Consider the following 226,083-nt stretch of genomic DNA (forward strand, 5'->3'; position numbering starts at 1 on the left):
CCTGAGAGGTCCATATGCCACGGCCGTAGCCCGTCCCAAGCCGAGACCAGAGGATTGGGAAGAGACTGAGGAGCCTGCCAGTCCGGAATGTGAGCAAGAGCGCCCGATGGAACCTGCTCAAAATACGTACCAGGAGAGGGGTTCCTTCACCGGCCCCAATATCTTCTGGCAGCCTACAGTGCTGGAGAAATGGGTGAGCCCTTATCCCTCACCTGAGTTGCCCCGCAGGGAGAAGACCCAGGCGGAGATGGAGAATTTGGAAAGATTCCATGAGGCCCTTCATGCTCTGTGGCAAGGGAAGAATTCGGACCCAGCGCCTGAACCTGCTGTGACAGTACCGGATCAATGCAGCGGAGCATCGCCCGAGAGACTGGAGGATCAGATTGCCAGTTTAGAGATCCATCTTCATGGCCTGCGCCAACTTGTCATCTCCAGAGCGGCACCGGTATCACAGGATGATAATGATCCTCAAATGAACTCTGATGTCCCCGAGCCTGCGGTAGAAGTTTCCGTTGCCCCCAGCTCAGCGACCTCCATCACTGTGCCTACCGTTGCCATACCAGAGAAACTGTGCTATACCAGGAGTCGGGTCTGTCCGCGTAAAGCCAGCGACACCCAGACCCGTAGAGCCTCCTGCACCGGTAACCCCCAGGCTTGCAGAGCCTGTACAATTGACCGGCCCATTTGTTCTGCAGTTGCCAGCTAATACTATTTTGTGGGCCCAGCCAAGTAATGATCCACACAGGCCAAGACTCAGAGCGGAGCCAGGATGCACCACATCTGATGACCATTTTGAACTAGATACGTACCTGTGAGTAGGCCTGCTAGGCCATAATTGCTGGAGGACCCTTATTACAGTGAATTTAACTGTGTCAGGACAGGTGTCCTATGTTTTGGCACCATTGAGCTGCTGCCAGTTCCCCACGGCCCAGTGGTAGTTGTAAGGCCACTGAGAAGTCCTAATGCTCTGCTGCCATACGGTTTACAGGACCCCCTGCCTGCTTCAAGTACTAAAGCCAAGTTGTGCCCGTTGTTTTTGCACCTTTACCCTTTTAACCCCCTTTTCAGGTTGAGTAGGGGATATTACAGCACTATTTTTATATCCCAGTACTTGCCAGGGAAAAATATCCCTGAGATGTTGACTTTTTGTGCTGTGACTTTTATGTGCAATATTAAACTTAAAGAAATTTGCCCAGAGATGACCCCAACTCATGTGGGCCTCTGAGATGCTGTTTTATGACTACTGTATTTTATTATGGACTATTCTGGTTATCCCTGATACGCTGCACCAGGTCAGCGCCCATGTTCCCTGTTCTATCCTGCATGAAGAGAACGATGCCCCTTTTCACCGCACTTGTTCCTTTGCCAGCGGAGCTGCCTGATATTTTATTGCAAATGTAGATGTATGTGACTGCTTTCCATTTTTGTCTTTCAGGTGACAGTTTCCAGCTGGGCAGGGCCCCCTTTGTTGCGCCGAGGACGGGCAACCTCAAAGCACCGGGGTATGTAGTGTCCCACTAGGTAAATGTGGGCACTACACAAGGGTCAATTGGGCCACGTTGTTCCCCTCCTTCTGTGGGACAGGGTCATTGTATTTTATGTAATGTTTTTATGTGTATTTTTCCTGTTATTTGTGTATCAGGTCTGTCAGGGTGTAGTTCCTCCTCCTAGACAGTAGAGGGAGCTAGGGAACCCTTAGTATAAATAGGCAGGTCCTGTTCAGGGAAAGTAGTGTGTAGTCAGAAGTCAGTGTGGACTCTAGCCAGAGGAGAGCTGAGGAGCAACTTCTGACATGCAGCTAGATAGCCTCCTGAGAAAAACCAAGTTCCCTTAAAGGTGCAGTGCAGAGCCAAGTGTATTCCCAGCCAAACAGAGAGCTGAAGGGCAGTAGGATATTCTACAGCAAGGATATATATATACCAGAGGAAGTTTTCCCTACCCAAGGATAAAGCCAGCTATAGGGCATACGGGCCTTGGGGAAAGCCAGACAGGAACTGAGGAAAATACAGCCTGATCTGTAAGTGTTATTCCCTCCGAGTATCTTGCAAGGACTTTGCCTACCGTTTATAAAAAGCCTGCCTGTTACAACCTTTTTACATGTGGAACTAACTAAAGACTGTAAATAGTTGAACTGTTTCAGTAAAAGGAAGTTCTGGTTCACTGCAGCTTGTGTTCCTCAATTATTCCTACAACAAATCGGTGTGCCACCGTTACCGGCACTGGCGTCACGAACTTTAAGGGATTTTGCCACTGGCACACTAAATCTGCAACACCCAGGGCACCTCACCTACCACCCGGCCTGGTCCCTATACATAGAGAGTGCCCCAGAAGATCCATGTGCCAGCCTCTCCATCACTGCTGTACACCTGCCCAGGGTATATAAAAAGACTCTGAGTACCATAACCACCCTCGGTTAGTAACTACCCCTGTGACCTCACCATCGCTCACCCTGCAGGGCTGTGTACTGCACATCTGCCCACTGGAAAATTTCCCTGTAGAGTCTATGGCCAATCCGCCCTTGTACTGGGCACGTGAGACCACCAACACATCAGGTGGACTGAGGGGAATCAAAGGAACACCAGGTGGCACTATAACAAGTACAGTATAGCTGTGACAGCAGTCGTAAGAAAAAAAAATCCAATTGAAAAATTGTTATGGTTCGCAGAGTCAGAACACGGACCCACTGAAGTAAGTGGTTTCAGCACGGTTTGAGGATGTGCATCGAGAAACTCAGAGCAGGTCCTATTCTTGTCCATTTCTGATGGCTGGAAGATCAGATCTGCCATCCCAGAGTTTGGTATCAGGGGCGGACTGGGAACTTAAAGTGGCCCTGGAAAATATACTAAAAGTGGCCCCATTTTGTAGTCGGAAATTGATGGAAGGCAGGGCCAGCAATATCATATTGGGGCACATTATAACACCCCAACAGAGCCAAATACCACAGTCCATCATAAAATACTGCCAGCAGCATTAATATGTCCCCAAAAACTTCCACTGGCCAGCTGTGAGGAGGGCTCAGGCGGCCCCCTGGACATCGGCCCACCGGGAAATTTTCCTGTAACGTCTATGGCCAATCCGCTCCTGTCTGGGATAGAGGCTGCAAGTGGGAACATATTGGTTGGAACCCTCTTCTGACAGTAACTAATATAAGAATCTTGGTAGAAGATTGGTCATCTCAAGAACAATACAGGATCGGGCTCCTGATTACTCATCTGAGCAGATCGGTAAAGCTTGTGGGTTGTCTCCCACACGTAATGCTGGAAGATGACCACTTCTGACCCATGTATATGAATGTGAGAAATTACATGGAAACTAGACTAAGGTTAGGCTGGTTGTGATCAGGAACCGTTTGAAATGATTACATTCATTATACAGCACAGAGGAATATGCTGCCACTGTATTACAATCTTTGTATTGCGTTATGTCATTTACTGCCGCTATATAACCAATAGGATATAAATTAATCTGTGACGTTTTAACATTAGGTGGAAATTTGCTGTACTTTTAAAAAGGACCTATCACCTCTCCGGACATGTCTGTTTTAGTAACCACTTGCATCCCCAATGTTGTGACTCTCTGTTGTGTCATTCCTCTACTATTCCTGCTAGAAGTTTATAAGTGGTTTGCCAGCAGTCTGCTATCAAAGGTCCAACTGGGCGTTACCACTTGGAGATGTGCCTCCGCACAGTCTGACATTGTCCAATCAGTGCTTCCAGTCTCAGACTGAAAGGACACCCTCCCCCTAACTGGTAACACCCAGCTGGATCTTCACTGCATAACTTCAAGGAGTAATAATAGAGGAGTGGCACAACACAGAGTCATAAGAATAAATGCTTCAGAATTGTTTTGGGGAAATGTAAGTAGTTACTATAGCAGACATGTCAGGAGAGGTGACGGGTCCTCTGTGTTCACACTATAGTCAGAGCCTTCACTTTGTTTCAGTTCCATTTGAATTAATGGGAAGAATAGCACAGCATGCAGCATTATTCTTCCCATCAAACTGATGAACACCTTGACTGATCCCATTATAGGCTGTGTTCCCACTACTATTATGGCTTCTGTTGTAACGGACATGACGCAGCGCCGGATCCGTCACACAACGGACACCGACAGCGTCTGACAGACCCTATTGACTGATAAAGGGGTTTGGTGCATACTGCGCTTTCAGAAAGAGCTGCCATCGCTCTGACGGTAGTGTAATGGGTCTGTCAGGTGCCACTTCTGTCCTGTGTGTGACAGACTCAGAACTGCATCACGTCCTCCATTTATAATAGAAACCATGCTGTTAATGTGAAATTATGGATAGAACAGTAAGTTCAGGAGGACACAATGCTCTTTCATCAGCTTTGGCAGGAGATGAATCTTTTCTGTGTCTTTTTTTATATGAACCAGTATTGCCCATCACTGAAAGCACATGATCAGGGGCAGCCATGCCCTAGCTCAGCCTGGCACACATGGATTTCAGGAAGCAGGCTGATGGCAGCACTATGCACTGAGCAGATGCAAGCATTCCTCCTGTCCACTAGATGCTCCTCACTCCTGGAGGCTGGGATGCTGCTCTCATGTCTCTGTCACTTTAAACAAAGGGATCAAGGACCTTGGCAGTCCTGTGAGCTGGTGGCAGGGAAGTGAGGCGCTGCTGGTATGGGGGCACCGGGCATCCTGCAGCCATAGCCCTGGCACAGCGGATGATGGTAGCACTCCTCCTGGGGATGCACACGGAGCAGGGAGCAGGCGCTCAGCATCCATGCAGATTTCGTAGGGGCAAGTTTTGCAGCCTGGCACAGCAGCCCCGAGCAGCCCCCTCCCGGGTGGTATGATCACTGGCAATGCTCCGGCTGAGACAGAAATAAATCAGCTGTGGGTGAAATAGGAAGCCGAGGGCAGAGCAGGGATTGACACAGCAGGGAATGGACTCCTCCTTGTGCTCTGCCTGCAAGACTCCATCATAACAGCGAGCTGCTGGAGAACACAGGGCATGTGGGCACTGCCTGGCACCATCTGACTGAGGCCTGGCATAGGCTGGAATTAAACAACGTGGAGACTCTCAGGAGAAGCCACCACTCCAGAACCAGGAGAGGACATTACTGGGGTAAGTAGCCTGCTGCATTGTGTGCAGCCCATCACCAGGCTGGCGTCTATCACTCACAGGATTGCAGTCTGCTTAACCCCTTGGCTGCTGGTTCAGATGCTCTGCACTGATTAGCAGGGTGATTACTGCTGTCTGGTTTCACCGCCCCATAAAGTAATCCGTAATGGTAATCTCTCTCAATGATCCCATTCGATGTCTTATTGGGGTGTTTGTACAGCAATCTTTCAGTATTTTTGATAATCTTCAATAGAAAAAAAAATTGACTATTTTTATTTACTTAATGGGGTTGTGTCACTTCAGCAAATGGCATTTATCATGTAGAGAAAGTTAATACCAGGCACTTACTAATGTATTGTGATTGTCCATATTGCCTCCTTTTTCTAGATTAGTAAATTTTTCCATCGCATTATACACTGCTAGTATACAGGGGTTACGACCACCGCTGCAATCCAGCAGAAGTGGTGGTGCTTCCACTGTCCCAGCCACCAGAGAGCCCACTGCTTTTTCCTTTAGTCTCCAAGCACGACCACTACTGATGGACTGCAGGGTGGTCATAACCCTGGAAACAAGAAGTGTATATAATGAGATGTAAAAATTTAATTCAGCCAGCAAAGGAGGTAATATAGACAATCACAATACATTAGTAAGTGCGTCCTATTAACTTTCTCTACATGATAAATACGATTTACTGAAGTGAGACAACCGCTTTAATGGGGTTATAGACAGAAGGTCCAGACCAGAATCATGTCTACCCCCTGATCATTAGTTTTTCACATATCTCCAGTTCTTGGAACACTTCGATACGTGTGTGTGAATGATATCAGACGCTCGCTCTATAATTTTACAAACCTTGATGTTTAGTGCACCGTTAAGAGGTTGAATATTGTGTCACTTGCAATGCAGGACTGTTGTGGTGGATATGTATACATAGGCAGCTGCTGTGGTAGATGTGGGCTTTGTATACATAGATGATTGTAGTGGATGTGTGCTTTGTATACATACTGTAGGTGATTGTGATCGGTGTTCTTTGTATACACAGGTGGCTGTCGTGGTAAATGTGTGATTTGTATACACAGGTGGCTGTCGTGGTAAATGTGTGATTTGTATACACAGGTGGCTGTTGTGGTGGATGTGTGATTTGTATACACAGGTGGCTGTTGTGTTGAATGTGTGATTTGTATACACAGGTGGCTGTCGTGGTGGATGTGTGATTTGTATACACAGGTGGCTGTCGTGGTGGATGTGTGATTTGTATACACAGGTGGCTGTCGTGGTGGATGTGTGATTTGTATACACAGGTGGCTGTCGTGGTGGATGTGTGATTTGTATACACAGGTGGCTGTCGTGGTGGATGTGTGATTTGTATACACAAGTGGCTGTCGTGGTAAATGTGTGATTTGTATACACAGGTGGCTGTCGTGGTGGATGTGTGATTTGTATACACAGGTGGCTGTCGTGGTGAATGTGTGATTTGTATACACAGGTGGCTGTCGTGGTGAATGTGTGATTTGTATACATAGGTGGCTGTCGTGGTGAATGTGTGATTTGTATTCACAGGTGGCTGTCGTGGTGGATGTGTGATTTGTATACACAGGTGGCTGTCGTGTTGAATGTGTGATTTGTATACACATGTGGCTGTCGTGGTGGATGTGTGATTTGTATACACAGGTGGCTGTCGTGGTGGATGTGTGATTTGTATACACAGGTGGCTGTCGTGGTAAATGTGTGATTTGTATACACAGGTGGCTGTCGTGGTGGATGTGTGATTTGTATACACAGGTGGCTGTCGTGGTGGATGTGTGATTTGTATTCACAGGTGGCTGTCGTGGTGGATGTGTGATTTGTATACACATGTGGCTGTCGTGGTGGATGTGTGATTTGTATACACAGGTGGCTGTCGTGGTGGATGTGTGATTTGTATACACAGGTGGCTGTCGTGTTGAATGTGTGATTTGTATACACAGGTGGCTGTCGTGGTGGATGTGTGATTTGTATTCACAGGTGGCTGTCGTGGTGGATGTGTGATTTGTATACATAGGTGGCTGTCGTGGTAAATGTGTGATTTGTATACACAGGTGGCTGTCGTGGTGGATGTGTGATTTGTATACACAGGTGGCTGTCGTGGTGGATGTGTGATTTGTATACACAGGTGGCTGTCGTGGTGGATGTGTGATTTGTATACACAGGTGGCTGTCGTGGTGGATGTGTGATTTGTATACACAGGTGGCTGTCGTGGTAAATGTGTGATTTGTATACACAGGTGGCTGTCGTGGTGGATGTGTGATTTGTATACACAGGTGGCTGTCGTGGTGGATGTGTGATTTGTATACACAGGTGGCTGTCGTGGTAAATGTGTGATTTGTATACACAGGTGGCTGTCGTGGTAAATGTGTGATTTGTATACACAGGTGGCTGTCGTGGTGGATGTGTGATTTGTATACACAGGTGGCTGTCGTGGTGGATGTGTGATTTGTATACACAGGTGGCTGTCGTGGTGGATGTGTGATTTGTATACACAGGTGGCTGTCGTGGTGGATGTGTGATTTGTATACATAGGTGGCTGTCGTGGTGAATGTGTGATTTGTATATACAGGTGGCTGTGATGGTGGATGTGTGATTTGTATACACAGGTGGCTGTTGTGGTGAATGTGTGACTTGTACAACATACAGTATCTCAACACCCCTCACATTTTTGTAAATATTTTATTATATCTTTTCATAGGACAACACTGAAGATCTGACCCTTTGATACAATGTAAAGTAGTCAGTGCACAGCTTGTATAACAGTGTAATACTGGTGTGTACTCAAAATAACTCCACACACAGCAATTAATGTCTAAACCGCTGGCAACAAAAGTGAGTACACCCCTAAGTGAAAATGGCCAAATTGTGCCCAAAATGTCAATATTTTGTGTGGTGACCATTATTTTCCAGCACTGCCTTATCTCTCTTGGGCATGGAGTTCACTAGAGCTTTACAGGTCGCCACCGGAATCCTCTTCCAATCCTCCATGACGACATCACGGAGCTGGTGGATGTTAGAGACCTTGCGCTCCTCCACCTTCCGTTTGAAGATGCCCCACAGATGCTCAATAAGATTTAGGTCTGGAGACATGCTTGGCCAGTCCAGCGCCTTTACCCTCAGTTTCTTTAGCAAGGCAGTGGTCGTCTTGAAGGTGTTTTTAGGGTCATTATCATATTGGAGTACTGCCCTACGGCCCAGTTTCTGAAGGAAGGGGATCATGCTCTGCTTCCGTATGTCACATTACATGTTGGCATTCATGGTTCCCTCAATGAACTGTAGCTCCCCACAGCCGGCAGCACTCATGCAGCCCCAAACCATGACACTCTGACCACCATGCTTGACTGTAGGCAAGACACACTTGTCTTTGTACTCCTCACCTGGTTGCCGCCACACACATCTTGGTCTCATCAGACCACAGGACATGGTTCTAGTAACCCATGTCCTTAGTCTGCTTGTCTTCAGCAAACTGTTTGCAGGCTTTCTTGCACATCATCTTTAGAAGAGGCTTCCTTCTGGAACGACAGCCATGCAGACCAATTTGATGCAGTGTGCGGCATACGGTCTGAGCACTGACACCCCTGTAGCCCCCCGCCCCTGTAACCTCTGCAGCAATGCACTCAGACATCTATTTTGAAAAGACAACCTCTGGATATGACACTGAGCACGTGCACTCAACTTCTTTGGTCGACCATGGAAGGCCTGTTCTGGGTGGATCTGAAAAAAGTTGGGTATAGGGCGGCTGTCCCTCTGGTTGGAGATGGCAAGGTGCTCCAAACTGATGTCGCACTCTATTCACCAAAATATAATAGTCAAAAGGAGATGAGTGGGCACTCTTATATATGGATTCACATAGACTCAATATAGCATCACTAAATTGATTTATTAAATAGATGCATGTATCAAAGGTAACTGGAGATATAAATATAAAATATATATAAAAAAAGATGTCCGTACAGATATCTTCAAGTATAATAGGACAAATATAGGAAATATCAAGGGGAAAGAAGTGTATAAAATTAGCAGCACTGCGAATATTCAATAAAATAAAATATAGATGTCAGTTTAAAAACTTATAAAGTAGCTACTGAGATGCAGGTTCTGAGATCCAAGCAGAGGTCATTCCAATCTCAGGCAAAAGGAAGTGAATGAGTCATCGTATGTTGTGATGCACAAATTATTGAAATAGTGTCAGAAAAATATATATCAAGTTCAAGCTGTGACCTATAGGTAAAAAAAGTCCAGATCTGTGTAAGTCAAAGGAATACAAAATACAGGTCCTTCTAAAAAAATTAGCATATTGTGATAAAGTTCATTATTTTCTGTAATGTACTGATAAACATTAGACTTTCATATATTTTAGATTCATTACACACAACTGAAGTAGTTCAAGCATTTTATTGTTTTAATATTGATGATTTTGGCATACAGCTCATGAAAACCCAAAATTCCTATCTAAAAAAATTAGCATATTTCATCCGACCAATAAAAGAAAAGTGTTTTTAATACAAAAAAGTCAACCTTCAAATAATGATGTTCAGTTCTGCACTCAATACTTGGTCGGGAATCCTTTTGCAGAAATGACTGCTTCAATGCGGCGTGGCATGGAGGCAATCAGCCTGTGGCACTGCTGAGGTGTTATGGAGGCCCAGGATGCTTCGATAGCGGCCTTAAGCTCATCCAGAGTGTTGGGTCTTGCGTCTCTCAACTTTCTCTTCCCAATATCCCACAGATTCTCTATGGGGTTCAGGTCAGGAGAGTTGGCAGGCCAATTGAGCACAGTAATACCATGGTCAGTAAACCAATTACCAGTGGTTTTGGCACTGTGAGCAGGTGCCAGGTCGTGCTGAAAAATGAAATCTTCATCTCCATAAAGCTTTTCAGCAGATGGAAGCATGAAGTGTTCCAAAATCTCCTGATAGCTAGCTGCATTGACCCTGCCCTTGATAAAACACAGTGGACCAACACCAGCAGCTGACATGGCACCCCAGACCATCACTGACTGTGGGTACTTGACACTGGACTTCAGGCATTTTGGCATTTCCCTCTCCCCAGTCTTCCTCCAGACTCTGGCACCTTGATTTCCGAATGACATGCAAAATTTGCTTTCATCCGAAAAAAGTACTTTGGACCACTGAGCAACAGTCCAGTGCTGCTTCTCTGTAGCCCAGGTCAGGCGCTTCTGCCGCTGTTTCTGGTTCAAAAGTGGCTTGACCTGGGGAATGCGGCACCTGTAGCCCATTTCCTGCACACGCCTGTACACGGTGGCTCTGGATGTTTCTACTCCAGACTCAGTCCACTGCTTCCGCAGGTCCCCCAAGGTCTGGAATCGGTCCTTCTCCACAATCTTCCTCAGGGTCCGGTCCCCTCTTCTCGTTGTGCAGCGTTTTCTGCCACACTTTTTCCTTCCCATAGACTTCCCACTGAGGTGCCTTGATACAGCACTCTGGGAACAGCCTATTCGTTCAGAAATTTCTTTCTGTGTCTTACCCTCTTGCTTGAGGGTGTCAATGATGGCCTTCTGGACAGCAGTCAGGTCGGCAGTCTTACCCATGATTGCGGTTTTGAGTAATGAACCAGGCTGGGAGTTTTTAAAAGCCTCAGGAATCTTTTGCAGGTGTTTAGAGTTAATTAGTTGATTCAGATGATTAGGTTAATAGCTCGTATGAGTATATCTGTAAGGACATCTTTTTTTATATATATTTTATATTTATATCTCCAGTTACCTTTGATACATGCATCTTATGCATTTAATAAATCAATTTAGTGATGCTATATGGAGTCTATGTGAACCCATATATAAGAGTGCCCACTCATCTCCGTTTGACTGTTCTCAGTGGCACCTTAAACCGCAGTCTGGTCTTAGCCACCGTGCTGCAGCTCAGTCTCAGGGTGTTGGCAATCATTTTATATCTTAGGCCTTCTTTATGTACAGCAACAATTTATTTCAGATCCTCAGAGAGTTCTTTGCCAGGAGGTGCCATGTTGAACTTCCAGTGACCAGTATGAGAGCGATAACACCAAATTGAACACACCTGCTCCCCATTCACACCTGAGACCTTGTAACACTAACGAGTCACATGACACCGGGGAGGGAAAATGGTTAATTGGGCACACACCAGTATTACACTGTTATACAAGCTGAACACTGACTACTTTACATTGTATCAAAGGGTCAGATCTTCAGTGTTGTCCTATGAAAAGATGTAATCAAATATTCACAAAAATGTGAGGGGTGGACTCACTTTTATGGATGTATGATTTGTATAGATAGATGGTTGTTGTGGTAGAAGTATGATTTGTATAAATGTAGGTGGTGGTTGTGTGATTTGTATACATAGGTGAATGTGTGCTTTTTATACTGTACATAGGTGGTGGATTTTGTATTGGATGCGTGCTTTGTATACTTAGGTGGATGAGTGATTTATATACATAGGTGACTGTTGTGGTGGATGTGTGATTTATATACATAGGTGACTGTTGTGGTGGATGTGTGATTTATATACATAGGTGGCTGTTGTGGTGGATGTGTTATTTATATACATAGGTGGCTGTTGTGGTGGATGTGTGATTTATATACATAGGTGGCTGTTGTGGTGGATGTGTGATTTATATACATAGGTGACTGTTGTGGTAGATGTGTGATTTATATACATAGGTGGCTGTTGTGGTGGATGTGTGATTTATATACATAGGTGACTGTTGTGGTAGATGTGTGATTTATATACATAGGTGACTGTTGTGGTGGATGTGTGATTTATATACATAGGTGGCTGTGTGTTTTATATACATAGGCGGATGTGTGATTTATATACATAGGTGGATGTGTGATTTATATACATAGGTGACTGTTGTGGTGGATGTGTGATTTATATACATAGGTGGCTGTGTGTTTTATATACATAGGCGGATGTGTGATTTATATACATAGGCGGATGTGTGATTTATATACATAGGTGGCTGCTCGCGCTGGATGAAATGCCAGCTGTTAGATTAGTAGGCTCCTAAGGATTTGCTGAACAGAGGTATGGGACTGCAGTAAATCTCCATGCGGGTTGCTGGGAATACTAACATCTGTGGCGGATTCTCCAGAACACCATTACATCTTTATGTTGTTGATAGGCTTGAAGAATCCTTATTTAAAGCAAGTAACAATCCCTCTGTGCGTTCATCCGGTGGAGGCTCCGGAAGACAAGTCACTTGTCATGATGATGCTGTTACTGTGTCTTTCGATGGTGACAGTAATAGGGATCTGTACTTTCTTCCATGGCTGGGATCTGGTTATCTGGGTTTCAGTAGCAGACTATTTCTGTTTACCCTGTAATAACAATTTGATGACTTGTTTAAAGGGTTTTTCCTCAGAAATGTTTTTTCTTTAAATGCCACGAAGGGTTAAAAAACAATAATATAGGCTTTATACTGTACTTGCTAATCCCCTGCCACTGATGTTCTGACGCTGGTCAGATTCCCGCTGCTCTTAAATTCCTGGTCCCGGTATCAAGAGTCCATTTGGACAATCCCTGGCAGAGACGGGTCACCTCTACAACCAGTGATTGGCTGAGCGGATCTGTCTTAGCATTTCTTCAATGGCTGGCTCATCATGTCAGATCAGCGGACTTTGACCAGAGTGGGAGATCAGTGAATATGGTTTATATATTATTTTTAACCCTTTGTTGCCCCCTAAAAGCTTTAAAAAAAAAAAAAAAAAAGTATTTTGTTTTAAAATATTTTTTCATTCAAGACTTGTAGTTTTCCTGCAGGGAAAATATAGTGTAAATTAATGGATGGACAGGTGGATGGCTGTTCACGTAATGTATGGACTGCTCGAGACCATTAGAGTGGGAGATTGGCTCTCTGTTCTGACTCATACATCTATATGTCCTAATACATTCTATGTGCAGCACTATTTGAGGGGTTTTCAGACTTTAAAAAAATAAAATTTATACTGATGACTAGGGATGAGCCAATCGACTTCGGATGAAACATCCAAAGTCGATTCCCATAAAACTTTGGTCCAATACTGTACGGAGCGAGAGCTCTGTACAGTATTAGAATGTATTGGCTCAGATGAGCTGAAGTTATTACTTCGCGAAGTCTCGCATGACTTTACGTAATAACTTCATAGATAAATTTTTACTGTAAAAAAAACTATTTCCCGAACTCAGGTTTGGTTCCAAAGTACTACTTGAAACCGAACCTGAGTTCGGGAAATGGTTTTTTTTACAGTAAAAATTAATCTTTGAAGTTATTACGCGAAGTCACGTGAGACTTCGCAAAGTAATAACTTCGGCTCATTTGAGCCAATACATTCTAATACTATACGGAGCGATGTTTCATCCCAAGTCGATTCGCTCATCCCTACTAATGACCTATCCTGATTAGTGGGGTCCGACACCTGAGACCCTCGCTGATCAGCTCACCAAGCACAGCGCCGTATACTGTACAGTGGCTGTGTTTGGTATCGCAGCTTAGCCTCATTCACTTGAATGGGACTGAGTTGCGCCTAGGCCATGTAACCGAGGAACGTGACGTCACTGGCCTTGGGTAAGCTGTGCTGGAGTGCCGCGGCCTAGTCAACTAGGTGATTGGTGGGGGTCCCAGGGGTTGGACCTTCACTGATCAGATACTGATGTCTTATCCTGATGGTATGTCATCAGTTGAAAAAAGTCAGATGAATCCTTCAATCAATCAGAAATAGACCAGGATAGGGTTTAGGCTTCATGGACATGGCAGTGCCCATATTTTGGTCTGCAAATAGCAAATTTTTTACTCCCATGAATAGAAAGTACAATTTGTTTCCACAATATAAGCCAGAATAGGACATGTTCTAGAATTGCAAAATGGCCACATGGATCCACAAAAATATGAATGTGTACATGGCTGCATAGAATTGAATGGGTCAGTTTGCTATATGCAAATTCAGAAAGCACATAGATGTGCACATATGGTTGTGTACATGAGGCCTTCTTCTGTCCAACCATTGTGTTCACAATGTAAGCCTTTATTTGACCAATATTTGGAGCGATGTTTAGTCTTTAGCCTTTCTTTAAACGTACCAGAGTTTTCAAAAAAGTTTGCATAAGGGCTGTGCTTCTTTGCACAATCATAAGTGTGAAGGAATAGGCTTCTCTAAAGTCTTTTTTTAACCAAATTATTCCCTGTTTAAGCTGCACTACTAGATGCATTTCACTCAGAAGCAGTGAGTGTTTTCCTTCTGTGGACTCTGCTAGCACTATACTACTGTGAAGTCCTTTCCCCCCACCATGTTTGTTTTCAGCTCTGGAGCATACAGAACAGATGAGGGATATATCACACTTTCGGAAAAGCAGTAGACTCCTGTGATGTTCAGAAGCTGTGTAGAAGCAGTTCTTTTATCAGGCTCATGTTCTCAGCTCCACTTCCTTTCTGCCATCTTCTGAGTCTCTGATACCAGGGACGGATCTTGCCTGACAACAGGTACTGGACTGCAAATTAAATGGAAGCAAGACCCCTAGTGGCCATGCCTTTTTTTTTTGTGGTGGATGCAGGCAGATTTTTTTTAATAAAGTGATTTAGAAAATAGTTTTTAGTGCTGCTGAGTCCCAGTTATCTAGTTTTTACATGCACCTCAGATAAAATGCTGGAGAGACGAGAGACGATATGTTGGGTGGTAGGATTGGACAGGAAAACTCCATTATGTCTGATCTGTGGTTCACTTATCAGTGAGTGTTTGGCAGACCACCCATAGACAACGCATGGCAGAAAGTCACATCAGTCTGTCAAATTAATTAGAGGGGTTGTTTTTTTTAAGAGGACCTTTCACCTGTAAAAACAATGTGAACTAAGCGCTGGCCAATCGCAGCGCACAGCTCACAGCCTGGAGGTTTTTTTCTCCCAGGCTGTGAGCTGTGTGCTGCGATTGGCCAGCGCTACAGCCTAGGAGGAGGAGACGCCCACAGGACAAGGGCAGACTCCGCCTACTATAACTTACAGAGCGAAGATACCGGAGGACATAACGGGAGAACGGAGCGGCGCCCGGGGATAATAGTAAGTGCCGTGAGATCCCCGGGCGCCGCTCTACATGTCAGCATACTTAGTTCACATTGTTTTTACAGGTGAAAGGTCCTCTTTAAATCTGCTATAATATCCAGAATGCTGTAGCAGAGAGATGGGTATAGAATCCACTGCCTCACTTCAATATGCCTGGCTGATGTGGAATACAGAACAGGGTATATGTCAACAATGCAGTGATTTCCATACATTTGAATGTACGTGAGCAAACCCAGGAGAAGGCATCAGAGAATCTGCACATCATTCTTAAAGGGGACTTCCATTATAAAAGTTGTGACATAGAGACTGGAATTTAGAAAAGGTACAACCTCCAGATACAGAGTTCAGCAGCACCCTCTGGCACTCCAGCTGCTGGGAAACTACAACTACCAGCATGCACACCTTATTTATTTTTGTTCCACCTGAAGTTTTTAGTGCGTTTTTTGTGGTGGTTTTTCTGGTGTTTTTTTGGAAACAGTATGACCACTAGCGTTTTCTTCATTATGTTTTTCCCCTATAGAAAAGATGTCAAAATGCTGAAAAAATGGCAAGAACCCTCTTTGTTCATATTTCCAATGGACATCTGGTGCAAATCTGCAGCATCACAAATGGAAATACCCGTAGTGTGGATACACCGTTGCAGATGCGCTGTGGATACACCGTTGCAGATGCGCTGTGGATACACCGTTGCAAATTCTCTGTAGCAGAACTACAAAAAAGTTACTTATATATCACTTATGTGTATAGATAAGGGTACTTTCACACTAGCGTTTTTCTTTTCCGGTATTGAGTTCCGTCCTAGGGGCTCAATACCGGATAAAAACTGATCAGTTTTATCCAAATGCATTCTGAATGGAGAGTAATCAGTTCAGTATGCATCAGGATGCATCAGTTCAGTCCCTCTTACGTTTTTGGCCGGAGAAAATACCGCAGCATGCTGCAGTTTTCTCTCCGGCCAAAAATCCTGAACACTTGCCGGAATTAATTTTCATTGGAATGTATTATTGACGGATCCATTCTTCCGGTCCGCGCATGCGCAGAACTTTAAATCCTGTGAAAAATATATATACCGGATCCGTTTTTCCGGAAGGCACCAGAGAAACAGATCCGGTATTTCAATGCATTTGTCAGACGGATCCGCATCCGGATCCATTTGACAAATTCCATTTGTTTGCGTCCGGATTGCCGGAACTGTCTGCCGGAATCCTCTGCCACAAGTGTGATAGTACCCTTAGCAGGATCCACCATTCAGGTGACAGAGCATGCTTAGAAAAATCTCCCATAGAAGTCAATGAGGTCCCCTCCAGACTATTTTGTCTATGGACCATGTGGCTGCTGTGAAGGAGTTTTCTTGCTTTCTAAATGCTGTTAAGAACAGCTCAGGCAAGATGTCAGCCCCCATAATCATGTTCAGAAATAGAATTAAAAAAGAATCTGAAAATAAAAACAGATTAGAAAAAAAAAATATGTGTCGCTATCTGGTTTGAACTGGCGGATAACATTTTTGATGACACATTTCCTTTAAGAAATCTCATCCACCCGCTGCGTAAAAAAATATGCAGCGTAAATTGAACTGCAGTGTGAATTTGAAATCTGCAGCACGTCAGTTTATGCTGCTGATCTCCACTACAGATGTCACCTTTTGCAATGGAGAGGGTGAAGTCTACAACCATTTTCATGCCAAAAAACTGCATTTTGGGGTTCATGCACACATACATATTTTTGCTCTGCATCCGATCGGCATTTCTTGCGGGTCAGATGTCGACCCATTCACTTCAATAGGGCCACAAAAGATGCAGACAGAACTTGCCCATTTTACAGACAACGATAGGAAAGTTCTATTATGGGCCGGATGTTCCGGCCAGTAAATGCGGAAGGCATGCGGCTGGTATCCGTGTTTTGTAGAAAGGCAATTTGCGGACCACAAAAATGGCTTCGGCTGTGTGCATGGGGCCTTAGGGTGTTCACTGCGGGAAACTATTTCCCAGCCTGAACTCTGCACCTGTGACAGGACCTCACCGCATCATAATAATTTCTAAAGCTATGTGTCCCTGCCTGGCATCGGCTGTAATGAAGTCAGGCTGAATTGGTCTGCTTGGGGGATAAATAATCAGTTAGACATTCAAATGTGCTGAATAATGCACAATATTTTCCAGTTTGTAGGAAAATCTCTTCATAAGGCCTCTTGCACACGGATCCGCAAAAAATACGGATGACGTCCGTGTGCATTCCGTATTTTGCAGAACGGAACACCTGGCCCCCCGATAGAACAGTCCTATCCTTGTCTGTTATGCGGACAATAATAGGACATGACTATGTTTCTGCGTAACGGAAATATGGACATACGGAAACGGAATGCACACAGAGTAACTTCACATTGAAGTGAATGGTTCCGCATATGGTCTGCAAAAAAAACGGAACGGACGCGGAAAGGAAATACATTCGTATTTCTCAGATGTTGCAATGCCAGTTGCTCCAAATGATAGTGATTGTGGTCATGGAGAAATCCAGTAGGTTGGATTGCTGCCAACCGTCTTGTCGTTGTGGCAAATTGCAACGTTTACAACACCACCACAATCGCTATGGTTAGATGCGAGGTAGGTAGCATCATTGACAGTGTGTCTGTTTTTCATGGCCATTTTTTTCCAACTGTTGTGTAAATGAGGCCTAAGGGCTCATGCACACGATCGTATTTTCTTTCCATGTCCTTTCTTTTTTTTTTTTGCGGACCGTATACATTCATTTCAATGTGTCCGCAAACAAAACGGAAGTTACTCAGTGTGCATTCCATTTCCGTATGTCTGTATTTCCGTTCCCCCAAAACATAGAACATGTCCTATTATTGTCCACATTACGGACAAGGATAGTACTGTTCTATTAGGGGCAAGCTGTTCCGGTCCGCAAAATACGGAATGCACACGGGTGTAATCCGTATTTTTTGCGGACTACAAAATACATACGGTCGTGTGCATGAGGCCTAAATGATAGCAGATATACTTCACTGTTTTTTCTTGACGTCGCTTCACTAAACATATAGCATACTGTAGATTGCCTCCCCGGGGCAGCACCTTGTGCGTGCGTGTTATAGGACATGTCCTATGTGTGTACCTGTGAAGAAATGTGATGTAACAGATCTATTCCGAGAAGCCTTGTGATCACGTGCAATGGACATTGTGTGCGGGGCACAGTCCTGGGTCACATCACTATTGTACGGCTGTAGATTTACGGGTTTTATTAGCAATGTTTCTTCTATGGTTAAGTAGCGGGAACCCTTTTGTAGGGGCACAGTACTGAGAATTCCTTCACCTTCCTGCAGAGTGCATGGAAATGTATGTCATCTAGAACTGGATGCATACATCATTAGAGACCGCTAATGTCTATATATAGGTGAAACTCGAAAAATTTGAATATCGTGCAAAAGTCCATTTATTTCAGTAATGCAAATTAAAAGGAATTGCATTAATGCAGCTTAAAATTTGAATTTTGTGAAAAGGTTCAATATTCTAGGCACAAAGTGTCACACTCTAGTCAGCCAATTAATCCATACCCCCTGAGCAAAGGGGACCTCAAAACTGTGACTTTGGGGTTTCATAAGCTGTAAGCCATAATCATCCAAATTATAACAAATAAAGGCCTGAAATATCTCGCTTTGCATGTAATGAGTCTCATATGTTAGTTTCACCTTTTAAGTTGCATTACCGAAATAAATGAGCTTTGCACAATATTCAAATTTTTTGAGTTTCACCTGTATAAGCATCACCCACCATCCAAATAAAATAAAAAATACCTGCTAATAAAAGCCCATAAATTGTCCGCTATTCTCCCTTTTACCATGCTCTAGTGCATGGATGACAACCTGCAGCCCTCCAGCTGTTGCAAAACTGCAACCTCCACCATGCCTGGATGGCCTACAGCTATCAGGGCATGCTGGGAGTTGTAGTTTTGCAACAGCTGGAGATCCACAGGCTGGGCATCCCTGCACTAGTGTATTCTTTTCCAAATGTGACAACCATTAACATCAGTTATTACAGTGCCCATAGGGATGGTCGCCTAAATTACCAAAGATAAAGGGGGGCATATAAATCTGTGCTATCTGCAGTGAATGGATATATTCACACTAGATAGATTTGTTACAAAAAATGAGGAGGCTGAAAATCAGATCCATTCATTTGAATTAGGCCTCACACACACTACAGTATTATAGTTTTTTCCATATACAATCTACATTATTTGCAGATTAAATGCGGACCCATTCATTTCAATGGGAGCTGCAAAAGATACAGGCAAGCAAACCGTGTGCTTTCCAGATCCTTATAGCCTGCGCGTCTGTCCTGCAAAAATAAAAAATGTCCTATTTTCCGCTTCGTGAACAAGAATTTGACATTGGGGCAGCGGAAATTGTGGGCTATACATGGCCAGTATTTGTATTTTGCTGATCTGCGGTTTGCAGACTGACATCTTGCCTTAGGCCTCTTTCACCCGGGTGTCGCATGTGAGGCTAGGACAAGATGCGGGTGCGTTGCGGGAAAATGTGTGATTTTTCCGTGCGAGTGCAAAGCATTTTAATGCGTTTTGCACGCACGTGAGAAAATTCGGCATGTTTGGTACCCAGACCCGAACCCGGACTTCTTCACAGAAGTTCGGGTTTGGGTTAGGTGTTCTGTAGATTTTATTATTTTTCCTTATAACATGGTTATAAGGGAAAATAAAAGCATTCTTAATACAGAATGCTTAGTAAAATGTCCATTGAGGGGTTAAAAATAATAAACAAATTTAACTCACCCCATCCACTTGGTCGCGTAGCGGAGCTCCTCTTCTTTCTACTTTCTTCAGGACCTGGCTAAAGGACCTTTGATGACGTCACTGCACTCATCACATGGTCCATCACCTGGCTAAAGGACATTTTATGACGTCACAGCGCTTATCACATGGTCCATCACCATGGTGATAGACCACGTGATGTGCGCAGTGACATCATCAAAGGTCCTTTAGCCAGGTCCTGAAGAAAGTAGAAAGAAGAGGAGATCCGCTACGCGACCAAGTGGATTAAGGTGAGTTAAATTTGTTTATTATTTTTAACCCCTCCATGCCCGTCTCTGTACAGGCCAGCTTCTTGCAACAATGTCCTGTCCCATCTGACCACTGCAGATAACCACAGGTTGCTGCAGTTACAGGGCAGGAGACGTCATTGCAGGAAGCCAGCTTGTGCAGAGATCGACGAGGGAGCCAGGGAAGGCGAGGATTGTATTTGTTTTTTCTACGCCCTTCACCAGGTTCCGCAGCTAAAATCTGCACCAAAATCTGCATGATTTGGTGCAGATTTGTTTTTGCAGATTTCCCTAAGGGATTCCTGTGGAAATGCTGTAAAAAGTTTTTTTGCAGCAGTTTGGCCACATGTGCCTCAAAGAGAAGTGCATTTCCTTCCTGTTTCACTTTTGCTCTGCTTTTTTTGTCACAGTATCTCTTAAATTTTTTATTTCTGTTTTACATGAAACACATGTATTTTACACATTTCACCAGCAAAAACTGCCCTTCAATGGTTCATTACTGGTCATCACTTTTTATATCTTGATGTGGATTTGCAGTGAACTTCCTGCGAATTTCACCCTTAACCAGTGTGTTTTGCAGAAAAACGTGTATTTGTGTGCTCTAACCCTTGGCCCAGAGCAGATGTAGATCCATCAAACTTGAAGGGGTTGTGCAAATTTATTTTTCTCTTCCTAAACTTTGTAACCGTTTCTTTTTATGCGAATTAAATCCTTTTAACTTTTATCTTTCATCAAGAACTCTCCATATTTTGTTGGCTCCTTCTGAAGCATTTCTTACTAAATTAAGAAATGCTGGATGATATTTAACAGCAGGCAGTATATATTGATGACCTATCCTCAGGTCATCATTATCTGATCAGCGGGGGTCCGACACCATAAGCTTTTTTTGAGGAGACGGTGTTCCATGCGAGCGATGCTTCCTGTTCATTACACTACTTATTGGCTGGGGCACCGGGTGACGGACCACCACTGATCAGATATTGATGACTCATCCTGAGGGTATACTGCCTGCGCAACCCCTGTAGTAATAATAATAATAGGCTGTGGTGCTCATGGGGGCTCTGCAGCCTCCTCAAACAGCTGATCGGTGGGGATGTCTGGAGTCTGACCCCTGCCGATCTCATTTTGATGACCTCTCTTGAGGATATGTAAATCCTGGAGAACCCCTTTAATAGAAGAGCCTGTGGCAGACTAGTAATGTCTTCTAATTACTGATGAGGAACATTTGTCTATTGTGTGCTCTTCATGCATAAACCTGTGCAGAACGCAACAATCAAGGCTCAGTCAAAGGAATTTTGGCCAAATAAATTTGCACCAATTTTCCCATTCAGTATAGCCATTGCTGAAGTGAAGAAAGATACAATAATTACAATAAATACTATAATCCTGTATCATTTACTTTCTGTGTGAAGGCCCCTGTGATGGTAATTACTTGTGCATGCTGAGTCCGCTCTGCTTCCAAATCCTGAAAATTAGATGGTGAGAAGAATAACCTTCTCTTTTACTGTTTATTTAGTGCGTATGTGACCATTCGGGGACTCGGATAATGACCACATTGGAGAAGGAGCACTATATGAATCATGAACATCTGCAGTGCTAACTAATGATTAAAATGCAATTATTATTATTGCACATGGGGGGGTGTATGTGGACGTGGTATATGTGAAGCTGAACATAGATGTTATAGAAGACCTGAGAATGCATATCATTAGTACAAGTCTGAACCATTCCCCTATGTAGCCTACAGACAGAAGCCCTAGAAAATAACACAAGACATGACGCTACAAGTGCTATAAACTCTACATAATAAGTGTCTGCCGGAGTTTACAGAATAGTTACGCCATCCTCAAAGGAATGTAATATTTCATTAGGCTTTTCGTTAACAGTTTTTTTTCTTCTTCTTGTGGTTTTCAAAACTTTGAACGTTATGTGTACAAAAGTATTTGGACACCTACAGGAGTTTTTATGACATCCCATTCTAAATCCGTAGGCATTAGGGGGCCTTCACGACCAGTTTTGCAGATTGAATGTGGATCCTTTCATTTCAACATGTGTGTCCGCATCCTTATGTCCATTCCACAGCCCCGCAAAAAATAAAACATGACCATTTCTAAGGGCAGAACGTGCGGATTTGGTCGGGTGAATGCCCTCTTAATGTGGAGTTCCCCCTTTGCAGCTAAAACAGCTTCCACTCTTCTGGGAAGGCTTTCTACAACTTTTTTTGGCATGTGAAGAGCATTTTTGAGGTCAGACACTCATGTTGGATGAGAGGGCGTGGTTTGCATGCTTCTCCGTTCTAGTTCATTCCAAATGCTATCGAATGGGTTGAGGTCAGGACTCTATGTGGGCCAGTCAAGTTCTTCCACACTAAGCTCACCCAACCATGCCTTCATGGACCTTGATTGGCCATCAGTATATAAATATTGTTAGACCTCTTTAAAGGGATTATCCCATGATTAATGTAAAAATGAAAACCAGACATCATATAGTACAGTCGTGGCCAAAAGTTTTGAGAATGACACAAATATTAGTTTTCACAAAGTTTGCTTCTAAACTGCTTTTAGATCTTTGTTTCTGTGATGTAGTGAAATATAATTACACGCACTTCATACGTTTCAAAGGCTTTTATCGACGATTACATGACATTTAAGCAAAGAGTCAGTATTTGCAGTGTTGGCCCTTCTTTTTCAGAACCTCTGCAATTCGACTGGGCATGCTCTCAATCAACTTCTGGGCCAATTCCTGACTGATAGCAACCCATTCTTTCATAATCAGTTCTTGGAGTTTGTCAGAATTAGTGGTTTTTTGTTTGTCCACCCGCCTCTTGAGGATTGACCACAAGTTCTCAATGGGATTAAGATCTGGGGAGTTTCCAGGCCATGGACCCAAAATGTCAACGTTTTGGTCCCCAAGCCACTTAGTTATCACTTTTGCCTTATGGCACGGTGCTCCATCGTGCTGGAAAATGCATTGTTCTTCACCAAACTGTTGTTGGATTGTTGGAAGAAGTTGCTGTTGGAGGGTGTTTTGGTACCATTCTTTATTCATGGCTGTGTTTTTGGGCAAAATTGTGAGTGAGCCCACTCCCTTGGATGAGAAGCAACCCCACACATGGATGGTCTCAGGATGCTTTACTGTTGGCATGACACAGGACTGATGGTTACGCTCACCTTTTCTTCTCCAGACAAGCCTTTTTCCTGATGCCCCAAACAATCGGAAAGAGGCTTCATCGGAGAATATGACTTTGCCCCAGTCCTCAGCAGTCCATTTGCCATATTTTCTGCAGAAGATCAATCTGTCCCTGATATTTTTTTTGGAGAGAAGTGGCTTCTTTGCTGCCCTTCTTGACACCATCGCCATCTTCCAAAAGTCTCCTCACTGTGCGTGCAAATGCGCTCACACCTGCCTGCTGCCATTCCTGAGCAAGCTCTGCACTGGTGGCACTCTGATCCCGCAGCTGAATACTCTTTAGGAGACGATCCTGGCGCTTGCTGGACTTTCTTGGACGCCCTGAAGCCTTCTTAACAAGAATTGAACCTCTTTCCTTGAAGTTCTTGATGATCCTATAAATTGTTGATTGCGGTGCAATCCTAGTAGCCACAATATCCTTGCCTGTGAAGCCATTTTTATGCAACGCAATGATGGCTGCACACGTTTCTTTGCAGGTCACCATGGTTAACAATGGAAGAACAATGATTTCAAGCATCACCCACCTTTTAACAGGTCAAGTCTGCCATTTTAACCCAATCTGCCTGACATAATGATCCCCAGCCTTGTGCTCGTCAACATTCTCACCTGAGTTAACAAGACGATTACTGAAATGATCTCAGCAGGTCCTTTAATGACAGCAATGAAATGCAGTTTTTTTGGGATTAAGTTAATTTTCATGGCAAAGAAGGACTATGCAATTCATCTGATCATTCTTCATAACATTCTGGAGTATATGCAAATTGCTATTATAAAAACTTAAGCAGCAACTTTTCCAATTTCCAATATTTATGTACAACCCGGATTCCAGAAAAGTTGGGACACTATACAAATTGTGAATAAAAACTGAATGCAATGATGTGGAGGTGCCAACTTCTAACATTTTATTCAGAATAGAACATAAATCACGGAACAAAAGTTTAAACTGAGAAAATGTACCATTTTAAGGGAAAAATATGTTGAATCAGAATTTCATGGTGTCAACAAATCTCAAAAAAGTTGGGACAAGGCCGATTTCACCACTGTGTGGCATCTCCCCTTCTTCTTACAACACTCAACAGACGTCTGGGGACCGAGAGACCAGTTTCTCAAGTTTAGAAATAGAAATGCTCTCCCATTCTTGTTTAATACAGGCCTCTAACTGTTCAATCGTCTTGGGCCTTCTTTGTTGCACCTTCCTCTTTATGATGGGCCAAATGTTCTCTATAGGTGAAAGATCTGGACTGCAGACTGGCCATTTCAGTACCCGGATCCTTCTCCTACGCAGCCATGATGTTGTGATTGATGCAGAATGTGGTCTGGCATTATCTTGTTGAAAAATTCAGGGTCTTCTCTGAAAGAGATGACGTCTGGATGGGAGCATATGTTGTTCTAGAACCTGAATATATTTTTCTGCATTGATGGTGCCTTTCCAGACATGCAAGCTGCCCATGCCACACGCACTCATGCAACCCCATACCATCAGAGATGCAGGCTTCTGAACTGAGTGTTGATAACAACTTGGGTTGTCCTTGTCCTCTTTGGTCCGGATGACATGGCGTCCCAGATTTCCAAAAAGAACTTTGAATCGTGACTCGTCTGACCACAGAACAGTCTTCCATTTTGCCACACTCCATTTTAAATGATCCCTGGCCCAGTGAAAATGCCTGAGCTTGTGGCTCTTGCTTAGAAATTGCTTCTTCTTTGCACTGTAGAGTTTCAGCTGGCAACGGCGGATGGCACGGTGGATTGTGTTCACTGACAATGGTTTCTGGAAGTATTCCTGAGCCCATTCTGTGATTTCCTTTACAGTAGCATTCCTGTTTGTGGTGCAGTGTCGTTTAAGGGCCCGGAGATCATTGGCATCCAGTATGGTTTTACGGCCTTGACCCTTACGCACAGAGATTGTTCCAGATTCTCTGAATCTTCGGATGATGTTATGCACAGTTGATGATGATAGATGCAAAGTCTTTGCAATTTTTCGCTGGGTAACACCTTTCTGATATTGCTCCACTATCTTTCTGCGCAACATTGTGGGAATTGGTGATCCTCTACCCATCTTGGCTTCTGAGAGACACTGCCACTCTGAGAAGCTCTTTTTATACCCAATCATGTTGCCAATTGACCCAATTAGTGTTAATTGATCTTCCAGCTCTTCGTTATGCTCAAATTTACTTTTTCCAGCCTGTTATTGCTACTTGTGCCAACTTTTTGGGGATTTGTTGACACTGTGAAATTTTGAATCAACGTATTTTTCCTTTAAAATGATACATTTACTCGGATTAAACGTTTGATCTGTCATCTACGTTCTATTACAAATAAAATATTGACATTTGTCATCTCCACATCATTGCATTCAATTTTTATTCACTATTTGTTTAGTGTCCCAACTTTTTGGGAATCCGGTTTGTAATTCTCAAAACTTTTGCCCACGGTTGTACATGAAAATCTCTTTGTAACAAAGCTAGAACCAGCCCTGGACCTCACATGGATCCAGAGAGCTCCCCATTCATTGCTCCAATTGCTCTGCTAGATTATATCAAGGGGGTGTCCTATCTCAGGGGGGGGGGGTTTCTTTATTCTGTAGGTCTCTCCCTATCACAGCTCAAGAGGCAGTTGAAGCGTGAAACTGAGCATGTTCGGCCTTCTCAGTGGACCAAGTGGGACAAAGAAATATAAAAAGAACAAACAGCAGGTGGCGCTATACAGATACATTTTGTTGGCTGTGCTGGTTTGAAAACTGTGGGATATTTTCATGGGACAACCCCTGATGGTCATATTCTAAGGTGTCAGATAATCTGTGTCTACAGGCTCCGTATATTTAGTTGTATATTCAATATTACATACAGGGCTGCATGAAATTTTAGTATTGTATTTTATCTATTGTGCTGACCCTGCATGATATGGCTGTTAGTATGGCTGCTGGAAACTCCAGAGCTTCGCTGTAGAAGCCAGTGGTGCCTAACGTGCACTTTACAATACGATAACAAACGGTTGCTGATTTTATGCGATTAATGTGTAAATTTTTCATCCAAATATAGGTTGGTAATTGGGCATAGTGGGATCCGCCAGTGTGTTCACAACCATGACTACATTAAGAGTTCTTCAGGCTTCAGCTGGCACAGTTCCAGAGGAATGAACAGCTTGCATATTACTAGTTCTTGTGCGTTTGCAACCGTGTACTAAAAATAAGTCACTTGAAAATGGCCAACATGCTGTCATATGAGGACTTGTTCAGGCTGGCACTTCACTTGCGCCTTGTCTAGATATTACCTGTGCTCAATTCATTTCCCAATTGGCACCCCCTTCCCTATTTGCCAAGAACCACATGCAGAGTAGCACTCAGTAAAGGACTACAGCCCCTTCCAACAGCTGATCGGCAGTCACTGCCCCAGCGACCAGATATTGATGACTTATCTTAAAGGGTCACTAAGTTTTCATATGTCATAGAGGCATGTGAAAGGTTTTGATCGGTGGTGGTCTAGAAGTTTAGACCCACAACGATCGGTAGAGCGAGGATAGAGAAGTGCTCGCATATCGCACTTTCTCTTCACTGCAGGAGAGGAAGCGAGGCGGACTCAACAGAAAGTCCATGGGCCTGCCTTAATTCCATCCCCGCAGTGCTGAAAGAGAGCATGATGTGCAAGTGCTTCTCTCTACCGTTCGGTGGGGGTCTCAGCACCTAGACCCCCACCGATCAAAACTTTTGACATGCCTCCTATAAAATATTAAAACTTTTCTAAAAATTAAGTGACCCTTTAAAGGGGTTGTCTCACTTCAGCAAATGGCATTTATCATGTAGATGCAGTTAATACAAGGCACTTACTAATGTATTGGAATTGTCCATATTACCTCCTTTGCTGGCTTGATTCATTTTTCCATCACATTGCTCATATCCAGGGGTTACGACCATCCTACAATTCAGCAGCAGTGGTCATGCTTGCACACTATAGGAAAAAGTGCCGGCCTATGCGCACTCCCGCTGTCCCGGCCACCAGAAAGACTGACCTCTTTTTCTATAGTGTACAAGCACGATCAGCGCTGCTGGATTGTAGGTTGGTAGTAACCATTGATACTAGCAATGTGATGGAAAAATGAATCCAGCCAGCAAAGGAGACACTATGGACAATCACAATACATTAGTGTCTTGTATTAACTTTCTCTACATAATAAATGTAATTTGCTGAAGTGAGACAACCCCTTTAAGGATAACTGGAAACCCCATTAAATAGTGTTCAAGGGAACCGATCACCAGGAAATTCACTGTTAAACAAGGCAAAATGTAGGGATATATCTCCTTTATTGACAGCTCCGGGAAAGAGGACTGTGCAGTAACCAGGCGCAGTCAATCAGGAAGGCGCTGGCAGAGGAGCAAGGGTGCACAGAATGGCTTGGCTCCCCCTTTGTGCACTTCACTGCTCATTTGTATATGGATTAAAAGTTCTTTTTCTTCAGAATTAGGCTACATGCACACGACCATTGTTTTGGTCCGCATCCGAGCCGCAGTTTTTGCGGCTTTGATGCAGAACTATTCACTTCAATGGGGACGCAAAAGATACGGACAGAACTCCATGTGCTGTCCGCATCAATTGCTCCGTTCCGTGGTCCGCAAAAAAAAAATATAACCTGGCAGTTATATCAATGGCTGTCCGTGCAATTCCGCAAATGGCAGAATGCACACAGACGCCATCCGTGTTTTCTGGATCCGCAATTTGCGGACCGCAAAACACACAACGGTCGTGTGCATGTAGCCTAAAGCTAAAGATCTCTAAGTGAAAAATATCATTACATTCAGCTGAGCTATCCTTACAAGGCAGTGTAACTGGTCTGCGAGTGAATTTCCTGGTGACAGGCTTATCTGTATAAAATACAGGAACAATGGTTATTCAGAAGTAAGCTACCTGAGAACCAGGAGAAGTCCCTATAATATGCTACAGAGACATGTGGGGTGTTATATCCACGAGTTATCATCTCTGTACCATCCTCTTGTCCATGCAGGGATAGACCATTGACCATTTCATTCACCATTGACCTTTATGAGGAGCAGGCATCTTGAGCACATTGAACCTATAGACATCACACATTGACTTTTCTCATGTGTGAGCAATAGTACAATTTGCTTTTCAAAGGGGAGAAATGACAGACGTTGAATAATAATGATAATCGTATCATAGCTGTCAATGATCTCCTCAAAGGTATGCCTCCGTCCCAACTTTTATAAAAGGCAAGGAGGGACATAATCAGCGGCAATCTAAAAATGTTGTTGACACTAAACCACACCTCTGACTTCGCCCAATGCCTAGCCCCATCACACTCAGTCGCCTTAGTGCCCCCACACAGTAGCTATGCCCCCTTAGTGGCCCGCACAGTAGTTATGCCCCCTTAGTGGCCCCACACAGTGATTATGCCACCTTAGTGCCCCCACACAGTAGCTATAACCCCTTAGTGGCACCACACAGTGATTATGCCACCTAAGTGCCACCACACAGTGATTATATACCCTTAGTGCCACCGCAAAGTAGTTATACACCCTTAGTGCCACCACAAAGTAGTTATGCACCATTAGTGCTCCCACACAATAGTTATGCCGTTTTAGTGCCATCACACAGTAATTATGTGCCCTTAGTGCTCCCACACAGTAGATATGTCCCCTTAGCGCCCACATACAATAGATATGCCCCCTTAGTGCCCCCACACGGTAGATATGCTCCCTTAGTGCCCTCACAAAGTAGATATGTCCCCTTAAAGCCCCCGAACAGTACATGTGCTCCCTTAATGTACCCACACAATAGATATGTCACTTTAGTGCCCCAATACAGTAGATATGCTCCCTTAGTGCCCCCACACAGTAGATATGTCCCCTTAGTCCCCCCAAACAGTACATATGCTTCATTAATGTACCCACACAATAGATATGCCACTTTAGTGCCCCTACACAGTAGATATGTCCCCTTAGTGCCCCCACACAGTAGATATGCTCACTTAGTGCCCCCAAACAGTACATATGCTTCCTTAATGTACCCACACAATAGATATGCCACTTTAGTGCCCCTACACAGGGGCTCACTTAGTGCCTATACAAAATAAATATGTTGCCTTAGTGCCCTCACACAGTAGTTATGCCCCCTGATTGCCCACACACAGTAGATATGTCCCGTTAGTGCCCCTACACAGTATTTATGCCCCCTTATTGCCACCACGCAGTAGATATGCCACCTTAGTGCCCCCACACAATACATATGCCACCTTAGTGCGCCTGTACAGTAGATACGCACCCCTTAGTGTCCCCACATATTATTTATGCCCTCTTACAGCAGTGAAGCCAGTAAAAAAATAAAAATAAACACTCATCTAGCCTCGTTCCCTGGCGAATGGAGCTCATCCGACTCTGATGACGTGACATCATTCTACCCGCTCTACTGAGCACATAGGCCGGGAGGTGATCATCATACTCCAGCCTGTGCGCTCTGTTATTTAGCCCTGCAGGCGAGATTACATCACCACATCACACTTCTGGGAAGAGTACCGCCCAGGTGAATGGTGGACCAGGAGGCGGACGGTTGTCTGCGTCTCCATTGTACTCATTGTACTCCAAAGGGCGCAGAAACAATTTAAAGCAGGACATACCACAGTCGCCTTGGGACCACTGAAATCCAGGTTGTTTGGAAGGTATGCAAAGGGGAAGGTTTTTATTTTCTCTTATAGTTGGCTGCCCAGAAATTAGGATGTTGAGACTGCGCTATCCCTTAGGCTTAGTCCACATAGTTGACATAATGCCGTTTTGGAACTGTTTTTTTTTTCATGTGTTTTTTTTCTTCCCATAACTGTATTATGTCAATAAAACCTTGCCGTATACTAAATGGAAATGTAAGGAAAAATCATTGCAATATACAGAGATAGGGCTCATGCACACAAACATATTTTTTGTCCGTGTCTGTTGCGTTTTTTGGAGCCCATATGTGGAACCATTAATTTCAATGGGGCTGCAAAAAAAACAACTCGAATGTACATTCCGTGTCCATATCTCCGCATGTCCGTTCCGCAAAAAAATAGAACATGCCCTATTATTCTCTGCATTATGGACAAGACTAGAACAGTTCTATTAGGGGCCGGCTGTTCCGTTCTACAAAATGCAGAACACGCACAGTGTTTTGCAGATCTTCATTTTGCAGGCGATTGTTGGAAGAAAGCGTTCCTTCCCGGCAAGTGCCTGCTCGTCAGTGGAGGAGACCATTGCATTTTACATGCAGGGATCTCCTCCATAGTATTGGGAGGAGTGATCGCTAATTCCATCACTCGTCCCTGTGAGCGCAATCTGCGCTTTTCTTTTCTCCCAGCATGGCTCCTGATTAGATAACAGAATATAAGAGCTCTGGGGAAACAACCTCAAGCAATTTCCCAAGATATACAGAGTTTTATAGCTAACGAAGACAAAGAAGGCACACCACCAAAGGGGTGGAAATGGAAACTAGTAATTTGATTAGTTATTCATATAAGGCAATACTTCCTGACCATAGTAACGGCATCTTAGTAGTTAAAAAGCTTCTGCCGCATCTTATCTCAAGGTTAGCATTCATTAGCAACATCATATGAAAGACAGAGAACAGAACCTGTCTGGCCTTAAGGCTAGGTCTACACAACGATATTTGTCGCACGACAGATAGGGCACAACTACACTGCAACATTTGTCGCGCAACATTTTGTTGCACCAATGTTGCGCAACAATTTTTATAATGGCAGTCTATGGTGTCGCACTGCAACATGTGACATGCCGCGACTGCGACGCGACAGTCACAGAAAAATCCATATCGAATGGATTTTCTGCGACTGTCGAGTCGCAGTCGCAGCATGTTGCAGTGCGACACCATAGACTGCAATTATAAAAATTGTCTTGCGACAAATGTCGTCATGTAGACCTAGCCTAAAGCTACAGTTTACCACAGTTCAGACCATTTCCATCACATACCCATACAGATTCATTGTGCTTGGGCAGCAGATCGCTGTTTAGGCGGCACAATCTGCTGCTGGCAAACGATAATTAAGGTGTCTGCACCAATGATCCCATTAGGGCTCATGCATAGGACCGTAGTTTCAGTCCGCATCCAATCAGAATTTTTAGCAAATCGGATGCAGACCTATTAATTTCAATTAATTAACTGCTACAAAATCTGCCGTGTGTGAAGGCACCTTAATGGAATGTTCACCCAGCGTGTGTATTCCTCACTGGAATCAATAGGAGAACCACGCTATTCTGCCCTCCGTTGTTCCTCAATAGAAATCCATGCTGCCGTCCATATGGGTGCGGATTATTTTCCGCATGGATTTTAAAATGACGTCAAGAATGAACATGTCACTTGGCAAACAAATTATTCTTCCTGAATAGATCCGTGGCCTTCAGTTCATACTACAAATCTGCGGTAGAAATAACCCAGACTTCCAGATAAATGCATTTTTACTACCTGAACATAACCTAAGAGCTACTTTAACACTTGCGTTTACATTTTCCGGTATCGAGGATCTCAATACCGTAGAATAACGCTTCTGTTTCGTCCCCATTCATTGTTAATGGGGACAAAACGGAACTGAACAGAACAGAGTGCACCAAAATGCATTCCGTTCCGTTTGGTTGAGTTCCCATACACAAGAGCAGACCACAGCAAGCTGCGGTTTTGTTTCCGTCATGGGATGCGGATCACAACGGATCCGGCATGACCCACAATGCAGGTTAATGGGGACGGATCCGTTTTCTCTGACACAATAGAAAACGGATCCGTCCCCAATTGACTTTAAGTGGAATTTATGACGGATCCATCATTGCTATTGTAAAGATAATACAACCGGATCCGTTTATTGGTTGTATTATCAGTAGCGGAAGCGTTTTTGCTGAACCCTGCCCGATCCAGCAAAAACGCTAGTGAGAAAGTAGCCTAAATGAATAAAGTTTATGGAAATCCATGCACATGATGTAGCATCAACCCCATTCAGATGGAAGTTTGGGAGGGATTTTTAGTGACAGACATTTCTACAACAAATCGGTCGTATGTGATAGTCAGTGGTATATCCGTTTGGTGCAATGTTTTTGTGACGTATGTGAACATACCCTAAAGCAACTCCAACTGGTGTTAATACTTTACCTTTATTATTATTGCAGTCTTTGAACGTTGTGATTAGAGAATATCAGTATTAAGTATAGCCGCACAAATCAGCTTCAGGCCTCTTGCACACGAACGTGTGCGCCCCGTGGCCGTGCTGTGGCCCGCAATGCACGAACACCATACGTGGGGCAGCCGCAGCGGATCGCAGACCCCTTCACTTTAATGGGTCTATGATCTGCCCGTTCCGCAAAAAGATAGGACATATTCTATCTTTTTTGCGGAACGGAAGTACGGGACGAAACCCAACGGAAGCACTCCGTAGTGCCTCCGTAGGGTTCCGTTCTGTGCTTCCGTTCCGCAACATTCCTCATCTCCGGATTTGCAGACCCATGCAAGTGAATGGCTCCGCATCCATGATGCGAAATGCCCGCGGAACGGCGCCTGTGTATTGCGGATCCGCAAATGCGGTCCGTAATACTGCCACGTTCGTCTGAAAGAGGCCTTACTTACTCCACCTTTACCTGGTATGGTATGTGCAATCTGCCATACATCCAGGGCTGCAGCTAAAAATATCCCCTGCCTATCATTAACATGGGATTATACTAAGTAGGACACGAGCAATGTTTGAACCGGCTACAAGACAGCGCAGGGTCTTTTCTTCCTCGTCCGCCTCTAGAATTGTGTGTTTAAAGAAAAGAAAAAAAGAGGAGCTGCGTTTGGAGCTTCTAAGATGCAAGTCCTGTATTCAGGGTCACTTGTTTATTTTCCGGGGTCACTCCTTAAAAGAGACCCAATTAAGAAAGTAAATTAGTTTTTGCCCACAATGTGCAATAATTACTGAATTAGCGATAAAAGTAAATCTCAAAACAGTCATTAAAACAGGGCTGTAAATGAAAAGAATAAATCTGACCAAGGGATCGGTATAAATGATTAAAGGGGTTATCCTGGTAGATATAATGATGACCTATCCTCAGGGGGGTCCCAGCTGATCAGGTGTAAACTTCTTAATTGCACAGGTCTTCTTTGATGATTGGTGCATTTTTGATTAAGGCCTCACGCACGCGGCTGTTGCTCGGCAATTTGCGGTGCCCAATGCACAGGAACCATCCGTGCAGCTGCCACTATGGATCCAGACCCATTCAACTTGAATGAGTGCGTGATCCGTCTGCACCACAAAAAAAAGGAACATGTTCCATTTTTTTGTGCTGCGGAGGCGCGGATAGAAACCCGTAGTGCTTCCATGGGGTTCGGTGCCTCAAGCCTAATAGAACAGTCCTACCCTTGTCCGTAATGCGGACAATAATAAGACATATTCTATTATTTTGTGGAACGGACATACGGAAACAGAATGCACACGGAGTACCTTCCGTTTTTTTGTGGACCCATTGAAATGAATGGTTCCGCATGCGGTCTGCAAAAAAAACTGAACGGACACGGAAAGAAAATACATTCGTGTGCATGAGCCCTCAAGTTTATAGATCCGTGAACACCACTGACAGAACACAGCGGTGAAGCTGTTAGGCTCATTGGTGGACTATATAAAATCTGCAGATTGGCAAAAGCCACAAATCGTCACACTGACTATATTAAACTGTTAAGTCGTTGGAAGATTTTGCCCGAAAAGACAGTTGCTTCTCCATCATAACCGTGTTGGTAATTGTAATAGCTGCAATTATGCAGGTAGGGCCTCATGCATACGACCATAGCAGGTCCGTGCCGGTATTGCAGCCCGCAAACAGCTGATCGTCAATCTATGGGCACCTGTCACGGATGATGTTGCAGATAGCTGGAACTTATGAATAAACGTCCAACTGGCTTGATCCCAAACTAAGGAGCATATAGGTGAGCCCTATAAAACCCTAAGAGCTCTCCCTGACTGCTATGCCCATGCAAGGGTCTCAATGGTAGACGATTGCATGCCCACGTACCTAAGACTGGGTGACACCTGAAAACCGTATAATAGTGAGGGGCCACGACCACCGGCTCACCTAGAATCAAGCCAGCAAGGAAACACAATACATGAAAAGACTTGTAAACAGCAGCAGCAGCCTCCAGCAGTGAACACTTCATCCAGGAAGTAGTATAAACTGCAAAGTGAGGCAGTATGGGAGGGAATATAAAGGGAGACAATTAGTCTGAATAGGTGACACCTGGGAGAAGAAAAGGAGATGACAAAGTGAAACCAAAACAAAGAACATCATGCAAGAGGTAGAGAAGGACATCTGCCAGACCTTCTCACAGAACTGGCGGTGACAGCACCGGCCGCATGTGCACCGTATCACGGATTGCAGACCCTTTCACTTGAATGGGTCTGCAATCCAGAAGATACGGTGAGCAACGGAGGCACAGATGGGAAACACACAGAAGCACTATGGAGTGCTTCCGTGAGTATTCTGTCTATGCCTCCGCACCGCCCAAAAAGTAGTGCATGCACTACTCTTTTGCAGTGTGGAACGTCGGATGCGAATCACGGATCCCATTCAATTGATTCCCCGTGCATTGCGGACCGCAATTTGCATGAGACCTTAATAAGTTGTTTTCCAGCAAAATCATGGGGCCAATTAACCTAAAGATTGCAGCGGCTGCATCTCATTACTGCGGCACCCTCATGTAGCCAAACCCTTGCTGCAGACTGTCAGGAATGTGAAAGGGAGCAGGAGGAAAATTTGGTAGTGGAACATTATACTGGTAAACTGACGTATAGGAAACCTGATGGAGTAGATTTATCAAATCTAGTATAAAGTAAGACGGGCTTAATTATCCATAGCAACCAATTAGATTCCACCTTTCATTCAACTTTTTTGGAAAATGAAAGGTGGAATCTGATTGGTTGCTATGAGCAACTAAGCCAGTTTTCCTTTACACCAGTTTGATAAATCTCTCCCATCATGTGTTCTGTTTAGTTACTAGGGGGGAGGTGTTCAGTTTGTTTTTTCTTGAAAAAGCATCTGCATCTGTGCTGTTTTTGGATGAAACAAAGCCAAATTATGACTCTTCAAGCTTGTGAAGTGTCATTACCACCCACATCTCCCATATGCACAGATCTGAATACCCCTTAAAGGGGTTCTCTGGGAATTAAGAAAATGAAAATACGTAAATATTTATTTATTATAAATATATTCCCAAATACCTTTTATTAGTTATTATGACTCCTTTTGTCTGGGGAGCAATGATCAGGAGAAACAAAATGGCTGCTGTCCTATTAGTGCAGTACACACAAAACCTGTCCTAACCACACAGGAGGGCAAGTTACTTCACAACACTGAGGTAAAGAGCTGCTTCATCCTCCTCCTCTATTTGTCAGGGATTATGATCCTGGATACAGATGAGAAGATCTTTAGCTGAATCTCTGTAGGAATGGAGTTCATGAGAAGATATGAAGTACAGAGAGGACGGAGGGGACAGAATGTGTCAGCAGATAAGAACCATTTGGCCCATCTGGTCTGCCCAATATACTGAATACTATGGATAGCCCCTGGCCCTATCTTATATGAAGGATGGCCTTATGCCTATCCCATGCATCCACTGTATTTTCAGCTACCACTTCTGCAGGAAGGCTATTCTATGCATCCACTACTCTCTCAGTAAATACTTCCTGACATTACTTTTAAACCTTTGCCCCTCTAATTTAAAACGATGTCCTCTTGTAGCAGTCCTCTTATGTGCGGCTGTGGTAATGGAGACTGCATACAAGTGCTGCTGCTCATTATCTACACCCCCACCTCCTCTCTGTACTTCATGTCTCCTCATGAACTCCATTCCTACACAGATTCAGCTGAAGATCATATTCAATTATATTCAGGATCATAATCCCTGACGAGCATAGAGGAGGATGAGGCAGCTCTTTAGCTCAGCATTGTGAAGTAACTTCCTGGGTGATTAGGACAGGTTTTTTGTGTACTGTACTAATAGGACAGCGGCCATTTTGTTTTTCCTAATGATTGCTCCCCAGACATGAAACAGCCGAAGTCGATTTGCATAAAACTTAGTTCTAATCATTCTGTATAAGTATGAAAAAATAAATAAAGAATTTACAAAAAAATAAAACTTCGTTCTAATACTGTACGGAGCAGGAGCTCCATACAGTATTAGAATGTATTGGCTCTATGAACCAAAGTTATTGCGTAGCGAAGTCTCATTAGACTTTGCGCAATAACTTCATAAATTAATGTGTACTGTAAAAAAACATTTCCCGAACTCTGGTTCGGTTCCAAGGTACCACTATGTGATGTCAACATAGTTTTAAAACATCTGTATTGTGCTGTATTGAACTGTCAGTGTCTTACAGTGTGCTGACAGTTGCCTAGGAGACCCAGTACTGGGGCTGGATCTCCTGGGCTTACGTAGCTGGCAGTCCCGCTGCCTGTGTATGGCATCGGGGCTGCCATAGCAACCATCAGGTCCCCGTCACCGCAGCGCGGGACCTGATGGGGATATACAAGCTGCCGCAAACCCCCTGCATGCCGCGGTCACCAATGTTGTTGGATATAGCAGGCGTCTGGCTGTCAGTAGCAGCATGACCCCCGCTGCTGATAACGGCAGCGCGTGTGGGGCAGCTGATTAACCCTAGGACGAGAATACTGGCTTTAAGTACCGGCCAGTTAGGACAAGCATTCTCGTCCAGGGTCGGCAAGGTGTTAAAACTCAAAATAGGCACAACAGCAGCAAATGCCTCAAAAACAGGCGCAAATACAGTTGGTAAATGAGACTTAAAAAATAAGACAGTCGTAAACAGGCTTTTTACTCATGAAAACAGGCAGCAACTCTTTAGTAAATGTGCCCCATTGTATCTGGATGTCTTCAGTTTTTCAAGCAAGCCCCATTCACTTCTATAGAGCCTGGGTTGTGTAAAAAAAATATAGAACACGCTGCGATTTTTCCTGAATGCAGAGACGATCAGTGAGAAACAACGTTCATGTTCAAAGACCCATTGAAATGAAACGGTCAGGATTCAGTCTAGATGGTATTCATTCGTAACACACATCGCATCTGCACGACAAACTCGCTCGCATAAAAGACGCCTTAGGCCTCCTGCACACGAACGTGTACGCAATGCACGCCTCAGCGGATCGCGGGCCCATTCACTTGAATGGGTCCGCGATCCGGCCGTTCTGCAAAAAAATAGGACATGTTTTATCTTTTTGCGGGACGGAAGTATGGGATGAAACCCGTAGGGTTACATTCCGTGAAACACTGGAGAATACGTACAGCACACATCCGTGAAACACTGACGTGTGACTGATGCTTTTCTTGCAGCACGAAACATCATTGACTGGTCAGTATACTGAAAATAACTGCAGTAATGCTGTACTAGTTATATAACCATCTAGATCTGAAGAACATCAGAATTATTAGATTTGGCAGCAATTTCATCAATTTAGTTATGTTTTTGCTTGCTTCACGCTACATTAAATGGACACATTATAGATTTTTGAGTAGTGCTGATGTATGGGCCCTGCACAAATACTTTATATACTACTCCTTGGATCTTAGTTCACACCTAGTGCCCTGATTCATTGTTTTTAAAACATTTTTAGATTAGTTATGTATTATGAATTATTTTGAAATATTGTTTTTATTTTACCTGGTTTATTATATGTCTATAATGACTTATAGTAACCTCTAATACATTTTAGATTAATTTATTTTTGAGCACCATTTTTCCTTTTTCCTGTTTTTTTTTTTTTTTTATAAATACACCGCATAACTCTGCATGTAGAAGCTCATATTTAAAATTTTCACAGGCATGTGATAAAAAAAAAATCTAGCTTCCTCCACCCCGGCCATTGTTGACTTTCTCCAACCCAAGACAGCATCACAAGGTGGCAGTCGGGAATATGAGGAGATCAGTTACCGGTATAATACACATGCCTATGATTAGAAAGGAGTGCAGATGTTCTTGTGCTTATACTTACTGCCATCAGTTGTGCTGGTGTTCTGGCTTCCATTAGCTGGGTGTTAGCCAGTCATGGACAACAGAAAATACTATTAGTGGTAACTTTTTTAAATGGCTATAATTCTGTATAACATGGCTAACAATTAAAATTAACACAGGCATGTCGTAAAAAATAAAAATCCAGACCATGATTATTGTAAAAAAAAAAAAAAAAAGGAAAATCAGACATCATATATTACATGCCAGTCTCTTTCTAACAAAGCTAGAACCAGCCCTGTACCTCACATGGATCCAGAGATCTCCCCATTCATTGCTCTGCTAGATTTATATCAAGCTGAGAGCTCAAGGGGAGTGTCTTTTCTGCTGCAGCTAAGGGGGTGTGTCTCAGCTCTCCCTATCACAGCTCAGGGGGCGTGTCTCAGCTCTCCCTATCACATCTCAGGGGGCGTGTCTCAGCTCTCCCTATCACATCTCAGGGGGCGTGTCTCAGCTCTCTCTATCACAGCTCAGGAGGCAGTTAAAAGATAAAACTGAGCATGTGCAGCCTTCTCAGTGAGCAGGTCAAAGAAATAAGAAAAAGAACAAACAGCAGGTGGTGCTATACGGATATATTTTATTGAATAGCTCACTGGCTATACAAAATGTTTTAATTTTATGCAATTACAAAAGTGTTCACATTCAGGTGCTGGTTTGAAAACTGTAGAATATTGTTTGTGGGACAACCCCTTTAATAGCAGGCCATTCTTGACTTTCTCCAACCCAAGAAAGCATCACAAGGTGGTGCTATCATGAATTTGAAGAGATCAGTTACCGATGAATTACACATGCCTCTGATTAGGAAGGAGCGCAGTTGTTCTGGCACTTATACTTACTGCCAACTGTGTAGGTCTTCATCCTTGAAGATGTTGTTTAGCTTCCATCCTGTGTCAATAATTTACAGGTATTATTATAGGGTCCACTCTTTGATATTCTGTCATGGTCTTCATATGTAGCCTCAATACTGAGACCATATGATGTGGTGCAGGGGGGGACCAACGGGTCTGGACCCCCCCAGAACCATTCTTATATATATTTTTTTTTATTTTTTTATCCCTCAGGGCCGCACTGCCGATCGCCACAGGCGGGGCGGCCCTGGTTCTAATTGCAGGTGGCGGCGGTGGGGGGACAGTAGGAGATGAGCGCTTCCATTGTATTGCCATTCTCAGGACAGTGATACAGATGGCTGTGATGTGGCGGGGCAGGGGTGGGAGAGGCGTCTCCCTTCCCCGTTCTTCTGATAGGCTGCAGGCACGTGCCTGCAGCCTATAAGAGGCCGGCTCAGGCGGCACGATGACGTCATTATCATCACGCAACTTGAGCCAGGCAGCAGACAGCGGGGGACACAGGCCAGATCGCATCGCTGCAAGCCTCATGAAGGTAAGTATTAGTGGGTTTTTTTGTGTTTTTTTATTTTATTTGTTTTTCTTTTATAGATGGCACATTATAGGGGGCACCTGGTGACACTAGGGCATTTCTTACTGGACCCATTTGGAGGGGTCACTATGGGGGCATCTGGGGCATTTATATCTGGACCATTTTGGAGGGGCACTATGGGGGCATCTGGGTGCATTTCTTACTGCCCCATTTTGGGGGGACACTATAGGGCATCTAGTTGCACTATAGGGGCATTATTTGGGAGCACTATGGGGGCATTTGGGGGCTCTAAAGGGGCTATTTTATTGCCATATTATGGGGAGCACTATGGCATCTGGTGGCACTAAGCGGGCATTTTTTTACTGGCACATTATGGAGGCACTATGGGGGGGAGAGAAAAATGGGGGCATCTGGTGGCACTAGGAAGGGGGATTTTTTACTGGCATATTATGGGGGATCTGGTGGCACTAAGAAGGTTTTTTTTTTACTGGCACATATTATAAGGAGAATTATTAGTACTAGAGGGCATTATGGTGAGCTTTACTACTACTGGGGGGCTATGGGAAACATGATTTGTAGTATGGGCACTATGGGGGCATTATTACTACTAAGTGTGCTCTGGCAGACAATTAGCTTAGCACAATTTTTTTTCGGGACATTATGTTTATACTATTAGTGTCCGGGATACTATTTACTGGGTGCAGTTATTTTTTTTTTTTTAGAGCACTGTGTGCAAATAATTGTTGAAGGGGCACTATCTTTGTGCTACTAATATTTTTTAGGGGACAGTTTCTGTAGTATAGTATTGGGGAGCACAGCGGGCACAGTATTGGGGGTGGCAGGAACGGGTGTTCCGAAGATGTGAAGATGATGGAAAAGTGGGAAACTAATGTCTGTTTGTCAATCTCTGCAGAGACGGGAGATTGCTGAAAAATCATCATGGGGGTCTGGTCTGAATGGAGAAGATGAGGAAAAAGAACATCTACATCAAAGGTGACATCACTGGATGTAAGAGGTATGTGGCGCTATGTAGGAGAAGAGATGCTCCACCTCCTCCCCCTAACATTTGCAGAATCTGGGTGAGAGGGGTGGGGATTCAGAGCTGGGTGAGGGCGGCCAAGGGGGGCAGCAGGCCACGGGAGGGTGGCGTATGGTGGGGGGAACCACAGGCCTTGAGCAGGGTCTGGGGAGGGAGGAGAGCGGAGGAACTTTATGGCTGTAGCCTGCTGTTGTCTATTGTATAATGTGCAGCAGGCAGTGCAGCCAGGGCAGGCCCTCCCTCTCTGTATGATGTGTAGAGCCGGGCCCCCACCCGGACCTACACGCCTTCAATATCGCGCAGCTCCTCCTCCACTTCTCTTTTGGCGCCTTTAGAGCTAGAAGGAAGGAAGTGAAACTGAAACAGCTTCTGCCATGGAGCTTTTGGCACCTTAGCTACTGAACCATTAGGAAGTTCATACAACTGTGTAGGAACACTGCTTGTTTCCAGCTATATACCTAGGTCCATTCTTCTGTCCATCCGTTGATCTTCTCCAGGAGCTCAGTAGACATTTTTATCTGGTGACTTTAGAGCTGGCGGAAGGTTTACCAGGTGACAGATGAAAACACTCTGAAAATGCCATGACATTTTAATGGTAAAGATCAGTGTCAGACTGGGGTGCCTAGGTCCCACCAGTGGAACTGACTTTGGGGGCCCACCCTATATATAAAATATTGCAAATTCATTCTTTTCAGCATTTAGAAAGCTATTTGTTAGATTTTTTTATCCTAGCATTTCAAGATCCTTTTTTTCTATTTTCCCACTTACTTTATTATTGCCACAATGTGGGGGTACATATCTTTTATTGATTAGCCTTTATTTTTATATTTTGAGGGGGCGAGACATTAAATCTGAAATAGTTTTTAATCTTTTAATGATATGTACAGTGCAGTATAAATAGCTATATAACTCGTGGCAATACCGTCTACTTTATTTTAAATTTTACCAATTTTGCACTGCAAAATCATCCTTTTATGGAAAAAAGGTAATTTTTGTGCTTATCTTTTTCTTTTGTCCACCAATATTACATAATGAATGCTTTTTGATTCCTCTGGTAATACTGCCGTATTGTGATAAGTCAGATTATATGAACACAACAGCAAACCCAAGCCGCAGTGAATGGACTTATATGTTACATGGACGGCCTGAGTCTGCCAGAGCAGGATTCACTCTTACAGGGCGGGTCTCGGCTCTTGCTGATGCTCAAAAGGCATGTACAGAGATTGTTCCATTCCATTGTTTCTAATAGGTAAGTGACATATTTTTTATTTATTTTTTCTTATCGCTAAAACTTTAGCCAACATATTCCAGTCAGGAACATATCGGAGCCCTGCACAAAAAAGGTGAAAAAAATAAATGCTGGATCCGTTTTGCCAGATGACACCGGATCCGGCATTTCAATGCATTTTTCTGACTGATCAGGCATTTTTAAGACTGATCAGGATCCTGATCGGTCTTACTAATGCCAGAAGATGGCATACGTTGGCAACTGCTTGCCGGATCTCTCTGCCGCAAGTGTGAAAATAGCCTAAGGTGGCCTAAACGGGAGGAAATGCTCAACTCCCAAACACTGTAGCGTGTTTTTTTTTTTTAACACCATTTCCTGCTCACGTCCAAATTTCTTATAATTCTGCAGAATTTAGTTTCTTATATTACCATTGGAAATTAACAGGATTTTTAAATACATTTCACAATAATCATAGCAAAAAAAAATGTATGTATGTAACTAAATTGATCACTACACTATAGTTGCTATGTGTATTTAGTAAACTTTATTTAGTGTAAAAATTGAGGACTACTTTTTGATTAGGGTTGCCACTTTTCACAAAAAATAGCCAGGTTAAAGGGTAACTGTCATTTTTTATTTTTTTTTGCTAGTTTATTAGAGCTAGGCATGTATACCTGAGTTAGTCTGTCAATGATTGCCAAAAGATCTGTAATTACCTTATAATAACAGCTCTGATTAATGTCCTCTGTCCCTTTCCACTGCTCCCTTAGAAGACCATTACTATGGCTCATCTGTCTCCGGCTAGGAAGACAGAGGGGCGGTCCTTCACACTGCATGCCTGCATTAGGCTTCAGAGTGAGGAGGCGTGTCTCTCAATAATCCAATCTGATTGGCTGACAGGAAGCTGCTGGCTACAGCAAATGTGTATGGGAAGTGAGGGAAGGCAGTTTTGGCCTCAGAGAACTGGCAGAGGAGCCATCTTGAGAAGGTCCTCATATTGTAAATGTTTAAAGAGCCGTAACTAAGGGAAAAACTCAAGGAAAACAGTGGTATGTGAAGAAACTAAAGATTGCTTTATGCATAATGCTTCTGCAGCAGTAACATATGCTAAAATTGTTTTTTTGATGAAAACATGACTGTTACCCTTTAAGGCCTCATGCGCACTACCGTATTTAGCATCTGTGTCCAATCTGCAATTTTTACAGATTGAGCGTTCTTTCCGTTTATTTCTATGGGGGGTCCACAAAAAAAAAAAGGCAGCACACAGATGTCATCCGTGTGCTGTCCATATCCATGTGGCTGTCCTGCAAATGATCTGTGGTTTGCAGACTGCAATATGGATGTAGCCTTGTGCGTGAGACCTTATACAGGTTATAAAAGCTGAATAAATGGTGGGTTTAATAATACCATGTTTGTTAAAAAAACAAATTGCTCTCCTTGCTGTGACACATACTGATCATTATTGCTACAATAGTAATGGCATATAGGCCCAAACACTGCACACAGAGGCTTTCTAGCTGTGGCTGAGACTTTCCATGCTGCAGCTGGGAAAACCTCTCTAGTGCGATGAATGGGCCTGAATGCCTGCAATTTTATTGATTTATTTTAGCAGTGGCACTCGGTTTAGCACTGTATATGTCAAAGGGAAGGAGATCACTTATTTATTATTTGTATGTATTGTTACACTAGCTTCACATTATCACGGTATATGGCATAATTGGATAATGCTGTGAACTGCCGGCATGTGCAACTTTTTGTCTGACTGAAAGCCAGCATTTCTGGCAGAAAGCAGCCGGATCCCTGTGGGATCCCATGAAAGTCAATAGGGATCCAGTGGATCATGGTATTAGGGGTGAATGAACCCTGGGCTCGGGATCTATGCTTTCTGCACAGCATAGCTCACATCAGCGAGTCAGCACCACAACTACTCAGAGTGCAAGCTCACTGATCTCCCTGCAACATAACAGACCTTACAGACCTTCATGACACCGGCAGAAAAAGAATCATGTCGCCCATTGTCAGGAAGGTCTGGTAGTTTAACCTGTATAACCTTAAAGGGAACCCGTCATCAACTTTATGCTGCCCATACTAACGGCAGCATAAAGTAGAGACAGGGGAGTTGATTTCAGCAGTCGGTCATTTAAAAGTTAAAAGTAAGTGGTTTCCGAGAACCAACATCACAATCATTGCAGACTGGGCCTGGAAAAGAGTCCCGGCCACCTGAGAAGAGTCCTGGTTATTCATGAATTCCTGCTCTCCCGCCCACCTGCTGATGACTGACCGTCTTCTACCTAGTTTTCTCCCTTTCTCTCTAGGAGAGAACTGCCAATCATCAGCAGATGGGTGAGAGCAGGAGATTAGGAATAACCAGGACTCTTCTCAGGGAGATCTGACTCTTTTCAAGGCCTGGGCTGCAAAGATTATGACAAACGCGATCAAATGTTCGCGAACCGCAAGTTCGCGTCGGGTCCTATTCATTTTAATGGCAGGCAAACCTGAAAAACCTTTAGCTCATATTTTCAGCCAAGAAATCATTACTGGAAGTGCACAAATAGTCCCACAACATGGACAGTGACATACCAGATGTACAGTGGGATGCGAAAGTTTGGGCAACCTTGTTAATCGTCATGATTTTCCTGTATAAATCGTTGGTTGTTACGATAAAAAATGTCAGTTAAATCTATCATATAGGAGACACACACAGTGATATTTGAGAAGTGAAATGACGTTTATTGGATTTACAGAAAGTGTGCTATAATTGTTTAAACAAACTTAGGCAGGTGCATAAATTTGGACACTGTTGTCATTTTATTGATTCCAAAACCTTTAGAACTAATTATTGGAACTCAAATGTGTTTGGTAAGCTCAGTGACCCCTGCCCTACATACACAGGTGAATCCAATTATGAGAAAGAGTATTTAAGGGGGTCAATTGTAAGTTTCCCTCCTCTTTTAATTTTCTGTGAAGAGTAGCAACATGGGGGTCTCAAAACAACTCTCAAATGACCTGAAGACAAAGATTGTTCACCATCCTGGTTTAGGGGAAGGATACAGAAAGCTGTCTCAGAGATTTCCGCTGTCTGTTTCCACAGTTAGGAACATATTGAGGAAATGGAAGAGCACAGGATCAGATCAAGTTAAGGCTCGAAGTGGCAGACCAAGAAAAATCTCGGATAGACAGAAGCGACGAATGGTGAGAACAGTCAGAGTCAACCCACAGACCAGCACCAAAGACCTACAAAATCATCTTGCTGCAGATGGAGTCACTGTGCATCGTTCAACCATTCGGCGCACTTTACACAAGGAGATGCTGTATGCGAGAGTGATGCAGAGGAAGCCGGTTCTCCGCCCACAGCACAAAAAGTGCCGCTTGAGGTGGGCTAAAGCACATTGGGACAAGCCAGCTTCATTTTGGAATAAGGTGCTGTGGACTGATGAAACTAAAATAGAGTTATTTGACCATAACAAGGGGTGTTATGCATGGAGGAAAAAGAACACAGCATTCCAAGAAAAACACCTGCTACCTACAGTAAAATATGGTGGTGGTTCCATCATGCTGTGGGGCTGTGCGGCCAGTGCAGGGACTGGGAATCTTGTCAAAGTTGAGGGACGCATGGATTCCACTAAGCATCAGAAGATTCTGGAGACCAATGTCCAGGAATCAGTGACACAGCTGAAGCTGCGCCGGGGCTGGATCTTTCAACAAGACAACGACCCTAAACACTGCTCAAAATCCACTAAGGCATTTATGCAGAGGAACAAGTACAACAATCTGGAATGGCCATCTCAGTCCCCAGACCTGAATATAATTGAAAATCTGTGGTGTGACTAAGGGTCCATTCACACGTCCGTGGTGTGTTGCAGATCCGCAACACACCCAGCCGGCACCCGCTATAGAAATGCCTATTGTCCACAGCTGCGGACAAGAATAGGACATGTTCTATCTTTTGCGGAGCTGTGGACCGGAAGTTCGGGGCCGAAACCCGGAAGTTCGGGGCCGCGCTCTGCAAATGCGGAAGCGGAGAGCACATAGTGTGCTCTCCGCTTCACGTCCAGGGCCATAGACAATGAATGGGTCCGCACCCGTTCCGCAAAATTGCGGAACGGATGCGGACCCATTTGCGGTCGTGTGAATGTACCCTTAAAGAGAGCTGTCCATGCTCGGAAGCCATCAAACCTGAATGAACTAACGATGTATTGTAAAGAGGAATGGTCCAAAATACCTTCAACCAGAATCCAGACTCTCATTGGAACCTACAGGAAGCGTTTAGAGGCTGTAATTTCTGCAAAAGGAGGATCTACTAAATATTGATTTCATTTATTTTTTGTGGTGCCCAAATTTATGCACCTGCCTAAGTTTGTTTAAACAATTATAGCACACTTTCTGTAAATCCAATAAACTTCATTTCACTTCTCAGATATCACTGTGTGTGTCTCCTATATGATATATTTAACTGACATTTTTTTATTGTAACAACCAACGATTTATGCAGGAAAATCATGACGATTAACAAGGTTGCCCAAACTTTCGCATCCCACTGTATTATTTGAATTTGCGATCTCCATTCATAATTTTTTTCAATGCAAAATATCGGCAATGTAATTTTCACGTACGCGCATGCGCAAATACACTATACAGTACCCAAATGCACTATAAAGAAAGCATATTGGTATATAACACCCCGCTTTAATCAGTTTTTTTGGGGGGGGACTGGTATATCACACCAGTTATAATTATTTTTTACAATACCATTTGTCACTTTGTGTAGCATAGGGAACACAGCAAAACCGCAAACAAATGCTGCTGTACCCAAATGCACTATATAGAAAGTATATTATTGGTATATAACACCCCGCTTTGATCAGTTTTTGGGGGGGCGACTGGTATAGCACACCAGTTATAATAATTTTTTCCAATACCATTTGTCACTGTGTGTAGCATAGGGAACACAGCAAAACCGCAAACAAATGCTGCTGTACCCAAATGCACTATATAGAAAGTATATTATTGGTATATAATACCCCGCTTCTATCAGTTTTTTGGGGGGCCACTGGTATATCACATCAGTTATAATTATTTTTTCTAATTGCGTTTGTCACTCTGTGTAGCTGCAGTATCGCTGCAGAACCGCACACAACTGCTGCACAATACAAATCCACTATAATATGCTTTCTAGGTTAGAAAGTATATTATAAGTGTATTACACCCGTCTGTACTGCACACCTATCAATAGCACACCTATACCAGTCCTTAAAAGGACTTTTGTGGAAATATTTGATAGCGTTTTTGTCCCTAACAGCCTGTCCCTGCTCCACACAGCAACCTCTCCCTACACTGGCAAAAGACTGAATGTAAAATGGCGGCCAGATCAGGTCTATTTATAAGGTAGGGGGTATGTCCATGTGCTGAAACGTCTTAATTGGCTGTCCTGTATTACCTGATGGGTGTGTCATGGGTCAAAGTTCTTTACAATGTAAAAGAATATGGCGGACACAAATATCTCCATATGTTCAAATCGCGAACACGCCGCAAACCGACCGCCGGGCGAACCGCAAGGCCATCTCTATTCAGCAACCACTTACTATTAGCTCACAAGTGACACACTGCAGAAATCAGCATTTCTGTCACTATTTTATGCTGCCCTCAGCAAGGTCAGCATAAAGTTGATGACAGGTTCCCTTTAAGTCTGCTTACCCAGATAGGGACGCGTCTGCCTTTTCTTGACAGCGACTCAGCGACTCCACTTGTGAGCTGCCAGCAGCAATTACAGTCACCCTTGCACTGCCACCACCATCACATGCTGGGGCTGAACTCTGCTGGAGGTTACTCCTTGACACTGGAGCTTCAGACCTGAAATATCTTCTGGCACTGTTGCCTTCTGGCACTCTGGCACTTCTATCTTCTGTTGGTAGCAGCAGTAGTGATGCCTGCAGACCACCTGCTGCGCTATCGATGGAGTGTTTGATGCGACCCCGCTCTGCTATCTGGTGTGGGGAGAACTGATCTGGTGCCCCTTGCACTACAGAGAGAAGGGTGATAGCCCTGTGCACGGGCACACCACTAAGCCTGACCCTGCTCTCCACACTTTACACACTAGAGCAGAGCCAGTACTTAACTTTCAGGCAACTCACGCGCTCCACTCTTGCTGTCTCTGCCTTGTGATGTCATGCCTGCTGTTGCTGCCCTACCACCGCTCAAAATAGCTTTTCCGGTGGCGGTTGGCTGTGGCACATATAGTTTAAAGTTCTGCTGCTGTTTTACCCGCCTGTCAGAGGGCCTGGTGGCTCTGCCTGACTCACAGGGGCCCTACTGGTTATAGGATCTCCAGCAAGACGGGGTGGGGCACAGAAATACAGTGACAGTGCTTGCTCGGCAGTGAAGAGGACAGAAAAACTCCTTACTGATTAGCTCAGGGGGCCACAGAGGGATTCACTGGCTCCCCGGTGGGCCAGTCCAAGCCTGGTAAAGGTCCTTTCTTTCCAGGTAGACTCCTCTGGCATGTGGTATAGATGGCTATAAGGAAATGATGATTACAGGTTATTACAGAACTGATATAAAGCTAAGTAAAGCTAAAGTAAATGTCTTATTAGAGTAGTAGCCTATACTTCTTACAGAAGACTGCCTCCGACCAGCTTCATTCAACTTAAGTACAATTATGAGTTTACCTTTAAAAATACATTAACCCCCTAATAGTTTTGCCAAAGCTCTGCTCAGGCTTTGGGAAAAGGACCTAACAGTTCAGCCTCAGCAGAGCTCGGGCAGTAGAGTGAGCGAGAGGGCGTAAAGATATGGGCCTGATCGTGTTTGGCAATCTGAGCTATATCTCCTGATGTAGAGGAGGTAATGCCAGTTTTCAAACAAGCCAAGGCCCATATCTCTAGCTGCTACAGAGCTCAAGATATGAAGGGTTAAAGCAGCCTAACCCCATTCAGCTGGCTGTAATATCAGCCAGCCGGGAGGAGGAGAGGTGGGCAGGTAGGGAGCTGACAGACTGCAGGGAGGAGAGAGGAAAAAAACATCCTCTTACATGGCCCCAGGGGGAAGGTAACATGGACTTCTGTGCATCTTACCTATCCCCTCTCCTCCACATATAGGTTCTTTTTTTTTTTTTATTCAGGAGAGGAGTCAGAAGGTGAGCGCTTACCCATCTAATCACCGCCATAAACCAGATGTTTACCAGCATCCAGATCACGACCAAGTCACACCAAACACTAGTACCCCCCCTTCCCCCACACAAACATCAAAAAAGTTTCCATTTTACACTGTTCTTCCTGTTCATATGCTATCTTTACTACCCAATATACGGACCTGCTTCTCTATCAATACCAGTTACACGCTACAGTAATAGTGATAACCATTATCAGTAAAGAGAAATATGTAATATATTAGCCCTCACACAGTTATGTTGTCAGAAAACTAAAAATTTTCTTTGGTTGATCTGAGGCTCAGTTCCTGATACTTTTTTTTTTTACTATGCAAATTAAGCTTTTGTGCATTAAGGTATCACCATTGCTCTTGTAGCACCCAGGCTCCATTCATTTCTGTGGCCAGTCTCTCTCTCTGGCAGTGTTGCTTGACCGGGCCAAGCAGTGGCAAAGCAGTGAGGGAGAGTCTGGCACAGAAAGGAGAGGAGCTTGGGTGCAACGCGAGCAATGGTGACGCCTTCATTGCACGAAAGGCCTAATCTGCATATTAAGAAAAAGTATTATAACAAGGGAACAGAGCCTCATATAAGCAGAAGAAAAGCAGCGTTTTAATCAGGTGAACCGCAGCTATGTGTCTATGCAAACAGTTTGAGAGTCGCTGGTGACAGATACCCTTTAAGGCTAAAATTAGTTATCTCACTAATGGGTTAAAATGCGCTTCAGTCACCTGAGTTTTGCGCCAAGTATATTTACTTTAGACATAAATTAGAAATCTGCAAAAAAAATGTGACATTTTTAGGAAGCACTGTTTCTGCCAGAGCAGCTTTCCGTTCTGGCCCCCTCCATGGTGTGTATACACCCTATCGGATATGTGAACAGAAGTTGTCATCTTGAGGCATCCCCTTTTAAATGCTCCAAAAAGCATATTTGAATATCATGCAAGAAATATGTGGCAGGAGAAGGATCTGACAGTAGTAGTGTTCCTCCATCCTATGTTAGACGTGGCAGTATTTCCTAAACAGTTAATGCAATCTTTATGTTAAACCCCCATGAATTAAATTTGACCGTCGACGCTTCAGTCACATCCTGTCTTTAGTCACCGGGACACGCGATGTTGAACAGTGCTGACATCTCAGCCTAGGCGTGTAGCAGTCTCTCGGTTCAGGGGTTTTGTCCCTCTCACTTTGTGATGATAACTGGCCCATCAATAAACAGGAGGCATCACTCAATTATCTTGCACGACTTGATCCAAGTTTTGAGGTTTCATGTGGCTATAAAAACTTTGCTAGTTTTGATGCACCTCCCATATGCCACAGATTGAAGCTAGGTGCTTGAAAATCTGATAATTTTCAGATTTTAGTGACACCTGCTACTTCCCCGATTTGCAGAATCTTGCGGTTTGTACTTGGTGTTGCAATGTCAATGTTGGGTAGTGTATGTTTTTGTAAATATATATATATATATATATATATATATAGTTGTAAGATAATATTAAGATATATTGGTGTGTGTGTATATATACAGTGTCGGACTGGGGTACCTAGGGCCCACCAGTAAAATTTATTTTGGGGGCCCACCATACGGATACATTCAAATATAATAAACATGTTTTTTATATGAGCATAGGCTGGTTGAGGGGCTGTACATTGAATATATGTCTGTAGTGCAGTAAATCTAATGTATTATGTGTCACTTGTGCGAGGGGGTGGGAGACTAGGGGCCCATCTTGCTCAGGGGCCCACCGGGGGATTCCCCTGTATCCCTGTGGGCCAGTCCGAGCCTGTATACAGTCATGTGAAAAAATTAGGACACCCTTTGAAAGCATGTGGTTTTTTGTAACATTTTTAATAAAAGGTTATTTCATCTCCGTTTCAACAATACAGAGAGATTAAAGTAATCCAACTAAACAAAGAAAACTGAAGAAAAGTCTTTTCAAGATCTTCTGTAAATGTCATTCTACAAAAATGCCTATTCTAACTGAGGAAAAAGATAGGACACCCTCACATGTATTCCCTCTTAAATTGGCTCAGATCTCACACAGGTATATCACACCAGGTGCACATAATTAGTAGATCGTTACTCTGCATGTTGAATGAGGCTTGCCCTATTTAAACCTCAGACATTTAGTTTGGTGTGCTCCTGACTGTTGAAGTGAGAGTGAGCACCATGGTGAGAGCAAAAGAGCTGTCAGAGGACTTCAGAAAAAAGATTGTAGCAGCCTATGAGTCTGGGAAGGGATTTAAAAAGATCTCAAAAGATTTTGAAATCAGCCATTCCACTGTCCGGAAGATAGTCTACAAGTGGAGGGCTTTCAAAACAACTGCCAACATGCCCAGGACTGGTCGCCCCAGCAAGTTCACCCCAAGAGCAGACCGCAAGATGCTAAAAGAGGTCTCCAAAAACCCTAAAGTGTCATCTCGAGAACTACAGCAGGCTCTGGCTACTGTTGATGTAGAAGTACATGCCTCTACAATCAGAAAGAGACTGTACAAGTTTAACTTGCATGGGAGGTGTGCAAGGAGGAAACCTTTGCTTTCCAAGAGAAACATCGAGGCCAGACTGACATTTGCCAGAGATAAAGTTGACAAAGACCAGGACTTCTGGAATAATGTTCTTTGGACAGATGAGTCCAAAATTGAATTATTTGGACACAACAGCAGAGGACATGTTTGGCGTAAACCAAACACAGCATTCCAAGAAAAGAACCTCATACCAACTGTGAAGCATGGAGGTGGAAGTGTCATGGTTTGGGGCTGCTTTGCTGCAGCAGGACCTGGTCAGCTCACCATCATAGAATCCACGATGAATTCTACTGTGTATCAGAAGGTGCTTGAAGAACATGTGAGACCATCAGTTAGAAAATTAAAGCTGAAGCGGAACTGGACCATGCAACATGACAATGACCCAAAACATACTAGTAAATCAACCAAAGATTGGCTGAAAAAGAAGAAATGGAGAGTCCTGGAATGGCCAAGTCAAAGTCCAGATTTGAATCCCATTGAGATGCTGTGGGGTGACTTGAAAAGGGCTGTACGTGCAAGAAACCCCTCAAACATCTCACAGCTGAAAAAGTTCTGCATTGAGGAGTGGGGTAAAATTTCCTCAGACCGATGTCGAAGACTGGTAGATGGCTACAAGAACCGTCTCACTGCAGTTATTTCAGCCAAAGGAGGTAACACTCGCTATTAGGGGCAAGGGTGTCCTATCTTTTTCCTCAGTTAGAATAGGCATTTTTGTAGAATGACATTTACAGAAGATCTTGAAAAGACTTTTCTTCAGTTTTCTTTGTTTAGTTGGATTACTTTAATCTCTCTGTATTGTTGAAACGGAGATGAAATAACCTTTTATTAAAAATGTTACAAAAAACCACATGCTTTCAAAGGGTGTCCTAATTTTTTCACATGACTGTATATATACATATATATATATATATATATATATATATGTATTTACTCTCTAGCCGGCCCTTTATTGGTTGATTGAGAGCCTTTATTTTACATACTGTAGGCTGAGCAAGCAGAATGACCAGTGTGATATGCAGAGGTTATTTTAATTACAAAGTCTAAGCTAGGACCAAATTAGTTTTTGAGCTGGTAGTACACATGGGTGATCTGTATTTCATATAATTACCTGTATGTCTTAGAGAAAATCCTACTTTCTAAGACCGCTGACATTGCCTCAAATGTTCTGAAAACATCACCTGATGTAAAATGTTGACAGTATAATTTGTATAATTTAAGCATAAGCATAAAACCTCTGACTTAAAGATTTATGTGAAAAAAAGAGCTAAATACTGCATATAACATAATATATCTAGATGTTAACTTGAAGAGGTTGTCTCATCTGGCATATCGCAACTACTGTATCTCCAGAACAAGCCCCCAAAACTGAAGAAGAACGCATCGCACATGTGCAGCAGACTCTCCATTCATTTCTATGGGTATTCCCAAACTCCCATTTTCACCACTCTCATAGAAATGAGTGGGCGGCGGCCGCGCATGTGCATCTGTTCTCCGCTCACTTCAGGGGTCTCATTCTGGGACCCACGCCTACCTGACATTGTTGGCATATCCTAGCGATACGCTACCGATGTCTCATATGAGACAAAGTCTCCCATATTTCAATGATAAAACTTTTAATTATAGCTTTATCACTTTCAGAGCTCTCCTGCTCATCAGAATTACTACATATGTGTATACTGTAGATAACGTTAGGTTTCCCCCAGCACAATAAACATAACATAGATAAGTTATTGTATACGTATTGTGGCTACATTGGTTGTTGATCCAGGCATTTATTGGGAAAGAATGTTCTTAGGAACACACATTCCTGATAATTGCCCTATGCAAAGGTGCTGCCGATCACCTGATGAACAAATGCTCATTCATCAAGTGAAAGCAGACACCAAAATCCTCATCCTGCTGCCCAGAAACATTGATTTTGTATGGGAATGAGCATACAGAGGAGATGACTGCTGCAGGCAATTATTGGGAAGAAACAGCTTGTTCCTGATAATTCCCTGCTGAGTTGTCCAGTGTAAAGGGGCCTTTTCTCATTTCTACTCTTTCAGTCCTCCATTTTTAGGGACTAAGGTCTTGTCAATGGACCCTGAAGTCCAAATTGCATTAGAGCAGAGTTTTTGGTGGAGTTATTTTGTAACCCAGTGAATGTCCTGGTTCTGTGAGGTATGCTATTGATAAGCCTTTCTGTGCTTTCCATTGACAATTCCTAGTTTTTGTCAACACTTTTATTTCAATTCTAGGGGTGCTCCAGGCCATTATAAATTTGATCAAAAAGTGATTTAGGTCTCTGTACACATACCTCATCTAAGGACTACATTAAAGGATATTTCCATATACTTTAGGGGACCACGTTAAGACCATCTACAGGGCTCTCTTCAATCCACTTGATATCAATATACTTAGATCTGATAAGAATGTGAAACCATTTGTACAAGTAAATCTAGAATCGGTAGAATTAGGCATTTTTGGAGGTGTTCTCTTATATAATCCTACGTTGTGGTTGTCTTTTTGGAAAGCTGATTATAAATACTGTACATAAAAACATTCTGGAAAACTCTTCCATAAAGCAACGCTCTAATGATGTGGTTTCCTTTGATCTTCTTCCAGGTCTGTTCTTACAGCTCCCAGGGATGAAACTGAAGAAGCAGGTGACTGTGTGTGGAGCGGCCATCTTCTGCGTGGCCGTCTTCTCTTTGTATCTTATGCTGGACAAAGTGCAACACGATCCCCCCAGGAGACAGAACGGAGGCAACTTTCCTAGGGTAGGAGAAGATGCCAATCGATGTTTAACCATTGAGCATCAACATATAAGGACACGGAGGACTGTGAGCAAAGAATTGAAGGTCACTTGCATATTGAACCATCCCTGGGATCTGATTTCTGGCTTTTTATATCTCACGTGTACATACACTGTGATATACACCTATGAAATATTTCCACTGCAGCATTGAGCTGCCTTCTGTGTTTTTTATAATTATGTTCTGCCCTAAGTAACGCTGTGATCTTCTAGACAGGCTTTACAATGATACATTTATGACCTTCAGTTTTTTACTTGCTGTCTAATCTCCATATTTCATTTTTATGGAGCAGTGGCACATTTTCTGCTGTGATGTATCCACTGTGCTTACATAATGCCTTTTTTCCCATACACCTCTGCACGACCTCTTTTTCTTCGCTCCTTGTTAGAGGAATAATATACCATGAGGCCTGATTTCACAGCTCTTACTAGATGACTCAGTGTCAATCATCTATCGACTGTATCTCTTTCTATATCTGTCTCTTTAGCTATTGATCTAGCTGTGAGTTTTGTACAGATGTTAGATGCGGAATTTGTCAAATAATTGTTTAGGTATATAAAGTCATATATGAATGACAAACTGAACTCTGCTACATAAGAAGACAAAACAGCACTGCTGTGGAATATCAGTAATATTATTCGGTGATTGACAAAATACAGTAAAGATCAAGAGGCAGGCTGATTATTCCAACATAGAAACATAGAAACATAGAATGTGTCGGCAGATAAGAACCATTTGGCCCGTCTAGTCTGCCCAATATACTGAATACTATGAATAGCCGCTGGCCCTATCTTATATGAAGGATGGCCTTATGCCTATCCCATGCATGTTTAAACTCCTCCACTGTATTTGCAGCTGCCACTTCTGCAGGAAGGCTATTCCATGCATCCACTACTCTCTCAGTAAAGTAATACTTCCTGATGTTACTTTTAAACCTTTGCCCCTCTAATTTAAAACAATTTGACCTTTTTTCCGCTTTCCCTGTGTAATACGCCCTTATAAATCCCAGTGCAGAAGGTGAAATCTGCAGCAAACCCACAGTGTTTATGCTATGAATTCTGCCGCAAAGTCTGCACCATGTAGGAGAGATTAGATTACTTTGACACTTGCATTGTGAGGATCCGGCAGACATTTCGGTTGCCGGAACTGCCTGCCGGATCCGGAAATCCGTGCGCAAACGGATAGCATTTGTAGACAGATCCGGATGCGGATCCGTCTCACAAATGCATTGCAATAGCAGATCCGTCTCTCTGGTGTCATCTGGAAATAGGGATTCGGTAGTTATTTTATTCACATGTTTAAAGCAGACCAGGAAACTGGTTCCATTTTGCCGGAAAACTTAGTGCCGGATCCGGCATTAATGCATTTCAATGGAAATTAATGCCGTTCCGACATTCCGTCAAGTGTTCAGGAATTTTGGTCGGAGAGAATATAAGCAGCATGCTGCGGTATTTTCTCCGGCCAAATATCGTAACTGAACGAGTGACTGAACTGAAGACATTCTGATACATACTGATCGGATTGCTCTCCATTCAGAATGCGTTAGGATAAAACTGAAGCGTTTTTTTTTGGGGTATTGAGCCCCTGGGACGGAACTCTATACCGGAAAACTTTAACTCAAGTGTGAAAGTACCCTTATCCTATTGTGGAATACTGGCCGATAGGCTTTGGATTTTATGCCCTAGAAAATATGCAGCAGACCCCCCCCCATGTAGATGTGACCTTAGGGCTCATGCACATGAACTTATTTTCTTTCCGTGTCCGTTCCATTTTTTTTTTTTTTTGCAGACTGTATGCGCAACCATTCATTTCAATAAGTCCACAAAAAAACGGAAGCTACTCTGTGTGCATTCTGTCTCTGTATGTCCGTTCCGCAAAAATATAAAACATGTCCAATTATTGTTCACATTACGGACAAGAATAGTACTGTTCTATTAGGGGCCAGCTGTTCCGGAATGCACACAGACGTCATCTGTATTTTTTGCGGATCCGTTTTTTGCGGACTGCAAAATACATACGGTCGTGTGCATGAGCCCTTAAACTGATTTTACTGTTCCCACTCTGTTATTTGTGTCCTGCCAACCAAGAGGCATTTGTGCACATGAGTCTGCTGGATAAAGGGCTCTAACGAAAACAGTCAGAAACGTTGCAATGTTTGCTACATGGCGCACACCTGGCTGGATAAGCCATAAATCCAACACCGTGCTCCCTTGTATGAAGATTATTTCTGTCCCATAAACTTGTGCCATAGCCATACTGAAACTGACAGTCATGCTGAATATTTCATTGCCTTGAGACGCATTTGCATTTCAGGGCTCAAATTTAGGCTATCACTGATATTGCTGGGTTAGGCCCCTTTCACACGGGCGAGTATTCCACGCGGGTGCAATGCGTGAGTTGAACGCATTGCACGCGCACTGAATGCTGACCCATTCATTTCTATGGGGCTGTGCACATGAGCAGTGATTTTCACGCATCACTTGTGCGTTGCGTGAAAATCAGCATTTTTCAAGCAACACAGGCCCCATAGAAGTGAATGGGGCCACGTGAAAATCGCAAGCAAGTGCGGATGCGGTGCAATTTTCACGCATGGTTGCTAGGTGACGATCGGGCTGGGGACCCAATCTGTATTATTTTCCCTTATAACATGGTTATAAGGGAAAATAATAGCATTCTGAATACAGAATGCAAAGTAAAATAGTTATGGAGGGGTAAAAAATAAAAAAATTAACTCACCGAGTCCACTTGATCACGTAGTTGCGGATCTCTGTCTTCTTCTGTAATGTTGAGCTGCCGGCTAAGGACCTGTGGTGACGTCACATCACATGATCCAATCACATGGTCCCTCACCATGGTGATGAACCATGTGATTGGACCATGTGATGACCGGAGTGACGTCATCAAAGGTCCTATTCCTGTGCACAGCAAAGAAGAAGACAGAAGAGATGCCAGCTGCGCGATCAAGTGGATTAAGGTGAATAAAAAAATGTTTGTTTGTTTTTTAACCCCTCCAGCACTAATGTACTATGCATTCTGTATTAAGAATCCTATTATTTTCCCTTATATCCATGTTATAAGGGAAAATAATACAATCTACACTACAACTAACCCAAACCCGAACGTCTGTGAAGAAGTTCTGGTTTGGGTACCAAACATGCCAATTTTTCTCACGCGCGTGCAAAACGCATTACAATGTTTTGCATTCGCGCGACAAAATCGTGCATGTTCCCGCAACGCACCCGCACCTTTTCCCGCAACGCCCGTGTGAACCCAGCCTTAGGGTTGCAGAGGTTTGGCATGTCTTTTGGCATCCTCTGCCATGTTTGCTTCCCAGAACGTCTACTTGGTGCAATCAGACTGCTGGATACAGATGTAGGATACCACATATAATACTTAGGGACTTCAGATAATATGCATTATCTAATGGAGTCTAAAGGCCCCCTTACACAGGCCGACTGTCACGGCATTTATTAGGAAGGAGCATTCCTAGGAAAGCTCATTTCCAAAAATTGGCCCATGTAAAGGTGTTTCTCTTTGGGGACAAGCGATTTGAGTAGTGATCGCTCCCATACAGAGACTATTATTGCTGCATGTAAAAGCAGCTCTCGCGTCCTCTGACAAATAGGTAGTTATAGGGCACAACAGTTCATTCCTGATAATTGCCTGCTGAGTTGATCCATGTAAAAGGGCCTTTGCACAGGGCAGAGTTCAGGAAGTAGCATTCATAGCTCTTTCCCGATAATTGACACATTTTCAGCCCTTGTAAGGCCTCTTTACAGGAGCAGATACAGCAGGCAATTATCAGGAATTAACTGTGTGTTCCCAATAATGGCCAGTCAGAGGAGCTGAGCGCTGCATTTACACACAGCAATAATCTCTGTATGGGGATGAGTGATTGCAGTAGTAATCATTAGTCCCAATACAGAGATTATGAGATCAATGTTTCTTTACAGGAGCAGATACAGCAGGCAATTATCAGAAATTAACTGTTTGTTCCCTATAATGGCCTGCTCGTTAGAAGAGCTGAGAGCTGCATGTACACGCAGCAATAATCTCTGTATGGGGACCAATGGTCACTACTGCAATTACTTATCTCCATAGATAATCAATGTTTCTGGGAGGAAGATTCCTGTTTACACAGGATGATCTGCTGTCCAAAAATCATGAGTTTGAACTATCCTTTCACCCAATGAACAAGCATTTGCTTGCAGGTGATCGGTGGCACCTTTACACGGGCAAATTATCCGGAATGAGTGTTCCTAATCCTAATAATGCTACTTCCCATGTAAAGGAGCCTTTAAAGGCTATAGACACCTTCTGAGCATTTGTTTATGATTGCATTTTCCTCACTTTGGGCTAAAATATTTTTGTTCAATTGTTGCTTATTACATTTTGTTTTAGCAGTTTGAGATAAATCAGCCAATTTGCAGACTGTCCCTCCTGAGTTTCATCAGCTGACAGCTCATGTAAAGCCTTATCTCTGATCTCCTGACTTCATAAACACTCATTATAGCTAAACTTTTATCAAACTGACAAGAATATGGCTTATATGAGTATTTATAAGGTCAGGAGATCAGAGATAAGGCATCACATGAGCCATCAGCTGACAGAACTCCGGAGGGACATTCTGCAAATTGACTAATTTTTAACTGCATGTATCTCAAAAACTGCTGAAAACTTTTAAATAAGCAACAATTGAACAAATTATTTTTAGCCCAAAATGAGGAAAATGCAAGAACAATTAAAAATGATTTTAGCTCAAGAGGAGTAACATACAATCAAAAAAGGTGTCCATAGCTTTTAAGTTGGTCTGAAATTCAACTGCTGCCTCCCCGGTGACTGCTGCTCTGTCCTTCTGTCATGTTTTAGCCTTGATCTCTCTCTGCTTGATCAGTTTTGCCTTTGTATAAGCACAAGCCTAGTATATGCTCACTTGGCGACTGTAGGTATAAATTGCTAAAAACTAATGGGGTTTTCCAGGATATAACATTGATGCTCTCCTTAGGATAGTCATCGGTGTGTGATTGATTTATTTCCAACCTCAGATCCTATCATGGTTGGGAGTTTCTTGAGGCACGGCTGCTCTTCCCCTACATTTTTATTAACACAGTGCCATCTACCGAATGTATGTCTGCAACAGTTAAAGTGACTAGTGCAGATCTAAAGTACCAAACACAGATGCATGAAAATAATGGCCTCAGTGGGGGTACTAGGTATTGGATTGCCACCAATCATACCTTGATGACCTATTCTCGTTCTAAATATATGAAATGATTAAAGCTGGTGCTACATGGTGACCTTGCATTGCTTCATCTCGTGTAATGTTTGTCTTTGGAGTTGTGATGTGACCTGCTGTGACTGCACCACAACTCTCACAAACAAAGCCCAACACTGTTGAATTTTTGGTTGATTGTGTTGAATTTTTGGTTGCAAGTAGCACATGACATGCTGTCATAGACCTTCTGCCCTTTGGCTGATTTTGCAGCTTTTTTTTATAATTGTATGTTTATTATGGTGTAAAACAGAGACGTGAATACACTTTTACAGTAGAATAATGCACAGAAGTACAAAGTAAGGATAGTACACAAAAATATCACATACATATTGGATGGGCATATGTACCACTTGATAATAGTCAGTGATGAAGAATAGAAAACCAAACAAAAATAAAGCATTAAATTGAACTAACTGAGGCTGCGTCTATCTGTAACCAGCCTGAGGAAGGACGGCTGTGCAATGTGATTTTGAAGCTTTTAAAAATAGCCTCACAACAATAAGATACAGACAAGGAGCACAAATGTTTTTGAGCAACTTTTTCTGAGACTCGTTGTCATAAGACATGTCTCCAGGCAACGCTAGCAGTTAGTTGGCACACATATCCTGAGGGAAATCAGCCTCATGTATGTAGTGCCTACAGATTTGTACATAGTAACGTAATATATAAGGCCAAAAAAAGACATCTGTCCATCCAGTTCGGCCTGTTATCCTGCCTGTTACATATACGTTAAGCAAATTCACCATCAATCAAATGTTGAAAAACAATGACTTTTTTTTCTCTGCAGAGTCAGATTTCCGTCCTCCAGAATCGGATAGAGCAACTTGAGCAACTTTTGGAGGAGAACCATGAAATCATAAGCCACATTAAAGATTCTGTTCTGGAGTTGACCGCAAATGCTGATGGACAACCCATCCTGCTTCCCTATCACACTCCTAATGGAACCTGGGTGATTCCACCAGACCCACGGCCCAGCTTCTACTCTATTTCCCCCCAAGACTGCCAATTTGCTGTGGTTAATAAAGGGCAGAAGACCGATTTACAGGTAAAAGAACTACATGTGGAAATCCGCTTGATTCAGATGGAAATGTGGAATGTGGAATGAAACTCCTATTATACTTTCTGAAAGATGGGTATGGTGACTTTCATGTTAGTGCTTCCCCTTAGTGATCTTGTACCTCAATGAACATATGAAATAGTGGAAAAAATAGCAGGTTTATGTTATTAGAGATTAAGGTGCCAGTGGGGAAAGCATGGTTCAAAGTCACAAACTAACAAAAAAAATAACCAAAAATCTGCAATTGCAGACAAGAATAGGCATTTCTATCATAGGGCTCGCCATTCTGTTCTGCAAAATACAGAACGCACACGGCCGGTATCCATGTTTTGCGGATCTGCAATTTGCGGATCGCAAAACACATATGGTCTTCTGAATGAGCCCTAAATGTGTGATAATAGGACTCTTCTACCACTAGTGGCTTGCTTGCCACCAGTGGCGTACCGCCCATAGAGGCAGACCACGCCACTGCTATGGGGCCCGCGGCACTGGGGGGCCCGTAGCGCAGAGAAGGCCCCGCCCACAGTATTTGGCCCCGCCCACTCATGAACTGCAGCCGGCTATGCGGCTGCTTTTCTCCAGCCCCAATTCATCTTCCGCAATCGCCGCCAATTCCCCCCCCCCCCCCCCGTTTGACCTGATCCTGACCTGACCTCCTCCTGACCTGATCCTGACAGTCTGCTGACGCGGAATCGGGATCAAGCCAGCCTGTAGCGCTCGAGCCGCTGGCCAATCAGCACAAGGTAACTCTGTTGAGGCAGCTGCTGATTGGCCAGTGGCGCAAGGGGGCGGGAGAATCGGCTCGAACTTCGCCGTCGCCAGAGTGCCTGAGCTGAGGAGAAGATTCTGAAGCACCGGGCCCAGCTGTGTCCCTGGCTGGCTGGCCTGAAGTAAGTCACTCAGACTCAGAACAAGTACCGTTCGTTCGTGCCGCCGTGTCACTGCCGGCTGCACTCCCTGCAGCAGTGCCTGGCCCGGCCGACTCTGACTATGACTATATTATATATTATGCTGCCTGAGGCCCGTATTAGTTTACAAATCTCTGGGGGGCAGGGTGATATCTGTTACTTCTTTACAATGTGCCCCCGTTGCCTGTCACTGCAGGGAGCTCGGCCTATATGCTGCATGTAGTTGCAGCATATGGGCCGAGCTCCCTGCAGTGACAGGCAACGGGGGCACATTGTAAAGAAGTAACAGATACCTGCAGACCAAGAAATCCTTATATGATGTCCCGCCTTTCCTCCTACTCTTTCCTGTATGAGCCCCCCCCCATGAATCCCCTATGAGCCCCCCTAATGCCCCCATTACCCCAAAATGTCCAGGTTCGGGGAAGAGTAGGAGGAAAGAACACTGTCCTCTATGAGCCTCTCCCCCCCCCCCAGTCCTCTATGAGCCCCTCAACCCCTAATGCCCCCCAAAATGCCAGGGGGGAGAGGAGTAGAAGGAAAGCACACTGTCCTGAGCATTTTGGGGGGCATTAAGGGTTTGGGGGGCTCATAGAGGACAGTCCGCTTTCCTCCTACTCTGTCCTGTATGAGCCTCCCCCCTGAATTCTCTATGAGCCCCCCTTATGCCCCCATTACCCCAAAATGCCCAGGGGGAAGAGAAGTAGAAGGATAGCACACTGTCCTGAGCATTTTGGGGGGCATTAAGGGTTTGGGGGGCTCATAGTGGACAGTGTGCTCTCCTACTCCTTCCCCCCGGGCATTTTGGGGGGCATTAGGGATTCTTTAATGGGGGTGTGGCATGGGAGGAGCCAGGACAGGAGGTGGGACGGGCCAGGGGTGGATAGTGGGTGGGGTTAGGGGGCCCAATTCAGATGCTTGCTATGGGGCCCAGTGATTTCTATGTACGCCCCTGCTTGCCACTACACAACACTAGTAGGTTATGTAACTCCACCATGTGAAATTGGTTCTGGCTGTTAACCCTTTGGACTAGTGACTTTCTTGTTCTATCTAAAATTACGAGAATGGACATGTTGTGTATGATATTTTTTTTGCAAATTTCTCCTAAATATGTTTTCCAGGACTTAGTTTATTTGTCATACACAGAGCAATACATAGTATAACGTGCAGTGAAATGCTTCCATTACTTAACTTAAGGATAGGGCATCAGTATCAGATTGGTGGAGATCCAACTCCTGGCAACCTTGCCAATCAACAGTTTTCACAAGCTCCAGCACTGATACCAGACACCACGACTATACAGGTCCTTATACATTTTGACAATTGTGAAAACAGCTGATTACTGGGAATGCAGGGTTTTGGACCCCCCACCGATCTGATATTGATGATAGGTCATCAATAAGTCAGGCTTTGTTCACATTAGTGGTACAGGTCTACAGCAGGCCGGAGCTCTCTGGATCTGGCATAGCCGGATGTTTCCGTAGTGCCCACCGGCCCCATTGACTGTAATGGGATCTGTATGAGATTTGGCCCTTATCCGGCACACATGCTTGGATTCGGGTAGACAAAAAATGTTGCATGCGTCGTTTTGTGTCTGGCCGGATCCGAGCATATTTGCCTGGTTGTAGCTAGATCCCATTAGAGTCAATGGGACTGGTGGGCATTGTGGTAACACCCAGAGAGAGTTATAATGCTAGGGTGAAACTCTTCAATGAATGATTTTTGGCATGTGAAATATGTAATAAACGCATGTGAATATGGTGTGTGATGTGGTTATAACTTCTGCGGTGTAAATGTGAAGTTGTGAAGCCATAAGTTACCGCACAGACATATTAACAGGAACCTTCTTTTACCAGCTCGAGCATTGTGTTACAAGAGCAAAGAAAAATGACTTGCTTGTTGGTTCACCAATCTGCTTATTTACAGAGGCGGAGAAAGCTTTTAAAGCCACCGTAGATGTGACGTCTGACAGGTGGCATGCTGTGAACACTTTTCTGTGAGGTTCTTGTTAATGTGTCAGTCGTTTTGTTTGATGTACTATTCACATAGGGGCGTACAATGCTTGTGTTGCAGATGCTGGATGTCTACACACAGTTGCCTTTTGATAACCTTGATGGAGGAGTGTGGAAACAAGGGTTTGACATCACGTATGACCCTGCAGAATGGGACACTGAACCTCTACAGGTCTTTGTTGTGCCTCATTCACACAATGATCCTGGTAAGAGAAGAAATAAGCTTCCTGTCTGTGTAATGTGTCATACTGCCCCATTCTGAAGGCAGGTCTCACCCCTGGCGGCCATTGTTGTGGTGGGATTGGGTATGTGGGTGGGGGGTTATGGAACTTTAGAAGACAAATATTATAATGTGTGATACTGTTTGAAGTTTGAAACAAAGTTACTCAGCAGCAGAACTACAGATTATGCCTTAAAGGGGCTGTCCAGGATTCCCTCAGTTTCGAGCTAACCCTTCTAGCATTGTTGACCTAATACAAGAAGCATACTCTCCAGTCCTGCACCCTGGCTGTGATAGGAGATCTACTGATCCAAGGCTTTTTAGCTTCTGACCAGCGTACACATAGGGTCACATGAGTGGTTGGCCTCAGCAGTGATATGTCCCTGTTGGGTCACATGCCGCTTGGGGACACGTCCGAGCAGAGGCCAATGATTGGCTGCAGTGGCATACATGATCCCGTCCGTAGCCCAGATGGGAGTAAACTAGCCTGGGACCAGAAGTTCGACGACCATAGCCAGGGCGCAGGACTGGAGCTGCAGGGGCCAGGTAAGTGTGATTCTTGTATTACAAGCATGCAAGGAGGATAACTCAAAACAGGGGGGATCCTGGACAGACCCTTTAAACCTTCAGCTTCTGATGCAACTGTAGCAAGAATTTCTTTATAATCCTTTCAGTGCATTGTTGAGAAAGCTGACAGAATGGCTGCAGCAGTTTAGGTGACATATTCAAAATGGCTACAGTACATATAGAGAATAATGTTGAAATAGCCATTACTGAGTTAGCCCAAGCAAGGGGGGAACTAACTCTCCTTAGGGAGAGAGCACCTTAATCAGTGTGAGCAGACTTATAGGCCATACATGCTCCTCTGGAATTCTGGGGTGCTGTCTCCCTAAGGAGAGTTAGTTCCCCCTTGATCAGACACAGGCCTCCTACCCAGTTAAGCCAGTTCTCTCTGCTCTGCACTGAGGAGGGGCAATCGCTCCGAAACAGCTGTCTGCAGATGAGGTGCTGGCTTATTTAATATCCAAGTCATGTCTTAAGGCTTATTTTAAGAACTGTATATTGACTTATAGGATAGCTGCCCTACATCTGGTGGCATTAGAGGCTAAGTTTGCTAAGAGCTCATTTGCATTTCTTCCCTCCCTGAGTTAGCCCAGGTGCACTGGAATTCCCTCCGCATGTTTTATTAAGAAGACAATACAATGTATGTATATACAGCTTACCATCTCCGTTCTTCTGAGTCATTCCACCATTCTATATACTGCAGCACTCACCTATCTGGGCATGACCTATAGTACACATCCTAACTTTATTGGTTCATAGACGAAATGCTCAAACTGCAGAACTATTAGTATTTCTGTAACTTCCACGGGCAAAAACTATAGAGGCGGCAGAAGAGAGAAGGAATATTACTGAATAAAATACAGAACTGCAAAACATGCCATTATGTATCTGCTGAAGGCTAACTGACAACTCCTCTGGGCACACCTGTTGGTGGTTGTCATATATTAGATATAATCAACCAGGTATCTCAGTCTAAGGCCTCATGCACACGACAGTTGTTTTTCTCGGTCCGCAAAACGGGGTTCCGTTGTTCCGTGATCCGTTTCCGTTTTTGTTTCCGTGTGTCTTCCTTTATTTTTGGAGGATCACCAGACATGAAGGAAACGGTTGTGTGCATGAGGCCTATGGCTATGTTCAGACATTCCAGATTTTTAGTGGCTGAAATCTGCACCAAATCCAGATTTAAACTCTATTGAAGGTAATGGAAGAAATATGAGAGTAATCTGATAACAGGATAATGGGCATGTCGTAGATTTGAAAGTCCAATCCCCATCTAAAAAATCCACTGGATGTAGATGGGGTTTGAACAATCCCATAAACTTGTATTGTATCCAAAAGGAAATATGGCACTTTACTTTGCTGACTAGAAAGCTGACTATCTGCACTAAAAAAAAAAAAAAAAAAAAAAAAAAAACTTGTACAGAAGATTGCTGCCGCTTAGGATGAGTAGTTGAAGGGACATTTCTATTTCAGTTTTTTAAAGAATTTTGCCTGTTTTCCTTTTTTATTTTGCAGTTCTATACTATTGTAAATGAAATACAAAATTGTGTTCTTCTGTATCAGACAGCAAAGAGATAAAACCCCTATATGGATAGGTAAACCATCGTCAGTTTATTGCTGCTGTGAGGAAAAGATAAAACAGTAGATTAGTATAATTTGGGTAATCTTATGACAGCTCTATTGTTCTCTTGATAGGCCTAGATAAATATGTCCACAGATGAGCATTACTCTTATCAGTGTCATGTGTGATGTGCTCATTGAGTCTCTCATCCCCTTCCCTCTGGCCGGACTGAATGGTCTGACCGAGAAGTCAAGCAAGGCTGTTTACTGTGCTAAAAGTCCAAACCACAGCGGTTTTCTTCCGCCTAATTCTCTGTATATTTGCTGATTGTGGCCAGATCTCCGCCGCTTCCCATTATAGTTAATAGGGCCGGTCGAACACTTACAAGCACAGAGATCGGACAGGCTGCTCCCTGCCGGAACAGCCTGACGGATCTCTAGTGCTAGTCTGAAACCAAGAGCGAGGACCTGAAGTAGAATACATGGAGTGACTTAAAAATTTATATCCAGTAAAAACAACCATTAGTTTTTTTGTTATAAATTACAGAATAACAGAATAAAGTGGTCTTAAAAGGCAGAAAATGCTGTTGCGCATTTCTAACCGGGGGAGCAAATCCTGCACATGTGATCCGTTGCTAACAGCAATCCTGAGCAAAAATGCATACAATGGAGGATACCGGCAGCGGACCACATGTACCACAAAGATATCCTACACAGGATAGCCCAATGTGCGGATGTGATTGGCTATATAAAACAGAAATTTACAGAATATGGTGCACTACAATAGTAAATGCAATTGACAATATATGGCTAAACCCTCACACTGATATTAAAATGAGACTTTCGCCAATATATTCTTATATCAAGAGCATATCAGAGCCCGCGCTCTCCGTCAAGGTCTCTCAAAGTGGCACGGGACCTAACGCTAACCTACCTATGCCGTATGGGCAATTACATATAGGAAAAAATGGGTCTGGCAGCACTACTATGTCCAAAGAAAAGGCCAATTTGGAAAGTCCATATATTATACCTTATATCACGGCAATGTTGGTGCCAGCAGATCGGGATCCTGGCCGATGATCCACAGTCAAACAGCAATATATAAAGAAATCCGCAGCACTCTTCAGGTGATGGTGAATAAAGTGGATTTATTCCATACAGCAGCAAGGAAATGCGAAGTTTCGACCGCTCCCGGTCTTTCTCAAGCAATAAAGTGGTTACAATATCATGTGTCTTATATAGTGCCTTAGTCAATTACCTGGGCCCTCCCCCAGGTATAGCCATTAATCACATTGGTGCATATACGTAGTTATTAATTGGTGACATCTTGTGAAATCAAATTTAAGATCTATTACCTTTCCTACAGGGAATGTCCTTGGGGTCCACCTCCATTCCGAATCGTCTCCGAGACGAATTTCATTCGGCGTCCCGGAATCTCCAATGCGCATGCGTCTCCTTCGATCAAGCAGCCAATAGGGAAAATATCCTCAGCCGACGTCACTAGTTGTCAATGGTGCGGAGGCAACCTTTGCTCCACGTCATTGAAAAGCGTCCTTTCCGTCCTTTGGTAGTGACATAGGTGTCGTCATGGAGACGCGATCAGTTTACCTGAAACTCGCGTCACTCGACTCCTCCCCCGTCACTATTTTATAAGTCTCCGGACATGTCTCTATAGGTAAGGGTTCGTCACACCGCTCCAAAATACCTCCACCATTCAATCTATGGGGATTCCCCCACTCCATATAATTCAGAAATTCTCCACATTCCCATTTTTCTCGACATGATTCCTCCAGAGCAATTGCCGTATCTCCTCAGCAATATACCCTTCTGAGGTCATCATATCCCAAACTCACATTCCTCTATGGAGGCCATACTGTCCCACCAGCGCCACTTGACGGGGCAGATACCCTCCACCAGGAATATATTTTTTTTTAAAAATAAAGTCTTGTAGGTATTTGGGATGCCAGTCAAGTTAAATGACAACGACTCCCCTAGTACCACGAGCACACACATTCATCAATCTTATTTTTCTATTGACAACCAGAGGTAACAGAGCATAGGAAGGACTCACCCCCCATATATTGGACATGTCCTTTGGCTATATACATTGGATGAACTGCTGCATGATCTTTGGGACATCAGCCTTAGGGAGAACGGGATGGAAGCGGACCCCAATATTAGACCATCCTGCAGAAAGAGATAAGAGAAAAAATATATAAAAATATATAAAAAAAAAAATTTTATATAAAATTTATTGTGTTAGTGAACATAAAAAATCATCACAACAAAGTTGGGCACAATCTTAGGTTACACAAAATAATAAATATAAGTCCAGTCTATATTTTAGAGGTGATGTACAGAAATTTCTAGAGGAAGACTCCCAAATTGAAATCCCTATTGAGTCCCCTTGGTTCACGTGTATCTAATTCGTAAATCCATTTCAACTCCAGTTGTTTAAGGAGGGTCTCTCGGTCACCCCCTCTCCGTAATGGTGAAACTCCATCTATGATCTGGAATCGGAGTTGTGACAAATTATGTCCCATTTTTTCAAAATGGTCTGGAACCGGAAGATCTAGTACTTTTTTTCGGATCTTAGATTTGTGCTGTGTGATCCCTGGGAGGAGCGAGACATAGACGATGGAAGAAATACTGTAATAACCAGGTCCAAAAAACCACCAATGGGCCAGAACCAGAAGGGACAGACGGACAAAATGAAAAATCTAACTATGAACAGACTGAAATAGGCAATTTAGTGGTAAATATCTCATCATCTTCTTTCACAGAACAAGAACTGACATTGCTAAACAAGGGTTTATCCTACTGCCCCACTATGTTTATCGACTGGTTCGAGTATGAGGTGGATCTGTACCGTTTCTTTAGACGCTTAAGGTTGAAAGGCTTCTTTTCAGGGAAGGAAAGTGACACCATGAGAAGTGAAGGGGAAAACATGATGACCCTAAAAAAATATAATCTTTCCCTGAAAAGTAAGTTTCAGCCACCGCCCAATATCAATGTGATTGAGGCGTATATATCGCTTGTCCAAAGAGACATACAGCAGTTGAGAGAACGGTTACAGACTAAATTTAGATCTAACCTAACAAAAATGGAAAGGGATACATTAACAAAATTGAGTAATAGAGATGAAATTACCATCAAGCCGGCTGACAAGGGCGGAGCAATTGTTATCATGGATACTGAGAAATATGAATGTGAGATAAAAAGACAACTCGATGATACCTCAGTCTACCGTATGATTGACTATGATCCAAGGTTTGAAATATCTAGAAAGATCAAACTTCTGGTAGACGACGCGTACGCTGAGGATATCATCGACAGTCCACTGCATGACTATCTGATTGTGACACATCCAGTCACCCCGGTTCTGTACACCCTACCCAAGATTCATAAGAACAGAGATGATCCGCCCGGACGCCCGATTGTGTCCGGCATCAACTCTGTTCTATCACGGCCAGCTATGTTCTTGGATGGGGTGTTACAACCTTATGTAACGAGAGCATCGTCTTATGTTAAGGATACCACCCACTTTCTATGTAGGCTGAAAGAATTGGAGATAGAAACTGGGGATAGACTGGTCTCATTTGATGTGGTCAGTCTATATACCAGTATTGAACATAATAAAGGTTTGGAGGCAGTCAGATATGCCCTAAGTGACTCGGAATATACAGTAGAGATGACAAATTTTATATTGGCACTACTTGAAATTATATTAACCTGTAACTATTTTAGGTTTAAAGATCAATTTTTTGTACAAACTAGAGGGACGGCGATGGGGTCCAACGCCGCACCTGTATATGCTAATATCTACATGTCATATGTAGAGGAGATGTTCGTGTATCCATCCAGCTCCTTTAAATCCGTGAGGGGCTGGATGAGATACATCGACGATATCTTCTGCATATGGACAGGTACCGAACTGGAACTAGACACATTTAATGAATATCTCAACAACATTCACCCTGCTTTAAAATTTACGAGGGTTAGTTCCATGACCGAGCTACAATTCCTGGACACACTGGTATATGTCCAGGGTGGAAAACTGGGCACGGATATACATATAAAAAACACGGACAAAAATAATATCCTGCAATATGATAGCTCACATCCCCGAGATATGGTAAAATCACTGCCATACAGTCAGTTTCTACGGGTCCGCAGGATAGTTAGTAATGAAAAAGTAGTGGGAAAGAGGTTAGAAGAGATGAACAAAAAATTCACGAACAGAGGATACCCTAAACAGTTGACGGACAAACATCAAAATAGGGCATTAAAAATAAAAAGAGAGGAATTACTTGAAAAAAATGTGGATAGGTTAAATACTCAAAATAGGATCCCCTTTGTTTCCAGATACACAATGATTAGCAGACAGGTGGCGGGTGTAATTAGAAAGAACTGGACGCTGCTTACACAAGCGTTTCCAGATACCCCAGAATTTGCAAATCCTCCGCTGTTCTCATACAGGAGAGGACCCAATGTGAGGGACAAGCTAGTGCATGCAGATAAACCTTCTAAAAAACCAGTGCATAAACAAACAGGATGCTACCCCTGTTTGGGGTGTTGTCACTGTAATAGCATGACAAAAGGGAGGACATTTGTACATCCACATACTGGAAAGAAATATAAAATCAAACAGTTTTATACGTGTAATTCCACTTTTGTTATATATATTCTCCAATGCCCGTGTGGACTCCTATATGTAGGAGAGACCACACAGGAAATAAAAAAGAGGATCACACAGCACAAATCTAAGATCCGAAAAAAAGTACTAGATCTTCCGGTTCCAGACCATTTTGAAAAAATGGGACATAATTTGTCACAACTCCGATTCCAGATCATAGATGGAGTTTCACCATTACGGAGAGGGGGTGACCGAGAGACCCTCCTTAAACAACTGGAGTTGAAATGGATTTACGAATTAGATACACGTGAACCAAGGGGACTCAATAGGGATTTCAATTTGGGAGTCTTCCTCTAGAAATTTCTGTACATCACCTCTAAAATATAGACTGGACTTATATTTATTATTTTGTGTAACCTAAGATTGTGCCCAACTTTGTTGTGATGATTTTTTATGTTCACTAACACAATAAATTTTATATAAAAATTTTTTTTTTTATATATTTTTATATATTTTTTCTCTTATCTCTTTCTGCAGGATGGTCTAATATTGGGGTCCGCTTCCATCCCGTTCTCCCTAAGGCTGATGTCCCAAAGATCATGCAGCAGTTCATCCAATGTATATAGCCAAAGGACATGTCCAATATATGGGGGGTGAGTCCTTCCTATGCTCTGTTACCTCTGGTTGTCAATAGAAAAATAAGATTGATGAATGTGTGTGCTCGTGGTACTAGGGGAGTCGTTGTCATTTAACTTGACTGGCATCCCAAATACCTACGAGACTTTATTTTTAAAAAAAAATATATTCCTGGTGGAGGGTATCTGCCCCGTCAAGTGGCGCTGGTGGGACAGTATGGCCTCCATAGAGGAATGTGAGTTTGGGATATGATGACCTCAGAAGGGTATATTGCTGAGGAGATACGGCAATTGCTCTGGAGGAATCATGTCGAGAAAAATGGGAATGTGGAGAATTTCTGAATTATATGGAGTGGGGGAATCCCCATAGATTGAATGGTGGAGGTATTTTGGAGCGGTGTGACGAACCCTTACCTATAGAGACATGTCCGGAGACTTATAAAATAGTGACGGGGGAGGAGTCGAGTGACGCGAGTTTCAGGTAAACTGATCGCGTCTCCATGACGACACCTATGTCACTACCAAAGGACGGAAAGGACGCTTTTCAATGACGTGGAGCAAAGGTTGCCTCCGCACCATTGACAACTAGTGACGTCGGCTGAGGATATTTTCCCTATTGGCTGCTTGATCGAAGGAGACGCATGCGCATTGGAGATTCCGGGACGCCGAATGAAATTCGTCTCGGAGACGATTCGGAATGGAGGTGGACCCCAAGGACATTCCCTGTAGGAAAGGTAATAGATCTTAAATTTGATTTCACAAGATGTCACCAATTAATAACTACGTATATGCACCAATGTGATTAATGGCTATACCTGGGGGAGGGCCCAGGTAATTGACTAAGGCACTATATAAGACACATGATATTGTAACCACTTTATTGCTTGAGAAAGACCGGGAGCGGTCGAAACGTCGCATTTCCTTGCTGCTGTATGGAATAAATCCACTTTATTCACCATCACCTGAAGAGTGCTGCGGATTTCTTTATATATTGCAATTACATATAGGGGCATAAAGTCTGACACACACCTCCCTCCTCCCATTGTATGTGTGATTTCACACTGGAGGTAACTGGGAGCTGTTCGCTGTGTGTCGGACTTTATGCCCTTATCTGTAATTGCCCATATGGCATAGGTAGGTTAGCGTTAGGTCCCGTGCCACTTTGAGAGACCTTGACGGGGTGCGCGGGCTCCGATATGCTCTTGATATAAGAATATATTGGCGAAAGTCTCATTTTAATATCACTGTGAGGGTTTAGCCATATATTGTCAATTGCTTCTACCATTGTAGTGCACCATTTTCTGTAAATTCCTGTTATAAAAATACATAGAATATTCACATATAGGCTGTTAATATTTAAAGGGGTTGTCCCCGAAAAATATTCTGGCGTTTTCAAACCAACAACTGGATCTGAATACTTTTGTAATTGCATGTAATTAAACATTTAGCATAGCCACTAAATTATTCAATAAAATGTATATGTATAGCACCACCTGCTGTTTGTCTTTTTCTTATTTCTTTGTCCTGCTCACTGAGAAGGCCGCACATGCTCAGTTTCATCCTTCAACTGCCCCCTGAGCTGTGATAGGGAGAGCTGAGACAATCCTCCTGAGCTGCAGCAGAAAACACACTCTCCTTGAGCTGTCAGCTTGATATAAATCTAGCAGAGCAATGAACGAGGAGATCTCTGGATCCATGTGAGGTCCAGGGCTGGTTCAAGCTTTGTTAGAGATTGTCATGTACTATATGATATCTGATTTTCATTTTTTACATTAGTCATGGAAAAACCCCTTTATTAAAGAAATGAAAGATGGATGGTACCCTCTCTTCCCCTTTAGTAATATATAATGCTACTTTTCAGGGATGTCCCCTTCATTATTTATAATTGTCATGGAAACCCTTTTACAATCTATTAGACAAGATCCCCTGATGCAAGGCATTAAGATCGGCACCTATATGTCACTGGGGCTTTCTCAGATGATCTCCTGATTATGACCTCTAACCCTCGAATAGCTTTCCCAGATTATTGTCCATTTTCAAAGATTTTGACTTTGTCTCTAACCTCAAAATCAATTATAGTAAATATGAAGCCCTTAATATCTCCGGCCCTCCCTCTTCTATTAGATCACTACAACCTGTGACACCTTTCACCTGGGCCCACCAAAAGCAAAGGAACGCAGATTTTAGCTGACACCAGAGAATTATATTCGCTTAACTATGCCCCTCTCCTTCAGGACATTAAAACCCAATTGAGGAATACTAAAATCTCTTTTATTCGATGGATTGGTAAGAAGAGCTTGCTAAAAACTATATTGTACCAAAAATCCTTTACTTACCCCAGATTCTCCCCATTTGGCTTCCACTTTTCTTTTTTTTAGTCAAGTTTGCGAACTTTTCTCCGCTTTTCTCTGGGGTACTGGGTCACCTGGAATCACTTGTTCCATCCTCACTAGAGAGAAGTGGATTGGTGGTTTTGGCCTTTTGAATATATATCTTTATTATAAGGCTTTGCACATAGGTAGAGGTTTATCTCTCCTTACTCATAATAACACCTTATTGCTTTGCACTACTCTCGAACAACACCTGCTATCTTCTGATGAGAAGTTTGTCCTCTGGGGACTCCGTTCCTTTTCCCTGAATAATACTTCTCGCTCCCATATTATGAAGGGTATTCTTGCAGTATGGTCCTCCCTATATAGATTGCCTGATATCCTTCAATTCCCACAACCCAATATGTCATTAGGTTACCTACAAGCACATTTATAACCTCACCTTAAAGGGGTTGTCTCACTTCAGCAAATGGCAATTATTATGTAGAGGAAGTTAATACAAGGCTCTTACTAATGTATTTTCACTATCGATATTGCTTCCTTTGCTGGCTGGATTAATTTTTCCATCATAATATACACTGCTCGTTTTCATAGTTACGACCACCCTGCAATCCAGCAGCACTGGTTGTGCTTGCACACTATAGGAAAAAGCACTAGCCTATGTGTGGCCCCACAGTCCAAGCTACCAGAGAGACAGACACTTTTTCCTATAGTGTGCAAGCATGACCACCACTGCTGGTTGCAGGGTGGTCGTAACCATGGAAATTAGTTGTGCATAATTAATCCAGCCAGCAAAGGAGGCAATATGGACAATCACAATACATTAGTAAGTGCCTTGTATTAACTTTCTCTACATGATAAATCCTTTTTGCTGAAGTGACACAACCCCTTTAAGGAAGTCACCAGGGTTTGGGCATTCTTATCTGATCTTCCTTTTAAAGGAGGTTTAACAGCTTCCTACTTTTCCTAAACATGTCCTTTTCCTCTTATATCGCTCCCTACTTACATCCTCTGCCCTAAATATATACTTTTTAGACAAGTGGGAATCAAAACTCCAAATTTCCCTATCAGAACCAGAAAAAGCTTTCATTCTTACCAATTCCCATGGCTTCAACAGATGTATTAGAATACAAGAAACATTTTCTAAGCTATTGGCAAGATGGTATAAAACCCCCATATTCCTCCATATGCTTAATGCAGATCTAGTTAATACTTGGTGGAAGTGCGGCGCAGGAGAGGGAACAGTGTCTCACATTTAGTGGTCATGTCCACGTATAGCACCCTTCTGGAAGGAAGTTGAGGATGCAGTAAACCAGATATGCGCCTCTTCCATAACATTGGAAGACCCTATGGAAGACCGTTGCAGGGTTTATTTGCATTGCCTTCCTCCAGTCCTTTTTCCCTTTGTCCTTCTCCCCACCCCCTTTTTTCTTTTTCTCTTCTCTTCTTTTCTTCCCCTTCTCTTTCTTTACAGGATACTCAACAAACTGTATCATATGGAGAGTTTTGTACTATGTAATATGACTGTGATTGGTCACTGTTCATTTTTATTAGTTCCATGTTTGTACGGTTCTCTGCCTTTTTTACGTAAATAAAAAGAGAATTTAAACAAAATGTAAACCAGTGTTTATGTCAGCAATAAAATAACCTAGACAATCGGGAATGAGATCTCTTTATCGCTTAAGATAAAGGAACTTGAAATTCCTGTGAAACTGACCGGTGCCCTGTGAAAATGAATATAGGACAGTGTTGACCTGTGGTATAAGAAGGCTCCAAGCTTTATTTTCTGCTTTATGTTCTTATATTTTGACACTTCTGTCAGATGAAATATTAACTCAAAATTGAGTGGTAGTATCTGCGCTGTCACAGTATGTCCCTTCTCTGTGAACAGCTGAACACAGAGCCGCTGCTGACTACCTGAAAGATAACGGTTGCCGCGATCCACAAAATAAATATATTTAAAATATAAAAGTGAGATATCAGCGCTGGAAAAAAAGAGACATGGGGCACAGTTAAGTACTGGAATACCTGTATGGCTGGATGTAGGTCCGGAGATACTCCTAGTCCAGAATCAATTTTCGTAGCACTCGATAGTGCCAGGTGGACAGCGATTCTTCTGGCTCTACTTCAAAAAAGCCGTGCGCCGCTCCAGCCGCCAGCTGACGCGCGCACGAAGGAGCGTGATGGTAAGGGAATCCGAAAGCGCAGCGTGTGACGTCACAACTGTGGTACACGGATACTTCCGAGGACCAAAAACAATCCAACGCGTTTCGAGGCCGGCGGGCCTCTTCGTCAGGGATGCTTTTTTGAAGTAGAGCCAGAAGAATCGCTGTCCACCCGGCACTATCGAGTGCTACGAAAATTGATTCTGGACTAGGAGTATCTCCGGACCTACATCCAGCCATGCAGGTATTCCAGTACTTAACTGTGCCTCATGTCTCTTTTTTTCCAGCGCTGATATCTCACTTTTATATTTTAAAAATGTTAACTCAAGCAGGATCACCAGAGCATGAAAAGTAAATGTATATCTGAATAAGTCATTCAAAATATTATTTGACAGAAAAAGGAGCAAAATAAGCTAGGCTTTACACAGAATTTTACATCCAGGGCTTTAATTCCCCCGGTGACTTTTTCCCACCAGATGCTCTGTGCTGAGGTAGACAATCCTGTAGAATATGCTACTTTATGTCTTGGCTTATAAAGCAGCACTTTTGAAGAATTTCTTGTCAGTCATACGAACATCTCTTTTCGTTAGGGTATCTCTCAGATGCACTAAAAGCAGTAAGCTAGGGGGTGCATACACTCCCAAAATAGTGGTCTTGCCCATGGTAGTATTTGGCATCTGACTGACTGTGGGGTGGACAAGTGTCTTTAAAGAGCTCAGACAGGTGCTACTAAGTTAGATTAATGAGTGGAGTAGAGGCACAGTAACAGGTCTTTGAGAGCCAGACTTCTTGCCGTTTCTCAGGTGTTTAAATACTTCTGTTCAGCAGTGCAAGACAGATAATTCTTTAAAAATCATACAATGTGATTTCCTGATTTTTTTTATTTTTTTATTCTGTCTCTCAGAGTGGAAATGCACCTACTATGTGAATTTCAGACCCCTCCATGATTTCTTAGCTGGGAAACTTGCAAAATCGCAGTGTGTTCAAATACTTCTTTTTCTCACTGTGTATGTGTGTGTGTGTGTGTGTGTGTATATATATATATATATATATATAGTCCTGATCAAAAGTTTAAGACCACTTGAAAAATGGCAAAAAAATCATATTTTACATTGTTGAATCTTAACAAGGTTCCAAGTAGAGCTTCAACATGCAACAAGAAGAAATGGGAGTGAGACAAAACATTTTTTGAGCATTCAATTAATTGAAAATAACGATTAAACTGAAACAGGCTGTTTTTCAGCTGATCAAAATTTTAGGACCACATGCCTTTAAAAGGCCAAATCTGTGCAAAGATGTGGATTCATTGTCATTTTCTGTCAGGTAGTCACACGTTATGATGGCAAAGGCAAATAAACTCTCCCTTTTTGAACGTGGTCTGGTTGTTGAACTGCATAAGCAGGGTGTAAGAAAGTTTTATCCTCTGATGAGAAAAAATGTAACCTTGATGGTCCTGATGGTTTCCAACATTACTGGCATGACAAGCAGATCCCACCTGAGATGTTTTCTACGCGCCACAGTGGAGGGGGCGCCATAATGGTCTGGGGTGCTTTTTCTTTTAGTGGAACAATAGAGCTTCAGGAAGTGCAGGGGCGTAAAACGGCCGCTGGCTATGTCCAGATGTTGCAGAGAGCATAACTCATGACTGAGGGCCCTCGTCTGTGTGGTAACGACTGGGTTTTTCAACAGGACAATGCTACAGTACACAATGCCCGCAGGGCAAGGGACTTCTTCCAGAAGAATAACATCACTCTTTTGGCCCATCCTGCGTGTTCCTCTTATCTAAATCCAATTGAGAACCTTTGGGGATGGATGGCAAGGGAAGTTTACAAAAATGAACAACCGTTCTAGACAGTAGATGGCCTTTGTACAGCCGTCTTCACCACTTGGAGAAATGTTCGCACTCACCTCCTGGAAACGCTTGCATCAAGCATGCCGAAACAAATTTTGGAAGTGATAAACAATAACGGCCGATCTACTCATTACTGAGTTCATGTTTGGAAGTTGGATTTAGTTTTGGAGGGGTTTAGTTTTTTTTTTGAGGTGTGGTCCTAAACTTTTGATCAGCTGAAAACCAGCCTGTTTCAGTTTATTCGTTGTTTTCATTGAATTCAATGCTCAAAAAATGTTTTGTCTCACTCCCATTTCTTCTTGTTGCATGTTGAAGCTCTACTTGGAACCTTGTTAAGATCCAGCCATGCTAAATATGATTTTTTGCCATTTTTCAAGTAGTCTTAAACTTTTGATCAGGACTGTATATACACACACACACAGCAACAGGACTTGGGGGGAAATATAAGTATATATGTATATATATAGACATGTGTGTAAATTACAGGGGCCTACAAATATATATATCTATATACTGGACACATTGGGGAATATATATGTATATATATATATGTACATACATACATATACACATACATACATACACACACCTGGCACTTCCCTCTACAATCCCCCTGTTTTCGAGAACACGAGAAGAAAATTTGAGCGAAGTGTTGGGATGTATTTGCCTCCTCAACCCCACTTATTACAGGTAACAGTTCAGGATGTACTGAAGTATGCTCCTTGTCTTAAGTACCTAGACATCACCCCTCGTGGCTGTGACCTCTTCCCTGCCCGTCACCATAGCCAAACGTCTCTATCCACAGAATACACCATCTTCTTCTCTCTGGATCTTGCTCTGGAACTTTCTTGGCTCCAGAACGAAGTTATTTCATTTCTACTGTCTGTCAGCGCCGATCTTCAGGTATCAGCCACTCCCAATGTCGTCTTTTACTGGTCAGACTCTTGGATGGCTTCACCCTCACAGTCTCTAGGTCGATCCACGTAGCACTTCCTTCTTTCTGGGGTGCGGTCAACCGTGGAATGGCCTCCTTTCAGCAAAGGCACAACTTTCATCCGACACTTCCCCTTTCATCTTGATTGAAGAATCTGTTGTTAAGGGGGTTCTCCCATGTACAGATACGTAGGTCTTTACAAGGCAGGTCAGAATTATTTGAGTAAGGAGTGATGTCACAATACACGTACCTAAGTTGGCTCCAGGAAGAGACACCGTCTAACTCTAACCGACATTCAATCCATCACTTATGAACTTCACCACTGCTGGGATTTAAGTGGCAAATACCTTAAGAAAATAGGGGATCTACTCTTTTCCCCATTCACACAAAAACAGATACATCATACAACAAATGAATCCCCTTGATGTTAATTCAATTTAGTGTGTGTACCCATAGAGACTCATATGCAACAAGGCATATCTCTCCAAAGACACAGGTAGGTCATAGACCCACATGTCAAAGGGAAATGACTATAGGATGTAAAAGTGTATGTACACCCATATTGTAATTCAATGCGGTATGTTGGGCGAGTTTTCCTGAGTATAGGCTGTCACACATTTGCACCTAGAGTGTCTATGGCTACACAATCGACAAACATACAAATAAAAAGTAACACTTCCGGGGTAACAGGACCAAATCAGAGTCAAGTCCTTGACCCCTGACTTTATCAGTATATGACTTTCTGACTGGCCTTGTTGTAGTCACTTGGCCAGTCCTTTCGTCCATTTGTTGATGACAGTTCAATGACAGTCCAAGGTATGACCACCCGGGTACAAAGGGCGATCACTGGGTGGATGAGCAGGTTGAAGAGCAAAGTCCCTTTGATATGGTATCCAAAGCAGCCAGGACACAGCAGAGTCTTTTTCCATGGCATTTTGGAGACTCGGCTTCTCTCTGATTCTCTTTCTCACTGCTCTCAGGGGTATCTGGTCGGATATCCACCTTCTTAGCTGGGCGTAGTTGGGGTTATTTTCTCCTGCTCCATTGTATTCATACCTAGGACAAAAGACAGTACCATGGAGACTTCCGGTTCCGGCGCTCGCATGTGAGGCAGCAGGAGAGGAGAGCTCCGTGCCAGTGAACCGACCACAGGACCGCAAGCCTTGACAAAGGGGTGTAATCCCTGCTCACCTGCTGTGTACCTCCTCCGGAGTGGATGGAGAAATATCTGACCAGGAGCGGCACAAGTGTGGGAAGCCCGGCACTTCGAAAACACGCAAAGACCGCAGCGGAGGACGACAAGATGGTGGGCGCTGCAGACCGTTTCATGTGCTCCGCCAGGTCCTCGTCCCAACCCCCTCCCGCCACCTTGAAGGTCAACGAGCCGGAGTCCGATCCGGAGACACTCGACCAGGAGCCTGAGGTATTACGAGGGTTGGGGGTTGGATGTAAAGCCCTGGCAGTCGAGGTCGCCAAACTTTTGGCCCCGGACATCAAAGCAGCGCTGGAGGCTGCGGTGGAGACCACGCTAACACAGCTTCAGGCTGATGTCTCTAAGAACTCGTCCCAGATTTCGGAGTTGGCGGACAAAATTAACTCACTAGAGACTGATTTAAGCCAGGCCCAGATGGAGCTGCAGGCTGTTCTAAGATCAACGGCTGGTATGCGGGACAAACTGGAAGATTTAGAAAATCGATCTCGGCGCAGTAATGTGCGGATTATTGGACTACCAGAGTCTGTACCTGCTAGTCAGCTGGTCTCGATCTGCTCGGTGGATATACCTAAAGCCCTAGGGATCCGCAGCCCTTGCGTAGTGGAGCGGGCGCATCGGGTGGGCCCAATGCGGCTGGAGCAAAATGGCGAACGCAGTAATGATCAATCTGTGAGGCCCCGTCCCATTATTGTCAAGTACCTGAATTACGCAGAGAAAGCGGATATATTGGGACATTTCAAGAAAAGAGGAAAGCCGATCGATGTTAGAGGCTATAAAGTTCTGCTGTTTGGTGATTACAGTGCGGAAGTCTCGAGAAGAAGGAGGGCTTTCTCGGTGATATGCTCAAGCCTTGTAAGAAAGAAACGAAAGTTTGCTCTAATATACCCGGCGTTATTGAAAGTTTTTAAAGAGGATGGTTCATCAGAGACTTTTGAGACACCAGAGGAGGCCGAGAAGTGTATGGACATGTTAACCTTACAAGACACTGCGGAAAGATCCCCTGCACGGATCACATCATCAGGAAGAACCCCGTCGCCACAGAGAGACAGACCCGCCTCACAAAGGGCGCGATCACCGCGCCGGCGAGGGAATGGGAATAGAGGTTATGAAGATCGACGTGCCAGAAGGGACTAAAGTGATAACTATCGGTTCTGAGGGACTTTTTGATTCTACGTGAGATGGTAGCTATGTTCAGTAGCTGTAGCATATGCTGCGGTTGGTCTATTTGAAGTTTAACTAATGGACTATGTCATATTGGATTTCCATGACCCTCATGGACGCGTTTTAGTCGGCTTTGAAGTTGACTCGCCTTCGTGGGTGTCTCGGAAATACAAACGGAGTGTATACATAAGGGCTGAGTAGAAGACCTCTATTATGTCTGCTAAGTAAAGGTTCTAAAGGGGGACGGAGGAAGTTATTGTATATTCTGGTAAATAGGAATATAGGAGGTGGAGAGATAGCTAAGTCTCTAAATAGGCGAGAAAAAAGTGAAGTCAGAGATTCATAAGTTCGCATTCACCTTTGGTGATACAGTAGTTATTGTGTTTTTTGTTCAGTTGGGAAGGGAGGGAGTTGGGATCTTATAGCACTACAGATAATCTGAATATAAGTGGCAAGAGTACTAGTGAGGTATCAATATGGTCAATATAGTTACATGGAATGTTAAAGGTCTACGCTCTCCACATAAGAGAATGATGGTTCTACGGCATCTGAAAAAATTACATGCCGATATTGCCCTGCTGCAAGAGACGCATCTGGAGGCGGCAGATTTTCAGAGAATGCAGAAACTATGGGTGGGAGATGTGGTAGGATCCCCATCGGAGGGGAAGAAGGCAGGAGTACTTATACTGCTGCATAAAAAATTGCACTATAAAATTCTGACACAGGAGGCAGATGGTAGTGGAAGACTGGTCAACCTGATCGTTGAAACCCCTGCAGGGACACTGTCAATTTATAATGTCTATGCCCCCAATGCACACGCAGGTCCTTTTATTGGGAATTTAGAAAGACAGATCTTGCAAGACCCCAATAGCCTAGTGCTGGTAGGTGGGGACCTGAACATGGTACATTCGGTCCTGGAGGATAGAAAGCGGACAAAGGTTGGCACAAAAGATAAACAGAGTGTGCTTTCCATACTGCCAAATATGATGGAAGTCACTAAATTAACAGATATCTGGAGGCACTGCAACCCCTCGGAGCGGGCATATACTCACTTCTCTCACTCTCAATGTGCTTGGTCGCGGATTGATTACTTCTTAGGCTCCAGTCTACTGACCTCCAAAGTGTGTGAGGTGAAGATAGAAGAAATGGTGATTTCTGACCATTCGCCGGTATCATTGAGACTGAGAGAGGTTAGTGCAAAGGGGCAGGATATTCTGTGGAGGTTGTCGGGATATTTAGCCATGGATGAAACTTTCAAGTCCAAACTACTAGGGTGGTGGTGGGAATATAAAGACACGAATGGGCAACACCAGGACAATCCCCCCCTTTTTTGGGACACGGCTAAGGCTGTATTACGGGGAAGGATCATTTCCTACACTTTAGCCCAAAAGAAGGATTTGCGCTCCAAGTTGTTAGAAGCCACAAACAATTTAAGGTCGCTATATACAGAGTTTCAACAAAATCCCACAGAGACCAATAAAACTAAGTGGGTTACGGCCAAACATAATTACGACCATTATGCAGAAAAAGTGGAAAGCGTCCATGCCGATCACTCTTCGGCTTATTTTTTTTGAATTTGGTAATAAGTCGGGTAGATTACTGGCTAGGCTTGCACAAGGGAGAAGAACACAGATACCGCCTCCCAAATTACGAACAGAGAAGGGGGACATATCTAGTGACCCTAAAGTCACACTGGAGATTTTTAAAAGATACTATGAGCAGTTATATGCCCAAGACCCTTGCAATATTACGGAAGGTCGCGCCTTCCTAGACTCAGTCTCTTTGCCGTCTGTTGAGGAGTCGGATTTGTTGATGTTGAATGGTCCGGTTACAGAACAAGAAATTAGCTTAGTGATAAAATCCCTGCATAATGGGAAGGCCCCGGGACCCGATGGTTTCCCAGCAGAATTTTATAAATCTATGGGCTCGGAGATAGTTCCCAGCCTGCTGAAACTATTTGACTCTATTATTCAAACTCGTACGGTGATGCCCTCAGGAAATTTGGCACATATTAAATTGATACCCAAACCAGATAAAGATCCCACTCTTCCGGGTTCCTATAGGCCCATATCCTTGATAAATCAGGATTTGAAAATCCTAGCAAAACTAATGGCGAACAGACTGGCTAACATTTTGCCAAAGATAATTGGATCGCATCAAGTAGGATTTGTTAAAGGTCGGTCAGCCACAATTAACATACAAACTGTTCTGGCAGTGCAGGACTGGCTCCTCAGGAGGCGGCAGACAGGTGAGATGGGAAGAGAAGCTCTCTTGGCTTTAGATGCCGAAAAAGCCTTCGACAATGTGAATTGGCAATGGCTAGATTTAGTATTGGATAAAATAGGAATTCAGGGTCCTTTCCGGGCCTTTGTTCATGCGATTTATACCACACCGCAGGCAAGGATTTGTGTTCCTGGCTGGTTGTCTGCTCAGTTCCAGTTGCAGAAGGGTACGAGACAGGGGTGCCCGCTATCCCCACTTTTGTTCAACATTGCTCTGGAACCACTGGCCAGATACTTGTTGAGTTCCAGGGTGTATGAAGGAATAAAGGTGGGGAATAAGGAGATTAAACTGACATGCTTCGCGGATGATATGCTTTTGTTTTTGCGTGATCCCACTACAGATCTGCCAAAGGTCCTAGAGGCCCTTAATAGAGTGCGAACTTTTATGGGATATAAGATCAATGTGGCTAAGTGTCAGTTGTTACACATAGGGAGAGGAATAGGAGTGAAGTTTGATGATGGTCTGATTACTATAGCGCGAGACCATATAAAGTATCTGGGTATTAAAATAGGCAAGTCCCCAACCAAAATGTACAAGTTGAATTACGACCCCTTGATAACTAAAATTATTCAAGAATTAAAGAAATGGCAAGAACTCCCACTCACATTATTAGGGAGAGCGAGCCTTGTTAAAATGACGAGCTTTGCCAGGCTCTTATACCCTTTGCAGACGGTGCCGCTTTTATTGAAACACACGGATGTGCACAAATTGCAATCCGCGTTTATAACTTTCCTCTGGAAGGGAAAAAGACCCCGTATTGCGTACAGAAAACTTTGCCTTTTAAAATGGGAAGGGGGTTAGCAATTGCCTGATATCTGGGGTTATAACTTGGCTGCACTATGGCGGTATGTACGGGATTGGGTGGGAGGAACCTCACACTACGCTGATAGGGATTTGGAGCAGGAACTGGTATCGCCACTTGAACTACGTGCTCTATTGCACACAAAACTTCCATTACTCCCACAGGAAGTCAAGCAGGCTTTGATATTGAGGGATACAATAGTGGCGTGGAAACATGTCAGAAAATTATATAAACTACCGATCTACATCTCATCCTACATGCCACTATGGTCTCTCCCATCATTTCCGCAGGGAAGCTCTAATAGATTATTCCAGGAGTGGCGTAGTAAAAATGTGAGGACCCTGGGCGATCTTTTGACGGCAAATGGACTAAAGTTGCTGTCTTGGGAGGAAGTGCGAGCCAAACACTCCATACTACCAAGTCAGTATTTACAATATTTGCAGATACAGACATTTTGCGCAGCCCAGTCGAGAACTCTTGGTACTGAAACCTCTGTTATTAGGTTTGCTAGTTTGATGAACCAAGGGGACACTATGGATAATATCTCCACGCTATATCGGAGATTGATGAATGTCAAACTCGAAGGGGTTGCGCAGACAGTTTTCAAGGAATGGGAGAAACAGATAACGGATGGTAAACTTACCTTTAAGATACGGGAGGGGATGGATAAGATTAGAGGTGCTATTAGTAGCGAGCACTGGAGAGAATCCCAATTCAGGAATATCCATAGGGCTACATATGCCTATAACTTATCTTATGATAATGCACCAGCACATTACTTGAGAAACTGCCCCAAATGTGACTTGTACAAAGCTGACCTTCTACACGGGATTTGGGGATGCAGTAAACTTAGATCGTATTGGGAGCAAATCTGCGGATATATCCATGACGTCTGGAGGGTTGAAGTCAAAGATACACCTCAACAATGTGTTTTTCAATTCATTCCTAGGGTCCAAGAGGAAGTGGATTCACCCATAGTGGGCACCAAGGGGCCTCATGTAATATTACTTGCAGCAAAGAAGTGCATTCTGAGGAAGTGGCTTCAACCCCAGGTGCCCACTTTGGAGGAAGTCATAGGCACGGTGAAAGTGCTCCTGTATATGGATAGATTAGATGCGGAGCGTAACAAGGAAGTATCCATCAAATCCTTTGTCCATAAATGGAGGCCGTTTATTGAGAAGTCGTTAACAATGTACGAGAAGAAAGAAGTTATTAAGCCATTTGTGGATACGACCTGGTACATGAAAGCGAGATTGGCAGGTAGTTTGGGAGATCTATTGATATAACTCAGGATAGATACCTTAGATTATCTGTAGTGCTATTCTACATTCTGGTTGGTTAATTGAGAGGAAGGGATATAGATATCGAGACCACATATGTCTGAATCTGATTGTGAAATCTTTGTCAACATGTCGCTCGGGTCTTGATTGGGAGGGTTGAAAATTAAAAATGAGATCTAGGCCGACCCTTCTTTGGTATGCTGTGATCAATGTCAACATTACATCTTGTGACATATATATTTGTCATGTCTCTTTTTCTGATGTATACCATGGAATGTATTGTGATTCTTCTTCTGTACATTTCTGCCAAATGCCTGATCTGAATAAAAAAATTTATTACAAAAGACAGTACCATACGCTCCTGGGGGAGTTCTCCCCTCAATGTGCAATTAATTGCATGCCGTCACCAGCACTAATACCCTTGACCCAAGTGTAGAGAAAGGTATTGGGCTGACCTTCATCTAACCGGACCCTTCGTTATCCAAACACTGGTGTATGAACACCCAACCATCAGAGGATCGCGTCCTCTGCTTCCACATCCATCTGTACCTTCAGATAAAGATGGACATTCAAATAGGTTAGGATATCCGAGGGAAGCTGTGGATGAAGCACCATCTTGTTCTTGATGGCACTGTATCCTTGTCTTACTCATGTGTACTGATGATTTCCCCCTGTTAACCTGTCTTTTGGAGGTCAGTAGAATCCATGGCATAGGTCATGCCTTGACTTTCCAGGACTCCACAACACAACAATACAGGCCACACTCTGCTGTCAATCACTCTGCGTCCAATCTCAATCAGAGCTGTGTTACCTGTCCGGACCAGAAAGTAAGTGCACAGTGCAACATCACACTGAACCTTGTGCCAATGTTGCCTGTCTGCAACCCACTACCTGCCCTGGTCCACAATATAACACAGCCCTACCGAAAACTTTTAACAAAACTGCGCTACCTGCCCAGATCTGATAGATCGGTTGCACTACATAACATTACACTGCACCGTGTACCAATGTTCTCTGTCTGCCAACCAACACCTTCCTCAGTCCATCAAAAACGACTGCCCTGGACTCACAGCGGGGAATGCAAACTACAAAAATCAGCAGGGCGAAACACATTCGTAAACAAGGACTACCGCCATCAACATAAAAAACATACAACCAGATAACAAAAACACATGATATGAACATACAGAGGGAACAAACGGTGTAACAAATAGTACAGGAGTGTCAAATATTCTTTTCTAGTCTAGATTGGCCATTTTGACCCCTCAGCACCTGATGAGGATGCTGCTGAGAGGTAACCCCTTTATGGCCAAGCTGAAGAAGCCCCACTGCACGATTTGTTACTTTGTTACTACTACTGGACACATTGCAATTAGTTGCACAAGGGCAATTACTTGCGATGTGTCCTTTGTTCCCACATCTGAAACACCTGACTTGGCTTCCTGTCCTCTATGTTCTGTACTTACTTGCTTTGCAGTGTTTCGCTATATGACCTAAGCCAGTACATGCAAAACATCTGATGTTTGCCCTGCATGCCTTAGGTCTGTCTACAGTGCAGTCGTGCTCCCTTCTCCTGAACTATTCCATCCTCAGGGACGCACTCTTCACGATATTTCTTTTTCCTAAAGTCACGGCACACTTTTTGTTATTCTGGATAGGCTCAAATTTTGGGAGATTTGGCTTATCACAGACCTGGACAGGGCAAAATTGTTGGAGATTCTGGCCCTGACTTTAAGGAAAAAGAAAGGGTCGGCACCATTTTGGAAAAATTGTTGATGACATGTTGCATGCCAGTCATCAGCTGGGACCTAACAGCAACCTCGTCATTCAATTTGGCTACCATCACGTCAGTAGAGGCAGCCCGTTCCTTGAAGGCCTTGATCTCAGCATACGACTGAGTCAACTGAGCCTTAATCTCCTCCTTCTGCCTCTGCAGCTCTACCAACTGTGACTCTAGCCACCTGCGTGTCTCGGTCAACGGTAGACTGTACATTCTCTGCCAGCTGTGCCCGCAATGCCAAAACCTGGTTCGAACTACTGGCACAGCACTGGCAATGAATGTTCGGAGGAACTTTCTCTGCTGACCAGTGCAACATGCTCTGGCTTGCAAATGGTGACCTCAAATGTATGCACAGGTTTGGCTAACATCTGAAGCCGTTTGGTTGCCTTATTCAATATTGTACGTTTGTTAATACAGAGATTGTCATGAGTACAAGCTTGTGTCAACAAATCAGACCACATTTCTGCTGACTTGTACGTGGTGGGGAGGATAGGGTTAAATGTGCTGTGTTTTGCTAAGTGCTGTAGTGTGGAGAAGTCCATACATACTTTTTGAGCTGCCATATTCTCTGGTGCTGTCTTTTTCTGTCCTTCGTTTGCTGCCTGGAGGAGGTCCTCTAGTATCCGGAACGCCTTCTCCCGACCAGCTGGACTTCTTCTGATCAGCACCAACGGCGATAGTTCTCTCAAAGCGACGGTATGTGACTTCTTCTGTGGACGCTCGCATGTGTTCAGGGGGCATGTAAAGCAACAGAAAATCGATAAAATACAAAAACAAAAGATTTAGGTTCTCTGAATAGATATTGCTCTGTGTTCAGCTCTGATTGAAAAACCGAGTTACCTGTCGGAACGATCAGGCTCTGGACGCACAGAAACCACTGTCCGCGTCTCTCTTGCCTGACTAGTTCAGAGTAAGAGATTTTCTTCACCAAAGCCAAACACAGAAACAAATTCCTAGCAGTGGGCCTGGCTCGTCAATGTAAAAGGAAATACATACATACATACACCTGGCACTTCACCTGACTTAGCTGCCCGGTGCGGTGTATATACATACATATACAAGTTTGCTGCACACATTTTCTGCATCTGGTGGAAATTGTGCGGATTGTGCTATGTATTTCGGTTTGGAAATGCTGCAAATTTGCCACAGATTTCGCCCTTTGCTTTGAAAAAGGTGAAATACGTGGTGGAAATCTGCAACATGACAATGTCATTTAAAATCTGCACTTTATGTTAAATTATCTGCAGATTTCATTGAGCAACCTTTCTGCAGTGTGTGGATAAGAATCTTTTTTAAAATCTCATCTAATTTGCTGCGCTTGCATTCACTGTGGACTTGATCTGCAATGCGAATTTTAAATCTGCATCATGACACTTTATAACGCACATTTTTACCATTGTGACGCCTTTTTTACTTGGGTATTAGACCCGGCTACTGAAAAGGCTCCGCCTATCGGTGCATGTTTGCATTGGTCCCACCTGCCAACATTGTGACCATGCCTAATGGTTTGCTGATCCAGCCTACTTGTGTTGGTCCCACCTTCTGCCAGTTTGGCCCCACCAACTTTTACGTTTTTTCCAGGGACACTTTAAAACGGTTCTCCGGACTATTTATAAAAACTGGACCTTTCTTCTAACCTAGTAAATGCAGCTGAGTAGGTAAAGAAACGCACACACATCCGGTCGGGACCTGGGTGGAAGAGCCTGCAGCATGCATGGGTGCAGTGCAGACAGCAGGATCAGCGGAGCCAGGGATGGGTGAGTATTAACCAATCTTTTTCCACAGTTTATGAGAGCCCAGCGTTTTTATAGATAGCCCAGAGAATCCCTTTAAAGGGACACTGACAGGCCCAATATCCTTAATTAGCTGTACATATGCATGCACAGGTCTTCTAATGTGCATTAAAAACATATAAGTATCCCCCCTGTTCACATTATGAATACAGTTAACTCACGTTTTATAACCTGAACTAATCGCTGTTCTTTCTGCCCAAGGGGCGGGGTTTCAGCTTCTCTTGCGTCCAGCCAGCATCAGCCCAACCGCGGTTTTTTAAGCGCCGCCCAGCTCATCAATATTCACTTAGCTGGGCGGCTTCTGCAGTCCCCGACCTTCCGAGATCCGGCACATACCCAAAAGAAAGCTATGGGTGCCGGGCGCATGCGCAGAAGCTGAAAGCGGGTCCGATGCCCATAGCTTTCTATTGGGCATGCGCCGGATTTTGGAAGGTCGGGGACTGCAGAAGCCGCCCAGCAAAGTGAATATTGATGAGCTGGGCGGCGCTTCAAAACAGCGGTTGGGCTGATGCTGGCTGGGCGCAAGAGAAGCTGAAACCCCGCCCCTTCGGCAGAAAGAACAGCGATTAGTTCAGGTTATAAAATGTGAGTTAACTGTATTCATAATGTGGACAGGGGTTATACTTATATGTTTTTAATGCACATTAGAAGACCTGTGCATGGATATGTACAGCTAATTATGGTTATTGGGCCTGTCAGTGTCCCTTTAAGTTCGCAGTCCACCATTGCTATGTCGCAACCAAATCTGCAGTGCACAAAATTTCATGCAAGTCTCTGTAGTTCAGTAGTTAAAAATAATTAACAGTGCTGCAAAATATCTAGGTGTAGCCTCAGCTGCAGGGTACTGTATATTTAGACACGGCACATTTTTAGCAGAAATTGCTTTGAGTGAAAATTCGTTCTGCTCATCTGAATGGGGTCAGTTTGACCACAAGCACATGGATTTCTGCCGTCATCATCCCTACATGTGGATATAATGCGGATGCAGACTGTGTGCATGCTGCACCCGCCACAGGAACCATTGTCAAAACGGACAGGAATAGGACATGTTGTATAATTTCCAGCATGGCCGCACCATTTTCGGACGGCACACGGATGATATCTGTGTGCTTTTTGCAGACCCATAGAAATGAATGGACCTGCATGCGGTTCGCAAAAACTGCAGATCAGACGCAGACTGAAACGATACGTTTGTGTGAATGAGGCCTAATGGTACAGTTATAGAAATTTCTGCAACAAAATCTGCCGTGTGTGAATATACCCTTAGAAGTTGCCACTACATTATGTACAAGGCATATCTGTCCACTGTCACTAGACACACTAAGGCCCCATGCACACGGCCGTGTTTCACAGCCGTGTGCGGGCCGTGGAACCGCGGCCTGGATCCCTCCTGAGAGCAGGAGCGCACGGCGTCACTGGTTGCTATGACGCCGTGCGCTCCCTGCTGCCGGCACAGTACAGTAATACACTGGTATAGATCATACCAGTGTATTATTGTATTGCGGCGGCAGCAGGGAGCGCACGGCGTCATAGCAACCAGTGACGCCGTGCGCTCCTGCTCTCAGGAGGGATCCAGGCCGCGGTTCCACGGTCCGCACACGGCTGTGAAACACGGCCGTGTGCATGGGGCCTAAGGGAGACATTTATCAAAACTGGTGTAAAGTAGAACTGGCTTAGTTGCCCACAGCAACCAATCAGATTCCACCTTTCATTTTGGATAGCTCATTTGGAAAATGAAAGGCAGAATCTCATTGGTTGCTATGGGCAGCTAAGCCAGTTTGTATTTACATCAATTTTGATAAATCTCTCCCTGTATCTTTGTGGCTTGGACAGTTGTTTGTTGTCTGCTCTAGAGTTGGATCATGTCTATGCACTTGGCAATAAAACTGCCAATGCTGTTCATCAGCTCTGCCTTAGTTTTATGACTTCATCGCCTACCAGTTTAGCTGTTAGATATTTAGAAGGTTAAAAATGAAATCATCAGGGCACGGAATGGCCTCCTGGGTACCCTTGGAACAAATCTAATGAACAAACAGACAGCCTTACTGACACTGTATACCCTGGCAACACTGGGTACTTTTTCTAGAAATTCATGCCACAACATCTTCATCAACCAATTAAAGGGCATCTCTTCACCTCCATGAGGCATTAGTGAATTTTCCAGAGCTGGCATTCGCCCTGCCAAACACACCTAAATGTTCATAGCACGACAAAATGTAGATACAAATGGGGTAGATTTATCAAAACTGGTGTAAAGTAGAACTGCCTTAGTTGCCCATAGCAACCAATCAAATTCCACCTTTAATTCTTGACAGCTCCTTTGGAAAATCAAAGGTTGAATCTAATTGGTTGCTATGGGCAACTAAGCCAGTTCTACTTTACACCAGTTTGACAAATCTCCCTCAATCTGTAAAGCAAACACAAATGAAAGGGATTCTGTCAGCTAGTTTGAGCCTATAGAGCTGTGGACATGTGCTGCTAGATCGCCACTAGCACGTCCACAATATACATTTTCCATAGCTGTCAGTGCTTTTATTCAGTCAAAAAAAGATTTTATATATATGCAAATGAGGGTAATAAGGAGCCCAAGGGGCTGTTACCAACATTTCAGGAGCCCAGCCACGCCCACTGCAAAGGAGCCCAGCACCGCCCACTGTGAAGGAGCCCAGCACCGCCCACATCCTCTGAATCTCCTCCTTGCTGCCCCAACGTCACAGAGTTGAAGCGCTGTATGCCGCATGAGGGTGCCGGCATGGTGTTCCTTCCCTGTGCTGGCATCAGCCTCAGGGAATGAACTGTGTATGCGCTAGCTGGCATGTGCGAGATTACGGCGCTTCAACTATGTGACATCAGGGGAGCAAAAGGGTGTGGGCGGTGCTGGGCTCCTTCGCAGTGGGCGTGGCTGGGCTCCTGAAATGTCTACGTGTCAGGACACAGTGTGGGGTCAGAAGAAGACCAGGGAAGGTGATGACAGCCAGTGCAGCGCTAATGCTAATGACTGCACCCATTAACATTTTTACAATATGTTCTGGCAGGGGTCGGGGGCTACATGAAATGATCCCACGGACCGTATGTTGAGGTTTCCCACCTCTGCGTTAAGAGATCCACTAATCTGGACACTTTTTCTTGTGATGATCATTTACTGTGCATTCATTTATGTGATCATTATTCACAGTCATTTTATGTTCTTTTATTGTGAATGTCTAGTTCACAGTGGTTCTTTCCATTGGGATCAATTTCTTCCTAGAAATGCTTGATACATTGTAGAAGTTTATTTAGCATCCAGACCTTTCTGTATTCTTTACTCAAGTTAGTGGGAATTACATAAGCATTTCAGCAATCCCTTTGAAACATATATATTGGTATGGAGTGGTATTTGTCTCCACCAGATATGGTTCCTGCTCTAGCAACAGAATGTTATATAAGACATAGGGAAACATTTCTGAATTATTGCTTTTAAAGGGTTTTCCTGCTTTCATAGTGAGTTTTTTATCTGCCCAAACATTGCATATTGTACCCCATGTTCCTGGTTTTCTTGTCATCACTTTCCTTCTCCTTTTCTTGGCATCACTGCATCCTGGCCGGATGTTTACATGCAGTAATTCCTTTTTTGCCAGCTTCCTGCTCGGTTTGCCAAGCAAATCCAGCATGCTTTCCTCTGTAATCTCTCATAGGGACTGTTGCCCCTGCTTCACTGTTCTCTCTGCAGTAGTCACAGCCCCTACACCTCCCCCTCTCCATGTTAGCTAGGTGGAAAAAGCCCTGTGAAACAATACAGAGCAAAGCATGCTGGGTTTGGTTAGAAAACCAAGAACAGGAAGTGGATGAAAACAGGAAGTTCTGTGTGTAAACATCCTGCCAGGATGCAACGATGCTGAAAAAAGGAGAAGGAAAACACTGATATGAAAAACGGGTATTTGGGACAAAAATATGCAGTGTCTGGGGTACTCTAGGCAGATAAACAAAATTCACTATGAAACCCAAGAAATCTTTTGTTATCCAATGCTAATATGACCCCTGTGAATAGTAACTATCCGAACCTGCCACTCAGGAAGAGAGGAGCAAATATAAATACAGGGTGAGATTTATTATCTCCCTATACTAGTTTTCTGGCAGAAAAAAATTTGAAAACCCTGTATTTGCGACTTTTAAAATGCCATAGCAACATAATATAGTCAGAAGTGGGGAAGACAGAAATCTTTGTCAGCTCCGAACTTGCTGTGCTGCTGGCATTGTGTAGGTCTATGTACCTAAAGATGCCTCACCAAATATAAGCATTCTACCTGAGGCACCTTTCCATGTATGAAAAGCTTGACCCTTTCTTGCCGATAAGAATTTTGACCAAATGTAGACCTGTTTCTTATTGTAACAATAAATGAAGGTCCTACACAATGGTCTCCTCAATTGCTGTGATCAATTAGTGTACTTGCACATGCAGATTTTTCTACAGATTTATCTGCATTTCCACTCCAAATATGTACCAAAATCCAGCTTAATAGTTCTGCAGCATTTGTTATTTTGTGTTTTTTATGTTTTAGTTTTTTGCAACTCATTTTTAGAAGGTAATTTTCTTCTATTTGGAAGCTTCATACCTTTCATTTAGTTAGTACAAAGGGAGAAAAGGTTCCATAGGAAGAGACAACCTGTGTTTTACAAACAGAAAGCACTTATTTCTCTCTGTACGCTCTCACAAGGGAGGTTTTACCCATTAAGAATAAGACAGATGCTTAGACCCTTATTCTGCCCTTTTCTGTATGAATTCAGCTAAAACAAATTCATGAGTCTAGTTAATTCTTTTCTGAACAAGAAAAGCAAATGGTGAATACAGCTTCCTAGAATTCTGTGAAGGAGTGTTAATGGAGTCCTGACACTGGTAATACTCTGATAAGGTTGTATGGACGTAACTGATTCTGAAGGCTCTCAAAACTGGAGATATGTGATATGAAATGTTAATTATGGGACAGATATTTCCTGGATTCCCTGTCAATAATCCAGTTGAAGACCTGTCACACGTAGCAGCCTCCGCACGGCCTCTACTTGCCCATGCAGTGGTGGTCATTAAAGAAGTGCTTGTTAGTGGCCACACAATTTGCCTAAAGGAGCAACAAGAAGGCACTACTTTCATTAGCAGTCCACATGGACCTTTTGCTCCTGGCTGCATGGTGACCACATGTGACAGCATTGTAAAGCTGAAAATGTATTACAGCTCTGACTAGGTCAACCATCAGAAGATCAGTTAATTAGAGACAGTGGAGTAGGAAAGTAAGGTTTCACCGAGAACACCACTTAAAACATAACTTTTAATAAAAATCACTAAAATAGTTGCTGAACACCTCCTTTATTACATATTTGAGGTAGGTTATGATGAAAGAAAAGAGTCTTTCCCTATTCCTTTCCCTAATACTATTTAATCCCAACCTAAAAACTGAATGGCCACTCTGTAGGGGCGATCATGTGTCAGGAACCTCCTGGTCACCCTAAGGAGTCCCTAACACAGAGAAAAGCCCCATCACCATAGTGTCTTAGACAAACATATCAGTCCAATAGTCAAGTTGAATATAGTCAAAAACAGTAGGCAATTTTGCACCTTACAGATGTATACACCATTGAAAAGAAAACCAAAAAATGTTTTTTTTTTTTTTATCTGATCAAGTCTCAAGATGGTATGTAACCCTTAGTCTAAGTCATCTGTCACCACACTTGACATGCCTGTTTTGGTAAATGAATTCCCTATAATAATTTCTGTTGGAATGTGTGATTACATTACCAACTTGGGTTTACATTGAGACAAAAAAATAATTGGCCAGCACACCTCAGTTCTAAAATGTTTTAAAAAATCAAAGCAGTATTTCAGTAGCAAAACAAATCACTGGGCTGACGTGTTTCTGACTCATAGCACCACTAAGAATAAAGATGGTAGAGTTCAGAAATGCATCAGCCAAGGGATATTTTTCCTGCTGTTCAAATGTTACTTTGATGCTTTTATTTGGGCTCAGTAAAGACATTTATAAGCTATATCATGTCGATTCCGCTTTTTCTTTTGAATGTTGTCAGTTTGTTCTTGCGTTTCCAGAAGTTATAAGAGAGAAATTTCAAAATGCAGAGTTCTAAGAAAAAGCTCCATAATTGTTATTTGATGGGGAATACAAGGATATACTAAAACAAGCGCGTCAGGAGATCTAGCAGGTCCTTTTTAAGAACAGTAAGATACAATAGATTTTCACCTGTGAACCTGATAAGAGCATGATATGTCTGCTGAATGGGAGCATTAAAGGGGTTGGCCCATTGCAGGCTTTGATGGCATATTGCTAGGCTATGCTACCAAAGCGAAGGAGAGAAGACTGTGCTTGAGTAGGTGCTTTCCATTTACTGCCAAAGGAGTTGCAAAAATAGTTGAGCGAGTGTGCTCAGCTGTTTTTAGAAGTCCCATAGGGGTGAATGGAAAGTGCACTGCGCATGCACAGCCATCTCTCCATTCGCTTCTGTGTTACTGTCAGAAATAGCTCAGCTTTATTTGGAACTCCCATAGGGGTGAATGGAGGCTGGCTGTGCTTGCGCAATGCATTCTCCTTCACGTCAGGGGGCCTGTTCTGGAGATGAGGGCAGGTCCCAGAGCTGGGATCAGCACCCATCTGACATTGATTCAGGAAATCAAATCTAACTCCAGTGACTTCAAATAAAACGTCCTCCTTAGTGTAGAAAAATGTAAAAAAAAGTCTGAACACTGATCCAATAGCAGCAGAACTTAATTACGCATTTCAGATATTCAAATGCTGTAAGCAACTTTTGAACTTTTTTTTATTTATCTACAATAAAGAGAACGTTTTAATCAAAGTCACTGGAGTTCTAGATATAGAACAGATAGGTACAGGTCTCCAAAGACATACTGATAGGGAACTTAGCTTGTGAGCCCCTTTGGGGACAGTGTGATGCTAATGTCTGTAAAGCGCTATATACGGTAAGTGCATATAATAAATAAATAGGTCCCACCTCTGCTGATCTCTGGGCATATCCGTGTACCTGTGCAACTTCACTTAGCGTATATACAGCCAATAATGTTTGGGTTTATTATCCCTTTAAAGGGGACTTTGATGAAGCCGCGAAGGTTCAGCAGCGTATCTCAGATCACTTCACACGTTCCCATTTCAGAGGCTCTGCTGTTTTTTCCAGCATGTCAAGTACGGCTCTAAGTATATGGGATCTGTACACTGCATACTGGAAAAGCCAAGCACTTTTGTGGTGCCAGCAAAGGTTTAAGTACCTTTAAATATGTTAAGAGAACAGAGTTGAACCCGCGCTGACTAGGTGTCAAACTCCAACACCGCGGTGCATAAATAGTATCGGCACACGTGAGTTGGAGATATGTACTATCTTAAATTGTCATATGATGAAAAAGTCCCTGGGGAAGGAATACGATTATTCCGAAACGCGTCGGAGGTATTGTGGACCAGAGAAGCTTCCGTAGCTTTAGGTGTGACGTCACACGTTAGGTTTCCATGACAACTACCAAACATTGCTTTCGAGAGCGCGCGCGAGTTACCGGCCGGGGCTACGCGCGTGCCACGAGAGAAACGCAGAAGACATCGCCAGCAGAGATACTGAAAGAATCCAACAAACCGCAGAAGAAATACTTTATGAAACGGAATGAATCCAGCAGTATGAATATATCTACCAACAAGCACTTTTACCAGTAAGTAACTGCTGGCTTTTTATATCAGCTCCTCACTTATTGGATCTTACCTTCCACATTTTTCTAGGAGACACTGATACATTGGGACTTTTTCATCATATGACAATTTCAGATAGTACATATCTCCAACTCACGTGTGCCGATACTATTTATGCACCGCGGTGTTGGAGTTTGACACCTAGTCAGCGCGGGTTCAATTCTGTTCTCTTAATAGCTTGTTCTATCTATCGGGGTTTTCGGCAACTATCCCCCCATCAGAACCCAGCAGCGACGCGCCTTACTGTAACCCATTTATAGTACGGCTGATTTCCTCCCCCCTCCCATTTAGACGGCAGCGCTAGGATCTGTACCTTTATCACTTACCTTTAAATATGTGCTATGGAGAGGAGCTATTTTCTCAGACATGATACTACTGTATGATCTTTACAACAGTCTAATTCCTGTCTTGGTAGGTTGGATAAAAACATTTGATAAGTATTACTATGACCAGACTCAGCATATTCTGAACAACATGGTAGTGAAGCTACAAGAAGATCCTCGTCGGAGGTTTATCTGGTCAGAGATCTCCTTCTTTTCAAAGTGGTGGGACAACATCAATTCCCAGAAGAGGGCAGCAGTCCGCAGGCAAGACATAATGGCTGGCATATTTATTCTTCTATAATTATTGCTTGCTTAAATGTGGTTTTGGCTGTAGAGTTTTATGGCATAGCCTAAGAGTGGGGTTCCGCCAACTAGTCTGCTGTCCTACTTAAAAGTGCACTAAAGTTAAAAATTAAAAAAGGTGAAATAGGAAATAATCTCACATCTACCCTGCGAGCATTCGGTTTGTGCTCTCCTCATCCCGCTCCACTGTTGTTGCCATGTAAACAGTAGGTTGAGGAAGAGGGGTGCGTCTTAAAGGGGTTATCCCTGGACAAACACTTATCACATATCGACAAGATAATACGTGTATGATCCTTGGGGGTCCAACTTCTGGGACCACCCTAAGCATATGAATGGAGCAGTGGTCATGCATGTATTCTGCAGCTTCATTCATTACAGTTTCTATATGAGACTGATGGAGATAGCTGAGTACTGTTCTCAGCCATTTCCATCAGTCCCATAGATATTAAATGGAGTGTCAGGTTGCACCACAACCACTGCATTCAAATGCCTCTCGAATGGGGGCCTCAGGAGACTCTAATGGTCAGTGGTGGCTCCAGCTGATCCGTTTTTCTTATCAGGAGTAGTTAGAATATGAACTTTTATTCTTCTAAATTCTGCTTAGGTCAGGGTTTACTGTAAAGTGCTGAGTGACAGCTGTAGAAGTCTTCTGGTTGGATGCTACTGCTGTCACTCAGAGCAGAGGTGATGGCTGAGAAGCAGCTCAAAGCAGAGGGCACTTGAAAATCCATCTCCAGTGCACGTGCAGCAACAGAACCTAGCAGAATAAAACTTCATATTTTCACTACTCCTGATAAGAAATGCTCCAAAAGACATGTTTATCCTGCTTTCCCCAGCCCATAACTACTACTGGCAGCAGTTTAGCATGATCAGAATGTTGACAGACTCCCCTTAAATGCTCCATACAAACAGTGAAAGGCTAAGGATCTCTGTATATGATTCTCTCTTTCTACCAACTATTTTAGGAGCTTTATAGCAGGTGTTTTTTTAAATATAATCAGTCTGTATGGATTGCACGTATACTTCTATTCACATTCTTCATTACTTCTGTCATCATTTCTGTTGGCCTATGCATCTGTTTTCCTTAGGTTAGTTACTAACGGGCAACTGGAAATGACAACTGGTGGCTGGGTGATGCCGGATGAAGCCAATACTCACTTTTTTGCTATGATTGACCAGATGATTGAAGGTCATCAGTGGCTTAAGAAGAACATAGGTAAGGGTGTAACTGGCTTTCTCTTAGTTATTCTAAAGGATACATCTTATTTTAATCTCAATGATTAAAAGGGATATTCCCTTTAAATGCAGCACTGTTCCCACGCAGAAGGATTTGTGCTTTCACCAGGCAGTGATGATGTGTGGTCCACATGATAGCTGCAACGGCTGCTTGCAATAATGATGATGTGTTGTCCATAGTTCTTTTCTTGCACCACTGCTCAACACGGTCCCTCCCCTCTAGCTGTCAGTGCAAAAAGTGTTGTCAGGCATCACATGGCAGTGACAGCAAATCACTGTCAATTTCCTGGTGTAACCATTGAAACTGTTCCACTTCTGAATGACCTAGCTCATCCATGCATTACAAAGATGACCCATTGATTTCATTGGATTCTGTGAAGCATAAATGGGTTGTCCAGGATTGACCTGAGCTATCCTGGGAAGAATACTTACCTTCTCCCCACAACTGATTTTTGGCTCTATGGGTCCTTGGCTTTCTTCACTGCTCTTCCATCCTCTCGTGTATTCCTCAGGCACAAATAGGGTCACAATCTTGGCTGCAGCCAATGACTGTCGTAAGCGATGATGTGTCCCCAAGCGTCAGGTTACTGCTGAGTCCTGTGCGGTTTAGAGATAAGTGACTGCTGAGGCCAGTCATTGGCTGCAGTGGCGCACCTGACCCGAGTGGCACAAGACAGCCTAGGACTCACAGAGACAGGACCTATTAGCAGTTACCAGGTAAGTATACTTGCCTTCACAGTTCAGTCAGGGAGAGGGTGGTATTCAAAAAGCACGTCAATCCTTAAGAAACCATTTTATTCCTCATTTAAGATCTGTTATGCGATTTGTCCAAACTGGACAAACCTAGAAGAACATTTAACACAATTTAATATACAAGTTTACCTCACCACGCACATTCCTTTATGGCCACAGCTACCAAGCTTTTACATTGCCACTTCCAAAGAATTTTTGCACCTTGTCACAAACTACACATCATTTCAAGCTGGTTCCAGAAGCACGGCAGAGATGCCACAATCCAGTAGAGCATCTAGGACAAGAAACTAGTGGTAGGAATGTTCACATGAAAGACGCTCGAAAATAGCCCCATCTACTATAAGCTTGGACAGGAACTTTCATCAATAGTCAGCCATTTTGAACACCCAACTTTATAGGGATTTTTTTAGTTAGATTTTTACAAGGAATGTTAAAAAAATACCTGGACATAATAGTTGATTTCAATACAGCAAAGGGTTGTCACGACCCCTGGTCATGGTCGTGACTCCTTGGGTGCCGCATGCTGTTGCCCGCGGTTTGGGAGTTCGTCAACCGCAGCTGGGGCACTTAGTTGTTTGCCTCAGGTGCGGTTGCCGCGGACAACAAGTGTGCGTGCGGTTGCCCTTGGCAACGTGTTTTATGTGCACTCCCTTTGTCGTTTTGTGGTGCACGAGGTTATGTGTTGTATGCACGTAGACACCTCCCTTCACCTGTGGTTGTCCGCGGCAACGTCTGTTGTATGCATGTGGTGGCAGGGTTTCGGCCTGCGGGCTGTTCCCCAGAACATGGTGGCCACGCATGCCGTTGCTGGCGGTAACAGGTGAGTGGGTTGGTGTGGGTTATGTATTATGTGCACTTCCCCTTATATGTGTGTTTTCCCTTCTGTGTGCTGGAAGGGTTAACTTCCTTCCCAGTGTGTGTGATGTCACTGGGTGTGGTTGATCGTTGGGTGGGGCCTCTTGGCCTATAAAGCCTCAGTCCCTGGCTGGGCTCAGTAGGTTGCTCTCAGCCATGCTGGCTGGAGCAGCCTCCTGTCTCCTCCATCTGCCTGGTGAGGACCATCCTTCTGGTCATAAAACCTGTGTTGGGAATTTCTATGTTTCTTGGTGTTATCTAGGTGTGTGTGGGGTTATCTTGTTAGTGCAGCTTATGGTTTCCTGGTTTCCCTTGTATGTCTGGTGTGTGCTGTGTCCTTTATGTTGCTGTGGACATCAGCACTTGTTCATGGGTTCCAGGTTTGTGTGTCTGTGGCAGGTAAGTGCAGGACTAGTCTCACTTACCTGTCATTTCCATATGTCTGTTGATGTTTCCCCTGTGTTGCTTGGCCGTTGAGACTCCTGCTCCCCCGTGCCTAGGAGGAGCAGGTCGTCTCACTCTGTCCCCTAGTACAGGGCCGACTTGAGGGCTCGTAGGGACTTTAAGGTTCCGGCGTATGAGTCCTCCTACCACCAAGGTCGGCTCATACAGATAGGAGACAGGGTCAGCGTTAGGGATGCAATAGGAGGTGACCTGCTCCCTAACTCTGTGGTCCCGGCCAAGGGGTAACCCTACCATCTCCTGGCACCGCACGGCTGGGGGTTTTCCCCACCGCCAGCCGTGACAAGGGTTCTCTGAATGCTTAGATACAGAGATAGAAAATATTCTCAGTAATTTAATCAGATGTCAAGAAGGTTTCTTAGACACTCTCTTGGTTAAAAATCCTATAGCTAAATAATATGATTTGCATGCTTATTGTGTAAACAGCGCTGACTTTTTTCTTGCTGATTTTAAAAAAAAATATATATTTTTAGGTGTCATTCCAAGGTCAGGATGGGCAGTGGATCCTTTTGGACACAGTTCCACCATGCCTTACCTTTTAAAACTCTCTAATCTAACCAGCATGCTGATCCAGAGAGTGCATTATTCTATTAAAAAACATTTTGCAGCCACTCGAAGCTTGGAGTTTATGTGGAGACAGACATGGGGTAAGAAACCACCAATCGTTTTCCTTGGCACTAGTCCTAAGCATGGCGGTCTGGAGAATTTTAGACCACTCAGCAGATGTGCTGTCAGACTGTCTAGGTGCACAAAGGCAGCCACCCTTAGGAAAGCAAAAGGATTGATTATTATTTTTTTTTTTTTTATGTAACCCATTTCTTTTTCACTTAAAACGGTAGGTAATTACATTTTAGAAAAACTTTTGATATATCGTAGTGACATATCAAAGGTTTTGATGGGTGGAGGGCTGAACGGTCCAAGTTAGAAATGCGCAGCTGAGCGCTGTCTGTTCTCAATGTTGAAGACAGAACTGAAGACCGCTTCAATAGAAAGTCTATTTCCATCTTCAGCAGCAAGGAGGGACAGCTTCTGACTCTCCATTTTAACAACCGGAGATCTCAGCGCTTTGAGCCTCACCGATCAAAACCTTTGATATGTCACTATGAGATATCAAAAGTTTTTGTAAATTGTAAGTTACTCTTTGAACAGATAAATGTTCCTACTAAACTGTGAGCTTGTTGATTTCCTTACTATTTTGGCAATGTGAGAGTTCTCAGATGCATTATAGTGTAATATTAAAGAAGAGCTCCAGTGGAAACACACCTGCTTGTCATGCTCTAGACTTGTCTTATGTATTGTGTAGTCCTCTACAGTCTACCTGCAATCCAGCCTCCCGTCTGCTTCTGATCAGACACCATGTTTAATTTTGATGTCACCCTGATTTCTCTCCCTCTGTGCTGTGCGTTAGCGCAACATGACATGGAACAATACAGTCAGCTACATCTGTGTTTTCTTGGGAGGACAACGTGCCTACCCTCCACCCATGGCACCAGAAGCAGTTACAGAAGATGGCTCCAGTTCCTGGGCTATGATGATAGGACAGATGCTTATTTTGTTAAATTGGTAAAGAGCAATTTTTGTGGCAGAATGAGGCCGTAACATGTTATTCCAGAAGACAACCCATCTATAAGGTTATCGTGTACAAACTTGTTGTTTAGTATAGAGCCTAACTGTAAAAATAATATCACTGTAATAAAATATATTCTCTTGAACTAACCATGAAGATCTATCTAACGTGCTTATCCTGTGCTCCATTCTCAGACCCAGATTCGGGCACAGATATTTTTTGCCACATGATGCCCTTTTACAGCTATGATGTGCCTCACACCTGTGGCCCCGATCCCAAGATATGCTGCCAGTTTGATTTCAGGCGCTTGCCAGGAGGAAGAATTAATTGCCCTTGGAAGACACCCCCAAGAGCCATCACCGAGTCCAATGTAGCTGAACGGTAAGCCATATGTCACTGGAGGAAGGTGTGACCAAGAGGCAGAATTCACCATCAACGATGGCACCTATCAAGGTGTGGGATATATTAGGCAGCAAGCAAACACCCAACTATTGAAGTTTTTAAGTTGGAATCAGGAAAAACAGGCGCGTAAGGATCCTAGCAACTTTGACAAGGACCAAATTGTGATGGCCAAAGTCAGAGAATCTCCAAAATGGGTTCCCAGGATGCAAGGGGTTAATACCTGCCAAAATGCATCCAAGGCCGGACAACCATTGAACTGGTGACAGAGCTACTGCAGCACAGGTTGCTGGCCATGATAGAAAGGAGTCAGTGCATGGCAGTTTGCTGTGTATGGGACCGCATAGCAGTAAATTGGTGAGAGTGACCATGCTGACCCCTGTCCCCTGCCAAAAGCACCAGCAATGAGCACATAAACATCAGTGTAAACCAGTCCATTCATTACCTGGTAACTTCATAGCAAATCAGACATTTGGACTTTGACTCCACTAAAAAAGGGGGTCATTTATCAAACTGGTGTAAAGTAGAACTGGCTTAGTTGCCCATAGCAACCAATCCGATCCCACCTTTCATTTTGCAAAGGAGCTGGAAAGGTGGAATCTGATTGGTTGCTATGGACAAATAAGCCAGTTCTACTTTACACCAGTTTGATAAATGACTCCCAAAGTATCTTAAGTAGAGTTTAAATTGCTATATTCATTTGCCTTTGCCGTCTATATTCCCCAGCAAGCTTGACTTCTGACTGCAAATTCATTAGGAGAGGATGAGGGCAACAGCCGGAGCAGGTTCTATAATCAGCAGAGATCTAATTAATTTCAATGTTTCTTATTCATTATTACATTTTTAGTCATTTACTTAAAATGGTGATAAACGTGAAGAAGTTAATAGGAAAATGCAATAGACATTTAAATGTCAGTTCTGCTGCTGAAGTACAGTACATATCAAAAATACACCTAAAAGAGCAAATGGAGTGCTCTAACTCCTTGGAGTGACTGCAGTCCTTAACCCCTTCAAGACCAGGCGATTTTCCATCTTTTCATTTTAGTTTTTTACTCCCAGCCTTCCCAACGCTATAACCTGTGTTTGTTTTTTTTTGCTTTACATAGCCGTATGAGGGCTTGTTTTTTGCAGGACAAGTTGTATTTTCTAATGGCACCATTTAGGGTTGTGCACAATAGAGTCCAATTATAAAAAAATAAAAATAAACAAAACACAATTCCGCTACAGTTTTATGGGTTTTGCTTTTACGGCATACCTTATGTGAAAAACTGACATGTTCCCTACATTCAATAAATTATCCTTTTTTACTTCATTATGCTTGGAGTGCTGCTCGCTTTTTTATACTCTGCATATTGGCTAAGCTTATCCCCATTGAGCGTGCACCCACTTTATATTTTGTTTTCCAGTCTGTGCTGCCTTTGTTTTTCTTTTGCATATATATATATATATATATACACACACACACTTTTTTTGGTTTTTTTTACACTTTTTAATAGTTCCCATACCCATAGGTAATCATTAGATTTCTTTTCTAATGAGATGCCATGCCTCAGCAGACAAGTCGACTTGTGAACAGCATAAGACGTCATTGTCAAGCTGTAATTAATACTCAAGGCCACATGACAAATGATTGAGTTACTGCCATTTTTGGTGGGGGTGTACCCACCACTGCTGTTGGCTTTTAAATAAATAGTTTGAGATGAGGAAATCACCACTGCATGCTTCTACTTAAATGCCCAACTTTCATGATATAATATCACTGTAGCCTGAACTTTTTACCTTTTCCATGAATGTCACCCGAAAGCCGAATTTCCCTTTTTGTATTATATGTGCCTGCATTGCTGAGAAATGTTTAAATATATGCAAATTATCTTCTAGGAGCAATGGGGGCATTGCCATTCCAGAGAGAGCTGGACCCACTGCTCCTAGGGGCTCATTTGCATATATTAAAACATCTAGAAAATAGTTGACTAGAAAATAGCACGGGCAGGGGATAAAAGAAAGTTTTTTAGAGCTTTTGCCGCATCTGACTGCTGAAAGTAAATGATCATTAGAAACACACTGTGGGCTACTCTCAGGTACTGCTGGTGGCTTGGGATGGTTTTTGGAGGTGACAGGTTCCCTTTAAAAGACTTCTCCTCAGAATAGGTTATCAAGGAGGGGCGGAGCTTGGCAGCAGAGCGAGACACACATGCCGCTGTGAGCTCTGCTCTGGGTCCTGTGAAAACGAGTTTCTAGCAAGCATATACAAGCCAGAAAATGGGCAAGACTTTAAGAGACAGGTCCAAGGACACTCCAAGACCGAACAAGTCGGGTGCTGGTCATGGGGAAATGGACAAATTTGTCCGAAAACAAAGCGTGGCGGGAGGCAAGCAGGCTTCCAAGATGGCGCCGAGATCAGAAACCACAGCAGCGTCGGAAGTCTCAGCGGACTCCGAGAGAGACAGCGATCATGAGCCGGAGATGGAGGGAGAGAACCTGCCTATATCCAGGAGATTTATGAAGGAACTTTTGGCGGACACGATCTCCCCCCTCCGTAAAGACCTGCAGGAGTTCAAACGGGACCTCAGGCAAGTGAAGGAGAGAGTGGATGAGGTTGAGAGCCAGCAAGAAGCGGTTATAGTGCATAGCACAGCAGTAGCCGGCAGCCTAGATAGAGCACAGGCGCACATTAACCGTTTGTATGAAATGGTGGAAGACCAGGATAATCGGGGGCGCCGCAATAACCTAAGGCTGAAGGGTCTGCCAGAAGAAATAGGGCCGGAGGCCTTGAGAGGTGCAGTGACTGAGATGTTCACAGCGATAATAGGCCCGGACTCTGGGGGAGACCTCACTATGGATAGAATCCACAGGGCTCTTCGTCCTCCTCCTAAGCATGGAGAACCTCCGAGAGATGTGATTTGCCGGCTGTCCAGCTTCATGGCCAAAGACCAGATAATGAAGGCAGCGAGATCTAAGAAAAGTATCCCCTTTGGAGATGCAGAGGTGCAGATCTTTCAAGATTTATCTCCAATTACCCTTCAAAAAAGAAGGTTGTTGAAACCACTCCTGGATGTTCTCAGAAGCAAGAATATTACCTATCGCTGGCTTCACCCCTTCGGTCTCTTGATCAATGCGCCAGGCCGAAAATTAACAGTGCGCTCTCCGGCTGACATCCCGCTAGTATGCGATGTACTGGAAATAGCCGCTCTGGACATCCCTATGTGGCACTCGGCGAAAGACCTGACGGACTTACCTGCTTTACCAGGAATAGATCCATGGACACCAGTGAGCCGTCCGAAAAACCGAAACAGGGGAAGAAGATCAGGAGACCCCATGATGACTTCTCCAGAAATGGACATAGAGTGATGAATCTCCATATATTCTTCGCTAAAGAAAGTCTTCCTCAAGGACTTGAAAAGTTTCTTACCGATACCTGGTTTTTCGTGAGTTGACCGGCATTAGGGACAGTTGATAGTTTTGTTTCCCATGCTCAACCCCTTGTGTCTGGTTATGTTATTGTACGACAAGTCAGGATGGTAATCGTAATACCCCTTAGGGGTTTCTGCCAGTGTTAGGGCTGGTTGCTGGAATCTCCTCAAAGGATTCATTGGTTAGAATGCGATATAGCTATGTCGCTCCATTTAATGTTTACATACTCGTTCTTCACACTTAGGACCCGTTCATTGGTCCTCTCTACCCCCTCTTGATGGCCACGGTGGTATGGCGGGCAGTTAAACGCGCTGATGTTATCAGGCAGCGGGTCATCAAAGCCTTATCCTTGATAATCTTAATGAGGTTTAATTGTTTTGTATGTTTTTCCTTTATTCCCGTTCCCCTGTCTTTCCTCCTTTCCCTTGTTCCTACTCCTGAGGCATTAACCATATTTTACGGCTGTAGAAGATATTATGAGCGAATAATGTTCACAGTAAATTCAGTATGGCTGAGTTAAAAATATGTACTTATAATGTGAGAGGACTGAATGCACCAACCAAACGAACGCAGATCTGTCAGCTCCTTAATAGGCAAAAAGTGAGCATCGCTCTTATACAGGAGACTCATTTCAAGAGAAATCACGTGCCGCGTTTATCACACATGGTATATAATCAGTGGTTTCATAGCACTTCTTCCTCTGGGGCCTCTAAAGGGGTTTCGATAGCGATCCACAAAAATGTTCCGTTGGTGGTGCATTCAGTCCTCCAAGATGAAGAAGGCCGTTACTTGTTTTTAAAAGGGACCTTGGGTAATCAGAAAATTACTATCGGGAATATGTATACTCCAAACGCAGCTCAGGCAGCGTGGATTGAGAACACTTTAACAAAACTGCAGGATTTTGCGGAGGGTTCCTTGGTGGTAGGAGGAGACATTAATACGGCCTTAAATCCGTACCTAGATACATCTAAATGCTCCTCGTCCTTGTCCCAAGTCACAATTAGGCGGATTAAGAAAAAACTGGCGGAATTGGGTTTAGTGGATGCCTGGAGGGCTATGAACCCTACATCGAGAGATTATACGTATTATTCGGTGGCACATGTCTCTTATCAGAGGTTAGACTACCTGTTTGTGCCTATGGGATCTTTAAGCGATTGCTCTCAGGCTTCAATAGGTAGTATATTACTATCAGATCATGCCCCGGTATTCCTGTCTATTAGGGTTAAGTCTATCCCTAAAGCACAGTTTACTTGGAGACTTGATGAGACTCTGCTGAGCAGACAAGAATATGTTCAAGATATACGAAAACATATTGAGGAATATTTCAGTCTCAACGAAACGGAGGGTATGTCGCCGGGTCTGGTCTGGGAAGCTCACAAGGCGGTTGTGAGAGGGCATTTTATCGCATTAAATTCGCATATAAGAAAGAAACGGGAGGCTACTATTGTGACATTGCAGGAGCAGATTCAAAAGTTGGAGTTATTACACAAAAAGCAAATATCATCGGAGGTGTTGGAGAGTTTGAATAGATTAAGGGCGGAGCTTAAGAACATACTTAATGGCCGGGTGGCTAAACTATACTTGTCGGCACAATTTAAATACTACGCACACGGGGACAAAGCATCAAAGTTCATGATGTCAAGTTTGAAAAAACGTAGACTTAAATCTTATATACATTCTATCAAAGGTGCATCTGGCAGATCTGTTATGTCCACTGACCTCATTGCTCAGCAATTTTGTACCTACTATAGGTCGCTTTATAATCTTAGGGAAAAGGGTAGTGAGGCGGAGAATGAGATGAGGTCAGGGGACATTAGGAGGTGGCTGTCGGGGTTACGCCTCCCGGTTATTACTCAGGATCAAGCCCAAACCCTTGCTAAACCTTTTTCGTTGCAGGAACTGAATAAGGCTTTAAGTACAGTTCCCAAGCACAAGTGCCCAGGACCTGACGGACTAACGTCTGGATATTACACAACCTTTTCCTCAATATTGTTACCCAGAATGCTCAAAGTATACAACGAGGTATTTGTAGATAACCCGCTCCCGTCACAAATGTTGTCTGCCCTAATTACTATCCTGCCGAAAGAAGGTAAGGATCCTTCGTCCTGTGCCAGCTACAGACCCATTTCGCTTTTGAATGCGGATCTGAAACTGTACGCGAAAATGCTCGCATTGAGGTTGCAACCTTTCTTGTCTACATTAATTAATGCGGAGCAGGTGGGTTTTGTGGCTGGCAGAGAAGGAAGAATTAATACCACTAGGATAGTCAATATTATACATCATGCCAGGGAGAAATCCATTCCTTTGGTCCTCCTGGGGACGGACGCAGAAAAAGCATTCGATCGAATTGATTGGCTTTTTATGCGTCTGGCCTTGGCTAAATTTGGGATACCACATCAGTTCATTAATGCCATAATGGCTATGTATGCTGCCCCCACGGCCAGAGTGATGGTGAATGGCATTCTATCTCCCAGCTTCACTATAGGTAATGGTACAAGACAGGGATGCCCCTTGTCCCCCCTGCTCTTTATCATTGTAGTAGAATGCTTGTTTCAAGCGATAAGACAGGATGACGGAATCCAGGGTATAAAGGTGGGAGACACTTATCATCAGTTAGCGGCTTTCGCGGATGACCTGTTGGTTATTATAACCGACCCTTTGGTAGCTTTTCCGGCCATACAGGACTTGTTCTTGAAATTCGGGAACCTGTCCAACTTCCTAATTAATCCCACGAAATCCCAAGCTCTAAATGTAACGGTTAGCAAAGATTTGCAGTCGTCCTTGGAGGCGCAATTTGAGTATGTTTGGACAACTAGTTCGATCAAGTTCTTAGGGGTAAATATAACCTCTGTACCGAATGACCTTTTTGAGGCAAACTTTCGTAGTTTACCCAGGTCTATAACATCCACTATTGATTCGTGGAGCATCCCATTCACTTCGTGGTTCGGGAGACGTACGTTGATTAAATCTGTATTGGTCCCTAAAATACTGTATTATATGTCGGTATTGCCCGTGCATCTGCCAAAAGTTTTCTTTGTCCAACTGAGACAATGTTTTTCGAGATTCCTTTGGAAAAAGGCCAGGCCCCGTATCCCTCATTCAATAATGATACAGCCAAACAAGCTAGGGGGAATGGGTCTTCCGGATATGGCAGAATATTACAGGGCTATTCAGGGAGTGAGATGTTTGGAATGGATTAGGAACCCAGAGAACAGATTGGATATTTTGGCAGATGCAGGGGACTCGAGACTTCATCTGAGATCCTTACTTCTCTTGCCTCCTAAAGATATGTCTCAACAGACCAAGTCACTTAGCAGCATGACCAGAAATACGTTGAAGTTATGGCATTCTGAGCTTTCCAAGGTGCTGCTCTCGGACCGCGAGGTGTCACCTGTGACTCAGGTGAGGGATGTTCTGTGGAGCTCTGGGGGAAATTTTGGTTCTACCTTACCAGGGGGAACTAGGGATATGTCCATTCAATTAGTAGATTTACTGGATCCTTCGGGATTTCTAAAAGACGGGTGGGACGAGCATCCTAAACTGCGAACGTTGTCCTTTATTCATAAACTATACATTAAGCAATATCTGGGGAAAAAGAAACTCTCTCCAGCTGCTTCCGTGACACTGTTTGAGAAGATGGTACTTTCCAAGGTGCCCCCTAGGAAAAAAGTGGCACAGCTATATTCGGTGCTTGTTTCCCAGACCAGACCTGACACATACAGCTTCGTACGTAAGTGGGAAAAGGAACTGGGAGTTCAATTCTCAGATAGGGAGGTGGCGCAAATATGCTCTAATACCCCCAGGGTATCTAGATGTGTGAAACTGCAGGAAAACCTTTACAAGGTCATCACTAGGTGGTATTACACGCCCCAGAAATTGCACATTATGTATCCGAATTGTGACTCTAAGTGCTGGCGGTGTCTAAAAGAAGAGGGCTCCATGCTGCATATATGGTGGTCATGCCCTATCATATCTGAGTATTGGAGGCAGGTCTGTTCAATCTGTTCTCAGATCAGTGGGGTACAGTTTGCGCCCACAGCTGAGGGTTGTTTACTGGGACTGATAGGAAAAGTTGGAGGGAACAGATACACCAGATCCTTACTGAGCCATTTACTCGCGGCTGCGAGAGTTCTGATAGCATTCATGTGGAAAAATAGTAGGGCCCCACCCATCTCCCAGTGGATTGCAAAGTGTGATGCAATATACAGATTGGAACAGATTGCAGGGTGGGAAACCAAAAGGACTCAAGTATTTGAAGCCACATGGTCTTCGTGGAAAAAATATAGAGGTTTCTCATCATGAAGTGGATGGGTTTTAGGGGTCATTGATATAGGGAAAGTAGGATCCCCCCCCCCCTCCCCTCCCCTCCTCCATCCCTTCCTCCCTCTTTTATATTCTTATAATTTTTTCCTCTTCCTCACTATTGCTGGTACTTGAAAATGTTTGTATTCCACACTGACTGTAATGGAAATAAGTACCCTGTTGTGGGGTTGATGTATCTTATGTGTCATCTGCTTGAGATTCAGAATAAAGAATTTTCAAAACCAAAAAAAAAAAAAAGAATAGGTTATCAATATCTGATTGGTGTGGGGTTTCAGCAGCTCAGTTCCCATTCAAGTAACATGTCTCCAACTCTGTTCAAAGTGGTAGTTCCAGTGGCTGCAGGGAACAGCTGATCAGTCAGGGTGCTGGGTGTCCGACCCCTGCTAATCGGCTAATGATAACCTATCCTGAGGATAGGTCATCAATAACGGGAACACGGAAACCCTTATAAGATTGGGTTTCCATACCTCCCAACTTAAGAAAAGAAGGAAGAGGGACATTATGTGGCCAATTTTCCGCACTAGGCCAGGCCTCTAACTCCACCCAAAACATCTAATCCCAGCCAGTCCCCTAAATACCCCCACATAGTAATTATTTCCCCTTTATGCCACCACAGTAATTATGCCAGCATTGTTCCCCCTTCACAGATTATGCCCAGATATGTGCCCTTCACATTACAAGGAGTGCAGAATTATTAGGCAAGTTGTATTTTTGAGGATTAATTTTATTATTGAACAACAACCATGTTCTCAATGAACCCAAAAAAACTCATTAATATCAAAGCTGAATATTTTTGGAAGTAGTTTTTAGTTTGTTTTTAGTTTTAGCTATTTTAGGGGGATATCTGTGTGTGCAGGTGACTATTACTGTGCATAATTATTAGGCAACTTAACAAAAAACAAATATATACCCATTTCAATTATTTATTTTTACCAGTGAAACCAATATAACATCTCAACATTCACAAATATACATTTCTGACACTCAAAAACAAAACAAAAACAAATCAGTGACCAATATAGCCACCTTTCTTTGCAAGGACACTCAAAAGCCTGCCATCCATGGATTCTGTCAGTGTTTTGATCTGTTCACCATCAACATTGCGTGCAGCAGCAACCACAGCCTCCCAGACACTGTTCAGAGAAGTGTACTGTTTTCCCTCCTTTTAAATCTCACATTTGATGATGGACCACAGGTTCTCAATGGGGTTCAGATCAGGTGAACAAGGAGGCCATGTCATTAGATTTTCTTCTTTTATACCCTTTCTTGCCAGCCACGCTGTGGAGTACTTGGACGCGTGTGATGGAGCATTGTCCTGCATGAAAATAATGTTTTTCTTGAAGGATGCAGACTTCTTCCTGTACCACTGCTTGAAGAAGGTGTCTTCCAGAAACTGGCAGTAGGACTGGGAGTTGAGCTTGACTCCATCCTCAACCCGAAAAGGCCCCACAAGCTCATCTTTGATGATACCAGCCCAAACCAGTACTCCACCTCCACCTTGCTGGCATCTGAGTCGGACTGGAGCTCTCTGCCCTTTACCAATCCAGCCACGGGCCCATCCATCTGGCCCATCAAGACTCACTCTCATTTCATCAGTCCATAAAACCTTTGAAAAATCAGTCTTGAGATATTTCTTGGCCCAGTCTTGACGTTTCAGCTTGTGTGTCTTGTTCAGTGGTGGTCGTCTTTCAGCCTTTCTTACCTTGGCCATGTCTCTGAGTATTGCACACCTTGTGCTTTTGGGCACTCCAGTGATGTTGCAGCTCTGAAATATGGCCAAACTGGTGGCAAGTGGCATCTTGGCAGCTGCACGCTTGACTTTTCTCAGTTCATGGGCAGTTATTTTGCGCCTTGGTTTTTCCACACGCTTCTTGCGACCCTGTTGACTATTTTGAATGAAACGCTTGATTGTTCAATGATCACGCTTCAGAAGCTTTGCAATTTTAAGAGTGCTGCATCCCTCTGCAAGATATCTCACTATTTTTGACTTTTCTGAGCCTGTTAAGTCCTTCTTTTGACCCATTTTGCCAAAGGAAAGGAAGTTGCCTAATAATTATGCACACCTGATATAGGGTGTTGATGTCATTAGACCACACCCCTTCTCATTACAGAGATGCACATCACCTAATATGCTTAATTGGTAGTAGGCTTTCGAGCCTATACAGCTTGGAGTAAGACAACATGCATAAAGAGGATGATGTGGTCAAAATACTAATTTGCCTAATAATTCTGCACTCCCTGTAGTTATGACCAGATATGTGCCCCTTCACATTAGTTATGACCAGATATATGCCCCTTCACACTAGTTATGACCAGATATATGCCCCTTCACATTAGTTATGACCAGATATGTGCCCCTTCACACTAGTTATGACCAGATATATGCCCCTTCACATTAGTTATGACCAGATATGTGCCCCTTCACACTAGTTATGACCAGATACGTGCCCCTTCACACTAGTTATGACCAGATATGTGCCCCTTCACATTAGTTATGACCAGATATGTGCCCCTTCACACTAGTTATGACCAGATATGTGCCCCTTCACACTAGTTATGACCAGATATATGCCCCTTCACACTAGTTATGACCAGATATGTGCCCCTTCACACTAGTTATGACCAGATATGTGCCCCTTCACATTAGTTATGACCAGATATGTGCCCCTTCACACTAGTTATGACCAGATACGTGCCCCTTCACACTAGTTATGACCAGATATGTGCCCCTTCACATTAGTTATGACCAGATATGTGCCCCTTCACACTAGTTATGACCAGATATGTGCCCCTTCACACTAGTTATGACCAGATATGTGCCCCTTCACAATTGTATGGACAGATATGTGACCCTCACACTTTTATGACTCAGATATGTGCCCTTACCCTAGTTATGACCAGATATGTGCCCCTCACACGAGTTATGACAAGAATATGTGCCCCTTCACAGTAGTTATGAGACCAGGATATGTGCCCACTTCACAGTACGTTATGACAGCGATATGTGACCCTTACATAATTTATGAACAGATATGTAGCCACCTTTACACTAGTTATGACCAGAATATGTGCCATTCACATTAGTTATGACAGAATAATGTGCCCCTTCACTAGTTATGAGACCAGATTTTGCACCTTCACATAGTAATGCTACAGAATATGTGCCCCTTCACAACTAGATAATGACCAGATATTTGCCGCACTCACACTAGTTATGACCAGATATGTGCCCCTTCACATTAGTTATGACCAGATATGTGCTCCTTCACAGTAGTTATGACCAGATATGTGCCCCTTCACACTAGTTATGACCAGATATGTACCCCTTCACACTAGTTATGACCACATATGTGCCTCCTCACAGTAGTTTTATTATTTACAAATGGTCAGTTAGACCAATGGAGCCTTTTATTACATGTGCTTTTAACTATCTGCAGAAAATATAACATTTATTATGACTCACACATCTATTGACTAATAAAAAATGTATAAAACTGTCCGCTGTGTCACTTGGTTTCTTTTTGTTCAGTATCTTTTGTACTGTTACTCCCACGGTGTAATGTAGCAACTGCAGGGATGAGCTGTTTCAATAACTTGCTTCTATCATCCTCTTTCTTTGTCCCTGCTCTACTTATGAAACTTCCTTGCTAGTATATTTCTGATACCTAGTACACTCGCTGTCTAAAAGTAATTTAAGCACTGCCCCCGAATCCCCTGAAGATGCCAGGTTAGGGTACTTCCACACTAGCGTTTTTCTTTTCTGGCACTGAGTTCCGTTAAAAGGTCTCAATGCCGGAAAAGAACTGATCAGGCATATCCCCATGCATTCTGAATGGAAAGTAATCCGTTCAGGATTAATAAGGATGTCTCACGTTCAGTCATTTTGACTGATCAGGCAAAAGAGTTAACCGCAGCATGCTACGGTTTTATCTCTGGCCCAAAAAAAATCGAAGACTTACCTGAATGCCGGATCCGGCATTTTTTTTCCATAGGAATGTATTAGCGCCGGATCCGTCCTTCTGGTCTGCGCATGTGCAGACCGAAAAAAAGGTGAAAAAAAAAAATGCTGGATCCGTTTTGCTGGATGACCAGAAAGACGGATCCGGCATTTCAATGCATTTTTCTGATCAGGCATTTTTAAAACTGATCAGTCTTACAAATGCCATTAGTTGGCATACATTTTGCCGGATCAGGCGAAGGAACTGCTTGCCGGATCACTTTGCCACAAGTTTGAAAGTAGCTGGCGAAACATGTCGGGGGCAGTGCTTAAATTACTTTTAGACAGCGAGTGCACTAGGTATCAGAAATATACTAGCAAGGAAGTTTCATAAGTAGAGCAGGGACAAAGAAAGGGGATGATAGAAGCAAGTTATTAAAACAGCTTGTCTATCCCTGCAGTCGCTACATTACACAGTGGGAGTAACAGTGTTACAGAAGATACTGAACAAAAAGAAACCAAGTGACACAGCGGACAGTTAAATGTTATATTTTATGTAGATAGTTAAAAGCACATGTAATAAAAGGCTCCATTGGTCTCACTGACCATTTGTAAATAATAAAAGTAAGAAATAAGCCTAAACATGTGCTTAGGTTCAGAAATGGCTGAAACATTCAGAGTAGTTACGACCAGATATGTGCCCTTTTACAGTAGTTATGCCCAGATATGTGCCCCTCACAGTAGTTATGTGCCCCCTTACAGTAGTTATGCCCAGTTATGTGCCCCCTCACAGTAGTTATACACAGTTATGTGCCCCCTCACAGTAATATGCCCAGATATTTGCCCAGCTGTTCCCCCTGACAGTAATATGCCCAGTAAAGTGCCCCCTTCACAGGCAGTAAAAAAATAAAATAAACTCCACATACCACCTTTTCCGCCGATCCCCATTATAGTTAGTGGGGCTGGATGGGGCTGACAATGCCGCAATACACAGAGATCCAGCAGGCTGCTCCCTGCCAGAGTATAAGAGTTAGTGTGAAATTAGCCTAAGACCACGTCTCCATGTTCAGGGTTTTTGATGCAGTTTTTGAAGCTCTGGCTAAGCCCGAACCTTCTTCTTCTAAAAAAAAATAAATGGTGGAAAGAGGTAGGGATCGACCGATTATCGGTTTTACCGATATTATCGGCCGATATTTAGGATTTTAAAAGTTATCAGTATCGGCATCTATTTTGCCGATATGCTGCTATCAGCGCGATCCGTGTTCCCTTAGCAGCACAGGGGAGAAGGAAGCAGTGTCTCCCTCCCCCCTGTGCCACTGCTGCCGCTGCCACCAATGAGAGGAGAAGAGGAGGGGACGGGCTGTGGTCACTGTGCCACCAATGAAGTTAACTCCCTCATTCATTCAAATTCAATAGGAGGCGGGAGCTGGCTGCAGAAACGTATAGCAGCACCCGACCTCTATGACAAGTAGCTGCCATCTGCAGCAGTTAACCCCTGCCGCAGCTGAGGGGTTAACTGCCACGGATTGCAGCTACCGCTCATAGAGGTCGGGATGCGGCTATGTGAGCCAGCACCCGCCTCCTGTATATGAATTAATGGGCAAGTTATCTTCATTGGTGGTGCAGTGTGCCTCCCAAACCCCAGGATTGAAAACATTGGTTGGGGAGTGCGCCCTTTCCCCCACCCAACCCCATTGTTAAAAACATTGGTGGCGCAGTGCGCCCTCCCCCCAACCAAGCCCCCCAATATTAATTATTGGTGGCAGTGGCCACAGGATCCCCTCCTCCTCATTAGTGGCAGTGGCAGCTTCTGATCGGAGCCCCAGCAGTGTAATTCTGGGGCTCTGATCAGTTACCATGGCAGCCAGGACGCTATTGAAGCCCTGGCTGCCATAGTCAGGTCCCTGCTGCTGTGTGCACAGAGCACAGAGCAGCAGGGAGAGTGTGAAGTCCTATTCACCCTCATAGAGCTCTGTCAGGGTGAATAGGACAAGGGTTCTAGCCCCTAAGGGGGCTAAAAGTTAGTAAATAAAAATAAACATAAACACCAAAATATTAAGTATAAATAAAAAAGAAAGATCGGTCGATCCCTAGAAAGAGGTACAAAAAGATGAATGATTTGTTGTATGTACCAGATGTTAGCAAGAAATCAGTTTCAGTACCGTGCAGAAGGGTTTGGAAAATGACCAAGTAAATCTAGTTTCACACTAACGGCAAGGAACTTTGGCAGGCTGTTCCGGCGGGTGAACAGCCTGTCTGATCCGTGCTGCCGCTAGTTCACGCATGCCCCCGGACTACCGCTTTGGCCCCATTGACTATAATGGGGGTGGGCTGGAGTTCCGGCAGCAGCACGGCAAATATGCAGAGAGGCGGCCGGAATAAAACTACGGCATGTAGTCCGGGGGCACGCGTGCACTAGCGGGAGCACAAATCCGACAGGCTGTTCACCCACCGGAACAGCCTGCCAGAGTTCCTTGCCGCTAGTGCGAAAGTACCCTAAGGGCTGTTTCACACAAGCGGATGCCGTGCGTGTCATCCGCTGCGTGAATGACAGCCAAGCCCCATACTGGACAGCAGAGACACAGAGCATTAACATGATTGATAATGCTCTTTGCCTCTCTGTGATCTTTTTATTACAAAACCACAGTGACAACTTTATCTTGCCGTGATTTTGTAGTAAAAAGATCACAAAGAGGCACGGAGCATTATCAATCATGTTAATGCTCCGTGTCTCTGCTGTTCAGAGCGCGGCTTGGCTGTCTTTACGCAGTGGATGACAGGCACGGCATCCGCTCGTGTGAAACAGCCCTTAGGGTACTTTCGCACTAGCGGCAAGGAACTCCGGCAGGCTGTTCCGGTGGGTGAACAGCCTGTCGGATCTGTGCTCCCGCTAGTGCACGCGTGCCCTGGACTACATGTCGTAGTTTTATTCCGGCCGCCTCTCTGCATATTTGCCATGTTGCCGCCGGAACTCCAGCCCACCCCCATTATGGTCAACAGAGCTGGAGCGGTAGTCCGGGGGCACGCGTGAACTAGCAGCAGCACGGATCAGACAGGCTGTTCACCCGCCGGAACAGCCTGCCGGAGTTCCTTGCCGTTAGTGTGAAACTAGATTTACTTGGTCATTTTCCAAACCCTTCTGCAAGGTACTGAAACTGATTTCTTGCTAACATCTGGTACATACAACAAATCGTTCATCTTTTTCATGTCCTTTTAAACACAATAAAAGGATGAAATCATGAAGGGGTATAGTGAAGCTGTTAGTATCATTTTCCAGGCCAAGGTTCTTTACTGAAATCAAATAAATACTGTGCTGATATGGAATTGTCCGGGCATACATCAGTTCTGGGTGTCGATTTTGGAGGTTCTCAAGACCTTGGTCCCCCCGACGCTGCAGCTGTGCCCCAAGATGTGCATTCTGGGTATAGTAGACGAGGAATCCTGGTCGCATTACCACAGGATCTTCCTGGAAAGGACTCTGTTTTTGGCTAGAAAAGCGATTGCGCTGCGCTGGATGGGGGAGTCTCTTCCTTCGAGGGGTCAATGGCTGTCACTGGTAAATAGTGCGATCTCCATGGAAAAGGTGGTCTATAAACACAGGGGATGCCCGCAGAAGTTTGATAGGGTCTGGTCTGAGTGGTGCTCTTCATCGCTTACTTTGCACGCATCACGCCCATAGAGGTCGGTTGGGGTCTGCTTGATCCGTAAGGATCTTTCCCTGATTTCTATCGCGTCCTCTGACGCAAGCTGTTTCTAAGGGAGTGCACTGGGGTTCCCTCACTTCTGTTGTATATGTGTTATTGCCGTATGTATCTCATATATGTACCCCCAGACTTGTGGAACTACAGCATTTGTGTTACTCTGTCTATGCATTCCTGGTAAGCCCCTGCGTGGGTCTTTGTGATGTCATGTGTAGGCCATACTTGCTTTGCTATCCTTGAATAAAATGAGTTTAAAAAATAAATAAATACTGTGCTTTGTTTCTGTGAGCAACACTGCCATTGTCCCCTATGTACCAGTACTGATACATGAGTCTCAGTTATGATTATGGTAGTCTCATCGGCCTCCTAATTCATAAACCCTCTTATCGCTACAGGGCAAACCTTCTTCTGGATCAGTATAGGAAGAAATCTAAACTGTACCGCAGTAAGGTGGTCCTAGTGCCCTTAGGTGATGACTTCCGCTATGATAAAATGCAAGAGTGGGACGCCCAGTTTTTAAACTACCAGAAGCTCTTTGACTACATGAACTCCCACCCAGAACTCCACGTAAAGGTAAGAATGCATAAATACATAGGGTTCATTAATTAATCTGAAATACACCTAAACTAGGCAGACTTCAGGCGCAGATGGCAGTGCAACGTTTTGTTGCGCCACTATCTACGACTTTTTCCCGCCCATGCCAGGTCTAACATTGTGGGCGTGGCTTGAGCAAGAAAAGGGACAGGCTGGCAGGCGTCATTCATTATTTTCTGCGCCTGTTTTAGGTGTAGAAAATGGTCTAAATGTAAGACATCCCAGAAGCTGTCTTAAATTTAGAACTGGTGCTGGATGCGCCAAAGTTATGGAAAGGCCTGCCCCTCTTCATAACTTCGGCGGATCCACCATCAGCTATAGGTCTAAAATGCCGGTCTTAATAAATGTGCCCCATAGGTACAGAAGTTTTAGTCCACTTTTGTGATGTAAAAATGCTGCAAGTTATACACATGCCATATTTGAAGAGCATCTGTCAGCCTGGTAGGGTTAAGTGACTTGGCTCTTGTGCAGTGGAGCAGATGCTGCTTCCCAAGCTCATCTGCTCCACTACGCTCGTGTCAAGTCACTAAGCTGACTCGGCGCGTGCACAATGGATCTGCTGGTTTCCAAGTTCATTTGCAATATATATCTGTTGCAGTGCAACCTACAGAGAACAGCAAGGTATCATTTTACTCAGCATGATGAGGCCTATCGGGCATTATCCCTGGTTTAATAGAGTTGATCATAGCTGGCATAGATAGAATTTTTTTTTTTTTTACAAAAGGACTGCCAGATAATGCACCATGCTATGTACACCTTTGGAGGCAAATTGTTTTCTAATTTTACTTATTTTGGGCTAAAAAAAAAAATTTCTGTTAGTCTTTATTAAAAATATTGAGCCATTCTGTCACAAAAGGTTAACAGTTTTTCTAGCTGTGTGAATCTTACTTTCACTTTGTGCTGCACAATCTGCTGCCTGTAAACGATCATTCTTGCCTTCACACAGGCGATTGGATTACCTGATGAAAGAGCGTTTAGATCGTTTATCAGGTATCGGAGGGCCAGCTTTTCCGTTCCGCAAAATACGGAATGCACATGGACCTGATCCGTATTTTTTTGCGGATCGTTTTTTTTGTGGACCACAAAATACATACTGTCGTGTGCAAGAGGCCTAAGGCTGTGAGATATTCTGTTATGTAGCTGTTATGTTCATATCTACATGTGGCTTCACTTCCTAGCCTATCTGATTAAGTTAGGTATGTTGGTCATGTATTTCGGTAATAATTACTAGGACTCCCCCTACAGGCTCAGTTTGGAACTTTGTCAGATTATTTTGACACTCTATATAAGAGCATGGGAGTAACTCCAGGGATGAAGCCTCCTGACTTTCCCGTGCTCACTGGAGACTTCTTCTCCTATGCTGACCGCGAGGATCACTATTGGACTGGATACTATACATCAAGACCTTTTTACAAAAGCATGGACAGGGTGCTGGAGTCACACATACGGTAGGTACAGTGGAGTGTCAACAATTAATATGGACAGGTAAATGGGGCTGAGCTGCAATACCAGACACGGATTGTGGAAAAAAGTGCCACAGTTTTTGTAAAGAACAAAAATGCAGACCCCTTTCTCTAATTCATATAGCTATAATGTCAGCTCATCTTTCCCAGAGAGATCAGGGTAGCAGTAGCAAAACTGCTATGGTGCCCTGGATCACAGGGGTCCTACCCATAGGGACTAGTTCTTAATATAGATATGGCAAGGCACAAACAATGGGGAAATTTATCAATAGTGTCTTTCTAGGTGATGCCAAATATTAAAGAGGACCTTTCACCGCTTCTGACATATCTGTTTTAGTAACTACTTGCATTCCCCATGTAATAACAGTTCTGGAGCATCTATTCTTATGTTGTGCCATTCATTTATTATTTCTACTAGAAGTTATGTATGAATTGCTAGCAGCTTGTAATAAAGGTACAGATGGGTGTTACTAGGGGTGTCTCCCTGCACAGTCTGACACCAGCAGCACCGATTGTACAGAGTCAGACACACCCGCTACTGGTAACACCCAGCAGTACCTTCACTGCAGACTGTTGCCAATTTGTTTCTAAACTTCTAGCAGGAATAATAAAGGAATGGCTCAACATAGAGTCATATGAATAGATTCTCCAGAATTCGTATTACATGTAAAATGCAAGTAGTTACTAAAACTGACATGTCGGGAGGGGTGACAGGTCCTCTTTAAGCTAGTTGTACCAAAGTGGGGCATATGGGATGATAAATTTAGAGCAACTTGTAAGACGCACTTTTCTTTATGGCGCCTCATAGCTGATGTACTTCATATACATATTAGATGTCAAAAAAGGGGTTTTCTGAGATATTTTTATTGATGATCTATCCACTGGACAAGTAATCAGTATTTTATCACTGGGGTCCAATACCAGGGACCCCTGCCAATCATATGATTGAGAAGGCACTGGTAGCTCATGTAACGGACCCGTTTCAGCAGACAAGGGGTTAAAATCCGTTTAGGCGATATGCCCCTTTCTGAGAGACAGGCACAGCTACTGCAGAACACCAACCTCCCGAACTGGATACAAAATAGCACTCCAAACTGGAACCTCGCAAATAGCTGTCAGCAGACGAACAGGAAAAGCGTATTAGTCAGCTTACACTCCTGGCAATCAGTCTCCAACAGCATACAGGGAATCCCCCCAATAACGAGACAAGGCTCCGTGTTGAGGGTTAAGCAGTGCTCTGTGAGCTAAAATGGCCGCTATCTATTGTTCTCACCATGTGCTTCATCCAAGCAAGTAAGGCAAAGGATGCAATCCAGGGACAGAGGGCTCCGTCCCAAGTGCCTTAAGACCCAATAACTTAAGGGACCATAATCCCAGGGCAGGAGGCTGGCAAACAGCCCCCTCCAAAACACCGTGGCGAGGTTGTTTTCGCCACAGCTCACAATAGCGCCACAGCCCTCTCAGAGCTTTCCCTAGGCCATGTGATTTCATGTTCGTTGGTCACTTGGCCTAGGAGCAGCTCAGCCCCATAGAGGGGCATTGTGGATGGTGATCTGGGAGAAGGCTGCAGAGCTACTGCAATCACTGTTGCCTTCTCAAACAGCTGATTGCCATAAATAATATCTCAGAAAACCGCTTTTGTTGTGATTTCCTCCAAAATGTAGAAAAAAGTATTTAATAAATCTCTGATATTGTGTTTTTCTTGCAGTTATTTGGACATTTTCCAATATGATATTACATATACTAGTGCAAAAGCACTAGAGTGAGAGTTGATTATATGTTAGGGGCATAGGTCCAGATGTACTACAAGTTTGACAGGAAGACATCTAGACAGGGAGTTATCCCATGATAAATGTTGGCAGATATACACTGTACAATTGTTGGACCGATTATAAGGAACGAACATTAGTAGGAATTCTCATTCCCGATAATCGGCACATGTAAAGGTGCCACAGATGACCCGATGGACGAGCAAAAGGCTTGTTCATTGGTAAAACAATTTGCTATGCAGAAAATTAAATCAACATTTTTGGGCAAGAGATCTTGCTTTGTGATTTACTGCTCAGAAACAATGATTCTGTATAGGGACGAACAATTGTAGTAGCCATCTCTCATCCCCATACAGAGGAACAGCCTTCCGGAATTCATTGTATACGGCATAGCCAGATACTACCTTTCTCCTCTGGAGCCCATTGACTATAATGGGACTCAGCAAGGGTCCGTCTGTTTCGAGAGTTAGTGGCGGATTCGGCCGGACAAAAAAAATACTGCTTACAGCGGTATTTGTCCGGCTGAATCCCTACACTAATACTGGAAACAGGCCAGATCTCAACCGGGTTCCATTATAGTCAGAGTGGCCTGGCAGTGCTCCGACTCTTTCCAGCTATGCTGGATATGAAGAACTCTTCCGGCAAAGGGGCAGCCTGACAGAACATTTTAGTGCTAGTATGAAACTATTTACATTGGCAATTTTGGTCCTTTCAGGTTAGTATAAGTTTGTTTGTAATGAATGCACAGACACACAAAAATAGCTTTGTGCACTACATTTGTAGACCAGCCATGGTGCCTAGACCTTCTGGTTCATCATTCAACCAAAGAACAGACCTATCACTCATTATTTGAAGATGTCACAATTGTATTATGTTGTGTACTTTTTCAGAGGGGCAGAAATCCTGTACAGTCTGGCCATAAATCATGCTAGAAGAGCTGGCCTGGAAAGTAAATATCCACTCTCTGATTATGCTTTATTAACCGATGCCAGGCGCAACCTTGGCCTGTTCCAGCATCATGATGCCATCACGGGCACAGCAAAGGAAGCTGTGGTCATTGACTATGGTGTACGGTAAGGAGCCACCAAAATGGCTGATTCATTTGAGAGAATTCTCGACACTAAATCCTGTTTCAGTATATTTCTGTTTTTATTAGGACTTAGCATAAGGAAAATGGAAAGGTATTGTCCAAAGCTGAGGAACAGAAATTTAAAGCCAAGAGTTAATTGCTGGCTGTAGGCAACTTATATTGGACTGTCCACCAGAACACCAGAGGATCATCCAGTGAGCCCAGAATGGGCCTGTAATAAAACATGGCCCTAAAGGTCCAGCAGATGATCATTCAGCTTAAAACTGACTTGTAGCTATTCATTTTCCACCAGCATGTATTTCTTGTAGGTTAAATCACAAATAACACAATATAGCAGGGCAACTGGACTTACTGTAGATTTCTTGAAAACGTTTCACTCGTTCTCCCAACGAGCTTTCTCAATTCTGAGGGACTGTACAAGAAGTCTCTGGGAATAAATATGTAACTGAATCAACATCTGGTAATTATACCCAGCATGGGGTCAGAGGTGTTGATTCTATTATCCTAATTGGAGTCAGTAGGTGATAATGACCTCCCAGGAGAAAAGGTGTCAAGACAGCATTGTATGTGGCAGACAATAGATGTCTACCCCCCCCCCCCCCCCCCCCGCCTCTATTCAAGCTTGGCTTCTCCATTTTTACGTAGATGGCCTCCTTCACACCTCTTTTGTACCAATCGGCCTCCTTATCCAAAACACGTACTTAACTGTCTTCAAAGGTGTGACCTGTTCCTTTTAGATGTAGGTACACGGCTGAATCTTGACCAGAGGTTTTGGCTCTTCTATGCTGAGCCATACGCTGATGTAGTTGTTGTTTTGTTTCGCCGATATACAGTTCTGAGCATTCCTCATTGCACTGGACTAGGTATGCTGTCTTGACACCTTTTCCTGGGAGGTCATTATCACCTACTGACTCCAATTAGGATAATGGAATCAACACCTTTGACCCCATGCTGGGTATAATTACCAGATGTTGATTCGGTTACATATTTATTCCCAGAGACTTCTTGTACAGTCACTCAGAATTGAGAGAATTGAGCTCGTTGGAAGAACGAGTGAAACGTTTTCAAGAAATCTACAGTACGTCCAGTTGCCTTGATCTATTCTTTACAGATATATGCCATGACCTGGATAAATGAGAACCTTCACAGAAACACAATATATCCCGTGCATACAATACAAAAAGAAGGATTACAATGCAAATAAAGGGGTTATTCCATTACAAGAAGTTATTCCCTATCCAAAGGATAAGGCATAAGATTCTGATCAGCGGGCCCCCCACTGATCACCAGAACAGGCGCCTCTGTTCCCCTGTTTAAATGGAGCAACTGAAACACATGTTCTCTGCTGCTCCATTCAACTCTATGTGGCTGCCGGAGATAGCTGAGTGCTTGTATCTCTGGCTCTCCAATAGAGTTGAATATAGCCATGGAGATGTATCTGTATTTGCCTCTCCATTCAAACAGGGGAACTCAGGCCCCAGGACAACCCCTAGAGTACCAATACTTCACTTCTATATAAACCCCATTAAGTCCTGGCAAGAGCATGTTCACAGAGTTTCAAGTGGTTGAAGATGTGCTTATAACTAATTCTAAAATATTATATGATTCACTGCCGCTTGGTTGACATAAAGTGTAGAGGGTAGAGAAATCCAAGGAAGATTCTGGTACTTTGTTAAAATCACAGAACCGTTAAAATTGAGGCCATATAGTTTTAGGCATGTGAAGTGTTTTGTTTTTATGGATTACTGTATCACATAAGGATCACTATAGGATAAGTAGTTGGGACCAGTTGTGGTGGAGGGGATCACCATTGGCATATAGCTGAATAGCCATTTTCAAAAAATGTGTGCATCAGTGAAGTACTTTAAGCATAAACATAATGGGGCAGGTGTATTAATCTTGTCTAAAATTAGACAGTTTAAGCTTAAACTCGACAGTCTAAAAATATCACAGAGGCTAAGGCTGGATGACAAATCTGGAGCACCTTCAGACTGTCTAGTCTAGGTGTATTTCACCCATTAGTTGGCATACTTTGCACCAGAATTTTGCGACCAAATATTGGCAGGGATTTGGTGCCTGTTTTCAGGTGTAAATGAAGACTGAAGTCTACGACAGCCCGATGCTTCCGTAGATTTCATTCTGGTGCATGCACTGCCAGAGGTGCGCCTAATTTATGAAGAGTCCTGTGTGCTCGTCATAAATGAGTCACCTTTACTGGCAGCGCAAGAGATGGAAGACTGGAGTAAAATGACCCCTTCATGTGGTGCCATGCATGTATAGGAATTTTTGGGCTACATCAGACTTCTTGCTCATTTTGATTAGTAAATCTCCCCCCAATGTTGCACGTTGATGGACAGACAAGGTCTTCTTTGTCCTTAAGGCTTGGACTACATGGAGATTTTGGCTGTCTCATGGCCAGAGATCACAGTATCGTGTTGCTATTGTACTGTACATTGATACTGAATGTGAATGGGGTCAAGTTCTGACTCGTAAGTTGCGGTGGCTGTGGTTTGACAATTGCATGAAATCTAGCAGGTTTGGATTTCTTGTGACTGGCGGGACACAACAACTTGCAAGCCCAAATGTTTCCCCGTTCACTTTCGCTGGTTTTGACGCTACGGCACTACACCATGATTATTGATCGTATGACGTGTGTTGCAGTTAAAGTTGCATGTAGCCCCAGCCTAACAGAAATATAACACCGCACATCCAAGTAGAGCCTTTTATCTTGCTTTAATAATCCCTCTTTCTTTCCTATACTTCTTTACAAACGGTGGTTTATCCACTTGTTGCTTTGTTCCCACCCCGATCTGTAATTGGCGAAGTCTTTCTGCATGTCAGGTCTCTGCATGTCCTTCTTTCTCTCTCAGGTTGCTCCATTCGCTGATGAATCTGAAACGCATCCTAATTAATGCAGCTCACTACCTGGTTGTAGCAGACAAGGAGAAGTATCACTACGATCACTCTGTGCCGTTCTTCAGCACGGTAATTGTATTGTGGACATAACGAGGCGGCTCTACGGCTGTGTCTTAATAGGTCATCTTTCAGCAGAGTGAATTAATAAGTCCCGTTGTAGCTTCAAGTCAGATGACGAATAATAAAATGTTGCTCAAATCCTCGTGTTGGGGCTGAGCCACAAATGGAAGACTTGATTTATTTTGTGATAACTAGACTGAGGATTTCTATGCAATGTTTTACGCAGTTTATAGTTTTCATAGGAACAAAGCAGAATAGAATGGGTATGGCAAGAAGCGAATATCCAAGAAGGGAAATGTACAGATGACATAGACTGTGATTCACTTTCCATATTTACAGATGTAGCCAACGTTATCTTGACAGGCTCAACACATTAAGGCAACAAAATCTCATCACAGTAATTCAACAAATAGCGTTAAAGTGGCTCCAAAGACATACTGATAGGGAACTTAGATTGTGAACCCCATTGGGGACGAATGCTAATGTGTCTGTTAAACGCTGCGGAATGTAGTAGCGCTATATAAGTGCATAAAATAAATAAATATAATAATAAGTGACCATCCTGGAGTGTCTGGAGTCAAGATAATGATTGCAACATCTGTATAATGGTGCATTTACACCAAAAGATTATCTGACCAATTTCTGTCCAATCAAACCAATAGCTGGTGTGTGTAACAAAAGATCTGTCTGTGTAAAGGACCATCTAACCAATAATTGGTCAGAAAATCTGTCAGATAATATGTTGGTGTAATACAGCCCTTATGCACTGACTCTTAGTAAAAAAATGTATACTGCACAGTATCGGGGTGATTTATCATGAGGGCAGTTTTGCAGGAATCTGCGTTTCCTTAATTTTGCACCAAATTAATCAAATGTCATAGGATATGTGATAAATATGTGCATCTTTAAAGCACATCTGTCAGCACATTTGAAACTGGCTGACCTGTTGCATTTGCTTCTGCCATCTGAAGGCATCTGTGTTGGTCTCATGTTCAAATGTGCCCGCAGTGCTGACCAGTTTTAATATATGCAAATGAGCCTCTAGGAGCAATGGGGGTGTTGCCGTTACACCTAGAGACTCTGCTGTGCCCTCTGCACTTTAATTGACAGGACCTGGCAGTGAAAACATCATCACGTCTAGCCACATCAAGTCAATAACTGTTTCTAGGCAGTAGATCCCTGCATACACAGGATGACAAAGATTTTAGTGGCAGCATCAGCAATGCTTTCACCTGAATAGCAAGCATGTCATTGGGTGATCTGCGCTTCTTTACACAGTTATCAGGAGAGAGCATTCATACAAATGTTTGGTCCTGATATTTGGCCCGTGTAAAGTCTTAAAGATCACCTGTCACCACAAAATGCAGGGCAATCCGCAGGCAGCATGAAATAGAGGAGACTGAGCTGAGCAGATTGATATATAGTTTTATGGTAAAAGATTCAATAAAACTTTATACATTTAAATCTCTGCTATTTCTGACTTCAGCTGTACACGGGTAAGTGTGTACACAGAAATACCTGTCAGTCACTGATTGCTGTACACGGGGAGATGTTATCAGTGATTAATAGCATTCTCTGTGTAAGTGTGTATACATAGATAGCTGTCAGTCACTGATAGCCATATACAGGGGAGGTGTTATCAGTGATTAATAGCATTCTCTGTGTAAGTGTGTATACATAGCTGTCAGTCACTGATAGCCATATACAGAGGAGGTGTTATCAGTGATTAATAGCATTATCTGTGTAAGTGTATATACATGGATAGATGTCAGTCACTGATAACTGTACACAGGGAAGGTGTTATCAGTCATAGCATTCGCTGTGTAAGTGTGTATACATAGATAGCTGTCAGTCACTGATAGATGTACACAGGGGAGGTGTTATCAGTGATTGATAGCATTCTCTGTGTAAGTGTATATACATAGATAGCTGTCAGTCACTGATAGTTGTACACGGGGAGGTGTTATCAGTGATTGATAGCATTCTCTGTGTAAGTGTATATACATAGATAGCTGTCAGTCACTGATAGTTGTACACGGGGAAGGTGTTATCAGTGATTGATAGCATTCTCTGTGTAAGTGTGTATACATACAGTAGATAGCTGTCAGTCACGGATAGTTGTACACGGGGAAGGTGTTATCAGTGATTGATAGCATTCTCTGTGTAAGTGTATATCCATTACTGATAGTTGTACACAGGGGAGGTGTTATCTGGGATTGAAAGCATTCTCTGTGTAAGTTTGTATACAGAAATATCTTATTGATGTACACAGGGATGGTCTTAAGTATTAAAACAGCAGAGATTTTAATGTATAAATTATAAGTTTTACTGAATATTTTCCCATAAAACTGTATATCAATCTGCTCTGCTCCTTCTGCTCTATAACATGTTGCCTGCAGATTGCATTGCATTTTGTGGTGACAGATACTCTTTAAATAAGGACACATCTGTAGTTTAGGAAATTGCATCCCAAACAGTTCCTTAACCCTTTCCTGACTGCCACTGTACATGAAGTGGGGTATTTAAGGGCTATGGACACCTTTTTGGAGGCAATTTTTTTATCATTACATTGTTCTAATTTTGAGCTAAATTAAAAAAAAAAATATTCCAGTTGGTCTTTATTAAAAATCGGAGCCCCTTTCTCTGTACAGCCTTGATAGTCTGTAGTACCAGGCTCTGTTTTTACTGTATTCCTGATCTCTGATCTCTAACCATATAAAAACTCATTATGCACAGCTCAATTCTTATCTTACTGTTAACATACCCTGAGACATAATACCACCTTTGTAGTGACACGCGTTTTCACACAAAGTCAAATCACCTGAGCAAACACTGTAAGTGGCGCAAATCCGCCATGAGGTCCTGATCCATCGTTCAGCGCCTCCCCGCAACCAACTGCGCATGCGAACCTGCGCGGTGACATAAACGGAGCACGTCCCAATGGAGCAGAACAGCGCATGCGTCGGATCACGTGATTCCCATCTTAAAGGGAACACAATAATCCCTAATGAGGACGGTGATATAACAATACTAACAAAGGGAGATACTACCGATCATGATTGTTTACCTAATCTGCATAATTTACAGTAGTATTTCATACATAATTATTATTTCATGTGCAAAATACCTTAAAGGGGTTGTCCCACTTCATTAAATAGGGTTACATTAAATCATTGCCCCCCACTGAACATTTCTTCTAATACATGTCATTAAAAAAAACATAGTATTCAGCCTAAAAACGCTCCTTTCACTCCCCTTTGTTTGTGCTGGTATCCCATGGATATGGCCGCATCTCGCCGGCCGCATCCTTGCCGCACCTGCGCACTGGTAACTATTGCGATCCTACAACCGGCCTCTCACTCACACTGTGAGCGCGCACGTCGCATAGTTCTGCGCATGCGCGGGCGCCCGATCATATCAATGTATTAGTTTGCTTGTAGCAGGAGGGAGCGCACGGCGTCATAGCAACCGAGGACGCCGTGCCCTCCCTCCTGCCGCCGGAATACAGTGATACTCTCTTATAGATCATAGCAGTGTATTACTGTTTTCCGGCAGCAGGAGGGAGCGCACTTCCCACTGCGCCACCAATGTTTATTATGCTGGGGGGGGCCGCACTCAATGTTTATTATACTGGGGGGGGCGCACTCAATGTTTATTATACTGGGGGGGGGGCGCACTCAATGTTTATTATACTGGGGGGGGGGCGCACTCAATGTATATTGTACGGGGGGGGCCGCACTCAATGTTTATTATACTGAGGGGGGGGCCGCACTCAATGTTTATTATACTGGGGGGGGGCTCACTCAATGTTTATTATACTGGGGGGGCCTCACTCAATGTTTATTATACTGGGGGGGGGGGCCGCACTCAATGTTTATTATACTGGGGGGGGGGCCTCACATACATTGTCGGCTCCAGAAGGATGACTCATCCACATGAACGAGCACGCAAGGACTGAGCTCTCAGGGTGAGTCATGAGGAGGGTGGCCGGCCTTCACTCAACTGCCGGAGCCAAACCAGGAAGTTATCAGGACATTTACTGCTGGTAAGATTGAAAAAGCAAAGTGGGACAACCCCTTTAAATAAAACCCTAATGCCATGATCATGATTAATATATAATAAAATAGACAATCATATATCTTACTAAATAATCGATACATCATATCACTATACCAATCATGATTATATACCTAATCTATACAACATATATTATTGATATATACTCAATTATTATACAAAATACCATAATTAAAACCCTAATACCGGATCATAAGTAATTTATAGAGAGAATAAATAAACTATGATGAGCCACATTATATATTAAAAGTGTCACACATCATTGTATAATAATTAAATAAAATAAAAAAATTCATAAGTACTCAATTATGTACATAGTGCTAGACAATTCATAGTGCTGACATATACATAATGTATACATCCCATAAATAATAACGTGAAAAAACATTTCAGATAAAAATAGCCGTGTAATTTATAGAAATAATAACAAAAAGAACGTACTAAAATATATGTAAGATGGAACCGATGCAGTCGACACACAGGAGTCTCGGGGGGAAAAAAACAGGGCCCCGGTGGATGAAGTGCATCGCCCATAAAAATAAAAAAAAGTGAATAACCCTATTAAATACCAAAGGGCAACATATGCAGTACAAGTATATTAATTAGTGACACAGAAAAAAAATAAGAAGTTAAATAGATCATAATTATTTGCCGATATGTTGTCCGCATGTCATGCCTCGTTTTCTTGCTTCTGGTTTTATTCTTCGATTCTATTCCATTGCTGTTTGACTACACGTTCTCCACCCTCTCTAGATAACAAAAACAAAATGAATAGATAAAACCAACAGTTAAAAAACTATTATAAACCCCAAAATTTAAATTCATGCATATTTACAAAAATGATTTGAAGCTATTAGATTCATTAAGCCCCATTGGGGACATTGTGTCCTACAATACAGTCCACTTAGTTTCCTTACATACAGTCAGGTCCATAAATATTGGGACATCGACACAATTCTAACATTTTTGGCTCTATACACCACCACAATGGATTTGAAATGAAACAAACAAGATGTGCTTTAACTGCAGAATGCCAGCTTTAATTTGAGGGTATTTACATCCAAATCAGGTGAACGGTGTAGGAATGACAACAGTTTGCATATGTGCCTCCCACTTGTTAAGGAACCAAAAGTAATGGGACATAATAATCATAAATCAAACTTTCACTTTTTAATACTTGGTTGCAAATCCTTTGCAGTCAATTACAGCCTGAAGTCTGGAACGCATAGACATCACCAGACGCTGGGTTTCATCCCTGGTGATGCTCTGCCAGGCCTCTACTGCAACTGTCTTCAGTTCCTGCTTGTTCTTGGGGCATTTTCCCTTCAGTTTTGTCTTCAGCAAGTGAAATGCATACGCAATCGGATTCAGATCAGGTGATTGACTTGGCCATTGCATAACATTCCACTTCTTTCCCTTAAACTCTTTGTTTGCTTTTGCAGTATGGGTCATTGTCCATCTGCACTGTGAAGCGCCACCCAATGAGTTCTGAAGCATTTGGCTGAATATGAGCAGATAATATTGCCGAAACACTTCAGAATTCATCCTGCTGCTTTTGTCAGCAGTCACATCATCAATAAATACAAGAGAACCAGTTCCATTGGCAGCCATACATGCCCACGCCATGACACTACCACCAGCATGCTTCACTGATGAGGTGGTATGCTTAGGATCATGAGCAGTTCCTTTTCTTCTCCATACTCTTTTCTTCCCATTACTCTGGTACAAGTTGATCTTGGTCACATCTGTCCCTAGGATGTTGTTTGAAAACTGTGAAGACTTTTTTAGATGTTGTTTGGCGAACTCTAATCTGACCTTCCTGTTTTTGAGGCTCACAAATGGTTTACATCTTGTGGTGAACCCTCTGTATTCACTCTGGTGAAGTCTTCTCTTGATTGTTGACTTTGACACACATACACCTACCTCCTGGCGAGTGTTCTTGATCTGACCATGTGTTGTGAAGGGTGTTTTCTTCACCAGAGAAAGAATTCTTCGGTCATCCACCACAGTTGTTTTCCGTGGTCTTCCGGGTCTTTTGGTGTTGCTGAGCTCACCGGTGCGTTCCTTTTTTTTAAAAGAATGTTCCAAACAGTTGTTTTGGACACGCCTAATGTTTTTGCTATCTCTCTGATGGGTTTGTTTAGTTTGAGTCTAATGATAGCTTGCTTCACTGATAGTGACAGCTCTTTGGATCTCATCTTGAGAGTTGAGAGCAACAGATTCCAAATGGAAATAGCACACTTGAACTCTGGACCGTTTATCTGCTCATTGTAATTGGGATAAAGATGGAATAACACACACCTGGCCATGGAACAGCTGATAAGCCAATTGTCCCATTACTTTTGGTCCCTTAACAAGTGGGAGGCACATATGCAAACTGTTGTAATTCCTACACCGTTCACCTGATTTGGATGTACCCTCAAATTAAAGCTGACAGTCTGCAGTTAAAGCACATCCTGTTTGTTTCATTTCAAATCCATTGTGGTGGTGTATAGAGCCAAAAATGTTAGAATTGTGTTGATGTCCCAATATTTATAGACATGACAGCAGAGCCCGTTTGACATCCCCACCCCTTGACACAGGTCTATCTATTCCTCTTGCTTTCAAAACTCTTGGGTTGCAAGCGTGATACGAAAGTGACGAGGGACAGATTGCAACCCCTCACATCGTATCCAGCAACCTCCAATGCAGCTTGAATTTTGTTCACATGTTCCAAAATGCACACTTTTAGGGCCCTTGTGGTCATCCTAATATATATAAAATTGCAGGGGCAGGTGATCATGTAAATAACTGCTTCAGTATTACAAGTGATATTGTGTACGATTTTTTTTTATTTCTTCTCCCCAGAAGAGTCCCAAAAAGTGGTGTAACGGATCATAAATTTACAGGTCGCACACATTCCACATAAAAAGGGCCCCCATTTTGGGCCCTTACTTCCAAATAGCCCTTTTGGTATGTATGCTACATAATGACTATTTGTCAAAACATCATGCAGATTTTTCCATCATTTCCATGTAATCTGTGGATATGGTGGTAAGAAAGAGGCCAAATTTCTATCTGTTTGTAGTACCGCCCAGTGTTTCCTCAAGATATTCTGGATGGTACACCATTCGTTATTAAATGGAGTAATAAATCTTACCGCATAATCTTTGATTCACTTCTTTCTTTAATTTACCAGTCGCGGGATGACTTATATGCTCTCTCGTATCAATCCTTTATTGTTTTAAATTGATAGCCTCTTTCCAAGAAGCGTCCTGTTAAGTGGGAAGATTGTCGTTCAAAGTTTTCATCTTCGGAGCAGATCCGTCACATTCTCAAAAATTGTCCAACCGGGTTTGATTTGAATAACCATCGGATAGTGGGAGGAGGTCGCATGTAAAAAACTGTTGACAGCCATCATTTTCCTATAGACATCAGTTGAAATAATCCCATTAGATCTCCTTTTGATTATAATATCTAAAAATTCCACCTCTATTGGGCTATATTTCCAAGTTAACTTGATGTTGAATTCGTTCTTAGTGAGGTCACTCAAGAAGTTCTCCAACTGAAGTACAGGGCCTTGCCAAATAAAAAACACGTTGTCTATATACCTAGACCAGAGGAGCACAGCATCATATCCAGAAGTATTTTGAACAATTTCTCTCTCCCACAGCCCCAGGAACAAATTAGCATATGAGGGCGCACAAGACGCCCCCATTGCAGTTTCCTGGAGCTGTAGAAAGAGATTATTTTTAGACAAACATTAACGTAAATTCCGATAATGTTAAAATTAATTCCATTAAAGCATTATCTTTGTCAGTCATTGACAGAAAAAAATCTTGATGCTCTTACTCCCTGGTCGTGGCGTATAGACGTATACAAGGATTCGACATTGCAAGTAACTTAATACATCCCCTCTTCCAGATGAATCCCATTTAAACTCCCCAACATGTCCGTTGTATCTTTGACAAAAGAAGGGAGCGTCTCCACTAATTTTTTCAAAAACAAATCCATAAACTTCCCAATGTTCACACAAAGCCCACCAATCCCCGAGACAATGGGACATCCAGGAGGATTGGTGGGGTTCTTGTGAACCTAGGGAAGGAGGTACAATGTGGGTATTTTGAGGAAATCTACTGTCAAGCCTTCCATCAGTTTTCGACTGATTATATTTAAATCAGCACTCTCTTGTAACATCAAATCTAATCGATCCGTGGGATCCCTATCCAATCTCTTGTAACAAAATGTATTATTCAATTGTCTAAAGGCTTCTTTCTCGTATATCTGCACCGGCCAAACCACAACGTTGCCCCCCTTATCTGCTGGCTTTATAACTACTTCTTTTAAATTCTTCTATTCACCCAGTGCTTGCTTCTGCAGTTAAATTGTCACCTTTCCATGAAGGGACTAGTTTAATTAGGTGTATTTCAGGCGCAGATGGTCTAGGCTGACAAAGCTGGGCCAGGAAAATGTCATAACACCTGGCCCTGTCAATCAAAGTGTAGGGGCGCGGCAGTTTCAGAGAGAGCAGAGCCTCTAGGTGTAATGGCAATGCCCCTGTTGCTCCTAGAGGCTCATTTGCATATATAAGAAAAAACATCTCAGCCACGCACATATGAACATGGGACCAACACAGATGTCTTGAGCTACCAATGTAACCGGTCAGCCAGTTTCATAGGTACAAATCTTCTGACTTTAAAAGTTTCTGATTAACTTAGTCAAAGTAAAAAATTGTTCCTTACTTTTGTATACATTTTTTTTTCTAAGAAAAATGGTTTTACCATTTAATCAATTTTCACTTTCAGGATGACAGCCGGTTGACCCAAGAAACATTGCCAGAGAAGACAATCATTAAATTAGGTACATCTCCAAGGTATGGTGCTGCAGACAGCCTGTATAAACTAGTCCAACATATACAGTATTTACTACAGGAATATATATAATATATCTGGCAAAATGTTTTTTTTATTGTATTGGGATAATTTGTAGCAATTGTAGACAGATATTTAAGCACCATTAAATAATACATTAGTCAGGACAGATATTTCAGATGCTTGTGAATCATAAGACATTTAAACTCCTTCCTGGCATCTTACATTCGCGGCACACTGGTGCCACTGTTCAGTCATATTGACTTATATCTTCGCTTTTATGTTATAGATATCTAGTCATCTTTAACCCATTAGAGCAGAATCGCTTGTGCGTGGTCTCTGTTCTGGTGAACACACCTCATGTACGTGTACTCACAGAAGAAGGGCAGCCAATGGCCGTTCAACTTAGTCCAGTATGGCAGTCATTGACCGACATGAACCCTGATATTTTCCAGGTCAGGAAGACTTTTGGTAATGGAGTTCAAGCTATGTGTTTCTATTATACGCTGTATCAGCTCATTCTTTCATTGTCTCCTTATAGATAATAATAAAAAGTATAAAAATAGGTGGAAGCAGAAGAACGTTTATATTATATACAGTTAAACAGACTATTGCTGACTGCTGGGCTTGTGCTTCTACTTAGTCTGAAAAAGCAGGGCTGGGAAAGACGATGCAATGCACATTAGTATATTGTCAGCCATACCTGCAGAGAATGGCGGGTTTGACCGACAGTCTTATGTGTGCAGAGGGCTCTCGACTTTCCCCCGATGATGTTGGAGTAGAGAAGGATTGGGCGAAATGAATATTTTCGCTCCAACATTTTGTTCTTCCAGGAGATTAGCTGTCTCCGAGGTGTCTGGCCGCCACTTTCTCCCCCCTCCCCTTTAAATACACATAAACTTTAAGCGGAGCCAAACATGTCTGTGTGTGATGGAGTCTGGAGACGTAGCAGTCAGACAAAATATTGTTTAGCCGACAGCTACTAGGTGTGTATGGGAGGCTATTACTCTATCTGTAGACAATGCAGTTAAAGTTGTCTCACTAATATTAGTTGCACATTAATGCATCATAGATAAATAAAGTCAGAAAATAGAATTTTTAATCTAAGCATGTATGGATAATGCTGTGATCAACCATACACACAATGAAGACCTAATGAATTTACTATAAAGTTTATGGACATAAAATTGTGCAGAAATGAACACTTGCTTAAGTGCTTAAATCTTCTATTTAACAGACTTACAGGGTTTTCCCTATGTAAGCCAATCACCTACAAAATAAAAAAAATATGGCTTTTGTGAAATGAGACACAACCTGATTTTTATTTATTTATTTTTTATTCTTTTATTGTGTAAAACCGAAATAAAATAAGAAAAATAGGCATAATGGGTATTGCCGCGTCCGTAACAACCTGCTTTATAAAAATATCTCATGACTTACCCCATAAGGTGAATCCAATAAAAAAAAGATAAATAAAACCTGTGCCATAAAAGCCATTTTTTGTCACCTTACATAAAAAAAAAGCATAATGCCAAGTGATAAAAAAAATCCAATATAGACCAAAATAGTACCAATCAAATCTTTACCTCATCCCGCAAAAAATGAGCCCCTACATAAGCCAATCGCCCTAAAAAACAAAAAATAAAAACTGCCTCACAAAAAGCATAAAATCGATCAAACATCATATGTATCACAAAATAGTGCCATTAAAACTGTCACCTTATGTAGTTTCCAAAATGGGGTCACTTTTTAGGAGTTTCTACTGTAGGGGTGCATCGGTGGTTTCAAATGTGACATGGTGCCTAAAATCCAGTCCAGCAAAATCTGCTCTCCAAAAACCATATGGCGCTCCTTTCGTTCTGAGCCCTGCTGTGCGCCCATACAGGGGTTTTTGACCACATATGGGGTGTTTCTGTAAACTTCAGAATCAGGGTAACAGATATTGAGTTTAGTTTGGCTGTTAAACCTTGCTGTGTTACAGGAATGGCAAATCTGCCCAAAAAGTGACATTTAGAAATTTTATCACCATTTTCCTTAAACTCTTGTGAACACTTAAAGGTCAATGCCGAGAATCAGCCGAACAAAACATGCTTTGTGCAAAAAATTCTGCGTGCATGTCTGCGGTGTGTTCAGCTGATTCTTGTCATATTTTATGGGCAGCGGCCAGATCTCTACTGGGCCCCATTATAGTAAAGGGGGTCTAGCGGAAAGATGGTGGTATCCAACCTGCCAGAGTTCTCTGCTGCAGATGTGAAACTAACCTTAAAGGGAATGGATCACCGAGATTTTTTACTAATGAAAATCAGATATTGTAACATATTCTGTATATAATGTGTTTTCTGGTATTAGAGTTGTTTTTTATTGTAGAAGGGGGGTAGCCAGAGATATGGTTTACAGCAACCTCATGGTCATAGGAAACTGGTGTCTGGAGGTGACTCATTGATTTATAGGGGAGAGTATTTTAGGCATGCTCTGTGACCTGTGCAGGGGGAGTAGGTGAGCTACGTCAATCACCTTCCGTCAATGGCGGATCCTCTGTTATCTGACTCCAGTGAGATGGAAAACCAAAAATACTACCAAAATGTTTTAAAAATATGTTTAACAAACAAAAAAATATTTAACAATAGATCATTTTCTGACAATATTCCCTTTAAGAGTCTGTTGGGCCCAGAGATAAACGTAGTTTAATGCAGTATATAAAGCAATTATGGTCGCAAAAAAAAGCTTAACGTAACTGTGGTTTTTCGGATTATGCCATAGATTGCCACAAGTAGGATATGTTGTATAAAGACACGTTTGACCAGTTGAAGTTTGGCCATTATGTCACTAGGTCTGGGTCAGAAGGATCTTGTTCTCATTTTCTTAATAGTTCTGTTTGGTCTGTTCCACTGTGACAGGTGTCCTTCACCGCCCGGTTACCAGCTCTTGGACTGAGCATCTTCCAGCTTTACATGTCATTTGATGCACACACTACCCTTAAATCCAATGTCCGTGTGTATTTACACGGAAGGGACCTGAACATAAAGAAACAGGAGACCTTCCCGGTCAAGCTCTTGGATACGAGCACAGATGATTTTTATGTGGAGAATCAGTACATGCAAGTGTGGTTTTCTGGTGTCACAGGTCTGATAAAGGTGAGTAAATGGGCACCGCACCTCTGATGGTCAGCCCTTTCTATCATGTTCCATCAGATGCCATATTACAGATACAGTAGATTCTTCCCTAGAAGCATTGACCCTAGGGTAGAATACCTCTGTATTATGGTGCCTTATGGAAACACGGACATATGTCCTGTGAGAGAGAGCCTTAAATCTTGACCGTTTGGGGGTATAAATCCTGCTTTATTCTCTGAACAGCCGGCCACATATTTATTTATTTTTTTGGCGGGCAGTGTGGGTCCACAGTCTGCAGTGACATCTTTTGCCATTGGTGCCATAGATGCTAGTTAACAGCAATCTGAGCTCTTCTACTTTAAAGGAGTTATCTAACTTCAGCAAGTGGCATGTATCATGTAGAGAAAGTTATTACAAGACACTTACTAATGTATTGTGATTGTCCATTTTGCTTCCTTTACTGTCTGGATTCATTTTTCCATCACATTATACACTGTTCATATCCAGAGGTTATGACCACCCTGCAATCCAGAAGTGGCGGCTGCTCCTGCACACTATAGGAAAAAGCACTGCACTCTTAGGCTAGCACCTTTTCCTATAGTATGCAAGCACGACCATTGCTGTTGGATTGCAGGGTGGTCATAACCCCTGTATACAAGCAGTGTATAATGTGATGGAAAAATGAATCAACCTCTTTAAAGAGGACCTTTCACTACTGTACAAACTAAAAACTAACTAGATCAGTGGGCAGAGCGGCGCCCAGGGGTCCCCCTGCACTTACTAGTATGCCTGGGCGCCAGGCTATGAGCTGTGCGCTGCGATTGGCCAGCAGTGCAGCAAGGGACACGCCTCCTACAAAAAATCAGTCAGAGGGAGCGCAGACACTGGAGCCTATACCGGACGAACGGAGCGGCGCCCAGGCATACTAGTAAGTGCAGGGGGACCCCTGGGCGCCGCTCTGCCCACTGATCTTGTTAGTTTTTAGTTTGTACAGTAGTGAAAGGTCCTCTTTAAGAACAAGCTGTTAATCTCGGATTCTTAGAGCAGGCTCCTGTTGGGGGAAGCTCCAACCCCAGCTATTAACCCACTGATTGCGTGTTTTCTGCTGGAGGTATGATTAAAGTGTATTGTCCCCTATATAGCTCTGCAAAACAAAAAAAAGCCATTATTTAGTATAAAATACATTTTATTGTGCACACATTGAATAAAAACGGAGCTTATAACCTAGGTATCCAAAGGACCGTGATAACCTGAAGAATTAATTTATCACATTATTTAGTGTGAATAGTTTAAAAATAAAAAAAATGGCAAAAATAGCTTTATTTTCTATATTAGTGCAGCAAAATAGCAAAATTTGAAAAAAATACTGCCAGTCATTAACGCTCTTTGTGACCTGGTCTTTAAGTGGTTAACGTCACAGGAATGGGAGCTGAGCTACAGTAACCCTGCACAGCCACTGCACTTTGAATGGAGCAGAGGCACAGCTCGGTTGAGAGTCGTAGTTGTGGTGCTAGAGGCTGCAGTTTATAGGTGGTCGTGTCTTGTGTCAGACCCACACTGATCGGATATCGATGACCTGTCCAGAGGATAGGCCATTAATATCAAGAGTCTGGAAAGCCCCTTTAATATATACATATACACACATATATATATATACGTCTCCATAATACTATATAGATAGGAAGACATACACTATCAGAAGAAGAAACCATTAAGGTTGGCGCTACCTCTGAGTCACCCAGAGTCAGTGAATTGATGGGCTGCAGAGCTTCAGGTGCTCAGTGGTAGGTAAATCCAAGAAATGTCCATGTAAATAGAAGCATCTATGGCACTCACTGCAATCTCTTAATCCTATTTGTTGCATTCCACAAAGTGCAGAAGACATCGGGAACATGCAACGGGCCGACTAGGCGCGCCCAGGGGATCCCTTTAAGATGTTGTCAGAGTTTTTGTTGTGACGCCAGTTGCATTTGTCCCCCTATGTAGAAGGTGATAGTAGGACCCAGGTGTAGGAATGCCAGAGTGATATGAGGGTGGCCTAAAATGTCTCTTTAGGTGCGTCTGTACACTTGTCACGGACTCTGTCTTATCTTGATCTGTATCTTTGTCTTTATTCAAGGGTATAAATGCATAGTGTTATATCCTTCTGTGCAGCCCAGTTGTCTGTTCAGGCTAATGCAATGGATCATGTATAGACAGGACTATGTACAGGATGGTTATTTAAAAATGAATTGCTTATCTACAATCGATATAAATCTATAGCTTTTCATATAAATAGAAGACTTCGGTGGATACTGTGTTATCTGATATTTGAATGGTTTGCAATGCACAGATCAGAACTCTGCATTTTAGATCCCGTTCATATCGGGATTCTTGTAATTGTTTATTGCTCATTGCAGGGCATTAAACGAGCCGGAGAGGAGCAGGAACAGAAAATCGGCATGGAATTTCTAATCTATGGAACTCGCACATCCAAGGACAAAAGTGGCGCTTATCTCTTTCTACCCGATGGAGATGCCAAGGTAAAGAGCTCATCGTAGTAGTACTAGTCACATTCACGTATTCTGGTTGTATGATGTGCCACATTCCCTGTGAAATAACAATTTTGGCCCATCTTTTTTTTTTTTGTGTTGTCAGGTTCTTACTGTTCCTTAGCCAAGTACACTGACTTTTTATATCAGAGTTCCCTGAGGGGCTAAAATCACAGAATTAGGTTAGTGAGAGTCGAGACATAGCACGGATGTCTGGGTCACACAATCCTCAGGTTGAAAACCAATAGGCTTTGTGGTTGTGCATTTCTGCTGAATGATCTTCTAACTTCAGTTTTAACCAAATTAAAGTTGAACTTTAATTTGGGCATAAATCTGCTTAGAGCTTCATTCAGGGGAGAGACAACACTTCTGATGCATTTATCACAGAATGGCTTTCTGCACCTGCAATATCATGTGAGACATAAAGGCTGCTATATACTGTGAAGGCAAGCTGTGCAAAATGTCTGATGAAAACCTGCTGCAATAAATGTTTACTAGCCCAATAAACATTTACATCAATAATAAGAAAATTACTCTGAAGGTGTCCATAGCATTTAAGTCATGCATGTCTTCAAACTGTCTGCTTTTAACGTAAAGCAGAACATTGTGGCGCAGTTCCTACTATATCTGGCACTTCCCCTCCATAAGTGCTCTCCTTTCACTCTAACAGCACTGTGGGAGTTTAAAGGGGTTGTCCCATTAAGACAACTTATCCCCTATCCACAGGGAATGGGGATAAGTGTCTGACCGGCAGGGGTTCAATCACTGGGGGTTCCCTACAAGAACAGGACCTACGGTATGCTCCCCCATTTAAATGGACCATCAGCCGCGCTTGCATGCTGCCTCTTCATTTAATTATGGGGCTGCAGAAATAGATGAGCGCTTGTACTCAGCTATCTCTGAAAGTCCTATAGAGTTGCTTGGAGCGGCATACAAACATGTATTTCTGCCACTCCATTCAAATGGGGAGTTCGGCCCCCGTTGTTTTTATGGGTGCAGTCCCCAGTGGTCAGACCTCTGCCGGTCAGACCTTTATTCACTATCCTGTGGATAGAGGATATGTTGTTTAATTGTGACAACCCCTTTAACACAGTGCTATTGGCTTGTAGGTAAATTCTGTTTTCTTAAAGGTCTTAAGAGGTCACATTTCTTTCTTTTACAGTCATACACTCCGAAAGACCCTCCTGTGGTACGCATTATCGAGGGTCCATTCTTTTCAGAGGTGACTTGCCTTTTTCAACATGTTCAGCAGACAATTAGAGTCTATAACCTACCAGGTCAGTATTCGTTTAGCTTACTCTATGTACACTGGCTTTTTACCAGTGCTACTGTATATGTTTCATTTGTATGTTTCATTTTTAGGAAAGTGTCAGAGCATCAAAACAAGTTTGGATAGCCATAGACATAGCAATTATGACTACACATACATACCATTAATTTCAGTGGTAACCATCTCTGTCCATTACAGAATAGACAGAGCTGTCTAGTTCCGGACAGGTTTACTGGGTGTCAGACATGCGCCATTTAGGTATAGATGGTCTTTCCTGAGGATATAAAAGGACTAGACAACCCTTTTAAAGTATACTGCAAAAAAGACCTTTTTAGCAGTCTTCCATAAGTGCTTGACGGTCTCATTAATTTTATAAAAGTAAAGAACCCTTTTTTATAATAAAACTCAAGAAAGCATTCTTAAATAAACTATATTGTTTTTCCTCCAATTTATATAATAATTGATATGCTTGAAACAACCATATTATGTACTGTACAATGCATTTGGGAAGTCTTCAGACCTTTTCACTTTTTACATTTTGTAATGGTACTGCCTTGTGCTAAAAGTTTTAATAATCGAGTTTCTCCTATCAATCTGTACTCAATGCCCCATGTTAGAAATTTTTGCAAATGTTTTCAAAACTAAAATTTAATATGGACATAAGTATTTAGACCCTCTCCTATGACACTTGAAATTTAGCTCTGGGGCCTCCTATTTCTCTTGATCATCTTTGAGATGTTTCTACACCCTGGTTGGCATCTATCTGGGGTAAATTCAGTTGAATAGATGTGAGTTGCAAAGACACATCCCTGTCCATATAAGGTCTCACAACTGACAATGCATTTCAGAGCAAACACTAAGCCATAAGAAAGACTGTGAGAAACAAGATTCTCTGGTCTGATAAAACCAAGATTGCACTTTTTGGCCTTAATTCTAAGCATCATGTCTGGAGGAAAACAGGCACTGTTAATCACCTGCCTGATACCATCCCTACAGAGAAGCATGGTGGTGGCAGCATCATGCTGTGGGGTGTATTTCAGCGGTTCGAACATTGAGAATGGTCAGGGTTGAGGAAATGCTAAATGGTGCAAAGTACAGAATATTCTTAATGAAAATATGATTCAGACTGGGCTGAAGGTTCACCTTCCAGCAAGACAGTCATCTTAGGCACATAATGATTTAGGGACAACTCTGTGAATGTCCTTGAGTGGCCAAGCCAGAACCCTGATTTGAACCCAATCAAACATCTCTGGAGATACCTGAAAATGGCTGTCCACTGCCGGTCCCCATCCAACCTGACAGAGTCTGAGAGGGTCTGCAGAGAAGAATGGCAGAAAATCACCAAATTCGGGTGTGCAAACTTTGTGGCATTATACCCAAGAAGACTGGATGCTCTAATCACTGCCAAAGCTGCTTCAACTAACTACTGAGTAAAGAATCTGAATACTTATGTCAGCGTAACATTTTGTTTTTCCTTTTCAATAAATTAACAAAGATTTCTACCATTCTGTTTTCACTTTATCATTATGGAGGATTGAGTGCAGAATGATGGGGGAAAACTAGATTTAAAAAAAAATAATCCACAACAAAACCAAATGTGAAACAAGTGAAAGGGTCTGAAGACTTTCGAAATGCATTGAATATTCCTGATAGGCAAGAAATCAGAATAATCAAATGAGATTTGAGGTTGGACATTATCAGTTGGCCCAGGAGCTTCAAGTTACGGATCTTCTTAAAAGGTTGACATTGAAGGGCTTGTCTGGGACATTTAGAAATCTCACAGAAAATGGGTCTTGATCAAATAACAAAAAAAGCATTATATACCTGGAAAATTCCCTGCCACTCTGCTGCTCTTGTTAGTCTCTGATGCTGTCCTGCAGTGATACTGTAGCTTTGTGAGCGCCTGTAGTCACAATGTCATCAATACAAGGACAGCATCAGAATGTTTTAAATGTCCCACACAATCCCTTTCATTTTGTAACCGTGCAGATTTTATACATGACCCACATTATGAATGGAATATGTTGGTGACAAGTTTGGTGCATAATGGAGTTTAGCATTACGTTGCTTTGTACGTTTACTCTCAGTACTGTGTTCCCTTACAGGAACTGATGGCCTTTCAGTGGAAATCAGCTCACTCGTTGACATTCGTGATCACGTCAATAAAGAAATTGCTATGAGACTTAGCACTGATATCCAGAATGGGGACACCTTCTTCACTGATCTCAACGGCTTTCAGGTTCTTTCTTGCCTTTCTGTTAATAGCCACGTACAGTGTTTCCAAACCAAGGATTAAAATTAAAGGGGGGTGTTTGAGTTCTAGATATTGATGACCTATCCTCAAGGTGGAGCACACAGTAGATCGAGCCGGAAGCAGAAAGCTCCATCCACTGTATAGTATCATCATTATCTAGAACTCCTTATTATCTCTCACTGCTTAGGGACAGTGAATATTGGGCAAGAGTGGATGTGTTCTGCGCTGATTCTGGGGGGATCTGTAAGATTATTGTTTGGAGGATGATCATAGGAAGTGCATAATGTTTAGGTTGTTCAGATATGGCTACCTTCTCACAACATAAAAGGCTCCAAAATGCTAGGGAGGCTCGTCCCTTTCCTCTCCTGCCATTGGCTGCTCCCCCTTGGCAGCGGAGGTGCGGGGACCAGGAGCGGCAGGGGGAGCCAGGTAAGTATATTCATTGTGAGGGGCCCGGCATATGGGGGACATTTTTATAGTCTTGGATAACCCCTTTAAAAAGACATGCATAACTCGAATTCAGGTTATTATTCTGCAAAGTTAATCCAGAAGAAAGCAAAAAAAAAAAAAAAAAACTCAGGAGGTAGAAGCCAAGTGTCCTCATCACAGAGAAAAAAAATGTAATTCTCAACTCCAAATAATCAAAATGACTCCCTGAATCAGTGACCTTTCTCCAGTGATCAGTAGCAACTATAACTTGTAATATTATTATACTGAAAAAATACATCCAGACCCCTCTTAACTTTTTAGTGAGTTCGCCTTCACCACCTCCTCAGGCAGAGAGTTCCATAGTCTCACTGCTCTTACCGTAAAGAATCCTCTTCTATGTTCTGGACGTCGTTAAGAAGCAGATGAGCAGGAGCCTGTTATATGCATGTCATCATTACCAAGTGCTGAAAGGTTACCTAACCCTTAAGTGAATCTTGAAGGTGCAGCGGAGTTTCTCAGAGCATTCAGCTTTCATTGGCTCTGCTCTGCTTTTCCATGCTTTCTATGGATCTGCACACTGGAAAAACAGAGCAGAGCTGATGAAACCCAAAGGTGTAGAGCATTCTGAGGATCACTGCTGCCCTTTAATAAACCACAGGATCCATTTGTATATTTGTTGTAAGAATATAACATTCTAAACATTAATAAGGAAGGTGCACTACTGGGGATGCAAAAGTTTGACTAAACCCTCCAACTGGTGTTAAAATTGAGAATTTAGCCAATATATCCTTATATGAAGGACATATCTGAGCCAAAGCACCGCGCCAAGGTATCTCAAGTAGCTCGGGGCCTAACACTTACCTACCTGTGCCATATGGGCAATACCAGGGGCGTAAGGTCCGACTCACAGCAAACTCCCAGTTACCGCCAGCATTCAGAAATGCTTGCAATGGGAGGAGGGAGAAGTCTGCGAGTCCCACCCAAGACTGACTGATAAGGCCCAGGCCCCACAGGTGCACCTAAATGTTGCCTGTGGATGAAAATCAGGCTCATTTAAATATGCAGTTTATATACCTCCAAACATATCTATATACAAACTACAAAAAAATGGCGTGGTGTCAAAAGGCAGGAAGTGCTCAACCCCATATGCAGTTGTGCATCTACAGACGTGGACAAAATTGTTGGTACCCTTTGGTCAATGAAAGAAAAAGTCACAATGGTCACAGAAATAACTTTAATCTGACAAAAGTAATAATAAATTAAAATTCTATAAATGTTAACCAATGAAAGTCAGACATTGTTTTTCAACCATGCTTCAACAGAATTATGTAAAAAAATAAACTCATGAAACAGGCATGGACAAAAATGATGGTACCCCTAGAAAACACAGAACATAATGTGACCAAAGGGACATGTTAATTCAAGGTGTGTCCACTAATTAGCATCACAGGTGTCTACAACCTTGTAATCAGCCATTGGGCCTATATATATGGCTCCAGGTAATCACTGTGTTGTTTGGTGATATGGTGTGTACCACACTCGACATGGACCAGAGGAAGCAAAGGAAAGAGCTGTCTCAAGAGATCAGAAAGAAAATTATAGACAAGCATGTTAAAGGTAAAGGCTATAAGACCATCTCCAAGCAACTAGATGTTCCTGTGAGTACAGTTGCACATATTATTCATAAGTTTAAGATCCATGGGACTGTAGCCAACCTCCCTGGACGTGGCCGCAGGAGGAAAATTGATGACAAATCTAAGAGACGGATAATCCGAATGGTAACAAAAGAGCCTAGAAAGACTTCTAAAGAGATTCAAGGTGAACTTCATGCTCAAGGAACATCAGTGTCAGATCGCACCATCCGTCGTTGTTTGAGCCAAAGTGGACTACATGGGAGACGACCAAGGAGGACACCATTGTTGAAAACGAATCATAAAAAAGCAAGACTGGAATATGCCAAACTACATGTTGACAAGCCACAAAGCTTCTGGGAGAATGTCCTGTGGACAGATGAGACAAAAATCGAAGTTTTTGCCAAGGCACATCAGCTGTATGTTCACAGACGAAAAAATGAAGCATATCAAGAAAAGAACACTGTCCCTACTGTGAAACATGGAGGAGGCTCTGTTATGTTCTGGGGCTGCTTTGCTGCGTCTGGCACAGGGTGTCTTGAATCTGTGCAGGGTACAATGAAATCTCAAGACTATCAAGGAATTCTAGAGAGAAATGTACTAGCCAGTGTCAGAAAGCTTGGTCTCAGTCGCAGGTCATGGGTCTTGCAACAGGACAATGACCCAAAACACACCGCTAAAAACACCCAAGAATGGCTAAGAGGAAAAAATTGGACTATTCTAAAGTGGCCTTCTATGAGCCCTGACCTCAATCCTATTGAGCATCTTTGGAAGGAGCTGAAACATGCAGTCTGGAAAAGGCACCCTTCAAACCGGACACAACTGGAGCAGTTTGCTCATGAGGAGTGGGCCAAAATACCTGCTGAGAGGTGCAGATGTCTCATTGACAGTTACAGGAAGCGTTTGATTGCAGTGATTGCCTCAAAAGGTTGCGCAACAAAATATTAAGTTAGGGGTACCATCATTTTTGTCCATGCCTGTTTCATGAGTTTATTTTTTTACATAATTCTGTTGAAGCATGGTTGAAAAACAATGTCTGACTTTCATTGGTTAACATTTATAGAATTTTAATTTATTATTACTTTTGTCAGATTAAAGTTATTTCTGTGACCATTGTGACTTTTTCTTTCATTGACCAAAGGGTACCAACAATTTTGTCCACGTCTGTATACCCAGGGGAGCAGATCCTGCACTTGTGGCCCGTTGATAATGGCGATCTCCAGCAAAAATGCATACAGTGGAGGATGCCTGCGGCGGACCACAAGTACCACAAGTGCACCTTCCTTATTAATGTTTATTTCATATAGCTATTTACATCCACACATTTTTCTATCTTGTGTAGGATGTCTTTTTGTGGTACTTGCGGTCCGCTGCGGGGATCCTCCACTGTATACATTTTTGCTGGGGATTGCCATTATTAACGGGCCACAAGTGCAGGATCTGCTCCCCTGAGTATAGATGCACAACTGCATATGGGGTTGTGCACTTCCTGCCTTTTGACACCACGCCATTTTTTGTAGTTTGTATAAGAATATAACGTTATAGACTTAAGGGGGTATTCACACGACCATATGTATTTTGCAGTCCACAAAATATGGATGACCTCTGTGTTGAATGCGTTTTTTTTTGTTTGTTTTTTTAAGACCCATTAAGTTCAGTGGGTGCATAAATTGCATTTTGCGGCGAAGAACAGGACATGTTCTATCTTTTGTGGAACAGACATACGGATGTGGAAAGCTTTCCACATCTGTATGTCCGTTCTGCAAAAGATAGAACATGTCCTATTCTTGACACAAATAACGGCAAACATACAGGGGGGGGGGGAGAAAACGGAGCCTACAGAATGCTGGATTACATATTGGCAACCTGCCAGACTTCATTATAATCAATGGGATCTGGCAGGTGCCCTTTAGTCTAGTCTATGCCAGGTCCACTGCTGTAGTCTTTCTATTCCTATACCTGTACAGAAAAGCTGAAAAGCACCACATATGTGAACCTAGCCTAACAGACACAGTAACATCAAAGAGCGTAGAACAGTTAGGGCCATTCACACAGGATTTGGTGTGGATGTCACTGCCGGCCCCATGGGATCCGCCTCCCATTGTTTTGAGTGGGAGGCATTTTAGCTTTAGCTTTTGGCTATAAACTGTGGGCGCATGAACGCCACCAGGGCTTCTGATTGAAAACAATTGGAGGAGAATTCTAAGTGGCTGCCGACAATCCGCACCAAATTCCACTGTCAATAGCTGCCTTGTTAGTGCTCTTTTATACATGTCACTAAATCCTAATTTTGATCATCTTTCTGGGTAATGTAGTCCACCCATTGCATTTACTACTTTAGTTGCCCGCCTTTGAACCCACTGAAGTTCTTCTGTGTCCTTATATGCAGGTGCACACAGTAGTCCATGTGTGATCTGGTTTGTAAAGTGGTGTAAACTTCACCTCCTCCAGTTCATTGTGTGCAGAGGCTCATGCGACACTGGGGCTATGCGCCTCTGGTCTATCTCAATGTTTTGCATGTACTTATTGAGCGTAGTCCATTGTGAGTAATTGATTTAGTCACAGTAACACTACCGGTATTCTCGCTGCATGTTTACCCCCAAATCAATCCAGTGCATTTATTTTTTCAATGCAGATCCAAACTAGAAAGTTTTTCAAAAAACTTCCACTCCAAGCTAACTTCTACCCAATGCCAGTGATGGCATACATCCAGGATGAGCAGAACAGATTAACGCTACACACAGCCCAAGCCCTGGGGGTATCCAGCCTGAAGAGTGGTGAGAAGAAGCACGCTGTTCTCTGTTAATTAATCACTTGCAGTATCCTGTAGTTATGAAAATCAGGATTGTTAAATCTGAACACCATCTGTCAAATAGACAACACATCAGCGATCATTTAAAACCAAGCTAGTCCTATCACGTAGCTGTGAAAGGGCTATCTAGTATATTGAATCAGAGAGCAAAATTACTGATTTTGTCTTTTTTCTATCTTGTAGGTCAGCTGGAGGTTATTCTAGACCGCCGCTTGATGCAGGATGACAATCGAGGTCTTGGTCAAGGTTTAAAAGACAACAAAAGAACGTGCAACCGATTTCGGCTTCTGTTGGAAAAAAGATCATCCGGAAATAAGGTAAAATGCTTGCTGTAAAAGCTGTGCAAGCTAACTGTAGGCGTAGGCTGGCTGGCGAAGCATGCTTGGAGTTGCAGTCCATTAAAGCTTGAGATCCGCAGTCCACTCATTGTAGTTACATAGGCCTTGTAGAGCAGCAGATATAGCACAGTCAGTCCAGATAATCTATGAATTCACAGTTTCATTTGCATTTCACGTAATGTCATTTGTCATATACACATTATAGAAGAATGCTAGTGGGTCATCTTCCATTATCAAGCTTTATGTTTTTGTTTAAGAAGACCGGTACAGGTGGCCAAGGTGATCCAGTGACATACTGGAAATAGAAATTTAGGGGAGACTATAGACCACATTGAGTTTTTGTTAACTACCTTCACCTATTATTGCATATGGCCGTCCTAGAGAGTAACCCCCCATTTATGAACCAGAGCAGAGAGACACATTGGCTGGGTCTACACATGGCAGAATTTTAACACCATAGAAGTTCCTGCACATCCGCTGCAGTTCTGCAACATTTGGTCTTACCGTAACTATCAGTGGCTGTTACTTTGGTGGACATGTTTATCAGTGCTGTTGGTGGACGTGTTTATCAGTGCTGTTAGCAGTAGTCAATCCAGTAAAGCTGTGTTCAGATAGGTAATGAATATACAGAATTTTAGTAACACATGCTGGCTTTTAGAGGGGCTAGCCAAGGAACAACTGTCCACAGGATAGCTGATAAATATCTGCCTGCTGGGGTCTCTACTCATCACAAAAATGAGGGTCCCCAAGTCTCTTGTATGATGCGCATGCGTGACCACCACTTCTTTCACTTCTATGGGGCTGCCCAGTACAGTGCTCAGCTTTACCTAGAGAAGTCAATAGAGTTGTGGTCACACATCCACACCACAACTCCTTTCACACAGGAATCGGTGAACAGTGGAGTTCCCAGCAGTCAGACAGACAGCAATCATACATTTATCACCTATAATATAGATAGATTATAAATGTTATTCATGGACCAACCACTTTAAGGGAAAATATAAATATATTTTGTGTAGAAAACACTAAAACCTTGGTACCTTTGCAACATATCCCTAGGATCTGGGACCTGCACCTCGAGAGTTGGTCCCTAAAAGTGAAGGAAAGCGCACCGCTATGCTATTTTCAGAAGTCCCTTAGAAATGAATGGAGAGCACACTACACAAATGCGTCCACTGCTCCGTTCACTTCTGTGGGACTGCTGGAGCCAGCGCTTGGCTGTTTTCAGCAGTCCTAAAAAAATGAATAGAGGATGGCTGCGCATGTGCGGCTTCTCTTCACGCGTTTCGGGTGTCCCGTTCTGGAGATAGGTGCAGGTCCAGAGGTGGGACCAGCAGATATCTGACATTGGTGACATATCCTAGCAATATACCACCAATGTCTCAGATAAGACAACCCCTTTCTGCCATGGAGATCCTTTAAAGTAACAGTCATGCATGTGCCTGTGTTATGCCCAATGCCAGGATGGGTACTACGAGATTGCACTAAACATCTGCCAAAAGCAAAACTAAGATTAAATACATTTTTTACGAATGTTCCACCAAAACTCCTCACTTTCCTTTGTGATGTGAGGTGTTAGATGTAGATTTTTCATTACATCTTATTGTACCTTTTATTTCGTGACCCCCCTCCTAACCCTTCTATGGTTTTCCATTATGATAGACGATTATCCACGGTCCTTGTGTTACTACCTCACTTCCTCCCATGCCCTAAAGTATAACATCCACTTATTGATCTGTGAATCATCACTGACTTTGTATATGCCATTTTCCCATCCATATCCATCCATTTATTACCTCTTCCATTTCATTATTCCCCTGTTTACCATAACCCCTTCTGCCCAGCTCTCCGGCTTCCTTTCTAAACTGCTTTCCTGGTTTAGAAAACTGGCTTTTTCCATCACGAGGACCGGCAGCTATGAGGTAATTCTCTTCAGGGAGTAACGCTGAATGGCTTTGTAGTGATGAACCCTTGTAATTTAGTTAGCTGCTTTGTAGACTCCATTATAGCATAGTATGTGTGGCTTTGGCTTTAATCCTGTGTTCCTACAAAATACACATAAAACTGATGGTCGTTTTGTGCTATCGGTCAGAACTTGCTGTTCTCTAACATCTAGTGACAATATCGTGTCAATTAATTCTATAATGTACAATGACAACCAAATCGGATGGAAAGCGGTAGGTTCTCCTCAGTATTGAGCCATTTTGTCCAGTTCACACTGACTGTGTAGATGGTACTTTGACCCAGTTTTGCTCCTTTTCATGTCAACTGTCTTTTGTGCCTAACCAGGTCTCATTAAAGCTTTGTGTATTCAGGTTTTTATACTTTTTAGCAAACTCCTTATCTTTCTTCCAAGAGACTGGCTCTTCATTTTCTTTTTGTTCTCATTTAATCCTCACACTGTTGCTTTTCTTCACTCAGTTGAGTCTCCATCACCACTATGATCGTGCTCTCATGGCTTGGAACAGACTGAAGAGCACTTTCTACACTTTGTTAAGGCAGATCGCCAGCACGATATCTGAGATAGGCATGAGAAAATGCAGAATTATACCTAAAATGGTTGTTTAGTCCGGACAACTTCATTTCAAGTGCGATAACCCTGCACAATCAGAATCTGGTTTGTGGGGGAACATTTCTGTAAGTGCTGATATTCAAGGTTGCACAGGGCATCCATCAACTCCATGGGAATTCAACTGGCATTTTATAGTCCGCTAGAATTTAGATTGACCTATCCTTTATTAGTTCAGCATGCCCACACAGGGGTTTTCTAGAGAAGGCAATTCTTTAAATCTGTCATAGTTAGGGCTCATGCACAGGACCGAGCCATACGGACTTTGCCACTGTATGGTGCTCCATTAGTCTGCTGTAGTAAAGGGGTATTCCCACCTTAGACATTTATGGCATATATATCACTGGGGTATGCATCTGTCTGTCAAATGGGATCCCCTGCCATCTTACCTGTTTGAGCAGGGACGGACTGGCCATAGACTCTACAGGGAAATTTCACGGTGGGCCTATGTCAAGGGGGCCACCCAATTCCTCCTCAAATCTTCGTGTCAGGTACATAGCAATCTGATGCTCTCAACATCAATTAATGCTAGGAGCATCTGGTACCTATGCATCTGGCTTGCAGAAGAGAGTGCCCTCCTGAATTCAAATGTATTGCCATCCTCATGACGTTGATAGAGTTGAATGCTGCAGCAGGGGCAGCAGTGTTTTGTGCTGCACTGTGTATTTGGTTCTGCTGGGGCAGTATTCTGTGCTGCAGTACAGTATTTCTGGCCCCACCTACTTATATTGGACCCGCCTACAACATTGCGCCACTTTTAGTTGTTTTTTTCCAGGGCAACTTTAAGTCCCCAGTCCAGCCCTGTGTTTGAAATGAACTCCAGCTTTTTCATCCAGGATACGAATAAACGGAGAGATGGCCATGCATGTGCGCAGCTCTCTTCATTCACTTCTATGCTAATTGTGGAAATAGCCAGGGAAGTGAATGCAGAAAGCCAGGCCACCAGTCCACTTATTCTACATCAGAGTGTGGCAGACGGAGGGGCAGGATTGGGGTCAGTGAACCCCTATTCTGGAGATAGGTATGGGTCCTAGAGATCCACATGTATCAGTCATTTATGGCGTATCTTTTGGATATGTCACATACCGTATGTCTAAGGCGGGAATACCACTGGAAATTCTGCCCTTGAAGCCACTATTTTCTTTTTTACTTGTCTCACAAGGAATTATATAGAAATAACCTTTAAATGCCATATGAAACTGGAGGTAGTTGGGTCCATAAACTGTGGAGGTAGTCAGCTTCATACCACTCTGAGGTAGTATGGCACCATAATACAAACGTGTCCATGAGCCCTAAGACTGTTAAGTTCATGTATATCAATCAGACTATTTAAGGCCTGAATTTATACCATATGGAATACACAGTGTGTATTTATTTTACTCAATCCAGTTATGATTGGTTTTGACTGATATTTAGAAGGTCCTTTTTGAGCAGATTGAATGCTGATCCTAGTGACCTTCCCTGAATATTGCCTATCTCTGGTAATCCGGAAAAAATAAAAAGATGTACAGTATCCTTATAATGTATGGTACAAAACTACTAGAACAGGTGTGATACTGTCAATTATTGTATTTTTTCCAGAGTCCAGGAAATCAAGCAGTCAGCTTTCCGTCACTCCTCAGTCACATGACCTCCATGCATTTGAACCATGAAATCTTAGTGATGCCCGTGACTAATGAAAAAGGTGGAGGTCCAGCTCTTAGATCCTTCATGCCTCTTTCTGCCACCCTGCCATGTGATATTCACATCCTTAATCTGAGGACGCTGCAGGCTGAGGTGACTAAATCTTCCCTGCTTATTACTTGGCTTTTACTAAGTGGGTTTAGTAAATGCAAAGTCAAACTGTAATAGAAGAATATGGGAACACGCAGTACTTCAGCCCATAGACCATATTTTCCTGTGATGTTTTGCAGGATGATGGAATACCTTCCCTTGATACCGCACTAATTTTACACAGAAAAGGATTTGACTGTGGGCTGGAAGCGAAGAATCTTGGGTTTAACTGCACCACAAGTCAAGGAAAGGTAATCAAAGTTTGACAAGTATCCACACACTGGTTGTTAGTAGGCACCTTCAACATGACCATCACTTGACCCAACAAATGCTGTGTTAGAGTACAAGGCAATGAAACTAAATAGGGAGGCCAGTAATTGAGTCATTTTGAAGTGTAAACTTAAACCGTCTAAAGATGCACCAAATCTATCACAGTGGCTCACGCTGAATAATACATTTGGTGCCGCTTTAGAAACTTTTGTCCTAGGGGCGTACCACCAATTGGTTGGCTTACTTTGCACAAGAAGTTTGCGCCAAAATTTTGATGCACTTTTGGCACATGTTGGAGTATGTTGGCAGTGCACTTTGATATGTCATAGTAAATAGAGATGGAGTAGAGCAAAGCGCTCACATAGCACACTCGCTCTCCTCGCTGCATGAGATGGAATTGAGATGGCCCAATAGACTTTCTGCAGCAAGGCCAGAGAGTGTTCTCTCTCCTCATTCTAGAGATCGGTGGGGGTCTCAGCACTCAGACCTCCATCAGTCAAAACCTTTGATTGTCATTATGAAATATCAAAAGTCTTTTCAAAGTACAGTGACACGTTAAGCTACTTCCCTTTGTCCAGCTTCATACCCCTTTTTCATCAAGCCCATGTCCCTTTGTTGAATGAGGCACAAAATGTTTGCAAACAAATAAAAAGTTTTTGGTACAAATTTAAAGGGGTTGTCTCATCTTACATATTGGTGGCATATCGCTAGTATATGCCACCAATGTCAGATAGCTGCAGTTCCCAGAGATAGGACCACACCTATCTCGAGAACTGGACCCTCAAAGTGAGCGCAAGCATGGGCACTGCTCCATTCACATCTATGGGACTGCTGAAAAAAGCCAAGCTCTGGCTATCTTGGCAGCTTGCATGGGGTGCTCTGCATTCATTTCTATGGAACTTCCAAAAATAGGCAAGCGTGCTTGCTTGGATATTTTCAAGACTTCCATAGAAATGAATGGAGAGCATGGATGCATGTTTGGTGCGCTTTCCTTTACTTTCAGGGGCCCATTCTGGAGATAGGTGCTGGTCTCAGAGGTGAGACCGGCACCTATCTGACTTTGATGGCATACTGTAGTCATATGCCATCAAAGTCTGAAATGATACAATCTCTTGTGTGAACTGGGCACGTTAGCAGGCATTTTCTATCCCTGTATTAAGATTAGAGTTTGTAAGTCAAATTGTTTTCAACCATCATGTAAAATTAATCTTACAGCCTGAGTGGGTTTTATATGGCCTTCCTCTCTACCAAATATCTGGATCTTGGGGGGGTTGAATGTGATGGACATTTTTTCTTTTTTCACCCTATGTAACCACATTTCTGACTCTTCTTTTCTAGCTGTCACTTGGAGGTCTATTCATGGGGCTAGAAGTAGGACTCATGCAAGCCATGTCTTTGACATTGATGTATTCTCTAGCCCCTCATTCAAACAACAGTAACCCCACACTCAGCATGGACCCAATGGAAATTTCCACTTATCGTCTACGCTTCAGCTAACATCAGCCGCATGGGACACAAGATCCCATTGCACACAAGCCAAGGACTGGAGCTGGATGGTTCATCAACCAGTGTGTACCGTTTTCAAGGGCGACACATTTTGTTCTGTAGCTTGGAGCCCAGCCAGCACTGGAAAAACCCATCATGGCATTTTGGACAGACCAAAATAACCCTGTAAACCTAGTTATTGCTAACAGAGAAGTGAGTTGCAGGCTCTTTTAGCGCACAAGGAGTTAAACATCTAGATTGTATGTTGAAGAGAGAATAAGAAGCTATTTATGATAAACTTAGTTTTTAAAAAGAACTATTTATTTGGTGACTTTTTAAGCACACCTCCTCTCTGATTTCTGCCACCGCCTGACAGTCCTCAGAAAACTCAAAGCAATTTCCCCTGTGCCACTAAATGCTGCAGACAGGTCCACAAGAAATGGTCCCAGGAACCCAGAGAGGGATCACCTACTAGATGGTTCATTACGCCTAGAATTAGGAATTTTGTCTCAACCATTGTCAGTATTCTTCCATATGTTATCCGTCTTTTTTATACTGTAGCACTGAAGAAAAAGGGTTATGAAAAAGAAGTAACGTATGGTATAATGAGATGTGATGGGACAATATCTTGTTTCTGCAACTGTGGTTTTAAATACAGATCTGATACTATCCCTGAAAGTTTGGAATTGTTGTATTGTTGTTTCACTTACTGAACGTCGGCGTTGGCAGTCATATTTAGATTTCCAGTGTTATAAATACACTCAGATCCACATTTCTAAGATCAAAAAAAAAAAAGTTTGAAACCTTACTTACAGAATAGACTTAAAGGGGTTTTGCCATCTCAGACAATGGGGGCATATTGCTAGGATATGCCCCCATTGTCTGATAGGTGCGGGTCCCACCTCTGGGACCCGCACCTACAATGAGAACAGAGCAGGGATATGAACGGAGGGTTCATTGATTTCTATGACTGGCTCGGCTATTTCCGTCTGCCCCATAGAAATGAATGGGAGCAGGGTGCGCGGTGCGCTTCCATTCACTTCTATGGGAGCAGTGCTTGGTGGTGGACGGACCCTGGAAAATCCGGGGTCCTCCAGCCACAGCTCTGCCCGCTCCGTTCTCCTTGTAGGTGCGGGTCCCAGAGGTGGAACCCGCACCTATCAGACAATGGGGGCATATTCTAACACCCTTTAATGTAGGTGTTAAAGCATAGAGCACCTGTATTCTAGAACATGTCGCTCCAGAACATTGGCACAATGAAAGATTAAAGGGAATGTTTCATCAGAAAACGACCTATTGTTTAAATCACATTTTTATGGTTAACATATTTTTAAAGAATTTTTTATGTTATTTTTTAATTTCCATGTCCATTTTTATATTTAAACAAAAACTATACAATCCTGCAGTTTTCGCACTGGCCACTAAGCCTCATAATAGGCTCCACTTCTTTGTCTGCACAGATCGCTTTACTGCAGTTATCTGCTTATCTGTACACAGAGGTGATATCATTACAGGCAGGATTAGAATGAAGAGAGGAGCCACCACTCACAATAGGTGATTGTCACAGCTTATCTATTCTTCCCTAGTACAATGAGCCCTGCACAGGTCACAGAGCATGTCCAGAGAACTCTACTATAGAAGTCAATGAGGTTTCCTTCAGACCAATGTGTCAATGCCCAATTTTTTAATGCTTTCTAAGAACAGCTCAGGCAAGATGGCCGCCCCCATAATCATGTTCAGGAAATAGAATAAATAAATCAGAATATAAAAACCGATTAGGAAAAAAAGGGAGATGTGTTGTATCAGGTTTTAACTTGCAGATTACGTTTTTGGCGACATATTTCCTTTAAACGGAACCTGACATCTCCTGTATGATAATGACAGGCACTCTGAAATCAGCCGTCTGTCATGAGAATTTACAGTTTAATGCTGGCAGTAGGCACCGGGGAATTAGTCATGCACAGACAGACAGAAGAGATTGGCTTATTTATGAGCGCCTGCTCTCCCCGCTCATCTATTGACTAATGACTATTTTTTCCTAGGGAGAAGACTAAGGAGAGACCTGTCAATTATCAGCGGGTGGGCGGGGAGAACATAAGCTCATGAATAAGCCGGACTCTTCTCAGGCAGCATGTGACTCTTCTCTAACACTGCCAGAATGAAACTGTAAATTCTCAGCAGTGGTGTTCCCTGATGGGATAAGTGTCAGACTGTTAACTTCAGCATGTCTATCGCAACCTTGTATTATACCAACAGATTATCTGACAGATTTTCTGACCACTCATTGGTCAGAGGGCCAATTTCACACATCTTTTGTTATACACACCAACTATTGGTCTGATTGGACAGATATTGGTCAGATAAGTTACCTTTACATGGAAGGTGAGACATTGAACACGGTGTCTGACCTGCAGGCAGCATGTTACAGAGCAGGAGGAGCTGAGCAGATTGATATATAGCTTTGTGGGAAAAGTTTCAATAAAACTTGTATTTTATTCAATTAACTTTGGCATTCGATTTTTTAATGGTCTTCAAGCTGAATTGTCAAATCCCTGCTGTACGGAGACTGATTAAAATTATGTTTTGAGTGAATTGACTTTGAATCTTGGATCCAAAGCTCGATTCGCTCATCCCTATTAAGAACCACCCACTGAAATCCTAATCCTAGAAAGAGCAGAGGTTTAAATGAATACATTGAAAAGGGATTGTTCACATCTCCATTAAAGGGTTCTGAACCCGGACATACCCAATTTTCCACCCAGGCAGCCCCCCCCTATGTGGAGCCTGATATGTCACAGAATCTCACAGATTTAGGTCAGGGCAAAGGAGAGCATCTTGGGGCAAAGGAGAGCATCCCCCCCCCCCCCCAAGATGCTCTCCTTTGCCCTGACCTAAATCTGTGAGATTCTGTGACATATCAGGCTCCACATAGGGACTGCTAGGTAAGGTTTCCGTCTAGCGGTGATCCCGGTGACCTCGCCGGCACTAATGGGCAGGCTTTAGCTCTCCCCTAGCCTGTAAAACAGCTAGGGAAGAGCTAAAGCCAACCCATCAGACCAGGTGATGTCACCGAATACACTGCTGGATGGAAGCCTCCGCCTAGCGGTGTAAAATATAAAAGCCCTTGCCCTGCACGATCTGGCGCAGGGCAAAGGAGAGCATCGGAGCATGAAATCATCAGGGGGCCTGACGGGAGTGAAAACGTGGGTATGTATGGGTTCAGCTCTGAACCCGGACAACCGCTGTAAGTGTCTCCATTGAAGATTCTTTAAAACATATAGACAATATAAAATAGGTTTTGCAACTAGACTTCCTTCGGAAACCCGACGACCCCATTATAATCAATGGAGTTGTCTGGTGCCATTGGTTTCAGTTATGTGCTGGATCCGGGACGTCTGTTATTTTTCTTCAGCCCTTATAACTAAACTATCCTGTGCTGTTTTATTTCAGTGCACGGTATAATGGATTTGTTCTTTCATACTTCTTTGAATATATTTTATATACAGACAAAATACTCCCAGTGCACTACTCTCCTCCATGGTCTCCTACAGTGGTTGAGGAAGCTGGGGAAAATTATAAAAATAAATAAAAATGACCACCAGCTAGCATAATGAACATATTCTGCCAAACATCTCCTCGTATCTCAGCTGCCTAGGCCTTTGGGTGACGTACGTGACACCTGAATTGTTAGGTCTGGAGTGGAGTTCAGCTTTACAGTTCTGTAGCCAAAACACTATAATTGGTTAATAAATATTATGGATTTTTGTCATTTTGTGTAATTTCTTTTATTAAGAAAATGAGTTACTTTAACTTCTAGAATCTTTCAAAATAAGATGGCATCAGAAATGGCAGCATTATATGGCATTTTCTAAATAGAGAAAATTGGAAACTAAACTTGTTATACCGTAGCTAGTGACACACGATGCAGTTCCATACAACGATAAACTTGCAGTTAACGATGGCATAATGCCGTTTTATAGGGAGCTTCTTTCTGGCAATGATTTTACTGCTTGAATGCTTCTATGTCTTTGCACCACTAGATGTCAACAGTCTTCTGAATTATTTAACAGTGTATTATCTAGGAATATTCCATCATATTTGATTGTTATTTAGATCAAAGTACACTAGATGATGGAAAATCTATGCTAATCACACAGGCAGCTCGGTATGCTGGAACAGTAGGTGGCTCCTAAAGTCTGTGATCATACACAAGACAAATGAGAGACAAATGAGAGAAAGGTATTTGAAGAGGAATTCTTGCTAATGCCGTATGTATGTACAGTGGTGCTTAAAAGTTTGTGAGCCCTTCAGAACTTTCTACATTTCTTCATAAATATGACCTAAAACTACATCAGCTGCTCACACAAGTGTGAGAATGCGTGTGGGAGCCTCTTGTATTTAAAGAACAGGAATCTATCAAATAAATAATGATATAGAGGCTCACCTGTCTATTAGTATGGATACGGTGCTCTTGACCAAATTGATTCATCCTATCAATAAATGAAATAAATAGGAATTACATTAATAACGGCAGTCACTCATTGTCTACAACCACCCGGACACTACAGGTCAAAAAGATTCACATTTATTACATGCATATATAACACATCAACCTAATAGAAACACTAAAAGTCTAAAAGTGCAATAAAAGTATAGTTAATAGACCATGATATATATATTTGCTTCCTATTGTGGTCCAAGTATATATCAAACTGAATTGTACAGTTAATAGACCATAGTACATATATTCACTTCCTGTTGTGGTCCAGGTATATATCAAATTAATCGCATGGAAAGTGATATAAAAAAAATAATCACATGGAGAATGATGCCAAAAAAAATCTATAATTCATCAATATAGGAGATGAATAATTCATCAATATATAGATAAGTAAATTGCAGACAATTATGGTTTATAGATGTATAGATGAGTCAGCGCTGAGAAAAGCCATGTTAAAATGGTTAGCGTAGTTAGATTGTCCACAAAGGGTTAATCATCCTACAAAAATACTTCCAATTTAATTTAATGGATTTATTTCTATCCAAAAATATTACTCCTTCATATTCATGTGATAAACTTAGTATCCCATACTGGGTATACTGACATATAGTGGATAAGTCTTTAAGTGGTAGATGTTAGTGGAGGTCAGTAAGATTATTACCCGCCGCTGCTTTGTGGCATCCCACGTGTCAGGCTGGGTACATAGAAATGTTTTACCTCTCTCCTGAAGCGTAAAGGATAAGTAGAATCATACCCTCCGACAGCGCCGCTCCTTACTGTTCAGGCATCTCACGTGGTTCGGTAGTTGCGCCTGCGCTGATGGAGCACTATGACGTCATCGGCGCAGTGGAGATGTCTGAGCAGGGAAGCGGTCGGACATTAACTGCGCATGCGCCGAATACAGACGCGCGCGGCGCATGCGCGAGAATTCGTCCGCTTGATCGCATTCCGGAGGAGATGGGCGGGCTGGAGGGACGCGCTGGGCGGCAGCATCTTGTGAAGGTAGACGGAGCCTCTAGGTGCTAATGACGCCCCCATAGCACCTAGAGGGTCATTAGCATATCAATATAAGTTCTTTTTTTAGCGAAACGGCTGCCCCAAAAGCTATTATATTAGGATTGTTTGCCAGAGCAGACACTAGCGGATCGCTAGTGTCTCAAAGCTAATTATGTGAAAACGAAGTGGTAGAAACCCTTTAAGCAAGACATCAACCCTGAGCACTTTCTTCTGCCAAAGAATAGTTAAAGAAGAATACAGCTAAAGTTTTGGAATGGCCAATTCAAAGTTCTAAACTTAATTCAGTATTAAATGTTGTAGAAGGACCTGAAGCAGGCAGAGCATAGGAGGAAACCCACCAACATAACAGAGTTGAAGTTGGAGCAATGGGTTAAAATCCTTCAAAGGTGATGTGCAGGACTAATCATCAACTACCAAAATTGTTTAGTTGCAGTTATCGCTACACAATGGGGTCAACACCAGACACTGAAAGCAAAGGTTCACATATTCACAGATATATGATATTGGATCATTTTCCACAATAAATAAATGACCAAGTCTAATATGTTTGACTCTTTTGTTTGATTTGGTTATCTTTATCCTACACTTACAGTGTGTGTGTATATATACAGTATGTAGCTATATATCGTTTTATTATTATTTATTATTACTAAAGCGCCATTCATTCCATGGTGCTGTACATATGAAAAGGGGTTTACATACATAATAAAAAACAAGTACAATAAGCATGAACAAGACAAGTTGCCATTTGGTACAGAAGAGGGTGCCCTTACTGTGGCTGTGTAACAAAGTGTTTAGTATGTGATACAACCACAGTTGGGGATATCTTTTCAGTGCATGTCCTTTACATTGCCTGCCGCCAGTCTATGATAAATCTGCCCCTATGTTACTATATGTTACTATAAAATATTGTCCTTCTGTAGCAATTGACACAAAAGTCCTCCTATGTAGATGTGAAGGGAAGATTTAAATCTCCATAGTAATCCTCATGATAATACTAGGTGTAGAATTGGGATAACAGTATGCCATCTCTATTATTCTCCTGATAGTCCAAGATAAAAATGCGCACAGAAGAGCATTACATAAATTAGTTTAATCTGATCAGCTCTAATTGATTCACTATAGGGCAGCACTCTCTGGTCGCAGTGATGGTCTGATTGAAAAAGTTAAGCGAGACTGTTTCCCGTGCTAAAAGATGATGTTAAAGAGACAAGAAGAAAAATACATGGAATGACTTCAAAACATTATATCCAGAAAAACCATCCACCCAGTTTTTACAAAACTGTTGGTATGTTAATACGTCATAAAAAATAAAGTTTGAGAAGTTTAATGGAAGTGTCCCTTTAACTTCTAGCACCTTCTGGCATGTTACAGCATATTCTGTTGTATAGAGGGCTTAATTGTATGGGATTTTGTATTGAGATTTTGCGAGCTCGCCCTCTATAAACATGCAGTCATTTTCACGTCCGCTTAAATTTGGCAGCCTAATGGATTTGACTTTCCTAACAATATTCCGTGAAGTGACAGCTATCAGCAATATCTGCAATGCCTACATCTTGATGTACTGTAAGAGGTTTACCATACATTGAATCTGACCTTGTATCTGTTGAATAGCAGTAACTTCCGCCATCCTATTTATGGCAAGTATCTCTCTCTTAAAGGGGTATTCTGGTAAAAGTTATAAAAAATACAAAGGCGAATGAATTGTCACTTGCACTCCTTTTATGTAGTAGTGGCGCCAGTGGCAGGCTGCAGCCAATCGAAGAAATAGAAGTTCTAAGGCACTCAAAATTGCATTTAGAGAAAAGCTTTAATGCACATTGATTCACTCAGGTCCAGACAAAAGTTAAATCGCCTTTTCCAATAATTGCTCATACAAATCAGATGTTTCATTTGGACCTTCTTCAACTATATGAGTCTAAAAAGTGAAAAATGTCAAAATGATTTTCTTTTGTCTGGACCTGATTGAATCAATGTTCATTAATAAAGCTTTTCTCTAAAAGTACCGGAGAAATACAAAGGGGAATGTAAGTATATATATATATATATATATATACAGGTCCTTCTCAAAAAATTAGCATATTGTGATAAAGTTCATTATTTTCTGTAATGTACTGATAAACATTAGACTTTCATATATTTTAGATTCATTACACACCAACTGAAGTAGTTCAAGCCTTTTATTGTTTTAATATTGATGATTTTGGCATCTAGCTCATGAAAACCCCAAATTCCTATCTAAAAAAATTAGCATATCATGAAAAGGTTCTCTAAACGAGCTATTAACCTAATCATCTGAATCAACTAATTAACTCTAAACACCTGCAAAAGATTCCTGAGGCTTTTAAAAACTCCCAGCCTGGTTCATTACTCCAAACGGCAATCATGGGTAAGACTGCCGACCTGACTGCTGTCCAGAAGGCCATCATTGACACCCTCAAGCAAGAGGGTAAGACACAGAAAGAAATTTCTGAACGAATAGGCTGTTCCCAAAGTGCTGTATCAAGGCACCTCAGTGGGAAGTCTGTGGGAAGGAAAATGTGTGGCAGAAAACGCTGCACAACAAGAAGAGGTGACCGGACCCTGAGGAAGATTGTGGAGAAGGACCGATTCCAGACCTTGGGGGCCTGCGGAAGCAGTGGACTGAGTCTGGAGTAGAAACATCCAGAGCCACCGTGTACAGGCGTGTGCAGGAAATGGGCTACAGGTGCCGCATTCCCCAGGTCAAGCCACTTTTGAACCAGAAACAGCGGCAGAAGCGTCTGACCTGGGCTACAGAGAAGCAGCACTGGACTGTTGCATGTCATTCGGAAATCAAGGTGCCAGAGTCTGGAGGAAGACTGGGGAGAGGGAAATGCCAAAATGCCTGAAGTCCAGTGTCAAGTACCCACAGTCAGTGATGGTCTGGGGTGCCATGTCAGCTGCTGGTGTTGGTCCACTGTGTTTTATCAAGGGCAGGGTCAATGCAGCTAGCTATCAGGAGATTTTGGAGCACTTCATGCTTCCATCTGCTGAAAAGCTTTATGGAGATGAAGATTTCATTTTTCAGCACGACCTGGCACCTGCTCACAGTGCCAAAACCACTGGTAAATGGTTTACTGACCATGGTATTACTGTGCTCAATTGGCCTGCCAACTCTCCTGACCTGAAACCCATAGAGAATCTGTGGGATATTGGGAAGAGAAAGTTGAGAGACGCAAGACCCAACACTCTGGATGAGCTTAAGGCCGCTATCGAAACATCCTGGGCCTCCATAACACCTCAGCAGTGCCACAGGCTGATTGCCTCCATGCCACGCCGCATTGAAGCAGTCATTTCTGCAAAAGGATTCCCGACCAAGTATTGAGTGCATAACTGAACATAATTATTTATAGGTTGACTTTTTTTGTATTAAAAACACTTTTCTTTTATTGGTCGGATGAAATATGCTAATTTTTTTAGATAGGAAATTAATTGTTTACAGCATGTGCTGCCTCTGGCAGTTTTGTGTTTTTTTTTGCTTGTGCAGCGTCCCACATATGTGTGTAAATGGGACACTTCAAACATCTGTAATTGCATTGTATGGTATTTCCTATTTTCCAGCTGGCACCACATAGTAGTGTAGAGAATGTAGAGAAGGAAGTTGGAGGAGGAACAAGCAAGTCCATGGAGGAAGGAGGCAGGCCAAATTCACCATGTAGCTGCTTCACTTTCCTCTGGGCCCTGATCAAGCCTAGAGAAGATATGTACAGAAGACAAGCACCAGACAGTGAGTCTATACACCAAGATGCAGAGAGGGTAACATCTAAACTTAAGCTTATGGACCTCATTAGCAAAAGTGACCAGGAGTAACTTTCCGAGTGCCTGGACACAACTGGATGATTAAGGCCATAATTATCCTTATCCACTAAACAAGCCTTCCGCGTCATAGTGGAAAACATATTCATAAGAGTATCCTGCAAATAATGAAGCAGATGTGTTTGCCTGCCACAAGGGAGATCGCCCTTAAAGGATAGCTTATAGTAACTATATATATATATATATATATATATATATATATGTATATCAGCATCTTTAGTGCCAGAGTGCTGTACAGAGTGAATTTTGGGATTACCACCAGGATCCTTGCCTGTAAAGTATCAGCATTAGAAGAATCCCTCCATTCACAACTGCCATTGCCTGATAATAGAATCACAAGTCAACTTATTATGCTATGCCAAATGCTTTCCATTGATGAACTGTACCAACTGTCCAGAGACTATTGATTCTTCAGTCAATGTTCAATTGGTTTACAACAACCGACTCCTCATTCTTGCTACTACTCTCAACATTTGCACCTAACGGTGCTGGCATCACGAACACAGGGGCCCAGCCGTAAAAGCACCTTACACCAGTTATCATCAAGGGCACCTCAACTAACATCTGGCTGGTGTTCCCTGCAACCGAGAGTGCCCCAGAGGATTTTGTGCTGTCTTCCCACCCACTGTACGCCAGCCCAGGGAGGCATCTGCTCACCGTAAGTACATGAACTATTGCACCCATCGGCCCACCGTGAGCCTCACGTGTTTTCCCCTGTGGTTTGGTAGCGTTACACTTGCGCTTCAATATCCCTTTAAATATTACCATATAAATCCTCTTATTATAGATATGTTAAGGTTGAAATTGTACCCGAAGTTGATGTTTAATATACAGGTAGAATTCATACAGACAGTTTAGTAAAGAGCAATTTAGTAAATTTATTAATGCACATTTTTTTCCCAGGTCAAAAGGAGAGACATTTAAAGGTAACCTGTCACCGGGATTTTGTGTATTGAGCTGAGGACATGGGTTGCTAGATGGCATCTAGCACATCCGCAATACCCAGTCCCCATAGCTCTGTGTGCTTTTATTGTGTAAACAAACCGATTTGATACATATGCAAATTAACCTGAGATGAGTCCTGTACGTGAGATGAGTCAGGGACAGGACTCATCTCAGGTTAATTTGCATATGTATTAAATCATTTTTTTTACACAATAAAAGCACACAGAGCTATGGGGACTGGGTATTGCAGATGTGCTAGGGGTGATCTAGCAGCCCATGTCCTCAGCTCTATACCCCAAATCCAGGTGACAGGTTCCCTTTAAGGGACAAAGAGGGACAGAGGGACCTGTGTCAAAAAGAGGGATTGTCCCTTTAAAAGAAGACACTTGGGAGGTATGGGAAAGGTGTACATGTTTCGAACTGTTAGTTCTTAATCCTGTCTGGGTGCTCTTTCTTTCTTTTAGTGTCTCCTGGTCCATGATCTGGACTTCCGTGCACAAGCTGCCTCAGCACATAGGAGTTGAGCGGGGTTATATAGTGTTTTGTCCCAAACTTTAGGTTCCGATGATATTGATATAATGGTCAGCTATAGTTTTTTCTCCATCAGGCTACTGTATAGTGCCTACAGTTTTGTGCCTACAGTGCCTAGAGTGGAAATGACAAGGGCTGTCACGTGCCAGGGGTCCAAGGCAGACCACCGGGGCGTACTATGAGCAGGTCACAGGCAAACAGAACAGACATGACAGAAAAGCAGGTAAAAAGAAGTGGTAACGATACCACAGGACCAAGAGTATCGGAGGACCACAGCAAAACCCGGAGGGCGGAGCCAGTGAACCCCGTACTCCACAGAGCCCCGAATGGTGTGGATGACTGGGCCAAGGGCTCACTGGTCGCACCTCCAGGAAGGTCCCAGTACACTTGGTCCCTACCTGCCAGGAACAGGCTGGTGGAACCTCCAGTGAAACAAACAACCAGAACAGAGGTTAGCAATTCCCCCTCCAGGGAAGCCAGGGACCCCTTCCGGAGGACTACATGGAGAGACATGAACAGAAGCAGTTAAGAACTGCCAAACTATACAGGAATACCGACATGACAACAGACGCAGTTAAGCACTGCTAGGCTAACATGAATACAGACATACAGGGCAGAAACAGATAGCGGACACAGTTACGCACTGCTAGGAGCTCAGATGCAGATACGCTCTGCTAGGTGAAAACATGGAACAAAACAGGAACAAATGACATAATATGGAGCAGGAACAGATCAGAACAGGACATACCAAATACACCAGAACAGAGCAGGTAAAGACGAACAGAGACTAACAAGGCAAAACCAGACGACACCACGCAGAAGGGTAACTGAAAACCCACAGGAATAGAAGCGAGGTGAAACACCTAGCAGCATAGACAGGACAATGGACAGACTGAACCAAGACTGAATAAACCAGAACTGACCCCCAGAACCACAGCTCACAGGTCTATATAGCTGGGTAACGAGGCACCTGGGAAGAGACACCCAGGCACAGCAGACAGGGGAATTAACCCCATCAGCATCAGAGCTCAGACAGCAAAGACACACAGTAACAGAACTGGACGTTGCCCTGGGCAACCAGGAAACATGAATACAGAACTGGGCGTTGCCCTTAGTAACCAGGATACACAGATACAGAACTACAGACAAAGTCAAAGCCAGCATGCAGCCAAAAGCAACCAGCCTGCACGGAATCACCCACAGCCAGTACGCAAAAGGCGTGCAGCCTGCACGGCAATACACATCACGGTGAACCGCACAGTGACAAGGGCAAGGTCCAAGAAGGCATGGGCGTAGGGATCACCATAGCAGCCATAGCAATGGCTATGGGGCCCTACACCACTGTGGGCCCGGGCTGCCTGCTGAGGATTATTATAATTTTTTTAATTTATGTGGTATAGCTGCAGTAGTGGCAGGCCCCTCCAGGACAGACAGAGAAAGCGCTATCTGCAGGGCCTGTAGGCTGTGGGCAGTGCGATAGGGGGCGGCTAGAGGCGTACCTGCAGTGAGGAGAGGGAGTGGTCCCGCTCCCAGTCTGGGCGGCAGTCCTACTGGCCGGAAGTGGAAGAGGCAGAGCATACAGCGAAGCTGCGTGCTGCTGGGCCTGGCAGCACTGCTGGAGTGTGGGGGCACGCAGATGTTCAAGTGGCTGTGAGGTGAGGGCTGGCTGACTCTGGGACTGGTAACATTTACTCTGGAGTCCTGGACCATTATATCTAGGGAGGAGGGGGGAGCAGGACCCTGGAGGTCTGGACCAGTACATTTGAGGAGAAGGGGGGAGCAGGACCTTGAGGTATGGTCTGGACCATTATATAGGGTGGAACACGACACTGGACCATTATATCTGGGGAGGAGGGGGAGCAGGACCCTGGAGGTCTGGACCAATTTATTTAGGGGGGAGCCGCAGGATCTCCAAGGTCTAAACCATTAAATTGTGAGGGGGAGCAGGACACTTGATGTCTGGACCATTATATCTGGGGACTGGCGGTGGGAGATTTAGGATGGGTGTGGGAGGTCTTGGAGGAGTGTGGGGATGCTGGGGTGGGAGGTACTGGAGGGGTGTTTGGGTGGGAGCTATGGAAGGGGTGGGAGGTCTGAGAGATATGTGGGGATGGGAGATCCGGGAGAGGGGCCCATACATTTTTTTGCTATGGGGCCCAGTCATTTCTAGCTACGCCCCTGCAAGAAGGTACTTAGCCAGCAAATAATGAGAGATTTTAGCTCTGAAGTCTGAGAAATTGTTAATGCGGCTCTTGGCTCTTCAATATAACACATGCTGTAACACAGGATAAATAATAGGTAATGCAATTAATTTGTAAAGTTACAGTTTATGTATTTATATATAATATATTACACTTTCCCACCTACAAAAAATTGAGAGGTCTGTAATTTTTATCGTAGGTACACTTCAACTGTGAGAGACAGAATCTAAAAAATGATTTTAAAATATGATTTTAAAATAATTAATTTGCATTTTATCGAATGAAATAAGTATTTAATCACCTACCAACCAGCAAGAATTCTGGCTCTCCCAGACCTGTTATTTTTTCTTTAAAAAGCCCTCCTACTCCGCACTTATTACCTGTATTAATTGCACCTGTTTGAACTCCTTAGGCTTCGTTCACATCACTGTTCAGCCTTTCCGTTCTCCTGCTCTGTTTAGGAGCAGGAGAACGGAAAGGACGTATTCGGTACATAACTGAGCCGAACTGAAGATTTTTGAAGCGGAGACAAAAGTCCTGCATGCACTACTTTTGTCTCCGCTTCAAAATCTTCTTCTGAGCGGAAACCTAACAGTCCCCATTAGAGTCTATGGGATCCTTAGGTTCCGTTCTGATCAGTTATGTGCCGAATACGTCCTTTCCGTTCTCCTGCTCCTAAATGGGGAAGAAGAACGCAAAGGCTGAACGGTGATGTGAACGAAGCCTTACCACTCAGACCTCTCCACCATGGCCAAGACCAAAGAGCTGTCTGAGGGCACCAGGGACAAAATTGAAGACCTGTAAAGGCTGGGATGGGCTACAGAACAATAGGCAACAACTGTTGAGAAGGCAACAACTGTTGGCACAATTATTAGAAAATGGAAGAAACATAGGATGACTATCAATCTTGCTCGGTCTGGGGCTCCATGCAAGATCTCACCTCTTGGTGTAAGAATAATTCTGAGAAAGGTCAGGAATCAGCCCAGAAATACACAGGAGGACCTGGTCAATGACCTGATGAGAGCTGGGACCACAGTACACTACCATTAGTAACATGGTAAATGGGTATTGGAATTGGGTGGCTCTACAAAATAGGTAAGATGTATGGGTGCTACTATCAATAGAGCTCCCTATCAGTGAAAAATAGGTATTAACAATTGGAGATAGGCACACCAAATATCCGGTTCACTTGGAATTACAATATATTTATTCAACATCTGATTATAAAAATACTGTTACATATAAAAAGTATTGGCGACAGTCAATATCTATAAAACAACAATAAAACACTAAAACAAGGAGATAAATTGAATCACCATATGATGTAAGCGGTGACACAAACCAAGGTCATATGTATGTAATAAAAACGGATCAGAAGTAGTCTCCAAACCCTGTATGGTAAAGCAGAGTTGGATCTAATAATTGTCTCTCCACTAGCATCACTCCATGTCCTCCCCAAAGTTTGCTGCGGTGGGGATATTGGATATACTTATTATTCGTCCACAACAAAATAACCCCTGATTTTTATAGTTGTAATATCGGCATCACAGGGTACTCACAGTTCCAGACCGCAGATAATGTTGTATGCTGTCCCACCTGTGTTCAGCGTGACTGCGGCTCCTTGCGTAGTGAGTCTCGTGAGTTATCTCGTGATTTTGGATATTAACCCTGTTCAGGGCCGGCGCCACCCATAAGCAGAGTAGGCAACCGCGTAGAGTGCACTCTGCCTGGAGGCGCCGGCCGCTGCCTGCGCCCCGCCCCCTACTTGTGTCATCCATCTGAGATCATCTCATCTTCTTCTGTTCTTGCCGGCCAGATGCGCTCCGATGAGTTCACTACGGGCAGAGAGAGCGGCACGCAGCTGAGACACCCTGGTGTATTTAAAGCTCATCTAGGCTTTCTGTCAGAAAAGTTTCTCGTGGGATTCGAACTCACAACCTTGACACATCTGAGCCAAGGCATTTACCCTCACAGCCATGAAAGCTGTATTACTAGTTGCTTTAAAAAAAAATAAAAAAAAATAAGACTTCTACTGTAGGTAACTTTGATACCTAGTGTACATCCATACACATGTCAGCTGCCCCAACACACCCAGCTCTAATACATCCATACACAGTGTACTGGGGCAGCTGTCATGTGTATGGATGTACACTATCAAAGTTACCTACAGTAGAAGTCTTATATATTTTTTTTTTTTTAAGCCATTGGTAATACAGCTTTCATGGCTGTGAGGGTAAATGCCTTGCCTCTGATGTGTAAAGGTTGTGAGTTCGAATCCCAGGAAAACTTTTCTGAAAGTGTTTTTTTTTTTTTTTTTTAATACCGGACTGTTACTTTACTGCCACGGGGGAGGGAGGGGGGGGTGCTATTGGCACCATGATACTGGCACATGGAGGGGGGAGGAGAGAGGCACTTTATACTGGCACATTAGGGGGCAGGGGGAGAGGATGGCACTATGATATTAGCACATGGGGGGGCAAGAAATGGTCATGAATCATGAGGGGCAGAAATGTGAAATGATGGGGAGGGGGCAAGAGATGGACATGAATCATGAGGGGCAGAAATGTGATATGATGGGGGGGGGGCAAAATGTACATTTGCTTCTGTTGACAAAAATCCTTGCACCGGCCCTGACTTCGGGCGCACTATCCCGCGATATTATATATAAATGACCATAGTCGGACTAGCACAGGGTACACGACCATAGTTAAATGTTGCATGCAATAGGTGGCTGAAAAAGGGGCGGGAAAAGGGGTGTGGTCAATGGGCGGAGTCAAGGGGGCGGCAAAATTAGCTTTTGCCTAGGGTGGCAAAAATCCTTGCACCAGCCCTGACCCTGTTATACTTGCCGGCTTTTGGCTTTCGAATTTTTAAAATAAATAAATACTTTACTGTAACCTGATATCTGGATGTGAGTGCTCGGTCCATATTATTAGCTACTTTTTTTTAGATTCTGTCTCTCACAGTTGAAGTGTACCTACAATACAAATTACAGACCTCTCCATTCTTTGTAGGTGTGAAAACTTGCCAAATCTCCAGTGTATCAAATACTTATTTTCTCAACTGTATATATATCCATGCAAATGTTATACAGGCAATGTACCTTTCCGTCGCATATTGTATTCCATGACACTGGTAAAATTGAGTAAAAAAAATATATTTTTATTTATAAAAAAAAGAACCAAATTTACCAACAATTTGGAAAAATTAGCAAATTTCCAAGTTTCAATTTCTCTACTTCTATAATACATAATAATACCTCCAAAAATAGTTATTACTTTACATTCCCCCATATGTCTACTTCATGTTTGGATCATTTTGGGAATGCAATTTTATTTTCTGGGGATGTTACAAGGCTTAGAAGAAAAGAGAAAATCTTGAAATTTTTCTGAAATTTTCAAAAACCCACTTTTTAAGGACCAGTTCAGGTCTGAAATCACTTTGTGATACTTACATAATAGAAATCACCCAAAAATGAATTTAAATTTTTGGGCAAATTTTCCATTTTAATCCATTTTTTCAAGTAACAAAACAAGGGTGAACAGCCAAACAAAACTCAATATTTATTGCCCTGATTCTGTAGTTTTTAGAAACACCCCATATGTGGCCGTAAACTGCTGTACAGGCACACGGTAGGGCGTAAAGGGAAAGGAGCGCCGTGTGGTTTTTAGAAGGCAGATTTTGTTGGACTGGTTTATTTACACCATGTCCCATTTGAAGCCCCCCGATGCACCCCTAGAGTAGAAACTCCCTAAAAGTGACCCCATCTAAGAAACTACACCCCTCAAGGTATTCAAAACTGATTTTAAAAACTTTGTTAACCCTTTAGGTGTTCCACAAGAGTTATTGGCAAATGGAGATGAAATGTAAGAATTCAAATTTTTGGGCAAATTTTTCATTTTTATCCATTTTTTCCAGTAACAAAGCAAGGGTTAACAGCCAAACAAAACTCAATATTCATTGCCCTGATTTTTTAGTTTGCAGAAACACCCCATATGTGGTCGTAAACTACTGTACGGGCACACGGAAGGGCGTAGAGGGAAAGGAGTGCCGTGTGGTTTTTGGAAGGCAGATTTTGCTGGACTGGTTTATTTACACCATGTCCTATTTGAAGCCCCCCTGATGCACCCCTAGAGTCGAAACTCCATAAAAGTGACCCCATTTTGGAAACTATGGGATAAGGTGGCAGTTTTGTTGAGACTATTTTTAGGGTGCATATGATTTTTGGTTGCTCTATATTACATTTTCATAAGGCAAGGTTACCAAAAATAGAAATTCAGAAATTTCATCTCCATTTGCCATAAACTGTTGAGGAACACCTAAAGGGTGAATAAAGTTAGTAAAATCAGTTTTGAATACCTTAAGGGGTGTAGTTTCTTAGATGGGGTGACTTTTATAGTCACCCCATCTAAGAATAACTTAAGGGGTGCATCAGGGTTTCTTCAAATGGGACATGGTGCCAAAAAAAATCTGCCTTCCAGAAGTGATATGGCATTCCTTTCCTTCTGCGCCCTGCCGTTTGGTCAAACAGAAGTTTACGACCACATATGGGGTCTTTCTGTAAACTGCGGTATGAGGGTAATAAATATTAAGTTTAGTTTTGTTGTTAACCCTTGCTTTGTTAGTGGAAAAAATTGATTAAAATGGAAAATTTGCCAAAAAATAGCTATTTTGGCACCGTTTTTTTTATTTTTTTGACAGTGTTCATCTGAGGGGTTAGGTTATGGGGATTTTTATAGAGCAGATTCTTACACGGACGCAGCGATACCTAATATGTCTACTTTTTTAAAATTTATTTAGGTTTTACACTATATTATCCTTTTTTAAAAAAAAAAAAACATTTTAGTATCTCCATTGTCTGAGTGCTTTTTTTGTTTTGTTTTTAGCCGATTATCTTAGGTAGGGGCTAATTTTTTTCGGGATGAGAGGGCGGTTTTATTGGCAATATTTTGGGGGGCATATGACTTTTTGATCGCTTGCTATTACACTTTTGTGATGTAAGGTAACAAAAAAAAACTTTTTTGCACCGTTTTTATTTTAAAAAATTTGACCGTGTTCATCTGAGGAGTTAGGTTATGGGGTATTTTTATAGAGCAGATTTTTACGGACACAGCGATACCTAATATGTCAATTTTTTTTATTTATTTTAGTTTTACAAAATAATATTTTTGAAAAAAAAATATTTTTTGTTTTAGTGTCTCAAGTCTGAGAAACATAGTTTTTTTTTCGATTGTAAGTGGCTAAATGGATTAAAAATTGGGGAAGGGGATTATAAATTTAGTACTCCATGGAAGTGTGGTACTTCTGAAGCAACCGTCAATGCAGAGGCCCGGATGATCGGGGCACGTGTCACACTGAGTGGTGGTGTCCTTCCGTATCCCCCTCCTGTTACACACTCTGCACTTTTTGGGGGACCGTCCCTTCTTTCCAGTATGGGGGACCACACCTGGAAAGTGTTGGCCAGGGACGATCCGGGCGCCTCCAGTTCCCGAGGTACTCCGTCCTGCTCTTCCCCAGGCAGAAAATGATCAGGTCCTTGAGGACTGCCTCATAGAACTGGAGGAATTTCCCTGTGTTGCCAGTGCTCTGGGACAGCACAAAAGAGTTGTAGAAGGCAACCTGCACCAAGTAGACCGCACCTTTTGTGTACTATGCCCGGGTTTTGCACATGGCGTTATATGGCTTGAGGACTTGATCAGAGAGATAAACTCCTCCCATATACTGATTATAGTCGACGATACAATCAGGCTTGAGGACCTGTTGCCGCGGTACCTCGCACAGGGACAGGGGTGATGCCTTACCGTGAATTGTGGACAGTACAAGGACATCCCTCTTGTCCTTATATCTGACCAACATCAGGTTTACACTGGTAAGGGCACGGGTCTCACCCCTGTGGATAGGTACCTGGAGGGGGTAGGTAGGGAGGCCGCGTTGATTTTTCTGCGCGGTCCCAATAGCAGACGTGGAACTGGCGGCGAGGGACTGGAGCAAGGGGATACTAGTATAAAAGTTATCCATGTTCAGGTGGTAACCCTTATCTAGCAGTGGGTGCATAAGGTCCCACACAAGTTTCCTGCTAATACCCAGAGTGGGGGGACATTCTGGGGGTTCAATACGGGAATCTCGCCCCTCATACACACGAAACTTGTAAGTGTACCCTGAGGTACTCTCACAAAGTTTGTACATCTTCACGCCATACCTCGCCCGCTTAGAGAGAACATACTGGCAGAAAATTAGTCTCCCCTTTTAAGCAATGAGAGACTCATAAACCACGACCTCCCTTCCAGGTACATAAGCCTCCAAAAATGTGGCCCCGAAGTGATCGATGACCTGATTTTGTACAGGCGGTCATAGGCAGGATCACTGCGGGGGGAAGGGGGGGACATGCTGCATTATGCAGGCATTTCTGAGTGGCCTCAAACCGGGTACGTGTCATGGCCATAGAGTAGCGTGGGGTCTGGTAGAGGACGTCCCCATTCCAGTAATGCCTGACACTCGGTTTTTTGACTAGGCCGATGTGCAGCACAAGGCCCCAAAACGTCCTCATCTTGGCTGCACTGACCGGAGTCCAGCCACAGGCCCTAGCCAAAAAGGAGCCCGGGTGTTGAGCAATGAACTGTTGGGCGTACAAGTTTGTTTTCTCCACCATCAGATTCACAAAGTGGTCACTGAAAAAAAGACTAAAATAGTCATATTCAGTGAAGCCTACTGTGGGAATCTGGATTCCTGCTTGGCCAACAAAATCAGGAATCACAGGCTCAAAATCCTCTGGGGTACACCAGACAAGTTCACCGGCAGGGGGCTCAGGTGGACTTATCTGGTGGGCCGGAAAACTAGTACGAGCCCCAGAGCTGCTCGTACTAGTGTGGGCCACAGGGTTTCCGATGCCTTGGGGGCTCATCATCATCGCTAGATGATGAGGAGGACATGGATGACATAAGGAAAGTGGGGTCATCCTCGTCCTCACTGGGGCTCTCAGAGTCGGAGGAAAGCTGGGCCATAGGGGAGTGTGTGTGTGTGTGCGTGCGTGGAAAGCTTTATTCAGTGTGCGTGTGTGTGGAGGACGGGTGTTCGTGTACTTTGCCCTACACCTAACAGAAAAAAAAAAAACTAACAAAAAAAAATTGAAAGCCCCAAAAGTGTAAAAAATAAATAAACAATTCAAACGCGCTGATCAGCGGTGGGGTGGACGATGCGCTAAGAGTGGCCGGACGCTAAGCGTGCCAGCCACAGTCAGCGCATGCAAAGAAAAAAAAATAAAACACAACTTGCGCCCCAAAAAATGTGTGTGTGTGGGGGCAGGGGGGGGCAAGCTGCAGCACCCCTGGGGGGTCTAGGGTCGCACAGCTAAGTGCTGTGGACCCCAGACAACCGATCCGGGTGCTAAACCACAAAAACTTTTTTCCCCTATCTCTCCCTCACTATCCCTGCCTAATCTACCTCTCCCTACCTCTCCCTCACTGTCCCTAATATGTTGTTTTGTTCCTGATGGCACAAAAAACTTACTTTATGGGCTCTGCAGCCGGAGAATCCTCTCTTCACGGACGTGTATGAGAGGGGAGAGGAGCTCCAGCAATTCAAATCTGCCGCTCCGCACGCCCACCTGCCCAGCCAGCCAATCAGAAGCAATCCTGAGAGGTGGCGTGACCGCCACCTCTCAGGATCTAAGGACGGTGATTAGTGGTGTATTATCACACGACCGATCACCATCCTATTCTGGGTTATTCGGGTCTCTGGTGGACTTCTAAATTGACCTGCGGTTTGCTGCGATCGCCGACACGGGGGGGGTCACAAGACCCCCCTGGGCATTGTACCAAGGTGCCTGCTGAATGATTTTAGCACGCACTTTGTTCCGATCACCGCTTGCCGCACGCCCTGTGTCTTTAAGTACCATGACATCAGGGCATACCTGTACGCCCTGTGTCCTTCAGAGGTTAATATGCAAATAAGGGCTTTGGTGGAATGAGGGCGTTACTGTTGCTCCATTCATTTCTGTGCACAGCCCCTCCCTTGCTACTTTGATTGACAGGAACAGGAAGTGGCAAAGCAGTAAAGGAGGGGCTGTGCATAGAAATTAATGGAGCTTGGGTGCAACAAGAGAAATGGTGACACCTTCATTGCACTAAATGCCTAATTTGCATATTAGAAAAAGCATTATAACTCTGGAACATAGCCTGACTGCTGTTCTGTGAGGTGGTCCAACAAACATAGACAGACTACTCTTTTAGGGGAGATCTGCATGATATAGCTTCACTGCTATATTTGAAAACTAAGAGACACTTCAGGAGACAACCTTGAAATGCTCATGCAGGGGGAGAAATCTGCTTATGTTCCAGGTTTGCCAGCTTTTTATTAGAAATCATGTTAACCCCTCTCCACGCCACAAATGTACACCTCTGGCAGCTATATACAGTATTAGCCTAAGGAGCCATCCATTTAGAGATTTCTGGGAAAGGGATATTACACTAACACATTGATTGTCCATTTTCACAGACCATTACAAACAGCAGATACCAAAGACGTATTCCCAAAGACTCCAGAGGAAGGGTCATTTTGTGGTAATGCAATATAATAATTCCTGTTTAAACTAACCCTTTAATGTGTCCCTAACCCTTTAATAGAGAGACTGAGCCTTACTGATTACGCTTATGTACATTTTTAGGAGGAAAAAATATATATATGTTTCTTGTATAGAATAGCATAAATTCAATATCAATTGAAAAACGACACATGAATATAAACCTCATGCATGTGCACAGGATAATAAATCTATATAAATTCTCTAGCTCCTTCAGGAACGGGCTATTTCTGTTCTTGTATTTTTGTTTTTCACTCCCTGCCATAACTTTTTTATTTCTCTGTACACATAGCTGTATGAGGGCTTTTTTCAGAGGGACAAGTTGTCCTTTCTAGGGATCGACCGATTATCGGTTTTAGCCGATATTATCGGCTGATATTCAGGATTCGGACCGTTATCGGTATCGGCATCTATTTTGCCGATATTCCGATAGCGTATGGGGAACACAGATCGCGCTGCTGACAGCGCTCTCCGTGTTCCGTTAGCAGCACAGGGGAGAAGGAAGCAGTGTCTCCCTCCCCCCTGTGATGCCGCTGCCGTCAATGAGGAGACAGATGAGAAGAGAAGGGGAGGAGCTGCAATGTAACAGCTTCCAGATCTTAGCCAGGGGAAGCTGTTACCAGTTGTGGAGCACGTGGCTCCCATATTTTCACCGCTCAGATGCTGTGGTCACGTTTGACCATGGCATTTGAGGGTTTAAATGTCTGCAATTGACATTATCGCCGATCATAGACATTCGCTCTGGGTCTTTGAGGTGTAAAACTGCACTTGCGAGTGGGCGCCATATTTAAAGACTGGACTTCGGCCGTACATGTACAGTGGATGTACTGAAGGGGCTAGAATTGTGGGACAAGGATGGTAAAAACCCCAATGGAACTTGTTACAGTCTTCATAATGGCAGATTAGAAGCCATGGCCTATTCAGAGTGCAGGTTATTGCAGCCACTAGCTGATATTAATGGCCTGAGAATAAGCTATCAATATTCTGAACACACAGAAAACCCTTTCAAGAGAAGCAGAGGATTTGGTGCTCCAACATATATCTGTTTAGATATTAAATGTCATCTTATTTTCTGCAGCACAAGACAGTTCTTAACCACAAAAACCATCCTAAAACAAATAGTAGTATTATATTACACAGCAAATCCTCTTAAAAAGGACCTGTCACCTTTCCGGACATATCTGTTTTAGCAAATACATTACTCACGTAATAACAATTCTGGAACATATTTTTTTTAGCACTGTATCTTATGCCATTCCTCTATTATTCCTGCTATAAGTTTATGAATAAAACTACAACTGGGGTGCTACCCGATGGTGGTGTGTCCCTGCACAGTCTGACATGCCAGCACTAACTGGACAGTGTCAGAGTGTACAGGGACACATCTATAAACTTCTAGTAGGAATCACTGAGGAAAGGCACAATATACAGTTACATGAAAAGATACTACCGATTTGTCATTTCAGGTGGAAAACAAGTATTCACTGTAAGAGATCGGTCAGGAGAGTTGACAGGTTCTCTTTAGATGACCTCCTAAAATTGCAATAAAAGGTGGTTGTCTCATAATATATGATGGGACTAAAAGTCTGTCATAGGAAATCTGGTCTGGATAAGGGATCGAAGTCATGTGCATCCATGGAGACTTAAAAGACTATCCCACCATCCTGGTGTCTCTAACCACAGGGGCTGGCAGATGGACTCACGAAGTGGCAGTTGCCCCAAATGTACACTACGAACTTATAATAGGGAGAGACTTCCCGGGCTTCCTGGCACTGTGGCCTGCTATAAGAGTGACTGATTCCCATGAGGCAGGGGTAACCCTAGCAGAGTGGCCTGGCTCAGGGGAAAGACCAGAACCCTGGGAACCTGAAACCGACGGGCCAGCGGTAGGGGTTGCAATGAGCAGGACACTGGTACAATGGCCAATGATGCAGTGGGTCAGGATATGTATATATATATTTTTGAGTAGTTTGTGACGCCAATTGCAGCTTGCGCAGGTACTGTAGCAGGGCCCTTTTAAGATGTTATAGCTCACGTACCAGGTGAGGATTGCCTGAGGGGGATAATGGCTCTGTGTAGTAGATATGGTAGTGTCAACGGTGTCTCCTATCTTGGTACGGCTGGACTCCTGGATCCTGGCTCACTTGCAATAAAATGAGTGTTGTTAATAGAAGTAACTGAGGAACTTTGGTAGCAGTAAATGAGATCCAGACTTGAAATATAATCCAACTTGTCTTTACTGAATGGCAGTTTTAAATCCATGCAAGTTACAGCAATAGTCTTGGGTCCCAGCAGGTATAGGCAATGTATGGCAGGGATCAATATCTCTTCTGCTTCTATACTATGTGCCTGGAGAATCTGGCAGGTATTTATCTTCTGCTCTATCTGTCTTCTGCTTGGTATGGGCCTGACTAGCTGAGGAGGAATTTGGCTTCTCCAGGACTCTGGATATGTACTCACAGCTTGGCTCACAGGGAATGCTTCTTCCAGGAGGCTGGAGATGACTGCTTGCTTGTCAACCAGCTGAGGCTGATGACTCAGGCTTGGAAGCGTGATCTTTGGCCTCAGCCGAGGCAAGAGCCTGTCTTGGGATCCCTGTTTTCTGGGAACTCCTATTAACACAGCCTACCCCAAGCGGGGGTAGCTGGTACACTAATTAGAACTTCCTTCACAGAGGAGGGGGAGCTAAAACTGGAATGAACTATTCCAGTCTAGCAATACTAAACTGGCTGTGGACCTGATCACACATTGCTTCCACCTGTTGGAGTACAGGGAAATTACAGCATAATATTAAACATTAATGACAGTATAATTATACAGACGGACAATAAAATTACACTTAACATGTTGAAGCAAGGGAAGAGGGTTTAGTAACATACTTCAGGGATGTTACAGGGTGACCTGCTACTTTGGTGGAAGAGGGGGAGATATCCCCGCTAAGTGTGATGGTGGGAGACGTGGAGAACTTGCCACCGGGTCCTGAATTGGCAGACCTCAATGTTTCCGGGGATAATTTTGGTACTGCCCAATGTCGGAACCCAACCCTATCCCGCGCCTGGGAAAATGTGTCAATAGTAGATGGTGAACCACAACAACCTGGGGCAGAGTCAGTGTTTCCTCGTTTTGTGGTTCATCAGGATATGTTGTATCGAGGGTCACCTGGGGCTGCAGAAAACTCAGGATCGTATTCTACAGGGGTTTTACTGGCCCAGCATATTCAAAGAAGTGGAAAAGTTTTGTAAGTCTTGCCCAGCCTGCCCGATAACTAGCCCCCAGCCACATTTCCGTAGTCCCCTATTACCTCTCCCGATTATCGAAGTACCGTTTGACCAAATTGCTATGGATCTCATAGGCCTAGTACCGAAAGTCCGCCAGAGGGCATCAACACATCTCAGTCATTCTAGACTACACCACTCGGTACCCAGAGGCGGTGCCACTGCGACATACCTTGGCCAAACTTATAGCTAAGGAGTTAATGGATATGTTGTCCCCGAGTAGTACTACCTAAAGAGGTTCTGACTGACCAAGGGGCCCCTTTTATGTCCAAGGTGATGAGGGAACTCTGTAAGTTGCTGCACATAAAACAACTATGGATGTCCGTTTACCATCCGCAAACAGACGGTCTGGATGAACCGAACATTAAAAAATATGTTGAAAAATGTAGTGTCTAAAGATGGGAAGGAGTGGGACCTCCTTCTGCCCTATCTCATGTTCGAGGTGCGAGAGGTACCCCAGACCTCTACTGGGTTCACGCCCTTCGAACTGCTATATGGCAGACACCCTCGCGGTCTCTTAGACGTGACCAAAGAGGCGTCGGAACAACAACCCACTCCACATAAAAGTGTCATTGAGTATGTTACCCAGATGCAAGATCAGATAGAAACAGTGTTGCCTCTTGTTAGGGAGCATATGGAGGCAGCTCAGCGAGCCCAGAGTCAGGTCTATAACTCGGGTCCCGATCTTTAACCTAGGTGATCGGGTTTTGGTTCTGGTGCCAACCGTGGACAGTAAGTTCAACTTCCTGGCTAGGTGGCAGGGGCCCTACGAGGTACTTGGAGATGTAAACTACAAGGTACACCAGCCAGGGCGGCGAAAGCCGGAGCAGGTTTGCTATGTGAATTTTCTCAAACCGTGGAAAGATAGGGAAACCTGTACAGAAGACAGTCCTGTGGCCGGGTTTTCTAGGAGAAGAGGTACCGGTCCCTCTGTCTGATGCAATAGAGGCGGCTGCCACAGTAAAAATTGCTGAAAGCCTCTCCTCTAAACAGACTCAGGAGGCCATGGAGTTTGTTAGTCGGAACACGGATGTGTTCTCGGACCTCCCTGGACGCACACTCCAATAATCCAGCATGACATTGTCACTTAGCCTCAGGCAAAAGTCAGATTAAAACCACACCGGGTACCCGAGGCTCGGCGACAAGCCATATCGGGGGAGGTGCAGCTAATGTTGCAGCTAGACGTCATTAAGGAGTCAAAAAGTGAGAGGGCCAGCCCTATAGTATTGATACCCAAGCCGGACAGGACGTTGCGGTTTTGTAACTGACTTTTGAAAACCTAACGATGTTTCCAAATTCGATGAGTATCCCATACCCCGGGTGGATGAGCTCATCGAGAGGTTAGGACAAGCCCGGTATTTTTCTGTTTTGGACCTCACGAAAGGGAACTGGCAGGTGCCCTTTACTGAGGCTAACAAAGAGAAAACTGACTTCATCACTCCTGAGGGGCTGTATCAATATAAGGTCTTACCCTTTGGTCTGCATGGCACCCCCGACACTTTTCATGCGACTAATAGACATTGTCATCCACAAGTACCGACTGGGAAAGTCACCTACCCAAAGTGCAGGCTGTAGTGGACTCCCTTCGGAAAGCTGGCCTAACCGCTAACCCCAAAAAATGTGCAATAGGATTAGAGAAGAAAAACTACCTGGGGTATGTCATTGGGCGCGGAGTCATCAAACCCCAAGTGAACAAAATAGAGGCGATATGGAATTGGCCCCGACCTGTCACCACTAGGCAAATAAAGTAATTCCTGGGAATGGTGGGCTATTACATGAGGTTTGTTCCCCACTTTGCTACTCTTGCCGTGCCCTTGACACGGCTCTTGAAGGAACGAAAATCAATAATCGTTCGCCGGGGTGATCGGGTGGAAGAGGCTTTTGCCGCTTTAAAGTCGGCCCTGTGTAGGTCACCGGTTTTGGTGATGCCCGACTTCAAAGAGTAGTTTGTGATGCAAACGGATGCCTCCGAAGTAGGCCTCGGTGCTGTACTGTCTCAGGCAGTCAAAGGGGAGGCGCATCCTGTTGTCTTCCTAAGCCGCAAGCTCACCCCAGCCGAAACCAGGGACAGTAGAGTGGAGAGAGAGTTGCCTGGCTATCAAGTGGGCACTCGAGTCTCTCCATTGCTATTTGTTGGGGAGAAAGTTCCACCTGGTGACTGACCACTCCCCTCTCAAGTGGATGAGCCAGGCCAAAGACAGGAATGCCCGGGTCACCAGATGGTTTTTGTCCCTTGCAGAACTTTAAGTTAAGTACATAACACGTGTTGAAAAGATATCACAAAATAGCAGTATGCATAAGATGGTGGTTCAACTGTTTAATCTTGCCATTCAACATAAAATGGTGGATATATTTCTCTCTTGAGTATCTGTACTCTCACATTAAGTTATTTAAGCACTTTATGATCACTCTGAGAGGTATATTTGAGGTCTAACTAATAGTTCACTTCCTGAATTTGGTCGCAATTTGCAATATGAAGTTAGCAGTAACTATTTGCAGATTGGTTGAGTATGATCTGGTATGGTTGTATGCAATTTAGATTTGCAATATGGAATTTCAATTTGGATTGTGAACGTTGTAGTTTGCAATTGAATTTGGTGGAACTGTAAGTAAACACACATATATCTGGTTCAGTATACAGTCCTAATCACTATATTAACAGTAGGAACATTATATAACTGTTTTAAATACCTATTTTGGCCTCTCTGCTTCCATAAAACACAGCTCTTAGTAAAGTTCAGCTTCTCTCTCAGGTGAATAATAATTTCTAGCAGCTACTGCTAGAGAATTTCCCACACAGGCTAGTGTGTGAGGCTGGCTGTGATTGGTCTAGACTCCTGCCCAGCAACAACAGTTTAACTCCTATGCTTTCTGTTGCTTCTGCTGTGTCATTGAGCTTACCTCACATCCATATAATGAATCTTAAAGGCATATTATCTTTTCTGCTTCTGTGAACACAATATATATAACAGTTATATGACATCCAAACATGAAGTCACTGTAAATAACTCTGCTTTCGTCTTTAACACACAAACATAAGAACTGTATTAAGGTTATTGGCAGGTCTAACTGTATAAGCTATGTTAGCAATCTGGGACAGGTTTTAGCTGGCCAGCTACACCACTCTTTCAGGGTTAAACAAGGAGGGGAGGGTTCAGCCAGGTGAGGTCAAATACCAGGATGGAAGTTTAAGTGCCGGTCCAGGTTTTGGCAGCACCTGGCTGTCCTTAAATAGGAAGCTGGGCTCAGCAGAGAGGTCTCTGTTTTTGGGATCTGAGGCTTTGTGCCTTGCTGGAGGGCTAAGAGCCACACGCTGTGGAAACAGGCCTCCTAAAGCCTGCTGTGGACTACTGGAGGCAGAACTGACTGCAAGATGACTTGTGTTATATGAACTTTCCATTGTGTGTGAACTAACACCAAGGCTGCAAAGTTACGTGCTGTTTTGTTCAATTGCCTCAAGTTTAGTTGAGAACTTGTATTTTGCCTCTGTACTGCGCCCGCTTACCCTATCTACCAGAGTGAACCCCTAACCACCTTGCTGTCATGGCACTGGCAAGTGAACAACAGGCACAATTTTCACCTCATAATAATTGTACGGAAAAACTAATCCCACACGTCCGGAGGCGATTACAGTGATAGTTTCGGTTTTGCTGTTCTTCAGCTCACACACCTTGGCTGCTCCCAGTGGGATCAACCCTGATTAAGACATGGGCTTTATCTTGCTGCTTTATTTTTACTGCCCCCCTCTCCTCTTGTCAGTATAAACCGACCCCTTGCTTTATACTACCTACCTGGAGTCCGTCTCCCGAAACAGCCAGCATCAGGACCAGCTCCACTTTGGAATCCCTTCAGTTGCTATGGAGAACAAGTATTCTTCTACTGATGGAAGGCTGTATTGCACTTACAGTACCTCCATCTCTCCCTGAGGAGTAATTATCAAGGGCTGGCAGGCTGCAAGTGGAAACAAACCATCAATTACATCACGAAGCCAGATCCATTTTAAAAAGCAGTTATTGAATTAAAAGGCGCACACATACAAACACACACAAAACTTCTTTCTTGCTTCTCTTTCCGCCGCTTCACAGAAAGTACCTATATCCATAGAAACTGGATGAGCTTAAAAATGAAAATAGAAGGCCCCGGGCTGAATTAAGGTCCCCACAGTGACTCAATTTGTGCAAAACACTTTGCTGGTAAGCTCAGTACCCTAGGGAAACCAGAAAAGCAGCTGTACTCAGCTCATATGCAGATGCAAGGGAGGATTTCCTTCATAGTAATGGCTTTTTTTTCTAGACTTTGAGATAGATATACCGAAAACTGTGTCGTGTAATTGAGGTCAGGGCTTTGTTTTTTTACTCCAAACCTGACGTGATTGAAGTAAAATCCCAGCTTCCGGGGGACAAGTTTTTGAACAGAAGTTCTTCACCAGGGAGGTAACCAGGAGCTTCATCAAGATGCGAAGAGACCATGCTGCTTCAGGGACGGTCCAATTCGTGAGGACGGGACACAGAAGGTATGTGCAAAAATGGTGTGTCTCCATGTATGATAGATGCCCGACATAGTGCCAATGCATGCAGATGATTGTACTCATGTTATAATTGTGTATTATATTATAATTATTGTTAAAGCACCATTCATTCCATGACATGTACATATGAATAGGGTATACATACATAATACTGGTACAGAAGGAGAGAGGACCCTGCCCGCAAGGGCTTACGATCTACAATTATAATTATTGCATATTATTATTATTTTCTTTTCTTTCCACATAGCAGTTTGGGGTTTATTATTAAAATTTAAAGGATTTGTCTAAAAAACATTGCCCCCAATTTTCATATTTCATGATGTTAAATATCACTGATGATTGGTATTGACTCTTTAACACTTTGAGGTATGAAGCACCGGTGCCTCCTGTGTATTCTACTGACGGGAGACAAACATTGTTTGCCTCTTCTGTAAATGAGCCTTCTGCTGAAGGTATAATGCACAGAGATAAAGTGATCATCCAAAGGTCACCGAGACAGGTACTGTACTACGCCTCCACCCACACACCTGGACAGCCACTTACATACAGTAGGTCTCCGGGGAGGATCTGCGCCAAAATGATCACAACTTGCCCGTCTGGAGATGGCAGAAAAGGCATGATTTGCACATCAATATTTTTCTAAAATATCTACTCTGCTTTTTCTTTTTTTAACTCTGTGTTGCCTGTGCCCAGAAGAGCTTACAATCTAATCAGAGTTCTCCCTGAGATCCCAGGGGGGCTGAGACTTTCAGCTAGCCGTGCCATGATCTGCTTCTTCAGTCCCTGCTCAACTAAAGCTTTTAGTTTTAGACCTTACATGAATACATTTTAATAAATTACCTTTCGGGGGGGGGGGGGGGGCTGAGAGACACAGACTTTTGATTTTGTGTGGGAGAAGAAAGGGGTAAAGGTCAGGACCAGACTGAACAGAACAGAACACCTCTCCTTATATTACACATTATACATTACACAAGTACCGGAGATCTATTCAAGGCTGTCTCTAGCAAGTTGCTGTCCAAACAGAATGGATCTACAGCCATCCATCAGCGCTGCACGTAAGTCTCAAGCCTGATACGCCTTGTGCCTGTACAGTAATTACTGTTACTGCTACCTACTATTTGTAGAGAACTGTAATTACTGATTGCAGGGGGGAGAAGGGGTTAATCACAATCTGCCCCTTGCTTTTTGTCTTTTCTATAGCTGTCGTATATCGTTCTGCCACTGAAAATTGGTGACTACTGCTAAGAATAATAATATTGATGAATACTACTAATGATAATGTAAATATTGATGAATACTTGTTTATATTGATTATAATAATAATCATCTTGATTAATAATAATAATAATAATGTTGGCCGATAATAATGTAAATGTTGATAAATATTAATAATGGGCTCACGTCACCTGATTCCCCTCCTATACAGATTTCCAGCACCTAAAGATTAGATTCCAGAGATATTTTCATGATACATTCTGTAGTGTTCATGGACAAACAATCATATTACCGTATTTTTTGCCCTATGAGACGCATCGGCCCATAAAACGCACCTAGGTTTTTGAGGAGGAAAATAAGAAAAAAAATGTTTTAACCAAAAGGTATGTTTTTGGTGGGTTTTGAACTAATGGTGGTCTGTGCATGACACTACTATGGGGGATCTGTGGATTGCACTGTTATGGGGGGGATCTGTGGGTGGCACTGTTATGGGGGGATCTGTGGGTGGCACTGTTATGGGGGATCTGTGGATGGCACTGTTATGGTGGGATCTGTGGATGGCACTGTTATGGGGGATCTGTGGAAGGCACTGTTATGGGGGGATCTGAGGGGGGCACTGTTATGGGGGATCTGTGGATGGCACTGTTATGGGGGGATGATCTGTGGATGGCACTGTTATGGGGGGGCAGATCTGTGGATGGCACTGTTATGGGGGTTGATCTGTGGATGGCACTGTTATGGGGGGTGATCTGTGGGTGGCGCTGTTATGGGGGGTGATCTGTGGGTGGCACTGTTATGGGGGGTGATCTGTGGATGGCACTGTTATGGAGAGGGATCTGTGGAAGGCACTGTTATGGGGGGTGGATCTGTGGATGGCGCTGCTATATATGTGTCACCCACAGATCCCCCATCCCATAATAGTGCCATCCACAGATCCTCCACCCCATAATAGTGGCATCTACAGATGCCCTAATATACCGGAGCTAAACCTGTGGGAGAGGCCGGTGGCATGCAAATGTTGCGGAGCCGGTGCGGTCACTGTACTCTGGCCCTGCCGCTCACTCACTGCTTTATTGCCTAAACCTTTTATAATAATAAGTTTATTTGAAGTTCTGATCCCCAGCCCCATCTGTACTACTTACTAAATGTCCTGTAGCTGGCAGAGCAGGGCGGGCGGCCAGCAGTAACTCACTGACGTCACATGCATGCGTCGCCTACTTTATGAATGAAGTAGGCAGCGCGGCGCAGGCACGTGACGTCAGTGAGTTCCGGCCAGCTGCCCACCCTGCTCTGCCTGCTACAGGACATTTAGTAAGTAGTACAGATCGGGCTGGGGATCAGAACTTCAATTAAAGTTATTATTATAAAAGGTTGTTTGTTTTTGTTTCTGGACAAAAATGATGGTACTCCTAAAAAATATTGACAATAATTTGACCATAGGTACGTGTTAAAGAGGACCTTTCATCGGTCCAAACATTGTAAGATAATTATCAGGCTACATAGAGTGGCGCCCAGGGATCTCACTGCACTTACTATAATTTTGGTAATGTAATTTTATTCTTTTAGAACATTATAAGGTTTAGAATTTTGAAGCAATTTTTAACATTTTTAGGAAAATTTCCAAAGTCAACTTTTTTAAGGACCAGTTCAGTTCTGAAGTCCCTTTGTGGAGCTTACATAATAGAACCAACCCATAAATGACCCCATTTTAGAAATGACACTTCTCAAACTATTCAAAACTGGTTTTAGAAATGTTAATTATTAGGTATTCTATAGGAATTAAAGCAAAATAGAGGTAAAATTTCAAATTTTTTGCAGATTTTCCATGTTAATTTTTTTTTCCTGGAATACAGCAAGTGTTAACAACAAAAAAACCTCAATATTTATTACCCTGATTCTGCAGTTTGCAGAAACACCCCCTATGTGGTCGTATACCGCTGTTTGGGCACAGGACAGGGCACAGAAGGCAAGGAGCGCCATATGGTTTTTGGAGGGCTGATTTTGCTGGAATGGTCTTTGGGCACCATGTTGCATTTGAAGAGACCCTGAGGTTCCCCCACAGTAAAAACCCCCAAAAAGTGACCACATTTTGTAAACTACACCACCTAAGGAATTTTTAAGGGGTGTAGCAAGCACTTCACTCAACAGGTGTTTCATCGAATTTTTAACACTTGGGTGTGAAAATGAAAAATTTATTTTTATTTTACAAGAAAATGGCACTTTAGGCCCAAACATTCTTTTTCACAAAAGATGATATGAGAATATCCCCCCACAATTTGCTACTAACTTTCTCCTGAATACAGTAACACCCCAACTATGGTCATAAACTGTTATTTAGGGATACGCCAGGGCTCAGAAGGGAGGGAGCGGCATCTGGATTTTCTAACATGGAATTTTCTGTTTTTAAGAGTGATAACTTTTAAATTTTTTGTTGAATGAACTGCGTGAGGGCTTATATTGTGCGGGACAAGCTGTAGTTTTTATTGGCACAATTTTGGGGTACATTTGACTTTCTGGTTGCTTTTTTTCTCATTTTTTGGGAGTTAGTTTTGTGTCATTTTTCAATATTTTTTTTTTATACCATTTACTTGATGGGGTAGATCATGATATTTTTAAAGATATGGTCATTACGGGCGCAACGATGCCAAATATGTCTAGGTTTTACACAATAAAAACACATTTTTGTGTTGGCATTTTGTTAGAGCCATATTTTTTTTATTTTTCTGGCTATAGTCTCATGTGAGGGCTTGTTTTTTGCAGGACGAGGTGACGTTATTATTGCTACCATTTTGGGGTACATACGACTTTTTGATTGATTGATTGATATTATGTTTTTTTGTGAGGTGATAAAAAAAAAGCTGTTTTGACATAATTTTTATTAGTTTTTTTATACCGTTCACTTGATGGGGTAGATCATGTTATATTTTTGTAGAGTCAATTGTTACAGACGTGGCAATAGCAAATATGTCAATTTTTTATTAATTTTTTTGGGCGTAATGTTTTTATTTATTTTTACGGCGTTCACGTGATGGGGTAGAGCATATGATATTATTATAGAGCTGGTTGTTGCGGATGCGGTGATACCAAATAAGTCTATTTTTTTTCTAAACACTTAATTTTTTTATTTTATTATTATTTTACACTTTGTGTCCCTCCATAAAGTCATACAAGACCTTTGGGGGACATTTAACTTCATTTTTATTTTACTATTAATTTCTCCTGTAACTGGGGCTGACATAGTAGTCCCAGTTACAGTGGAAATACACCCCCCCCCCCTCCCCAGAGAAGGCTGTACAGCATAATACAGAACTGTACACCCTTAGTGCAGGGCTGATCAAGGTCTATAGAAGACCCGACAGATCCTGCACTCCCCCGGCCACAGCGGTCACATGACCAGCGGGCCGGTACAGGAAGCGGCATGGCGCTTCCTGATCTGTATACACAGCGCTCGTTGATCGCTGTGTATACAGCGATCTAGAAGGCAGGGACACCCAGGAACGGTCCCTGCTTTCTCTCTGTGGCACCCTGCTGTCACTGACAGCGGGCTCCCTGCTCGGCAGCTGCATGATTAGCGTGCAGCTGCCCTCTCTGAAATGACATTCAGAAACGTCCGATCAGAGATAAACCCGACCGCCCAGGACGTTTATTCAATGGGCAGTCGGGAAGTGGTTAATGGGTGAAAATTAGTCACTGTACTCTTTGGTATCATGGTGGGTACCACACTGAACATGGACCAAAGAAAGCTAAGGAGATTAGAAAGAAAATTACAGAAAACATGTTTAAGGTAAAGGCTATAAGGCCATCTACAAACAGTTTGATGTTCCTATTACTACAGTTTCACATGTTATTCAGAAGTTTAAGGTGTATGAGACTGTAGACAACATCCCTGGATGTGGTCACAAGAGTGGTCACAAGAGACTAGGGTTGAGTGAACCCGAACTGTAAAGTTCGGGTTCGTACCGAACTTTAGGGTTTTTTGTACCAGGACTCGAACCCGAACATTTTCGTAAAAGTTCGGGTTCGAGTTTGATGTTCGGCGATTTAATGGCGCTTTTTGAAAGGCTGCAGGGCAGCCAGTCAAGAAGCGTTTAACTAGTGTGCCCTTAGAAGCCATCACAGCCATACATACTAATGGCATGGCTGTGATTGGCCAAGTGCAGCATGTGACCCAGCCTCTATATAAGCTGGAGTCACGTAGCGCAGCACCTCTCTCTGCTCTTACTAGTTGTAGGGATAGGATGCTGCTGCTGTGAGGGAGAGAATAGGAAAGACTCTGATATCTGCACTTGGTGTGAAGTCAGCAATCTACAGCGTTTTTTGTTTTGGGGGGGCAATGCAACATCTTTGTACCCTGTCCCCCTGAGCCCAGTGAGACTGAAAAAAATTATTTCATCCGTCTGTTAGTTAGGTGGGCGTCTACCCAAATTTTAACAAAATAAATAAATAATAATAAAATAAAAAACAAAAACCAGTGTTGGCTACCTTCTACACCGCCACATCCACCGTCTCCTCAACCTCCTACTTCATATGGACCTCCTCCTCCTAGATCAAGATTATAATTTTTTATTTTTACGTATGATATGTTATTTTAAGTCACTTCCCTATCCACATTTTGCTGACTTTTGCAGCCCTCTAGCCCTTTCCATGACTTTTTTAGAGCCATTTTAGTGCTCCAAAGTTCGACTTCAATGGGGTTCGGGGTCAATTTTGCAAAGTTCGTCCGAACCCGTCGAACCCGAACTTCCAGGTGTCCACTCAACTCTACTGATGACAAATTGAAGAGACGGATAATGCTAATGGTAACCAAAGAGCTCAGAGCAACTTTCAAAGAGATTAGAGGTGAACTCCAAGGTCAAGATACATCAGTCAGATCACACCATCTGTTGCTATCTTAGCCAAAGTGGACTTAATGGAAGATGACCGAAGAGGAAACCACTGTTAAAAGCAAATAAAAAAGAGAGACTAGAATGTGCCTAAATTCATATTGACAAGCCACAAAGCTTCTGGGAGAATGTCCTTTAGACAGATGAGACAAAGCTGGAACATTCTGGCAAGTCATGTCAGCTCTCGGTTCACAGACGCAAATATGAAGCATACAAAGAAAAGAAAATTGGAGGAGATTTATCAAAACTAGTGTAAAGGAAAACTGGCTGAGTTGCCCATAGCAACCAATCAGAATCCACCTTTCATTTTCCAAAGGAGCTCTGAAAAATGAAAGGTGGAATCTGATTGGTTGATATGGGAAACCAGTTTTCCTTTATACCAGTTATGATAAATCTCCTCCATTGTATCTATTGTGAAACACGGAGGAAGCCCGGTTATGTTTTGGGGCTGCTTTGCTGCATCTGGCACAGGGTGTCTTGAATCTGTGCACGGTACAAAAAAATCTCAAGACTATTTCTGGTGCAGATTGCGATGCTAAGGTTTTGCGCCACACTCTGCCACTTTTCATCATTCACAGCAGATCTAAAATTGTGGGGTGGGCGGGGAAGGGGACAAGCCGGCAGGCCCATCTTATTCATCATTTACTACCCCTGTTTTACATCTGTCTTACATTTAGAAAAGGCGGTGGATCTGCCGAAGTTATGTAGAGCCCAGTGGATCCACCACCAGTGCAGAGCTTTATTAAGACCGTCGTCTAAAAGTCCGGTCTTAATAAATATGCCCCTAAATGTCTGCAATTGATTATCGCCAGTCGCAAACATTAGCCCGGGCCTCTACTGTTTGAAGCAGCAGATACCCCGTGGATATGGTGCCCCCTGGTGCCATATTTAAAACCTGTCCTTCTGCCATATATGTACGCTGCTGGGACGGAAGAGGTTAATTGACAAAGCCGTTTTGCCAAAATCTTGTATTAAACAGCTCCATAATGATAAGTCCTGAATATTCATGAGCTCCTGGTTTTCCCGCCCACCTGCTACTGATTCAGCTGAAAAAAAACTGTCAGTCAGAGGCAGGTGGGCGGGGAGAGCCGTGAGCTCATGAATATCAGGACTCATTGGCATAGGATGGAGCTGTAAGAACCGGACAGCATAAAACTGCTGATAGGTTCCCTTTAATAACTAGCACTAGTTTTACTGATTCTTTTCCCCAAAACTATATGTCACCCTGCTAACCACTATAAATATACCACTTGTAGCCTATCTGGACATTAGATTTGCTAAACGCTAAATGCTATTAAAATAAGTACCGTATGTATAAAGTACAAAGAGCAGATATAATGCAAAGATGGTTGTTCATCGGGTAATCGTTGACATCTTTATACCGCCAGATAATCGATAACGGGTGTTCCTATGAAATTATCTTGCGGAGTCTCAGCCCGTGTGAAGGGCCCTTTAGATATGATATAGATGATGATAGATAATAGAGAGATGATAGATATGAGATAGATAATGGACAGCTGATAGACAGATAGATAGACAAATAGATAGATAGAAGATAGATAGATAGATAGACAAATAGATAGATAGATAGATAGATAGATAGATAGACAAATAGATAGGTAGAAGATAGATAGCTTGACAAAGGCTCCATGGAGTGAGCTGAAATGTTGCTGTTACCACATGGGTGATTTAAATACCCTTTTTTTCACGGATATTTGAGTGCTGCCTTGGCCTTTTTTTACACATATCTAATAGGACCGGGTCCGTGGTCTGCTTCAAGGAATTGCACCAGTTTTGATTTGTGTGCTGCTCTTCAACTTTTTTATACATAGATAGACAAATAGATAGATGTGAGATATAGATAGATAGGTAGATAGATAGATAGATAGATAGATAGATAGATAGATAGATAAATAGGGGATAGATAGTAGAGAGAATACATTTTTCTTTTTTGTATTCGTTTTGGAGTGTGCTGCCTATTTACCCCTTTTTTGATACTTTGGACATTGGTCTAGCTCCATCGGGCTTTGCACTTCATCTTTCTGCTGATCTAATTTTTCTGGTGCTGCTGATAGATAGATAGATAGATAGATAGATAGATAGATAGATAGATATTTAATAGATAGATAGATATTTAATAGCTAGCTAGCTTTAAGCTGACTGCATGCTTCCCAGTGGTAGCGGGATGAAATGTACTGTAATCTGTGACTGGTGACCCGCCAGGTAACTAACGCCGCTGAAATAAAAGGCACCCAGAAGACTTCTAAGAGACTATTGCTTTTAAAAGAGGAACTAATTGGACTGGAACAATAAATGTATCTGCTCATGTGGCAAGCCTTAATGGCATTTCTTCTCTGTTTATTATCACAGGTAATGGATGCAAAAGATAATGTTGCTTGCGGTTTCTTTGTATCTTTCTTCCCACCCCACTGCTCCGGCAAACAATGTCCACGGAAGGCAGGAACTCCTGAGAAGATGAAGAGGCTGAATCCGGCTAACCTGCTTCGCTTGGCTGTGCTGCTCCTCAATTATCTCTGGAGAGGTAAATGCTATCACAAGAGACCAACACCACTTCTGCCATTATGAGATCTGGTTTAGTACCGCCATGTATCTGATCCCAGACTTCATACCTATTTACAACAGGATAATTCTCTTTTCACATCCCTCACTGCAGCTTTATATTGTATTGGCTGTGCTTGGTATTGCAGCCAGCCCCATTCACATTGTGACCGCATGTGATGTCAAACCGCTGATCGGCGGGGGTGCTGGGAGGCAGACCCTACCGATCTGATATTGATGACCTATCCTGAGGATAAGCCATCACAATTAAAATACGTATCCCCTATCACAGGATAACGGTAAAACCGGAATGCCCCTTTAAGTAAGGAAGAATCTGTTACCTCTCCTGACATGTCTGTTTTACGCTGGGTTCAGACCTGAGTGTACTTGAACATACGCTCTGTATGTACGATTGTACCGGCGTTTGCAATCGCGCATACAGAGACAAGCGAAGGCCATTGTCGCGCGTTCCCGCTGAAGTCTATGTACGGGAACGCGCGACAAGACGCCCCAAAGAAGCTCCTGTAATTCTTGGGGCGTCGGGCGTTTTACAGCGCGATCGTACGCGCTGTAAAACGCTCAGGTGAGAACCATTCCCATAGGGAATCATTGGTTCTTGCCTGTTGAGCGTTTTACAGCGCGTAGGAACGCGCTGTAAAACGCTCAGATCTGAACCCAGCCTTAGTGTCTACTTGCATTCCTTCTAGAAGTTATTAATGAATTAGTAGCAGTGTGCAATGAAGGACCAGATGGGTGTTACCAAGGAAGGGGGGCTGACACTGGCAGCACAGATTGGATAGTGTCAGACTTTGCAGGGGCACCCCCCCCAACTGGTAATATCCTGATGGATGTTCATTGCAGGCTGATGGCAATTCATTCTTAACTTCTAGCAGGAATAATAAAGGAATAGCACAACATAGAGCCATAAGAATAGATGCTCCAGAATTTTTATTACATGGGAAATGCAAGAATTAAAACAGACATGTCAGGAGTGGTTGTCATTTTTATGAAAAATATACGTGGCTTTCATTTATCTAGAACACGTGGGTTCTCCTTTGTGCATGAGTTACCAAATTCATATTAAGTTCCTATCAACAAAGTGGGACGGAGGGCATTCATGACTTTGCTATGGGACACATGAAATATTAGTACTGCACCTGTATGTAAGGCTACTTTCACACTAGTGTTTCTCTTTTCCAGTATTGAGATCAAGCAGAGGATATCAATACCTATACCGGAAAAAAAAACGCTTCAGTTCTGTCCCCATTCATTGTCATTGGGGACAAAACATAACTGAACAGAATGGAATGCACCAAAATGTATTCCGTTCCATTTGGTTGCATTCCCATACCGGAGAGCAAACCGCAACAAGCTGCGGTTTTCTTTCCATCCTGGGATGCAAGTCAATGGGGACGGATCCGTTTTCTCTGACACAATAGAAAACGGATCCATCCTCATTGACTTTCAATGGAGTTCATGACGGATCCGTCTTGGGTATGTTAAAGATAATACAACCGGATCCGTTCATAGCGGATGCAGATGGTTGTATTATCTTAATGGAAGCGTTTTTGCTTATCCTTGCTGGATCAGGCAAAAACGCTAGTGTGAAAGTAGCCTAAGGTGGGCAGAAGGAGATTGCGTTATAAATAAGTTTTGTTCTTTTAATGGATGATTTGTTGTAATGTTTGAGGTATTGGTAGAACAATAACAGGCTGTGGTGGCGAGGAGCTGGCAGTACCCCGTAGCTTTGTGAATATAGCAGTATTTAGTTGGCCCTTTAGTGCAGCTGAGACAATAGTGTTGTGGTGGGGACCACTCCTAGTTAATATGGTGCTGCAGAATAATGGCCTTCGCTGCCATGATTAATGGGAGGGGATTATTTGTTAGTCCCAGTTATTAGCGTGGGAGAACTGAGCTGGGGGCACATGGGCCGGGGCCGGTTCTAGGTGAAATGGGGCCCTGGAGCGAAAAACAATAAGGGCACCCCTCCGATGACACTTGATGACTTTTACAGAAGAAACTGTATATTGTGTGGCACAGTGTAGGCTATATGTGTATAACAAACATATTTCATATGAAAACTTCCAATTACTTGGCTTGACCCTTGGGGATCTCGGACGCCACTTCCACACTTTGGCCGCGGGCTGATGTGTTTTATCCTAATGAGAAAGATTTCATAATAAGGATTTGGAGAAGGGTCAGAGGGATAGCAGAGCAGGGAGAGGCTGGTGCTGCTACTAGGGGGTCATACCATGGGGGAGTAAGCCCCCCAGTAGAAATAATTCTCTTTATAATGTGACAGTGCAAAAAATACCCCCTTGTAATGCCCCCAGTTGAGCTAATGTCCCTATAGTGCCCCCATAATGTGCCAGTATAAAATACCCCTATATAATGCCCCCAGTAAATGCCCCCATAGTGCTCCTCTCTCCCCTCCTAGTGGCCCCCATAATGTACCAGTATAAAATGCCCCATATATAGTGCCCCAGTAGATGCCCTCAGTGTCCCCCATAATTTATAAGTATAAAATACCCCTTCTCAGTGCCCCCGTAGATGACCCCATAGTGCTCCTCTCCCCCCTTCCCCATAGTACACACCATAATGTGTCCTAGTATAAAATGCTCCTATACAGAGCCCCCATATAAAATAACCGTTCTTTGTGGCCTCAGTAGATGCCCCTATAGTGCCCACCAATAATGTGCCAGTAAGAAGTGACCCCATAGATGTCACCCAATAATGTGCCAGTAGCCAGAGCCCCCCTATCATGTGCCAGTAGCCAGAGCCCCCCTATATCCTGTGCCAGTACCCAGAGCCCCCCCATCATGTGCCAGTAGCCAGAGCCCCCCTATCATGTGCCAGTAGCCATAGGGCCCCCCCTATCATGTGCTATTAGCCAGAGCCCCCCCTATCATGTGCCAATAGCCAGAGCCCCCCTTATCATGTACCTGTAGCCATAGCCCCCCCTATCATGTGCCAGTAGCCTGAGCCCCCCCCATCAACATGTGCCAGTAGCCATAGGGCCCCCCTATCATGTGCCAGTAGCCAGAGCCCCCCTATCATGTGCCAGTAGCCAGAGCCCCCCTTATCATGTGCCAGTAGCCATAACCCCTCCTATTATGTGCCAGTAGCCTGAGCCCCCCCATCAACATGTGCCAGTAGCCATAGGCCCCCTAGAATGTGCCAGTAGCCATAGCCCCCCCTATAATGTGCCAGTAGCCACACTTATACTTACCTTCAGGCAGCGATGTAATGCAGGTCTCTTCCGGCCTGTGTCCCACTCTGTACGGCTCAGGGCTCAGACGGCGCGATAACGCCATCGCGCCGCCTGCGCCGGCCTCTGATAGGCTGCCGGCCTAGTGCCTGCAGCCTATCAGAGGAAAGGACACACCTCTACCTCCCCTGCCCTGCTGCACAGCCATCTGTATCGCTGTCGTGAGGATGGCGATACAGATGACTGGAGATGAGCGCTTACACAATGGAAGCGCTCATCTCCGTGTGACACGTGTCCTGCCTATAGTTAGTTGCGGGCCCCCTTGCCTCTATGGAAGCGCCGGCTCTGGCTAGATATTGCCTACGGGCTGGGTACTGTTCCCACCAGTCAGGCCATGCATCAGGGCAGCAGTGCATTACTGTTGTGACCTTGGGTGACTTATGTGTAAGAGAGGATACAGCAAAGTGGTCCCGGGCTACTTCGGAGAGTAGAGATAGAAATAGCCACTGCCTGCAGTGTCTCAAGTCCCTAGAGAGACATCTTTGAAATACTAGGCTGTGCAAGATTATGGGCTGAGAGATCTGTGGGCACATCTGAACCCTGCTGCTGTGATGCCTGTCCCACTAAACGTTTGTCCCACTCAAATATTGTACTTTTTTTTTTAAACAACATCTAGATCTGAATACTTTTGTAATTGCATTTAATAAAAAATTTAGTCTAGTATAGTATAGTACTACTGAGGTATTCACTGAAATCCATCTGTATAGCGCCACCTGCTGTTTGCTCACTGTCCTGCTCACTGAGACGGAAGCACATGCTCAGTTCTATCCTTAAACTGCCACCAGCTGCAGTAGAAAGGACACGCTCCCTAAGCTGCTAGTTTGAAATAAATCAGAGCAATTGGAGTAATGAATGGGGAGATCTATGGATCCATGTGAGGTACAGGACTGGTTCTAGGTTTGTTTGAAAGAGTTTCTCGTACACCAGGCATGCTCGACCTGCGGCCCTCCAGCTGTTGCAAAACTACAACTCCCAGCATGCCTGAACAGCCTACAGCTATTAGCCTACAGCAGGGCATTGTGGGAGTTGTGGTTTTACAACAGCTGGAGGACCGCAGGTTGAGCATGCCTGTCGTACACTATACGATATCGGATTTTCATTTTTTACATTAATAATGAGATAACCCCTATAAGAGACTTGTGCCACTGCAAATTGTGGAGCTGCACTGTTATCTGGTTCATGTTTGTGCCAAATTTTGATAGACAAGTAAAGAGTTAAAGGGGTGTTCCAGCCTTTTAATATTGATGACCTATCCTCATGTGCGCACAGCGTGTGCCTTCTCTTCATACAGCTGATCGTCGGGGGTGCCTGGAAAACCCCTTTAATTATTTCAAGGCAGCCTCACCGTATTCCTCCAGCGCATGGTTTGAAGTCTGTGACTCACAAGTAGGCCTGCGGATTTGTGGCTTACATGTACACAGTTTTCATAGATGTGAAACCTCTCCTATAGACCTGACTGAGAACATCATCTTTGATGATTTGAAATTCCCTTACATCCTATGTACGTTTGCCTTTTTCTCTGAAAGCACTGCCCCTCAAGACGAATTTGCACTGTAATTTTGAGTGGTCATCTTAAAGACAAGGACACAGTTGGGAAAAACACATGTCCATCAAGATGAACCTTATTCCACGTTGACCCCCTTCCTTAATAATAAAAATGATCCCTCCTTGTGCTTGCTGAATAGCCATTTTCTATACTGTTTTTGGAGGACTGCTTTGTTGATGGAGTTGGGAATGAAGTGAAATAACTTGTTTTATCACAGAGCAGAAGAAGGAGTAGTAAGTAACAATACAGTCCTGATCAAAAGTTTAAGACCACTTGAAAAATTGCAAAAATCATATTGAGAATGGCTGGATCTTAACAAGGTTCCAAGTAGAGCTTCAACATGCAACAAGAAGAAATGGGAGTGAGACAAAACATTTTTTTTCAGCTGATCAAAAGTTTAGGACCACACCTCCCAAAAAAAACTAAACCCCCCCAAAACAGAAATTCAACTTCCAAACATGAACTCAGTAATGAGTAGCTCCTTGTCACAGCTGAGGATGGGAAAAACCCTCAGCCGTGCGGTATCAGCAGATGGAGTCGCTGCAAGGCCAGGACAGAGAATTAGGGAGCTGGTCACCTCCTACACATCCCTGATTCTGACCCTGTCTCCTATCCGTATGAGCCAACCCTGAAGGTAGGAGGGCTCATACTCCGGAACCTGATATTCCTGCTCGCCCTCAGGGTGGCCCTGGACTAGGAGCAGGGTAAGACGACCCGTTCCTCCTAGACACGGAGGAACAGGAGACTCACTGGCCAAGCTACACCGAAAGGGGAAACATAAACAGACATATGGCAATGACAGGTAAGTGAGACTAGTACCACACTTACCTGCCACAGACACACAACCTGGAACCCACGTGCAAGTGCTGCTATCCACAACCAACACCAAGGACACAGCACACAACAGACATCACACGGGAACCCAGTAAACCATATGCTGCAATAACAGATAAACCATAAATTAACACCAGACATAACGTTTATGACCACCAGGGTGGCCCTCACTGGCAGATGGTAAATAACCAGGAGGATGTCTCCAGCAAGCATGGCTGAAGCACCCTCTCTGACTACTGCCTTGCACTGAGGCTTTATAGGGCCAAGTAGCCACACCCAACAGTCAGACACACCCAGTGCAAACACACTAGGAAGGAAGTTAACCCTTCCAACACCAGGGAAGGGAAGACATCAACTTAAAGGGAAAGTGCACACCGATAAAAGGCACACCTATAGGAGAGGTTGCCAGGTGCAACCGCATGCCTATTGCAGCAAGCTGCCTAGCACCGCTCAGGCTGCTCTGCTGCCACATACACAATGTTGCCAGCGGCAACCACAGGTGAGGCAACATACTATAGCCCTCACCTGTGATTGACAACAACACCAAGACCGCAGGCAACTGCATGCGGCCACAAGAGTCACGACCATGACCAAGGGTCGTGACACTCCTGCCAGCAGCATCTCCCTCCTAGCTCTCAGCAGAGTTCCTTCTGTGTACTGTATTTAGGATGTGTGTGGGCGTGTCTCTCCCCCATTTGTGAGGCAGCCTGCTCACACCTTCTATCTTCCCCAGCCTATGACTGGTCTGCAGGAGGTATTTAAAGGCGTCTCCTTCTACAGCATGGTGCCTGAGCAACTCGGGTTCCTAGCTAGTCTAGTTTCCTGTTTGAGCTAAGGTGTTCTGTTGGTTCTTGTCATTCTGTATCCCGGACTTTGGATTACGTATTACAGACTTTTCCTGATTGCTGCCTGCCCTGACCCTGATCTACGTTTACGGACTTTGCCTGACTGCTGCCTGCCCTGACTTCTGCCTTTGTACCCTGACTACGCCTCTGTCTGAGCAGCCTCTGGGAACACAGAATCCACTGGGTGTATTGTGTCACCTGAAGGCCAGTCCAGTGGGTTCACACTCTGGTCCTGATTCCCTCGTGTTCCAATTCCCCTATGAGGTAGCACCTGGTACTCCCCACGGGAAAGTCTCTCCTCACAATCAGAGGTATCACGTGAAGAACGAGGGGTGTACTCAGACATAGTCCTCAGAGGGAGTTGGTCACGTGGGGTAGCAGGTTCCCACCCGCTGGTCATAACACTAACATTACAATATCAATATCTGGCACTGTAGGCCAGGATTAGGATATGTTATCATGGAAAAAAAAATCTGATCCACTGCTCTGTGCCCCCCTGAGCCATTGAGATAAAAAAGCTCACCTTCTCCCTGATGGTGACACAGTCCGCTGCGATTGGACAACGCCAGGGAGAAAGAGACGCCCCCTAAGAAACGTGGCTGACTCCTCCTTCCTGTACCGATGCTATTGATTAGCATATAGGGTGCCAAAACAGAACGGGGGGCACAGCAGCGCAACAGAGCAGCTAATCAGAAAAAAATTACCACAATGATATGTCTAAAGATGCCCTACAGTACCAGGTATTGATATTGTAATGTCAGAACTCATGAAAGGTCCTCTCTTGGTTTACACAACATAATTCTGTCAAGTTCCAACTTATTATAATGAGGACCAGGATTGCACATTACGTATGTATGTATGTACTGATTTTTCTATAAAATGCAGACGATTCTGGCATTAAAGGGGTTGTCTCATCAGGGACAATTGGGGCATATCGCTAGAATATGCTCCCATTGTCTTATAGGTGCGGGTCCCACCGCTATAGGTGCAGGACCCGCACCTATATCGAGAACGGAGACCAGCAAGTAAAGGATGGCGCACTGCGCATGCACAGCCACCCTCCATTAATTTTCTATAGGGCCGGCGAAAATAGCCGAGCGCTTGCTCAGCTATTTCCATTAGCCCCATAGAAATGAATGGGAGCGGGGGCCGCGCATGCGCGGTATGCTCCTATTTAATTCTATGGAGAGCCGGCTTGGTGGTGGCCGGACCGGAGTCCTCCAGCCACCACCTTGTGGGGCTCCGTTCTCGATATAGGTTTGGTTCCCAGCAGTGGGACCCGCACCTATAAGACATATCCTAGCGATATGCCCCCATTGTCCATGATGAGACAACCCCTTTAATTGGAGGGACCAATCATGTCCGATTCATCTTCAACTACAATTGCCAACTGAAAACAATCACTACAGGTCACTGACTAAAGCAATTATCTCCGGATGTAATCCAAATGAGTCCAATCACACTCTAATTATTGGCATGTAAACCCTCCCTGCGGTGAATGATGTGTATGCTATCTGTAATGAATACTAGACAATATAAATGTATCAATATTGCCTCTTTTCATGCCTCTATTGTATCTTTATATCTTATGATCATTTTTCACCTTAAAACTATGCTAGGAATCTGCATATATTTGATATTCAGCTTATAAATGAGAATATAATTCTCTCCACTACCCCATGCCGTTTTGGTTTGCCAGTCACATTCATTTAACGATGATGAGAAAAATGCCCTGCTCTTGATCTCAAATTAGCTTAAATCTAATACTTGAGATGAGCAGAGCAATGACTGATATTCATGAATCTGTCTGTAGAGCACAGTTCAGGCACGGCGATTATCTACATGGTCAAGCCGGGTGGGAGGTTGTGCTGGAAGTCACTGGCATACAGTGGGGATTAATGGGGCCACACTTCATGATAGCAAAGCTCTAATTAATTGAGAAAGAATATTTCCCAACTGCTTCAGAAACTCTTACGTGTACTGGTAATGGTCTGCTGTAAGGATCTGTTGGCCTCCTTGCTAGGCTCAAGAACTGGAAGGAAATTCACATACACACAGATATAGCATCACGTACTGAAATTTCTGATTGAAATGTACAGATCTTAGATTTTTCTCCAGCTCTCTGATCTGTATGCATGCCGTCCACATACAGTAGAATATCACCTGTAAGGGCATATTCACACATAGTAGATTTGCTGCAACGCTCCCATTCATCTGAATGCAGCTTGCAGAAATGCATGTGGTTGCAAACAAAACAAGCCCATTCAGAGTTGCAGAAATGTCTGCCAAAAATATGCCATGTGTAAAATATACACTACCAGTATTCAAGAAACACTGACAATCTGCTGTGATGTACCCACGTGAATATGAGCATTATTCTCAGCCCAGCACTCACTTTGACATCATTAATCCATCCATTTAGGAAGAATTTTGGAATATGCAGTACTATGCAAAAGTTTTAGGCAGGTATGGAAAAAATGCTGCAAAGAAAGAATGCTTTCAACAATAGATGTATTAATAGTTTATTTTTATCATTTATTAAAATGCTAAGTGAATGAACAAAAGAGAAATCTAAATCAAATCAATATTTGGTGTGACCATCCTTTGCTTTTAAAACATCTTCTAGGTAGACGTGCACACAGTTTTTGAAATAACTCAGCAGGGAGGTTGTTAGAGAGCATAAAGAGCTAATCACAGATGTGGATGTAGGCTTGCTCAGATCCTTCTATCTCCTTGTGTAATCCCAGGCAGACTTGATGATGATGTTGAGATTAGGGCCCGGGTTTGGGGGGAAGGGGTATATCATCACTTTTAGGACTCCTTGTCCTTCTTCATGATGGAGATCATGAGATCGTTCTTAAACATTATGTACACCTTCAGGGGCAATTTTTTTTATGAGTGCCTTTTACTCACTTGGGGCTAGAAATCATTTTTTAAATTGGTCTTTATTAAAAATATTGAGCCGTTCTGTCACAAAGGATTAACAGTTTTTCTAGCTGTGTGCATCCTACTTTCACTTTGTGCCAGTCATCTAAAAACCCTTATCTCTAAATTACTAAGAGGTCATAAACACTTATTTAAGCCACATTCTTATCAGTAAGATAAGGACTGAGCTTCGATGAGTGTTTATAAGGTCAGGGAGCAGAGATAAGGAGCCCCTCAGCTCCCTGCCTGACGGAGCAGAGAGAAATCAGATCCTGCTAGTAGAGCAACTCAGCTCTATATAGAGAAAATGACTCTATATTTTTAAAAAGACCAATTGAAAAAATAAGTACAATGTAATAGTAATAAAAAAATTACCCCAAAAGGTATACATAGCCTTTAATGACATTGGCTTTATGTTTGGGGTCATTGTCCTGCTGCAGAATAAAATGTGGAGCCATTTAAATGCCTCTCTGATGGCACTGCATAATGGGTAAGTATCTGCCTACATTTCTCAGCATTAGGCCTCATGCACACGACCGTTGTTGTGTTCCGTGTCCGTTGTTCCATTTTCCGTGATTTTCTGTGGACCCATTGACTTTCAATGGGTCTGTTGAAAACTCGGATAATGCACCATTTGTCATCCGCGTTTTCAGTCCGTCAAAAAAATATAACCTGTCCTATTTTTTTCACGGACAACGGTTCGCGGACCCATTCAAGTCAATAGGTCCGTGAAAAAACATGGAGGCACACAAGATTGTCATCCGCGTCCGTGATTCGTGTCCGTTTTTTTCCTATCATTTACAAGGCAAACTTGACCTAGATTTTTTTTCACTTTCCTTCATGTCTGGTGATCCTCCAAAAATCAAGGAAGACACACGGAAACAAAAACGGAAACGGATCACGGAACAACGGAACCCCGTTTTGCGGACCGTGCAAAAATACTGGCGTGTGCATGAGGCCTTAAGGACACATTTAATCCTGACCCAATCCCCAACTTCATTTGTTGAAAACTTAGTGCAGCAAATAAAATACACCTTACTTCCCTTCAAAATCAGAAGATCAGATCAGAACTGGCAGAAACCAGTGGGACCCAGGTACACCCACCTACTGTTCAGAGAAGAGTCTGGCCAGAAGTGGTCTTTATTGAAGAATTGCAGCAAAAAAGCCATACCTTCAACATGAACACAAAGCCAGGCAACTCAACTATGCACAAAAACGTAGGAACTAAGATGCAGAAAAATGGTAGCAGGTGCTCTGGACTGATGAGGCAGAATTAGAAATATTTGGATGTGACAAGAGGCAGGTTGTTCAGTGAAGGGCTGCAGAACGGTACAATAATGAGTGTCTGCAGGCAACAGTGAAGCATGGTGGAGGTATCTTGGAAGACTGAGGTTGCATTTCAGCAAATTGAGTTGGGGATGTGGTCAGGATAATGGTGTCCTCAATGCTGAGAAATACAGGCAGATACTTATCCATCATGCAATACCAACATAGAGCCAATATCATTAGGAACTATATTCAGTGTAAAGAAGAACAAGGAGTCCTGGAAGTGATGCCATAGCCCCCACAGAGTCCTGATCACAACATCATTGAGTCTGTCTGGGACTACATGAACAGGCAAGAAGGATTTGAGCAAGCCTACATCTACAGAAGATTTGAGGTTAGTCCTCCAAAATGTCTGTAACAACCTCCCGGCCGATTTCTTCAGAGACTGTGTGCAAGTGTACCTAGAAGAACTGATGCTGTTTTGAAGGCAAAAGTATTGATTTCATTTAGATTTCTGTTTTGTGCATTCATGTTGCATTCTGTTAACTGATAAAAATAAAATAATAACACTTCTAATTTTCAAAGCATTCTTACTTTGCAGCATTTTTTCCACACCTGCCTAAAACTTTCACACTGTACTGTATGCTGTAGTCCATGTAACAGAATTATCAAAGGAAAAAAAGAAAACATTTAAGACACTGTAAGCAGGGGCGGATTAAGTGCATCAAAGGCCCAGGGCTGTTTACCCAACTTGGGCCCCCTCCTTCCATTTTCCCCTGACCAGCCCCACCCCCCTTCCATATTCTGCCCCCAAAGTTTTTTTTTCATACAGCCACACCACAAATGTACCCTAATGGTATCCTATGTGACACCACAGATAACACAATGATAACTCCCTGAGTACAAATCATGTAGTACACGATCTGGCACTTGAAACAACCAACATATGATGGTTATGGGCAGAATCAGTAAGGAGAGGGTAAATGAGATTGTTAACCATGAGTGTTGGTTTAAAGAGAACCTGTAACCTCTACTGACATGTCAGTTGTAGTAACTACATCCCGCTTGTAATAACAATTCTGGAGCATCTATTTTTTATGACTTTTTGTTGTGACATTCCTCTATTATTCCTGCTAGAAGTTATTAGCAGTTTGCAATGAAGGTCCAGATGGGTGTTACCAGTTGGTGGTGGGGGGTCCTCTCACAGTCTGACATTATTCAATGAGTGCTGCCAGTGTCAGACTGTGCTGGAACACCACTGATCAGATATTGATGACCTATCTTGAGTATACGCCATCAATATGTACTGGCTGTACAACTAATTTAAAGGGGACCTGTCACCATTAAATGCAATGCAATCTTCAGGCAGCAAATTATAGAACAGGATGGGATGAACAGACTGATATATAGTTTTGTGGGAAAAAGATTCAGTAAAACCTCCCCACGTGTACATCTATCAGTGCCTGACAGCTATGTATACACACTTACACACAGAATGCTATCAATCACTGATAACACCTTCTCCGTGTACATCTATCAGTGACTGACAGCTATCTATATATACACACTTACACAGAGAATGCAATCAATCACTGATAACACCTCCCACGTGTACAGCTATCAGTGACTGACAGCTATCTATGTATACACACTTACACAGAAAATGCTATCAATCACTGATAACATCTCCCTATGTACAACTATCAGTAACTGACAGCTATCTATGTATATACACTTACACAGAGAATGGTATCAATAACTGATAACATCTCCCTGTGTACAACTACCAGTAACTGACAGCTATGTATACACACTTACACAGAGAATGTTATCAATCACTGATAACGTCTCCCTGTGTACAACTATCAGTAACTGACAGCTATGTATACACACTTACACAAAGAATGTTATCAATCACTGATACCATCTCCCTGTGTACAACTATCGGTGACTGACAGCTATGTATACACACTTACACAGAGAATGTTATCAATCACTGATACCATCTCCCTGTGTACAACTATCGGTGACTGACAGCTATGTATACACACTTACACAGAGAATGTTATCAATCACTGATACCATCTCCCTGTGTACAACTATCAGTAACTGACAGCTATGTATACACACTTACACAGAGAATGGTATCAATCACTGATAACATCTCCCTGTGTACAACTATCAGTAACTGACAGCTATGTATACACACTTACACAGAGAATGTTATCAATCACTGATAACATCTCCCTGTGTACAACTATCAGTAACTGACAGCTATGTATACACACTTACACAGAGAATGCTATCAATCACTGATACCATCTCCCTGTGTACAACTATCGTTGACTGACAGCTATCTATGAATACACACTTACACAGAGAATGCTATCAATCACTGATACCATCTCCCTGTGTACAACTATCGGTGACTGACAGCTATCTATGTATACACACTTACACAGAGAATGCTACCAATCACTGATAACATCTCCCCCTTGTACAGCTATCTATGTATACACACTTACACAGAGAATGCTATCAATCACTGATACCATCTCCCTGTGTACAACTATCGGTGACTGACAGCTATCTATGTATACACACTTACACAGAGAATGCTATCAATCACTGATACCATCTCCCTGTGTACAACTATCGGTGACTGACAGCTATCTATGTATACACTTAAGCCTGTTTTACACCAACAGATTGGGGATCACATGAGCACCACATCTCAGAATACTGATCCCACTTCTCCACATTGAGAGCTCCATAAAATGCTTTCTCTACAATTAGCATATTCTGACCTTTACTAAAGGCAGGATCAATGAAGGATGACCAATATAATGACAAAGAAAGTTGATTAAGTACCTTTGAGTAATAAGCAATCTTCATCTGTCTTACAGCTTCAACTGTTAATGTGCGCACATGTGAGGGTTACCCAGGACAGGGTGATGTGTATCACTCCGGCTTCCACTGTCCGCGATTAACTGACTCTCAAGAACATATGTACTGCTGCTGGCCTGGAAATGACTCCTTAAAATACTGCTGTATGCACGAAGAGTTTGAATCTGTGATGAAAGTCAATCTATCAGAGAAGCTCGCCACATACATTTATAGGTATGTCTATAATACAGCCATGAAATCCTGGAGTGACTGTAAAGTATGTATGGTATATGAGGTGTGGGGGGCGGGTGAACCTTTTCAAGTCAGTTTTGATTTGAGTTGCCTTTGCCAAATCAAAGGTTACATATTGTTTGATGAATTTGGCACATCTTTAAACCTAAGGGAGCTGCAACACGTTCAGGTTTTTTATGCAGATTTTGAAGCCATAATCAGGAGTGGATTAAAAAAAAGAGGAAAATAATATCTGTCCATAAAGCCCCTTTCACATGAGCGTGACGGATTGGGTCCGGATGCGCTCAGGGTGCATTCAGTGAAACTCGCACCATTTCGCAAGTAAGTTCAGTCAGTTTTGTCTCAGATTGTGTTTACGGTTTCAGTTTTTCCGCGCAGGTGCAATCAGTTCTGATGCGTTTTTCACGCGAGTGAAAAAAAATAATTAAAGAGGACCTTTCACCGATCCTGACATTGTGAACTAAGTATACAGACATGGAGAGCGGTGCCCAGGGATCTCACTGCACTTACTATTATCCTTGGGCGCCGCTCCCTTCTCCTGGTATAGGCTCCGGTATCTTCGGTCACTAAGTTATAGTAGGCGGAGTCTGCCCTTGTTCTGCTGTAGCGCTGGCCAATCGCATCGCAGAGCTCACAGCCCTGGGAGAAAATAAACTCCCAGGCTGTGAGCTCTGCGCTGCGATTGGCCAGCGCTAGAGCAGAACAAGGGCAGACTCCGCCTACCATAATTTAGTGACCGAAGATAGCGGCGCCCGGGGATAATAGTAAGTGCAGTGAGATCCCCGAGCGCCGCTCTCCATGTCTGTATGCTTAGTTCACAATGTCAGGATCGGTGAAAGGACCTCTTAAAGGTTTACAAGCAACATCTCCTAGCAACCATCAATGAAAAACGCATTGCATTCGGGCTGCAATTACATCCCAATGATAAGTTTTTCACTGAATCCCCATTCACTTCTATGGGGCTAGGGCTGCATTAAAAACGCAGAATATAGAACATGCTGCAATTCTTATGCAACGCAGAACTGATGCATGACATTTTTTTAAACAGACCCATTGAAATAAATGGGTCAGGATTCAGTGCGGGTGCCATGCCTTCACTTCACTCGCTAGTGTGAAAGTTGCCTAATACTTTTTCTCCTTTTAGGATCCACTCCTGACTTTGGCTTAAAACCAGCACGTGTGGCCGTACCCTAACATTTTTGTCTCAAAATGCTGTTTCGGTTTCTGGACACCACCCACCCCCACTGGAGTGATTATGCAACTTTTCAAAAATTTTGCAGTGATACATATGACGTGAAACTAACTAACATTATTAACCATGGCCACCTTCCCACCCACTTTTTAAAAGTGGCGCGTGGAGAGTAAAATGGCAAAGAGGCAGAATGGGACTTGTGCCAAAATTTGTGACTTTTCTATGCCATAAAACTGGAGTATCAGTTTGATACATTTCACCCATAAGGGTTTGTTTTGCACTCTGCAACCACAGAGCCATATAGGTCTTTTTTCAGGTCTTCCCTTTCAGTGTGTAGGCAGCGGCTCATCAAGCACCTGCAACCCCAGAAGTGCATACCTCATTTGAGATGCCCTATTCATTGCACATTAGTAGTTTTTGTGGGATAACTTCTTTAATAAACTGCAATGTTAGTGGCATCAGTCACATCTAGTTTTTTTTATCCCCTATAGAATAGCCGTCTCACTAATAAAATAGTCTAATTCTGTAATGTAAACTTTTTTAAAGCAAGAAGTGAGAGGTAGCAGTTAGACTATGGAGATCGTGGCTTTTCCACTGCACGGTACTGGCTCTACCCTACTCTACACTGTTTTGGTACCAGACGGTATGTTTTTCACTGTGGATATGGTACTCCCTCAGTGTAGCTGGTAGCAGTGTAGAGAAGAATCTCTTAGACCAATCCCTAGTCAGCAGTGTGCTCGCAAGACTTGGTTCGCTTGGACCCCCTCCAGATCAGGTATGAAAAAACGTGCCAGGAACTGTTTTCAACTTTGGCCTAGTGGAAAAATAAAATAAAACAAAACAGGGTAGAGTCAGTAAAGTTGAGCCAGTTCCATGCAGTGGAAAGGGGTTTTATAGTGTGTTACCTTCTAGACCGTTACGTCTTTATTGAAGCATCTCATGGATGTCCTAACTTAAAGTGATCTGTCCTAGTCGGACATTGCACTAAACATCAGAATTACTTTATATTTGGTTAGTTTCATACTCCCTAATGTCGGTACTGTTTAAGATAAAGATACTTAATGAGCATGTAACATTTATATAACATTTATATTGACTTGTGACTATAAATCTATACAGAAGACAACTAGTCGTTATTTGAAAAGCTATATTATGTGATAGATTTATTTAGGCCTCTTTCACACTTGCGTTGTCCGGATCCGTCGTGTACTCCACTTGTCGGAATTACACGCCGGATCCGGAAAAACGCAAGTGAACTGAAAGCATTTGAAGACGGATCCGTCTTCAAAATGCGTTCAGTGTTACTATGGCAGCCAGGATGCTATTAAAGTCCTGGTTGCCATAGTAGTAGTGGGGAGCGGGGGAGCGGTATACTTACAGTCCGTGCGGCTCCCGGGGCGCTCCAGAGTGACGTCAGGGCGTCCCATGCGCATGGATGACGTGCCATGTGATCACGTCATCCATGCGCGTGGGGCGCCCTGACATCACTCTGGAACGCCCCGGGAGCCGCACGGACGGTAAGTATACTGCTCCCCGCTCCCCATTACACTTTACCATGGCTGCCAGGACTTTAGCGTCCTTGCAGCCATGGTAACCATTCAGAAAAAGCTAAACGACGGATCCGGCAATGCGGCGAAACGACGTTTAGCTTAAGGCCGGATCCGGATCAATGCCTTTCAATGGGCATTAATTCCGGATCCGGCCTTGCGGCAAGTGTTCAGGATTTTTGACCAGCGCAAAAAGCGCAGCATGCTGCGGTATTTTCTCCGGCCAAAAAACGTTCCGGTCCGGAACTGAAGACATCCTGATGCATCCTGAACGGATTTCTCTCCATTCAGAATGCATTAGGATAAAACTGATCAGGATTCTTCCGGCATAGAGCCCCGACGACGGAACTCTATGCCGGAAGACAAGAACGCAGGTGTGAAAGAGCCCTAAAAGAATACTTGAAAAGGAATAGCAAAGGAATCCTGTCTCCTTCCTCTGGAATACATTCAAATGCAGTAGGCTCTGTAGAAGCAGCACTTGTCTCACCAGCTTCTTCTCTAGTGCACTCCAAGTCAGTGCAGACATGGGAGTAAGGCATCATAACCAAAGTTTCATTTTAAAATCTTGTGGGAATGTTTAGGGAAGGAGAAGTATTGAGGTGCCACTGTTCACACTCTTATGAAAGGCTCCATCGGCAGGCCCTGTATATTTTACATGGAACATCTCTCTGTGTGGCCATTGGGTACTGTTGGTATCCGTCATGCAGTGGATCCGGCGATGTGTTGTCTATTCTGTTGAACACGGAAACCATGACATACCCATTTTGAGTTCTTGCACTATGTAGATGACACAGAACTGTGACCAGTCATATTTGAGATCAACAGGTTTTCTTCTCCTTTTCTTAGGAGCCCTCTCCCTCTGCTTGGCATTGGCTTCTACGGACTCTTGATCCTTTCACTGATGGTTGTAGATTTCATCTATTACTACAGAGTCAATAAGACTTCTTTCTACAACACGTTGAGTCACACGTGGATCGGGAAGCATCTTATCCTTCCTCTTTTCCAGAGAAACCTGGAAGACGGCATTCAACAAAGGAACAAAGGTGTTACGGCAAGGATGACAGCAGATGCCAGACATGACGAGAACAGACCTTTAGAAGCCAATGTGTGAGGATGCTGCGGGGGTTGATTCACAATGGATTGCTGATAAACATTACCCTGCTCGCCACAGACAAAGGACATATTTATTTCACAATATGACAATCAGAAGCTTTACGAAGACACTTCCTTTTATTCTGTTTGTACAAACATTACAATGGATGGTTGCTTTAAACAATGTACTACTCTCACACTATGCGATTGGATGTAAATGCCTTTCTGATGAATGTAGAGACTGACAGGAAAATCTGCTGTAAGAATCTAACACAGATGTGTTTAGCTAATACTGCTGGGGTGAAGAGCCTTCTAAAGACCTTCCGCTTACACTAGAATACTATTCCATAGTGCAAAGAAATGGTAGCATTGATATTTAGGTTTTGCATTAGTTATACATTACATCCTAATGTTAACAAACTAATACTACTATCTGCAGGTCAGATGCTGGCTTAGTTATTATCCAAGTCATGTCTCAAGGCCTGTTTAAAAGGTCAGACATCGACTTACAAGATACCTACCTTAGATCTAGTGGCATTAGAGGCAGAGCTTGCTAAGAGCTTATTTGCATACCCTCTTTCCAGAATTCCAGCAGAACATTGCCTGGCCTAGAAAACTCTTCACACCGATTGAGCGCTCTCCATAAGCAGATATAGTATCCCCCGGAACTGCAGAATGAAACAGGTAATGCGCTAATCTTCTCTATAACGAATATATAGAAGGAGGATCAGCTCACCAGTTATCAGATGCAATACCAGGGTCAGCATGATCAGTGATCATCCGGGATAGAAGGATGGAAGATCCAGCACTTGCTTTACTCATAAAACTTAAAGTGATCTTCCAGCATAAGAAAAAAAAAAAACACATTTACTGGAGAACTAACAGAACACTTACACGGCTCCCTCCGTTTCATCTTTTTAGCTGCAGATCCACCTTGGCTCTACTTCTGCCATCCAAGATGGCTGCACCACCTCTCAAACTACCTGATGCACACTGTCCATTTGGTAGTCTGAGACACATCCTGTTTGCCCAGCCCTGCTCTTGGATTGGTCAGTACTGCTCACTGTGACCAATCCGAGGGCTGCAATTGCAGTTTGCATCAGGTAGATTGAGAAGTGGTGCAGCTATCTTGGATGGCATAAGTGGAGCCTAGAAATTATCAGGTCTGTGTCTGAAAAGATGTGAATTTCTTTTGTGAACCTGATAGCTCTCCTGATATGTATGTTTTCGTAAAAAATGTTATTCCCCATGCTATAACAATTCCAGAGCACTTAACTCTGTGTTGTGCTGCTCCACAGTTATTCCTACTAGAAATGTATGAATAATCTGGCAACTGGGTGTTGGGGACCTGCACCGTCTGACACTGTGCAATGAGTTCTGACCATGGCAGATCCTGTAGGGACACAGCCCTTTAACAAGGAGTATGTGATACCAAGTTGTTAATTTCTTTGCTTACATTGCCAAGAGGAATAACCAAGGAACTGCACAATGCAGAGTTATAAGAAAATATACTGTTATTTAATGGTGAATGTAAGTATTCACTTAGACATTTTAGGCAGCTGACAGGTCTTCTTTAAAACACATCCATCTGTAAGTTGCTTTATGTGTTTTTGACTATGCAGTCCTTAGGGCATGTTCACATGCTAGATATACATGTCAGAGACGCCAACAGCAGAACCCCACAGCAGAAATCTGAGGCTGACCCTAATGTGTATGGGGTGCCCCAACTCTCCCCTCACATTTTATCAAGGCTGCATGATATGTATATGACAAGAAAAATACTATTCCCAAAAAATGCCCTTAAGCCAAACTAATGACGTCTTTTGATAATAATGCACCTAATTCTTTCTGCTAAAGGTTGTTGGGCTGAGAAGTCTTTATATTACTATGATGCCATATGATATCTGATTCTATCAAAGGGCTATCTTATTTAAAGGGGTAGTCCCATCTCACTGTTTCCATGCCAAGCTGGGACAAAGTGACAACCCCAGGTGGCCATGCTTATGGAAGCAGCTGATCAGGCCAGTGCTCCTCTCTGTTTCTGGTTTCCATTATAGTGAATGGGAGCTAGCCAAGCAGCATAGCAGAATGAGCTACGCTACTTCCTAAACTCCCAGAGTTATGGCGAGATAGGACAACCCCTTTAACACATTAATGTTACATCACTAGGGTATACCATCAATCTTCGATAAGTGTCTGATCACTGGGACTCATGCCGATTGCTAGAAAAAAGTGGTAGCAGTGCTAGAAAATTGCTGTGCCATATTTTGCTCCCAGTGGCTCCGTTCAACTTCTCTCAGAGCGTATGTAGTTTTGTAATTCATAGAGCGGGTGTTGCTTCATTCAAGTGATCGAGGGGGTCACGAAGATCAGACCCCACCAATATGCCTCAATTGATGGCATATCCTAGTGAGATAATCACTTCAATCACACCTAGCCATAAATCGTGTGTGTAACGGTGTCTAAAAATGTTCAATAGTTGTTGGCTGAACATCTTCTTTTCTGACTCCACGAGAATGCACGTGGTCCCAGTGGGAGAGGGGAAGAAGAGGTGTCTGGCAGGGACTTATCTCCCTCCAGAACAAAAGTATCAGATGTTGAAATTCAACTTGCCTGTTTCTTCTTCCCTCCAACATCATCAGTCTGTCATCATTAGGGTTGCCACCTTTCCCAACAAAAAATACCGGCCAGGTTAAGCCACACCCCAAAGAGGGTGTGGCTGTGGTGCGTGGCTTAAAACGGGGTGTTAAGTTGCTATTATACTGTGGCTCCCAATAATATTAATTAACCCATTAGTGCCGCCCAGAATTAATAATGCCCCCAGTAATAATAATACCCCCATTAGCACCCCCAGAATTAATACTGTCCACATTAGTGCCCCCAGTAATATTAGTGCCCCCAGTAATATTAATGCCCCCAGTAATATTAGTTCCCCCCTGTAAGAGTTATGGCCCCATTAGTGCCCCCCAGTAATTTTTATGTCCCCATTAGTGCCCCCAGTTACAATAATATCCCCCATTAGTGCCCCCAGTTAGAATAATGCCCCCCATTGGTGCCCCCTTCTCTGCTTCTGTCCAAAAAAATAAAAAAAAAAGCACTCACCGCCTCCATTTGCTCGTGCTGCGGTGAAGGCCCCCTGCTGACTGGAAGCTCAGGACAGGACCTGCGCTCCACCGTGATGACGTTTCTCACTGGTTCTGTCCTGCACATCCAGTCAGAAGCGCGATCAAATGGAGGAGGTGAGGGCATTTTTTATTTATTTTTTATTAACAAGGGGTGGGGGGTCGGGTAAAGGCTGCACTAATTAGCGCTCCGTAATGGAAGCGCTCATTAGTAGCAGTCCTTGTAACAAAATACCGGTAATTAACATCGCCGGTAGAGAAAAATTACTTGCACCGGAAGGGCCATTAAAATACCGGCCTTGCTGGTGAGATACCGGCTGGGTGGCAACCCTAGTCATCATCTGGGGAGTATCAGCACACCACCATATTTATCAGATACTTGTTTTCTCCCAATGAAATCTGCAGGTTCAGCCAACTTTACTCCAATGTGTTTGGCAGTGGCATAGTGCCCCCTAACCTGTGGACACGCTTCTTTTTATAGAACCACACTCCACAATGATCACTCTGGGTGATATGGTCTGTAATCTCCATTTAGGCCCCCAAAGTAATATCCTCATTTTAAGGCCCAACCAGCCCCTTTCAGTGTAATTCTCATTTAGGCTCAACTTAGTAAAAGTCCCCATTTAGTGTCCAGCCACACTTAGCAGTAATCCCCATCTAGGCCCATGCCCCCAACTCCACTGAGTAGTAAGGCTGGGTTAAAATCATGTTTTTCCCATCTGTTTAATACAAAAACGTATATGTTAAACGGAGGCCTTAGACAGTGGCATTCGTTCACCATAGAGTTCCATTGTAAAAAAAAAAAAATGTATACATTTTGTTTTACAATGGTAAAAAATAAATATATATGTTCTTTTTACCAGACTCAGGATACAAGAACGGGGTATGCTGCACCCCTCTAACATGTACGTCAAACGGATGCATAAAACGTAATACAAACCTACCCTTTTTCCCATTTAGGCCTCTGCTGGGCCAGCCCCGCTCACGAACAAATTCCCCCTTTGTGCGCCTTAAAGGGGTTCTCCAAGAATTAAGAAAATGAAAATACTTTTTTCTTGCTTTATTATAAATATATTCTCAAATACCTTTCATTATTTATAATGGCTTGTTTTTTCTGGGGAGCAATTATCAGAGGAAACAAAATGGTTGCTGCCCCATCAGTTCACACAAAACCTGTCCTGATTACACATGAGGATAAGTTGCTTCACAACACTGAGGTAAAGCGCTGCCTTATCCTCCTCTCTACTTGTCAGGAATTATGATCCTGAATACAGATGATAAGAACTTTAGCTGAATCTCTGGGGAATTTAGTTCATGAAGACACATGAGGTACAGAGAGGACGGACAGGACAGACTGTGGTAATGGAGACTGTAAACAAGTGCTGCTGCTCCTTGGCCGTACCTCACCCTCCTCTCATGTCTCCTCATCATCTCCATTCCCACAGAGATTCACCTGTATTCAGGGCAGAAGCAGAGAGGAGGATGAGGCAGCACTATGGCTCATTGTGGTGAAGTAACTTGTCCTCCTGTGTGATTGGGACAGGTTTTGTGTGTACTAATAGGATAGCGGCCATTTTATTTCTCCTAATGATTGCTCCCTAGACAAAACAAGTCATTCTAAGTAATGAAAAGTATTTGTGAATTTATTATAAAATAATATTTAATTTAATTTTTTTTTATTTTTTTTAATTCCTGGAGAACCACTTTAAACTAAAAAAAAAAAAAACTTGTCCTTTCTCTGTATTCCTCCTATGCGCGCTCTATCTCCAGCTGGGTGTGTGCGCCCTGATGATGACTCTTTTGTAGGCCACAGGCTGGTGTAGGCGACAGTGAATGGTGGGCAGGGAGGATATGGTTCTCTGATCTGCCAATATTTTGCTGGAAACAGTCACTGTTTAACAGTGTCAGGCCAGGCCTCGCTACATCGGGCTAGCACTAGGTGCCTCCTTGCAATTTGGAGCCCGGGGCAACCACCCATCCGGGTACCTCACAAACTACACCACTGGTGTATGGGCACCTTCATAGTAGCTGCTATTATAATTAGTCTAATAGGTTAAAGAAATAAAAGACAAACTATATTGTGGCAATTGTCATGATTTTCATGAGTGACCTCCCACCATTAGGATTATGAAGGAATTAATTGCATCCTATCCAAAAACTCTTGCATTGTACAATCATTTGCAATAATAAGTGAATCAGCAGTCAGATCTTTGAAAAGGAGCAGGTCATACAAGGGTGATTTCACTAGAGGATTGGTATTATAAAGAAGGTGACACGCAGCAGTGACAGGTATTGTTGTAGAGACAATACTCCTAATTATAACAGCAAGAGTTCGTTACAAAGAAGTGATGAGGGGAGGCCGGAACTGCCTCCAATTTTCTATTTTATTAGCTATATTGTGTACCCTGGTGGTCACCTAAAATATTGATGAGGAGACCAAAATGATTCACATAAATTGTGTGAATGTGCAGCCATTTTCCACCATTAGAAGTATAACCTTTTTACATCCCTATCATTTTCAGCTCTATGGTGATAACCCATCATTAAATAACTGTATTTTTATATTGACTTGACGTTTTTAAATGTAACTTTTTTCTTTTACCATAATTTGACATCAAACAATAATTCAACAATGAACACATTTTGAATATTAAGTAAAATGAAATTAAGATTTCCATGCTACCCATCTGTCGGATATACATGGAGGAACCCCCTTTAAAAGCAATCTGTCACCATGGTCTTGGACTATTATCTGCAGTAATACATGAGTAATACTACAGATAAGGAATCCAGATTGCTATGCTTTATTTTCCTATTTCCCCGCTGTCAGCATTTAATGCTGTGCTGAAACACATTGTCAGGACTGCTGTGCATGCGGAGTCCTCTCTATTATGTTAGCACGGCACAGCAGTCCTGACAGTGTATTTCAGTGCAGCTTCGAGAGATCATAGCGTGGGAATGGGAAGCAGGGGGGAAAAAAATATACTGATCTGGGCTTTTTACGTGCAGTACTACTCATATATTACTGCAGATAATAGTCCAGGATCGTGGTGACCGATTCCCTTTTAAGTAAGGCTCAACTTTTGTGGATATTTTGGACTATATAATTTTGTCCTTCTGCATTGGAGGCTTACAACAAATAATACCAGTATGGATGTGGATACAAATATCAAGTATGGTACCTTCCGCTAATGTTGGGAGAAGGGATCAATCAGTGACTGATCGATCGCTCCCCTGTGCCTTAGATACGCTCAGAAGGCACCAATCGCATTTTGTGAAGATAGATGTTCTCATAGTTCAATAGTGCACAACTAAGTGCAAAGCCGGCACAGAGATAACAGCAAGACTGTAATGTGATGCCCATTGCCTAATATCTTATTTATCCGGAGGTATTGTAAGATGTCCTAAGCAACCTTTAGGTTTTATGCCTGTTGGTACTGTAGATCTCTCAGAAGAGGGGCTCATTACAAAACGAATATTACTAATTAATAGAAGAATATTTAATAATGATGTTAGCTAATGATAAGGCACAGCAGGAGAGCTGCGGAAGGAGAGCTTTAAAGGAAGCAAGCGTAGCATGTGAGCAATATAGCACTGCTGCTAAATCATTTACTAATTGTCATTCCATGTAGACATAGGCCTGGCGCCTTGTTCCCGGGAAAGGGAGGTAGAAGTAGAATAAATACTTCAGAATGTGTAATTTTGTGTTTTCTAGCAATAACCAATGTAAAGTCATTTAGAAGAATTTAAATCTTACTATGTATTATAATAAAAATAAACCAAACTTGTATGAATTGGGTGTTGTGGATTGTTACATACTGGTGTTTTCAACATAAGGTTCTGGGGTATTTCAATGGGTCGCAGAAATCACCCATAGGGTGGTGCCATAGCTCATACCACTCTCTGGCACACAAGGGATCAACAGAAATGTTACTGGCTAGTGTGCAGCAGGGGTGGCATGGGCAGTTAAAGTGGCCCTGGAAAAGCTAAAAGTGGCCCCATGTTGTAGGTGGGTCCAAACTGACACAAGTAGGTGGGCTCAATACAAGTAGCCGAGGTCAGCAATACTACATTGCAACTCAACATATCACCCCAGCAGAAACAAATACCAATGTGCAGCAAAAATACTCTCCCAGAAGCTGCTCCTCTGTGGTGCCATCAATAGCTGCCAGGTTCTGTCCTCTTCCTTCAATTGTCTGCAAGTAAGATATGGAGCAGGGGGCTTAGGAGGTGGGGGTGTGGGCCATAGCACCAAGCCAGCCTGCCTGGACTACCCCTAGTAATGATCCCTATAGTGTAGTGTGCTCCCCACATGGCCAAGGAAAGAATAAAAAAGTCTCATACCAAGCTGCCATCTCCAATGAAGGTCAAAGGCCTCTTCCAGCCTGTGTCCCTGCGCCATTTGTACACTGTCCGATATACAGCAGGGCAGGGGGTCATCAGATCATTATATATCCTGCCAGCGACAGTGAGGAGGACTTGGGCAACCCCATGGGCATCGGCCTACTGGGAAATTTTCCTGTAGGGTTTGAGGCCAGTCCTCCCTGGTGTGGAGACATCCTAGTATATAATATATTTCTAGTTTACAACAAAATAATCACTGTAGATAGTGATATCTTGTTATACAAATCAATGCACATTTCATAACATTCGCTATTTATGGCACTTTAAGTGGTTAACAGGCTGTAATTTTCTTTTGTGTGCCATCTGCAATTTGTGTGGACAGCGCACGGACCCATACATTTCTATGGGCCCATGCATGCATCTGTATTTTTTCTGGATTTGTGTGGCCATTCTGCAAATTATAGAACACATCCTATTCTGGTCCATTTGTGGACAAGAATGAACCTTACTATTGTTGGGAGTAAGGCTCCATTCAGACGTCCGTAGTGCATTGCGGATCCGCAATACACCCCGCTGACACCCCCATAAAAATGCTTATTCTTGTCCACAATTGCGGACAAGAATAGGACAGAAGATCAGGGAAAATGCGGATGCGGACAGCACACTGTGTCTCTTCCGGCCTCATAGAGAACAAATGGGTCCGCACCCGTTTCGCATAATTGCGGAACGGGTGCGGACCCATTCTACGGATGTGTGAATGGACCCTAAGAAAAATGCGGAATGCACATGGAAGGTGTTCGTATGTTGTTTGCAGACCTAAATACAGACACGGTTGTGTCTGTGAAGTCTTAGACATGGGGTCTACATGTAATGTCTGCACTGTGGGCCAGATGCTCCAGTCTGTACCTCTGCTATGTTCAATCCCAACATCCTCACTATACATTCTTCATGTACAATTCATCTTGTTTTAAACAGCAAAAAAAACACATTATGGTCACTGTGGGTGACATTTACCAAAGGTTTTATGTGACTATTGTGACGTAAAAAAATAAAATAAAATCATGGCGAATCATCTATCTTTATTTTGTGAAGATAGATCAACAGTGCACAACTAAGTGCAAAGCCGGCACAGAGATAACAGCAAGACCGTAATGTGATGCCCATTGCCTAATATCTTATTTATCCGGAGGTATTGTAAGATGTCCTAAGCAACCTTTAGTTTTTATGCCTGTTGGTAACTGTAGATCTCTCAGAAGAGGGGGCTCATTACAAAACGAATATTACTAATTAATAGGAGAATATTTAATAATGATGTTAGCTAATGATAAGGCACAGCAGGAGAGCTGCAGGAAGGAAGCAAGCGTAGCATGTGAGCAATATAACACTGCTGCTAAATCATTTACTAATTGTCATTCCATGTAAACATAGGCCTGGCGCCTTGTTCCGGGAAAATGAGGCAGAAGTAGAATAAATACTTCAAAATGTGTAGGAATCTGGCCCTTTTAGTAAGGCCTCCTGCACACGACCGTAGGTGTCCCGTTGCCGTATTGCGGACCGCATTTGCGGATTCGCAATACACGGGCACCGTTCCGTGTGCGGACCGATTCACTTCAATGGGTCCACAAATCCGGAGATGCGGAAGCACGGAACGAAACCCTGTGGAAGCACTACGGAGTGCTTCCGTGGTGTTTCACCCTGTACTTTTGTTCCGCAAAAAGATAGAACATGTCCTATCTTTGTGCGGAACAGCCGGATCGCGGACCCATTAAAGTGAATGGGTCCGCGATCTGCTGCGGCTGCCCCACGGTTGGTGTTTGTGCATTTTGCCGGCCGCAGCACGGCCAAGGGGCGCACACGTCTGTGTGCAGGAGGCCTAAAACTCATCTATTCCTTATTTTGGCAACCTAACAGTATGGGACTTTTGGGAAGGGAACTCATTGGGGGGAATGTGTCATGAGGGTAATATTTGAAGTCAGTTTTGCTGTGAGTTTGCTTTGGCGTTCTTAGAAACAAATTTATCAAACCTCACCTGTTATTTGTTAAGTTTGACCGTTTAACCTAACACTTTGGGAGAGATTTAATGCTTTTATGCCAAAAAGTGGTGTTAAAAATATGACACACACCATATTTGCACCATAATCTGCAACTTTTAGCTCTTCTCGCCACTTAAAAAGTCAATAAATGGGACAGGACTTAGCATGAGGGGGGAGGACCTCCACAGCCCAGGGATTTGTAACACCCCAGAGTTGTGTTACTAAACTCTTTTACCCCGCTACAAGAGCTTTCACTTTGTCATCTGATGTGATTTTACATTATATCCTCACAACTGTGCATTATACACCATGTTAAATGTATATTGCAGTAATTTCCATGTTCTGGCAAGGACTTAAGTTCAGTTTAGTATATCTAGGCTGAAATAGTTCATTCCAGCTTAGCTCCCCCCTCTGTGAGCAGAGTGGGCTGCGCCAACATCCTGCCTCATGGGAGAGAAGGAAGTTAGTAGTAGTGTAGCCCAACCCCAGGGGTAGGGTGTGCATGTTAGGAGCTCCCAGATATAGGGAACCAAACCAGGATCTTGTCTCGGCTGAGACATTGATCATCATCCCCAGCCTGAGCCCTGCAGCCTCGGCTGGATGAAGCAAGCAGACGAACTCCAGAATTCCAGGAAGAAAGCATACCCTGTGAAGATAACTGTGAGTAAAGTCCAGAGACCCATGAGAATCCATATTCCTCCTCAGCTAGTCAGTCCTCAGACAGCAGAAGATAGAGAGTGCAGAAGCCAAATTCCTGCCACAGTATAGAGCTACAAAGCAGACGTCCTTTCCTGCAAGCTCCAGGTACATGAGAGAGCAGAAGATAAATTCCTTGGGACCTAAGACTAAAACTGTATCTTGCTTGGATGAAAGTTACCATCAGTAAAGACAAGTTTGAACTTCACCCAGGCTCTGGATCTCAATTTCTGCTGCAAATTCCTCTATTATCCTACTAGCACCACACTCAATTTATTGCAAGTGAGCCAGGATCCAGGAGTCCAGCTGTACCCAGGTAGGAGACACCGTTGACACAATTACTACTACCATACAGAGACATTACACCACTCTGGCATTCCTAACCTGGGGTGTGAGTTATAACACCTTGGAGGGCCCTGTGACTGTACCCTGCGCACGCTGCAATTGGCGTCACAAACAAAACTATAGACTATAACCTACACCTGACCCAACCATTGCATTTTTGGTGTCAGGTCCAGCTCACTGCAGATTTGCTCTAAATTACTCCTGAAACTCGCGTATATTTCAGCTGGCGTAGATTTGAGTTTCTGGCATAGTGCCAGAGATACACCCAATCTATTAAGAGGCATCTCCCTCTAGCGTAAAGGGAATCAAGACTGGAGTAGGGAAAACTAGTCTTGATAAATCTCCCCGATGTAGATCTTGGCGTAGATTTACTAATACTGATGTTTTCTATGCCAGTCTTGGTAAAAAGTGCACTAGAGTAATGTGCACGAAATTTATTCAGGCACAGGCCTCTTAATATATTTGGCACATCTTCTGGCCTTCAGTGTGCCACAAACTGAAATCTACACCACCTAGGAGTTGGTGTACATTTAAACTATAATTTCTTTCAGTTTCTGGCATATGGTAACTCTGGTGGACCATGGGAGACCACACCCCCTTCTGCTAAACCCTCCCCCTTTTATCTCCACAAAGTGTCGAGGAGCTCAAAAAGTTGCAAATTATGGTGCAACTATAGCATGCACCATAATCTGTGACTTTTTTTACAGTGACGTAAACTTATTGATAAATCTAAGTTGTGTAGAAATGCTACTCCAATTTTTTTGTATGCCGCCCCCTACCAGAGTGAGTTTGCGGGTTTTAAAAAAAAATTACAATGATAAATCTGGAGTGAGAGTAATTAACATATTTAACCGCGCCCACTTCCCAGCCCACTTTTGAACACTGCAGTGAATGGTATAACAATGCAAAAAGTCACAACATTTTTGTACATATCTTGCAACTTTTGGAAGCCAGAATTCCTGTGTGCAGGGTGTGATACATTTTCCTGATCTGCTGTTATGATTGCTATGGAGATCCTGATGTTAGTGTTCTATAATGGTGATTTTAGGTGAAAGACTCCCTTTAAGTTCTGATATGTCCTCCCTGACTTCCTTAATTAGCTTCCAGAATCACCCTCATCATTTCTGCAGTCGGTGAGATTGCTATGGGACTTTCACTGCTGACATGCAGGCTTCATCCTAAACTACAAGAAAAAAGGGGGCGAATAAGGCTTTCATGCTACAACCCGGACTTGTATGAGACACAATGTAGTAGAGATGAACCTGTCATTTGTTTTTATCTGCTTACAAATAAAGTTGGGTATTTTGCATGTTTTACTAGGTCTTTGAATGCAATGGGTGCTTTTTATTCAGGTTGCCATGGTGACACCCAGAGCATGCATCTAAAAACAACAAACAATACATAATATACCAAATACTGTTTTGATTTTTTTTTTTTTTTGCCTTCCTCTGGATCAACTCGTGGGATAACAGGCCGAACTGGATGGACAAATGTCTTTTTTCGGCCTTATGTACTATGTTACTATGTTACTATGTTTAAGCCCCTCAGGACCCTGCCATTTTTCAAAATAAGGACCAGGCCGTTTTTTTTTATTTGATGTGTCACTTTATGTGGTAATAACTTTGGAAAGCTTTTACTTATCCAAGCTATTCTGAGATTGTTTTCTCGTGACACATTGTACTTCATGATAGTGGTAAATTTCAGTCAATATTTTTCATATAAGAAAAAATACCAATTTACCCGAAAATTAGAAAAATTCTCAACTTTGCATTTCTCATATGTCTACTTTATTTTTTTCGGACGTTAGAAGGCTTAGAAGTTTAGAAGCAAATCTTGAAATTTTTCAGAAAATTTCCAAACCCCACTTTTTAAGGGCCAGTTCAGGTCTGAAGTCACTTTGTGGGGCTTACATAATAGAAAACACCCAAAAATGATCCAATTTTAGAAACTACACCCCTCAAGGTATTCAAAACTAATTTTACAAACTTTGTTAACCCTTTAGGTGTTCCACAAGAATTCAAGGAAAATGTAGATGGAATTTCAGAATTTCACTTTTTGGGCAGATTTTTCATTTTAATCCATTTTTTTCCAGTAACAAAGCAAGGTTTAGGAAAGTTCAAGATAAGGTGGCAGTTTTGTTGGCACTATTTTAGGGTACTTATGATTTTTGGTTGCTCTAGATTACACTTTTTGTGAGGCAAGGTAGCAAAAAAATAGCTGTTTTGGCACCGTTTTTATTTTTTGTTATTTACGATGTTCATCTGACAGGTTAGATCATGTGCTATTTTTATAGAGCAGCATTTTTTGCGGGATGAGATGATGGTTCGATTGATACTATTTTTGGGTGCGTGTGACTTTTTGATCACTTTTTGTGATGTAAGGTGACAAAAAATAGCTTTTTTGACACCATATTATTTTTTTTACGGTGTTCATCTGAGGGGTTAGATCATGTAAAATGTTTGTACAGGAGGTTGTTATGGACGCGGCAATACCTAATATGTATACTCTTTTTTTTTTTTTTTTTTTAGTTTTACACAATAACAGCATTTTTGAAAGAAAAAAATATTCTGAGAGCCATATTTTTTATTTTTTTGGGGGCGATTATCTTATTTTTTGTGGGATGAGATGACGGTTTGATTGGTACTATTTTGGGGGCCATGCGCCTTTTTGATCGCTTGGTGTTGCACTTTTTGTGATGTAAGGTGACAAAAAATGGCTTTTTTGACACAGTTTTTATTTTTATTTTTTTACAGTGTTCACCCCTCGTTAGATCAAGTGATATTTTAATAGACCTGATTGTTACAGACATGGCGATACCTAATATGTCTACTTTTTTTTCACTTTTAACACAATAAAAGCATTTTAGAAACAAAAAAAATATGTTTTTGTGTCTCCATATTTTGAGAGCCATATTTTTTAAATTTTTAGTCCGATTGTTTTATCTAGGGGCTCATTTTTTGCGGGATGAGGAGAAGTTTGATTGGTGCTATTTTGGGGGGCATAAGCCTCTTTGATTGCTTCGTGTTGCACTTTTTGTAATGCAAGGTGACAAAACATGAGACAAAAAAATTATTGCTTTAGCACAGTTTTTATTTTATTTTTTCGACGGCATTCGGGTGAGGGGGTAGATAATGTGATATTTTCATAGAGCCGGTCGTTACGGATGCGGCAATACCCAATATGTCTGGTTTTCTTTTTTTTTTCTTACAACTTTATGTGTTTTATTTTGGGACTTTTTATCATGAAAAACACTTTTTTTTGGGGTCCCACTCTGGGACTTCAACTTCTGGGGTCTGTTCCCCTCTGCAATGCATTACAATACAACCTGTATTGTAATGTATTGGCTGTCATCTTTTATGCTGCCTGCCTGTGAGGTCTTCTCTGCCATCGGGTCCCCGCCACTGCAGCGTGGGGACCTGATGGAGATGCGGAGGGCACCTGTACCCTCCGAAATCCCTCTGCTTGCCGCGGTCAGCTTTTCACTGATGCCGACATATGCAGCAGAGGCCCGGCTGTCAGTGACTGCCGGGTCCGTGCCGCTGATTGGGCAGGCACAGCTCCTGCACCCGCGCTGGTCCTTAAGTGACGTCCACCAGCGCCATACATGTACGGCGAGGGTCCTCTACTTGTTAAGATAAATGGCATCAGCACAAGAAAACCAAGTCTGGTGATCCCCCCATGACCACATCCCACAACTACCAATTACATGACCTCATATTTTTACAAAATGGGGGGGGGGGGGCCAATATACCAAGCAATTAATAGCAGTAGGAATGACAAGGGCTCAGGTAGGGGTGTAACAAGTGACTCAAGCATAAGGTCAACCATAGAATAGGGATCATCTCCAGCCGGACCTCTTTCAGCAGAAGCTGAATTCAGGATCCCGTTCCTGTCCCCACACAAGGTTTTTTTACGGTCCTCACATGGCCGTTTTCAGAACCACTGCAGTCTACGGGGCTATTCACATGGACGTTTTTTTTAACAGCCAGTGAGTAGCGGCCGTCAAAAAAGAGGACATGTCCTATTTTTGGCTGTTTTCATGGTCAGGCGGACCCCACTGAAATCAATGGGACCGGTTAATGGACGTTTAGGGTCCATTCACACGTACGCAAATGCAAATAGTGGATCTGCAAAACACGGACAACGGCCAGTTCCGCACATGGCCGGCACTATGATAGAAATGCCTTTTCTTGTCCGTGGCTGCAGACAAGAATAGGACATGCTCTATTTTTTTGCAGGGCCACGGAACGGAAGTGCGGACAGAACATTTTATAAAAGATAAAAAAAAGCCAATGAAATTCATCCATTTTTAACGTCCATAAAAAAACAGATGCAAAATGGACAGGCGGACAGAAAAGGGAAGCACAAATGGTTGAGAAATGGCCATGAAAAACTGACAGTGGGGGACATTTACTAAGCATGTTGCACCAGATTTATGGTGTAAAATGCGCCAAAAAGAATGGTGTATTGATTTGCGCCAAATATCAACAGTTTTCTTCAGAATTTTCACCATAAAGAATGCATTATGCCAGAAATGAGTTATAAATGTCAAAGTTTGCG

General features: G+C 43.2%; 2 protein-coding genes across 4 annotated transcripts; both read left to right on the forward strand.

Moving 5' to 3' along the window:
- The first annotated feature begins 4,560 nt into the window (after positions 1 to 4,560).
- On the forward strand, positions 4,561 to 155,938 carry MAN2A2 (mannosidase alpha class 2A member 2). 3 transcript variants are annotated; one of them, XM_044279496.1, is made up of 24 exons: positions 4,561 to 5,092; positions 7,815 to 7,948; positions 54,322 to 54,476; positions 60,575 to 60,832; positions 63,823 to 63,967; positions 97,112 to 97,283; positions 98,411 to 98,538; positions 101,102 to 101,275; positions 102,390 to 102,576; positions 118,362 to 118,539; positions 119,806 to 120,008; positions 122,683 to 122,865; positions 125,753 to 125,867; positions 134,720 to 134,787; positions 135,075 to 135,240; positions 137,683 to 137,919; positions 140,298 to 140,420; positions 141,592 to 141,706; positions 143,805 to 143,938; positions 148,649 to 148,790; positions 149,009 to 149,142; positions 153,314 to 153,508; positions 153,646 to 153,756; positions 155,114 to 155,938. In XM_044279496.1, exons 3-24 carry the CDS (start codon positions 54,345 to 54,347, stop codon positions 155,270 to 155,272), a joined length of 3,459 nt encoding a protein of 1,152 aa, XP_044135431.1. In that variant the 5' UTR covers positions 4,561 to 5,092; positions 7,815 to 7,948; positions 54,322 to 54,344; the 3' UTR covers positions 155,273 to 155,938. The 3 variants fall into 3 exon arrangements, with proteins under 3 accessions (XP_044135431.1, XP_044135430.1, XP_044135432.1); XM_044279497.1 differs by lacking the exon at positions 7,815 to 7,948 and adding an exon at positions 151,008 to 151,085 and having other exon boundaries at positions 4,911 to 5,092; XM_044279495.1 differs by lacking the exon at positions 7,815 to 7,948 and having other exon boundaries at positions 4,562 to 5,092.
- Positions 155,939 to 184,651: 28,713 nt separating this feature from the next.
- On the forward strand, positions 184,652 to 211,182 carry LOC122926504 (protein shisa-like-1a). Its single transcript, XM_044277887.1, has 4 exons — positions 184,652 to 184,658; positions 193,142 to 193,313; positions 206,921 to 207,134; positions 210,738 to 211,182. The coding sequence occupies exons 2-4, from the start codon at positions 193,145 to 193,147 to the stop codon at positions 211,000 to 211,002; spliced, it is 648 nt and encodes a 215-aa protein (XP_044133822.1). The 5' UTR covers positions 184,652 to 184,658; positions 193,142 to 193,144; the 3' UTR covers positions 211,003 to 211,182.
- Positions 211,183 to 226,083: the final 14,901 nt, after the last annotated feature.

Source organism: Bufo gargarizans, chromosome 2, assembly GCF_014858855.1.
Source record: "Bufo gargarizans isolate SCDJY-AF-19 chromosome 2, ASM1485885v1, whole genome shotgun sequence".
NCBI lineage: Eukaryota > Metazoa > Chordata > Amphibia > Anura > Bufonidae > Bufo > Bufo gargarizans.

Bases quoted from the DNA above. Each gene is read 5' to 3' on its own strand.
- MAN2A2 (XM_044279497.1), top strand. From the start codon at position 54,345: ATGAAACTGAAGAAGCAGGTGACTGTGTGTGGAGCGGCCATCTTCTGC. The intron at 98,539-101,101 runs GTAAGGGTGTAA...ATATATTTTTAG, and splicing joins GTGGCTTAAGAAGAACATAG to GTGTCATTCCAAGGTCAGGA. The intron at 135,241-137,682 runs GTCAGGAAGACT...CCACTGTGACAG, and splicing joins TGAACCCTGATATTTTCCAG to GTGTCCTTCACCGCCCGGTT.
- LOC122926504 (XM_044277887.1), top strand. From the start codon at position 193,145: ATGGATGCAAAAGATAATGTTGCTTGCGGTTTCTTTGTATCTTTCTTC. The intron at 193,314-206,920 runs GTAAATGCTATC...TCTGTCTTACAG, and splicing joins CCTCAATTATCTCTGGAGAG to CTTCAACTGTTAATGTGCGC. The intron at 207,135-210,737 runs GTATGTCTATAA...TCCTTTTCTTAG, and splicing joins CTCGCCACATACATTTATAG to GAGCCCTCTCCCTCTGCTTG.